This window comes from Misgurnus anguillicaudatus, chromosome 2, assembly GCF_027580225.2.
Source record: "Misgurnus anguillicaudatus chromosome 2, ASM2758022v2, whole genome shotgun sequence".
In the NCBI taxonomy this organism is placed as follows: domain Eukaryota; kingdom Metazoa; phylum Chordata; class Actinopteri; order Cypriniformes; family Cobitidae; genus Misgurnus; species Misgurnus anguillicaudatus.
In genome coordinates, this window is record NC_073338.2 from 23,009,101 (window position 1) to 23,232,743 (window position 223,643).

General features: G+C 37.7%; 7 protein-coding genes and 1 long non-coding RNA gene across 10 annotated transcripts; 2 read left to right on the top strand and 6 right to left on the bottom strand.

Moving 5' to 3' along the window:
* Nucleotides 1-91,207: 91,207 nt before the first annotated feature.
* Nucleotides 91,208-118,630, bottom strand: LOC129442117 (uncharacterized). 2 transcript variants are annotated; one of them, XR_008643782.2, is made up of 3 exons: nt 118,551-118,630; nt 96,649-96,734; nt 91,208-91,851 (listed from the first exon to the last, which is right to left on the bottom strand). It is a non-coding gene; the product is annotated as an uncharacterized lncRNA (long non-coding RNA). The 2 variants fall into 2 exon arrangements; XR_008643783.2 differs by lacking the exon at nt 91,208-91,851 and adding an exon at nt 92,216-92,495.
* emilin2a (elastin microfibril interfacer 2a) lies at nt 117,002-136,615 on the top strand. Its single transcript, XM_055201971.2, has 9 exons — nt 117,002-117,349; nt 117,727-117,852; nt 119,510-119,694; nt 119,827-121,731; nt 129,387-129,731; nt 129,806-129,859; nt 129,942-129,992; nt 131,758-131,895; nt 135,312-136,615. The coding sequence occupies exons 1-9, from the start codon at nt 117,213-117,215 to the stop codon at nt 135,635-135,637; spliced, it is 3,267 nt and encodes a 1,088-aa protein (XP_055057946.2). The 5' UTR covers nt 117,002-117,212; the 3' UTR covers nt 135,638-136,615.
* A 1,795-nt stretch (nt 136,616-138,410) lies between these two features.
* Nucleotides 138,411-164,730, bottom strand: lpin2 (lipin 2). 2 transcript variants are annotated; one of them, XM_055201976.2, is made up of 20 exons: nt 164,439-164,730; nt 155,409-155,609; nt 153,237-153,332; nt 152,841-153,139; nt 151,212-151,319; nt 150,950-151,076; nt 150,492-150,822; nt 149,816-149,915; nt 149,508-149,695; nt 149,298-149,391; nt 147,461-147,530; nt 147,259-147,351; nt 146,359-146,444; nt 145,305-145,455; nt 144,038-144,186; nt 143,024-143,110; nt 142,003-142,155; nt 141,794-141,908; nt 140,614-140,717; nt 138,411-140,431 (listed from the first exon to the last, which is right to left on the bottom strand). In XM_055201976.2, exons 2-20 carry the CDS (start codon nt 155,598-155,600, stop codon nt 140,284-140,286), a joined length of 2,691 nt encoding a protein of 896 aa, XP_055057951.1. In that variant the 5' UTR covers nt 155,601-155,609; nt 164,439-164,730; the 3' UTR covers nt 138,411-140,283. The 2 variants fall into 2 exon arrangements, with proteins under 2 accessions (XP_055057951.1, XP_055057950.1); XM_055201975.2 differs by lacking the exon at nt 164,439-164,730 and adding an exon at nt 160,736-160,957.
* Nucleotides 164,731-165,377: 647 nt separating this feature from the next.
* On the bottom strand, nt 165,378-197,268 carry myom1a (myomesin 1a (skelemin)). Its single transcript, XM_073874857.1, has 38 exons — nt 197,110-197,268; nt 195,429-195,624; nt 193,734-193,862; nt 193,058-193,235; nt 191,805-191,962; nt 191,620-191,718; nt 191,316-191,398; nt 189,310-189,345; nt 189,031-189,192; nt 188,256-188,417; nt 185,980-186,121; nt 185,692-185,894; nt 185,562-185,615; nt 185,251-185,382; nt 184,734-184,910; nt 182,986-183,160; nt 182,737-182,858; nt 178,837-179,033; nt 178,102-178,228; nt 177,223-177,398; nt 175,827-175,941; nt 175,569-175,725; nt 175,367-175,473; nt 175,174-175,218; nt 174,923-175,066; nt 174,697-174,834; nt 174,250-174,309; nt 174,102-174,169; nt 173,875-174,000; nt 173,138-173,218; nt 172,813-172,900; nt 170,783-170,821; nt 170,538-170,643; nt 167,806-167,969; nt 167,617-167,653; nt 167,268-167,290; nt 166,919-166,974; nt 165,378-166,628 (listed from the first exon to the last, which is right to left on the bottom strand). The coding sequence occupies exons 2-38, from the start codon at nt 195,566-195,568 to the stop codon at nt 166,368-166,370; spliced, it is 4,467 nt and encodes a 1,488-aa protein (XP_073730958.1). The 5' UTR covers nt 195,569-195,624; nt 197,110-197,268; the 3' UTR covers nt 165,378-166,367.
* A 531-nt stretch (nt 197,269-197,799) lies between these two features.
* On the top strand, nt 197,800-199,555 carry myl12.2 (myosin, light chain 12, genome duplicate 2). The gene is made up of 4 exons (XM_055201980.2): nt 197,800-197,955; nt 198,485-198,692; nt 198,770-198,931; nt 199,053-199,555. Exons 2-4 carry the CDS (start codon nt 198,509-198,511, stop codon nt 199,223-199,225), a joined length of 519 nt encoding a protein of 172 aa, XP_055057955.1. The 5' UTR covers nt 197,800-197,955; nt 198,485-198,508; the 3' UTR covers nt 199,226-199,555.
* A 712-nt stretch (nt 199,556-200,267) lies between these two features.
* On the bottom strand, nt 200,268-202,235 carry bag1 (BCL2 associated athanogene 1). Its single transcript, XM_055201979.2, has 7 exons — nt 202,086-202,235; nt 201,696-201,821; nt 201,503-201,585; nt 201,284-201,397; nt 201,089-201,196; nt 200,872-200,934; nt 200,268-200,756 (listed from the first exon to the last, which is right to left on the bottom strand). Exons 1-7 carry the CDS (start codon nt 202,120-202,122, stop codon nt 200,667-200,669), a joined length of 621 nt encoding a protein of 206 aa, XP_055057954.1. The 5' UTR covers nt 202,123-202,235; the 3' UTR covers nt 200,268-200,666.
* A 155-nt stretch (nt 202,236-202,390) lies between these two features.
* chmp5a (charged multivesicular body protein 5a) lies at nt 202,391-204,577 on the bottom strand. The gene is made up of 8 exons (XM_055201977.2): nt 204,420-204,577; nt 204,231-204,335; nt 204,065-204,111; nt 203,836-203,929; nt 203,680-203,751; nt 203,479-203,587; nt 203,291-203,406; nt 202,391-203,161 (listed from the first exon to the last, which is right to left on the bottom strand). The coding sequence occupies exons 1-8, from the start codon at nt 204,483-204,485 to the stop codon at nt 203,111-203,113; spliced, it is 660 nt and encodes a 219-aa protein (XP_055057952.1). The 5' UTR covers nt 204,486-204,577; the 3' UTR covers nt 202,391-203,110.
* A 1,760-nt stretch (nt 204,578-206,337) lies between these two features.
* On the bottom strand, nt 206,338-212,308 carry oprk1 (opioid receptor, kappa 1). The gene is made up of 4 exons (XM_055201981.2): nt 211,768-212,308; nt 211,281-211,528; nt 209,102-209,454; nt 206,338-208,795 (listed from the first exon to the last, which is right to left on the bottom strand). The coding sequence occupies exons 2-4, from the start codon at nt 211,523-211,525 to the stop codon at nt 208,260-208,262; spliced, it is 1,134 nt and encodes a 377-aa protein (XP_055057956.1). The 5' UTR covers nt 211,526-211,528; nt 211,768-212,308; the 3' UTR covers nt 206,338-208,259.
* Nucleotides 212,309-223,643: the final 11,335 nt, after the last annotated feature.

A 223,643-nucleotide genomic window follows, 5' to 3' on the forward strand; every position in this document is an offset into this window, starting at 1 on the left:
AAAGTAAATTTAAGCAATTTTTACATTTTCATGCTTGACATTTTTAAAACCAAGTTTTCTTGAGAATCACCCGTATATGATTTTATTTATTTAAATTATTATTTTATAGGAGAATACAAGCCCTTTTTAGGCACTTTGTTTCCACTTCTCAAAATGTTTTTGAAAATAAATGCCTTTTCGATGTAATATGGTAAAGAAAAAGGGAAAAGAGCGAGGTCGGCAAAAGGAGGATTTTTTGGGGACTTTTCAAAATTGTAGTGGTCCAACCAGACATTGGTGAGCAATGCTAATTTAAATGGCATTTGCCAACAAGGGACGCTACGTGCACTTAGTGTAAATAAACAAAAATAGAAAATTACCTTAAGTAAGTTGTTTACCTTAAACCTTAATGGTTCACCTTAAATGACTTTTACCTCAAAAGTATTTCACAGTGAATTGAGAAAGTACCAAACTATGACATGTTAAATGCCCACAGTCCCTTCGGTGTGCCTTTTTTTGAAAAGTTAAGTCAAATGTCAGAGCCCCTAATTAGGCCTCACAATTTTTCCATTGTACTAATTGGAGGAAAGACCGCACTGACACCTGATCTACTTCAGCAGGGCAGTGATCCTGGGGCTGTGTGGTTCACGACTGTCATAAACAGCTTGTGGTAGGGTAAAGAGACATTGCAGGGGTTTCATTTAGCCTAATAGCCAACATGGATCATTACACAATGAGCAAACATATATGAAGGCGCCGACTGTTTCAAAACAGTGAATACAAACAATTAAATAACAAGATCAGTAAACTATTAGAGTGATTATCAAAAGATTTACACATTTGAGATCAATTAAGATAATAGATCAATGCATTTAACCGGTTGAATATGAACGTAAGAAGCATGTTTGTGAGTCGAAAGCATGTCTGGAGTACTGCAAGGGCTTCAACATTTCATCCAACATGCCTCGGTTTCCTCTAGACAATCGGGCAACAAAATGGGATGTTTATTTTGTTTTGGTTAACAAGACTGCGCTGTGCCCGATCACAGCATGCATTACAGAGCAGTCATGAGTTTCAGCCTGACACCCCTGCCAATTATGTGTGTTAGATGACTTCAATATCATCGTTTTATTAGAGAGATGTAATTTGTGGTATGGATCTACAGTCAATGTAATAGAACGTCTGCCTCCTAGCTCTGTTCTGTGCTATGAAATAAGGCAGCTGTATAAATCTTTTTCACGACATTAAGATGATTTTAGTGAATGTAGGGATTTTTTTTCTATATTTTCCCTTGGTTTTGCTCTTTGTAATCGTTATCCTATCAAAAAATTTATGGTATACATAAAACAGAAGAATATAAGCCCGACGGGTGTTACAACACTAATCTATTTTCGCCTTCTTACCTCCCAAAGCTTCTTACGGATGCTTCAGTGTCTCAAATATAGAAAGTCTTACTTGAAATATTTTACCTCCGATTTCCACACACTTTCTATCGTAAAAGCAACCTCTGACAAGCCGTCCAGAGTGAAGCCAGAGTCCCTTTTATTAGTGAGTCACAGTTTCCGGGTGCACATGGCCCATGCTGACAATTATCTATCCAAATAACAGAAATGAATGACAGACACAATATTTACTTATACAGAGACACTGTTTGACTGCGAGCAGGATGTTTCTGCATGTACTAAAATAATTCATTTGCTTGTCTATTGAAAAATATGCTGATGAAACTGTGGAATTAAGCAACTGGTAACCTTCACTTATTGCAAAAGGTATTCAAGTAACTTGACTGAACAGAAGTCAATATTGATCTGGAGTCAGTGTGCAGTTTGCTGGTCAGATGCTAATTCATCGGTCTTCTCCGTTTAGGTCAGTACAAACGGCTTTGGTCTTAGAATAGTACAGACAAGATCGAGCTTGAAGTGCTCATCTGCTATTTCAGTGCTTGGCATAAAGCTGGCAGGGGGGTTGACTGAAGACATTGTGATCAATATTCCTGTTTTCCCAGAGTACTTTGGAAGTCTGCACTGGACTGGAAGAGTACATTACAGCTTTATATTAGATAATCTCGACAGCCTGGATTTGAGCAATGAGATGGATGTGTAAAGAATGCATATGGAGAGTGACGCTGCCATTAAAATATTGCATACATCTGTCACGCATGCTTAATGTATAGTATAAATATAGGTCTTAGACATCTTGTTTGTCAAGTAGATTTACATTTATGGATTTGGAAGAAATGGTTATTCATGGCACAAGCTGTACATTTAATGGGTAGGTGCATTTCTGAATCAAACCCATTAACTTGCTGCTGCTGATGGACATAAAATATGAAATATAAACACTTTACAATATGGTTCTGTGCATTAAAATTGGTTTATTCATTAGCTAACATGGGTGTCAAGTAACGAAGTACAAATACTTTGCTACCTTACTTAAAGGAATAGTGCATTTTCTTAAAAAAAATCCAGATAATTTATTCATCACCATGTCATCCAAAATGTTGATGTCTTTCTTTGTTCAGTCAAGAAGAAATTTTGTTTTTTGAGGAAAACATTGCAGGATTTTCTCATTTTAATGGACTTTAATAGAGCCCAACATTTAATACTAAACTCAACACTTAACAGTGTTCTTCAACGGAGTTTCAACGATCCCAAACGAGGCATAAGGGTCTTACCTAGCGAAACGATTGTCATTTTTGACAAGAAAAATAAAAAATATGCACTTTTAAAGCACAACTTCTCGTCTTCTCCGGTCATGATGCGCCAGCGCGACCCCACGTTATACGCCATCACATGAAGAGGTCACAGAGGACGAACCCAAAACTCCGCCCCAGTGTTTACAAGTGTGGAGAAAGAGGACCGTTCTGCATTGTTGTATGTCGAATGATACTAATTAATGTATTTGTGTTAGTTTATTGTTTAAAATGGTCTGCAAATGTGCGTTTCATATCTATGTAACACGTGACCTCTCTACGTCACTACGCATTTACGTGAGGTCACTCAGGACAGGACCTAGACAAGAAGTTGTGGTGTAAAAGTGCATATTTTTTATTTTTCTTGTCAAAAATGACAATCGTTTTGCTAGATAAGACCCTTATGCCTTGTTTGGGATCGTTTATAGTCCTTTGAAACTCCGTTGAAAAAAACTGTTAAGTGTTGAGTTAAGTATTAAATGTTGGGTTCTATTAAAGTCCATTAAAATGAGAAAAATCCTGCAATGTTTTCCTCAAAAAACATAATTTCTTCTGGACTGAACAAAGAAAGACATCAACATTTTGGATGACATGGTGGTGAGTAAATTATCTGGATTTTTCTTTTAAGAAAATGGACGATTCCTTTAAGTAGAAATTTTGGCTATCTATACTTTACTGGAGTAATTATTTTTCAGCCGACTTTTTACTTCTACTCCTTACATTTTCATGCAATTATCTTTACATTCTACTCCTTACATTTTAAGCTGATATTCCATTTCAGCTTGATTTCCTTCTGGCTTGTCTTTGTAAAAAAAAAACTTTTCAGATAAATCGCGCCATCCAATGAATTTGATTGTGGTTGGATGAGAAGTATAAACATATACCATTCCGACACCCCTTCGCTTTGTACGCGGTCCATCGCACATGACACAAATCACGTCACACTCCAGCAAGGAGGACATAGTCAGTGTTTGGGTCGCTAATCAAAAAAGATTATTTCTTAAATGTTATTATTTCTTCACTACTGGCTAATTTATCAAACGGGTGCTTTCTCTTTGCCCTCCGCAAATTAAGCTACAGTAGGTGGTTCGGTTGAAAGACGTTTTAATAAATTAGGATTTGCGATTGACAATGTTGTGACAAGTAGGCTATACTAAATTTGTAACTCCTTACAAACTTGTTACCCCCAAGACTGGACACAGCAGACGTATGTAGCCAAGTACAAAGATGTCCGTGCACAGATCACTTAATTGTGCAAAGCTATAGTTTTTGTTATTATCAGTTGATCAGTTATTATTGACAATATTGTAGTGACCTAGTAACATACTAATAATGGTAAATTTGCAATGTTTGCTATGGCTAGGTACTGTACATGCCAAGACATGCCATGGTTTGCTTGCTAGCAGTAGGCTATGAATCAACGTTGCAAACTCGTTTGGTGGGCTCTGTGTGAGATTTTAACTTTTATCTTAACTTACACTCACCTAAAGGATTATTAGGAACACCATACTAATACTGTGTTTGACCCCCTTTCGCCTTCTGCCTTAATTCTCATGGCATTGATTCAACAAGGTGCTGAAAGAATGTTGGCCCATATTGATAGGATAGCATCTTGCAGTTGATGGAGATTTGTGAGATGCGCATCCAGGGCACGAAGCTCCCGTTCCACCACATCCCAAAAGATGCTCTATTGGGTTGAGATCTGGTGACTGTGGGGGCCATTTTAGTACAGTGAACTCATTGTCATGTTCAAGAAACCAATTTGAAATGATTCAAGCTTTGTGACAAGGTGCATTATCCTGCTGGTAGTAGCCTTCAGAGGATGTGTACATGGTGGTCATAAAGGGATGGACATGGTCAGAAACAATGCTCAGGTAGGCTGTGGCATTTAAATAATGCTCAATTGGCACTAAGGGGCCTAAAGTGTGCCAATAAAGCATCCCCCACACCATTAAACCACGAACACCAGCCTGCACAGTGGTAACAAGGCATGAAGGATCCATGTTCTCATTCTGTTTACGCCAAATTCTGACTCTGCCATCTGAATGTCTCAACAGAAATCGAGACTCATCAGACCAGGCAACATTTTAAGCAACAGGTTGTTTCAACCCAAAATGCTGGGCTGTTTTAACCAATTTTTAGGTCAAATCTAAACATCTTCTGGGTTAATTTAACCCAATGTCTGGGTTTGTCCCATTCCGACCCAACGCTGGGATGAAAATAACCCAGCAGTTTTTAAAGTGATTGTGGAAAATAAAAATAACAAGATTAATAATAAGATTAAAAAATGCTGTAAAAGTATTAAAACGTATTAGTATCAAAAACAGATAGCTCTTCAAATATATTTTAAACAGTCCCATACACGGCTACTTGAATATGAACGGACATGAATATGAATTTGAAACATTTTATTGGCATATTTGTTTTAAATTAACATTTTTATCCTTCCGCGAAACTTTGCACAGATGCATAAAATGATCGTAATACCTTATTAAGATCCTCTGCTTCATACTTGTCTGTCTCCATTTTTTTTCTCTTTTAGCCAGTCTTTGAGAAGTTTTAATACCCATTCTGTATTTTTTGTGTGTTGGCTTCGTAGCTGTCATGCTCTATTTTGTCAAGTTCAGTCTCAGTAAGCGCTCTGTGTCTTGTCGTTGTTCGTTCTTCTATCCACTGTTTAAATGTTTTGTTTTTTCCGTACATGTTAAAATTAATGTTACAATTTTCCATTCTTAATTGTGGTTGTCCAGTGTTTGTCACAAGATGGTGCCAAACAGTAATCTTTATTGGTCTTTATTGGCGCGGAGCGATTTTAATCGTACAAGTAGTACCGGCTATGCGTTATTACTTTGGAGCGGTTATTATTTGAAAAGAACGAACCTGCAAATGTCTCAACTGACCAATCAGAATCAAGCATTCCAGAGAGCCGTGTAATAAATAGATGTAAATCTCATAATATCAGTTCCAAATAGCTATATCTGCAATAATTTATTGTCCAGAAATCAAACGTGGTTTGCAGCAAACAAAGTAAACATATATTAGAAAACATATTTCCTAATATGCCTTATCAAAATCAATACATGTAAGCCTACACTGTAATGAATCTTTGATTTTATGGGAAGAAACACATTCCCATATCCACAAATAAAAACAGACATATTTGTTGTATTTGTTTGTATGAAGGTTTGGCTATCCTCTTGAGAATATCCTCAAACATATTGTACGGTGAAACATGTCAAAACTCTCATGAGGATATTTTAGATGGTCCTCGATAGTGAAATAGACTCAAAAATCTAATAATATCAAAAGCCTTGTGTTTGGGAAAACATCACTAACGTGATAAACTATGAGATTTAAAACAAACCTGTGTGTGTTTTTTTTTAATCTGAATTTCTTATCTAACACTTCTGAGAAGATGACAGCTCTCTCTCTCTCTCTCGTTCACATCTCTCAGGGGTATCGAAGGCCTTGTTGAGCGATTAGGCCTGCTGTTACAGTGTATTGTGGTCTCTGTGCTGCACCATCAGAGGACAGAGTGATGGATGTAATACAAATATCTCGGTCCTATTGAGATTATTCCTACATCTTTGACAGAGAGGAAGGAAGTGAATAAGAAATGAGAAGACAAGAGAGAAGCACACAGTGGGCAATGATACAGTTCTGCAACAGAATGTACAAATCGTGATCCGTTTTATGATTTTGGCAGAGGAGGTGCATATGTATTCATGGGCAATGACAGAAGAGGGAGATTTGTATCAGGTTGGGAAATTCGACTAAGGGTAAAGGGCAGAGAGCAATTTAAGATACATTAGCCACGCCTCCCATCCGCTCACTTTTTTACTTGTTTCAAAGTGATTGATAGGCCACTTCAGAAACCTTTTCTAACCAAATGCTAAGTTCCTTATACCTGTTAAAGCACAACTCTCATTTAACACATTTTGCCAATTGCATGCAAGCAAAAACTTTTGAGTAAACTATCCTTTAAACCACTAGATTAGCAAGACTTATCTCAGAACAATTGCTTGCTTACTTTTTGCTAAATTTGTCTATTCAGACACTTTCAAACATGCATTTACTCTACACATTCACTTTGATCCGCACTATTGAGTAAAGGTCAAGGGTGCAGTCATTGCTTTGCTCTAAGCCTGTTGCATGCTGGGACGGCTTGTGGTGCAAGTCATCCTGTCAGTCTCGCACATCAAAGCATAAACAGCAGTTATTGCTCATTAGTAACTTCTAAGTAATACCTTTGATGACTAGGTACACAGATCTGTAGGGACGTTGAAGTGTTAAGCATGAATGTCCCGAATGTGTTTTGTGTGTCTGTGATCCATCAGTCCACACTATTCAGAAGTTGCTTTGACTCATTGGATGAGGTTGTAGTTGATTTAGCCTCTGATATCAATTCGTCATTGAATACATCACCACTGTATCTTTACAAAAACACCCCCACATCTCAATATCTGTGTAAACAGTAGTTTTGCTCTCATTTAGTTTTACTTCTAATGCCTATTTCCATGCCCTCGGAGGGCGAAGTATTTGAGTACCCATACAAGTGCATTTGGACACATCATCAGATGCATCACAATTGCACTTCTACGTATGTGCCTACCCGGTGAGCTCACTTACGAAGCTGGAAAGAATCGATTGAATCTTTTGTACCAAGCAGTCATCTGTTGACTCTGGATGGCTCTTATGTGGAGAGATGGGAGGACTGCATTAAATACCACTCTAGGGTAGTAAAAACCTTGGATTAAAATGAAGTACAACATTTGAATCCAAGGTTTTCCCAAAAGAATGACATTCAAATTGTCCATGTTTTGATGAATATATTCTTCCTAAAAATGAATACATTGGGAATGGACTTATGCAACTTGAGGAGCTGCCTTGATATAAAACTGCTTTCGATTTCCATAAAAACTTTCTTCACAACCACACTTGGATAGAATAAATGGATAGATTAAAAAAAGTTTTGATATCTTGATGGTTGAAGGACATTTTGTTGATTCAGATTTTTTTAAATTACTGCTATGTTTTCAGAAAGTACACTCTAAAAAATTGGGTCAAAAAGGATGAACCCAACCAGTTGGGTTGTTATTTAACCTATGCCAGGTTGTTTCAACCCAAAATGCTGGATTGTTTTAACCCATCTAAACATTTTCTGGGTTAATTTAACTCAACGGCTGGATTCGTCTCTTTTTAACCCAATGCTGGGTCGAAAATAACCCAGAGTGTAGGCCGTGATGTCACAGTGAGTCACTCATACAGCTTTACAGTGAGCAGATTACAAATGATTAGCTTCTGACACCTTGTAGTTTTTTCGAAATCTGAAAAGAAGCTGTTAATATGTTTTCACTGAGAAGACGTTCATATTGGATCACAAGTGGATGAGAGACACATTTCCGTTCACACCTGGTGTTTTAATCCATCGCTTTTGTCCACTTTCGACCGCTTCTGTTCTGCTTAAGCCTGGAGAATAGTCATTTTTGTGTGTACGTGAATGTACGCGCACAGTCAATTGCACAGACTTGCAAAGCAAAGTTTATTTGACTTACACATGTACACAGACGTTCGACACATGAACATAAAATACAATGCATCTCTTGGGCTACATACTACATTCTCCTGTACGTGCATGCACGACTTACGCGTACAATGTATGCGGGTTTTAAAAATCCAGTGATGCCAAATGACAAATATTGCGTCACACACACTGCAAGCGGACCCTTGCGTAAGCCTAAAGGTGGATCATATTTTACCCTTTAATTTTAGGGGATGATCGATGGGCGAGTCCATCTGTTTTCGTGTCAAACTTTACAGCTGTAAATGTTGGTCTTTTTGTGATCACTCAGCAATCTGTTTTAAATTGGAGGTTGTACAATCTATAAGTCCTGTTTCACGTATACTGTCTCTTTCCGTTAATGGCAATCAATTGATCCTGCTGTGTTTGCTTATTTGATTAACTCCTGCTCAGATGCCCTGCCTTTGGCCACTTTTGAGCATAAAATTGTCCTGTTTAACCACAAACTCATCAAGCCACTCAACAAGCCTTGAAAACTTGTCTGAGAAAGTTGCCAGTTAGCAGAGAAGCTATTGTCATGGAACAGGTCATTGTTCATATCTTTCTCATATCTTTTCTAACCCTAAGCAGCTCGTCTGTTTCATTAATAGCTTACTGATAGCAGACAGTGTCAATACTGTACTTTTAACAGTTTTGTAATGATTTCCCTTATTTTTCTGTTAAAAAATTGACAATGTTTGCAAAGATATCCTAAGTTATTGAGGGTCGTATGCACTAAGAATAAATGTACCAAGTTTTTCAGGGACACCCTTTTCTAATTTTTGACCACATGCTCCTACTTAAGAGATTGGAGACTGTCTTTGGTGTATCTGAGATTACTCTAGATTGGTTTAGGTCTTATTTAATGGGTCATAGTCAATTTGTCTATATGGGTGATTTTAGATCTGTGATGGGTCCGGTTAGTAATGGTGTCCCTCAAGGCTCAGTTCTTGGTCCGTTGCTTTTAAGCATTTTTATCTATGCCATCAGTGCTCTTGACCTCAGTTATTATTTCTATGCTGATGACACACAGATTTATATACATTCCACACCTGGGGAATCCGTTGATGTTTTGAAACCTGTCCAACTGTACAGTATTTCTGAGATTAAACTGTGAAAAAAATTCATGCTCCTTGGCTCTCCTCATCAACTGCATAATGCAACTTTAGAGTTGTCAGTTGATTGTGTTGCCTTACAGTTTCAAACTAAACTTAAAGAGTTATTTTTAATGCTCCCTTTTATTTAAAGAGGACATTTCACAAGACTTTTTTAAGATGTAAAACAAATCTTTGGTGTCTCCAGAGTACGTATGTAATGTTTTAGCTTAAAATATCATATAGAATTTATTATAGCATGTTAAAATTGCCACTTTGTAGGTGTGAGCAAAAATGTGCTGTTTTGGGTGTGTCCTTTTAAATGCAAATGAGCTAATCTCTGCACTAAGGGCGCACTCACATTATCCAAACCAAACCAAACCATGACCCGCGATTGTCACCCTTCCCTACTCCCCCAGGTGCACGCACTCACACTGTACTTTTTATCGATCCGATTCCAGGCACGCTTTTGTCATTAAGATGCGATTGTTTTGAAAAAAGCAGGAAGTAAAGCTCCCTCTTAACACTGGAACCCACCGTAATGATAAGTCTGTGTTTTTTATCCGGAGTCGTTTGATGCGCGATTACAGACAGCCCTCTCACATGTCATCATATTGCTTAGTTGATCTGTCACGTGCGCAGCTCGGACATTCACGTAACCCCGCTGCGCGCATCAAAAGGTTTTTACGGCAGCAGATGAAGGTGAGTGGTCGCGCAACTGACGTCTTTACCTTTTGAATCAGGCGCGATTGCACTCACACCACAGCCTTCCACGCCTGAGCCCAAGTGAACCTCTGCAACCCAGCCGCGGCGCGATTAACAGAGCGATCACACTAGTCAAACAAACCAGGCTTTAGGGGTCAAACGCGCCCGAGCGCAGTTTGGTTTGGATAGTGTGAGTGCGCCCTAAATGGAAGTGTTGTAGTTGGATAGTGCAGATTAAGGGGTGGTATTATCCCCTTCTGACATCACAGGCGGAGTCAAACTTCACTGAGCTATTTTTTCACATGCTTGTAGAGAATGGTTTACCAAACTAAGTTACTGGGTTGATCTTTTTCACATTTTCTAGGTTGATAGAAGCACTGGGGACCCAATTATAGCACTTAAACATAGAAAAAGTCTGATTTCTTTAAGGCTTTTATACACAACACAATCAAAGCCTCCTTTTTTCATCTCAGAAATATTGCACTGATTCAGCCTGTGTTATCCTATTGTTTTCTCAAAAAATGATTATTGCAATGCTCTTTTTGACAGTGTGTCTAAATTTTCTCTTTCCAATACCTGCAAAATTCATCTGCAAGAATTTAAACTGGAGCCAAGGTTGGCAATCACATAAACCTAATCTAGAGATGCTACACTGGCTTCCTGTCAGGTACCATACTGATTTTAAAATCTTAATGTTAGCATATAAGGCTTTACATGATCCGGCTCCGCAGCATCTGGACGATCTTTTAATACCTTACCAAATCGTAATCTGTGCTCCTCTTAGTGTGATTTATTACTGTAGGTGTCCCCAAAGCTCGGCTTCATTCCAAGGGTGACAGGGCCTTCTCATCTTACACCCCAAAATTATTGAATTGTTTCCAAGCTGATATTAGGTACTAATAGCTACTTTTAAAAAGTATCTTAATACATTTTATTTCAAGATTGGTTTTGTATGATTTATATTATGTTATATTAATAGTGTATTATTTTATATTATTTTGCTTATTATGTAACTTTTTCCTGTAAAGTGCTTTGAGAAAGTTACTTTTGTGGGCGCTACAAAAATTGATTACACAAAGACTGATATATTTCAAATGTTTATTTCTTTTCATTTTGATAACTATAACTGACAACTAAGGAAAATTCCAAATTCAGTATCTCAGAAAATTAGAATATTGTGACAAGGTTCAATGGTCTCTCAGTCTAGATCTGTAGGGTACACAATCATGGGGAAGACTGCTGACTTGACAGTTGTCTAAAAGACGACCATTGACACCTTGCACAAGGAGGGAAAGACACAAAAAAGGTCATTGCAAAAGAGGCTGGCTGTTCACAGAGCTCTGTGTCCAAGCACATTAATAGAGAGAAGAAGGGAAGCAAAAGATGTGGTAGAATAAAGTGTACAAGCAATAGGGATAACCACACCCTGGAGAGGATTGTGTAATAACACCCATTAAAAAATGTGGGGGAGATTTACAAAGAGTGGACTGCAGCTGGAGTCAGTGCTTCAAGAACCACTAGACACAGACGTATGCCAGACATGGGTTTCAGCTGTCGCATTCCATGTGTCAAGCAACTCTTGAACAACAGACAGCGTCTCGCCTGGGCTAAAGACAAAAAGGACTGGACTGCTGCTGGTTGGTCCAAAGTTATGTTCTCTGATGAAAGTACATTTTGCAATTCCTTTGGAAATCAGGGTCTCAGAGTCTGGAGGAAGAGAGGATAGGCACACAATCCATCAGTGATGGTTTGGGGTGCCATGTCATCTGCTGGTGTTGGTCCACTGTGTTTTCTGAGGTCCAAGGTCAACGCAGCCATATAACAGGAAGTTTTAGAGCACTTCATGTTTCCTGCTGCTGACCAACTTTATGGAGATGCAGATTTCATTCTCCAACAGGACTTGGCACCTGCAGACAGGGCCAAAGCTACCAGTACGTGGTTTAAGATCCATGGTATACCTGTTTTTAATTGGCCAGCAAACTCGCCTGACCTTAACCCCATTAAAAAATCTATGGGGTATTGTAAAGAGGAAGATGTGATATGCCAGACCCAACAATGCAGAAGAGCTGAAGGCCACTATCAGAGCAAACTGGGCCCTCATAACACCTGAGCAGTGCCACAGACTGATCGACTCCATGCCACGCCACATTGCTGCAGTAATTCAGGCAAAAGGAGCTCCAACTAAGTATTGAGTGCTGTACGTGCTCATACTTTTCATGGTCATACTGTACTTTTCGGTTGGCCAAATGCATCTTAATACCAGGTGTAAAATCTATCTACTGTAACTAAACAGATGTATAGTGCCATGCAAGTGGGCGAAAGGGGCTTGAGTATATTTGTATTTCAGTCTTTCAAATCTTCCCTTCTAATCAAAAATGATTTTGAAAATTACTAATAATAAAAATAACAGTCCCATAATAATTGTCCATAAATGCAAAATATGAATAATGTGTCAATATGTCTTAGAACGCTAAAGAAAGGGCTGTTTTTGCAGCCATGTGCTGGTTTGAACTTATAAGCCATAAGGCGACAATCACATTCAAAAACGTGTTATTAAAATGATCTTGACACACAACAGTAAACACCATATTAATATGGTAATGGCGTGAAAGAAGTTGTATCAACATGTAAATGTAAGAAGAGGGTGATGAGGACAGTTATGTACTGTATATATAAGTAGCTGACTAATCATTGCAAAACATTTCCTCAATGCCCTTGTTTATCATTCCACCCCTTCCCTCGCTTTCCTGTGTATACGCCACCGAACGCAGACAAATATGTGACGCACAAACAAAGTATTTGAATTTATGACCTTTGAAATGTATTGCAGTTACATAACACAGGCAATTCAACAGATGTGTTATACTCATCACTAGGACAACTAAGGCAAACAAATAATGAATGTTTCAATTTTTAATTTAACACCGAGTGCATTTTATTTGACAGATGTGTGGGGCATCATCACAGCCAGCTGCAGCCATTTTCAAGCAAAGTCATTTTTTACAACATGTCTCTATCAGACTGACCATGAAAATCCCTGACCAGCATCTGCTGCAGTCATTCAGCCAAGAACAGGTATTCAGATCCCATCTATTGAGCACACACTGTGAATGCCATCTGTAGAGAGTCAGACTTGCACAATCTGCGGCCTTGATGTGTGTTTTATCCTTAGAATAACTATCAGAAACATGTTGAGAACTAGAAGTATTTTCATATAGAAAGAAACTTTGAAATTGTTTTATTTTCTTTAGTCATCAAACTTTTGCCTTAAAAGTCAGGGGCGCCTGCAGGATTTAATCTCAGTGTACGTCATGCAGGATAATGCTGCCAAACCCCCACAAAACACGTAAACTCACATATCTGAAATGAGATATTTTAACGTGTTTGCCGTTGTTGTTATGAACATCAGAGACATTTGTGAATAAATGATTTACTGGTTGCACACTGGTCTGTTATTGTGGAGAAATTTCCTCACCCCTAAACATGACACGGCACAAAGTGAAATGTGATTGGTTGCTTTACGTGTCAATCATATGGCCTCTTGGCCGGTCCTTGGCCATTCAAAACGGCCATGGTTCCGAGACGTTCAGTTTAACTTAAACCTGGACACAAACCTTTCTTATTATCCGCAATGACGTCTTAAAGCCCTACAAAGTGCACTGAATGTATGACTGTGAGTGATAAACACATCAAGGCAGACTGATGCAGACTCTATTGTCATTAGGTTTTGTTGCTTTACATCGGACAGACAACTTATCGTGGAAGTTTTATTTTTGTTTTGAAGACTTCATGCCGAGCTGCGGAGACTGATCAATGTATGACATAAAAGTAACGTGACACCGTTTCGGGACAAGTACCTATTAATCGATCCTGTAGAACTCTTATGTCACATGACGTCCGGCCACTTTACTTTTTTTGGAAATATGCTCATTTTTCAGCTACCCTAGAGTTAAAGGCAGGATAGGCAGGAATTATCTAAAAAATTTTTTTTACAAATTTGTTTAAACTGTCTTTATATTTCAATACATAAGTAAAATGTAAGTACTCTGAAAAAGAGAGTATAAAAATCGAGTGTCTGTAGACCTCTCACGACCCTTCTGGGTTTCTTCTAAAGCCACGCCCCCAAAACACATGAACCGGCTCTGCTGGGAGAAGCATTTTGTAACATCATGTCACAATCACATGTAATAATACACCTAACTTTATCACTATGACTATAAACAAATAGGATGGCTTTTAGTACTCACTATTAAGCTAGCATATCGATACTGGTAAAGTTTAAAATATAGTTTGTTTGATTCGGTAACAAAAGAGCTAGTTATATTTATAAGACAAAGCTAAAAACAGGTTGCATTGATACAGGTTGCAAGTTTTTTTATTACCATCAGTTACACTGTGATGAAGGTGAATTTCGTGGAAGATTCATAACATATACAGTGTTTTGCATGTAAGAGTTTCCGTGATGAAAGCATTGTTGACTCTGATGAGGACAATACTGCTACCGCATCGTCGACTCGAGGAAAAGCCACGCAATATTTACTCTCGCTTGATTTCTTCGTTTATTCCTTTTTTTGCCTTGTTTGCCTTCGCTGACTGCATATGCAGGTTCTGTGAGTTCTGAATGCTCTTTCTCTGCCGTACTTTTGCTCTTCCTAGAGTCCCTCATGCACGTTCAAATCAATCGGGTATGCGCATGTGTGGGCAGATCCCATAGCAACAGGGGTGGTGTCATGATCGCGAGAGAGAGTGATAGTCACGCAAGCCAATCATTTGTTTCGTCCCGAATGGAAATAAAACAGTCGTGAAAGGTCTACAGACACTTGAGTTTTATACTCTCTTTTTCAGAGTACTTACATTTTAATTATGTATTGGTATATAAAGGCAGTTTAAACAAATTAGTAAAAAAGTTTTTTAGATAATTCCTGCCTATCCAAACATTTGATTTTTAACTGTTTTGGAATTCATTCAGCTGATCTCCGGGTCTGGCGCTACCACTTTAGCATAGCTTAGCATAATCCATTGAATCTGATTAGACCATTAGCATTTCGATATTTTTCCTATTTAAAACTTGACTCTTTTGTAGTTACATACTAAGAGACACGGAAAATTAAAAGTTGCGATTTTCTAGGCCGATATGGCTAGGAACTATACTCTCATTCTGGCGTAATAATCAAGGAATTTGCTGCTCCTTGATTTTTATGCCAGTTTGAGAGTATAGTTCCTAGCCATATTTGTCTAGAAAATCGCAACTTTTAATTTTCCATCAGTCTTTCCATCAACTACAGAACAGTCAAGTTTTAAATAGGAAAAATATGGAAACTCTTTGGTTATTTTTTAGTGCAATGCTAATGGTCTAATCAGATTCAATGGATTATGCTAAGCTATGCTAAAAGTGGTACCGCCAGACCCGGAGATCAGCTGAATGGATTCCAAAATGGTAAAAATCAAATGTAAACTTTAGGGGAGCTGGAAAATTAGAATATTTTTTTAAAAAGTGGAGTGTCCCTTTAATACAGTATATGTCATGAGCGTACACAGATTATGTCAAAAATAAACTGCATTAGCGCCCTTTAATTGTACGCACAGTGCGTACAGCCAGCCATACAGAGTTAGATGTCAAATAACTTCTTCCACACTACATATAAAAAAGATAAAAAGCTTATACAGAAACAGTTTTCTTGGCCCTTGAAATTACTGCAACTATTAATGCAACACATGCTCCAGATTTGTATCTCAGTTTTGGGCAGAATGAAAAATCAGCGTGTCAGTCCTTGAGTTTAGACCTTGTTTAGTCAGCCTTCAAGCTCTGGAACCATTTCATCAAAACTCATCCAACCCTCCCCACACAATCACACAAATAGATAACCCAAGCACCACTAGATCTGTCAAACCCATACGATTCCCCCAATGCCTAATGAATAATAGCACAGGTTCCTGTCAACACATACCTCATGTCATTTCCCTCAGTCTGTGTTGAGTTAAAGTTGAGAATATGTTTTAAAACAAAACCATTGGTTTTGTCGTGCAACCACTGAGAGCGGTTCATGACCAAGGAGGTCTATAAAACCTGAAGAAAGCTGTTGGCGTTCTCCATTTATCTAAATGGCAGTTTCTTGGCTGGCACATCCTCGCAGTTTAAAATGCAATTTAAAGTCTGCCACCGGCACTTAATTCCTTATTGAGTTTTCTTTACATTTAAACATTTGGGGGACTCTTACATCCAACGAGACTTACAAATGCATTTGGGCTTCATAGTTTATCAGTCTATGTGTTATCTGGGAATCAAACCCATGGCCAGAGGTATTATGCCCATTTAATATAGGCAAAATATGACCAGTTCTTCACATCACTCGTTTTATTCCCGTGCTTCATTCTGGACTCAATGAATTATTAATAAATGATATAAACCCATATAAACCCAGACGCAAAAAAAGCTATTTTTTTTAAGTTGCATATTTTCCCCATGGTGACGTATATCTCAGTAAAAATGAAATTAAAAAATACAGGGCTGAACTTGAATCGTCCATCGAGAACTGATTGGATCGTTTGAAGTTGGGTCTGTTGCTATTTGCTAATCGCAGCAATATTTTTCTGGACCCCGCCCACCTGCCATACAATACAGTATAACCAGAAGTAACATTAAAGAGAGATCGTTTTGAGGAGGGGAGGAGATTAAAGATTATGAGGGCACATGATTTTTTTTAAGTAGTGAAGCTTACAGATTTGAGGTAAAAATATTACAATATTCCAAAACACCTCTTACCTTTTTTGTCTGTGTAGTCCATGACAAATGGCTCATTAAAATGTATACATTTATTATATTAATGGATGCTAATTATAAGGATTACAGTATGAAGTTTGCACCCCCTTTGGTGCATGAGGTCCCTGGCTGTGATGTTGCTAGCGTCATGCTCTGCCAGCCAGGTGTGCTATACTGAACATACCGCACATTTTTGAGCATTCAATGCTACGTAACTAATCAACCCCATCACACAGAACCGGCACTGCCTTTATTTAATAGACTTCAGGAAAGAGCAGTGGGCTGCGATTTCTTTATATTGCTAGGCAACCACCGAGGCAGCTGTCCCGTCAATCAAATATTGAGGTGTGGGCGCGCTTAAAACTTTGGTTCGCTGTTAACCGTCATATTAGCAGAAACTTTAAAAAGAGGACACCTTGATCGAGGTGAGAAGTGCACAAACATGCAATAGACAGTGAGTGACTGCAGTCTCCGGTTGTTCCAAGCAGCTGTAAACTTCTGTCACCACAACGGTCCACCTCTTTCCTCATTCGATTGGACAAAAAAACACAAATGATGTTGAGTTGATTTTATTTTAAATTTAGTTTTCTGCAAAAACAGCACACATAATGCTCACTACCAACAGAAAACTATTTAAAAAGGCGCCTCCCACTGCCATAAAAGCATTTTGTAGATAGTTTCAAGCTCTTCACTAACAATTCAAAAGTGATCCAGAAGTCAATTTCAAGACCAAGATAACACATCTCTATTCTATAATAAAATAAATAATTTCACTTTAATGGCAATGAAAGGGTTATTAGTCTACTAATTGAACTACCTTACTGTTAAAAAAAAAATTCACTTTAGTCACTTCATTGGTAGTCCTTAAAGGCAGAGTAGGCAGGTTTAAGTAAAAAAAAGTCTAAAACCCTTTTTTCCAAATTTGTTTAAACTGTCTTTATATACCAATACATAAGTAAAATGTACTCTGAAAAAAGAGTATAAAAATTTTGTGTCTGTAAACCTCTCACCACTGTTTTAAACACAGCTCCCCTCCCTTCTGGGTTTTTTCTAAAGCCACGCCCCCAAAACACATGAACGCGCGGCGGCGACCTGCTCTGTTGGGAGAAGCATTTATATGAGACGAATGGAGAGGGAGGAGCGCAGTGCATGTAGTAACATCATGTCAGAATCACATGTAATAATACACCTTTACACCTATGAATATAAACAAATAGGATGACTTTTAGTACTCACTTTTAAGCTAGCATATCGATACTGGTAAAGTTTAAAATATATTTTGTTTGATTCGGTAACAAACGAGCTAGTTATATTTATAAATACAGGTTGCATTGATACACGTTTTTTCATTACCATCAGTTACACTGTGATGAAGGTGAATTTTGTGGAAGATTCATAACATATAAGGTGTTTTGCATGTAAGAGTTTCCGTAATGAAAGCATTGTTGACTCTGATGAGGACTACACTCCAGAGACAATACCGCTACCGCATCGTCGACTTGAGGAAGAGCCACGCGATATTTACTCTGGTTTGATTTCTTCGTTTATTCCCTTTTTTTGCCTTGTTTGCCTTCGCTGACTGGATATGCAGGTACTGTGAGTTCTGAATGCTCTTTCTCAGCCGTACTTTTGCTCTTCCTAGAGTGCCTCGTGCACGTTCAAATCAATCGGGTGTGCGCATGTCTGGGCAGATCCCATAGCAACAGGGGTGGTGCCATGGTCGCGAGAAAGAGTGATAGTCGCGCAAGCCAATCATTTGTTTCGTCCCGAATGGAAATAATTAGCTGTGTTTAAAACAGTCGTGAAAGGTCTACAGACAATCGAGTGTTATACTATCTTTTTAAACTTACATTTTAATTATGTATTGGTATATAAAGGCAGTTTAAACAAATTTGGAAAAAAGTTTTTTAGATAATTCCTGCTTATCCTGCCTTTAACTGCAAAACCCTCTAAGTGCATGCAAGTTTTTTTTCAACAAAAACTTTCACTTCTAAAAAAATTTACTTCTTTGGATGAAATATTGTATACGATTGCAAAAACAGTAAAGATGCAACTAAAAACAGCAAATAATAAAAGTCAGTAAAGAATGTAAAAATGAAGAAACTCAACTACACGTTAGGGGCACTGTGATCCACGTTGCTGCCACATTTGGGTTGTATTGAAGTTCTAAAACTCTCAAGAGACCCCAGAAACTCTGAATGTCGTTCAGTCTTTTCACATGCAGTCGTTTATGCAATTCATCTTCTGTGTACTTTGCTGGAAATCGATGTGGCGTTTAGTGGGTTCTACCAACAAAGTGGTATTTCTGAATGGCCTGAGGTCGGGAGTAAGCTTATTTGAAGTGAATATGTTTGATGAACATATAATACGTGCCAAGAGCATTAGATTTAAAGCATTTTTTGAAAAAGATGGTGTTTAATGGCTTTTGCATCAATACTCCTCAAATATTACCAGAACATTCTGCTTGGTGTAAACATATGACTATTTCTGAATGGACATTAAAGGAAAACGTTTGCTTTTTAAAAACAATAGAAAAATACAGTATGACATCTAGCAGTAAACTCTTGAAAATAAAGGTTCAAGAAATGTTTATTTCTTCCCAGCGATGCCATAGAAAAAACATTTTTGGTTCTCCAAAGAACCTTTTTAAGTCAAATGTTCCTGAAAGCACCAAGTATTTCTTATATTTTAAGTGTAGATACTACAAAGAACCTTGTGTTGCTTCAGAAAGCATGGAACCCTGACAAAGACCATTTTAAAAACCTTTTTTAAGGGTGTAACTGCATACAGTAGTACCAACCACCCAAACCTTGCTTTTCTCACATTCATTTACACAAAACAAAAAATGTTTAACAGCAGCTCCCCGAACTCGGACAAGAGCTGATCTGAAGTCTGAGCAGAGTCGTCCAGTTAAGATGCCAATAGTGTGGAATATAAATGAAAAAGGACCAGTAGGATGAGTCACACTGAACCCTCCTGAGCTCCTGAATTTGTGGTGTTATATTAGCCCAGCGCTTCCAGCCACCACATTGTCTCATCTCCAGCGCTCGCTTTGTCTGTCTTTTCCTTCTGAACCGCCTGCTGTTTCATTTGTGCCCCACCGATGCTTTGTCACAAAATAAGAGATAGTGGTATAAAAATAAAAATGCATGGGGCGATGAAGGAAGTTGTAAAGGGAGGTGAAGAGCAGAAACGGTGAAGGATGCCGCACTCGCTCACAGGCAGCTGTGCGGCTCTTCTCGAAAATGTTCCAGAAATTGTCTGATGTATTGTGCGCACAGGGAGCCCCAGCGGTCAAGAGCATATTTTTATCATCTCATATCTATTCTAAAACCATTGAGAGGCCATTTTATATTCAGCGTGATGACTAATTAATGAAAACTATTAGTGACTTTTATTCATATTACTGTCTCAAATGGGAAATGAATGGGGTTCTTACTCAAAAGCAAAGAAAATGGGGCTATTACATGAACTTTAAATAAAGATCTCAAGGGGTCGCAAGAGTATTGACCAAATTAACAGCGCTCCAGGGGTGTAACTATACATTTAACCTCAAAAGACAAGCACAAGCTTCTAAAATAAATTACTTTAAGATTAGACACAAGGGCAGACAACAGTATGCAAACTAATGGTCACTACAGCATTTTCGATTGCTTGGCCAGAGTTTTATTCCACCCTCTTCCCCTAAACCCTGCAGGTCTTTATACACATTGTATTATTTCGGTCTGAACTGCAGTATTTCTGCGTCAGAAATATAAGCACAACCATTGTAAATGTTTACCACCATAGCTAGGAAATGATATAGGAGGTGAATATGCCAGTCCCAATTGCAAGCTTCTGTCGCTTAAAATATACAACCATAACTTTACATGCACAGAACAGCACTTGTATTTGTCTGCTGCAAATGCGCTACATGAGATTTATGTTAAAACAAGAGGGTACTAGAAATGCATTATGTAAGGGATAATGTAGAGGCAGCCGGTAGTTATCGGGAAATAAGCCCCGACAGTGTGATCAGGACCCGACGCGAAGTGGAGGGTCTTGTATCACACTGAAGGGGCTTATTTCCCGATAACTACCGGCTGCCTCTACATTATCCCGCTTATTACACGGCTACTTGTCACATAAGAAAAAAACGGACATGAATATGAATTTGGAACATTTTATTGGCATATTTGTTTTAAATTAATGTTTTTATCCTTCCGCGAAACTTTGCACAGATGCATAAAATGATCGTAATACCTTATTAAGATCCTCTGCTTCATACTTGTCTGTCTCCATTTTTTTTCTCTTTTAGCCAGTTTTTGAGAAGTTTAAATGCCCATTCTGTTTTTTTTGTGTGTTGACTTCGTAGCTGTCATGCTCTATTTTGTCAATTTCAGTCTCATCTCTCTGTGTCTTGTCGTCGTTGTTCGTTCTTCTATCCATTGTTTAAATGTTTTGTTTTTTTCTGTACATGTTAAAATTAATGTCAAAATTATCCATTCTTAATTGTGGTTGTCCAGTGTTTGTCACAAGATGGCGCCAAACAGTAATCTTTATTGATCTTTATTGGCGCGGAGCGATTTTAATTGTACAAGTAGTACCGGCTATGCGTTAATACTTTGGAGCGGTTATTATTTGAAAAGAACGAACCTGCAAATGTGTCAACTAACCAATCAGAATCAAGCATTCCAGAGAGGCGTGTAATAAGCTGAAATAAGTTATATCGAAAATGTATGCAGTGATGCAAATTATTCATCACCAATAATCAGGGCTTTGAACCAGATTTTTCCCCAACTGGTTCATTCCGAACTGAAACAGTATTTTAACATTTCCGGTTTTCGATTCAACCCTAAAATTGACGTTCCTGAACCGGTTAGAACAAAAAAGAATGTTCCCTAACGTGTTAATAACGCTCCATGTCAGCTGTGGAACATACAAATAAGTAGGCTGATCATTAGGACATTAAACTTAAATTATTAGTCAACATAATTTTACCTAAATCTCCATCTTGTCATCAAACATTAAAAAGTCTACATTATGTAAGCGGCATAACTGTATTCTGACATGCCTACATTTGTTGAGTGCACTCACACAGACAGAAGACGAATTCCAAAAGGTCCTTCGGGAAGAAGATGCAGCATAAACAGTCGCTTCACATAAAGTGAAAATTACGTTGTTTTTCAGTGCTTTATTCACCAAATGTATTTTAATGGACTACAGTATGAGACACAGTAGCGCAACTCTCTCTCTCACGTTTACACATCAAGAGTTCTGATCTTTGAAGGGCAGAGTTGGACCGGACACATTCAACCGCATTTTGCGGTTAAATTGTTTAAAATCACTTAAGTGTTAACACTTTTTAAAGTAGCGTTTCTTTTCATGACAGTCGCTACGCGTTCCTGTCCGTAAGAATCATAGACAGTAAAAGATAAGAAATACGAAAATCGTAGGCAGCTAGCTAATGCTTGTCAGTAGCCTACTGGTACTCGGTAGGTACTCAAGATTTTGACAGTAAGCTGGAAAAAGAGCGGATGACGTAAAACGTCACATGACTGATATTCATGAATATACTATAGAAATGACACCGACTTTCATGGAGAGCGAAGTGTTTGTATATAAAAACTGTTTATTCTAACTGTGGGTTTACACCAAATGCGAGTTCAACGATTTGCAAATCGTTGAACTCGCCTCTGGTGTAAACAAAGTCAATGCAAAGACGCAATCAGACGAATGACGCGATATGGGCGGAGCGTTTGCCGTGAAAACACCACTATTCGCCTCAAACGCGTCTTTGCCCAAGTTGAAAATATTCAACTCGAGCGAAAAATTTGCATGACACAAAGTTAAATTCCCGCGAGTAATCTAGAGCAAGCAACGCGATGCAATTGCACGGTTCGCGTTTGGTGTAAACACACAGTAAGGTAATAAAAACAATACAGTTCATTATGTAAGGTCTTTATACACCACTGATAATATAGTTATGTAGATTATATTGCATTTCTGTCAAGAGTTCCTTTTAAAAGTCCCACATTAGAAAAGTACTAATGAAACCCAACCCCTAACCCCGCCCCTTACTGCAACATCATGGGCAAAAGCAAATCATACGACTTATTTAAAAGGAATATTTTAATAGCCACCCTGTGAAATTTGTACAAATTACAATGAGATTGTTTTGCACGTGCCCATGTGCTGACGTCATTCCTCTGTAGAAGCAAGAGTTTTTAATAATAGTAACATTTGCTCTCACACTCAATTATCCCCTAAAGGTATCATATCATAGTTTCACAGGGTCTATATTACCATGCAGTTATTTCACTCACAGGTAGTTCATACCTATAGGCCAAAAATAGGTTTTAGGTTTGACAAGTGATAGACAGGTGACACTAGCAAAGATGCTGTTAAAGACCACTGGACCTGACATCTTCCTGTTCATTTCCGGAACATATCCTTTTTTGGGGGGGGTCCATTTCAGGTGAGGAAATAGAGGTGTGAAAATCTGGTGGGAAGTGTAAACCCACCTGCCTCTCAGTTCTGGCTTTCCGAGTCTTTCCAGCCCTGCTGCGACACTGAAGTCACACCACTTATCCCCCTCTGCCACTTTGGCACTGGTGGGCCGGTCTTACGGTGTTAATGGTGGATCACAGGCTGCTGGTTTTAATTTAGCTACTGTACTATGTCACTCTCTGCACTGGTACTACAATAACAAGGAAGAAATTGCAAATTTGAGATGATTTTCTCGTCAAATGATCTTATTGGATGACACACCATAGGAAGAGAATACCAGAAGCACAGGAAGGAAGCAACATGCAAGTGGTGTCTATTGAATAATGAGTGTGAATCTGTCATAGCATCTTCTGACAATTGTGGCAGAGCTGTTGGTCTAAAAATACTGACCAGCATGCATGTGTGTCAGTGTTTTGTAGAGCAAGCTAATAAACTGTGGATTATTGATAGCCTTGGTCATTTAAAATAGGGTGATGATACTGTCTTGACTGGTGCTTCTGGAGCTCTAAGAAAGCTTGTGAATGGGATCTCATTTGGAAGACAATGTGGGTGACCGCAATAAGGCTGTCAATGGTGCTAAAAGAACAATAACCAAGAAAATATTGTGTATTGTTAACGTGTTGGCATTTTGCAAGTTTAAAATAAAGCACTTTTATGCATTTTAGTTTTTAGCCATTCAACTAATAATGCCATAACTTGCCCCCATAATTTCAAACCTCTATAGAAGAAAGGCTCATGTAGAGATGAACCATCATACTTTTGCAGCTGATGGTCGACTCATACGTCACGTAGCTTTCAAGCTTTGATGTCACAGAGTTTTCATTAAAGATTTAGGCTTTTTCCTTCTAGCACTTTTATGGGATCCTGAAGCTGATCCATCTCCTTGAGGTTCACTCTGAATAACAAATCTGCCAGCAGGGATTTATGCTTTATGTTCTACTTAAAAAATGCAAAAGTGGGAAAAGATGGGATATTTTAGTATACGTGAAAGGATTTACTTTTTAAACAGTCTTGTCTGCCTAGTTTGTGGTAAATATTAACTTTGTCCAGTGGCGGCCGGTGACTTCTTTTTCGAGTGCGCACGATGCGAAGTTTGTCACAACATGTATGTAGCCCGTCATGTGTGTGGTTCGTAATTTCAAAATATGTGTTCGGTACGTTGAGTGCACCTTGCTAGGTAATGATTTATTGCATATTTGTGTTTGGGTGGGATTAATTTTTGGAAGGGGGATTAATTGAGAAAATGATAGTCTTCATTGTAAATTAAGAGTGATTGTGATGTAAAATTTTAAATTTAAATGTTTTTGTATTTTACTTGTATGGAATTTTATATTATTGTGTTATTGACCTGCCAAGGGACTACAGGCGGAAAATAGCACTTGTCCTACAACCTGGCACAAGGCATCTCTCCTTGTTTTTATAAAAGGTTAATGTTAATTTTGTGCTTTGTCCCTGCTTAAATAAAACGAAACTTCAAACGTGTTTTTTTAAAATAAGTGCCTGCTGCAAACACGTCTAAAGGGTTTATAATTAAAGAGACGCTCGCGTTTGCCAGATACTCGCTTAATCTCATGCGTAATCAGAGTTAATTGTTAAGGGAGTGTCTTTTGTGAACATGAGCGTCTCTTTTATCATAAACGGTTTTGACGCGTGTGCAGCAGGCACTTACTTTGACAAAACATGTGATGCACATGGATCACATGAAGCAACAAACACATATTTTGAAAACATGAGCAACACACATGACACTCCGAACACTTATTTTGAATTTGCGTGCCTTTGGAAGAGCAGTAACGAGCAGCCACCGACTTTGTCATGATCGATTGTTTTGCATGTGATATATTATAGGAATCTTTTTATTGATGATTTTATAACCATGAGTAACTAGTGAAATGCTTCTTTCATGACATAGTGCCAGTTTAGGATTACTTTCTTGTTGGTGTGGCATTGCGTTCCTAGCACAAAGGTTGTAGGTTTGATTCTCAAGGTGATGCAACCTCGAATGCACTTTGGATTAAGCATCTGGCAGATAAAAAATTGCTGATAAAAATTAACAGCTACAACTTTTAAAATAGCAGCTACTTGACAGCCGTAATTAGTGCATAAACAATTAATGTACAAACCTACAAAATTTCTCCATATTAACTATAATTACAGTAAATATATTCTGTTGAAGATATCATTAGAATGATTAGGAAGCCCATGTGTGCGGTCTAGAAATAACTATTCATTATAATGTGAAGTTCTCGCAGTGTCTGTTCCTAACAAGGAAAATCTGAGAGTAGAAGTGAGAGGAGTTCAGATGTCATGGAAACAAATCCCTGCGAACCGATCAAATGCCAGATACACAAGACAGCATGAAGCTGTAGAACCATTGAGACGATTCCACATGAGCTACCTGATACCATGGAAACAAATCCACGCGAAGCTTGAAAATACAGTGCATGAAAATCTGAATAAAGTCGACAGAAAATAGAGACAGATACGGCCAAACAGTTCGAAATGCCAAAAGATCATAAGTCCCTGCTGTTTGGTACAGAGCATTTAACACAGACATTGACCAACATAAGGTTAAGTGTTAAAAAAATTTTGCTTTTCGCTTTGCGGATGTAATTATAGCAAACCAATTATATATATATATATATATATATATATATATATATATATATATATATATATATATATATATATATATATTACATTTACATTTCCTTTGGTGTGTAAGTGTGTATTAGTACATGTTAATGATATTTAGAAGATACAAACCCCAAAGTAAACGTTGACGCAAGTTATTGTTTCCGACACAAATCTCTTTTCTTGGACTACAACAAACACACGTATTGTAGGCAACAGTTGACGTGGACAAAACCGACATTATCATCATTTCTCGCGCTTCGGACTCACAGCCTGTAAGTTAACTCCTGTTAGCATGGCATTGTGAGCGAATCTTTCAAACATGAAGCGTCATATTTCCGGCTAATCACAATGTACAGATTAGCTGGCCAATCAGGGACACGGAGCTTTTCAGATCGATAGAGACAGAGCGCAGTTATGCTAATTTGAAAATTACGCCCCTCTGGGGGACAACAATTAATCCGTCTCCATTGACTTTGTATTGCAAGAGGCCGCCTCCTTGTCATTTCTGGCTTATAACAAAAACGGAATAATGCCTATTGCTGCGTTTACACCTACCGCGGTAGATGCATCAAGCACGAGGGATTTTAATGTTAAGTCAATGTTAAGATGCATTGATGCGCGTCTGGTCTCGTGGCGTGAATGAGCCGTTTAGCGCAGAACGGTAGACGCGATTCCGCCTCATTCGCGCGTCTAATTCGAAGTCGCATAAGCCCCTCCTATGACGCGAATTTCCGCGTGAATGTCTCGATGACTAGAATTTCACGTGTGGCTTTCACGTGCAAATGAAGCGAGTACACTCTAACTGTTCAAGTGGCAAATTAGGTGCGGTAGACGCGATTTTGACGCCTCAAACTTGACTGGTGTAAACCCACGGTAAAAGCTGCTGTGTGACAATCTGTACAGCTAACAAGCCAAAAAACGCAGAAATAAGTTTTTATAAGCTGTCGATAAAACCCAGCCTTTAAGAAGAAAAAAGTGGATTAAGACTAAGTTTCCCACTAGTGGGTGCTGTTCGGCTAATAGTAGTACTATGAAAAGTTGCCTGTTTCCACTTTTGTGTCTTTTTTTGGGGTCGACAGCTTATAAAAAACGTATTTCTGGGTTTTCTTTCTTGTTAGCTTTACATCCTGTCACACAGCAGCTTTTAGGCATTATTCTGTTTTTGTTATAAGCCAGAAATGACAAGGAGGCAGCCTCACGCAATACAAAGTCAACGAAGACGGATGGATTGTTTCCCCCCCAGTGGGCTTGGTTTTCAGGTTATGACGCGTTGCGCTCTGTCTCTATGAGCTTTGTACAAAATCAGTGCATTTTAGGAAGACAGGAATATCTGCCAAAATTTTGGAAAATAATGTGTTTTTTGAACCATAAACCACGTGAACACATTGTACACTGTAAAAAAATTCTGTAGAAATTGCAGCTGGGTTGCCGGTAATTTACCGTAGATTTAAATTTATGTTTTTAACTGGCAACATTTTGTTCAAAGTTAAATGAACATTAAACATTTACAAGTCTTTCTCTTTATAGAGTAAAACTAAAAAAAAACCAGCATCAAGCAAAACATTCTGGGAAGCAAAATCTGAAGCAAAAAACAGAAAAAGGTTGATGATGATTTCTGGTTCCCAGAATGCTTTGCATGAGGCTGTTATTGTATAGTTTAATTCTGTAAGGATCAAGACTTGTTAATGTTTAAAGTTTATTTGACTTTGAACAAACTCTTGCCATTAAATAACATAAATGTAAATCTACGGTAAATTACCGTAAACCAGCTGCAACAACGTTGTAATTTCTACGGAATTTTTTTACAGTGTAGGGATGGGCAATATAAACGATATGCAATATAAACGATATAAAATTGGCATACGATAGAGATTTTAAATCTATTGCACTATCGCGATAATGCGTGTTGATGACTCAATCTACCCGCGAACTTTAGAGCCACGAGCTGCAGCCGAATAAACATGGATGAAAGCGTCAGCGAAAAACAGGAGCTCGTGAAAAAGACTGATGCAACATCTATTATTTGGATATAAGGAGTCCAACAAGCAGCAGGAAAATATACTCTGTAGAGCAAGGGGTGTCCAATACGGCAATGCTGGTAGATCGCACATAAGTTAACTGCTTCTCCACGCACGAAATTGGCATTATGGTTTAGTAATTGTCAAACATGCAGTATAGTCCTCTCACAATCATTTAAAGTGTTTAGTGTTATAAAAATAATTTACTGTTTTTTTAGCAGATAGATCTTGTCGGCTTTATCATTTTAAAAGTAGATCACCATACAAAAAAGTCTGGACACCCCTGCTGTAGAGTGTGTCTGGCAAAAGTTCCAGCTAAGAGAGGTAACAAGACTAATCTGGCCATAACGATTTACTTTTACTTTTCTAAGGGTCTATATAACCTGTTCTGAAATGAGTCTATTAAAATCATTATATCGCAATACATATCGCTATCGCAAGAGGCTGCAATGTATAACGCAATATGGATTTTAGGCCATATCGCCCATCCCTAACACATTGTATTATACCAAATACACAAAATAAAATTTTTTAGCAATGAAATAGGCGCCCTTTAAGTCACAGTGTCTATTTGTAAAAAAGTTTCTACTTGTAAAACTTCGTTTCAAACCCTTTAAGCTGGTTTGCAAAATGCTAAACTAGTGGCTAGCATGAATAAAAGAGTTTGCCCTCCTCTAAATCCATGACAGGATAAACATATCGCTGTATCTGGTCAGCGCCGCATGGAGTTACAGTGCTTCCTATTAACAAGAGAACAGCAGGTGCCATTGACCCAACACCCACTGAGTCTTTCAATGATGCTTTTATTTTTAGTCTTACAATGGCCAAAGAGCACAAGGAGATGTTATTTGCATATGTCAAGTAAGAATATAATTGAATCTGTGGCCCCCTATATGACCCAGGCTATAATCGCATTCTCCTCCAGATTAAGTTCATTAATGAGGGCCCAGGTGTCATATTTTATGGAAAAACAATCCTGATTAACCCGGCGCTAACATTGGGAATGCTTTTTAGCACAGTTCTTTTATGCGAGCATGTTCTCAAATTGCATGACACCTACTCAGAGCGAGGGATAAAAAGTGTACTTAGCCTACCTTTGGATATTTTTGGATTGAGTATCTGCACTTTATTGATCTTCCCAGAACCCATTTAAGGACTTCTCCAGTTTACAGTATGTAATTGGACTTATTAAATAAGCCAGTAAGGCTCATGTTATCACCTGAAGTATTTGGTGTATAAAACAACACGCTTTGTCTCTAAACTTGTTCTGTTTGAACCCAACAGCACAAATACCTTGCTTGTTAATTGCGCAGGGTTAAACGAAATTGCATTAGGGATAGCTCACCCAAAAACAAAAACGTTGTTATTATTTACTCACTCTCGTGTCGTTTAACCACCAATGTCTTTCTTTGTTCTTCAGAACCCAAACGCAGATTTTTAAGTGTTGTTTGGTGTTTTCTGGTTATTATGTGAGTGGATGGTGACCACCTCTGTGAAAACCCTATAAGCTTCAAAAGAACCCACGTGTTTTAATAACTTCTGTTGACTCCTGAAGACATTTACTCCTCTACTTTCTTGTTATCGCTGCTGTTTCAGATGTTACACATTATTTAGGAGTAGACAGCCTTAACAACGGTTGAGACACAGAACATGTGCACTGAAGGAGAGGCACATGTCAAGAATTTCATCAAACAATGGATTATATTTTCATTTGTTTTCACCACCTTTTTGTATTCCTTCAAACACTTGAATTATACAGCATGAGTCAGCAGGGACAGTTGCAACATGGCTTATTTCTCCGACCGGGAATGAGGAAGATTGATGAAACTCAAACTGCACATGCTTAGTTGCCCCCCTCTTCTATTCTGGAAGCCATATGTGACCATTCCTTCTTGAAAAAGTTTCTAGATAAAAAAAATGTTATTTTTATCATGCTCAGGGTTTTGTCATAATGTCTAAAGTGTTTGTCTGAAGCATTATGAAATCATATTATTTAAGCTTCTAAAAGACATAGCTAGCCTGCGTTGTCACAGTTATGCGCCTGAACCAATCTTAACATTTGGTCTGTTTTTTTTCAATCTGGCTAGTGGCTCTAAACAAATACCTTGTTGAAAATTATATGTTTTGGTTTGCTAAAGACAAGGGAAGACAACAAGTATGGATCACTTTGGGGAGGTTTGGCAGCCAGGCCACAATTCAAGGATGTGTATATAACATTGTATACATTAATTTTACACAGTAACATTAGCTCAGTGAAATAGTTGATACACGTTTTTTATGGATTTTTAAAATTGGAAGTATGAACTAATTTTGAGATAAGAGCAATGCAATGTGTACATAATATCTGTTTTGTTATTGGTCTTTCATCTCCCTTTTCTTTCTAAAATGTTAGAAAGAGTAGTAGCTAGCCAATTATGCACATTCTTAGTAAAAAACAGTATGTATGAAAAGTTCCAATCAGTATTCAGGCCCCACTATACCACTGAGACAGCACTGCTTAGAGTAACAAATGACCTCCTTTTAACATCTCAAATCTTATATTACTAGATCTTAGTGCAGCCTTTGACACAATAGATCACAATCTTACCCAATAGACTCGAAAACTATGTTTGCATCAGTGGCTTAGTGTCATGATTCTGCCATCTTGTCCTTTGTTTAATCTAGTCTTGTGGCAGGATCATGACAGACCCATGTTTTGTGTGGGATCACGTGGTCTCAGTATTGGTTTTACTAGACCACGCGTTCCCTGTGTCTTGTCACTTTTACCCCGCTCCCTTGTCATCCTCATCCTTATTGTTTAACCCATGTCACCTGTTGTCCTCATTAGTTCTCCCCTATTTAAGGTCCTTGTGTTTGTTGCTCTGTGCTTGTTCATTGTTGTTCCATGCCTTTGTTTCATGCTTGTGAGTACTTCAGTCAAATCCAGTGCATTGTGTATTTAGTGTTCTGTCAGTTTATTGTTCAGTGTTATCCAGTTTAGTGTCATCTGTCATATTTAGTTATCCTGTTTATGTTGTTTTGCCCCCTTGTGGGTTGTTGATTTCTGTTTGTGTTACAATAAATTCCCATTTTCTACATCTGTGTTTGCACTTGGGTTCCATCTTACACTCGTGACACTTAGGTCATAGCCTTGTTTAGATTGTATTTAACTGACCGCTATTACTTTGTTTATGTAAATGAGGAAAAGTCATGTCACTCTCAGGTTAAATATGGTGTACCGCAGGGATCAGTTTTAGGACCTATCCTTTTCTCACTATAAATGTTACCTCTAGGAGACATTATCAGGTAACATAAGTTTTCACTGCTATGCAGATGATACCCAGCTTTACATCTCATCATATCCTAGTGAAACCCAACAGTTTTTTAAGCTAACAAACTGTATGAGCAATATTAGTGACTGTGGGGCAAATAACTTCCTTATGCTAGACTCCAATAAGACAGAGATACGTATTATTAAACCGAATCGCTTTAAACAAAATATGTCAGATTACAAGTTGCTCCTATACTGCTGCACTGTTGTGCCATCATCCACATTCAAGAACCTATGCGTGATGTTCGACAGCAATCTATATTTCAATCAGATCATAGTCATATCTCCAACGGCTGCTGCACAGCATCCTTTCATCTTAAAAATATCTCAAAAATATGCCAAATGATGTCTGCATCAGATGCAGAGAAGCTTATCCACGCTTTAAGACCTCAAGAATAGACTATTGTAACTCATACTTGAGTGTCATCCAAATTAAGTATCAAGCTTCAGCTGGTTTAAAACGCCACTGCAAGAGTGCTTACTCAATCTAAGAAGTATGATCACATAAGCCCAAGTTTGGCATCCTCACACTGGCTACCAGTTAAATATTGCATACATCTTAAAATATTGCTAATCAACAATAAAGCCTTAAATGGCCTAGCACCTTCGTATCTTAGAGAATTTTTTAGATGTTTTAATTCCCATAAAATTGTATAATGTATCTAATATATAGTATATCCTCTATAGAATCATGTCTGGCTCTCTCTCAAGGGTTTTTTCTTCATAGGACTTTTTTTCTCCTAGGAGTTTTCTTCAACCCTTAGGGAGTCATTTGACATTGGTTTAACTTAGAACTCTCTTCTATACGTTACATTATTACTCCACTTACTAGTACTTTTTTCTACTTTTGTTGTCCCCTGATTTTTCTGTTTTTCCCTGCTTTTATTAATGTAAAGCTGTTTTGACACAATTAAACAATGTGAAAAGCGCTATATAAATATATTTAAATTGAATTCAATTATCATTCTGTTGGCTTATCACTCATTTCAAATGTTGTAAACATTTATTTAAAACAGTAGTATAGTCCTATAACCAAGTACAAACCTCCAATTTATACCAAAAAAAATCACATTCAAGGCGTGAATACGTTTTTAAAGTTTTTTTTTTAAGTTTTTTTGATTCATTGACTGGAATCAACAGAAGCAGGCCTCATTTCTAACTAAATAATAACAAAACAGGTTTTACCTCTAACAATACTTACACAGACTATCATGTAAATAGCTTGTTATCAAGTCAATTACACCTTATTAAGTCAATATTCATGTCTAGAAAAAAAAAATATTTAGAACATATTCTTATACAAAATGAGATGTATGCTTACAACATTAGAAATTAGCTATTAGCCAAATGGGTATTATCCAAAACAGATTTTATATTCACAATGTGCTATTCTCATTTCAAATTAGGTCATATGTCCCTTCTAATTTTAATAATACATGTTTTCTGATGTTCTTTGTCTGGTGGAAATTTGTGAAATTATGTATTTTCTGTGTATGGATGGCTGAATGACAATCATCCCGATACAAACAATAGGTTTAAAGTTCAAGCCCTGGACTTCTGTCCCTCAATCCACATGGCGCAGGCTGAATAAGGTCTATTGTGTCAAGGTAACATAACAAGTTTTATAATGGCTGTCAGTGTAGGGACATGTTGTTGCAACTGTCCCAATCTATTCTGTTGCAACTGTCTCTTTATACAGCATTGATGTAAAAACTTGTCACAATAACAATAAAATAATGTAATTTTAAAGATTAAGAAAAAACATTTTAATAGACAGGTATTGTCTCCCATTTTTAAAAAAAGAAAATCTAAATTTTATGTAGTCTGTGTTCTTAGTAGAAGTCTTCATGGGTCAACTTAGATCTGAAAACCCGAGTTTTTTTACCCGAAAAGTTTTATGTGCGCCTCAGACACAAGTCGGGTATAATATTGGTGGCCTCGGGTAATTTAAAATCAATGTGTTTTTGCCGAACGGACCCGAGAAGACCCAGACTATCTTGCGTGTGTGCATCAAGCCCTTTTCCACCCCAAGAGTAAATCTATCTTGTACTGTTATGTAATTGTGTCCCAGCTGAAAGGGTTAAAAGTAACAATGTGCAACTTATATTTAAAGTGAAATTATACTGAAGTCGTTTTACATTTGTACAAAATAACACCTGGTATTGATAGACATATGCTTTCTCCTGCACTTAGGATCATAAAATAGCAGAAAGGAAAAAAATATTTTACTGCAACTCGTTTCTGGTGAGAAGTGACCTCTCATTATTTTCCAGACTAGGCCATCTCCTGTTTAGCTACAGTAATTGAGAGTACATTGATGTGTGTGGCAAACAAACACACACACAGTGAAAGTCAGCAGACTTTAAATGGAAGAGTCACTGGAAAACATCCATTATTTATGCACACATATATATGCACATAAGAGAATGATCATACTAACTGTGAAGTAATGGCCCACTAGTCCTCTTATTATTCATGGCAGTCTTCATATTGCTTATTGGATTGAAGAGCTGTGTGATAGAGAACAAATCCAATATTGAAATGTCAGCGGCTTGATTTAATCTATGTACTGCTACGTTTCCGTGCAGAATTGTGCATTTATGAGAAAAATGTTTTCCAACACGTTCAGACTTGATTGGGTTGAGATGTCTTTACACCTTATGTTCATCAAATCGTGCCAGTTTATTTATGTCACATTCACTGAGTGTGAACTCCCCCTCTGGAAGAAATGAAACCAAGCCAAACACACTCCCAAGTAAAAATGCAGTCATTGACTTCGGGTCCAGATCTCATATAAGCAATGCTCGCTCCCAAATTGCTTGGAAAAAGTCACTCAGTTGGCGAAGAACATGTCTATTTTTACTGCCAGCTTTAAAAATGCCAGACAATTAACACTGTTCTGGATCATTAATGCTTTATTTACTTAACAATTTAAAAGGGAGCAAAGTAAATATGGTATATTTAATGCGGATCTTAACATAACCAGTGCTATGGTGCTGATGATATATGACGTATAGCGGTCTGAGTCAGTGCTGACTATCATAGGTGGATTCTATTGTATGTCCTGATACAAGTGCGTATACAGTAGTCAAGAAAAATTGCATCTTTATCTTTAAGTTATATCAGTGTGTATACAGTATATTATAAAACATGTCATCCACCTCATTCACTCACAGCAAAACAGAAGGTTTGGAATAAATTGGATAACCTTGATAGTGGCAAGCGTCTTTTTCATCTTTTGTTTCCACCTAAGAATGCATCACTTTTTAATCATGTCTAAAGACCAATATATCTGAAAGAGATGAAATTCAATTAGCACAAGCTATTTCACCACCTCCTTTGAAAGGAACTTGGTTGTTAGGCAACACCAAGGACATTTCATTCTCTCAGTAAACGCAGTGACTTCCAACCGATTCAGCAAATAAAAAAGTGTCTGTGTCATGGTGGCAGAATGTCTCCTTTTAGACAAAAGAAGAGGCATTCATACGCCGCATGACATCTTTTACTTGTTCCACCTGAAGCATCCGCAGAGAACACTTTTCAAGTGGAGTCTTTTAGAAAAAAATCAATTATGTCAATAAAAAAACTAAAAGCAGAAGCTCTCAAATGAAAGAACAAAAAATCTGATATGTCAAGCAAGAACTATAAAGCCGTTTAAATCTTAAAAAGATTTGCAGATCGAAAAACACTGAATTATAAAATATAAGCCAAACTTTGGGCAACTTTAAATATAAAGTGATAAAGTCAAAGTTGAAGGGTAAGGAGAACAAAATCAAGCATAAAGCCCGTTTTAGACCGCCAGCGACTTTGACGTTATATATCACTAGCTTACGTTCTTCGCTCCGGTTGCCTTAGTAACGCTTATGAAAATAACTACGGCTACGATATTGTTCCATGTCATCATAAACCTGACATCCCATCAGTTTTATGCTTCTGTATATAGAAATTGCAAAAGTATATGATGCTTCCTGGATAAACACATACACAAATAATACACAAATAATACACAAATAATTGCAACACAAAATCTCAAACACGTCTGTCCACAAATTGTTTTTTTTTAATATATTGTCCATGTACCTGGTTGGAGAACTATCACGTAAAACAGGAAATTACAACACAAAATCTCAAACACGTCTGTCCACAAATTGTTTTTTTTTTATATATTGTCCATGTACCTGGTTGGAGAACTATCACGTAAAACAGGAAATTACACCAGGATGAATTTCTCATCCATCATGTGGAAACTCGACAGGAGTTGGAATATTGGACACACCCCATCTATGTACTTATCGTCACTAATGTCATAGAAAGTGTCGGGCCCTAAATGAAAACAAATGAGTTCTGGTCACTCTATTGTTGTGAATGGGGTGTAATAAAATATGACACAGGCGCTGGGCTTGACACACTGTAAAAAATGTGCTGTAATTTTGCAGCTGGTTGCCAGTAACTTACTGTAGAAGATAAAGTCTAGAAATGTTTCATGTTCATTTAACTTTGAACAAAATGTCGCCAGTAAATAACATAAATGTAAAATCTACGGTAAGTTACTGGCAGCTAGTTGCCAGTAATACCCATTAATACTGTAATTTCTACAGAAATTTTTTACAGTGCACCCTATAAATACAATATAGACAAATGTCAAGTAAGCTCTCTTTTCTCTTATGATTCTTAAGGGTGATTTATAGTCGTGCGTAAGTTCTGCGCCGTAGCCTGACGTGCATCTCGCAAAAATTTTAACAGCGCGTTAGATCTACACTGACCGCAAGCGCCGTGATTGGTCCACCAGAACTCCTCCCGTCAGGTAAAAAAAACTGCGTCAAAGGTATTTCCGTTTGTGATGGTGAAAACAAAGATGAGACAAGTTGAGGAGTGATTTAACTCAAACTGCAACCAAAGTCGCTGTTTATTTAATTACATCATTGCTGGTCTTCTCAAATTATACACAACAAGTTGCTGTTTCTTCTTCGTTTGTGTGTTAACTTGCCAAGCTTCTTCTTCTCTGACGGCCGCGCTGCTACTGTGGTTACTCGCGTGGATACTGCCTAGCAGCAGTTTGCGGGTGTGTTTGCACGTCGACGCGGAGGACGACGCAAAAGTATAAATGAAAACCGACGCGGAACCTACGCCGTCGCTGCTACACCATAGGACCTACGCACGACTATAATGAGCCCTTTAGACACTGTCAGATAAAAATATTTAAAATATGTGAGGTGGGGCAGCACCTTTTTAAAAAGTATAGCATTGCACCTATAAAGAGTTCATATGAGTAACTCTCAAAGGAAAATATTGGTAGCAATTGGTACATACACTCACCTAAAGGATTATTAGGAACACCTGTACAATTTCTCAATAATGCAATTTTCTAATGAACCAATCACATGGCAGTTGCCTCAATGCTTTTAAGGGTTTAGACAATCTCCTGAACTCCAAACTGAATGTCAGAATGGGAAAGAAATGTGATTTAAGCAATTTCGAGCATGGCATGGTTGTTGGTGCCAGACGGGCCGGTCTGAGTTTTTCACAATCTGCTCAGTACCTGGGATTTTCACGCACAACCATTTCTAGGGTTTACAAAGAATGGTGTGAAAAGAGAAAAACATCCAGTATGCGTCAGTCCTGTGGGCGAAAATGCCTTGTTGATGCTAGAGGTCAGAGGAGAATGGGCTGACTGATTCAAGCTGATAGATGAGCAACTTTGACTGAAATAACCACAGAGGTATGCAGCAAAGCATTTGTGAAGCCACAACACACACAACATTGAGGCGGATGGGCTACAACAGAAGAAGACCCCACCGGGTACCACTCATCTCCACTACAAATAGGAAGAAGAGGCTACAATTTGCACAAGCTCACCAAAATTGGACAGTTAAAGATTGGAAAAATTTTGCCTGGTCTGATAAGTCTCGATTTCGGTTGAGACATTCAGATGGTAGAGTCAGAATTTGGCGTAAACAGAATGAGAACATCATGTATTGTTACCACTGCAGGCTGGTGGTGGTGGTGTAATGGAATACAGGCAGTTCTGAAGGCGAAAGGGGGTCAAACACAGTATTAGTAAGGTGTTCCTAATAATCCTTTAGATGAGTGTATTTGTAGTACAGGTAATGCTACATATTAGGACCTTTATAAAGGTACTGCCCCAGTGAAAGACCGTTTATTCGGGCAGTGTACAAATTCTATGAATTCAAATGCTATGAAAGGTACATTGAAACGATGCAGTCGATGCAAAGCATGTGTCATGCCAATCATTTTTGCATTTAAAGGGCACAGGGATTTACCTTTAATTTCCTGCCAATTCAATAACAGCGTTCCACATGTTGATGAGGATCTGTCTGCTCAGATGTATCATACAGGGTTGTGAATGTCTGAAGCAGGGATACGTCCCTCTTATTTATTATGCTAATGTTTGACAAGTCTCCCTTTGTAATTACTTTAGAGTCTTAGGAGTGGGCCTATGTAGTGGGTTACTGCAGTACATTGTGAGTCAGGGGAAAAGGAGACAGTGGGTGGATAAAGAGATGATTTTGATCATGCCATTTATTTTTTGCTGTCTTCCCTTGTCCATGTGCACAAATTAGTTTTTACTAATTGCTGAAACATGTTGTGTACAACAGCATTAATTAAGTTTTATATATATATATATATATGAATAATATAATGTTAGGAAAGGACGACACGAAATGAAACAGGAAAATAAAAGTGATAGAGAGAGAGAGAGAGAGAGAGAGAGAGAGAGAGAGAGAGAGAGAGAGAGAGAGAGAGAGAGAGAGAGAAACTAGATCCTGCATCCTTGTAAAACAGTTTTCATGTGCACTATTGCACCAAAGTATAGCAAAACAAATTAAAGATGACACATACCAGAAGATACAATTAGGAATCAACAAAATTAGTTAAGTTGTGCTGTGAACAAATTCTCTAGCGTGTCAACTTTAATTTGCTTTGCAAATAGGATGACCGTAAGGTTCAATCACAATTTTAAACCTACAGGTAAAACCTGAAAACCACAAATGGGGGTAATAGGTCAAGTTAGCAAAGCCGGCAATATCATGATAATGCTTTTTAGACAAGCTGCCTGTCCCTAGAAGGTGTGTGACTTTATTAAGTGCAAAAAAAATGATCCATAGACAGTTTAACATGTTTATTGACAATCTGAGGTTTAGGTAAATGGTCTATTATTACTGTATTTGAAAGGATTTTTAGGGTCGATAATTATGTTGATCTCTGCTGTGATTGGCTGTTTTTTCAATATGGACCTGCAAAACATAACTGTAATGTCAATAGTAGAACTTCAGCTAAAACGCTAACATATAGCATTAACTAGCGTATAGCGCTAACTTAGCAGTCACAACTTTTTTGTGACAATGTTTTTTTACATTGTAACCTAATTTAATGTGCAATTTAACTCATTCTCTGCCAGACTTTTTTTTTAAGTTGCCAGCCAGCATTTTTTGTGATTTTCACAAAGGTTTCACAGAATGCCTTCCAGGAAAATGTTCTTCTATAAATTTTTAAACATATTAATATATCAAATGAAAGAACAGACCCTCTGCTTTCAAACAAACAAGCAAAATAGGGAAAAAATTCCATCCTTTCTTCATTTGTTCTCTTTTTATAACGTCTTAAATATGGGTAGGTTTCTTCAAAAATACTAAATTTTGTGCAAAAAGCTGAAATAATTGCATTTTTGTAAAGGAATTTTGTTACAGATCAGATTCAGAATGAAGATTTTAAAATTGATTCAATTCCTTTTTACATCAGTTTTTTATAAATTACAGGATTACAGATTACCGCAAAAAAAACTCATCAAGAAAGCGTCATTGGCAGGGAAATGATTTCTCTTAATTGACAAGATAACTCGTCAATAGCGAGGAAAGAGTTAATGTTGGGGGCTCAACTGGAATGTCACAATTGGTGTAATGTTGACATTGGTCTGTTTTCTAGCGGTCTTTTGCATGCACAAGGTTTACAAAAGAAGGAGAAAACAATCGTGTTTCATGCTCACTATATGTCATTACCATGAACAGAACTCTTATTATTCATCTATGCCTAGATAAATATAGTTTACATTCTACAGCACCTTTAAAGGGACAGTAAGTAGGGTTTTAAGTGTTTTATTAATCAAAATCAATGTCTTTATTCATACATATGTCATTGTTGGTGTCAAATGACCTCTGCCAGTGATCTGACTTTTCTTTGTAAGCTTAAAATTCTTCTCTTTACTTGAACGGGTAAGTCCAAGGAAGCATCCATGTCGTTCAGCCATATTGATGTCACAGGTCGGAGCGGACCACCCCTATCGTGTGTCACGCTCCTCCCTCAGTTTCCACCTCGAGGAGGTCCCAAAGTGCCCCAATGACCAAGCAGACAGTTTCCACCTCGAGGAGTCTTTCCAACTTCCTCTCTCTCTGTGTCTCACAGGTGAGTTACGAATGGATGTTTTCAGCCTCTCTTCCTGGGCTCCGAAGGATGGATACAGGTAAGTACACTGGTAAGTAAACAGGTAAGTACACTGGGCTTGCAGCTTTAGGCACACAGGCAGGTGTCCAGATGAGTGCACTGGTATGTAGCCTCGGGCGTACCGGGAGGTATCCAAGTGAGCGCACTGGTAAGTAGCTTTGAGCTTTGGGCGTGCAAGGAAGGTATAAAGGTGAGTACACTAGTAAATAGCTTTTAGCTTTGGGCGTACAGGGAGGTATACAGGTGGGTACACTGGTAAGTAGCTTTTAGCTTTGGGCGTACAGGGAGGTATACAGGTTAGTAGACTGGTAAGTAGCTTTTAGCTTTGGGCGTACAGGGAGGTGTACAGGGAGGTATACCGGTGAGTACACTGGTAAGTAGCTTTTTAGCTTTGGGCATACAAGGAGGTATATAGGTAAGTACACTGGTAAATAGCTCTTAGCTTTGGGGCGTACAGGAAGGTATACAGGTGAGTACACTGGGCTTTTAACTTTAGGCAAACAGGAGGGTATACCGTAGTGTTGTCACAATGACAAAAATTTTGTTTCGGTACCGATACCGTGTCAGAGATTTCGATTCCGATACTTTTTTTCTGTGCTTTTCCTGAAAAGGGAGAAATAATCCCAAATCTCATTACTGTGCTTTATTTTAAAAACAGGACAACATTCTAATCATATAACTCACTAATAAATGAAATATGAACAGTAGATATATTAAATATTTAAGCAAAATATTAAATATATCAAAATATATTAAATTAATTAGAGCAATGGCATTCAAGGTAAAAAAAGAATAATTTTAGCAGCATTATCTCAGTTTTTCTCTAGTGAGCATAAGCATAGTAAAAAAAAGATAAACAAGTACTTAAACAAATGTATTGCTTTTTGTTTGTTAATGTTAGTTAATACATTAACATTTATATGATAAACAGATTATAGTGCAAATGTCAAAATATACCTCACTGAACGACATGAGGGTTAATAAATGACATGTTTTTGTAAACTTGAAGCACAACAGTATCTGGGTTCATTTACTTTATCACAGTAAAATTATTTTCTTGTCAGCTAAAATGCTGTCTAATTTCCTAAGTCTGATAACTGTGAGGCGATTGTATTAACTTGGATCATTACAGGCAAAAAAAAGGTGACAACACGCATATCAACAAGAATTTGAGGCCCTGTTTACACGTACATGGTTATTTTTAAAAACTGAGAGATTTACCTTCGTTTGTGCCCCTCGTTTAAATGCAAACTGAGAACTCGCCTCTGAAACCGATTGTTTCTAAAAACTCCGGCCAGAGTAGAGATATTAAAAATCTTCGATTAGACCTCTACGTGTGATTCCTCAACTCGCTCTCGCAGTACTTTGATGTCATCAATCACCTACTGCAACAACTTCTCCCTCCAACATGAAGAACCAGTTTGCGTCACCACCAGCGCTGCCGGTGATTGGCTTACATGGGCTTGAGCTTCTCTTGACTGCACATATGAACGGGTAGGGTGCATCAAAAAACACAATTCTTGAATTTTGATATGGCTGGGTGCTAAAAGTGTTGCAATATATGAAGAGTTTGGTTCCAATACGCAATAAATCCATTTTGACAAATTTCGGTAAAAACGTGTTTTCTATACCAAGAAAGTGACAAGATGAAAACCACTATTTTCTGTTACAAACTTTCACATAGCATCTTTAGGTTATAAAAACATAAGAAATTCAAATCCATAACTTGATTTTCAAAGATTTATTATAAAAACTAATAATTTTTTCCACAAAATGCAATAAATCCATGACAGTTTTTTATTTCAAAATGCTATAAATCTATTAAATCAATGTATAAATGTGCATTCATCTTTACCATTTTATATTTATTTAGTTGACTAGTGGTATACAATGATTAAAAAATAAACATTAATGGCATTAATCAAAACACTTACTTTGTTATATTAAGAACACATTGCTGCGGTTATATTTGACGTCGTCTCTTTACATTTTCACAGCGATCAGCTGTAAAATGTTTTGGTCCCGCTCGATTTTCGTTGACTTTGAGTAAAATAATGTAAAGTTTTCATAAGATCCTCTGGGGTCAATGTGTTAGCATGAGAAGCTTGATGCTGTCTGGAGAACAAGCAACCGAGTGCCTCTTGCGGAAATTATTAGATGTTGATGGCTTACGTTTCTTTCCCGTCACAGAAAACCATCACAGGTTTAGCAATGCCATTAAAGTATTATTTTGTTTTGTTTGTTGATCACGAAGTACAAAGTAGATGAGGAAAACTAGGACTCCGTGTACTCAGCGCGCCGCCATTGTTTGTTTACATTGCGTGACTGGTCCGCTGTAATTTCAGGAATGGATTTATTGCGTTCTCTAAAAAAGGAGGAGTGGCATTTATCGCATTTTGGCAAAAAAGGGAGAAAAGATGGCAGAATATCACGGCGGGTACTGGATTTTGCGTAAAATTAATTATTTACTTTTAACTACTGACCTGATATAATACTGATTTTGGCAGTAACTCATTTTTTTCAAAAATGGCGTTTATTGCGTTTTGGAACCAAACTCTTCATATGTAGATACAACACATGCAAAATATTTTTCCAGCACATGATGATTTAGGGGTGCCACCGCAGATGGATAAAGTGGTTAACAGTGCTCCATGGTCGCCATGAAGATCTGAGGTAAACAATGCTACAGCTCAAGAAAACTGAGCTGATCTTTCTATTTGAGGTGATCTTTCTGTGTTGTTGGGTATGTATTCTATCATACCAGTTGGAGGATCGTCTTTCAGTGGTGGTTGAAGATGCAGAGTGGCTGAAACTGCTTGGTGTCCCGGCGTATAAGAAGCAGACCAATGAGGCATGTGGAGTGATCATTGCCTGGTTGACATGCAAGTTGCTGCGGGATTGGTCCTGTGCTGACCAGGTTTTCAATATTGCATTTGACAACACTGGGTCAAAAACCCGCCATCTCACAGCAGCCTTCATTGCCATACAGCTCTCACTGGGCTGACCACTGCTTTGTTCTGGGAGTTGGAACCACTTTGGTGAGGTCCTCCGGAACCTGGTTTTCACAGACCTGAAGGTGGAGTCATCACGCTCACCAGAGGTTACCTTGTTCACACGTCTGAGAGAGAAATGGAACCTGTTACCACAACAATCCATCAGCCAATGGTCCCACTACATTTCTGGCAACACCGAACAACCACTCCTGGGCAATTTACGTGCTGAATTTGTCAGATGCGCAAAAGAAGTCACTGAAAACAAGCGAGGTGACTACAATGGGTTTTTGTGCAGCTGTGTCTTGTGTTTCTGGATGCAGATAGTGAAGAGCAGACTGCAGTGACCTTCCAACGACTGGGAGCACTCCACAAGGCATGATGGATGGGTGACCAATGCTGCGTTTAAAAAAAGTTAGGTGGCAAGGAAGGAGCAGCACCTGCAAAATGTGCTGCAGGCAGTTGAACATGAACGCAACCAACAGCTAAACCTTTGCCGCTGCAAACGCAAGCTAATCCCTGAATAGGACGTTACTCTTGGGTGGCAGGTGTGTAGCACCTGTATAGAACCATATTGTGTTATATAGAACCATATCTGGTGCTATAGTGGTGCTACTGTATATAACCCCTGTATGGTTCTTCATAGGTGCTACATAGCACTAAAAGTGGTTCCCCTATGATTACGAGCCTAGAACCACTTTTAGTCCTATTTAGTACTCATTTATTTTAGAGTGGAGGGTTTTTTCTTTTAAGTGTGTCAGTATTGCCCCTTGAGTGGGGCTTATATTTAATTAAACTTTATGGGGTTGTTTTCCGGACAGGGATTAGCTTAAGCCAGGACTAGGCCTTAGTTTAATTATGAAATAGAACTAGATTTAACAAACATGCTTTACTAAAAACATTACTTGTGTGCATTTTGAGGCAAAACGAAGGATACTGATGTTTTTTTAAGATATGTCAGTACAAGTTGTTTTCAGTTTGGACAGCTCTTACATTTAATTTAGTCCAGGACTAGACTAATCATTGTCCGAGAAACCACCCCTATGCAATGCCAGCCAAATTGATATTTTATAATTAAAATTTTCCATTCAAATTTGATGCACCCTAACAGGTACGTGTAAATAAACACTTTTCTGAAAACTGACATGTGTGCACGATATTATTTTTGAAATCGGAGATGTTGAAATGTCCGTTTATGAAAATAGCCGCCCACGTGTAAACATAGCCTGAGTCTAGAATTAATACCTAGTGATGATTATCAATCTTTGGTCGGCGTGTCGGTCCTTCAGTGCTAGCGTCATTAGCACACGGCTCTGTAACAACGCATGTTTGGCTTACTTCACTTGTGTCCTTCGGCTTCCCATGTTTATTTGACTGGCATCCGAAAAAACCTCCATGCACCACTACTGCTTGGCTTTCTTGTAGTGTTAGACCAGAGCGAGACGAGGAGAGGCGGAGCACTGCATTCACGTGCACTGTGTATGTGTGCGCCGTTTAAAAGAAAAAGAGAGAGAGCGAGAACGCGCAGCTGGTGTTCGCACTTCGCAGAGTTACAAAAAAACAACGCGCAGCTCGTCTCGGAGTATCGATTCCGCGGGGCACGAGTATTGGAATCGTTTTAAATTTTCAGTATCGATATGTATCGTAATATCGATATTTTTGACAACACTAGTATACCGGTGAATACACTGGGCTTTTAGCTTTAGGCGTACAGGAGGGTATACAGGTGAGTACACTAGACTTTTAGCTTTAGGCGTACAGGAGGGTATACAGGTGAGTACACTGGGCTTTTTGCTTTGAATGGGTTTGACTTACAGGCAAGTGGACAGGCGTATGCACAGGGCTTTAGCTCTTCGAGACTCAGGTGGTTGGAGAATACGTATAGGCACACAGCAAAACTTCTAGTCTTCCTCACTAGGACAGACTTCTGATGCACACTTAGACGTTGACGTCCCAGCATGTAGTGGAACAGTTCCACGACGACACAGAGCCCTTGGCTCAGTTCTGCAGACTGGCAGCAGAGAACACACAAATTTCCTTCAACAATAATAATACTCCAGTGAACATACAGGGGGAGATACAACACCTCTTTGTTTCAGGCAGGAAAGGGGCAGATGGAGGCCCAGGCCGATGCTGCTGCAGTATTTGGACTAGCACGCCCACAGATGGTATCACAGAGGTAGGTAGGTTGAGGTAAAGGGTCGTGCCATATAGCGTACTGCCAGAGTGAGGCCAACCGCTTTGAATCTCCTTTCCTTCAGACAACAGGGCAAGAGATTTGGACATGGGCTGACATCTGAAAGCACTTAACAAGTGTATAGTTATACACAAAGACAGCGAGGACACTTCTCCCACACAGCAGGCAATTACAAGCTCTCCCTCTTTCGATATTAAACACAATATTCACAGCCCACCCTTACTTCATGCAGTCGAGGCGCCACCACCAGGCAGGGACGGAGGTTAACAGGTCTCAGTCATGCATGTATATAATGCAGCCGCCCAACGCCACCACTCCACTCTTCTAACACAGGGCTCTTTCTTCAACCTATGAACTGATCACTGACACCACTGACAACAGCACAGCACGACAATGGTCCAAGTGTACACACTTCAAAGAAAGCACCCACCGCACTCCACACACTTACAGTGATATAGGGTCAGGGTCATAATGTGAGCTGGGCTCGGAGTCCTGAATAGACGAATAACTTGGGCAGGGGACAACCACATACAGCGATAAGGCCACGACACTTGTACACAGTACGGCAACAGCAAGACGAATTCCACATAACACACTGTTCCTTTAACTATTTGATACTTCCCTCTTCATTGTCAATGTGTCCTACACCCGAATCCTAGTTTCCGCACATTACTCCACTTTCTTCCATCGCTAATCTCTCTCCTTAGATCCGCTTCCGGTGTCCTTCCACAGACAATATCCCTTCACAATACACAGTCAAATCAATGACAAGTACTTCAGACTGAATGAATAACCACTTATCTTCCTTGCTGTTCCAGCCCAATTATCCAACTCAATTTCGCCAAGCCTGCAAATCCACACAGGAACGTATCTCCACATGCACCGGAAACCTCCGCCCTACTTGCAGCGCCTGCCGGAATAAAAACTCTCCCCTTTTCGGTTATCTTGATGCCCTATTTATGGGCCTTCCTTTTCCCTTCAATGGCCAATCCCCGATCGCCACACTCGCTAGGCACACCTGATCACAATAGCGCTTGATTTGTTTGCCCGGAGTTGGCCGGAACTGGCTAGGTGTTACAGTGAAGTTGGTCCGGGCGGAACTATTTCCGCCATTTTGGTTCCGCCGGCTTAAAGTCACTCCGTGACATTGATAAACTATAATAGCAGAGAGGGACAAAAAGCACTAGCCTACCAATGCGTTTCCACAACGCATTTTCATTCAGAACACGTGAACCAGCTGAAACGGACAAGGAGATCAGTGATTACATAACGGCTACCGTAGTTGCAATACGCACTTGGAAAAGCGAGGCGTTAGAGAGCACTATTCGTTTGGATGCAAAAACAATTTCACCACTAGATGGGGGTAAATCTTACTTATTGTCCCTTTAATATTTGAGCAATTAAGATGACAGGCACATTTCAAATATTTAAACTTCAGGTTTTTTCCCCAGAGAGGAATATAAAAGAGGAGAAAGCAGATCGCACATAAACAAAACAAATTTGATCATACAAAGTCATTCCACCTCGTAAATACTTGCGAAAAATGCATGTACTTAGTAAATGTATGTTTATTCGTAATCCATAAAATGACCATATAAATCAACCAATTAGCATCTTCCTATGATAAGTAAATCTCATAATGTAAATGTGTACTTTCTTCTAAACCTTTACAACTTTGAATTTTAGTAATTAAAAAACATTTCCCCCTTTTAACATCTGATGAAATGAATTGAGACAACCCAGTCTCTAAATCCTGCTTGTATCATGTCATATGTCTGGTTGTCAATCTGGTTATGTTCATGTATAATGAGCAACTACATGGGATTCTCATTGTAAGACTCATCGTACCAAAACATGAATCAGCATGGCAGATGGACAAATAACCCACACAACACAGAGAATGGCAGATATAAGACAGCTTCCATAACATGATTGCCAGAATAGTTTTCTTTCCGCCCGACGCTTTCTCCAAATGTCTAAAACAATACACAAAACTGTCAATAATTAGCATAAAATTTGCATAGCCTTTGAAAATACAACACTATATTAAATATTAAAGATCTAAATGATACAATTAGCTTCTTTCTATTATTCATTATTTCTTTGTGGAGGGACTGGGATATCAAAAAGCCAAATGTTGAAAGTATGGCCATGACTACCAAAGCTTAAGAACAACACTTTGGAATTAACATTAATTTGTTTGCCATACACACAACAAATTTACTAGCAAACTGTGCTTATGTAAAACATACAATTTATCATTGGCTTCTGAACAACAACATTTTTGGTGAACACATCTAATGATGCACACAGTTTGCCCGGCATAATTCAAAGTAAAACCAGTCCAGCTGGGCTGGTCAGATAGCTGACTAATCTGGCAACACCGTACAACAGGGAGATCATTGGACTGTTTTATAAACTACTCCACAGTTAGAAAAAGAGACCTCCGTCAAAACACCTCTTAAACTGAGGAAAAATAACTACAACTATGCAAGAACATCATTAATCATAATTACAAACATAAGGCACTCCAATATTGTTATTTGAAACCTTGCACATATCCATTCAAATAACAAAACTCCCTAAGGGCTGAAGGAAATAACTATGCTGCTTCATAAATACTGAGCATCAGTATCACAACTGGTCTTCAATATGTATGAACTCAAAAGATAAATGAGGATAACATTACAGCTCATTACGCTGAAATGAGCTGCCATATCTTCTAAATATTCAGTGAGCTGTATTCAATCTGTCAGTTGTCCAGCTTGTATTAACCACATGAAAATGTCCCTTGCCAACATGCAGTTTGTTTATCCGAGGTGAACTAAACTTAATAAGTTCCTATTTAATCTAGAGCTTAATCAAAAATTACTCATTCAGTTTCAAATAGCTTTGTGTCTGTGTGTACACAACAGATTTAAATCACTATGGCATTTTTGGATGAAACTGATCAAATTTGCCTGCCATGTGAAGACTCATTTTTGGAAAAATCTAAAACAAGGTTGACGCACCGAAGCTCCAAAAGTAACATTTATTTTATAGTGGACTCTCACATAACGTGTGATGTTTCAAGCATGCAAGCTCTTCCTAAAACTCATTTTTAGCACCACTATTATATCATTTGCACTGCATTTATATTTGTGCATTTGGAAGATGAGCTTTGGATTAACTGGTATGTTAGGTAGAGTTTCAAAGAAAAAAAAAGAATATGAAATAAATATTGCGACAGAAAGTGATGCATCAATATTATACATATTGGATTTATAGTGGTGAATCTTTACTACAGAGGATTTCTTTCAGCAAATGTCTTTTACTGAAAGAGTGCACACATCAGAATTCTTGCTCTACCCAGATTAACTTTAGTGAGCCTACAGTAATAATTTATATTTTGAGTTAGATAAGGTTAAGTGATGGGGACGAGACCGCCTATGCCCAGTCCGAGTCAAGACCTAGTCTTTGAAGGGATGAGACCGAGTCAGTTGGTTTTCAAATAGAGTCGAGTCCGAGTCAAGACCGAGTCTTTGAGGAAGCAAGTCTGAGTCGAGACCGAGTCCTTTAGGAGTCGAGACTGAGTCGAGACAAAGACCATAAAAACTTGTCAGTTTTCATATTCATGATTTAATATCAACCCAGTTAATAATCAACCGTTAGGCCTACAGACTAAGCTAGATTGGGAATTGTTTAGAGAAGCAGTCTTAACGTCTTAATACGCCCAATGAAAATTGGCTAATGAAATGCAAATGGAATTTGCATACCGGGACTCCGCCCAAAAATCTGGGTATAAAAGGTGGCCAGTATGTCATTCATTCAAAATTAGTGCGGAGGAGCCGATCTAAGATCAACTGGTCAGCGTTGTGGCAGGAGGCACACAACTTCTCAATCCCTCCATAGAGACAGAGCGCAACGCGTCATAACATGAAAACCACGCCCAACGGGGGGAAAACAATCCATCCATCTCCACTGACTTTGTTAGAGAAGCAACAAACCTGCGTGCCAGGGAACTTTGCATAGGTTAATAACCATCCAGTGTATGGGGGAAGTAAACCGTACCAAAGGGATGGAGAAAAGGCTTCCACAGAACCATGGCATAATGCCCCAGCCTGACACTGGGAAGAATCCCATTCGGAGAACACAACCTAGCAACATACAGAAGCTACCTCGGCTTGGGGGCAGAGGTATAAACCAGGCCCAGGAAATTCATGGGAAAACAAGGTCTACCTAAGCCTCACCGAACCGTATCATATTAGGGGTGGATGTGCAAGGACTGCGCAAAGTTCTCAACTGTGCCACCAAAGAGGCCACCTTGAGAGACGGGGCATCGAAAAAGGTACTTTCTCAGTATCCTTCATCCCAGCAAGGTTAAGCCATAGGTGAGGTGTTCCTGGATCACCATCGTGGACATAACACGACCAGAGTGCGCGCAGTGACTTTAAGTCTGACACCGTATGCAGTTCCTGCATCTGCTCTGGATTGTAACCACCCTTGTCCAAATTTTTTAATACCTTGGCCTGATGTACCTGCAGGATGGCCATGGCATGCAGGGTGTAGGAAGCCTGCCCCGCAGCAGTGTAAGACTTCAATATCAAATATGACGAAAGCTTTCACGTCTTCAAGTGGAGATTCTGCTCATTTCCCCAGGAAGCTGAATGGAGCTGAACCTCGTCGACCCTCAAACTTTCTGTGGAGGGCAGAGGCTCCATTCCAGCCCAATAGTCTTGGCTGGCCGGGAAAGCGCAGTCACCATCTCTGTGTCCTCCTCAGACAGTACCGACCCACCAGCCGGGGAGAGGCTGTCGAAACATCAGCCTCCGACGGCAAAAGCCCACCCTCTGATGCTCATCCTCATCGTGAGTCTCAAAAGTAACAGAGATGCTGCTATAAGACAGCTCCTTCATTTCCTCTGGAAACTCAATGGGCTGCAATGAGCATGCTGAGCAGTGAGCATCCTGTGGGAAATCATCCAACAGTGAAGCACTCACTGTGGATCCCAATCCCCTTCAGCACTACAACATCCCGATGCGCCGAAGCAGCAGGGGGAGCCGTCGAGGAGGCAGTTCAGAAACCCTTGCTCTTCTTATGTAAGAACGAGACACATAATCGCAATGTTGCAGTAGACATATCCTCACTACAAGAACATGATCCTTCAGTGAATGCTGCCTCACCGCTAGAACAACCCAAGCTATGAATGCAGTTGGTTTTGCATTTTGCACATTCAGTGCCCTGGGCTGGTCACCTTGGCCGCCAGAAAACATATGCACGCATATCATCACGTTTTTACTGGCCAACACTGTTTACTGATGTACAGACATATTGCAACACATGTTCCATCTGCCAAAAGACCAGTGTTGTATCTCAGCGGGGTAGAGCTCCCCTGCAACCTCTCCCTGTTATCTCTGTTCCTTTCAGACGCATTGCAATGGACATTGTCGGACCATTGGAAAAGAGCAGTACAGGGTATCAGTACATCTTGGTGGTCAGCGATTATGCAACGCGATACCCAGAAGCTTTCCCACTATGATTGATCACAACAGCCAAGGTAATGCTCTCATCCAGTTATTCTCTAGGGTGGGAATACCCGACCAAGGCACAAATTTCACCTCGAAGCTGATGGGACAGCTGAATCGACAATTGGGCATCACCGCCATAAGAACAACTCCTTATCATCCCCAGACATATGGCCTGGTGGAGAGATTCAACCAGACTTTGAAATGCATACTGAGGAAGTTTGTGGCAGACATTGGCAGAGATTGGGACAAGTGGCTACCGTTTGTGCTATTTGCCTACAGAGAAGTACCCCAAGCGTCACCTGGCTTCTCACCATTTGAACTCTTGTACGGCTGTCAAGTGCAAGTACCCCTAAACTTATTGAGGACGAGTTGGGGGGGTTCTGCAGAGAGAGAGGTATCATCCAGTACGTGCTAGAGATGCGAGATCAGCTGGAGCGGTATAGAGAAGAGGCAAGGGAGAACCTGCAAGAAGCACAAAGGGCGCAAAAGAGTTGGTACAACCGGAATGCAAGGAACCGAGAGTTCAATCCAGGACAAAAGGTACTACTCTTGTTACCTACATTATCAAATAAATTGCTGGCCAAGTGGCAGGGTCCATACAATGTGATCCGGAAGATGGGGCCAGTAACCTACGAAGTCTATCACCCTGATAAAGGCAAGACCAAGCAAACTTACCACGTGAACCTACTGAAAGAGTGGAAGGAGCCAACTGGAAAGACGTCTGAAAAGTCACTGCTGGTGCGGAAGGTGGAGAGTGTGGAGGATGATGCTGCAGAGTCCAGAGTGGAGCAGAGAGCGTCTGTGGTGGATCTGAGTCACCTAGAGGACCTCAAGCAATGAGACCTGCAACAGCTACTGAACCAGTTCCCTGAGATGTTCCATCAGAGGCCTGGGCGGACGGAGCTGGCACATCACACCATCCACTTGCAGGTACTGGCAGGTACCCTTAGATCCAGCTTCAAGGCCCTACACCGTGTTCAGCGCACCTCTAGGACTATTCCAGTTCACGGTCCTGCCATTTGGCCTGCATGGGGCGCCGGCGACCTTCCAGAGATTAATGGACAAGGTGCTTGAAGGATGTGAAGAGTGGTCTGCAGCATACCTAGACGATGTGGTCATCTATAGCCATTGATGGGGTGAGCATCTAAAACATATGGAAAGAACTTTAAAGAAGATCCAAGAAGCAGGTTTGATGTTAAACGTTGACAAGTGTAACTGGGTGAAGGAAGAAACTTGTTACCTGGGTTACCAACTGGTAAGTGGACAGCTGCGTCCTCAAGTGGATAAAGTGGAAGCGATTCGACGGAGCCCCAGACCAACCACAAAGAAAGAGGTGAGGTCTTTTTTGGCTCTTGCTGGCTGGTACCGAAGATTCATCCCTGAATTTGCTGCCATCGCTGTGCCACTAACAAACCTGCTAGGGAAAAACATAAAGAAACCAATACCCTGGACCGAAGATACGGAAGTGGCATTCAGGACCCTGAAAGACAAGATTTGTGCCAACCCAGTACTCCAGAGTCCCGATTTCACCAAGCAGTTCCTGGTCCAGGTTGATGCCTCAGCAACAGGAGTAGGAGCAGTCCTGGCCCAGGGCGAAGCGGGGCAAGAGTTACCAGTGCTCTACCTAAGCCGGAAGTTGTTGCCTCGAGAGACCAGATACTCAGCGGTGGAAAAGGAGTGCCTAGCCATCAAGTGGAGTCTGGATAGCCTCCGCTATTACCTCCTAGGGCGGGAGTTTCACCTGGAAACAGACCATCGAGCCCTGACCTGGCTGCATACAATAAAGGACAGAAATTCCAGGGTGATAAGGTGGTATCTCAATCTCCAACCCTACAACTTCAACGTACGACATCAACCAGGAAAGCAGAATGTGGTCGCAGACTACCTGTCTCGTTTCCCGGCCAGTACGCGGCTTGGAGAGGGGGAAGGTAATGTGATGGATCGCCAACGCTGAGCAGGCAACACTGGTGCACACACACATACATACACGCACATACACCACATACACTTACCTTAATTATACTCCGATTCGGCGGCGGGTGCACACGAAGCCAATTCACATGGACATTTCAGTCATCAACATTTCCCCAGTTAATCCTGTTATTTCATACACATGCACACACTTTGTTTTGTTTGTTTGGTTTGTTTGTTTAGCCAGCCTTCCGGGATGGGATGCTGCGCCGGCAAACCTGAGCGATTGAGCGGCGCACGCTTATGACGTCACAGAGTGTGCCGCGCCGGAGCAGTATTCGCGAAGGTTGGCAGAGTCCATTATGTTTGTATATAGGAGGGTGTTGTTTTTGTATGTTATTGTTAAAGCGGGTATGTGTTAAATTATGTTTTAAATATGTGTCAAACAGATGTTTTGTTGTGTGTATATAATGTCATGTGTATGTGTTTAAACTCGTTGTATTTTAGTTTAATGGCCATTTAAAATACTTACCTGGATACTTACCTGGTTATGGGAACTCCCATTGAAGGGGAGGAGTCTGGCTCTATAAAAAGGGAGGCCAGACTCACAATCAGGACTTGTTTACCAAGTCGACCGGAGTGAGTGGTTGTGGAGAAGGAAGTTGCTATTTGATATATTGTGAATTTTTACTTGTGTATATTTTTCGTCATTGTTTTTGTTTTATTTACTTTGGTATTTTTGCACTTGTAAATATAAATATATCACCTTGGTTTTTCTCCTAATTCACTGTTAATAAACTTCACTTTGTACAAGAGTACAGTTGCAGTCTGCACCCAGTAGAGCATATAGTATCGTATATGCAGGAAATTTGCCCTTTTAAATGCTGCTGAAATGCCAAGAGGAATCTACAAGCACTTATCCGTGCACTGGAACCCGGAAGAATAGATCGCTGATCGCATTGTCAACACCAACAGCCACAATGTAAGGTAAGAGGAATCTTCAAGCGATATACGAGATGCACTCATCGACTCATTACTTCTTTGACACAATGTCGAGTGAGTGACAGAAGGGGAACTGATATACATCATCAAAATCTTTTATAAGTGACTGCTGATATCCAGCTACCATGCAGAACCATAGTATACCTCATAGTATATTCATGAGATATTGTGTTTGCCATTTGGCCCAATTTTAAATTTTCATTACTGTAGATTAAATTACCCATCAAATTATATTAAGGTCTTGCAAACTCTTACTTTCTCCCATTAAACACAATGTCAAAGTCATTTATTTTTATACACAAGGAAAATCCAAGATACCATAAAGCCCCTTTTGAGTTAAACAAAAACTTTACCACTCGACTATCCCATCTTATAAAGACTTAACAAATGCAACCTTATTGTAAAGTTTTACCTACTTTTTTCATTTTTTCTTTTGTTATGGCTTATCCTGCATCGAGTGCATCCTAGCAGCTGGATTTTCCTGTTACTTACTACCCTTCGGCTTCTATCAAGTGGGCTCCAATTATTCTTTGAATCCAAAATACAGGCATATTTTGATCCAAGTATCAAATTATGAAGATTTGAAAGCCATGTTGAGACAACATTCATTTTCAATATTATTATGGGCTCTATCTTACACCCGGCGCAATGCAGCGCAATGCGCGACGCAAGTGTCTTTCGCTAGTTTCCACCTTAATTTTCACGTTTAGCGCCGCGTTGTTTAAATAGCAAATGCATTTGCGCCCCCTTTTGCGCCCATGGGCGTTCTGGTCTGAAAACGAGGCGTTTTCAGGCGCATTGTTGGCGCGTTGCTATTTTGAGGCAACTAAAATAGACTACGCCATTGACCAACAAAAACCTGGTCTAAAGTCTAAAGTCAATGGCGCAATATGTTTTATGTTATTTAAAGAGCGCATTAATATGCGCCTATAAACGGGAGGACAACGCGGGTTTGCTTATGACAAAGTACATGAATGCCCAGCAGCACAAAAATGCTTTTAAATATGAAAGATTAAAGGATTGAATGTAAAAGATTATTATTGAGTCTCTTGGACATAATTGAGGACCGATTATGAGACGTTAGAAGGCGCAAAGAGCAGCTTCAACTGCAGCCTGGTAAGTAAATAAAAGCTTTGCTTTAAACAAATGCATCTGTTTTTAAATGTTTTTTTAATGCTACCTCACGGATTTATAGTATATGATGACTCTGTACCTGTGGATATGGTGAGATGAAAAACATTTTAAGTAATGCTTAAAAAAACTCTTTGCTAAAAAACGCTGTCCAAAGTGCTGAAACGTGCGAAGAGCCGTTTGTAAATTCTTTATCTCCTGTTTGTTACAAATAAAGTATTTTAACAGTACAAACCTTTTCTTACATACTTGTAAATTATTTTTTTATGATATTGGATAGCCATACATTTAAAGCAATTACAAGCCTGCTTTTTACTTCCATGACTAAAAGAAAACGGGTTTTAAAGGTTTTAATAAAAAAATAACAATTTCAATACAAGTGGAAAAACAACACAATTATTTAAAATTAATCTTAAACTGGGGATCTTCTTACTCCGCTTAGTTTTTCAGTTTACAAAGTTCGTCATCTAAATAGGGATTAGACATAGCGCCAGCGCAACTTGCTTTTAAAGGGGATGAGAGCTGAGACTCTCATTGGTTTACTGCACGTTATGCCCAAAATACTCCCATTACAATAGGACCAACCCTTTTCGACCATGCGCTCGCGCACAAACCATTTTTCCCGTCGTTAAAATAGCAAAAGTGGATTCGGACACGCCCATTTAGACGTTGCGCTGTGCGCTTTAGACAATGCGCTTAGATCGTTAAAATAGGGCCCTAAGTGTCCAAAAATTACAAACCTTTCAGCCATAAAATATTTTCACACATTTTAATTTAATTTGGTAATATCAGTCTGTTTAAAAAGGGTTTATCATATGCAATATTTACCCTGTTGAAATGCTGGGTTATTTTAAACCAGGGCTGTGTCAAAAAGAAACAAACCCAGCCTGCTGGATTTAATTTAACAGGTTGTTTCAACCCAAAAATGCTGGATTGTTTACACCCATTGTTGGGTCAATATAAACATTTCCGATTAAATTGTAAGTGAATTTGCTGATAGTTTGGCCCCAAATGCTCAATTCAGATTTTTTATTTTAAACAAATTAATCAAAACATATAAAGAAGCATTTTTCCATGAGGAGCTATAAAATAAATAAATGGACAGGAAATATCCATTTCATTTCAGTTCAAATAATTCATTAATCTTCTAGATTAAAGACCAGATGAGCGGTTCTTTAATCATGTTGCTATGGACAACGGTCATTATTCATGAGTATTTGACCAACGAATGCCGCAGCCAATTTATTGTAGAAGCAAAAATAGCTCTTTTCAGACTTTAAACACATAACACTTGTCTACTAGATGAATATTCGAAGTGGTAATTTTGCACGTTGTACACTAAACACATGAGTATAAAGCTTTCCTTTAAAGGTGACAAGGAGAATGATGATTAAAGATGCTTACAAACTATATTTTGTGTGTAAAAAAACATTTAAGTGACTAGTCCAGTCACTTTGAGGCAAACACAAGTACCAATTCATTAAAATGAGTAAGTTTAATACGTTATAGCTATGTACACTGCAAAACACTTAATGTCTTAGTATTTTTGTTTTGTTTTCCAGTATAAATATCTAAGAATTCTTAACATTTAATTCAGATTTTGAGTCTTGTTTACTGAAATTAACCAATGAGGTAACAGGTGCCAATGGGGAAAGAAAAATACATTTAATTCCAGTTTCAACTTAATTCATTAAACTCAATTTAAGTTTTATTTTTCTTACCCAATTGGTAAATATTTTTACTTGTTTTAAGTATAATTTATTTTCGTAAACAAGACATAATATTTTAAGCCACTTTGCTTACCAAGTAAATGTATCTTAACTTGAGAATTCATGCATATTTATGCTGGAAAACAAGACAAAAATACTAAGGCATTCATTTTTTATGTATTTGGTATATATTTTAGTGTACATTACATTTACGCATTTGGCAGACGTCTTGATTCAAAGCTTGATAAGAAAGACAAGAAAGTGTTGGGTGGAGATCCATTTCCTTTTACGCTGTTAACACAATGCTCTACCACTGAATCATATAAGAGACCAACCATGAATGTAGGGGAGCCTATTAAAACCCATTGTTGTAGGAATAACGTTATGAGGCCTTGTTAAAAAAACATGTCAGCACTTGGTCAGAAAGACCAGGCTCCGCTGAAAAGCTCCAGCACAACAAGTCACACATCCAATGAGGTGGTAAACCTACATCCCAGAGATTAAGAGTCTCATGCTCTACTGACTGAGCTGGATGGGTATTTTATTGCTTTAAATGTATTATAGATCACACAGTGACTTTCAGAATACATTTGTTCTTATGCTCAGAGTAATAAAAAAGCTTTTTGTCAATCAACCTTATGGGAATATTTATGCACATCTTGGACTATCAAAGATCTTAAGCTTTATTTTTGTTCCTCACAACAAAAACTGTTCATTCTAAATAATCAAATGGATAACTTCAAGAGTTGATTTTGACCTGTAAAGGCTAGCCTTAGGTTCTCATTAAATTTAACATCCAAGCTAAAACAAACTTTTCAACACTACACCCAAACATTACAATCCATGATAGCATACCTAGAGCCACCCTGTAACCACGCTAAGATACAGCGAGGAAAATAAGTATTTGACAAATCAGCATTTTTTCAGTAAGGGGATTTCTAATTGGGCTATTGACACAAAATTTCCACCAGATGTAGCCATCAAGCCAAATATTGAATTCGTACAAAGAAATCAGAACATTTAAGTATACAAATTGAGTCATAATAAATAAATAAAGTGAAATGACAGGGAATAAGTATTGAACACACCTTATTTAATACTTTGTAGAAAAGCCTTTATTGGTGATTACAGCTTCTAGACGCCTCTTTTATGGAGAGACCAGTCGTCTGCATTGCTCAGTAGTGATTCTGGCCCATTCTTCCACACAAATGGTCTTTAAATCTTGAAGGTTCCTTGGCCTTGTGCTTGGAATCCTTGTTTTGCTGAAATGTCCACCTTCTTTTCATTTTCAGCTTTCTGGTAGATGGCAGCAGATTTTTATCCAGAATGTCCTGGTACATTTCTCCATTCATCCTGCCTACAATAATATGAAGTCTGCCAGTACCCCTTGCTAAAAAGCAGCCCCAAACCATGATGCGTCCATCCCCAAACTTAACTGTTGGTATGGTGTCCTTGGGGTGGTGGGCAGTGCCATTTCTTCTCCAAACATGGTGTGTAGAGTGACTGCCAAAAAGTTCAATTTTGCTTTCATCTGAACATACTATAGTCTCCCAATAATCCACAGGCTTTTCCAAATGCTCTTTCGCAAACTTTAACCGAGCCTCAACATGCTTTTTGTTCAGTATGCACCCCCACAGTGCTCACAGCAAAATTCAGCATTCTGGAAATGCGCCTATAACCATTCCCATCAAAATGCTTTTCAACAATAAGATTACGAGGATCTTGAGAGAGTTCTTTGAAGTCTTTCCTTAAGAGGCCATCAATTAGGACTAAAGCAGTTGATATCAATTAATACTGATAGGGGGCAGGGTTTCTCCCTCAATACTAACAGATTTTAGGTGATCTATTGGATTTCTATGCCATTTTGCACCTTGTTCTCTTTATGCGTTCAATACTTATTCCCTTTTCCATTTCACTCTATTTATTATGACTCAACTTGTATACTTAAATGTTCTGATTTCTTTGTATGAATTCAATATTTGGGTTCATGGCTACATCTGGTGGAAAGTTGTAGACATCCCCTTAGAAATCCCCTTACTGATAAAAATGCTAATGTGTCAAATACTTATTTTTCCCGCTGTACCTTAGCCTTAAACATAGTTCGACTAAATTATGCATTGTTGATTCCATTTCCTTTCTTTTAATTTTCAAAGTAAACCAGTGTATTGTGAAAAACCATGAGTAATATGGAAAAGATTAGATGAGGGATGCCAGTAGGCATGAGAGCTGATCTGTGTTGATCTGATATTACAAAGGTCAACTAATAGCCTTTGAGGAAAACCTTGAGCGGGTCATCATCAGATACCTCCATCACCACCGTGATATATTAAAATAAAAATAGTTTTAGCTTTGATAAATGCCGAATGTCATTTCTCCTCCACTGAACACAACACCTCAAAGGGTTATTTACTTGTAGATGAGTCATGTGGTTTATGATTTTGAGAAGGAGTTGCGTGAGGGCTTTGTCAACAAGGGAAATTATTCTGCTTCTCTTCTTCTTATGATTAACATGAATAACCAAGAAGGAAATAATGCATTTTTGGCTTTGTGCTGCTTTCGTGGATTAATATATTTCAATGATTTATGAGGATCACTGCATATCATACGACAGTTAATGCATTCTTAAATAAAAAGCAAAGACAGTGAAGCAAACATAATATTGTGTGAATGGCATTTTATTAAGAACAATTTTAAATAAAACACTTATGTGTTTTCTTTTATAGAAAAATGAAAGAGTGAAAAGGAATGTGTGAAATACAATTTCCCTCAATTTAAAGTTAAAACATTTTTTTTAACATATTCACCATCTTATTAAATTGACAAAAGTCAGTAAACTCTTTCATAAAATTGGTCTGGTGTCTTATCTCTGTGGAGTAACAACAGAGGAATCCATTCATCTCCAGGCTCACCTTTCTATCAAAATGATGTCTATTTCGTGCCTTGAGTTATTGGATTTTGTGTGCTGGGCAGTTTATTACAGCTAGCAGTGTTGGTCAGGGCACAGACTTAATTGACTCGGTCATAAGTTGACTCATAAGCCTCTCAGATTTCTCTCTCAGCACCTCTAGTCCTGTCAGTTTGTCTTAACAGGCTGGAGTTTTAGGGGGCTTTTTTTCCTTTTATTGAACTTACATTCTACACCGAAACTCTGAATGAGCGTCATATTGGGGCACAGAGGTGACACTTATCCTGCTGTCAAAACACCAAAGACTTCGGTTGAAATGAAATAAAATGGGCAGAACATAAACAGGCATTTTAAGAACTATGCAAAGCTGTTGTACAAACTGGGCATGCACCAAAACAAAATGTCTTTGCCAATACCAATATTCCAATTATATTAAATTGCTTTGGCTCTATCATTAAATAAATATTTAAAGCATAACTAAACCCCTGGTCAGAGCCTGACTCCACCCACTGGCAATATTTGAAAAATGCAAGAAAAGTGGGCAGATCCCAACGGAGATAGAGGGGAGGAACTAAGCTCGTACCAAGTGTGTGGTGAGATCGTAACTAGGGCGTGGTGAGCTTGAACCTCCTTACGTCACGAGGCATTTTTTGGACCCAACATCCAATAGGAAAATTCAACTGCAGTAGCCACCGTTCAACCTGAAGAGGGCAGCACTCAGACGTTTTTACACCATATATTGCAATATTGGAACACTTTATATCCAAATGTCAAAAGAGTTACTAAAATCAATGAACAGCACTAATAAAGCATCATTCTTACAGATTATTAACTAAAAAAGTTGGTTTAGGGTTTAGTTACTCTTTAAGTTAAAAAATAATCATTTTAACACAATCAACACACCCATTTCTGCTAAAAATTAACACTTAAAGTTTGTTTGTGCGACCTACCGTTATCGTACAATACACCGAAAGTGACAGGAGTGCAAACATTACAACTTAACCCATAGGTGGGGTTAATTGTAATAAAAAGTTTTTTTATAAACAGGGGGTTTGTAAGACCTGATAGAAATTTTTTAATCACAAATAATTCAATAAAATTCTGTCTATATACTAAAGTTGGATATTGTTTATATATCTGCCTATAATAGATGGATATCCATGATCCTTTATCTAACCATCCTTGTATTAAGCATCAATGCATATAAATATAATTTTTTTGAAAGGGCTGCACAATTAAAACAAAAAAAATCATAATTGTCAGTTACTTTCCTTGATATTGTATTAACAGTTATCATTTGGATTAATAGTATTTATTTATTTTTATTTCATTATCATTGTGTACCTGAGGCTTAATTGTAACACTGTGTGTAACCCTGCTGCGTAAAATGTTTTCAATCCCAGCAATCAGTTACTAGGAGCTGCTGAGATGTTTCAAAATGGTGTTATGTTTTAGGTAGTCTCAGCCTCAGACGTCACGCCCACAGACTGTTGGCTAAACATCTGATGTTTATCGTACACTTTTCTGGAAACCCTGTGAGAATGTCAAAGTCGTCTTTGATTGGTTGAAATTTACTGGATTTCCAGTGTCGCGATTAGCTTCAGTAATTGGAAAACAAAGCTCTGACATTCCATTGAGAAAAAGAATCAATGTGTCGTGTTCACGTGAATAATAATGACCAGTTATCATGATCAGCTAAACACTGGATTCTCAAAAATATGCAAAGTTCACAGCATAGACTCTCTAAAAGACATCCGAGAGTTTTGCTTGAGGCAGTTAGTGGAGTCAAAAAGTTTGGTTCTCCTGAATTGCTTGTAGGTGTTAAAAAGTGGAGAGATATGCTTCAAACAGATGTTTACCGGGAGCGTCTCATTGGTGTGGCTGTTGATGAAGTGCACAACGTTGTTCTATGGTGAGTAATGTTGTTTATTTAGATGCTATTCGGTTGCGGCTGGTTATTTCAATAACTGACTCGTTGCCAGCCGGCTCATTATTGTGGGGAGTCCAAAACGTGGCGCTAGACGAAACAAACTGTGATTGGTTGTTTGACATGTCGGTCAAACAGCCTCATGGGTGGGCTTTGTCCAGAAAAAGCAGCGAAAAATACCAGATCTTCAGTATTGAAGATCTGGCTATGCGAGACTAAGTTTTAGGTAACAAGACAGTGCTTAAAAATATACAAGGTTGGATTTGATGACGTACACACCCAACTCAGAAATCGTAAAAAAACAACATAAGATGAAGAAATTTACTTCCATGCCTTAAAAACACTCTTTAGTCCTTCCAGAAAAACGCTGAGTTTTTTTATTGTTGTGGGCAAAAATCCTCGATTTTGCGGCACGTTTCCTTAAAAAATGCGATGGAATATGCGGGATATTTATGCAATTTATGCGATGGAATTGCGGGAATTTGCGAAAATTGCGGAACTTGCAAAAACTGTGGAAACTTGCAAAAGCTGCAATGATGTTCATGTCACATAATCACGTCACTTCATAACGTTCCCATGGCAATAGAGGACACGGCTTCGCTTTTGGGAAGTAAATGCAAAATTTTTCAACTTTCTGCTAATATATATGTGACTTTTTGCTACGAAAATGCGGAGATTATGAAATCATGCAAGCCCCGCATATTTTGTGCGCGGAAATAAGTAATTAATGCGCCGAAAGTGCGTCGTATTTGGAAAAATGCAGCCCCGCATAAATATCCGGACTTTGGCTGATTATGCAATATATGCGCGATCGCACAATCGCGTTTTTCTGGAGGGACTGACTCTTTGTTCAATACCTTAAAGAAAACATATCAAAACTTTTCACAAATTCACAGAAGATCATCTTCTGACAGTAAGAGAAAAAGACGAAAAGCAACTGGAGGAAACATCATGATTTGGGCCTGCTTTGCAACATCAGGGCCTGGCCAGCTTGCAATCATTGAGGGAAAGATGAATTCCCAAGTATCAGACAATTCTTCAGGATAATGTGAGAATGTCTGTACGTCAGCTGAAACTGTGTAAAAGGTGAGTGATGCAACAGGACAACGACCCAAAACATCGGAGCAAGTCCACAACAGAATGGCTTCAGAAAAAGAAAATCTGCCTTTTGAAGTGGCCAAGTCAGAGCCCAGAACTTAACCCAATAGAGATGCTATGGATTGACATGAAGAGGGCCATACACATGAGACGTCCAAAAAATATGGCAGGTTTTTAATTCTAAGGGTTCACATACTTTTTCCACTGCCATTCTGAATGTTGAATGAGTGTGTTCAATAAAGATGTTTGTCAATACCCTTGACTTAGGTGAAGATCAGATCATATTTTACAACAAATTTATTGAGAAAATCTAAAATTATGTAAAGTTGCCATGTTACAATTAACCCCGCGTGCCCCACTCACCTCTACCTCTTAAAAAGTTGTAAGTGTGTACCTTAGAGGTATCAATAGGTAAAAAAGCTTACTTTTTGAAAAGGTACCGCCCCAGTGACAACTTTTGTACCTTTTTTTTCTAAGAGTGTACTTTGACCTTTATCCCAGATGTAAAGCTGTGAATAAAGACAAAATGTGGTGAGTGGTTTCTTTTTCTGTCCCGTTAAGTTGCTTAAGTTTAATTAGAAGACATGAAGACGACTCAAACGTGCCATCCAAGGTGATAATTGGAGTTGCAGTCTATTAGATCAAATCTTTTTAAGTTAATAATTCTCTTAATTTAAGACGCTGGTGGCATGGCAGTGTGCATGTGGAGTGGGTTTCTGTGGGTGTGAGTATTCAGAGCACCATCAATTATTAATGCTTTATAATGAGTATTTGTCATTTTTAAAATGGACCCCATGGGCAACATGTGAACTCTTGCGCATCGCCTCACTTATTCAATGCGATGCATTTTGAGATAATTATTCACAAAATGAACAAGGGCGCTGGATTTGGAGATTTCGATAAGAACTGAAAGCGATTTTACTGTATAGGATTTTTAGGAAACTAAGGTTTGCAGACGTCTACAAATGAGACCATGGGAATATTTAAAAAAAAAAAAAAAAAAAAAAAACACTGGTACCTAATCTGTCATTTCGAAAAATAATGAAAACCAGCGACAGCCTGCCAGAGAGGAATAATCCTGTTGTCAATAAAGTTGTGATGGGTTACAAAATAGCGAGACTAATTGGCAGTAGAGCTACAGCGTTGTGAGCAAGCTCCAATTACTGTAAAGAAACAGGCATTTCTTTCGAAACAAAACATTTTTTTTCTTCCAGAGAGCATTAGTAAAGTGTGAGAAAAGACAGATTTATGTATTACTATCTTAGTATGCATCTGTAGTACTGCATCGTTTTACTTTTGATTTAGAGTGAACTCTAGTGGCATTGCCCTGAAACATCACCGTCTTCATTTTTCATCAGACTGATGTGTTGCACATGAGAATGTGAGACGAATCACAAGAGAGATTTTATTCTCGTATTGTTTTATCACCGTTAGTGGACTCATGCGAATAAGAAGCAAGTGTGTTTCTTGTTTGGAAGAAAGCTTGTGATTTACGCTATAGCTAATTATAAACAGCTATATACACTGGTGCTATACTATTACTGTTACCATGGTAACACAAATTGCTATTAACTTGTTTCTAAAACAGGTGAGCTATGAAGGTTTTAATTGCATGATGGAATACATACTCGACTGATAAAGAAATATAGACTATCAGGAATCATTTCTTCACAAAGTCATTTCACTGAAGGGCTTGTTAATGAGCAAAATTCATTTATGAAGCCAGAAATAATAGTTTGAGTCGGGTATCACGCTTTATGAGATGCAACTAAAGCTCACTGGTTATTATTTTATATGGAGACAACATGAAGCAACACTGCTGAGACTCTATACGGGTAAAGTCGTGAAGATCTGTAAAGTGATCCAAATGCATGGATCAGTTACGAATTATAAACACATGCTCTGCCACTGAAGACATTTCGTTTATTCATATTTTGGTTCGACTCCCGCACTGAATTGCTGATTAAATATTGTGCTTGTTGAGCTGAAAGGATGAAAAATCTGAAAACTGGATTAATATTTGCACATACTGTATTTGGCTATATAAATGTTACATTGCAATGAATTAATTCAATGTTTGTTTGTTTTTTGTTAAAAATAACATAACATTAACACTGTAAAGAAACAGGGCATAATTTTAGTATCTGAAAGTCAATGACCATACTAGCAAATAATGAATAACTGACTGGCACAAGATGATATCTGTCTGCACCCTTAAAGGGGTATGATCCCCTCTAGACCTTCCTCACATACAATATGCCGATGTAATCAAATCATAAACACACAGACACATGGCTATACAGACCCATTCACAGACACCCACGGACCTTCCATGATTTTCTTTCTTGTAGAAGTTATCATTATACTGCTATCCGTGTGTGCTTCATCCAAATCCCCCAGCATTTATTCTCAATAGACAGGCACATGACAGAAACACATAGAAGGCTGGCAGGGGACTGACTGTGATCCTCCTGATGAGGGGGGAAAAGCCCATTAAATGCTTGTTGAATCGTCTGTCAACCATTCTTAATGCCACCAGGGACTATGAATAAAATACAATTTCAAAAATATCAGTTTTTAATTGAGCACAAAGGGTTTTCTTAAATCCCTTTGCCTAGGTGTAGTCACAAAATAATTCATCTAAAAGCTATTTATTAAAAGCTATAGTCAAGCAACAAATAGAGTGGATGAAAGCTAGTGTGCAACATTTCTGTATATTTTTATTACAGGTCTTGAGTTTACTGTGGAAGAAATTTACATTATACTGAGTTAATCGAATTCAAGCACTAAAGAGTAAAGACATGAGGGCACCTAAGAAGACTTCTTCCAAACATTTTCCCAAACTCATAAATTCTCCTTACAACAGCATTGTTTGTGAAACCGCAAGTAAGTTTCTTTAAATCATTTACTTTGTGTTTCACATGCAGCTTGAGTATCACGTTTGTCCTGTGTGTGAGAATCATAGGAGGTGAAAGCCAAAATGTAATTAAAAGTGGATAGAAATCGTTGATGAGATTCGGATGAATAAATTATGAATGAATAACAGCATGTACCAGTCTGCTAAGAAGACGTTACTCTTCTTGGAGTAGTGTGATATCATAGCCAATTTTGGCGTGACTAATGTTTCCATCATCCAAATGTAGTTTTGGTTTTGGGAACATTTTGGTCAGCTTATTGTTCACCAGAAATGGCTAGATTTAAATGCATTACAACATTGCTGATATCGGTTTTGATCTACAGTATGCACAGTGGGGGATGCAGACATCTGAGGCCACAATTAAATCTGTATTTAAAATATAATTTTATATAAACCTGAAAGTTGTAAAATGTCGCTCGGAATGTGCTTTTCAAGATGAGAGCCTCCAAAGATTTTACCAAAGCCCCAAATTTGTATTATTGACTTTGAGTCATTCTCCTGTATAGCTCAGTGGTAAAGAATTACATTAACAGTGAAAAATATCATGGGTTGAAACCGAGGGGCAACCTTCCGATCTCTCTGATGAAGCCAATATGGAAGTGATTTAAACTGCAATTCATCGACGGGCCGCCAGAGGCTGGCTCCAAAAGAGAGTCAATTCCCATAGACCTCCATGCTAAAATGCCAAACTTTACAGCAGAAAATAATGTTTATAGCCTGGTACAAAAAGTGTTTTTGTCTATATAGCTAATTTTACTTTTAACTCATCCGATTAAATTATATAAAACCTTAAAGTTTTGCATAATTAAGGGCGTGGCCACCTGAGTGATGTGTGAACTGCCACTGCTGTCACCATCGTCGTGGTTTCAGCAACCAGCCACCTCAGCTTCACCCACATCCTGCCTCTTTACCCATTTTCTTTTATCCGCGATTGATGCGTTGTGACGCGCGGCCAAGATGGCAACGCCAGGCACAACCTACTATTGGCTTGAAAAAAGTGGTGATGTCACGAACACTACGTCCATATTTTTTACAGTCTATAGTTGGAACCCAGGGAACCCACATACAGTACTTTACTTAAAATTGTATACCTTGAAATAAAATGTATCAAATAAAAAGTGTCTGCCAAATGTTTAAATATAAATGTATATAATTATTGTGAATCCACAACTTATTTTAAATATGAAGCCATTATGAAAACCCATCTGCTAACTTACAAATAAAGTTAAACCAACACAGTGAATCTACACCAGAAAATGGAAAACTTAAACTTAAATAAAAAAAAAACTGCAGGCACTGAAAAAAAGTATTCATTCAATTTACTCATTTTTTTTAAAGGTAAGTGGTTGCACTCAATTTAATTAAAGGTGCAGTGTGTAATTTTTAGAAGGATCTTTTGACAGAAATGCAAAATAATATACAAAACTATATTATCAGGGGTGTATAAAGACCTTTTATAATGAACCGTTATGTGTTTATTACCTTTGTAAAAATTAAGTCGCCATTTTGTGCTGACATTTTTCTACAGAAGCCCTTAACGGACAAATTTTTTTACTAAGTTGTCTCTGACAATGACATGTTTGTCCGGTGGCGGCTACAGTAGCTTCTCTATGTGTTTCAAACGCGAGGGTTGAGCAGTGGACTAAGCCGTTGGATGCAATTCGCAACATTACCACTAGATGTCTCTAAAATTCACACACTGCACCTTTAAGCTACATTTTAACAAAAGTTTTTTGTTTTGTTTATCTATTTTTTTTGTTTATATGATAAATTGATTGCGACCACTTACCTTAAAAATTTAGTCAATTGAATGAATGATTTTTTCAGTGTGGTTTAAAACTTAAACTGAGTGACTTATAGACCGTTTCATCGGCACACGTGCGGTGACGCGATTACGTGTCTGGTCCGAACTTTACTTCTGGTTTCTGTTTGTTTAATGGTCTGACTAGTTGTTGAAATTGAACTCTTAAACAAATACCTCATCGAAAATAACAAATGTTTTGTTTCCTAGGTTATCCATGTGTTATTTATTTTGCTTGTTATATAAATAAACTACTTTAAAAGGACTTTGTTGTTATTTATTCTTACCGGAAGTTACTTGTTGACCACGAAAGCCGCTTGTTTATGTTGTCTATAAAGCTGATGTCAGTGAATGTTGTCTACAAAGCAAAAGAGGGACATGCATTGAAATTCCAAATAACTTTTCATTCAAACTGATGTGCCGATGATATTATTTGTTATATTAATATACTATTCAGTTTCATTAGACGTTTAATCTTGTGCTACGTAGCTGTAAGCGGTCAGAAGAGCTTTGACCGGTCGCTACTGTCCCATCCGGCATTACCTCACAGGAAGCGATTATTAGTAAGAGGATCTGTTTTGAGAGATGCCGAGGTTCTGACATGCTGTCTGCCTCTTGTCCCAGCACTGGCTCCGTCGTGATGTCAGACCCGTCAGCCCTGAAATTTACTTGCCTCCGGCATGCCGAGAAGCACATCCCCAGAAGACAGAGGTGAGAAGTGTCGTAATCCCAAAGCGCTTCTGACAGCATCGCAGGAGTCATATGTCATCCAGTTCTTTTACATCAGTCATTCATGAAGTTATTCTTTAGTCAGACAAGCCATGTAGGGACACATTTTTGACCTTTAACCCCTCAAATCCCATGTGCTATAGTAATTGGCCTCATCTGACTTACTCACTAGCAAGTCACTATCTGTGTGAAATGGGTGAGATGGGGTTATCACTTCCTCTCCATTAGCACTGACCTCCTGATAAAAAAAATGTGATGTAACTGGCTATCGTCCGGCTGTGAGTGTAAAGTGCTTTCAAACAGGGTCCTTTAAAAAGTCGAAAAATAAGCTATTTTGAGGTGTTTAAAAACAATTTACTGCTTCACTGGCACGCAAATATACATAAGACATTGAGACATTTTGACATTCGATCAAGTAATTATCTGATAATGCAATAATGAGAGCGAATCAGATGACCTAACATACATTTAGAGAGCTTATCTCATCATTTCTGCTAGCTAGAATAGCAGTTGCTAATAATGTCAATTTAGAAAAGCATCAAGCCCATTACGGAAATGTTTCAAAACACTTTCAAGCATCTCTCTGTGGTTCACAGTCATAACTACGTTTCTCATAAACATTTATAACCGGCAGAACAAGCAGATGACTCATCGCTGGGAGTGTGCATGGACCATGACAGGTGCGTTCGATCATGGAAGAATTTCTCTCTTTCTTTCCCACTTTCAAATCCAAAAAAGGCTCATAGCTGTGTTTTGTTACATGATAGCTGGTCTACAGTATGTTGATCATTCGCTGGCCTTGGACAGCTTTAAAGAATAAAAATGATAACTGATGTCTTCATATACTCAGTGCTATCGCTTTCCAGATCTGTGCCAAGAGTGACTACAACTAAAAATAAAGGTGCTTAAAAGGTTTCTCACAGGGATGCCTTATAAGAACTATTTTTGGTTCATCAAAAAGGCATTTAGTCAAAGATTCTTAAAGGGGACATTTCACAAGACTTTTTAAAGATGGCAAATAAATCTTGCTGTGTCCCCACAGTACGTATGTGAAGTTCTAGCTCAAAATACCATATTGATCATTTATTTTAACATGTTAAAATTGCCACTTTGTAGGTGTGAGCAAAAATGTGCTGTTTTGGGTGTGTCCTTTAAAATGCAAATGAGCTGATATCTGCACTAAGTGGCAGTGCCGTGGCTGGATAGTGCAGATTAAGGGGAGCCAAATTTCAATCAACTATATTTTTAAATGCTTGCAGAGAATGGTTTACCAAAACTAAGTTACTGGGTTGATATTTTTCACATTTTCTAGGTTGATAGAAGCACTGGGGACCCAATTATAGCACTTAAACATGGAAAAAATCTGATTTTCATGATATGTCCCCTTTAAAATAACAATAAAAAATCTTTAGTCACCACAAAGCAACTTTTGTAAAAACAAAAGATGTTTAATACTTATAAGATTGGTATTGATTAAAATAGGGGACATGGCAACAATCTATACTGCCGCTCTAGTATAGAGAGCCACTTGTCAAATGTTATAGAATGACATCCTCTGGTGGAGGGACTTTGCCCATGCACAGTATATGACAGGTGTTGCTCTAACAAGACCTGGAGGGGTTGCAAACATGGCGGCGCAGTAATACGACATCCTTATAAAGACTTTGGTGAAACAGAAAGGTTCTTTGGATATTAAAAGTTCTTTGTAGGACCATTACAACACAAATGGTTCTTCTAGCATCGTTTAAGTCTATAAAGTTATTTCAAAGATTTGTTTCCAAACACATCATAAATGTCAGAAATGTATTGCTGAAACATGCTACAACAACCCAGTCTCAAGGCAAGTCATGTTATAGTCACAAAATATTTGAATAATTTCTTTGTGTTTATGGACACAATTTTCAGGGTTTTTTTCGTGCCATTGAGCACGAATGTCTTTTTCGAGATTCTATAAATAGTTTTTTGTGTTCGTGGCACGACTTTCTTTTTGTGTCATTTTATGTATTGTTTTCTCGTTGTTTTTTCCCATTTTTTACCATTGAGCATGGCCCCGCCCCTTAAAACAATCCTGAGCATCCATTCAGGCTGCTCCATTTAGGTTGTATTTAAAAGTTTAAAGAGACAGGCGCTGTTTCAGCGCCCCCAATGTTTGAGAGCAGAGATTTCCTTCCTGTTTTTTCAAGGTTTTGATAACTTATTTTATTTACTTGGCCGTTTTTTAAATCATTCAAATTTGTCTGGGTTGTTAAAAACACATTTTACTGTGGTGTGAAAAAACTAAGAACATTTAATTTCGAACTTTACATGTACTTTAAAGGCGGGGTGCGGGCCGGCTCCCAAAACACACTTGTTCCCAATCAACAGTAAGCGTGTCTGCTGACGGAAATCGTTGCCTGGGTTGTGTATGTGTGGGTCTATCAAAAGAAGGTCCAGATTCTATTGCGGTAGGGGCGTGTTTGTTTAGGTGATTTCAAATGGAAACATTGGCTTTCAGAGATCATGCATCCCACCTTTAAGAGTGTATATTGTTGGTCACTTTGCTAAGGATCTACACTGAGATCCACTATATATTTTTGTTTATTCACATTGTAAAAAAAAATATGTGATAAATTAAGCTATTTCAACATAATGTTTTATGTTACTTATCACATTTTGTTAAGCAATTTCAATATTTGCTTTTTTAAGTTCACACATATTATAGGAGTTAATTCATATAAATTTGTGCAAAAACATACGATTATCATTAAAAAGCAATACTGAAACCCCACCCCTGACTCCACACCTAACCCAAAAAAACTTAGTAAAAAGCTGTCGTGACACGGATGGAGAGTCAGGACGCAAACGCAGAGTTCAAAATAAATAACATTTAATAATAAAATGGGAACCCAAACACGAGGAGTATAAACAGGTAAGCAACACAGGAACATCCAAAATATGACATGGGGAACAGACTGGGTAGCAATAACAATCATCCGGCGACTCGAGTGACACAGACAGCAGTATAAATACACAAACACTTAACAAGGAACAGGTGTTATGAGGAATCAGTCCGTGAATTGTCCAGGTGACGTAATCGGAGACACAAACAAAACATGACACAGACTAGCCGTGACAAAAGCATAGTAAGTAGAAATGATTTGCCAATTTCATTCAGCTTCAAAATTTAAGCCAGCAAGAAATGTTTACAGTGTAAGATAATTCAATTATAGTTAAGTGTGTATCTTGTATAGCACCTTGGTTCTGTTTTGTTTCACCGTATACGCACTATATGGCTGAAATGATAATTTTCTGCTATTCTGACTGTTTGAATAAAAGATAGTCATTTTTGGAATTATGTGTTTGGAATTATATGAAGATGAGTAAATGATGACCGTGTTATTTATGGATACGATGACCAGCAGGAATCTGGTTTGTTATTAATCCAAGATGGTTTACCAGATTGAACAAGCGAATGACCAGCCTGGACCGGCTTGTAACCAGCTGCCATGATTCAAAACGCAGCTCATCTACCAGCAGGGATGACCAATATTCCAGTATTTTTTTTTTAAGGGTTTTATCCGCCAATCACCTGTAGACACACCCACAGACTTACAGGTTCAAATTTCATGTGAGTTCTGTGAAAGGATTAGCAATGAAATCTGCCACCCTCTTTATTCTCACAAGGAAAATCAGCTGCAATGAGAAATTGAATCAAAGGGATGTTTCTGCCAGAGAGATCTAGTCTAGAGGATGCTGACGGGCTGAGAAACAATATTAAATATGTCTCTGTCATATATTGATCTTGTGTACTGACACTGCCCATAGGCTTTGTGAGCTGTAAAGCCGGAGGAAAGATTTTCCCAGCAGACTTCAATTCTTGCTTGCAGTAATAATATTTACATTTATACATTTTTTACATTTTTGCCTCTCAATGTTTTCATCCATTACAATGCACTGAACATGACATTACAATGTATTTGTGTGGTTCTATCACTGTGAAAACATTTGGGTATCACTATTTTATGATGTGTTGAATCAACTCAGATTTACAAGTCATTTCAACTTACTTTTATTTATCTTGACTAGAGAAGAGTTGTTATAACTACCAAGGAGTTGTTATAACTTACAAAATAAAGTTGACTTTTTTCAACTTTATATTTTATAAGTTGTAGCAATTCATCTCTTGTCAAGAAAAATAATAGTAAGTTGACATGACTTGTAAATCTGAGTTGATTCAACAAAACAATTCTGTGAATTTTGTATACTTTATAAAAATGGGAATATATGAGAATTGTGGCACATGGATGAAGATGAGTCAGATGTGGAGTTTGTATTTGTAGGTATAGTTTGTACACTGTAAAAAAATGGTCAAATCAATATATATTTTTATGTTACTTTACCTTACCAAATTAAGTTAAACAATTTCAACTTGTTATGTTAACTTATCACAAGTCAAAACTTAAAATAGTAGGTTAAATTGACTTGCAAAACCAAGTTGTTGCTGCATACAGTGTATAAAAAATTACAAATAATTTACATTACCCAAAATGTACCAATAATTTCTTTTAATTCCTAAGTATCCATCTTAAAAATGCTCAAGATTTCCAAACCTATATGCATGCAGCCTTTTTTGCTGATCTTAAAATAATTTGATCCAAATAACTTGATTGTTAAATTGTGCTGCCTATCTTGACCAGGACTCTCAAAGAGAGTAGAAGAGATAATGTATCTCAATGGGGCCTTCCTGGTAAAATAAAATGAAATTGAATTAAAGGAAATAAAAAATGGCCCCTTTCATACACATTTTGCACCCATGGGTTTTCAGGTCTGAAAATGAGGTGTGTTCAGGCAAATTGGTGGCGCTTCGTAGAAAAATAGACTACACCATTGACCAACTAAAAACTTGTCTAAAGTTTAAGTCAAAAGCGCAAAGTTGTTTTTGTTATTTAATGAGCGCATTAGGAATGTGCACCTATAAACGGGACGACAATGCGCGTTTGCTTATCACAAACATGGATGTGCAGCAGCACACAAACGGTTTTAAATATGAAAAAAGAAAGGATTTAAATGTAAAATATTATTTTTAAATCTCTCGGATATAAATGAGGACCGATTATGAGATGTTAGAAGATATAAAAAGCTTCACTTGTAGCCTGGGAAGTAATTCAATGTTTTGCTTTTAACAAATGCAAATATTGCATTGATTTTTTTTTTTAAATGCTTTGAATTTATTGTATATGATGACTTTGGACCTCTGGATATGGTGAGATGACAACTTTTTTAATTAATGCTTTAAAAAAAACTTACGGCGCTGTCCAAGTGCTGAAATCTCCTGTTTGTAACAAAAAAAAGTATTTTTAGAGTACAAACCTTTTCTAGCATATTTGTAAATTATTTTTTGAGATTACACTGATCATGTAGGCTATCCATCCATTTACAGCAATTAAAAGCCTGCTATTTTTACTTCCATGACTGAAAGAAAACAATTTTTAAAGGTTTTAATACAAAAAAATAATAATTTCAATACAAATGAAAACAATGCAATTTTTAACATCAATCTTAAACTGGTGGTCTTCTTCCTCCGTTTCGTTTTTTAGTTTACAAATTTCACCATCTAAATACGGAACCGGCATGGCGTGAGTGCAACTGGCTTTTAAAGTTGATGGGAGCTGAGAGTCTCATTGGTTTATTGCACGTTACGACCAAAACACACCCAATACTCATTACGAGAATAGGAACAACCCTTTTAGCCTGTGCGCTTGGCACACCAACCATTTTTCTCATCGATAAATTAGCAAAAGTAAATTCAGACACGCCTGTTTAGACTGTGTGCATTAGACAATGCGCTTAGATCATTAAAATAGCGTCCTTTGACTCAAAAAAAAAATGTTGTAATGTGTTTAACCACTACTATATTGTAAAATTATGTCATTTGAGAGTAGGCATTTGAGGTCCACCCTATTTCACAGAGGTCCACTCAGTTTAAAATTTCTAGCCTCGCCACTGCACTGTAACAAGGATACTGTAAAATAAATTGTAACCAAAATTTGTTCCTGCCTTAAATTTTTAAGCTGAATGTAAACTGACTGTACAAGTTATTTCAACTTGTGATGAATTTTGTAACCTAAAAACATTAATACTGCTTAACTTGATCAGTTAAAGCAATATAGAAACATTTGTTGCCATGACTTATTGATCACATCATTTGACACTGTGATTTTGCGCTGTTGAACCCATGTTTTACAAACTGTGCTAATAAAAAAGGTCTAGCTTCGGACCCGATAATTTATTGTAAACAGGTAGGAAAAAGAATCCATTAGTTTTGGAATATTCATGGAGCAGCCACCACTTTATTCCTATGGGAATACATAATGATGTCTTTTCTGGCAAGGAAAAGCAATGGCTGGCAAAAATACTAAGTACCTTCCAAGGAAGTGATGATGCTTACAAAACCTTCAATAATGCCCGGATTAAGTAAATGTAAAATGCAAATGAAGTTGTGCCATGTCTGTGTGTTTAGGTGTGTGTCAGTAAGAGACAGAAATAGGTCTCCCAAAACCCTCACACTATCCCTGTTGTTTTTAAAACTACTGTACATCTATACTTTCCATAAAGTGTCAGAACATGAACAAACCCAACTTCAATGTTCCAAAACATCTCAAGTTTGTTCAAACACACCCTAAACAGACACCTTTGCCAAGCTATTGCATGTTCTGAGGAAATAGCTTCACACTACAAGTCATTATTTTGCTTGAGTTTTTCAAACATTGGGTGTATGCTCCTTCCCATGAGGTTTCTCAGCAGACTCATACCAGCTGTTGGTGACGCAACAGTGACCTAAGCCGCCATCTTACATCTTTTCTCCATTTTCTATGTTACGCACCGCCACTGACCATTTTATTTTTCTAATGGAAACCAAAATCAACTGCCGAATTAACTGTAATTAAACCAATTTAAATTCAAAATGCTGGGTTGTTTTAACCCATTGTTGGGTCAAATATACAAATATTCTGGTTAATTTAACCCAACGACTGGGTTTGTCCCTTTTTGACCCATTGCTGGGTTGAAAATAACCCATCATTTTTTAGAGTGTGTGATGTTTTTTCATTGAGTGACAGTGTTTCAAAGCTCTTGATCTAAACTCTGATGTATTTTAAGGAGTGTCCAAATGTGGGATGCCAAAATCGCCTTAGGCACATCTGGAAGGAAGATAAAACAGACTGTGAGTTTTCAGCTTTGGTAATTCTCTGCTGTATCTCTTTTATGTGTGATGCACCACTTGCAATAAAATGATGCTATCTTATACGGAAAACCATTTTCCGAGTTCATTAGATTACGCTGCCTTGTTTCCTGTATCTATTTTTGAAATGTCGCTCGCTGTTGTGTCATACCATGAAAACACATGTGACATTTTTTCCAAATATCAGAATTCAGCTGTGTGAGGTTATACAGCCGAGAGCCAAATAAAGATCCAGCTTTGTCAATCGAGCAGATCGCATCATCACCTCTCCTAATGTCAGTCTCTGCCCTTCCTAGAAATTAATTAAACTCGCAGTCCCTTTAATTCCTCCTGACGTCTTTAGCAATAAGAAAATGGAGACGAGAGAGGCTGAGGGATACTTGGGTTCCAGAAATTAAGGGCACTGGAAATGAATTGTCTTAAACGCCCAGACAAGAGTCACTGGTGGCGACCTTAAGCTAAGCCAAAGGGGACTCGTGTCTTCTTTTGTATTCTGCTGCCGACCGATCCATCCATCAGATTTTAAGGTCAATGTCGATTCTTAGTCATTCTAGTAAAAGACCAAGACACGCGTGTATACAACCGCACACACTTTCTCTCTCTATTACAACGGCACACACTTTCTCTCTCTCTCTATTACAACCACACACAATTTCTCTCTCTGTTGCATCCACACTTAGACACAGGCACATTTCACATTAATATACACAACACAAATATCTTTACATTTTAAATAAAACAAAACAATTACTGTGCAGAATTTTTGTCTTTAGTTTAGGGTTTAAAGATGGCATTTATTGGAGCTGGCATGGAATAATGTTTATTCCGGAATAATGTTGGAATGACCGTCTTGTCAACGTCAATGAGATATTATGGTCTGTCAGTAATTTGCCAAAACTTTCTGTTACTTAACCCTAATAAGACCCTTGGGGTCAAACCAACCCCCAAGCCACTTTTCTTTACACTGTAAAGCCTAACAGTTAACTTAACTTAACTCAAACCATTTAAGTAAACCGGTTGCATTAGACCATTTAAGTTTCAAAACACATAAATCTAAGTACCGTGAACCTGAGTCATGTGCATTATGCCCCTATATTTAAGTAGTTTGAACTTAAATAAGTGCACAACTGCATCCGACTCAAATTGTTTAAGTTCACGGTACTCGGATGTATTTGTTTTAAAACTAATGCAACCGGTTTACTTAAATGGTTTGAGTTGAGTTGGCTTTTGGGTTTTACAGTGTAAAAACATGGTTCCCTTCATCTCAGTGAAATAAGATTTTGTGACTTTTCCAGATTATCTGTCAAGATTCATATAAAAAAACTGGACTTGATTTGGTCGTTCTAAAGAGGTGTAAAAAAGTTACCAAAAGATGCCCTTTGGGAAAAAATGACCCCAATTGAAATTAATGGGAAATGCAAAAAAATATATTTTTTTCTTTTTATTCGTCAAAAAAACCAATGCATCCAGAATAAATGTGTAAAGTTTAAAACAGAAAGGTAGGCCTGGTACTAGAGCACAAATGCAATATAGAAAAGACATGCTCAATCATACACACACACAAACAGACACACATAAAGGTATGACACAGAGAGCATTTTTTTTTACAGAATTTGGAAAAACACAGCCACAGATGCAAAACAAGGATGTAAAATGCTCTCTCTCACACACACGAATTCACATGGTCGAATTCAACAACATCTAGATCAATATCTAAAAACAAATTTAGATCCTAATTTATATGAATTTTTCATAAAAATTTTATATTTTACAGGCAAGCTAATGGTGTGGTTGAGGAATTGAGTGGTAAACAGGTATAAAAATACTTAATATCTCCCAAAACACAGCATTTATGTATAGATGGGAAGTTAACATAAAAAAATTATATATTATTTGTATTAATAAAATGTATATATTTTTTGTAATCACTCTTTTAATTTCTGGGGTCATTTTTACCCCCAAGGAACTCTAATGTATACATGAAAATAGGGGCTTATGAGGGTTAAAAATTTCACTGCTATGGTTTGGACCCCACTGTGTGACAAATGCATTGGTGAAAAAACTATGCAAAACACTGACAAAAAACAAGCAAGTCAATGTGTTACCAAGTCACTGATCAAAGTTTTGGTATTTTAAAAGGCTGAATGCAGAAACTATTTCTGGCGATACTTGCTCAGGGAAATCTCTACCTGTTTAGTGGCAGACTGAGACATTGAGAGCTTTCTTTGGTGCGCACAGAAGGAGAGAGGAGGAGGATTAAGAGGAAGAAGCCAGCTCAGGCTTTTGATGAAACCAGAATAAGGCTTCCCTCTGTGGAGAGCCCATAAAATCTCTCAGTATAGTCTGAAGTCTCAATCTTCCCTAACCTCAGCAGCTCCCCAGGTAAGAAGAAAAGAAAGTGGTTCCCACGTTCACACTAACAACAACTGACAAGAGGCATGCGGGCCCAAACAAAATACACTGCCAACACCCCCAATCGGGAGTGAGTTAGTTACAAAGCGTGAGATGTACACGTATATCAGTCTGATTTGGAAATCTGGTCATGCAGTATTAAATAAAATCAAAACTGTTTGCGCCTTAATCTGTTACAGGGTTAGGCAGTTTGAAATCTGGAATCAGTAAAAGCTGCCTTGGTTGATATAGACAAGCTGTTTTGCATATTGGCTAGACCAAAACAAAAGCAATAACATCCTCCCATTCAAAGAGAGGAATGGAGCAATGTTGAAAAATAAACTATATCTATGCTATGAATTAGTTTAAATATGTAGCAGCCCAAAGAAAACAGTTTCATGTTCACCCACATCTTGAGGAGTTTTTCCTCGCCATTGTCGTGTTTGCGTGGTTTGCTCACAGGGGTGGTTCGCGAGGCATTGTTCTTTGTAAAGCTTCTTCTGAACAAAATGTACTGTGAAAAGAGCTCACACATGATTTTTACTAAACTTCTGATCAGGCTGGCGGGGTGAGAAAATGGAGGGATTTCTCTGTAGTGCGCAATGCTGTGTGAGGAACCATTAAATACAGCCTACGTCTGCTTCCCCAAGCAGGGAACAGACAGCACAGCATGTATGTGTGTGTGTGTTGTGTGTGTGTGTGAAATAGAGAGAGATGCTAGCTAAAAGTCTGAGTCCCACTGCCTTCTGTGAATGATGGATACTGTTATAGACACAGCCTGTTATCCTCCTCACCACCTCTGTTAGACACAGCCATTTATACACACAAACACACACATGCACGCACATATCTGGTCGAATGGTATTTTTCGTCCCTTAACTTAAAACCCTCACATAATTTATTTAGCATTTTCATTAAAACTATTTTGCATATTACTACATAAAAAAAAATGCTGGGATATTTTCATCCAAACGTTAGGTCAAAAAAGGGTTGAATTGGGTTAATTTAACCCAGAAATCTTTATATAAAAAATAATTGGTTAAAAGAACCCAGCATTTTGGGTAGCATAGGTTCGGTTACAACCACTGATCTATATAAAGGACTAGATTGCGCCAAGAATGCTTAAAGGAACAGTATGTAAGAAATGTATATCAATTAATCATAAAATGGCCCTGATATGTCACTAGACATTAACAAAACATTTTCATTTCAAATACTTATATCACTGACAACAGTGGTATGGCCAGAATATTGTCATTTAAAAAGTGGAGTTGCAGCCCTCAACTGATGTTTATGTTGACATGTTGTGTATTGGCCACCAGTTGTGTGATTGCAATACCAGTTTTAGCCACAAGTTTTGTGATTGCAATATCAGTTTTGGCCACAATCCTACATACTGTTCCTTAAATGTACAGCGTAAGGTGAAGCCAGCGCAAAGTTCGAGCGGCCATCTTGGTATGCCCAACCGGCAGAGGGCGTCATTGACTTACATTGAAAATCATGATCTAAATTCACCCGGTTTAAAGCATATCAGTCACACAAAAGTAATTTTTAGGATATGTGTACGTAAATTAATTGTTTCTTTTGGTGTTATTTGCAATGTTTCTGTTTTAATCGGGCAGGATAAGGGATTTATAAAAAAAACCTTAAAGGAACAGTATAAGAAATTTATATCAATTAATCATAAAATGGCCTTGATATGTCACTAGACATCATTTTCATTTCAAATACTTATATCACTGACAACAGTGGTTTGGACAGGATATTGTCTTTTAAAAAGTGGAGCTGCAGCCCTCAACTGATGTCTATGTTGTCATTTTGTGTATTGGCCACCAGTTGTGTGATTGCAGTACCAGTTTTAGCCACAAGTTTTGTGATTGCAATACCAGTTTTGGCCACAATACTACATACTGTTTCTTTAAAGGTTAGTGTGTCTGCTGCATTCTGGTCATAGATATATACACTAGATGTCGCCTTGGCTACGGCAGTTCATTGGACCGAATCGTCAAAAAGAGCCGCCATCTTGAAACAGGGGAACCCCGCATCAGTGTCATTGTAGGCAATGGTGTACTGAAATAAAATTACCATAAATCGTCATGAATGCGTTTTTATTGGTTTTCTTTTGTTCGTTCCAACAGTCAGACATGTATTTAGCATTTAGTCCAGAGAAAAAAGTTTTGATATTATGAAAATCAACTTTTTTTAACTATAATAGTAGTGCTAGTAGGCCTAACATCAAAACGCAGCACAAAAGTCCGGCATCATCCATGAATTCGAAGTACAGGCAGAGATAGCAGCTTTACCTAGATACGTCCTATGACAAGACCCCTGTTCCAAGATGGCGGCGGTTTTGACGCATGCTTAAAACCCCAAGGCGACATCTAGTGTATATATCTATGCATTCTGTTAATGACATAGGTAAAAATAAAGTTTTTGGCAGTACGCAACACAGTCAGCGTTATTTCTTTGAATAAGTTTAGGTAACATACTAAACCAGCAAATTATTGCATGCACATACAGTACAAAGCATGATTATTTATTTAGATTTCAGAATGAGCACATTTGTCATTAATAATAAATGTGCTGCTGTCTGTCCGCTGATCTGATACTGTAATGAAGATGAATGTGTTACTGTTTAAAAAGCAAAATGTACAACTTTCAGTAAATAGCCTGACGTTTGTGTTGTAATAATCTACAGGGAGAATTCAGATATAAAAACAAAGACTAGTAAAGTAATGTTTTATCATTAAAATCTGATAACGTCCAATGATTTAATAGAATGTTTGGGGATACCAATATGGCGGGGGGGGGGGGCGTGGCTTCACAATTTTGACGTCATGCGCAATCCAGTCATTTATATAGATCAGTGGTTACAACCCAGTTGGTTGGGTTTGTCCCTTTTTGATCCAACGATGGGTTAAAAATAACCCAGCTTTTTTTAGAGTGTAACGTTTGAATGGTGCAAATGTCAGGTTTTACTACATTGTAAAGCTATTTTTGACCCTAAAATCTAGATCAAACTGGTGCACACTAATATACATTTAAATGTTAGAGGAAAATGTTAATGATACCATATACTCTATACCACAGAGAGAGAGAGAGAGAGAGAGAGAGAGAGAGAGAGAGAGAGAGAGAGAGAGAGAGAGAGAGAGAGAGACATTATTATTCAGAGGATAAGTTTATCTTTATCTCAATCTTCTTAAGCTTTATTCTCTCAATGTGAAAGTATTTTAGAGGAGGTTTGTTACTTAGACCCACATATCCTGTTTCCATTTCTTGTCACTGACAGATTCAATGACAAGATGCTGTGCAGTTAAATATGATTTAAATGCAAATGCCGTCTCCCTTTTCTACTGACAGAGCCTGGGAGGAAATGATTTGTCTGATTCTCACTGCAAGTAAATTCGGTTAATGATTATGCTATCAAGTCATTCAGGACACTTACACATAGCAGACTTGGAAAGTCTAATTGTAGCGATTAACTTTGTAATTTTCAAAAAGCGTTGTAGATAAGACATTTAAAGTTTCATTATAAAACACCATGGGGCGGACAGGGATAAGCATAAACCAGGACTAGACCTTAGTTTAATTATGAAACATATAAGTTTTAACAAACATGCATTACTTGTGTGCATTTTGAGGCAAAACAAAGAGCACTGATGTATTTTAAGACATGTCAGTGCGAGTTGTTTTCAGTTTGGACAGCTCGTATATTTATTTTAGTCTAGGACTGGGCTAATCCCTGTCCGGAAAACCGCCCCAATAGTGTTTGTATTTGTAAAGAAATTTTATGGGAAAGAAACTACATTCGAAAGTATGCAAGTACTGGTACATTCTAATGCATAATGGAGGTTACTGTTAAGGATTTCAGCCTATCTTCATTTGTAATATAATAAAATGTATTCATTCACTAAAGCATCACATATTTTGTGTCAAAAAAAAAACGTATGTCAGAGTATTTCTGTGCCTAATGCACTTTGCCAGGGTTCATACACGTTTCGGAAAGTTGAACATCAAATAATCATACATGACAATCTTGTTTTGTTTCTTTTATGGGAAACTTCAGAGCATCAAGTACAGTGGAAGTCCTTATATGGGCACTTTAACTGGAATACCGCACGCACACACCAATCACCACCAACACACATTACCGAAGAAGTGTGTTGTTGTTTGTGAGGAAATTCAAGCTTGTTCAGTTTCCCAAAGAACCCAGTCTTATGAAAACAATAATGGATATAGTTTGTGTATACGGTGTAGCAGCCAAATTGTGCGTGTGTGTTTAACGCTGGATGCATTTGTTGAAAAAGGGCGAACCCAACTGGGTCATGAGTCGCAGGCGGTAAGTAAAACCGCATCAAATGTCTGTATTTTGTTGGCAATTGGTGTTTAAGTGCATATAATGTAAACAACATGAAAATGTAGTGAATCATAAGTTATCCAGGGATAATGTTTTGTGTGTTGCTTGCTTGTGACTCGCACCGGCTGCGGTACCCTTCCAGGGATTTGGTTTTAATCAGGAAGAATCAGTATAGCTGATTTGTCTATTATAAATCTGATAAAACGTAAGGCTCTTTTGGATATATGAAGGATGTAATACCACTTTATACGTACTGAAGCTTAACATGAGATAAGCAGAAACAGCGTGTGTACTGTATGTGAGCTTTAAGCATCCCAAACAGCCCCAACATGGAAACATTGGCTCAACCATCTCTTTATCTTCTGAACAGAAGAGGGAAAATACGCAATTCCTTGGTGGGATAGATTACATGTTATCAATAATTAACATTAACCACTTTGTAGACTTAAAGGAATAGTCTACTCATTTTCAATATTAAAATATGTTATTACCTTAACTAAGAATTGTTGATACATCCCTCTATCATCTGTGTGCGTGCACGTAAGCGCTGGAGCGCGCTGCGACGCTTCAATAGCATTTAGCTTAGCCCCATTCATTCAATGCTGCCATTTAGAGATAAAGTTAGAAGTGACCAAACACATCAACGTCTTTCCTATTTAAGACGAGTAGTTATACGAGCAAGTTTGGTGGTACAAAATAAAAAGTAGCGCTTTTCTAAGCGGATTTAAAAGAGGAACTATATTTTATGGCGTAATAGCACTTTTGGGAGTACTTCGACTCGCCTGAAAAGTCCGCTCCCCTTCTCACTCTCATAATGGGAGAGGGAGGGTGTTACTGCGCCGAGTCGAAGTACTGCCAAAAGTGCCACTACGCCATACAATATAGCTCCTCTTTTAAATCCGCTTAGAAAAGCGTTACATTTTATTTTGTACTACCAAACTTGCTCGTATAACTACTCGTCTTAAATAGGAAAAACGTTGATGTGTTTGGTCACTTCTAACTTTATCTCTAAATGGTAGCATTGAATGAATGGGGCTAAGCTAAATGCTACCGAAGCGTCGCAGCGCGCTCCAGCGCTTACGTGCACACACACAGATGATAGAGGGATGTATCAACAATTATTAGTTAAGGTAATAACATATTTTAATATTGAAAATGAGTAGACTATTCCTTTAAATATACATATGGTAATTTAACAACTTTATTTCTAAAATCTGTCACATGACATATAACTTGCATAGGTCGATTATTTGTACGGATTCCAGAGAAGAATATTTGTATATTGCAGGAGCTGGTATTGCTAAGTATGAGACAAATATATTTTACTAACAATGAGAGAACATTGAATATTGTTAATATACAGACTGTGCACTTGAGCTCTCCTGTCACAAAGCTGTAGTTAATTTGGTTGCACTAAGTGTCTGATAGTATCACAGACTGTCAACCTAATGATAGCTCTAATTAGACTTAATGTTTTTGTGCGTAGAGTTTTCAAAGGAGGGAGTCAGACAAGCATGATGATGTCAACAATATCTTCCCTGTCTCCTCCAGCGACCAATGGTGCATTTAAACAAATTTAATGATATTGTAGGTACTGCTGCCTTGCAAATGTGCAAGCCCACTTGCCGAACAACAAAGGAATGAGATACATCCAGCATTTGCTATAAACTTTCTGTGTATAAGAATAAGCCCGGAGTATAGTCTGTTTTTACGTGTACGTGAAAGTATGCCCAGTCGGATGCACAGCCTTGCAAAGCATAGTTTATTTGACTTGTACGTGTACACAGACTTTCGACACATGTGCAATGTACACTCTTCCGATGGTGAATGGACTGCATTTATATAGCACTTTCAACAGAACCATGGCCATCCAAAGCACTTTTACAAGTTGCCTCACATTCACCTATTCATTCATACCTACCCATTCTCACCAAGATGCGTACAAATGACACGCAGTGTGATTATCATGCAATAGATACGCCAAAAAATGTTTATATAACAAAAAGTTGAGAAAACAATAAATAAAACGACACGAAACGATTCGCCATATAAGTGAATGGAAGGACTGGTCAGGTGGAGCCCGGGATTGAACCACCAACCTTCCGTGTTGTGGACAACCTACATGAACCACTGAGCCACTGCCGCCTCTTTTCTGATGATGAAAATTACACCATTGTACTTATGCATTATGAATGCGGACCCTTGCGTATGGGTGAAAAATGGATCATAATTAGGCCTTCAGAAGGCATTCCTAATTTGGTTTGGTTATAAACAAATGAGTAACCATCCTGAACTCCATAGTAGTTGCTCCCGAAAATCGCTCATTATTTGCATCAGGTTGAACTATTCTCAACTTTGTCATATAGCTGGACACGCCCACAGTCACTGTCGCTTGTGTTGCCAGAAGTTCGAAATTAAGCGATTGCGTCACTCCACCGTTGTTATTCGCTGGAAGTGTACATGTAAGCATATGAATTATGGACCACTAGTCTCTGATAATTACAATAAAACATTATACATTACCATTTAAAAATAGACAATTGTAAGTCACCTGCTGGGTCTGAGTAACATCTTGTTCTTTACACAGTGTACGCATCTCAGAAATAGTTTTGTTCCTTGCCTTACAGTAGTATAAAGACTGTAGTTCTGCTCATTTTAGACAAGATTTAGCCTATTTGCCAAATCACAACTCAAAGGTCAAAATTTACACATTTTACCCTTTAACTCAATTCATTTTACTTTTAAGCATTTGGCAGACACTTTTATCCAAAATGACTAAAAGTTCATTATAAATTTACATTTTTTATCAGTATGTGTGTTTCCTTGAAATTGAACCCACACTCTAAAAATGGCTGGGTTAATTTTAAGCCATGTTGTGTAAATACTGGACAGAACAATCCGCTGGGTTAAAATTGACCCAATGATGGGTTGCTTTAACCCAGCTGCTGGGTTATTACTGTATAATCAATGGTTGCATAACAACAACCCAACATTGGGTAATTTTTAACCCATCACAGGGTAATTTTTAACCCAGTACATGTTCTGTCCAATATTTATCCATTATGGGTTGAAAAATAACCCAGCCATGTTTAGAGTGCACAAACTTTTGCACTGCTAACAAAATGCTCTACCAATTGACTTGACATAAATAAATACCTAAATATTACTTAATGTTATAAATTACTACACTTTAAAAATTTATTATTATTATTATGAAAATTATGAAAAAAAAAATATATAAGAGCCCAGCCAATTGGGTTGTCATTTAACCTATGCTGGGTTGTTACCAATTGACTTTACATAAATAAATACCTAAATATTACTTAATGTTACTACACTCTAAAAATGTGCTATTATTATGAATAATAATATATTTTTTTATTATTTTTTTTAAGAGCCCAGCCAATTGGGTTGTCATTTAACCTATGCTGGGTTGTTACCAATTGACTTGACATAAATAAATACCTAAATATTACTTAATGTTATAAATTACTACACTCTAAAAATGTATTATTATTATTACTATTATGAATAATAATATATTTTTTTATTATTTTTTTTAAGAGCCCAGCCAATTGGGTTGTCATTTAACCTATGCTGGGTTGTTACCAATTGACTTGACATAAATAAATACCTAAATATTACTTAATGTTATAAATTACTACACTCTAAAAATGTATTATTATTATTATTATTATTATGAATAATAATATATATTTTTATTAATTTTTTTAAGAGCCCATCCAATTGGGTTGTCATTTAACCTATGCTGGGTTGTTACCAATTGACTTGACATAAATAAATACCTAAATATTACTTAATGTTATAAATTACTACACTCTAAAAATTTATTATTATTATTATTATTATTATGAATAATAATATTTTTTTATTACTTTTTTTAAGAACCCAGCCAATTGGGTTGTCATTTAACCTATGCTGGGTTGTTTCTACCAATATAAACATTTTCTGGGTTAATTTAACGCAACAGCTGGGCTCGTCCCTTTTTTAGTGCTAGAGTGTATGCATCCCAACATTTATAAATGTTTGTATTTAGTACACTCTTAAAATGAATGTGTTAAAACAACACATGTTGTTAAGGACAACACATTTGTGGACACATCTCTGTGTTATTTTTGGAACAACACACTTTGTGTTGTTTTAACAAATCTTGTGTTGTCTCTTTTATTTATTTGAACATAAAATCAACACAAAATGACACATAATGGGGCAGTTTTCCGGAAAGGGATTAGCTTAAGTCAGGACTAGGCCTTAGTATAATTAGGAAATATAAATAGTTTTAACAAACATGCATTACTAAAAACATTACTGCCGTGCATTATGAGACAAAACAAAGGGCTCTGATGTATTTTAAGATGTCAATGTTTTGAGTTTGGACAGCTCTTACATTTATTTTAGTCTAAAACTAATCTAATCCGGGAAACCACCCCAATGTGTTAAATAGGATAACACAAAACAATTTGTTAAAAATTAATTGTATGTGTTTAAGATCAAGTTTTTATTTCAACCTTTTGTTGCAAAAATGATTCCCTAACAGCTTAAAAGGGTTAAAGAAAAATACTAGATCAGTTGGATTACAATGAGATAATGTGTGTCGTTTTCAAATGAGAGCACTTCATTAAAATGCTTCTTTGTGATAATGCAGGTGACATTAAATGTCATGTGATCATCCGTCTTAAGTGTTTGAAAAGCCATTTGATATTTGGTGGGGGAAGGGGATTCGTTTCGGCAGTGATTATAATAATCTGTGTTACTGTAATAAACGAAAGCATGCTAAACTGAAATGATCTCCCAGGGAAGAAATACATCATGATCTTTACAAAGAAGGACCTTTGTGAGCCATTATTATAGTGTACCATAAATAAACATCTAGCACTTGACAGAGCAAATATTAAAGTCTGAGTAAAAGCACAATGGAATTAAGTTACCTAGAGTAGAAAATCCTGTTTAATAACCCACCGCTTTTCTTGCTTCTGAAAACATCTAATCCAAAAAAGACCCCAAAGCTGTCATAAACGTACAAATTATTCGGTTATTAGGGATGTGACATCATTTGTGCTCAGATAAACAGCTGGAAAGAAACTGAGCGAGGTAAATCAACACAATCCTATTTGACTTACACCGTAAGTACCACATAAATCGTTTGCGAAGGTTCGCTAAACCCATTGTGTCACACAATGGAAATTTTACCGCTGAAATGCAGGTATTTACTGACAAGCCAAGAATCAGGCTAGCGCTTACGTCGCTTTTATTTTTTCATTTCGATGGAAAGACTTTGCCCGTCTCTGCAGATGTGTTTTCATAAATTAGGCTTTGAAGTGCATCGTGGTGTATCAAGAACAAAGATCAGAGACTCGGGATCATTGTAACAGACGGGGGGATAAGCTAGCGTCTCTGTCTCTTGGGCCCGGATTGTGCTGTAAGTGGGTTGGATGAGGGGCAGAAAGAGAAACAATACAATTATGATTGATGTAGGGATTCCCCATCACTCCAACAGAACTGAGCCTTTGATGACCTGATAAAACCTGAGGCCTTCCTTCTAGCTACACCTCAATGTAAATATCTTGTTGCCTTCCGCTGCGAGCAACAGCAAATATGAAACGCTCCCAATGGGAGAGATCGGATCTAATGAAAGTCATTCCTCTTTGTGATGACTGCTAAAATGTCAGCAGCATCTTTTTAGGAATACCCTTTATGACATTAAAGTGAGGGAGAGAAATGAAGAGAGAGAGAGAGAGAGAACCACAGACGGAGACAGATGAAGATGAGACCAGTATCACCTGTATGGAAATAAAAATGAATAAAACGCAGGTTTGTCTATTCCTTTCGTTTTTTTTTTTGTGGATTCTCAAGTTCACGTTGGGTCAGCAAAGGGCAGCAAAGACACAGCTATGAGAGATCTTCACACATCCATCAGAAATGTGCAAATACGTCTCGACGACATTCGCACATCTCTGGAAATGTGATTATCTTTCAATGTGACAGCTCGGGATCCTATCAGACCAGTGACTATCAAAACCTGCTATTCTCCGGGGTGAGCTCTGCTACCGTTTGCTTATTAGACTGGCGTGAGCGAGAAATGCCTTGTCATTTATTTCATGACTCCTGGTTAAAGTAATTTAAAATAGGTTTCTGACCCCCTTAAGATTCTTTTTGGGAATTGAGGCAGGAAAAGGACAGTTTGGTCCTGGCTAATGTATTACTGGAGATCACTTTAAAACCACATATGGATGCCACTGTTTCATAATTCAGACAGAGTAATCACAGCGTGACTCTTATTGGCTGGATAAGTGATTATTTTTTTACTCGGCCACCTAATAGAGTTTTGGCATAATGGATTTCAACAGCTTGTGTAATGACTAAGCTTTTGGAAAAGAACATGTGAGCATCCATGATTGTTTTCCTGTTTTCTGAAGTCTGAAAACAGCACAATGAGATATGGGTACATCATGCGTATATAAAAGCTGTTACATTTTCATTTAAAGTGAAACTTGAGAGAAGTCAGACAGGGAGTTATTTACTCCATGCATTATAAAGGGTCTTCCATCACCCTGACTACAACATATTTTTTATGTTTCTCTGGAGAAACCAGTCTGAGTGGTTAAATGTCACGGCACATATTTACGTAATCTCATTGAGTTTTTCCTATTACGAATCTGAATGTCACAATCGTCCGAGTCCGTTGCTGTAAAGTTTTCTTTATTAAAGGGACAGTTCACCCAAAAATGAAATTTATGTCATTATTTACACACCCTCAAGTTGTTCCAAACCCTCAGTATACTTTTTTTGTTCTGCTGAACACAAATGAAAATATTTTGAGCAATGTTTGTAACCAAACTGCTACCATTGACATCCATAATATTATTTTGTTTCTACTATGGAAGTCAGTGGTGCCCCAGATATGCTTGCTCATAAACATTTTTCAAAAATCTTCATCTGTGTTCAACAAAACAAAGACATTTCTACAAGTTTGAGGGTGAGTAAATGATGGTATAATTTTCATTTTTGGGTGAACTATCCCTTTAAAACCTGTTATATTAATAGGGACATCAAGACAGTATTACGGTATGTTATTGTGTTGTCTGCTTTAATAACATGTGGTGCTAATACATGTAGGCACTTATGTGTTAAAGCATGCTAAAACAGATTTTGTTTAATAATGTTGTTTAAAGGGGACATATTATGAAAATCTGACTTTTTTCATGTTTAAGTGCTATAATTGGGTCCTCAGTGCTTCTATCAACCTAGAAAATGTGAAAAAGATCAACCCAGTAACTTAGTTTTGGTAAACCATTCCCTGCAAGCATGTGAAAAATAGCTAATTAAAATTTGGCTCCCCTTGTGATGTCAGAAAGGGTTAATATCGGTGCTTAATCTGCACTATCCAACCACGGGACTGCCATTTAGTGCAGAAATCAGCTCATTTGCATTTAAAGGACACACCCAAAACATCACATTTTTGCTCACACCTACAAAATACTTGCTTTAATAAATTATCTATATGGTATTTTGACCTAAAACGTCACATACATACCCTGGAGAAACCAAAGATTTATTTGACATCTTAAAAAAGTCTTGTGAAATATCCCCTTTGAAGCAAGGTGCTGTTATGACAACATCTAACGGTGATCTTGAATCATTCTTCATTTGTACATTTACTTTCCTTTTACATTCTCACAAACAGACATTAGCGGGAATATGTTTAATGAGTACAACATATTGATCCGATTTATTTGATCGATAGTGATGTCAAGACTGACATTTCATTGTCCACCGGGATGACGGCATTAAGTGAGATTACCCTCAAGAAATCAGATTTTGAAATGTTCATGTTTTTCCTACTCTGAAAATCAATAGCATTCCTTTGAGGTGAGTATTAAATGTAATTTAATGACTGTTGTTTTCTAGAGTGAAAAAAATCGCTCGTAACCCATTCAACAAACACATTTGGAAAGATTAATGCCATGCACCTATAAAGCAAACAGCCACTAACTTTGATTTGTACTAACCAGAAAGATTTTCCATAAACAAACAAAGAAGAATCTATTTGTCATCTCATGTGGACTGTCATAGCAGGCCAATCTGTGTTTAAGTAATGAGCTATAATAATATAATGACTTTCTTAATCATTTAAAGACCTACGGTTTAGTTCTTCGTGATTTTACTTTACTTTTAGAACTGTTTAAAAGATTTAAAAAGTACAGTATATCCACTTTTCAGCAGAATACACTCTCTTCTCATATAAGCTTCTTTCAAAACCTTCGGATCCGGTTAAGAACGGGTGGATTTTCAGTGAAATAAGAATAGAAAATCCTTAAGTTACTGGTTTGCTGTACTTGAGCAATTCCATGCAAACTTCAACCTTACTGTATTATGAAAAGTAAAATCATCTCAGAGGACAATAGTTGGTGTTTGAAATACCTACGCAAAGTCTCTGTTTAGGGTTTTAAAGCATTTTTGCATTACTTTCCATATTAAATAAGTGCAAATTTTATAATTGTCATGTCCATAGCGGAAAAATGTCATGTCTACAACGCTGTTTGTTTAATAAAGGTACTAAAGTTGTCACTGGGACAGTACCCTTTCTAAAAGGTACACCACCTTTGTACCCAAAGAATGCATATTAGTACTTCAAAGGTACATATTGACAGTTCAAAGATACATATTTGTACCTAAATGGTACATATTAGGAGCTTTTTAAAAGGGTACTGCCCCAGTGAACTTTGTACCTTTATTTTTTACAATAGGCGAGGTTTCGTAAATCTACCCATTAAAATAATAATATTAGACAACTAAAATATGAATTCTGAGTTGAGTGTACTTATTTTTTATAAGTAATTTCAGATTAATTATATTCATAATTGTAGCTAAACTATTTTGGGTAGAATTTACTTAATTATTTTAGTGTAATGAACATCAAAAAAATATGTGCAAGATCAATTTATTGGTTTAATCCAATTGTTTTTAATCTCTTATTCTATCTTAACTTTCCACATTTAACTACCACATTATGTTGAGCAAGTAACATAACAAGTCTTTCTTTTTTGTTAAAAACACAAAAAATTGCGTTTAATTTCAAATTTTACGCTCCAAATGCAGTCCCATGCAAAGCATGCTGGGAAGTAGAAGTCCACTGCCTTGTTAGTTATATTTACTTAAATAATTCAAGTTTCAACACAAAATTTCCTTCTTACAAATTTGGGTGGATTTTACATGATAAAGTTAAGTGAAATTTACTCAATAATCTGTTAATTTTGAATTACTTAATTTTTTTGTTATTTTTACTTTTTAATTTTTTTTAACAGAATTGAATCATTTCTTTTAAGTTAAATTTACTAAGGTACAGAATCATTTTTCTTCCTCATAAATGCACATACAAAAAAATGTAATGAAATAAATATTAAATGTCCTTTGAAGAGCCGTCCCTTTTCCATTTGTTTGGTATTATTGCTTCTGGTTTGTGCAGTTTAATTTACAGAATTCCTACAAAGTACGCTTCTCCCAAAAACTTGTATTTTTGTCAAATCAGTAACTCATGCATGTTTCCCTCATCTAAAATAGAAAGCTATAAACAAATGGTTCGATATATGGGTAATAAATGCATTCTCTGAAAATTTGTATTTCAAGTTTTGACTGCAAATGTCACATCCATAACTCTGGAATTTTATTATGTCAAACAGTGCCATGACATTAGGGTAAGTTTGACATACAATGCGGATATTTATACATTAATAAGCAGTCATAACTTCTATGTTGTGATATAATGCAGACATCTGAGTGACTCAGTTCATGCATATTATGTTCATTTATTTTACAAACCTCGCATATGTCAGCTTTTAGTGCTTTGATGAGCAATGATGAAAACATCATCATCCCAGACTTCTGACCTGCGAGTTCACAGAAGCCCCGTGGCAGTCAATACTTAGTTTACTGGCATATATCAACATATATAAAGCATTTGATGCAAATGATTTCATCAGATTCATGATATGCTCATCACGAATGCCTTAGCCCGGGGTGTTTTGATGGTTAATCAGCTCCTTGACCTGCTGGATAGCAATCTGGTCCCTAGCCCTTAACTGGCTCCATGAGGGTTTGGGATTGTCAGGTCTTTCGGTTTTATCTGTGCTGCCACTGACCCACAGTTCAGCTATGCTTGATTATAGCACAGGTCAGAGTTTTAATTCAACCTGAGCCATAGCTGCTCTTCTGCCCTTTGCACGGAGATCAGGGCTTGGAACAATGAGATTTTCTCTAGCAGGTGATTATTGGGAGCAGCCAGCCAGAAAAGCCTTCATCCTCGATGTTCATCCGGATGCTAAATTTAGGATTTACCTTTTTTAGGGAGGATAGAAGGACAGGACACAATCACTTCCTTTACTTCAAATAAATTAGTGCTTCTCATACAGATTTTGGACTTTTTAAACCACAAAGCTTTGAAGCAGATTTACATTTACTTTATTTATGCATTTGATATACGCGTTTATCCAAAGCGACTTCCAGTGCATTACAAGGTATACATTTGAACATTTTGTGTGTTCTTTGGATCAAACCCACAATCTTTTGCGCAAATCTAATGCAATACCGCAGAGCTAAAGCTAAACACATTTTTCTTTTAGTCATCATCAGTTGAACACCTAGCACAGCGAGTTATTCATGACGTCACTGAAAAAGTATTCGCAGACGTACTATTTTGGACAGCAAGCAAGAGCTGCTTAAAGTCTAGCTCAATAAAGATGACAAATATGACAGCGCCTCTTACAGCAGTGTCAGCCAATTCGTCATCTTGTCGGAGGACATGATTAACAACCCCATGTTCTCATACCCAATGACTCTCCACACAACACCGCTGTGGCTCCGAGCCTTACCAAAACCCCGCCTGCCATTCACAGCCTTTCCTCTGTCGCACATCTGCACCTCAGCGGCACATGTGACTGCGCAGGTCGCATCTACAGTCAGGCTTCTTCAATGACAAAACCCTGAGGATGAACATGATTTACACTAATGCCCAGTTTCTATTTTGTGCATCACACAACCAGCTGACGTTTCCGAAATGACCCTTGTCAGATATAAGCAACAGCTATACATAAATCAAAACATATTATATTGCTTATTATATTTGAATTCTGTCTGTAAACACAGTTGACGTATCCAAACACACTAGAAGAACAGAGTTGACAACACATTTGATGAATGGCTTCATTACAGACAGAGATACGGCCATATTGTGTATTGTTTTGTTTGCGTGTTTCGGTGTTGGGGGGGTGTCAGGGAATAAACTCTAAAATACTGAATTCTTCAAAATAATGAAACATGGAATGGAGATCTAAAGTGCTACCTGAGGGATCTGATATTAATAAATAAGAAAAATGAATTGTGGCAAACAATTAGATTGGAATTATTGCTTGCATTAGATCCAAGAAGTGATGTTAGTTCAAACGCTGAAAATTAGTTGCCTGTCATGCCTGAAAAGCATATTGCCATGATTAATAATCAAGCTTTCCAATTATTGTGCAATGCACATTAGGAACGCTTTGAACCAAGCCAAATTACCTCAAAGTGTATATCTCATACGGCTCCATTTTAATAATTTCCTGTTGCCATAAATCATGCAACCAATTAATAAAATACAACCGCACACTTGCAGTCAGGGCAGCCAGTACAATGTGGTATAATACAGGCAGACAGATTACAGTGTCATCATTGGTATCCATACTCTAAGAATGTGTTATTTTTTTACACATTGTTTTGTGTTATGCTATTTTACACATCATGTGTCATTTTTGTTGATTTTGTGTTCAAATACAACCCCAAAACAGAAAAAGTTGGGACACAGTAGAAATTTTGAGTAAAAAAGGAATGGAATAATTTACAAATCTCATAAACTTATATTTTATTCACAGTAGTATATAGATAACATATCAAATGTTGAAAGTGAGATATTTTGAAACGTCATGCCTAATATTGGCTCATTTTTGATTTCATGAGAGCTACACATTCCAAAAAAAGTTGGGACAGGTAGCAATAAGAAGCCATAAAAGTTAAATGTACATACAAGGAACAGCTGGAGGAGGACCAATGTTTAGGAATAGGAATGTTGTCCCATTCTTGTCTAAAACAGGCTTCTAGCTGCTCATCTGTCTTAGGTCTTCTTTGTCGCATCTTCCTCTTTATGATGCACCAAATGTTTTCTGTGGGTGAAAGATCTGGACTGCAGGCTGGCCCTTTCAGTACTCAGATCCTTCTTCTACGCAGTCTTGATGTTGTAATTGATGCAGTATGTGGTCTGGCATTTGTCATGTTGGAAAATGCAAGGTCTTCCCTGAAAGAGACGACGTCTGAATGGGAGCATATGTATCTAGAACTTGGATAAACCTTTCAGCATTGATGGTGCCTTTCCAGATGTGTAAGCTGCCCATGCCACACGCACTCATGCAACCTCATACCATCAGAGATGCAGACTTCTGAAAAGAGCGCTAATAACAACTTGGGTTGTCCTTGTCCTCTTTAGTCCGGATGAAATGACATCCCAGTTTTTCAAAAAGAACTTCAAATTTTGATTCGTTGGACCACAGAACAGTTTTCCACTTTGCCAAAGTCCATTTTAAATAAGCCTTGCCCAGGGAAACGCCTGTGCTTCTGGATCATGTTTAGATATGGCTTCTTTTTTGACCTATAGAGTTTTAGCTGGCAACAGCGAATGACACGGTGGATTGTGTTCACTGACAATGTTTTCTGGAAGTATTCCTGAGTCCATGTTATGATTTCCATTACAGTAGCATTCCTGTATGTGATGCAGTGCTGTCTAAGAGCCCGAAGATCACGGGCATCCAGTATGGTTTTCCGGTCTTGACCCTTACGCACAGAGATTGTTCCAGATTCTCTGAATCTTTGAATGGTTTTATACACTGTAGATGATGATAACTTCAATCTCATTGCAATTTTTCTCTGAGAAACTCAGAAAACTATTTTTCGCTGCAGCATTTGGGGAATTGGTGATTCTCTGCCCATCTTGACCTCTGACAGACACTGCCACTCTGAGGCTCTTTTTATACCCAATTATGTTGCCAATTGACCTAATAAGTTGCAAATTGGTCTTTCAACTGTTCCTTATATGTACATTTAAATTTTCTGGCCTCTTATTGCTACCTGTCCCAACTTTTTTTGGAATGTGTAGCTCTCATGAAATCCAAAATGAGCCAATATTTGGCATGACATTTCAAAATATCTTACTTTCAACATTTGATATGTTATCTATATTCTACTGTGAATAAAATGTAAGTTTATGAGATTTGTAAATTAGTCCATTCCTTTTTTACTCACAATTTCTACGGTGTCCCAGCTTTTTCTGTTTTGGGGTTGTAAATAAGAGAGACAACACAAAATGTGTTGTTCCAATAATAACTTTTTATTATCTTTAAAGGATTAGTCAATAAAAAAAATCCAGATAATTTACTCACCACCATGTCATCCAAAATGTTGATGTCTTTCTTTGTTCAGTCGAGAAGAACATTTTAGGATTTTTCTCATTTTAATGGACTTTAATGGACCCCAACACGTAACAAATTGCAGTTTCAACAGAGTTTCAAAGAGCTCTTAATGATCCCAAACAAGGCATAAGGGTCTTAACTAGCGAAACGATTGTAATTTTTAACAAGAAAAAAAATATGCATTTTAAAACTACAACTTCTCGTATATCTCCAGGCATGTGACGCGCCAGCGCAACCTCACGCAATACGTCATCACGTCAAGAGGTCACAGAGGACGTATGCGAAACTACCCCCCAGTGTCTACAAGTGTGGAGAAAGAGGACCGTTCCAACGTTGTTGTATGTGGAATGATACTAATTAATGTCTTTGTGTCAGTTTATTGTTTAAAATGGTCCGCAAATGTGCGTTTCATATATGTAACACGTGACGTCATTACGCAATTACGTGAGGTTGCGCTGACGCGTCACAGGACTGGAGATAGACGAGAAGTTGTGGTTTAAAAGTGCATATTTTTTATTTTTCTTGTCAAAAAAAGACAATCGTTTCGCTAGATAAGACCCTTATGCCTCGTTTGGGATCGTTTAGAGTCCTTTGAAACTGCAGTTTTAAACTGCATTAAAACTGTTAAGTGTTGGGGTCCATTAAAGTCCATTAAAAAAAAGAAAAATCCTGGAATGTTTTCCTCAAAAAATATAATTTCTTCTTGACTGAACAAAGACAGACATCAACATTTTGGATAACACGGTGGTGAGTAAATTATCTGGATTTCTTTTTAAGAAAATTAACTAATCCTTTAACTAGACACAAAATGTGTTGTTTTAACACAAACGTGCAGTTTTGGGGAATTGGGTATCCTGCTGCTGATGTTTTCAGCTATCTTTTATGATAGCACAATGTGTCTTTTGTCCATTACGATTGGAACCTTACAACCTGATCCACAAGACTGAAAATATTATGCCTCAGAAAATTGATGATTTTGCTACAGCGTCTGCTTCCCTTTATGTGAATGCAATACAAATGTTCATCTTTGAAGACTTGTTTACTCTGAAAACCCAAAATTCAAGTTTTTTTAGATTGGGTTTGAATCTGATGTAGGTTGAAATGGTTTCTATGGTAACACTTGAAAGGAATAGATGGATATGAGGAGTAAAGTTATGAGCAGGTGTGGTATGGGGAAGTAGATCAATTACGATTGTCTTCTGTAGTGGATCTTCATCTTCAAACAGCGAGAACTAAAAATGCCATGGGATATTGGCAATATTCACTAAGAATTGGCTAATACTGAGCACAGTTAGGTGTTGTGAATTAGAAGTAAACCACTCGGTGTGCCAAAGTGATAGACAAGGGCAATTCCAATAAAGCGTCTCTGCAGACATTCTTGAGCTCTCCGTTTATTCAAAACAGTCAATTTGGCTCATTGGATATTAATGCTGTTATTTATTTAGATTATATTTAATGGCAAAGCAGAATAGCAGAAACTGAATTACATTTTGAAAACCTTAAATGTCCCTACGACAAAGAATATTGACTTAGTATTTCTCCGCCTCATGGGATTAAATGATCTTTCACATCGTAGACTTTAGCAAATCATTTGCTTTTACCCTTTAAATAAATGAGTAAATGAATCATCATGTAAACGTACCTGCAAGAGCCAGGATCTCTTAAAGAGAAATCTTGAGCTGCTTAAAAGCTGCTTATGGCTGGCATTCATTTCTTCTCATTTTGAATCTGAAAAGAGACACACACAGAACACAGTAGTAAACCCCTTCACATGCAATAATCTGAAAACATTTAGCTCATATAAATCATTCTGGGATACCTCATTAACCTCCTTCAAAACTTGATCTTTAGTTTGAACGTTATTGCAAAGCTTTTTATTAAAATTTCCTAAAAACACTGCTATAAGAATCATTATCTATGATAAATATTTCTCTAATTTGCCAAGATTACAATCATTGGGTTTTATTTTGATGCCCACAATTGTTTCTTGTATATCTTGCAATATGAGGCAATAAAAGGCAGCATTTTTATTTCTTTAATGAAGTTTTCAAATGTTAAACCTAGCTTTGTGTTTCCACCCTTAGGAAATGATCTTTGATTATGGGTTTCAGAGGGAGAAGAAAAACAGCAATAAAAGTAATTTTATCTGAGGCATAAAGGAAAATGAAAAACTCTTAGTGATATCCCTCTCTGTAATTGCTCTTGCTAAGACGGCTGCTGTGGTCTCATCCTTGGAGAAACATCAGGGAAAATAGCAGTGAGGGGAACAAGTGCAGGCTTTTAAAGTATAATGGTATGATTGATTGCTCTCATGAACTAATTGGCTCACTTTTTATTTTGCTTTCCTATCCATTTCCTTTCTAAATCTGCTGGGTTTAAACATACTGGGTGGGACATTTCTACTCTAATTAAATTACTAACATCATATGAGAGGTTTCAGAGTGCTACCGTAATGATGTGCCTGTTGGCACACATTAAACCAAATCGTCAAACATGATCCTTTTCTAACCATTTGAATTACAAGTGCTTTTATTTTTGATCTTATGCTGATGCATATAAACAAGTATTTGGTACTTTTGTATTTGTGGTTCATGAATGATATTTTGGAACGCCAAAAAAGTACTGCAAGCCCTGACAAAAGAAGCGTTTTAGGCGCACGCCACCAGATAAAGGGCAACCTTTTCAGCCAGGAATGCACTAAAATCCATCATTCAAAACACTATACAGATATTTGTCTGATCCTTGCGTGACCCAAAAGTAAGACTATTCTGTAGAAATGGCAACATCCATCTAGCAGAGATTTGTAGCCAGTTGATGAATTTACGGATTTTGCATATCAATGCAGGCATCTGAGATTGAAATCCATTCCATTTTACGGATCGCTTTTTGATGCCTTTCCATTATAAGGATGTCACCCTAAGGTCGAATGAAAATGCCATCCCAGTCTAAAGCAGTTTGCTGATGGCACAGAGCCCACTGCTAGATGCTAAAATATCCCTCATAGGTTAACCTCGGTATCTGAAGTGATGGCTTAAAAAATAGATCCACTCCCAGTGCAGTTTACAATCGTCTGTATATTAACTGCATGCTTAGAATTTCAATTCAATTTCTATTTATATAGCACTTTTCACAATTGTTTAATTGTTTCAAAGCAGCTTAACGTTAAATGCAGGAGAAAACACAGAAATCGATTGACAACATAAGCAGCAGAGTACAGCGGTTGAGATTAAACCGTACTTGCGAGCGTAGTAATAATGTAGCGTATAGAGGAGGATGCTTAGTTAAGCCAATGTCAACTGATTCCCTAGGGGTTGAAAAAAAACCTAGGAGGAAAAACCTCAAGGATTTTTTAGTCAGGAGGAAAAAAACCTTGAGAGAGAGCCAGAGATAGAGGGTATACTATAAAAAAGTGCTGATTTGGATGATTTTATTAATTTTGAGAGCTTTAGCCTTAAATGACTTAACTTGTTCATGTGGTAGTCTCTTGTTCAATGTACTATTGAGTAAAATGGTGGCTGCTTGCATAGCTTCGACGTAAAAATACACACGTATTCTCGTTGCATGTATAGATTTGGTGCCAATATGTACCTTTGAGGCACTAATATTCACTCTTTATGTACAAAGGTGAACTTTTTGAAAGGATACCACTCATTTATATGAATAAAAAACGCCAATGCCCACTATTCATTTTAATATTCATGAAAATAAATACGTACACATCAGTACGTATTAGGGGTGGAACGGTACATGTATTCGTTTCGAACCGAATCGGTACGGGGGTCACGGTTCGGTGCATGAATTTAAACGGAGAATACACGGTATGAAAATAAAAAACCTTGCGTGCAAAATAATTAATGTAATGCGGAACTACTGTTAGATACGCGGGTTCTTTATGGACAGCTAATCTGTTGCCCCGCTTTAGCTCTGAAGCTCTGATTGGCGCCGATGCAGCCGAGCTCTGCCTATGTATGCGCTCTATCAGAGCCCGTCTACATTCTGGTACTCTGCAGTTTTTTGTCAGGTCGACGCCGGTCCAGTCAGTTAGTGAGCAGCGATAGCGAGGATGGCAAGTGGTGTTCCACAAGAGTTAGACGCTCCGCCAGCCTCTTTAAGATCGCAAGTTTGGCAAAACTTCAGTTTTCCAGTCAGTTACAATAGTACAGGCGAGAGAGTGGTGGAAAAGACGAGGACAGTGTGTCGGCGTTGTTCAGCAGTTGTTAGGTATGTGAGTGGAAATACATCTAATCAGGGCTCTCAAGTCTCACGCATTCACCTTGACACACACGCATTTCAGTCAGTTCACACGCTCACACGCCACACTTTGTATTTCTCACGCTGAGAAGCAGGAGATAAATTGTCCTGCTAATATACAATTAATGGACGAGGCGCAGTTCTGTCGAGTTCAGCTGCTTTTTTAAAGTGTGCTCAACGTTACGCAGCGCCATCAGCGTCAGAGTACCGCGAGAAATCTTGCGGAGGAGGCTGATTTCAAATCGCTCTCGCGTTACTCTGACGTCATCCACTTGTCATTTCTTGCAGCGCCTCGTTTAGTCGTACACACCTATTGATTCATCCTATAAGCCTATTTTTTTGTTCTTTAGTACATTAAGATGAAATAAGGCCAAAATGTAATTTTAAAATGTATTTAGGTAACACTTGTAATACATTTGAACCCATATTTGTATGAAAGATGAGTACAAGATTACTTAAAGTGGTATACATTTTTGAACACGAGATAGTATGTTAAATGCATTTCAGTTCATATTCATGACATCTCAAAATAACACTGATAAGGACACCTATGTTTTTAAAATTATCTTAAGTACTAAAAAAAATTCCTTCTTCATTTTTGTCTTGCTTTTCCCTCCATTGTACCGAAAGTGAATCGAACCGTGGAGCCTGAACCGAGGTACGAACCGAACCGGGACTTCTGTGTACCGTTCCACCCCTAGTACGTATGTAAAGCTGTTAATATTTAAATAATTAACATATTAGTCCCTTCAATACATCGATATTATACTAGTCCTTCCAGAAAAACACGATTATGCGATCGCATGATTCAATGCATAATCAGCCAAAGTCCGCATATTTATGTGGGGGCCGCATTTTTAAATACGCCACACTTTCGCCAAATAAATTGCAGATTTCTGCTCGCAAAATATGCAGGGCTTGCATGATTTCATAATCCCCGCATTTTCGTAGCAAAAAGTCATATATATCTTAGCACTTCACACACGCGCAGCCATGTCCCCTGTTGTTATGGGACATAATTACGCGACGTGAACATCAATAAAAAGCTGCAACAGCTGCAAACAGTTTTTGCAAGTTCCAGCAATTTTGGTAAGTTCCTGCAATTTCATTGCATACATTGCATAAATATCCTGCATATTCCATCAGATTTTTTAAGAAAACGTGCTACAAGATCAAGGATTTTTGCACGCAACAATCACAAAAAAACTCAACTACACTTTTTATAAAAATACACATGTATTCTCATTGCATGTATAGTTTGGTACCAATATGTACCTTTGAGGTACTAATGGCGCTTTCCATTGCATAGTACCCCACGGTTTAGTTTAGTTCGGGTCGGGTCAGCTCACCTCACTTGGTTAGATTTTCCATCGAGTTTACTGTAGTAACACTTCGCAGTGGGAGGGATTATAGGATAATGTGTGTCATTATATTTGCGCTGCCTGCTGCTGTATCATACAGGTGAGAGCGTTGTTGGAATGCTGAACATCCTCATACATTCATTTATTTCTCAGTCCGCCACAAAATCAAAATTGACCACCACAAATAGATGTTTAAACCCTGCGGTGTGTTCCGTCCAATATTTGTGCATATGCAAATGTTTAGATAATATACATTACACAAAGACCTAAAAGTTAACTCAACTCAAACCATTTAAGGAAACCGGTTGCATTAAACCATTTAAGTTTTAAAACACATACATTTGAGTAGTGTGAACTTAAACAAATTGAGTCATATGCAGTTATTCACTTATATTTAAGTTCACACTACTTAAATATAAGTGCATAATTGCACATGATTTAAGTTCACAGTACTCTGTATGTGTTTTAAAACTTAAATGGTTTAAGGCAACCGGTTTCCTTAAATGGTTTGATTTAAATTAATTGTTAACTGTAGTTTTTACACACACACAAAAAAAAATGGAAGCTGTGGTTGACGGTAAACCTTCATAAATAATATGGGAAATATGTAAACAACTTTGTAGTTAAAAATGTCAAAAATATGGTGGCCTTTTCTTAATTATTAGTTATGTATATTTTACAATTCTTAACTGTATTTTTTATGGCAAAGTTTTGTAAACTTGACCATTCTTATTTGTGTATTTAATCAATGTTAATATAAATCTGCTTTGTACTTAATAACATTGTCATGAGTCCAATCTGTGTTTCTTCTGTTTTTGGTGTGCCTGTTTTCCCTCTTGTTCCTATAGCTGTGTCCCAATTAAAGGCTGTGACCTCCGAAGGCTCCATTCTAAGGCTACGTTTACATGGAAAAGATCTGAAAAGAAACCGCAAAAGAACTGTTGCGTTATCACTTTTTATTCCGCGTTTATGCAAGCATTTTTAGGGGGAAATCTGCGTGTATATGGTGACGCAAAAGCATGTGATATTCAATGTAGTATGCACTCCAGGCGGCTAGGTGGCAATGTAAAGCACTGACACACAACAACACCAAGTCCGTGAGCCTGCGTACAACCTTCTTCCTGGTTCTCCCAGGTCTCATCCAAAGCCGTCTGGTTTGCCTCCGACGAATTGGCGCATCAACAGTTTCTCTGATCAGTAATACTAGCTGTGAATATTTCGTATAACGGCTGGAAAGACTTGTATATTTATCAGAACTGCTATGGCAACTTGAAGGTCCAACGTATGGAAATAATCTGACATGTTTGTTGTTATTTTCCTGAACTGGCGCATGCCTGTGACGTAAACGCGTACGCGATGAGAGCCACCGTGAGCAGACTTTAGCGTTTTTACTATTTAGACGAGAACGCGATGGTAGATCGTTTTTAAGATTTCCACTCTGAAGGGTGGTTTCACTTTTTTGCGTTTTTAAGCCCCCAAAACGTTGTCGCCGTGTAAACGAAAGGCACATCCAATAAAATATTTTTACATTTACTGAAAGTCAGTAATCCCATCTCAGTTCAAAGGCTGCTTAAAATGTGACCTCAGAATGCACTCAGATTCATTGCATGCCTGTAACGGCTGAATATAATGGCTAGATATTTTAAAATAAACATTTAAAAACTTTATTAAATAAAAGTGTGTATTTTGCAGAAAAAGTTTCTTGTTGCTGTTTTAGTATTACAAATTATGTTTTGTATTAATATCATTCTGTGTATGTTGCGTATATTTCTAAAGTTGATTAATTTAATATACTGTTGGTTAGTTTAATCTACATCAACATGTCATATTTTCTAAAATATTTTTTTTCTTTTTCTTTTTTTCTAAGTTGCATCTATAAGCAACTTATGGATGCTTCAAAGGCTTGAACTCATTTCAGTTCTCTTTGCGGACTTCGGAGGCTGTGACCCTTAAAAAAAAAAAATTCCAAACTTTCAACAACGCATCCTTCAAAGGACCCAGCCTTCGAATTGGGACACAGCTTATGTTGCTCCACCCCCTTGTTTGATGCCATGGACATTAATTCATACTCCACTCACTACCTGTTTGTTCCCTTGGTGATTACAGAATTGTTTATGTTCTGTGATTGATTCTTGTTCTATATATATATATACCCAGAGCCATTTAGAAAGAAAGCTGCTTCCGAAACTGCCTACTACCATATAGTAGGCGAAAAAGCAGTGGGCAAGGCAAGTAGTATGTACAAATTCATAGTATTCAAAAAACATTCGGTGAAAAGTACCCGGATTACCTACTTTCGGCAAGATCCCGAAGTGTTCATTCGATGGACATATTGCTATCTCTTGACCCCAACAAAGGAGGTTATCCAACGAAAAAGATGGAGGGATGTGTTGTTATATTCAAAAATGCCAGAAAGTGGTAATGCGGCTCTATTCAAATACAAATACATATATTAAACAGCTGTCCCTAAATTGTGCACGTTTAACGTAATTCCAGTTAATAACTAATTATGATGACGACTATCACATGATGTATCAATATGTGGGATGTAGGACTTCCGAATTAATTCATACAATCCATATCCATACTGTTTTAACAGTCGGTGAGTAATACTTCATCTAATTCAGTGCCTACTGTCACAGTATGCAATTTCGGACGCAGCCAGAGTTAAAGTTAAAAACAGTTTGGCCGTTATGTGATTCATTGAGACTTGATAGTTCCTAGAAATTCATTAACCATTGAAGTACATTAAATTAGAGGCAAAGAGCTGTGATTTTTACTAATTAGTAGTCAAGAAATGCAATGATTTACAATATGTATATATCACATCAATATGTGTAGGTACTATTTTTGTGTGTTTACATCAATTATATTTTTAACAAATAAATCCACGAACATGGAAACATTTGTATGGTCAGTTGCTGGTATCTGCCTTGTTAAAGGTGCAATTTGTAAGAAACCACTAGGCCAGTGTTATATATTTTGTCCAGCTGATTACTATCAATATCTGTAATGTTTTCAACTACTTGTAAATCGTGAGAAAATTTCCATTCAAAACTTTGACACAGGGCAGTGCAGTCTCCTGTCAATGACGTTAATATCCATGTGACCCTTTGTCACCGCCTTTACTTACGTAAAAACCACATGACAACAGTGGTCGAGTTCGAAAAATTAAAATGGCGGCCAGGGAAGCAACTGGAGCACAAATTTAGTGTAAATAAAGGTATATTTTCACTTTTTACACATTTTAATTGCATTTCTAGCGAGAAATTAGTATTGTAGTTTTCAAATATGTGATTAGTTATCACAAAGGCGCTCTCTGTTTATATTTCAAACACACTGCCTTTGAAGTGCGTCCGAAAGCCTTTCTCTCAGCTGCCTTCATGCCTCCGAAGTAATTTCCTCATGAGGCAGCGAGGCAACAAGTCACTGCCTTGAGTTTTCGGACGCAGCCAGTGTCGTGGACAAATGCGGAACTATGCGTTAGCGCCTGTCGAGCTACGCACTTGCTTATGGGCTTATGGACTTATGGATTAAGTTACTCTTTACCGTCTGCCGCTGGTTGTGTCAGCAAAGACAGCTCCCGTAAGTGTACGGGCCAACCAAACGACCCAAGAAGAGTTTGGAACAAAACGAGAGTAAGATTGAAGATCAATTTGGTGTTGCATTATCTGGATAGAGAGCTTTGCGACAACATTTAACTATAGATCCTGCTTGTGTTTTACGCGATGGGTGAGTTGTTTTGATTCGTAACCCTTCAAAAAAACGAATGCTATTATATTGATCACAACATTAGTGTGTAGATTGTAATCAGCGCGTCTTCCCGCGGACGATATGCACATCAAGAGGTATTGTACAGCAATATAAATGGTCATTTTAAGACACTTCACAATAAGATTTGTACTGTCAATACATTATGTAAAAAATCATTGTAGATTGTAAGTTGAAAACTTAATTCTGTGCTGTGTTAACCATCAAATTTGGACTAATACTGACTAACAATTTTGCTTTGAACATCACATATAAGCTTACATAATGAATTAAAAACGATGTCATCAAACGCAAGATTTATAAGACTTGATTACCTTATCCATCAACGTGATTTCTCGTTCGCGTCTGATTGATGGCCATCAGCGGTTGAGTTAAAGACTACAAATCCCATAAATCCACGCTGCTTCATAGCGTCATTAAACAACGTCATTGTTATTGATTTGATCTGGCGCCATCTAGCGGCTCAGATAATACAAATTGCATCTTTAAAGGCAGGGTATCTGATTTTGAAAAATCCTATCTACTAGCACTAAACTCACAATCCCATCCTCCATTCAAATCCCACCCAACATCACATCTCCTCCAAAACATGAACACGCACAGACCAGAAGCCCATTCACGTTTCATTCAACAGTAAGAAACTTTGCAGGAAAAAGTGAATAACATTACCAAAATAAACTAACATAAACAACTGTTTTAAATCAGAATTAACTAGATGTTTTTGGTTGCGTAGATGTAGTAGTTTGCTTTCAATTTTTAACTTATAGACCCTTTGCTTTCTGCAGCCGTTTCCATCTCGTGGAAAAGCAGTAAAGTTACCGATGTTAACTCAAGATTTTGCTCTTTGCTGTTCCAGATGGTTTTTGCTGTTGTTGTTTCAAAAGATGTCTTTTGTGACTCCTATGCAGATTGTCAATTCAGCAGGAAAGTTTGTTTGCCTCTGTTTACATACGTCATCAGCGCGTTCACGTGCTCTCACCTCCCGTATTATGTCTGCGTGAACAGGGCATCACAGAAGAGGAGCAAAAATTGCATATGTCAAATTATTGCGTTCGGTCCGAGTTCAATGATTTGTTAAACATTTTTTGCTCCAACGCCTTTCACAGATGACATACAGCGAGGGAAATAAATATTTGACACAACAGCATTTTTATCAGTAAGGGGATTTCTAAGTGGGCTTTTGACACAAAATTTCCACCAGATGTAGCCATCAAGCCAAATATTAAATTCATACAAGTTGAGTCATAATAAATAAAGTGAAATGACACAGGGAATAAGTATTGAACACATGAAGAGAACAAGGTGCAAAATGGCATAGAAAGCCAGATCAACAACTGAAATCTGTCAGTTTTGAGAAAGAAACAATGCCCCATATCAGTACTAATTGATATCAGCTGCTTTAGTCCTAATTGGTGGCCTATAAAAGCTTCTCATTACCCAGAAGGCACACAGGAAAGACTTCATGATGGGTAAAAGCAAAGAACTCTCTCAAGATCTTCATAATCTTATCAATGAAAAGCATTTTGATGGGAGTGGTTATAGGCGCATTTCCAGAATGCTGAATGTTCCAGGGAGCACTGTGGGGGCCATTATCCAGAAATGGAAAGAGCATCACTTCACCATAAACCGGCCATGTTCAGGTGCTCCACATAAGATCCTTGTCCGATGAGTCCAAATAATAATCAGGAGAGTTCTCTAAGAGCCAAGAATCACTCAGCAGAACTTCAAGACGACGTTGCATCAGGAGGTACTGTTGTTTCAAAGAAAACTATAAGCAATGCACTGAACCGCCATGGCATCCATGCACGCTCACCACGCAAGACTCCATTGCTGAACAAAAAGCATGTTGAGGCTCAGTTAAAGTTTGCGAAAGGGCATTCTACACATCATGTTTGGAGAAGAATTGGCACTGCCCACCACCCCAAGAACACCATACCAACAGTTAAGATTGGGGGTGGAAGCATCATGGTTTGGGGCTGCTTTCCAGCAAGAGGTACTGGCAGACTTCATATTATTGAAGGCAGGACGAATGGAGAAATGTACCAGGACAAACATCTGCTGCCATCTACCAGAAAGCTGAAAATGAAAAGAGGGTGGACATTTCAACAAGACAATAATACCAAACACAAGGCAAAGAAAACAATGAAGTGGTCAGTTAATCACCTGACCTAAATCCCATAGAAAATCTATGGAGAGAACTGAAGATCAAAGTTCATGAAAGAGGCCCAAGGAACTTTCAAGATTTAAAGACCATTTGTGTGGAAGAATGGGCCGGAATCATTCCTGAGCAATGCAGACGACTGGTTTCTCCATACAAGAGGCGTCTAGAAGCTGTAATCACCAACAAAGGCTTTTCTACAAAGTATTAAATAAAGTGTGTTTAATACTTATTCCCTGTGTCATTTCACTTTATTTATTATGACTCAACTTGTATACTTAAATGTTCTGATTTCTGTATGAATTCAATATTTGGTTTGATGGCTACATCTGGTGGAATTTTTTTGTCAATAGCCCACTTAGAAATCCCCTCAGTGATAAAAATGCTGATGTGCCGAATACTTATTTTCCCTGATATATTTATAAAAATAAATTTAGACAACTTGACATAGTGATTGCTATCAGGATGTGAGGAGACTTGTAACCAGCACAATTGGATCAAATCAAATACCCTGCTTTTAAGATGTTAACACATTTAAAGCTTTTTGTTTATGCCTGTTATAATGTACACTTGACTGTAAACTGTGTATTTATCTCATGCCTGCTTGGTTTATAAATATACAAAGAACCAGATTAAAAAAAGATTCATAAGGTACATTTTATTTATTTTTATTTATAATAATACCCCTGGCTCTGTGTTGTTTTCTTTTTGTTGTTAATATAAACATCTGATGGGAGACACCATCTTCATTACTTCTAATTATTAATAATCCCTGCACGTATTAATTTATGCATTTTAATAATACAACAAGTTTCCAATAAAATAATTCATTGCATTTAATTTAATTAACCAACAGAATCACAGCGCCAAAACACCCATACGTTTTTTGCATAAATATGCTGCCATCGTATTTATTAGTATCTGTAATTACACAATAATAGATTAATCTGCATTGAGAAAGCTAAATTTACAATTTAAAGGCTGATTTTGGTTTATTATGTGTTGCTTATGTTATCATCAGCTTGTCCTAGCCTGACCGGTTTTCTACTAACATCCCCTTAATGTACTAATTTAATGAGAAATAATCCAGTACAAACGCATTGATGCACAAAGTGATTTGATTCATATGTACTGTTTTAAACATCTTAAGTCTTAAAACTTTCAACAAGTTTTGTTTATCACATTCAGTCTTTTCTCTACGGAGCTGACAGTAACTTCCGGGAACTCTTCAGAGGCTCCATGATCCGGAGGCGTCATGATTCGCTACTGTGATTTCTTCCTCCGAATCACCACCTGACTTGACAGATGAGAAAAAACGCAAGGTCGCTTTCAATAGTTTTACCTGCGTTTCCCTGGGAACACAGTTTTTTTTACTTAACCTGTACAATGCCTCTCTCTCTTTGCCTGAGCACCATGTCTCTGATTGCTTTTGTTGCATGGCAGAACAATCTTCTTCCTGAACAAGAACACATCCGCTGTCTAGTTAAAACACTGCAAACAGGTCGGGTACATGCAGAACCCCATTACAATTATACAAATCACGTACCCACGCAAATCTCTTTTAATAAATACTTAACGTCATCTGACGTGAAATTAGAAAGGAACATATTTGATTTTAATTTTGGGTTGTGAAAACTCTAATTATTTCCTCCGAAGCATTTAAACATGGTCTGTATGCTGGAAGGAAACAACTGGTTTCCATTTTCTATATATATATTTATATATATTCTCTTCCTATTCATAAATATCAGCTGACATCACTCACATCTCAAACATGTCTTCCGCCATTTTGAGTACCTGAAGTGGTCGGCAAAGAACTAAAAGCTATGCCTTCAATATGTTGTGAGCATCAAAATCGCTATTTTTACAACACTAAGAAGACTCGACACAACATGAAACTTTGCTCAAAGTATCACCTGTGTCTCTACACGTGAACTCAGCATTGAGAACATTGTTTGTGTACAGAGAGTTTACTAAAAAGAAGGTTTTGAACATCTGACTTTGGTTCTTTTGGTGTCCACTCACCGCCATCTTGCCAGTCAAGATGTATCCATCTCCGAATGCGACGTAAGGAGGGAGGAGAGTAAAGATGGATAGCTCCAAAAGCATAGTTCTATATAAATGCACAGATAATTGGTTGTTTTGTCGCAAGTGAAAAACAATATTGACCTTTTAGTTGAAAAAGGAGCCTCATATAAAATTCTTTCATTAGCATTTGGAAATCGATTCTTTATGTCTGGCAAAGATGGCGAGCGCACACCATAACAGCCAAAGTCAGGTGTTTAAAACCTTTCTTTTTAGTAAACTCTTTCTACACAAACAATGTTCTCAATGGTCGCGTTCATGTGTAGAGATCCAGATGATACTTCAAGCAAAGTTTCATGTTGTGTCGTGCCTTCTTAGAGTTGTAAAAATAGTGGTAGTTCGGTAACAGTGGACAGCAGCTGGAAGAACACATCAGGGATCAAGTCGGCATCACACCCTAAACAAGATTTATTTTTTTAAAGTAGCATTTCTTTTTATGACAGTCGAGGTGCGAAATTATGTCTTTTGTAGCCATTTCCCATATCCGTAAGAACCATAGACAGTAAAAGATAAGAAATCTGTAAATCGTAGCAAGCTAGCCAATACTTGTCAGTAGCCTACTGGTACTCGGAAGGTACTCAAGATGGCGGCAGGCAACTGAAATGACATAAAAGGTCACATGACTGATATTCATCACTAACTTCTTTCTTCATACCTTCTCTCCAACCACAATTTGGGATGGTCATTCTGAGGTCATCTCCACCCCTGGTCGCTATCGACCAGACACCTGCATCCCATCTGCCAACACCATCACCAACCATCTCCAACAGGAGTTTGTCATTGCCTAAATCTCTACTCTTTGCACATTGCACATAAATCTACTTTATTTGTACAATAATAAAATATATTTTAGTTTATGCATTTGTATGTATAATGTTATGTGGCATTGCGGTATGTTTTGTATAATTTTATAGGCTACAAATATGCATGCATGCATATATGCATGAGTTGCATAAATTTGAAAACTAAGAAAGATTTTCCCAGCTGAGTCTTGCCTTCTCCCAAGGTTTCTTCCTTATCTTATATAACAAGTTATTGAGTTTTTCTCACTCACCACTGTCGCCTACAGCTTCTTGCATATGTTGGGGAGAAGTTGAACAGTACTGTTTGAAACAATATTGTACATTGCTTTCAAATCTTCTACTTGTGATTAATTTTTGGTCTGATATCATCATGCACAGGATGTGCAGTACCAAGTTATTTTGTTGTAAAAGAACGGCAAGAACAGTCCTAGTAAATAAAATAATACGACCATCTGCAGCGTGTCTGAATGTAACTCAGTGAGCATGAGACTTGACGACTTCTGACCTGTTGACATACGGCACAGTCAGCTGTAAACACACAGCTGTACAGTCACTTCCTGCAGAACACTGCTGTGATATTTCTGTTCGTAATTGTGAGATGTCCAGTCCAGGAAATGACACAGGAAAAGGCCCAAGAAGAGGAAACAGACACTTGGGCCGATCATAACGACCTAATCAAACTATTGTTTTTTTGCGTTATCTGGCATTTCGGATGCCGTGGCCTGACGCAGCTCCGTGTTGAACTGGGATCAGTGATGTGGGAAATGCATTAACCCTGCGCTCTCTGGCGAGGAAGAGGAGCAGTCTCACGGGACAGTGGCGATGCGTTCTGCCAATGTTATTTCCCGGACAGATTGCACACTTATTGCATTTTGACCTGTTTGGCAGCCTGGTATTGATTTTTGAAGCATTACGGCAATATCGGGATGAAAGGGTTTCTCAGAGCGAAGGCTGCAATAAGCTTGTTTGGTAGCTCTTCTCACTTCTTCTGGCTCTGTTGTTTTTGCGTCCTCTAGTCAATAAGATAAATTCCACAAAAGCTTTGGATATATTGCTTGGCACACGGCTTCCTCTTCGGACCGGTGGGAATAGAATGTTAATTAAATAAAGGAAGATCGCATTTCCATCAAACGTTACATCTTCTCCTGCGTGTGCGTGGCCAATTGCATACGCGCAGCTTTAACCTGTTGCTTGTAGGAAGATCAAGTCAAGTGTGCCTCCTTCACTCTCTTTCCCATCATGTCGCTTAATTCCGGTGTGTGCCTTAGATTGGATGGTAGCCACAGGATGAACAAATGGTGTCTGTCTCCATGGAGCATTAGTAGGTCTTTAGCATGTATTATTGATTTGATTCTGCTAATCACCGTCTCCACTGTTAGAAACCACACAGTAATGTGGGCAGACAAAGTGCTCAGAAAACATTTCGGACATTACCTTGGCTGTGAACGTTGTTTGTGTGCATGCCTCATAATAGTCTCATTTACAGTAAAAAGAAAGACAATTCAACATGCCTTCATGTCTTAAATACGAAATGAAACAAATACTTAGTGCCTTATAAAACAAGCTTCGGAAAAGGTTTATACTCATAACTGCATTCACAAAGCGCACTTTTGCGGCTGTGGACCTTGTAATTACATATACAATGTCTCCTAATATTTCTCAATATGATTGTGCAAATAGATCCAATGATGCTTATATCATGCTAAAAAAATTCAATAACTTTAGACCTCATTACATCATCTTCATGCATGTCCTACAGTGGTGAGATGATATACTTTGCAAAGGCCAAGGTCTAAACAGACTTTTTCATAAAGCATCGAAACCAATTCAGCACATGGACACATTATCACCTGAAGCACTAGAGACCTCTTTTCTACTGACCAGAATGCATCTCACTTCTTCCAAGGCCTTACACGCACCTCTCGTATAAAGCTTGATCCGTCTGCACACATTTGCTTAGAAATTTGATCAAACAGACAGATGTTTAGGTATGAGAAGTTGGAGCTTCTTTCAAAGACGTCCGCTTAATTGTAGCAAAGAAAGAGAGCAAAGTCCCGTCATACCAATGCTCAAGGTTATCCATTTATTCAGAAACTGAACGCACCACATTCAAAAGATAAAGACAGAATTCCAAGTCACGCAATCGAGTATTAAAATGTTTAGTTGGCATAGTTGATGAAAGCAGAGGGTCAAAAAAATAAAGCCATTTAATTCGACAGGGTGCACTTTAAGGTAACAAATTCCTTCAGAAATGAAAGTGCTAAAGACACGGAGGAGTGACAACTGTGGGTGCTGTGAAAATGTGTGGGAGGTTTAAAACAATGAAGAGGAACTGTTGATTGATTTGTCGAGTTCACTGAACCGATGTATCACGAATATTATTTTACATTTGAGTAATCCACAAAATGTTCCCTGGACATTATTCATCAACGATGTTGACATTTTATTTATTTAACATTTATTATATAATTCATGTATTATTTGTAACACCATTCCAGCATCCAGATATATTTATGGCCGGTTAATCTCTACACAAGTTAATCCAAACAAGTTGCTTGAAAAAAGGACAATTTGATATATCTAGTTTACATAACTTGCATCTTTTTCGGACTATGGGAGAAAACCGGAGTATGCCGACACAAAGGGTGTTTCTCAAACGCAACGATGTGTCCTAGAAAGGCTGCATATCTCGGCTGCCACATCATTATGCAATTCAAAGGATGTATGAAGTGTATTCTTCATGGCCTCAAATTACCCACAATTCTTTGCACACATTTAAAAAACATTGTGAGAATTAAGTCGGCACTTCCTTTGCCCAATTTGATTTTGAAATACAGGCCCAAAAAAATAATGGTAGCATTTTTCCTCTGTTTTGTCGTAAATTATTCACATGTTAAACTGTACACTGCAAAAAAATTATTTTGAAGAAAAAATTCTTAGTATTTTTGTCTTGTTTTCAGTAACAATATCTAAAAATTCTTAAATTAAGATGCTTTTTCTTGATGAGCAAAACAACCCAAGAAAATAATATCAAATTTAAGTGATTTTGTGTATAAAACAAGCAAAAGAATCAGCCAATGGGGTAAGCAAATTTTTCTTGATTTTTTTCTTGAATTTAGTGTTTTTGAAAAAAGGTCAAGATTTTTTGCTTATCTATTGGCAGATTTTTTTTGCTTGTTTTATTCACAAAATCACTTAAATTTGATATTAATTTGGCTTATTTTCTTGGATCATTTTGCTCATCAAGAAAAATAATTAATTTAAGAATTTTTAGATATTTTTACTGAAAACAAGACAAAAATACTAGGAAGTTTTTTTCTTAAAAAACATTTTTTGCAATGTAAAGAACTGGGAGACCACAAATGGTTACATCATTCTCATTCACTGTAGTGCATTAAAGAGCAACTATGATCCGATTCCCGATTTTACTTTTCTTTGGTCTGTAAGTATGTATAAGTAAATGTTAACAATACAAAAGGTACATACCCCAAAATAAACGATGATGCGAGTTATCGTCTCCAACATAAATCTCCTTTTTTGGACTACAACAAACACACAGATTGTAGGCAACAGTTTACTTCCTGGGCCTGTCGACGTAGACAAGACTGATATTATCATAATTCCTCCCGCTTGGACTCACAGCCTGTAAGTTAACTCCTGTCAGCATTGCACTGTGACCAAATCTTTCAAACATGGTAAGGAGCATCACACTTCCAGCTGACGTCAGAGATATTCAGGCCAATCACAATTTACAGATTAGCTGGCCAATCAGGGACACAGCGCTTTCAGATCAATGAGTTTTGTACAAAATCAATGCGTTTGAGGAAAGCAGTATATCTGGAGCTACAAAAATGTACGGTATGTGGAAAATAATGTGATTTTAACGATAAACCACATGAACACATTGTATTATAACAAATACACAAAATAACCTTATTTTATAGTAATGAAATAGGTGCACTTTAATGGAAAGTTGTAATACCTTTCTGTGGTGATACATTGCATTATTTTTATTTGCATTATTTACTTTTAAAAATGGTCATAATATGTGACCTTTAATGTTGAGGAGGACTCTAACTGGCCTAGGATGGATGCGGCCTCCATACATAGGATGCAACCTTGCATTTGAGAAACACCTAAGGAGAACATGCAAACTTCAAACAGAAAGCCCTCCTGATACAGCTTAGGCTTAAACCAGTTACCTCTTGATGTGAGGCAACAGTGCTAGCCACACTGTCACCGATGCTGACATTTTAAAAGGTACGGATAACAATTTACATAAGAACGGATGAATGTATTCTACATTAGACTGAGATTCATGATGTGTTCAGATCAAAAACAGAATAGTTACAAAATACATTACAAAATACAAATGATCCCCCATCCTTCTGCAAATGCACTTGGCACAACACATTATCTCTTTTCTTCACCATTTTGGCTAAACCTGAACAGAAATCCGTGCCCTTTGCTTGTCTTGTTATAGTCAGAAAGTCCCATAAATCCAGCTCATCTGCGCTATTTGTTCAGTTGCTGATGGGAACCTTCCCGCCCCAATGTAATCTCACCTCATTAACATTTTAGGTGACGAAACTGTCATGGTCCTTATCAAGAATTCATGAGTAGGGCTTATGGCCATATTAACATTTTAGAGCTTATAAATTACAGTTCACTGTATGTCTATTTGTGTGTGTGAGCCAGAGAGTGAGAAAGCAAGGGATTGAGAAAGTCTTCCTGTGTTAGATCTCAAACATAAAGACACCTAACAGTAGGTATTGATGGATGATACTGTAGCTCAACTGGTAGAAAGTTGCGTTGACTCAACAGTGAGATAATTTGGTTTGGATCACACAGACCAACAAAATGTATAGGCTGTAATGTTGTTGAGTCTAAATGCATTTAAGTAGGTATAGTATAGATACTGTATGTCTACTTGCTAGTAAGTTACTACTACTGTATATGAGTGGGTGCACACACATCTTCTCAAACAACACAATTCCTCCCTAGAAAGGTTATGCAGAGAGTGCACTGCTAATTAGATTCAACTTAACACATCTGGGCATGCATTTGCAGAAAACACTGCGTTTTACTCCAATTAAAGTAGCCGGATGAATCACGCGTGACGGCGCGAGACCCACCAATCAGTTTTCTGCCCTTTGTTCGCGCGGAATAAGACGCTATCCCTTACACGGCCATAAACAGCGCGCATGGATCTCACCCGCCTGCCTGAGAGGAGGATTTTCACACAAACAACAGCGATTCAAGACAAAGAACAAAAAACACGTGGAGGTGACGGTGTGGGCACAGGCTGGTGCCGCAGAAGCGCGCGAGCTCGCTCGGTCTGTGGGCCAATCTGTGGCGCAGGCGCGAGCGCAGTGACTCACCTCTGTGTCAGGACAGCGGCAATAGCGATCTCACCCGCCAATTACACGCAAAATCAAGTCGCTTCATTCACTGTGCCGCCGTAAACAGACAGCAGAGGTGCTTCACACCCTGTCGACCTATGTACGGTCCGATCAGACAAATTGGACGGTCGCAGGTTTAGTATGGATACAAAATGTGCTTTGTTTTCAAAGTGCAAACAGAGGTCACTCGCGAAAGCTTTTTACAATCCATCATAAGTGTAACTTTGCCACTTACTTTGCCAATAACAGAACAATCTAAAAAGTGATTTAAGGTTTTGTGCCGTTTATCTAGAATAAAGTAAAAAAAAACAATTATGTCCAAGCGTAGCCTATTACACATTTGTTGCCACCCTAAAATATCTCTACAGGTAAAAGTACTAGCACGTGTCTAGTTTGGAGGTATTGCAATATCTTTATTTACAAGTAAGCGCAAAAAAAACTAGAATGAGAAGAACAGTCATATATATTTATCTCTTACGAACATTTTAATACAGTAACCATTGTTTTATGACATTTGCAGCAAAACCACAAATTAACTATATGGCTATTATCTTAGTTTTACTATTTAGTATTTACAATAAAACTATTTGTTATACAAATAGTGCCAAAACATGGTTAGAGTTATGCTTTAATAAAACCATTTAATTTTCCTTAAGAATGTTTTAGGGGAGATGGTGAATCATTTTTAAGATGTACTTTTGTCTGAATTAATGTATGTTTGTGTCACAAGAGGTCTCGTTTCATAAGACATCTGGTGGTGATAAACCACAAATCATCAGAGTTATTTTCAGCCACGCAATATACGAGAGTCGATAACAGCACTATTTAAGCAGAGGCGACTCGCGCTGACAGTCAAAGCTTTAAATGACGTTATGTGTTTGTTGTTTCACGGGTCTACACTGCCCTCTTTTGGTGCCTGCACACATGACTTGGGGTACGCCTGCCACATCTCGTTAAATATCTGTGATTAGTTGCTTTTCCTTAATCCCATTTTGTGATAATTAGCCTACCAGTTAACACCCACTCAGAATAAACTTCTTAACTGCATCAGCGGTGATTTAATCACATATATGTCGTTTAAAGTCTGTCCTCGGCATTCTCGGTCCTAACATTTTACAGTGTCTCTCGACAGTGAATCCATAGAATAAAGTCTATGCCTTTTCCAGAAAAGTGTAAGGTTTTATGCAATGCAATGCAATCAATCATAGACAATCAAAAACCTACTACTGTATGTAAGGTACTGTATGTAGCCTAAATACAGGTTCAGGTGAGAAACCCGGTATAGGGTGCATTTTTAATCCTAGGATATATTATACTATTTTCCCTATAAAATAAAATAAACATTTATAAATGAAGATAAAATGTTCCAAACAACTAAACTAACAAAAATGTAATGGAGGACATTACTGACATCATGCAACACCACGCGTAATTGTTCACACCCTCTGCATGAGGTAATGAAGACTTCGTATTATTTAATGTAGTTCAATGATAATAAATAAGAAAATAAGACATAAAACGAGGCACAAATCTTTGTGTGCATGTTTTCTCCACTGCAGCTTCCACACATATCTTAAGACCGTGACAAGTGTGTCCGTCACTGTCAGATAAGGACTGTACACTTTTAAAAATAACAGTTAGATAAAGGGTCCGATGCTACAGAAGAACCATTGGTTACCAAAATAAATGTTCAGTCAACAGTACTTAAAAGGAACATTTCTTCTTAGTACTTTATAGTATAGTTAAACCCTTTCCACTGTAAAGAACCAGAAGGTTATGCGGATCAGCCTTACTTTTCAGATTCAAATGAGACCAACCAAACAATTAATGTAACTGATTACAAAAGTTACAACCATTCTTGGATAAAGAGTAAAAGTAAGATGACTAATTTGGCTAGTCTAAGCAGTTTATGCAACTGGCAAGGTGACAGAGTTTGTCTCAGGACACATTTCTGATTCTAATTAATGTATTTATTAATTTACAAAGAACAAACAGTCTTTCTTGTTGCATTCGCTCTAGATTTGCTGAGTTTGAGTTTACATGATAGTAATAGTTTCCTGTAACTGAGATAAAAGGCAGATGTTTCCAATTGAGCAAGGAAACTGTGTTCACTTAAAACAAGCAACAGGCATGGTGGGGTAAGCAGGGGCGCTATTGTTTTTTAAGCACTTCCCCTACCCCCATCTTTCAGATAGGCGGCGGACTGAACCCATGGTAGACTAGAGTCCACCTTCAATTTTTTTTCGGACTTCGCGAACTTTGTCAAACTCAGACGTAACTTGCATGCACTCTTTATTATTTGGCCTTTGGAGGCTGAAACAGTGCTCTGCTCTTCTCACGCGAATACGTTTCAGGTTTAGACTTTTTTAAAAACAATGAATAGCAAGCAAACTTTATCTGGTTTACATTTAACATGTCTCTTTATCATAAGCTTTTCACTCACTTATGGATATCCGTCAAGCTTGTTCGAGGGTAGCGCATATTCAGGAGCAGTTCACAGGCACAGAAATAAGTAAGTAACAGTTAACTTAAAAATGCTATGAATGTTACAGAAGTCTAATGCATATTTACTATTTAAATTCACGAGTTTGTCGATTAAACTGTGTTTTTGTTAATTTCTCTTCATCCGACTATAAAGCAACTCATTTAATTCCCCAATAAGAGACATACACTTCGTCATTTGTTAAATCGCTTAAGCAACAAACGAGGCCAATCGATTTATTGAAGACCCATTTTCTTTTCGAGAATTAACATTTCAATGGTTTCAGGGTGGTAAATTGCTTCTTTTCAAACCCGTTTTACACATTTTTGTTTATAAAACCGTGACGTCTATTTTGTTGTCAACCTTAAATGATTAAAATGTTTTGTTTATTTGTACACTATTTACAGAAACTGGTGCGCTTTTATTGTCCAAAAGAACGTCAGCTGCACCGTGCAAGGCAGTGTGGAAAGTTACGTTGAGCCTGAAGCCGCGCGCTGTCCAGAGCATCAGCCTGACTGTGAGCAGCCAGTGATGTAAGTACCTCCAGAGACCGGGAGGGGTGTGTGGAAATTTTGGCGTTAGCTACTTACAGGATGAACTACGTTCTACTTCATGCAGCGCTGCCCAGACCGATAGGCGTATGACGGCAAAATGCCGCGATAGCAAATCGAAACCTGCGTGCTGTCGCGGTACTCTGAGGTCATACCATCATCGCGTCTGCGCTGCACTGCATTAGATCGAACACACCGTGCTCTTCATGGACTACGCCAATAAATAATCTGCCAATAAAAGCCGCCATGTTAGCCAGATACCACAATGTAGTTTGTGTTTACTTTGGAGCCGAACATGAAAACCTTAATTCGCGCCCTGTTCACATTTAAAGACTTGGGTATATGGATAACTTTTATATAATGTGGACATGTTTGTGGCATTGGCTAAAGTTTCATGTAAACGAACTAAAAATAGTAACCTTACTTAACTTGCAATGCAAAGTGGTTTAGTTTTCACAGATAAACTGATTCTGTAATAGTACCAGGAGTGAAAAAAAATCTTATATTTAGATTTATTTCGGACCTGAAAATGTACACACGACTGTTTTACCCATTTTATGCGCGGAAATGAAAGCCCTGCAGTTGACTTGGATTGCTTACAAATTTCTCAGGAAAATATTTTTTTGATTATTATATTATAAACATTAAGTATAAATGGAAAGTTAATGACATTTACTTACTCCATTAAAGTCCTGGTCTGGAACTGGAAACCAACTTGTTTTTATAGAAAATGCTACTCACTAATCTGACCACTTAATTGCATTATGACTGACACCGGAAATTATGTCACCTGTTTTTTTTTTTTTGCTTTGAAAACACATCGGGTTACGGTTTGACTGGTAAAATATGTTTAGGGTAAAATGTATTATAAACATAATAGCCTACATAATATAAATATAATTATTTTACAAATAAACAAAAATAACATTAATATGGTACGATTTGCTGATCAACCACATTTGCATCTTTAATGTAACCTACATTGATATTTACATTTATTTATTTAGCAGACACTTTTATCCAAAGTAACTGTCATGTAACTGATTTTTTTTTTTTTTTTTGGGGGGGGGTAATTAGTTAAATAGTTTTATAATTTAAGTTGTACAAGAACTGAACGTCTTGGGGCGATTTCCCGGGCAGGGATTAGACTAGTCTTAGACTAAAATAAATGTAAAGAGCTGTCCAAACTGAAAATAACTTGCACTGACATATCTTAAAATACACCAGTACCCTTTGTTTTGTCTCAAAATGCACACAATGTTTATTAAAACTAGTTATATTTCCTATTTAAACTAAGGCCTAGTCCTGGTTTAAGCTAATCCCTGTCCGGGAAACCACCCCTTAATTGTTTAGAGGTAACAAGATCAACACCATTAAGAGAGTCTTAAACAGACTAAGCCAAAAATATTTGTATTAATCTCTGCACAAGTTAATGCTCATCTTTACCTTTCCTTTCATCCTGTAATCGCGCCAATACTCTCAGTTCATGGACTATTACTCAAGGTTCAGAGTAATACCAATAAGTTGCTTAAGACATGGTTTGATCAAATCATTTTTAATGAGAGTCTACAGTCCAAATGTATTTGGTTTTTACCTTTCAGCTCATGCAAAAGGTCACCTCAATCACTTTTCTCCCCAGATATCGGACTCGCTTTCGACCTACTTACAAGATAGCCTACAAGACTGTGACCGAGCTGGAATGGAGATGCTGTCCAGGATACCAGGGTCCAGACTGCAGAGAACTAAAAGGCTCTCCAAACAGAGACACAGTACATCCACGGTCGCACCAAGCGCCCCATCCTGGACAACCACGACATGCGCAAAGTAGGACATGCATTTGAGTGTTTGATTTGAAATAATTGCAATTATGGCATCATCAGACTAACTGAAGCTGATCCCAATCATATAGTTGATATGTTTACGATTCATGCTTTCACATTTATTTTGTTACCGCAGGGTCAGAGAGACGTGAAAATGGACAATATGATGTCAGACGAGCTGACAAAACACGTATGTTGGAGGACGAAGTGCAGCGACTCTCTCAGACCGTACTGGATCTCCAGTCAGCCATGACGGGTATGGCTGAGAACCTGCGCACGGACCTACAGGAGGACACCAGCAAGATGCTCATTACTCTCCTCAATGACAGGAGTGTACCTGACAGCGCAAGAGCAGGTGGCACGGAGGAGAGCGCCGTGCATCTGGACGGCCACCAGGCCATGAGAGGACACACCCACGAAGAAAGGGAAATCGAGAAACTGCTGGCCAGGTTGAGTGATATGACAGAGGCTCTTAAAAGCAAAGACGAAGCTCTCGAGGAGCTGCGAGGAACGGTGACGGGACACGACGGACAGATCCGAATGCTTATGGATGCCTCACAAGGCCTGCCACTTACAGGCGCCACCCCGCTGGATGCAGATATGCTTCAGACGTATATTGATGGAAAATTTGAGAAACTCAAGAAGGAGCTCGTCGCAAACATGGAGGACCAGATGACCAATCTCAAAAACGCATGCGACGATAAGATTCATTCTCTTCAAAAGGCTTGTGAAGACGGAAAGGACAGTGGCTACGTTAGCCTCACTGATTTAGTGCAAAACAAAGAGGCCGAGCTTAGAAAGGAGATACGCGACCTTCGCCTTGATATGTCCATGTCGGATGGTCTGGTGCGCACAAACCGTCAAACGACCGATGTAATGGGGAATGGTGACTACAGTGACTTGAGGCGGGAAATTAATCGAGTGGCAGAAGCCCATCGCATCCTCAATGCCCGCGTAGACAACGAATTACAGTATCTGTCCACGCTGAAGATAGAAGACATTTTCGGCGAACGTATAGAGGACCTGGAGGACAGGATGAACGTCACTGAGAAAAACACAGAAACGTATTGCTTCTACGTGGATGAGAAACTTACAGCGAAAATTACGGATGAGGTGGCTGCGCTCCGTCAGCTCCTGAATGAGAAACTGAAGGATGTGCAGGATCAGTTCACTGACATGCTAATTGAGATAAACAACAATTCCCTTTCAGGGCCATTTACTGATTCTGCTGATACACTTCAATCTCAGGTGAACTCTAATAAGTACCTTATACAGGGATTGGATGACAAATTTAACGCCATTGTTCAGATATGCTCAGCCGGCTGCACAACCAACACACCCACCGATTCTCAAAAAGTAGAGGATCTGGAAAGTCTTTTGAAGGACGTGAGGCTCTACAGAAATGACTTGGATGTCTTGCGTTCTGATATGGTAAACAACGTAGCAAAGCTTCACGCATTAGAAGATACAATTACAAGAACGTCGCCCGAAAAACGGTTTATCAATGCTCATATACAGGACACCCACAAAAGACTCAATAGTTTGACTGACAATGTTAATGGGTTGACTGGAAATGTAACAGGATTAGGAGATACGGTAAGCAAAATTAGCCAAGACCTACACACTTTGAACTCCACATGCTGCCATTCGGGGCAGGTAAGCATCCCTGGTCTTCATGTAGGAAGCAGACCAAGTGATAACCAGATTGAAGAACTAAGAGACAAACTGGACGCACTGAATTCTCGAGTAACGACAGAGCTGAGCGTGTGTAAGCTCAGCACAGACGGAGTAGCTAAGGGTGTGTCCACAGTGGACGACAGGGTAACTGCTCTGGAGAAGATCTGTGGACGCCTTGATGGTGGGGCAAATCATTTCCAGGCCCTTTCAGGAGACTTGGAGAAGCAAGTGGCAAAGATGAACAGCACTTTGGGTAGCCATTCAGGAGAGATCACAGCTCTTCAGAACTCCCTTCAGAATTATCAAAGCCAGCTAACAGACATTGCTAAGCAGGTCCTTAAGGACCATACAACTAGAGAACAAGGTAAGCTTTCATTCAAATAAAAATAGAAATATGAGGGAGCCACACATCCATTTATTCATGATATAAGCCAAGGTGGTGTTGGAAACTGAATGATTGCTATCAAAGTACAAGTCAGTCATTGTATTTGACTGTAATAGTTCAAATTTTTTTCTTAATACTAGCTATTTTTATTTTCTCATCTTTTTATTACAATGCTTTCCGTTATCTAAGAGCTTGGATATTCCATCTTTTTTCATACTGAATCAATGAGGCAATACATACTGTATACAATAACCTTCTATGCCCCAGAAACAGGGGGCCAAAAAAGGTTTCCTGTGCCTTACATGCCCATAATATGTCAAAACAAAAGTTAGTCATTTTGGAATGGATCCCTTTGGTTTTATTCGCAGGAATGCTAAGCAAATAATATATAAGTAATTTGATCTAGGAAGGTTCTTATAGCAGTCCTATGTTGTTAGAGTCCCCTGTGGTGAAAATCAAGTTTTTATTGTTGTTTATATGTCTGTGTGGTGTTTTAAATATGCTTTAAAACAAAACCATGTTCAAATTCATCATTCAACACTATTGCTGAGTATTTTCCTCATAAAACTGCAGTTTTCCAAAGTTTTTCAGTTTTTCTACATCACTAACATAGAGAATGAGGGCAACGCGTCATAACCTGAAAACCACGCCCACCGGCGGGGGAAACAATCCAACCGTTCACTTTGAATTGCGTGAGGCTGCCTCCTTGTCATTTCGGGCAGAATAATGCCTAAAAGCTGCTGTGTGACAGGGTGTAAAGCTAACAAGCCAAAAAACCCAGAAATATGTTTTTATAAGCTGTCGACAACAAAAAAAACGAGCGTTTAAAGACACAAAAGTGGATACAGGCAACTTTTCATAGTACTACTATTATACGAACTATGCCCACTGGAGAGAAACGTATTCGGCAATCCACTTTTGTGTCTTTAAACGCTCGTTTTTTTGGGGGTCGACAGCTTACAAAAACGTATTTCTGTTTTTTTTTTAGCTTGTTTGCTGTACACCCTGTTACACAGCAGCTTTTAGGCATTATTCTTTTGTTATAAGCCAGAAATGACAAGGAGGCAGCCTGAGGCAATACAAAGTGAATGGAGACGTTGGATTGTTTTTTCCCCGGTGGGCGTGGTTTTTAAATTAGAATAAATGCGCTCTGTCTCTCTATAACCAATCACAACAACACAGCAAAAGGGGTGGATCAGGCAGTCCAAGCCATAGATATGTATTGCGCATAAACTCAGCGCTGAAACGATTGCAGCTCTATTTCTGTGATGCGCAACTCGAACACGAATACAGCCTCTGTGTACATATATATCTATGGTCTGTGCTGGTGCGATTAAGTAGAGGCGGGGACTAATTCGCAAATTCAGGCATGAAGAAATTATCATCACAGGACAAACTGTTACATATGCTGTTTTCATGTTAAAAGATGATTTTTAAAGGGACACTCCACTTTTTTTGAAAATATGCTCATTCTCCAGCTCCCCTAGAGTTAAACATTTACCATTTTGGAATCCATTCAGCTGATCTCCGGGTCTGGCGATACCACTTTTAGCATAGCTTAGCATAATCCATTGAATCTGATTAGACCATTAGCATCACGCTCACAAATGACCAAAGAGTTTCAATATTTGTCCTATTTTTAAAACTTGACTTTTAAAACTTGAAAAGTGACTGTAGTTACATCGTGTACTAAGACCGACGGAAAATTAAAAGTTGTGATTTTCTAGGCCGATATGGCTAGGAACTATGGTTGCAGCAGGCGCAATGATATTACGCAGCACCTGAAAATAGTCCCCCTGGTTACTTTCAATAGCAGGGGACTATTTTTGGGCACTGCATAACTACAGAAGAGTCAAGTTTTAAATAGGAAAAATATCCAAACTCTTTGGTTATTTTTGGTCTATTCGGATTCAATGGATTATGCTAAGCTATGCTAAAAGTGGTACCGCCAGACCCAGAGATCAGCTGAATGGATTCCAAAACAGTAAAAATCAGATGTTCAACTCTAGGGGCGTTGAAAAATGAGCCTATTTGCAAAAAAGGGGAGTGTCCCTTTAAGGGATACAGGGGGACTTTAACCTTACGTGCCTTTTGAAAGTACCTTTCTTTAATGTAAAGAGAACTGAATTAACTGATCACTTTGGTCCTGATCGTAAGCTTTTATCGTTGAATATTCTCAATACTCTTTTCCATTAAAACAAGTTTTACTTATAATTTTTTATTATTTACCGTAAGGGGTGTTCAAAAGCATCCAGTAAATCCTTAACTCTTGGTTAGATCAATGTTCTGCAGACTCGAGTGGCATCTTGCTTTTATTAAACAGCTTTAGCGTTGTGCTAAAAATACCAAAGTTCAATAAATATTTCTATGTAAGAATAATAGTCAGAATGAAAGCCGAGCAAATACTTCATTAACCTAACTATGGGCTGTATACAGTTACTAAGCAACGTAGCAACTTAATCGGTCTATTAATATACACTTGTGCACTTAATTTACAAACTGTTGTTTAGATTTAAGAGACACGATTTTAACTTTCACTTCAGCTTTCTGCCTTACAAGGCTAGGGTTGGTTTCTTGTATGGATTGCGAGCCAAAATCCCTTTTCTTTACGAGCTTAAGATATGTGTGGTCTTTAATGATCTTTTGTCCTGCTTTCACTGCCTATATACAACCGGGGAGTTGAGTTCAGTCGTGGGTCTGGTATTCATTAAGTCTGATCCTAAAGTCAATGGAAGGGCCTCTGGAGGTAATGAATTCCCACACCCAAATGCAGATGTTCAGTTTTCGTATGACGGTGATGTCACGAGAGAACACGCCATCCTCCTGTTGAAGGTTGATGTCATCATTCCTGATAAGGGTGGAGGTGGATATTTCAGCTCCCTTCTATTGCCCCTCTTCCAAGAACATTGGCTAATGGATGACCTTGTGTTAATGCGCTAAAAGTTTTCCATTATATATCTTTATATAAATCTAAAGGACTTTAAAGGGAAAATTAGCTTTAATAGACTGTAATTTTGTGTTGCAGCCCATGATAAAACTAAATGTTCCACGACAACACATGTGGCAGGCTGTTGTGTATGTTTCTCCTAACATATGTTTCGGGTTTTGTTGTTTTAATGCTATTGTGAGACACGATACAGTTAAAAAGTTGAAGCACATTAGACCTTATCCCTGAATAGCTTCGGCATTACTCAAACTCTTTGGCTTCAGATCATGGCAGAGGCACATTGCACAATACTGGAATACTGTGACTAAGCCTTGAGCCGTTGTGCCGTGAAGCCTCACAGCTCAGATTCTCGTAATTTGCTCTAATGGGTCTTCATTGATTTAACATTAGTCTCATAATGTTTTGGGATGAATAGAAAACGCCCACAACTAATGTCGATTCATTTTTCTGGCTTCGAATCAGATGCACTCAGACAAAACCCTCAATTTTGTTTGTTTTGGAGACGATGAATGACCATGACTGACCGGTGGGAACATTTCTCACCAACAGTTTCTCCTGATAGTCCCTAAAGTGAATCAGAACTTCACGTGGTTCCCCTCTCCACACTCTTATCACTTTAGTTCCACGCTTCTGTGCTTTCTCTCACATCCTGTTGATTGATATCTCTCAGTCAGAGGATGTTGGAGAAACTCTTTCCTGCTTTCACTCAACGTGTCCCGACTTGAGGCCAGAGTTTTTTTATTCTTTACACTGTCCAAAAAATGGTCCCTATAGCTGTCACTGGGGCAGTGCCCTTAAAAAGGTCCTAATATGTACCATTTACATAGAAATATGTATACATATAATACCAATATGTACCAATATGCACTCTTTGGTACCTGTGGCGCTTTTTAATTGCATTGTACCCCACGGTTTGGTTTGGGTCGTGTCAGCTTACTTTTGGGGGCTTTTCCACTGGGTGCAGTACGTAGAACCCAATACTTTTTTGGTACCACCTCGGCTGGGATTCTCAGCGACCCTAGCTGATACCAAAACGTGACATGAAAACATTGTAGATCACTGATTGGTGTGAGAGAATCGTCACTACCAGCGTCATCACTTTAAAGGATGAGTCCATGATGTTTGAAAGCCAATGTTGATATTTGAAATCACCTAAACAAACACGCCCCTACCCCAATAGAATCTGGACCTTCTGTTGATAGACCCGCCCCACACTTACGCAACCCGGCAAGTATGTCGGTTAGTAGACACGCTCCTTACTGCTGATTGGCTATAAGTGTGTTTGGTAGTCGGCCCGACTCCCTTTCCAAAGCGTTTTTCAAACATCGTGGACTCCGCTTTTAATGTAAATGATTAGCTTAACTTTCATGCTAGCTTGCGTCTCAAGCAAACATGTTGGCATCTGTGCTTTGCTGTAAATTCCGAAACCCCCTTTTAGCCAGTGGCGGCTCGTGACTGCTTATCCGAGGGGCGCTAATTCAAAATAAGTGTTCGGAGTGTCATCATGTGTTTTGTCAAAATAAGTGCCTACTGCACATGCGTCAAAACCGTTTATGATTAAAAAAACGCTCACGTTCACAAAATACACGCAAGACACTCCTTTAACAGTAAACTATGGAACGATATTCCGGACATTATTAAAAAGGAATTGCAAATGGTATTTGCAATTGCGTTTCTTGCTTGTGGGTGTAAAAACTGTGACTTAATTCAAATGCAAACTGTTTGCATGTCCGTTTACGCGAACGTACAATATATGCCAAATTTCAAATGTAAAATCAAAGTCCGTTTGCAATTGAATTTCCTATGTCTTTCGAGTTATGACCCTGCCATATTTCAATCTCAATTGCAATTCATCATTTGCTATTTCACTTCCTCTAGCGTCGCATACAGATCTTGATAAAACTCCAATGAAATCGCAATTCTCTTTGCATTTGCGTTTCCAATGCCTGTACTTAAACTTGTCAATCATAGTGTTGGGAGTGGGGTTATATTATAGGGCATGTTTGTATTTGGAAGCGACGTAACTGAGGTAATATATAATTAAATGTATAAAAAATGTCTGCGTTATCATTCTAGCTTTTGGCAAGATCCGTACGCGACGCTAGAGGAAGTGAAATAGCAAATGATGAATTGCAATTGAGATTGAAATATGTCAGGGTCATAAATCGAAAGCTGAAAGCCACACTTTGTGACCTAAAGAGTTGTCTTCTTTTCCTTTGCGACAGTGCTGCGGCGCTTGTGGCCTCTAGGGGCGCTAGACGTGAAAAATACATGTCTAGCATCCCCTAGTGGCCAAAAAGTTCCATGGTGTGCCTTTAAATGAGGCTCAGCGGAGCGCGTCGACTGACGCCACCAGTGTTTATACAGAAACTGTCATGTTAGACAGAGGTAGTGATAAACGCGATGTGTAAACATCTATTTGTGGTGGCCAATTTTAATTTTGTGGCGGACTGGTAATAAATTAATGTATGGGGATGTACAACAACACTCTCACTTTTATGATGTCACAGAAGTAGGCAACGCAAATATAACGACACACCTATAATCCCTCCCACTCCGAAGTGTTACTAAACGTGATGGAAAAGCCAAAGTGAGATGAGCTGACCCAACCCAAACAGTGGGGTACTATGCAATGGAAAAGCACCATTATAAACTCTTTAGGTTACCACACCAGTGATAGACATTTTTTGACCATTTTTCCAACAGTGTGCACGTCGTGTGATGATGATACTTAATTTTTATTGATGAACTTAAAGGTGTTTCCCATTTAAATCTGGGGTTCAAGTTGCACAGGACCCTTCTGGAAATTCTCACATTGGATTGAGTCACGAGTAAGTTTACCTGCTGGTAACTCAATTTGTGTGTGTGTTGCTTTCCAGACCAGAAACTGTCAACCGAAAGACCATTTTGACATAGTACAGTCATAAATTCATTTTCGGTGAAGTCATTTTAACACATTAAAACCTCCCAGCTATAAGAGCTGTGTCACCTGAGTCCCCGCATCCAGTATCCTTGTGATTTGTGTTCCTGTTGTAATGCACTGTGTGTAATGATGAGTCTGTTTCTGATCTGAGTGCCAAATAGACTTGTGGGAAACGCACAGATAAATGCCTGCTATCCCTCGGGGGAGGTAATGTATGTGGGAATATGTTTGCGTGAAATCTGATATTTAGGCAGCAGCTAAATGCAGACAAACAGCACTGACGCATGATTTTAGCCGAGTGCATTTTGCCAATATCAGCTGATTAGCTTTGAAGTGAACTCGTGGGACTCAAACTCCGCCCCTTTTTGGATCAATTTCTACTACAGCCAATAAAATCAGAACTTAAAATAGACCCTACTGTGAAATGACGCACTTCACGTCTCGATTTAGACAACAACATCTGGTAGGACGAGATTTTTTTGCTAAGCCGTAGATAAAGCATATAACAGATTGAAATAAGACGGTTTTGGAAAAATAGGTGCATGTGAGATACATGAGAGAAGTGTAAAAAAGTGTGATGTTTAAAAATAGATTTTCTGTCTCTCACAGACTGAAAGCACAGCATCAGGACCAAAGGCATTGTAAATATTAGATTTACCTCCTTCAAAACAATCTTGAATGGAGCTATAAAGCTTTCTCTGGTGGCTTTTTAAAAACATCTCTATGGTGTAAATACTTTATGAAGTCAGACACACTAAAACAATATTAGAAGTAAATAGTTTTAATGGGAGATTTTACATTATGGGTTGCATACCATTAGGATACTTTATGGATGATATTGTGAAATGAATGCGGCCAATCTGACTTTACCAGGTTTTCCATTAACTTTATATTTCTGTGTTTAATTAAATAAATCGACCTTCATGGTGTACCAAACTTTTATGCAGTAGCATTTATAGCAGCGGCCGGTGACTTATTTTTTTGAGGGCGCTCGATGCCTATGTAGCATATGTAGCCCGTCATGTGTGTGGTACATAATTTCAAAATATGTGTTCTGCGCGTCGAGAGATCCTGTGTCCATCACGTGTCCCGTCAAAACAAGTGCCTGCTGCAGACACGCCCAAAGGTTTATGACAAAAGAGACGCTTGCTTTTGCCAGATACTCACATAATCTCATGCGTAATCGAAGTTTACTGTTAAGGGAGCGTCTTGCGTGTATTTTGTGAACGTGAGCGTCTCTTTTATCATAAACTGGTTTGACGCGTGTGTAGCAGACCCTTATTTTGACAAAACACGTAATGCACATGGTTCACATGACGCAACAAACACATATTTTGAAAACACGAGCAACACACACGACACTCCGAACCCTTATTTTGAATTTGCGTCCCTCGGATGAGCAGTCACGAGGCACCACTGCTTTTATGGTTTTGTTCATTTCATGGAAATAAAGATGAAAGCTTGGAAAATATTCAAGGCCACTGTTTTCCAATACTGCAAAAAGCCCACTGGAGGGGGAAGAAAAAGCTATCATGCGGTCTCAAAAGACTTTGAATATGTCTCGTGAATTCATTATAAGTCTATGATACTGTTGTATGTGGAGTGACAACTCATTAACTTTCATTTTATTGAAAATAGTGTATATCGGATATTCTTCATCTTTTGTTCATTTAGTGACATCTGATTTGTCCATTTGGTTTTATATTCTGTATTAGCACTGCCAACAAAAACTAAATCTCCATTCCCAATTTTTCCCTCACACAGGCCTGCCAGTGAGGCAAGAGAAACCTTCATCTGTCCCTGACACCAGATCTCCATTACAACCCCATAGACCCTATATTCCTCATATCCACATACCTTTGGTAATACCCCACAGAACAGTGCCAGTGACCGGGCGTCCCCCCGTTCGCCAGCCCACCATCTCACGCCAGCCCTACTTCCCACAGCCGCCCAGGCAGCCCATACAACCCAAACAACCCGCCGTACACAAGCCGGTGGTGGTCACAGGGCAAGCCGGTCCACCCGGGTATATGCGCAGAGTAACGGTCAGACGGGATCAGACATCAAAAGACACAGACACGCATCTGACAGGATTTGCAGGTGCACCAGGTATGATGTGAAATAGGTGACAGTGGTTTGCAAGGCGTCAACAGTATTTAAAAATAGTTTTTTCTTTTTCATAGGCTATCGTCCTGTGAATCCCGTCTTGTATAATTCAAACCAACATCAACCTCAAGGTAAATAAAAGTCAATTTATCTGTTATTTAAAATTCTTTGAAACATATTTTGCTGAATTTTAACATTTTATTCTTATAATAGTTGCACATATTCCATGGAATCCTGCACACCAGAGGCCCATTGCAACTCCAGGTCGGTTACAATAAAATACAATAGCCAAAAATATAAAATACCCCAAAAATGTGTTGAATCAGCTTGAATTTAGCTAGGACCCAGTGTATTTCAATTATGTTAGTCTATTATTCAGAGAAAGATGGATATAGTTACTAAGTTTCACCACAGTTTTTTGAATAAATGAAAACATGTCTTCTATTTGTCACAGTGTTGCAATAATCAGCCCCCGCCCCCTTCACATACAATATGTATTTGATTTGTAGTAATGACTGAGATCCATTCGATGCAAAATCAAACATTTTAAAAACGATAAGTACACTGCAAAAATGATTTTCAAGAAAAAATTCTTAGTATGTTTGTCTTGTTTCCAATAAAAATGTCTAAAAATTCTTAAATTAAAGGAATATTCCATTTTCTTAAACGAAAAATCCAGATAATTTACTCACCACCATGTCATCCAAAATGTTGATGTCTTTCTTTGTTCAGTCGAGGAGAAATTATGTTTTTTGAGGAAAACATTGCAGGATTTTTCAAATTTTAATGGACTTTAATAGACACCAACAATTAATACTTAACTCAACACTTAACAGTTTTTTTCAACGGAGTTTCAAAGGACTATAAACGATCCCAAACGAGGCATAAGGGTCTTATCTAGCAAAACGATTGTCATTTTTGACAAGAAAAATAACAAATATACACTTTTAAAGCGCAACTTCTCGCCCAGATCCGGTCGTCATGCGCTAGCGTGACCCCACGCAATACGTCATGACGTCAAGAGGTCACAGAGGACGAACGCGAAACTCCGCCCCAGTGTTTACAAGCGTCTTGAAAGAGGACTGTTCCTACGTTGTTGTATGTCAACTGATACTAATTAATGTCTTTGTGTCAGTTTATTGCTTAAAATGGTCCGCAAATGTGCATTTTATATATGTAACACGTGACCTCCCTACATCACTACGCATTTACGTTAGGTCGCGCTGGACCGGACCTAGATGAAACGTTGTAGTTTAAAAGTGCATATTTTTTATTTTTCTTGTCAAAAATGACAATCGTTTTGCTAGATAAGACCCTTATGCTTCGTTTGGGATCGTTTATAGTCCTTTGAAACTCAGTTGAAAAAAACTGTTAAGTGTTGAGTTAAGTATTAATTGTTGGTGTCTATTAAAGTCCATTAAAATGAGAAAAATCCTGCAATGTTTTCTTTGAAAAAACATAATTTCTTCTCGACTGAACAAAGAAAGACATCAACATTTTGGATGACATGGTGGTGAGTAAATTTTCTGGATTTTTCTTTTAAGAAAATGGAATATTCCTTTAAGATGCTTTTTCTTGATGAGCAAAATGATCCAAGAAAATAAGTCTAGTTTTTCGACCAAAAATATAAAATTTAAGTTATTTTGTGCATAAAACAAGCAAAAAAATCTGCCAATGGGGTAAGCACTAAATTCAAGAAAAATTTGCATACCCCATTGGCAGGTTTTTTTGCTTGTCTTATGCACAAAATCACTTAAATTTGATATTTTTTGTTTAAAAACTAGACTTGTTTTCTTGTTTGTTTTTTGCTCATTTAGAAAAAGCATCATGTTTAGATTTTTTTATGAAAACAAAACAAAAATAATAAGAATTATTTTTCTTGAAAATCATTTTTTGCTGTGTAGGACTATATTGTAACATCTATACAAAAAAGCTTTTTTTCAGCTACATATTTGCATTTTAGACAATTATTAAAATCATAATCGTGTCACGATCAGCTCTTAAACTCTTGAACTTCCTTTCACAACAGTGTCTCAGCAGCACTTCTCGATGGACCCGTTTTCATTCTCAGCTGGACTTACAAGACAAACTTTCTCAGGAGACTTTGGTATCATTCGATTTGATAGGGTGCTGGTCAATGATGGAAGACACTACAACCCTCAGACAGGTAAACTGATATGCTTAAACGCAATACTTTTACTACAGTTTTTACTTCTTAAAGCTGCATCCCATTCCGGCCAATAATACTATGCCCTAATAACATGTACTGTTTTTGTGTTGGGAAAGTAAGTACATATTGTTGTGTGACGACTGTGTTCACTGTGATCCTTAAGAAATTCAAACATCTGAACACAACTCATCTTTGCATTCAAGCATTTCTTCATTCGTTATTTGTCATGTGATGTTTACTCTGTAATCTAATTTATTGATTCAGTGCCGCATCATTAAGTTAATTTGTTAATTCTGTGCAGCGCAACTAAACTTCGCCCTCTTGCGGTGTGTTGTGCATGAGTAATATCAGGCGTTTGAGTGTTCATGGATCTACATGGAAACTTTATGGATACTAATTTTAACATGATCATAACTATGATTTGTGACATACTAATTCGAATTTCAAATACTCTTTGGGATGGAATACAATGCCTACTCTTAAATTACATCATTTTACAATATAGTGGTTAAAGAAATTACCTTTTTTGAGTCACGGATTGAATAATTTTTATATCAGCAAAAAAATGGAAATAGGGAAAATAAAATGACAACAAATCAAGAAATTATAAGCATATGGAAAGTTACAAATAAAGTATAACGGTAGTATTTAGAAAGAGAAATAGGATCAAATGAATAACAAAATTGTCTTCTTCATTTTATAAATTAAATATAATTAATCTTTTAAAGGTAAAGAAGTGATTTTCCTTTTGTCTTCTGTTGTTTAATTAACATAATGGCACAAACATAAGAATATTTCTTAAGTGTACTGCCACTTAAAGAACAAATAAACATGGATCCATATGAATTCTTTCTAAACTGTTTCCATTCACTTTAATGACAATTTATTTATATAGCAGAATTAATTACAATGTCTGTTGACCAATGTGCTTTAAAGTAAATCGTCAAACAGTATGAAGCTATGGAGCCCCGAAGGGGACATGGAGCAAAAATTAAATGAAGTTTAGTTTCGCGTGCACACGCGAAACTATCGCTTGCTCACGTGAAACTATCGCGTGCTCACGTGAAACTTTCACGTGCTCACTTGAAACTTTCGCGTGTGCACACAAAACTTTTGATTTCACGTGCGCGTGCGATAGTTTCACTCAGTGAGTACGCGTAACTAAACTTTAAAAAAGATTCTGCACATGGTTTTGCGTGAGCACATGAGTGTTTTACGTGAGCACATAAACTAAACTTAGGGGCTCGGTACGAAGCAAACTAAAATCAAAAGAAATATGACCTTAAATTCATGCAAATCTTAACAGTCGCATGCTTTTGAAAATTAAAATGTTTTTAGTCATAACTTTAAGACATAACTCACTGTTTTTTATGAGAATACTTGCCAAGAATTTGGTATTTCGAGAACAGTTTAGGTATCCTGTCAGGCACAAATAGATTCTGTATTTGCCTGCTTTTTGAAACACACATCTTCGTGCATGCACTTATGAGTGTGTGTCCATTTGAGTATGTGTGTGCGTCTTTGCGCACAGAACACAGCTCACTTTGACATCTTTTGCGCTCAGATTGTTTCAAATGGCTTAAATGTTAACATTTTGCAAGCTTTATAAATCCATGTAAATGATTTTCTTTTTATATAAATAGTTATGTATTTCTGAATAATGCATATTTGAGCAATTATTTTTAAAGAGGTTATTATAATTTATGCGTAATTTATTTTGCTTTAGTGTCTCTTCTGACTGGGTGGGCCAGCCGTCAATCTGAGTGAGCCAGTGTCACCTTGTACTGCAAAAAAATGACTTTCTTAGTATTTTTGTTTTTAGTAGAAATATCTAAAAGTTTTTAAATCAAGATGTATTTTCTTTGCCAATAGGGTGAGAATAAGTTTACGTTTTTTAAACATTTATTTTCTCACTGTGTTGGCAGATAATTTTGATTGTTTTAAGCGCATATTGACTTAAATTGTATATTTTTGTCTAAAACTAGATTTCTTTTCTTGCATCATTTTGCACATCAAGAAAATACATCTTGATTCAAGATTTTTTAGATATTTCTACTGAAAACAAGACAAAAAAACTAAGAAAGTATTTTTTTCCAGTGTGGCCCTTATGTAGCCTCGCCACTGGGATGTATATTATGCTGATTGGGGCTGATGTAATTTCCAGTGAAACAGAAAGTTAGGGCGTGGCATATTAAGTGGCTCCTCCCTCTTTTAATTTAGCCAATAGCGTTTAGTTTACCTCACAGCCTGGAATCTGATGAGAATAATAATATCATAAAAAAATTTATTTGTATAGGTGGAAGTGAAAGGTTTTAATCCTTATAAAAGTCCCTAAAGAAAAGCGTTTTTTATTCACATTATACATTTTAGAAATGTATTGTTGAAACATGCCACAAAGGCTGTAAACTAGTACTAAATTTCACAGTTTTTCCCCATTTTTGAGTTCAGGATTTTTTTGGCAGTCGCATGGCCCCGTCCCTAACATAATGACGAGCATCCATTCAGGTTGCAGCGCTATTTGAAAGTTTAGAGAGACGGCAGCTTTCCCATGAGTGGGCGTTGGTTGAGAGCAGAGAATGCTGCCTATTTTTCCATGTTTTTTATAACTTATTTTATTTACTTGCCGTTTTTTCCATCATTCAAATTTGGTTGGAGGTTGGGTGGCTAGCATCACATTTTTCTTTGGTGTGACAAACTTAGAAGACATTTAATATTTTACTTTACAGGGACTTAAAAGGGCATATTTCTTGGAGCACACTATCCTTAAGGCTAACATATTCATACTAAAAGCCAAAAAACTTTTAAATTCATGAAGACTTTAAGACCCACAGTCTCTCTTATTTAACATCTGATTTATCTCATCATTTTATTTCAACAGATAAATCGGATTAAAAACCACATGTCTTGCTGATGACGTGCATCAGCAGTGCAATGGACATTGCTTTAAAGGGATAGTTCACCCAAAAATGAAAATCCTGTCATCATTTTTTCACACTCATGTTGAGAGTGAGTAAATGATGACAGAATTTTCATTTTTGGGTGAACTATCCCTTTAATCCCAGGGAGGGTACAGATCTTGAATGCACTGTATGATACTTTGGATAAAAGCCTCTGCCAAATGCATTAATGTAAAATTTCGTCAAATTCTGAATAATGTATGAATCATGGCCACAGTATCCCATAGGCAATATAAAGCTTATTTTCAGTGCTGTATGTCTTTTGTGAATTGTTTGCTGTACTTGCGTTTTTTTTTAATGATAAATGAATAAGGGTTATTTTTATGATCTCTTAAATGGCCAACCCAGGTCCAAAACACTATCCTGCACAAATATGTTTTTGTAAACAGGCTTGCAGCATACAGCCTATGTTTTACTTGGCAACTGACTCTGTCCTTATCCTCTCATATACTGTAGGGATCTTCACAGTGCCCACTGATGGCCGCTATCTGGTCACCGCTGTACTTACAGCTCCTCGGGGCGAGCATGCAGAAGCTGCGCTCTCCGTCTCCAATCGCAGCGTGCAGAAGCTGGACACAGCAGGTTACTGGAGTGGCCACCCGCGACTGACCCCAGATCAGTGCACATGCGGTGGGTCTGCGTCCTTCAGCCTTATCCTTCCACTCCGGCAAGGGGACACTGTGGCTTTGGTCCGCACTGCTGGAAATCTGGCGGTTTCGGAATCTAGAGAGATCCTCTCCACTTTCAGCGCTATATTCTTATATTCCCCCCAGGCCAGATGATAACCCATAAGTCAGCGAGGAGCGCTAATAATGTGACTGTTTTTATACAAGTCTAGCCATTTACAATGCTGCCTGCATTATGGAAGATTTGTGACTATGCAATAGATTTTGGCTTATTGGGTTATTTATCGAAAATACAGCACGGAGTTATTTGTTTGCCAATCAGTATTTAAACAAAGCTTGTGTTGGAAGTGTTAAAGGGATACTGCAGCCAAATATCAAAATCACCCTATGATTTGCTCACCATCGGGCAATCCGAGATACACATGTCCATCATCTTTCATACGAGCACATTTGGAGTTATTTTGGTAATGTCTTTGCTCTTCCAAGATTTAACAGGGAACAACTTTGGACTTTGGACACCCCAAAAAGTGCATTCATCCTTCAGAGTTAATTCACACAGCTAATGGGTTAATAAAAGGTCTTCTGTGGGTAATGATGCGACTGTGTAAGAATAATATCCATATTTCAAACTTTATAAACTATAATAACTCTAAAAAAAAAAACATTGGGTTGTTTTTAACCCCGGGCTGGGTTGCTGTGGGACAGAACACATTTCTGGGTTGGGGTGACCAAATGGTGGGTTGTTTTAACCCAACTGCTGGGTTGTTTCAACATGGTTGATTAACAATAACCCAGCATTTGGGTTAAAACAGCCCATTGTTTGGGTCATTTTTGACCCAGAGATGTGTTCTGTCCTATAGTTACCCAGCCCTGGGTTAAATATTTTTTAAGAGTGTAGCTTTCGGTATGGCGCCATCTTGGATTCACGAGAGTTTTAGTATAGTGAGTGTTGGTTGCCATACACTGCCGAAAAATGACTTTCTTATTTTTTACTGAAAACAAGACAAAAATACTATCTAAAAATTCTTAAATTAAGATGCATTCTTGATGAGCAAAATGACCTAGGAAAATAAGCTAGTTTTTAGACAAACATATACACTTTAAGTAAATTAGTGCTTAAAACAAGCAAAAAAATCTGCCAATGCAATAAGAAAAATTCTCTCTAAACATTTTTCATAAACACTTAATTCAAGAATTTTTTTCTTATTCCTGCAGATTTTTTTAAGCACAAAATCACTTAAATTTGATATATTTTGTATAAAAACTAGCTTATTTTCCTAGGTCAAGAAAATGCATCTTAATTTAAGGATATTTAGATATTTTCACTGAAAACAAGACAAAAATACTATAAGTCATTTTTTGCAGTTTAGGCACATTGCGCAGTGACTAGCGTAAATTGTGCGAGTCCAAGATGGCATCGTTACTGGAAGCTAGTTATTATAGGTTATAAAGTTTGAAATATGGATATTTTTCTTACAAAATCGCATTAATTAACTCATTCGCCGCCAGCCTGTTTGAGAAAAGTTGCCCACCCGCATTTTTGTGATTTTAACAAGTTTCACAAAATTCCTTGCAGGAAAAATGTATCTTCTATAAATATATAAACATACAAATATATTAAATGAAAGAACACACCCTCTGCTTTCAAACAATAAACAAACAAACAAACAAAATGGGGAAAAAACGTTTCATTATATATTTACTTTTTCCACTTAATTTAACCACTGAAATATGGACATTTCTCTTCAAAAATACAACATTTTGAGCAAAAAGCTTAAAAATTGCGTTTTTGTAAAGGAATTTATGTTAGAGATCAGACTCAGAATGACTATCAAACATAAAGGCAGTTAAAATAAATCATTAAATCTTTTTAACTCCCGTTTTTGATAAATTCAGTTCGGCAAAGCAGTATTACACTTTCACTTTGAAATTCGTCCAGAAAAGCATATTTATCAGTTAAATATTAACTCATAATTGGCGAGATAACTCGGCAATGGCAGCGAAAGAGTTAACTGCAAGGACCTTTATTAACCCATCGTAGCCTGTGAAGGATGAATGCACTTTTTTTGGAATTTGAAGTCAATAGTTGTTCCCTGATCCCTGTTTTCTACCATTATAAAGCGTGGAAGAGCGGGAACATTTGCTAAAATAACGCCAAATGTGCTCATCAGAAAGATGATGGACATGTGTATCTCGAATGGCTCAAGGGTGAGTAAATCATGGGGTAAATTTGATATTTGGCTTGAGTATCGCTTTAAAATTCAAACCCGACAAGCCACCGTAAATGTGTGCCGAAGAAATAAAGCATTCCATTAGAGGTTATAATCTATATATTTGCAATAATCTGTCTCTTTATGTTTTTAAATTGTGGACTTACAAAACATCTATAAATGTAAAAGCAGGTTTATATATTTTTAAACAATAAATTAACAAATGTAAGCTTCATCTTTTTGTTGAAAAACCACATTGCACTCACAAGGTCACATGGTTTTAGTGTGAATAACACATTTTTTACAGACAATCATTTTATCTTTAAAAAACTAAGCATGCAAAGGTTCATCCAGCACTTATTTGCAGTTAATCTCAGGGTGTTGAAACAGCTTTTTTACTCGCATAGCTGCAAAATTTCTTTAGAGAGAAAACTTACTTTGACAGTCGCACTTTGGGTAATGCTTTAGTAAAGATGTTAAAGCCTTTGAATAATTCAGTATTGAATTTGTGGATTGAAAAAATTACAAACTAACTTTGTGATATTCAGCAGCAATAACTTTGCCATATGCACATAATCTGTAACTGACAGACAAACAAAACACATTTTCTCCACACACTGCACTGTTAAAGTTTACACTTAAAGGTCACTTAAATGTGTGATGATAGCAAAGCAGGTTTTTCAATGCAATCTTATTTATATGAGAAAGCAAAAGACCACTGTAGTAAATACATCTTTAATAGATTCATAAACATTGTCCAACCCATAAAATTTCTTTTGTAAGTATATCCTACAATTATCCATTTGAAGGTGTTTATGCTGGTCAAATGCAATGTGAAGCCATACATCAAAATCAAGAAAAGTAGACATAACTAGAAATAAAAGCAAGTAAAACAAACGGCAAAGGTCGAGAAGAACGACCAGAACATTCAGCACCCACACAGCAGTTTCAACAAAAAAATGATTTTTTTTTAAACATTTTCTTTGTCTTTTTACCATTAAAGATAAGTTCATACAACATGAGTGTGTTCATCCCACACAAGAGGTATTACTTTCATAGAAAGAACGGGATTTTCTTGTTAACAGTTAACAGATTTCACTTCCAAACATTTGTAGACAACAGCAACACGCATAATAAATCACAACAGTCAGTTTCACCATGAAATGCCCTAAATAATTATTTTACTTAAATACATAAGAAAATCATTTCATTGTGCTCGAGTTTTATACATCTAATATTAAGCATTCATTAAAGAGCACAGGGTGCTCCGAAACATTTACCCTTATGAGATCTTAAAGGAACTTGACGATAGTTTAGGCGAGAGCTACTAAAAAAAGGCTCATTACTTCTTCAGTCAACTCCTGCCAATAGGGTTAAACACATTCCTTCACCTCATATCACAACATACTGTGTAATATTAAAAAAGCAACTCTCAATTCATTTCTGCTGCTTCATTAATATGTACAACGGGATGACCCCTTAAACTGTTTAAATTCAATACATACTGTCCAAACAAAGCATGCAAAGGCCTTTTGAAAATTAAATCAAGAACTGTTTGATATCACCACAACCTACATTAAGATACATACATCGACAATACCTTCATAATGAAAGCAACCTATATACTACACTCTTCATAACTTAATACGCAGATATCTAGCTGAGGTTTAGTTTAAGGATCCAAAGTGCTTAAATCCTGTGCACAAAAGACTGCCGAAAAGCTTCAAATGATACTGCGTTTCCATCAGGAGTTAAGTGCAAGATTTGTATTTTTCCTCTCATGGCTGCAGCTGAAAGTGCGATCGGTAAGGCGTTTTGCAGCAGCCAGACGACGTAAATGTCAGCGGCAGAGAAACAAATACAAGAAATCCCAATTATGACGGATCGCTCGGTGTACTCTTCTAGTCGATAGTACAAAGTACGTTAAATCTGCCGAACTGTAAATGATGAGTCTGTCACGCCTCATTCTGTGCATATTTCCCAGTGTCCGAGATATTGAGCTCATCTGTCAATGCATATTTTACTTGCATACCTTCACCACATCTTAGAGGCAGTGTGTGTTCATTTGATATTTCTAACTAATCCATTTATATTTATGAATATTATTTATGAATATTAATTATTTATATATATATATAGCTTTATGCCACACACCCAAACGACAGCACGCTCATCTGAGACATTCTGCTAGTTAGAAGTCCATTTGTCATCTAGTTTAGACTAACTAATAGCCCAATCCCATCAGCAATAAATTCCTTCAGAGAAGCAGCCTAACACTTAGCAGCTAAATTAAAACGATACAGATTCGATTTTCGACCTCACAGACAGAGCAGCACAAAATGGTGTTGTTTGTGGAAGTTCGATCTAGATCTCACATATGTGTGATGGGTGTATTAAAACTACTTTGGTGTCTCACACTAGTTCAAAACTTCAGAGGTGCTTTGGTGCAGCTCACTGTTCCCGTGTAGGGGAGAGTGCCACCTTTATTCTTCCAAAACTATGTGAGATGGGTACCACCAGCTAAGTGGCACTGATGACAGACAGCGACTGTGTTATATATTTAGCAACTGATAATGGACCTACGTGGATGGTCTATAAAAGCAGGTCCTCAGGACTGATTTCAGGGATGGGTTGTCGCCAGAAACAAAAGGTACTGAATTCTGGGAAACTGAAAGCTGAGCTTTGTTCTTTACTCAGCAAGGGAAAGACGTGATCCACCAGCTCACTCAGTCTACTGTACCTGCAAACAAAAAAACAAATACAAAGAAAAAAAAAGGTTTAAACAGCTAATCCAAAACTCAAAGATGTCCACAAAATGACTGAGCTCTTCATTATTCCTCATAAAATTCTTCTGGATCAGCTTAGTCTTTAACAACATTTATGCTCTTTTATGTTGTGCTGAAAATAGATTTGCACACTTACGAGGATTTATTGCCTTTGGTTTGCTCCTGTATCAGCTCTCCTTTGGGGTTAACGGTAAAGATTCGACAAATTGGCACTCCAACCTCTTTATAGGCAAAGACATCCTGTAAAACAGGGTCAGAAGATCAGACTCCAACCAATAAGAACACAGACCAGGATTCCCACACCTAAGTTAACTTCAAATTCAAGGACCTTTCAAGGACTTTCCAAGTCTAATACCCTCAAATTCAAGGACTAAATGTGGGGACACATTTCAAGTAAGAGCACCGTGTTACCTTTTAGGAGAAACATTGTTACAGTTCCCTTTCGAGGGAACTCGCGCTGTGTCACTGCGGTGACACTTTGGGGACACTTCCAGGGGTAAATGCGTCTGAATGTGTATATCAAATTTAACCAATGGTGAGGCTTAACGAAAAAAACAGGGTGACGTGGGAGCCAGGAAGTATATTGCTATCTGAAATATTGCCAAAGACAGTGTTACAGGGATGCATGAAGTATGGCAAGGGAAACGAAGCGCCTCGTTCCCTTCTTAGGAAACAACAGTTACATAGGTAACCAGAGATGTTTTCATTTTCAAACACAAATATGCAAAAAAGCATTTTGTATGAATCAACATTCCCATACAGAAGATATAAGCATTTAAAGCGAACAGTTTAGCACGTGTGCTTTAAAGGCTAGAATTTTTGTATTATCCTACATTACACAGGGATTATAATTTAGGTGCATAAAATAGATTCAAGCACTTTTAATTACCTGTGTCTATGTATGTATATTTTCAAAAACTTCCCAGGGCCTTGAATTATTTCCCCCAGATTCACAAACTTTTAAGGATTTCAAAGACCAGTGGGAACGAACCCTGACTGACATTAAACAGAAATTTCCTTTATGCGCTGTACCAGCCTTTCTGAGAGATTCTGACGTTCACAAGCGATTTATTATGCAACAGGCCTGTATAAACATTCAATGCCTTGTTCCACCCAAACATCATCATTTATTCAGCTGCAAAAAAATCAGCAAGGCCGTCCACTGCAGCTGGTCTTACAACCCAAAGATGTAGCTTGAGGGGACAGCTCTTCTAAAGAGACCTCAAAATGCTAAACCTCAAACCTATGCCTGCCCACTGACGTCAGCGTAAACTGGCACTCGCTACGAGACGAACGTTTACTCCAGATCGACTTACGTTTGTTCGATTCCCAAACGCGGCGTAAAAGGGATGTTTGTTGGGAAGGAAGAGGTTCTTGATGTCGGTGAGACATTCGATTTTGAAGATTTCTGGCTTCTTCTCAATCACCTCCCTTGGAAACAAAACATTGAGTAAATAAAAGCACGCTCTCGTGAAAACTCAACCCAATGATTCTATGAACAATGTTACGTAAACCATAAGGGTACCTGTGAAACGCAGAGAAGAGGCTACTAGGAGACAGCATGAGGGGTCCACGGGGCAGGATGATGCCTCCATCATTTACCCACTGCAGATACCCTCGGGTCATGTCTGCCATGCCAATTGCCCTGGCCGAGCAGTACAGGAACTTATATCCATTTCTGGAAAACACAAGAATGTTTCATTTTTTATAAAGACAGATCGTGACAAGAAAATAAAGCATTTCAAGCTATCTTGTTTATGGCCTCTTAAAGGTGCAATGTGGATTTTTTTTGCAATATAATATACATGACTATACTATCAGTAGTGTATAAAGACCTTACAAAATGAAGTGTATTGTTTTTAAAAGCTTAAAATATAAATTTTTATCTACATACACTGTGCGGATCTTCTTACATGAAAGTCGCCGTCATGTTTCTACAGTAGCCCTAAACAGACAAACCGCTCTACCGACCGTTTCATCCCTATGTTGTCTCAGATTACATGTTTGTCCTGTGGCGGCTACCGTAGCTTCTCTATGCATTATGAAATTGAGAGGTGAGTTGTGAACTGAGCTGTTGGTTGCAATTTACAATCTCACCTCTAGATGACGCTAAAAAACCCACACTGGACCTTTAAAAAAAAATTATAGTTAAAAGGAACACGCCAACTTTTTAGCCATTTACTTCCAGTCTTTGTGCTAAGCTAGGCTAGCGATGAGCGTGTCAGAGTTACGGCATGCACATAAGATAAAAAATGTATGTATGGACTTTTCTAACTCTGGGGGATATGGTGAACAAGCTAAAGTCGGCGTGTTCCTTTAAAGGCAGGGTGCATGATTTTTGAAAAACACTTCGGGCCAATTAGCTGTAAGGGGTGTGTCTACTAACCAACATCATTGTTTGTTTTGCGTATGTGTGGGGCGGGTCTATCAAAAGAAGTTCGAGATTCTATTGGGGTAGGGGTGTGTTTGTTTGGGTGATTTCAAATGTCACTATGGCTTTCAGAGATCATGCACCCCGCCTTTAAGGATCAAGCATGGAAACTCACTCAGCCACAAGGTGGTATAGTTTTGCAAGGCCCTTATGTGTCCAGTCCTTCCCAAACTGCGGCAAAATCTGCCCGAACACATCTGATCTGAAAGCACAGAGACATACTGTTTATTATCATGACATACCAACACACACAGAGAGACAAACAGCAAAATCCTGCATTCATTCAACTGGATTCCTAAATATAGTTTCTGACATTCGTTTCTTTCTGAGATTTAATAGACTTGTAAAGAAGAGAGATTTTTTCTCAGCTTGGGCAAAACTCGGTGTCGTCTACTAATGAGGATCTTCTTGGCCGCTTTAGCGTTTTATCTCAGACTCGGTCTGAGTGGCATTATGAGAATGCACAATTTAAATTGGCTCATTATGGTGACATCCTCCTCCTAGTCCAACCCTGGTCTGGGCGCACCCCACAGTCAGCCGCCCCGCATCGCAGCCTCGGCGAGATGTGTCAGGCAAGCGGGTCAGAGAAATAATAAGCGGCAGTCAATCTGCCTGTTTGATGTTGCCACCCACGAGCCACTGAGGGCACGAGTCTGGAGGCGGAGTGCGTTCGTTTGCATAGGCACGTTGATATTACAGCCAGCTTTGCAGTAATTAAAAACCAAAGACAACGGACCGGTATCGAGCTGTGAACTTCCATCAAACGCCTGGTGAAACTCAGACAGACGTTGTCCATTAAATCAAAGATTGTCTTTGTCATTCTAAGCATCAGTGGAGAGGGCTGCAAAGCGAGATCATTATTAGTGGTTCATTATTTGCCCACATACTTAAAGAGCTTGTTTGGATAAAGCCAGCTATGCCTTGATCTATAAAATCCTTTTGGTTTCAGCAGTAAAAACCAGGCGGCGAGCACATCGGCAGTAATGGGGAGCTTTTCTGCACACCTCAGCCTTTATATCTTCATGACTGCTACTAAAACAAACTAATTACGAAGAACAAAGTCGTATTTAGCTGACTCCTTAAAGCACTAACTACGCAGTCAAGTTAATAGTACAGATTAAATACATACTTGGTGATGGTTCCATCAATGTCCGAGATGATGACTTTATCATCCCAGTTCCAAAGATAAATGGTGCCTTCACAGCGGCACGTGCCCTGGTACTGTGTAGTGATGCTGAAAGTCACATCGTTGGGTCCTTCCTTTAATTTCAGACTAGCCTGCGGGTAAATTAACTTCATTATCCACCGATCAATGCATTTCTTGCTTGGCAAATACTGTTAATCTTTGCTATACAAGTTGCAGCACACAAAATTACAAGACTAATTGTTTTATAATCCTCTGTGCCACAGACTTGACTGTTGGATGCAAAAGAGACTAAAATACAACACCATGCAAGAGTTACTCACAACATGTACCCCACCCCAAACCCGCTGAGTGACCTCAGCCCTGATGCAATGCAGTTAAGTAATCTATACTACAAAGTCTTCATTTATTTATCACAACATTAATTAAATGTATAGGCTTGCAGACTTTCAAGTAGATTTTCTGTCCCTGAAGCTGCCAGCAGGGGGAGCTCGTGTGCAAACCAATGATACAGACCACTTGTGAATAAGTCATTGAGTTGACTTACATAATATCTCGGAGAAAGATTTAGGGACAGCTTTAAGCAGTAACCCCCAAGCTTAAGGCTAGTCCTAGACTAAAACACAAGTTTGAGCTGTCTCAACTGAAAATAACAGATCTTCAAATATGACAGTGCCAGTAATGTGTTTATCTAAAGCATGTTTATAAAAGATGCTCAAACATCTTAATTTAAAGGGGACATATCATGAAAATCTGACTTTTTTCATGTTTAAGTGCTATTATTGGGTTCCCAGTGCTTCTATCAAGCTAGACAATTTAAAAAAGATCAACCCAGTAACTTAGTTTTGGTAAACCATTCTCTACAAGCACGTGAACAAATAATTCACAGCACAATTGAGTTTAAATTGCATCAAACCACTATCATTGTGATCAGTGTTTGCACTTCATGCACTCATTTTCATTTTAAAGGACACACCCAAAACACCACATATGCCCACACACTTACAAAGTGTCAATTTGAACATGTTATAATAAATTATCTATATGGTATTTTGAGCTAAAACTAAACCTATGTGCTCTGGGGACACCAAAGATTTGATATCTTAAAAATTATCGTGACATGTCCCCTTTAACTAAGGCCTAGTGCTTGCTTTAGCCAAGCCTTGTCTCTGAAACCAGGCCTAGATTTTTACAGTGCAATCTCCGCTACAGGCAACAGACAGAGATCTGCGTCTCAAAAGCGAGTACTCACTATCTGATCCGAGGAGAGGCGCAGGGACTTGCGGTAAGAGTGAGTGGAGTTGTGGCCGTGGGGCTCGATCTGGACTTTACGTTCCATTGATGAAGCGGCGGCACTCAACTCTTTCCCATCCTCATCGCTGGATGAATCCCTGGCGTCCGCTCTGTGCAAACAGGGAACCAGTGAACTAAATATGCAACCATTCCTAATTTAGAGAACTGGAACACCACAGAGATTAAGACATGACAGAAAGTAGGTTGGATTGTCCTGATTCACTTCCTCTACTACACTGAGGTGGAAAACCTAAAGTTAGCTAACTTTTTACAGGCAAGCCAGTTGATACAGCTAGTTTTATGTAAGCATCTATAACCTTTGGTTACATTTTATGAGTTATATAATTAAGGATAACATTCAGTTTCTTATTACAGGGCTCCCACACCTCAAAGGAACATTATGCTGCGTCACTGCAGTGACATTTTGGGGACGCCTCCAAGAGTAAGTGCGTCTGAATGTGTATATCAAATTCAACCAATGGTGAGGCTTAACGACAAAGACAGGGTGACCCGGGAGCCAGTAAGTATATTGCTATCTGAAATATTGCCAAAGATGGCGTTACAGGGATGCAGGAAGTATGGCAAAAGGGAGACGCAGCATCTCGTTCCCTTCTCAGGGAACAACAGTTACATACGTAACCCGAGACATTTTCATCATCAAAAACAAAGATCCAAAAAAAGCATTTTGGTATGAATCAACATTCACATATAGAAGATATAAGCATTTAAAGTGAACAGTTTAGCACGTGTGCTTAAAAAGTCTAGAATTTTTATGATATGATCCTACACATGGAGTAATATAATTTTTTTCCAGAAAACTTCTGGCATAAAATAAATTCAAGCACTTTCAATGACCTGTATCTATGTATGTATATTTTCAAAAACTTCCCAGGGCCAGATTCACAAACTTTCAAGGTTTCAAGGACCCATGGGAACCCTGTTATTATCTGCACATTTTTCAAGAAAACAAAACTGTGGTTGACAGACAAGAAATGCAGGCACTTCTGACTCACTTGCGCGCATGACTTTCCAATGACAAAGAGGAGCTGCTTTTCTCCATTTGGGACTGCTTCAATTCCAACTTCCCAGTGCTTTCCGACTGCAAACACAAAAAACAGGATTACAGTGTCACATATCTAAAAACATGAAAAACAAATTAATCTGATCAAATTAAGCATTGATAATAATTCCTGGCCAGGGCTTATACTAGTCCCAGACCAAAATGCATGTTTGAGCTGCCATAATTTAAAAACATCTTGCACTAACATATATCAGTGATGTTGTTTTGTAACAAAATGCACACAAGTATAACTTTTTAATGAAGTATGTACAAGCTACTTAAATGTCCTAATATAACTAAGGCCTAGCCCTGTACTAATCTTAATATGATCCCAATATGATTATTTGTATACATTGTAACAAGCATTTGTTCAGAGCTTCTATAAAACCCAACTATGTACCATGCTGTGATAAAATGACCTCTAGCATTGTTTTCTTCCCTTGTTACTAAAAAGAGATTATGAGCAGCCTGTCCTATTTCTAAACTGAGGCTGTAAAATTTCACACTGCAATGTCATGCTAATTACAGAAATGCCGAATGAAAGCGGCCAATGAATCTGATCTGTCATGTCTGAATGACTGAAAACGCTCTAGAGGAAAGAATGGAGCTAGTACAGATGTAAGTACTTTTTATCTGCTTTACAAAGATATGCCCTCATCCTTTTGTTCTGGCAATTACACAAATGTTGATTCTTGTGTAATGAGAACGTCCCACAAGGGAAATGTGGTAAGGTCTTTAATCAGCGAGTAGGACAAAACCTTCATTCTCAAACAAAGTTGGTTTTCATTTATCTTATTTATAGAACGCTCTTCAAATACTTGCAAAGCTAAACTGACCTATCGATTTGCCTTACCTGTTTGATAGTGCTGTCTGCTCTTTTCCTCCAGAACCACCAGCGGCCTGATTTCTTTGGCATCCTCTCTTTTACCCAAGCTTCCTCTGTAGCCTGAATAGATCATTGACAATAGCCACTTGACTTACACACTTAGCATCCACAATAACTACAAGAGAGAACCATTCAAGTAATAAATTATCCTATTACAAAGAAAAAATACCTTGGGTAAATTCTTCTGAAATGCCTGCAAGCTTAAGATCAAAGGAGCAGCCAGTGTCCAATTGTAATACCTAAAATAACAAGGATAAAATAGGCAACTTCTTGTTGAATCCAAGCATTTTGTCTCTGTTTCAAAGCCTAGTGATCTGCCATGCATGCTGCTTATAAAGGCAATATGTGACCCTGGACCACAAAACCAGTCATGTATACATAAGCTTTCCATTGATGTATGGTTTGTTATGATAGGACAATATTTGGCCGACACACAACTATTTGAAAATTTGAAATCTAAGGGTGCAAAAAATCGAAATATTCAGAAAATCACCTTTAAAGATGTCCAAATGAAGTCCTTAGCAACACATATTAATGGTAAATAGATTTTATACATAGGCTACAGTACTGTGCAAAAGTCATAGGCTACCATGCCACAATTAGATTTGTTGTTTTTGCAATGTTGTAGTGATCATATATAATTGTTTCTTTAATAGAATACATCCAGGAAATACAGGAAATGTGTATATAGTCTTAAAAAAACTGTATAAAAATGTAAACTGATGTGTGGAGTTTTTATGGTAAACTCCCCTTCCACTTGAGCAAGAGCAGGAAACTGCAGGATCTCTTGGACCTAAATAAAATTAAATCCTAATTTCTCATTTTAAAGAAATTAATATTTTTACTTCATTCTGCTCAAAAATTCGCAGGATGTGTTTAGTGCCAAGAGAGGTCACACTAAACACAGACGATGCCTAAAGACGACATTTAGTCAAGAAAATGTTATTTTTTTTAACATATTTCTTGCATTTTCTGTTTGTATCTTAATAAAATAGATTGGAAAATAAATATGGATGGACATTAAAACTTCTAAAACAAAAAGTCTGGTGGTGGTGGCCTAATGCTACGTACACACCAAACGCATGGCATCGCGTTACTCGCTCTAGATTACTCGTGGGATTTAACTTCATGTCACGCAAATTTTTTGCTCGTGAAGACGCGTTTGAGGCGAATAGCGTGCGTTTTCGCGGCAAACGCGCTGCCCATATTGCGTCATTCGCATCGCCCAATGCGAGGACGAGTGTGATTGCGTCTTTGCATTGACTTTATATTTAATCTACTCGCGCAAATCGTTGAACTCGCGTCTGGTGTGAACCCACAGTAAAGGGGGTCGCACACCAGCCGCGCGTCTAGGACAACTCGGAGGTATTGTAAACCGGAAGTGCACATTAAATAGCGCAAGCTTCGTCAGATAGCGTCTACTTCAAAATGCAAAATATATGTAAGCAGCCAATGTTAATCATTAATGATGTGGGACAAATATGTTATTTAATGTTAAACTATGTGAGTGGCGCGACAGGGATTTGAGCACAGTCACAGCTGGGCAGGGCGGACAGGCGCCACCTGTCGGCTCCGGTGTGCTTATACTCATAGAAAACAATGCGTTCGATTTTTTTAGAACGGCGCGCGCTGAGCTGCGCGGCCGGTGTGCAATCCCCTTAAGACTTTTGCATAGTACTGTATATTTACGGTAGAAAATTTAAAAAATATCTTTATGGAACATAATCTCTACTTAACATCTTAATGATTTTTGACCTTTACAAAGAAATCTGTAATTTTGACCAATGCAATGCATTGTTGGTTATTGCTACAAATATACCTGTGCAACTTATGACTGGTTTTGTGTTTCAGGGTCACATGCCGTATATCATTGTGCAAAGTGACTGATTTGAAACACATAAATCCACCTGCCACCTGAACCAGCCTTTGTGTTGGAAATGTGCCTGCGTAGGATAGGTTTTAGAAAAAAAGTATTTTACATAAGACAGTTTAAAATTCAAACCCACCTGTTTCCTATTTTCACAACCAGATTTGGATTGTCTATGATAGCTGGATTCTCAGCAAACTCGTGATATGTGATGATATGCTCCATAAATTTTTCTAGAAACAAGCAGAAAGGTGTAAATGGAGTGGGCAGAAGAAACAAGTGATTATTCTCCCAACACTATAACAAACAATCTAGCACATCAAAAGACAGATATAGCAGATACAGATACCTTTGGAAATCTCTCCGTTCTCACTGAGTCCTCCGCACAGAGACAGAGTGACATCAGGGAGATCACTGGCCGAATCCGACAGGCACTCGGTGCCGCTGTCAGCCGCAGCACTGCCAACTGACTGCGGTGACTGAGAGCCTGAATGCATTCCAGAGTCCATCCAGTGCTTGGAGTTGGGGTCAGAATCACTGTAGATAATCAAAATAACATTCATTATAACAGCAAGTCACCATGTAAAGAGACACATGATTTGTTATGAACTGCTCTGCTGAAATCTAATCTCAAAAGTATGTAGATTGCCTTTATACCTCTTAGGAAAATAGCGAGCAGCAACATCAGGCTCCAACACATTCAGGTCATCCAGGTAGATGTCCTCAGGGCCCTGGTGCTGACTCCTTTTTGGGACGCCTTGATAATAAAATGACAGTCAGCATTTTAATCTTAGAGGAACAGCAAGCTCTAACTTGCTTAACAAAGTTTCTGATTGGACAAGCCAAATTCAAAGTCATGGTAAAATGCAGATAAATGCATATCTGCCTCCATGCACTCAGTACTGATTCGCCAAGTTGTTACGCTGATAGGCAAACCCAAACCTACAAAGCCTACAGTTAAATATTACTGTTTATTACCCAAATATTAATAATAAATGTTGGGGAAATGACTGTGTTTTATCATTAAGCACTATTGCCACAGTTTTACAAGAGCAATAAGCCTCTCTGCTATTTACCGATTTTAGCAGTTTACTTATTGCTTTAATATCTAGCTCTCAGCATGCTTCAATCGAACAAGCATTATTAGGACAGCAATGAATTAGACTGATTTTATGCACACGTTTTATATCTAGAATACATCAATATCAGGCTCGTTAAGCATGAATTTTATCTCTGCTCTCACACGTTTGCTGTCACATCAAGATAATCATCATTGATAAGCCAATAAAACCAACTGCTAGATATATCATGGGAAGACTTTAAAAAGGCCCACCTTTCTTCTTGGAGGGTGAGTCAGTCTTGGAAGCAGCATCACTCATGTCTCCACCTATAGAAGCAGCAGGTGGATCAGCAGGAGGGCTGTCTGAAGGAGTTGAGGTCATCACTCCACTAGGCATCATCTCCAGCTCTGACTCAGTGGGAGTTTTGGGGGTTTCAGGGGTGCGGGGTACAGGCTTAAGTATGGTACAGCCAGAATGCCCTGAGCTTGATTCTCTTTCCTCGGATTCCATGGCCTCTGAGCTCAGGATGACTCTGAAGTGAGTGGTCTCTGAAGGCGTTATGGTCACGGTCTTCGGCCACTCAGTCTTCTCTTTTTTAGAAACCTGGGAATTTTGAGAGTTTTGACACTGTGGTGAGCTGTAATCATGACTTTGCAACTCAAAATATGCCATACTAACACCAAATGGACTTTGCGTTATTCAATTTTTTTTTTCATCAGTCCCAATTTACCCTGGTAGATTCTGGCAACTCTCCCCACGTCCATTGCATGTGTGACTCCATTTTAAGCAAGCTCTCTGATGGCCGGACCACCAGTTCAGAATCACTCTTGGGAGAAAAGGCCTCTGACATGGCATGACTGCACAAAACAAACACTTAAGTCGAATACACAGATAAACAAAGTGTCTCACAGCAGACGTTTTAGAAGTCCTATAAACATATGCGCTATATTTAAGTATTTATAGATGTGTGAGTGGTAAGATTAAGTGCAAACCTATTTGATGGAGACCAGTCACCATCAGAATAAGGGTAGTTGTCCAAAGAATGACGAACATTTGGTATCTGGGCTTCAATGTCTTTCACTGTACTGATTGAAGACGATCTGAAACAAAGACTTTGTTTCAAGCAGTGGAAAACCCAAAATCACCTTTCACATGATGATGTAACCTTCAGGTTACACAAAAATGATTTAAAATCAGGGCTTTATTGTTGTTTATATGCGTTTTCAACATGTTTTAAGACAAACCATGTGCACATTCATAATTTAACACCATTGTAGAGTACTTTCTCCATAAATAGCAGTTGAGCATGGACCACTAGTTATAGATATTATGTATGGATGCCGCATAGACTCGGCGCTGAAACGAATGCAGGACAGCTGCTTGTGTCAGCGCCTAAAGATTAATGCTACAAACGTGCAGATCACATATGCATTGTGTGAAACAGAACTTAGCAGTTGCTTTGCGACTGAAACTGCCAAATTTAGCATCTCTATCTCTCCGTCTCTCTATCTATCTATGTGTGAAGAGTTTGGTTCCAAAACGCGATAAACACAAAAAAAAAAGAGTTACCACCAAAATCAGTATTGTATCAGGTCAGTATTAAAAAGTAAATTCTTAATTTTACGCAAAATCCAATATCCACCGTGTTATTTTGTCATCTTTTCTCCCTTTTTTCCCCAAAACTGAAGAACGCCACTCCTCCTTTTCTGCAGAATGCAATAAATCCGCTCAACCAATCACAGCGCACCATTACACAGACTGTAAACAACAATGGTGGCGTGATATAAACACACAAAATCCTAGTTTTCCTCATCTACTTTGGAATGCGTGATCAACAAACAAACAAAAACAAAACAATACTTTGATGGCATTGCTAAACCTGTGGTGGTTTTCTGTGATGGATAAGAAACGTAAGCCATCAAAATCGAAAAAATTTAAATGAGAGGCACTCGGGATATGAAAAAATGTTGACTGTTGCTTGTTTTCACACGACAGCATCAAGCTTCTGTCATGCTAACACATTGAGCCCAGAAAAACTTTACATTATTTTACTCTAAGTCAACGAAAATCGAGCAGGACCAAAACATTTTACAGCTGATAGTTGTGAAAAAAGCGATGACGTCCCAAGTATAACCGAAGCAATGACAGTGTTCTTAATATGATAAAGTAAGTGACAAATGCAGTTTTTTTTATCAGTATATACCACTAGTCAACTAAATGAATATAACATGACAAAAATAAATTGCACATTTATATATTGATTCAATAGATTTATAGCATTTTGGAAAAAATCAGTTTTTATTGAAAATCAAATGATGGATTTGAATAATTATGTTTTATAACCTAAAGATGCTATGTGAAAGTTTGTAGCAGAAAACAGTGGTTTTCATCTTGTCAATTTCTTGGTATAGAAAACATGTTTTTACCAAAATTAGTCAAAATGGATGTATTGCGTTTTGGAACCAAACTCTTATAAACTTATAAAACTTTTATATATGCTATTATGATGCTTAAAGATGCATTTTAAATGATAAATGCTTCCCTACAGGGAGACTTTAAAGAGGTAAAAACTTGTAAATATCCAGAGCCTCTCTTAAACTGTATATTTAGATTTTGCTTACCTGGTGTTGGTTTCCTCATCAGAACTCAAGTCCATCTCAAAGATGTCATCCGTTGATGCAGTGGAGCTGATGGTGACAGGAGGTGTTAGCTCTTCACGCCGTGGGTCCCCTTTGTGCTTCTTTCTCCTCTTCTTTTTCTTTTTGCCAGACCCTGTGCTGGACACCGAGGGCTCTGGAGGATCCTCAGGGTCCAGTGGGTCTTCATCCAGGTTCTGACTTTGCCTGTGATCACCTCCAATCCAAAACATGTGAGTATCAGTGGGGATGGGTGAGGTTGCCAGGTGAGCTGGGACAATTTCCTATGAAATATATAGAGATACACTATTAAACACTTAACTTAAATAAAGATTTTCACTAATTTTCAGTAATTTTTGGAGTTAATTTGAAGATGCTTACATTCTGCTCCTCGGTTTCCTGCACAAAGAAAGCTTCACCATTATCTCCTAGCTTCATGTGAAGATCCACAGGCTCCCCATTGATCTCTATGTCAATCTGAAGAAATAGCACAGGATTATTTTAAAAGCCACCAACGGATTTATCCTCAAATTCATACTTTCAATAAGTTACGCGTCCTAACTTCCGAGCCCCTTGCTTTTATAAATAGCTGAAACATTGATTCGAAATCAGATGTCTGACCTTTGGAATGTGCCTTTGTATATGTTTCACATGACCTTAAAAAGCCAATATCAGTTGACATTTACCCTGCGATTCCTTTCTGAACTCAAGACTTTTCACCCCGCTCATCCAAACTCAGACAAACAGTGGGTTATCCACACATGCAGTTTTAATTATTCGCTCACAGTGACACAAGACCCGTGAAGAGTAATCCAGCCAATAAACACAATTAAGTCAATTTGTGGTGCTGTGAAAGCACTGCAGCCGACCTGCAAACAGGATCACGGCACACACCTGATACCAGAACGGCTGACTACCATCAAGCAATTTGAGTTTCAGGTGACTTCAACAAAAGCATTACCATTGTAATGTCCACGGATGTACTTTTACATCATTCTGCTCTAAGCTTTTAAGCGTTCTCACAGTTTTCTGTGGACTTCTCTCCAGACTTGTTTTTATGTATCGTGATCTCCGAGCTTCAGTTTCAGAGTTGCTAGGTGATTTATGTTTGCAGAGTAATGGGGCAGAATTTTTATGTCCATATAAATCATTACCCCCAAGTAAATCTCGAACAGAGGGGTCCCCTACGTACATGCTTGTGAAAAACAAAGTCTGGATCTCATTCCACAACATGCTGATATTGTCCAGATTTCTTTATCTAAAACCTAATTCACTTAGTTTAAGAAACCTTGATCTATTTCATCATGGTATGATTGCAAAGTCTTTTAACTACGCTGCAGGCGAATGGGGTTATGCCACAGTCTCTGTAGTCTGATTGAAAGTGCAGCGAAAACTGTGAATAAAATACTTTTTGGAAACATCAAACAAGTGATTTAATGACCATCTACCAATCATACAAGTAACCTTGACTAAATCTCTCACTCCTCTGCCTCCATTTCCTATCTCTTCTTATTCAGAAAAACCTGTTGCCATAGCAACCACTGCTTTCCTTTTCTAAACCTCTTCACACATCCTGTAGATGGTGAGAACTGTTCTACCCCCCGATATCTGCTGTTTTTCGTGCACAGCAGTAAATGTTTTATGCAAAACACAACAACACATGCTGTCACTGTACTATAGGTGATTAAAAACATGCTTTCAATATGACCAGAATGGTGTTATTTATTGCTTTCTATATTTTTGTTATACAGTAGTATGCACGGTACACAAAAATAATAATCCCACAGACCATGTCTACAGCAGAACATAATTTCACGTTATTTAAATAACCACAAAAAACAGCACTGTACCCCCCCACCATCGTTGGGCAATAAATAAATTATGCTTTTCCGGTCCTTGCAGACAGATGTAAGCATTTATTTCACATGCTCTGTCAAACAAAGCTTACAGAGCATTTAACCCAGCACATGGAAAACTAGGTCTGTTTACATGCTGTATACTTTCTACCCTCTGCTGGAATGTTCTGACACAAACAGTGTGGCAAACAATGCCAGCACAAAGATGTGTTTACCAGAGCTGGCTCGCATGCATTGTGTTAAGTCTCTTAAAACGCATTCGCATTTATGTAGATGCATGCAATCAGACATTTTGCTATAGTTTAATTTAACACAGTTAACTACAGAAACATGTACATATGAAGAGATATTTAAAGAATGGAGAACCATCAGGATATGTGTGATTAAAGCAGAGCTTCTTTGATCAAAATTTCTGTTTGCTCTTTCATGGGTTCGAATGAAGATTAAGGCCGTCATGGATTCCAGGCCAAAAAATAGAAAAACAAATATTGTCCAAAGCTCGGATCAATTATATTGATGATAACTCATCCCTTGATCTTTCTTTATTCTGACTTTTAAAAAGTTTTCAGAACCTCAACTAGATAACTGCATTTGCACAAACAATTTTATTATCTATATGGTTGTGGACGTCTTTGACATCTTTCACATTTAAATTGCTTGAACAGAGTTCTCATTTTATTTTATTTTAAGCACTCACCACTTTCTCTTTGGAGCGTAGCACACCTAGTTTGCCAAAACGGACGTGGAAAGGAGAACACTGATAAGAACCGTCCTTCTGGCGGACCACCACCACATCGATGCAACCAGATAATGTGGCCTGGTTAATGCCCTTATACAGCTCCTTCATAGTCACCAGGACCTGGCCTGCCAGCTGCCCCACGTAGTTCATGGTGTCCGTCTGAATAGAGAAAGAGAAAGTGAAACGTACACAAAGGTATTTCACAACTAAAGCCTTTTAGTGATGTCAACAAACAACCCAAGTAATAATATAGTAAATATTCTTCCTAGAGATTCTTGTAACTTGTTAAATCATTATATTTATTATTTGGGTCAGCACCAGATAGCCCAAAACAGTTTACAACAACCACGGCAAACGTTTTAGCTTTCCTCATTGAGTCTAACTTTGAGCAAGACTCAATAGCGAGTCATTTTGAAAAATTCGTTTTTTATTTACACAGTAGAGGAACTCTGTACATGTTGTAAAATCTCCCTCTCTACTCATAGTAAAAGTGAAACTGAATTTTCTTTGGCTATTTGCCTTTTGTTATCTGCAGACATGCAGAAGGACTTAATGCCGTTTTCTAAGTGGTGGTCTGGGATATCTTCCAATGCCACAGTCGAAAAGGTGAGCAAAATTAAACACAAACACCTGTGTCCTGAAGGCAAAGGAGGGGCTAGGGAAACATTCAGTTTTCTGACAGACATTGATTGTAAATGATCAATGCTCGTTTCTCTTGCATTGTTGCATTCTTCTAGACCTGTTTTATGAGTACAAAGACCACAGAAATTGCTGAATGTTTGTGAAAATACAAGGATCTGGTGGCTCTCAGAGTCTGTAAAGGCATATACAGGGGTCCCTAGCTTTTTTTGTCAAATTAACCCCTGTAACCTAAATTATTTAAAGGTGTAGCGGAGGATTTTCTCGAATTTTAGAAAAGAACCGCCTTCTCCACTTTTTTAAAAAATGCAATTGCGCAACACTCCTGATTGACAACTAGGAGGACCAATAGTCTTGATGATCCACCTGGAAAAAGAAAATCCTCCGCACTACCTTTAACTGGCGCAGACTTTTTAGCAATGTTAACTCATATGAAAATGTTCCATGAATTTTTCCCCAGAATCATTAACAGAATCATGGCTGGGAAAACCTATCAACAGTAAATTATTAAAAACACCCTGTATCCACCTGTTTCTCGAATGCGGAAGTAAGTGATGTGACGTATTTCCTTTCCAGTGCGAGACTTCCATTTCAATAGCCAGCCGGTAGAAAATAGTGTAGTGGGAGCACGCATAAAACATGATTTAAACAGTAAATATTTACTACACCTGCCATGTATGAACCAGTTTGAGGATGAAATTAAGAAGTGGCTGGCTTGATACAGTGCCCTCCATAAGTATTGGAACAGAGGCACATTTTGTGTTATTTTAGCTGTTTACCAAAATGTATTCCAGTTACAGTCATATAATGAATATTGGTTAAAGTGCACACTCTCAGCTTTATTTTGAGGATATTCACATGCAAATTGGCTGAAGGATATAGGAATTACAGCTGTTTTATATGTAGCTCCCCCTTTTTAAAGGGGTCAAAAGTAATGGGACAGTTGACCTAAAAGCTGTCTTATGGACAGGTATTGTCTGTTTTTAAATAATTTCCTCATGAATGACAGATGTTAAAGGTCTGGAGTTGATTTTAAGTGTGGTAATTGCATTTGGAAGCTGTGGCTGTGAAGCCAAATCATTCAGTTCAGGGACATCTCCATGCAAGTGATACAGATCATATTAAGGTTTCAAAAACACAACAAATCCATCAGAGAGATAGCAGGAACATTAAGAGTGACCAGATCAACAACTTGGTACATCCTGACTAAAAAAACAACACACTGGTGAGCTCAGCAAGATAAAAATCCTGTATGTCTATATAGCATGGGTCTTCAACCGGGGGTCCGCGGCCCCCAGGGGGTCCGTGGCGGAACTGCAGGGGGTCCGCCAAATGATGTTTGACCACAAGCTATTTTTTGCTAAAACGTAAAATATATGTACAAAAAAATGTTACATGTCCCCTTTAAGTTGTGCACGTGCGTGGCCACGAAGGCGCGCGTTCAGTTTAGCAAGCGGACCAAAATAAAATATCTGAAGATTATTAATGTACACTCAGGAAGCAGCAGTAGCGACATAAAAGGCATCATAAAACAGGTAAATCTTATAGGCATGTGTGTCTTTCTTTCAGAAAGTTATTTTAGAATCAGTGCGACATTGTCTCATCTAAGTTATATTTCTGAACTTGGGCGGCTGTTTCACGCGGTTCAGATTTAAAGCGCTAACTCAACAGGCAAATGACACCACACCTCGTCTGCATTATAAATATTTTGTGACAAAACCATCGCTCGCATTTAAAAATGTATGAATCGCGCACCGTGATGGTGCTTTGTGCGAGATTCATAGTCAGGTTGAAATCCGCCTCTCAAAAAGTTGCCCCAAAGAGATGCGCGTGGACTCAATGCATGTTTTCTCCTAAGTCTGATATGAAGCTATGCAGAAAATAAACCTGCGTTACTCAAACTCGTGACAATATGACGATATACGAGAAAGGCAACAAACCTCTGAATTATAAAGTAGCACAACCCCTATCCCCACCAGAATAGGGAGTCTTTGTGCCATTCACCATGATCAGTCATCTTTATAAACTGAAAGCCCAGGTTCAGGTAAATTCACAATAAAATGAAAATCTATTACACTGCAAATACATTAAAATAATATTATATTATTATTATTATATTCATATTATTCATATTATTTTTATTATTATTATATTCATATAAAAACTAAATCTACTTTAACAAAAAAATTATGCATGTACAACAACAGCATAATAGTGCCAATGTACTGTCTTAATATAGTATGGCTGTGTGACAATATGGTTTGTTGCTATTTATAAAACAGTTCTAGTCCTTAATTCTGATTGGTCAATAGTTGCACTTTACTCCACTTTGCGTTGTGCCTAATACGAAAAGGCAGCCTCTCGTACCTTACTGATTACTTAAATATCAGTTTTACACATTTAGTATCAGGGGGTCCCTGCTCCATGCCTCTCTCATCTAAGGGGTCCCCGACCCAAAAAACGTTGAAGACCCCTGCTATATAGGATAACAGTAGTGGATGATCAAACTATCTTTTCCATACTAAAGTAAACGCAAACACATTACAAACTATTCTAAACATTAACTAAGCAGATTATGTTGTATATTTTTGTAATAATATATAGTAGCAGAATAAATAAATCAGCATATATTTATCAGCATAATATTAGTTGTTTTTAAACAATTATTGCATTTATTGTTTACTGGTAGTTTCTATAAAAGGTTTTACTGGATGAATTTGTAAATACAGATCATGAGTGCATGTGCGCCACATACACATAGTTCTTGTGCATGAGGTTAAAACAAATGTTTTGTAGAGATTTACTGCGTTTGTATTAGCTATTATGGCAACCCCTTACTGCACAAATTATGTCGGTCTTCCTGGATTTCATAATAAACATTAAACAGCCAGTCAAAACGGCACACTTTAGTGACTCACCGGAAGTCATAAACTGGAAAGCTCAAAGATGGCGGCACCCACATTTACGTCAAGAAACAGGTGGATAAATGTAGAGACAATGCAACAGTAAGATGTGACAGACTAAATTAATTCCCAATGTATTTTTAAAGCTCAAATAATGTTATTTTTAGAATGTATTACAATGTAAGTAACAACATCAGATACAAAGGAACTTATTTTAGTCGTTATGAGATCTTACCAACATTAAAATAGAGCTGATGTCAAGTTATTTTCAAGGATCAAGAAAACCACAAGATTAAACTACCATCACATGTTGTACAAAAGTCTGGAATAAAGTAAATAAGCTGAGCATTTTCTCTATGGGGCCCAACAAAGTCTTTTACAGACTTCAAACCTATGGATAACCTACTTTTTCCTAAGCCTTCAGGATTATATTTGAGAGGTTTATGCACGCATAAAACTGCAACATGACAAAGCAAGCAAGAAAGAAAGAAATGTCAAGCAGCTAAGTATGGTATAAGAATAAATAACACTTGCCCTGAGAGGATGAACATTTAAGAGTAGCCTATAAATAACACTGACATGTTTCACATTATTGCAAAAATAGCAGTAACTGAGTATGCTCGCCAACAAAAACCATATAAAGGGTGTTTCACACAGTACGCAGCGGAAACGTAGCGCGGCTACAGCTTTTCTCGTGTAGTGGAAGCGTTTTGTGCAGCATTTAGTTCAAATATGTTTATCTTTAATGGCGCCTGCCATGAAGAGCCGTGTCCGAAAGGGACAGGATTTTGGGTGCTTGAGCAAGGCGTGTGGACCAAGTCCGCTTCACCTCTGTAACCGGCCCCGGTTTGCCGCTTTCCGCATGTCTCCTATTGAAAAACAACTAAACACTTGTGGTTGCCGCATACCGCGTGAAACGCCCTTCATATATTTCAGTAGATTTGTGACATAACAGTAACTTTTTGAGCAGGTTTTGGTTAGCAATGGCCATACAAAGCAGAAAAAAAAATGATATCATGCATAATATTTAAGTACATTTTATACATCACAATACATGTGCATCAAGTAATGTAATATAAATTAATACAAATGCACTCTCATTTAAAGGAATTAGGCAATTCTGCAAAAACTGTAGAGTTGGCCTCAATCTCGCATTACATTTTTGTACCACAGTTTATTGAGGACACTGTGAGCATGGGTCATAACTGAAATATCTATATCAGCACAACTACACCCGTTTAAATATTTGGTTCTGAGAAAACAGGGTAGCAAAGAATCATTATGCCACAGTTTCACTCTCTTACCTAGTTTATCTAAATAACTTTATGTCCCAAACATAACAAGCTCAAAGTTTTCAAAAACCAGAAGCCTTTGAAGGTGGTTTCTGTTCCTGCAATCAAGCAAATACAGATCTAGCTAATCTTATCCCCATACTGATAATTTTAAGTTCAATCTACATAAGTGGTTGAAGTCCTACCAGTCACTTTCTTCTACAGATTTATTGTCTAAGCTGCATTTGTAAAATTCCCATAAAAAACAATCTCCAAGGTCAGTGGCAATGAAGCAGAAGGTTTGTAATAAACTAAAATACCAGGCTAATGTTAATCTGGTAACAGTTAACTTATTTAGTTAACTGTTAGCAATAACAAAGCAGCTAATTTTCCCTTAACTACCTGTAGTGTGTTTTCCCAACTCCCAAATATCAATGATCAGATGCTTGTCTTATTTGGATTTCTCACTCACCCAGGACCACGATTCCCTACGGGATGAGGACTCATCTTGCTCACTATTGTCCTCCTCACTGGAGCTGAAAGAGGCTTCTGGTTCTGCCCTAGGATGAAGTCTTTTCATCACTGATCTCAATGAGTTTTTCTTTGCAAACCCTTTCTCTGTCATCCTAAACCTGTGGCGGTCCCACCCACCCGGTCTGACTTGCTGACCTTCTGACATAAACAGAAATGTCCGCAACCTGTCCTACGGCATAAAATACTGTTGCATAACATGTGTCGTATTTTGGTTTCGTCAAATCACGTTATTTAGCAGAAAGCCTACCAAATCAGCCAATCAGGTAAAAGAACCTATTCTCTACCAATGAGGTGAGAGTATCGTGTCAGGGGTTCTGCAACAGATAAAAATGTTTCCGGCAAGCAGACCAAAGGGGTTGACTGCTGATAAGGGCCTTGAAAAGCGGACTGCAAGAATATTGTTGTTTTTAACCCTCATGTGCAATCACATGAGGAGAACAACCTCCATGCTAATTCTAACAAACATTCATTACACTTTAGTTAATGATTTAACCTATACAAGGTTGGCTCTAAAGCTTTACAGGGGTACATAAGTGAATCCATATAATTTATACTTCACCAATTATAAGTTTTGGTAAAAGGTTTAAATGATAAACAAGACCAAGAATGGAAGCAAATTGGTCTGTGTACCAAAAATGACTCTAATTATAGAGGACATGTGTATTTGTCAGGTACAGCATTGCTGATTATAATGAAAATATCAGGTGTAACATAAATTGTTATTTGCCAAGACAGCAAAACAAATAGCAAAGAAAGCTGACCTTTAGACTGCACTACTACTGCACAGTCATAAACAGCAAAAAACAAAAATGAAACCAATTTATTTTTTAGCTAGACAATAATTATGACATATAGGGGTGGTTTCCCAGACAGGGATTAGCTTTAGCCAGGACTAGGCCTTAGTTTAATAAGGAAAATAATTGGTTTTAACAAACATGCCTAATGTAAAAACATTGCTGGTGTGCATTTTACGGCAAAACAAACACTGATGTATTTTAAGAGATATGTCATTGCAAGTTGTTTTTAGTTTGGACAGCTCTTATATTATTTTAGTCTAGGACTAGTCTAATCTCTGTCCAGGAAACCGCCCCATAGGGTTTAGATGAATCAAGGACTAGGCTTAGTTATATTAGGACATTTAAGTACTTTTTACAAACATATCTTAAAAAAAAAACTGGTTTGCATCTTGACAACAATGGCACTGATATGTGTCAAGATATATTTTTAAATTAAGGCAGCTCAAACATGCATTTTAGTCTGGGACTAAAATAAGCCCTGTCCTGTCCGCCCCTATGTATTCATAATAAACAGTCAGAGAATACAAAGAACTTTAGACTATGAGGCAGATACCAAAATTGTCAAAAACATTAAAAAGGGAAGGTGACGTAATAGTTGTGGTTGGTTGGTTGGTTGTGGCTAGACGTGATATAGCTATGGCCAAAATCTTGTGAAGTCTCGCCAGATGAGCACAGTTTTCATCACACCCCTACCCCCAAACCTAACCCTAAGCCCAACATTTCACAGGATCGAAGGGTCGAACACAGCCTTTGGGTTAAATTTACCCAGAAAATGTTTATATTTGCCCCAACAATGGGTTAAAACAACCCAGCATCTTGGGTTGAAACAACCCAGCATTGGTTAAATTACAACCCAACTGGTTGGGTTCATTCCTTTTTGACACAACAATGGGTTGAAATTTAATAACCCAGCATTTTTTAGAGCGTAGGCTGTAGCTGTATCCCATCTAGATGCTATTTTCATCCTAATCCTCCCCCTAAACAGAACATCTCGCGAGATTTGGGCCGTAGCTGTATCCCATTTAGCCAGAGCTTTCAGGGCTACCTAAAAATTAGAGACAGGTGTGTTGTAGTAAGGGTGGAACTAAAATTTGCAGGACTGGTGCTCTCCAGGAACAGTGTTGGAGACCCATGTACTTACCATTAAGCCACGACTGTCTTTTAAGAGCACATATTGTCCGATTCACGTTTTTACATTTCCTTTGGTGTGTAAGTGTGTATTAGTACATGTTAACGATATGCGAAGGTACACCCCAAAGTAAACAATGACGCTAGTTATCATCTCCAACATGAAAATCTTTTCTTGGACTACAACAAACACACAGATTGTAGGCAACAGTTTACTTCCTGGGATTGGTGATGTAGACAAGAGCGACATTATCATAATTCCTCTCGCTTCAGATTTACAGCCTTGTAAGTTAACTCCTGTTACCAACCGAATCTTTCAAACATGGTAAGGAGCGTAACATTTCTGGCTGATGTCAGAGGTATTCAGGCCAATCACAATGTACAGATTAGCTGGCCAATCAGGGACACAGAGCTTTTCAAATCCATGCATTTCAGGAAGTGTTTTTTTTTTACCAAAAACCACACAAACACATTGTATTATACCAAATACACAAAATAACGTTGTTTTTTTAGCTAAGAAATAGGTGCTCTTTAAATCCCAAGTTGTGACCAGGGAAACATTGTGGATCATTAAAACCACAAACCTGTTTTTGCACAAATGTGACTAAGCAAATCACTCAGATTTACTCCAGGGGAACAATCAAATTACGTTACTTTGTAAAAAGTACTTCGTGAACTCAAGTTGCTTTATAATGATTGAGCAATGTGTTGTACTTTGCTGGGTCATGAGAGGTGGGGTAACAAAACGGGCATAGACTTCCACTTACATAATATGAAAAAAAGGGAGATTAGGTTCAAGTTCAGTTACAAACAACAAACAAGCCAGAAAAAATTCGACTGACAGGATTATGCATTCCCTCAGCTGCCATTGAGTTATAAACTAACAATAAAGATTTCATTTTTGAAAGTAAGGCATTTAATCTGACATGTTAAAACATGTACTATATTGGTATATAAAGCAGCATATATTGCATTCTAGAATCTCACTAATAGTTAATAAGCCTGTAATTGCTTATGGTTTAATGTGTGTTGATGCAGATTATGGATGATCACATCATCACAGCAAAACAGGTTATTTGAGAAAGAGCTCATGTCATACTGTTTGGTGGCAGTACAAGTTTTGTGGAAGATTTCTCTCTCTCTCTTATTAAGTTTTATTAAAAAGCATACATTTATACAACCTACACATATTCACGTTCATTCATGTTCTTTAAATTGTACTACAATCAGGAAACAAGATAACTCTTTCTTGTCTTTCTTTTTAAGATTTTATAGCTATAGAAACTACGCAAAATATCACTCTAGTTGGTCAGTGTTAATGGCATGATGTTGTTTGCCTAACTTAAATTCATTTGCATAACGTTAACCACATAAGCAATGTCATATTATGTCCATTATATGACTGTAGCGTTAGCAAACTCTGAATGACTAAGCGTTTCAAAATAAACATTTTACGAGTTTATTATATCGTTTAAGGTGATATTGGTCATTTTGCTGAGACAATGGCATGTTGTGTTTATACAGAGATTTCATGAAGTTTGCTGTCATAACGCCAGCACCGTGGTTAGCTCGATTAGCCCAAAGGCTAAAATGACATATACATCTCATCTCTACACTGTCAAATAACGACATGTTTCTGTCATTAAAAAACACATGTGTGACTATATAAGTATTGCCGAAATTGTAAAGTCAGAAATTATATTTAAAAATGTTTACCTTTCAGCTGCTGCTGCTGCTGCTGTTGTTGTTCAGAAATTGGACGTTAAATCGCCGTCAGTTTTCACCCGCTGCTCTTGCGTGCCGACGTTATTCATTCATTTCTGAGCGCCACCGACACGAGCCCAATATTGACGATTCTCGGAGCCGACCGGAGCTCTTCTGGTTCTTTTCAGTATCATAACATTGTGTTTTTTTTAAGGGGAACTCATAGAGCACGAGCACAGCAACCGGTCAGTACGGCGGCTGCTCGCAAGGCAGCAGCGGTTTGGGTGACGTGACGTGACGCAACGCAGGAACTTCAAAAAAGAGGCCTCGCGCTCACGTGATTGCCCAACATAATTCCCCAGGCGCAGCAGAAACACTTTATTACAAAGTTTATGTCCACTTCCTATTTGTGTCACCAATTTATTTTAAGTATTATAATAATATTTAATCGTAATGAGACAGTGACATAGGCCATTCAGTGGCACCGTCCTTTTCTTTGAAGGATATCGTTTACCTGCTTTTGTGAAATTATTTTCAAGTTCAGTGCCTCATTCCAGGCTTGACAGGTTTACAAGTCAAACACATTATCTGCATACCAGATTTTGGTTTTAAGACTAAATTTGTCAGCTGCACAAAATAAAAGCTTTAAAACAACAACTAACGTTATACACCTGAGGCATCAGTCTCACGTATACTACTGTGATTTTTATCTCATGGCTTTTTATCATGTTGGAATTTTAGTGTTTACAACATATAAAGACACGCATCAAGCAAGATTATGCAGACGTATAACATAAAACTAGAAATAAGATAATGCAGATATTTCTCTTTTTATCACATTATTGCTTCAGCAACCTTTAGCCAATCCTGAAAGTCTGTTATCTTCCTTTAATTTTAATCTTAAGTCATTTGATATTATGATACATTGTATCACAGAACAGTAGATTCACACACCAGAAACAACACATTTTAATTCAAATGAGACACAGCACAAGTACATGTTCATTTTGCACTGCTATGTTTCAGTTTATGCTTAGAAATAAAACAACACTCAAAGCTTTTCAATTCAAATCATGCCAATCTTATTGGTTTATTTTGCTATTTCGCTGGGTACACTGTGATGACATTAAACTGTATTTTAACTTGCTAAACGGGTATTTCAGACTTAAAGAAATAGTTCACATTAAAATGAAAATTAGCCACTAATTTAGACAAGGTGTACTAAGTGTATATATGACTTCTTTTTTCAACCAAACAAAGTTGGAGTTATATAAAATAATATCCTGGCAGCTTTATAATGGCATTGGATGATGCCCTATTTTTAGTCCATATAATTTCTTCTTAAGTGATTGGTTTTTGTAACGTTGGGTCAGAGGTCAGCCTTCCTCCTTACCTTAGCTCTTTTGTGAACACACATCCGGCTGTAGTTTATAAATTTTAAAGTATAAATGTTACAATACAAAAACCCATCGCTTTGCCTCTGAAGACATTTAATAACCGTACAGATTTGTTTTTGATATATTGATGTGCTTTATCGCCCTTTAAAAATGGGGCACTATCCAATGCCATTATAAATCTGAAAAGGAGAACTATTCATTTTACCATAATCATGGGTTGTCTGTGTTTCAAAGTGGTCATACCTTACCCTGGTTTTGAAATTCACTTTGGTTAAAACCTCGACATCACAGGTTCCTGACCTAAATGTTTATAGTGCAATAGTAAGCCACAGTTAAAAAGATTTGAACCCATGGGGAGGCTAATGTAATAAATCATTATAGTAAGATCAGGCCTAAGTGACCCTCTTCACGCAAGCTCTAATTTTGCAATGGTGTGTTTGATTACAAAGATAAATAGATATCCCATATATAAATAATATTATACTGGGCATGCTTTGAATGAAAAAGCTTTGGAAGATATACTGATCATTAGTTAAACCCCTCTTTACTCCTTCTTCTCCGCTTCGTCCTCTGGGATGTAGACACTGACAGTAAACTCTCCTGCCTCCGTGCCGTACTTGTTCTTTACCAGCAGGGCGTATTTCCCAGAGTCAGCTGTCGAGACAGCAGCGATGGTGATGCTGGCAAACTTGCCGTTCTCGAACTTCAGCTTGATATGGTCATCACACACCAGCGGTTTGTCATTCTTGTTCCAGCTGACCTCAGGAACAGGATCACCCCATACGTTGCCAGTGAGGTTCAGGGACTGAAAAAAGTGCAGAGAAATGTGAGGTCTTGTAAAGCAAGTGGCAGACCACATGTGAGGACCAGAGACTGAGACTCCTACTATATGATATGCATGACAATATTTGCAAAAAGTCATATTTGGAAAATGAATGAATTTCAGAATTATGTGGTTTCTTTTCCTGAATATCCTAAGTGTTCTTTTTATCCCAGAACGATTTGAGAATATTCCAATAGGAATCCTGAATCTTGTTTTGACCAAGTATGATTTTGAATCCTGTATGAAATTAAAAGATATTGCTTGTATATTACCTTGCCCTCCTGAATGGTGACTACATCTGGCAGGCCACCCACCACACGAGCGCGGTCTATAGATGAACAAAATTAGACACATTTAAAACAAAAGAATGTAATATGCTTTAGACTTAAGAACTTTAATAAGTTTTGTTTTTCTATGACAAAGTATATCCGTATCTGTTCTCAGAGGAAATTACTTGCTTTCTGGAATATTTGTTTAGACATATGAATTACGTCTATTGAGCGGAATAATAATTCCACAAAAATAACTTTTGGGCTAGAGAGCATGTTGTTTATGGGATGACTTTAAATTTGTACACAAGGTCAGAGCGCAATAAGAATAACAGCAAAGACAATCACTCACTTCTCTCTGCTATGGCTGCCGCTCTGAGGAAGGAAGAGAGATAAACACATGTTATTTACGTCTTTGAATAGTTTTCGCAACTGAAAAGGTGAAAGGTTACATGCTTCGCAGACTTTTTAATATCAGGAAATGCTTGAGCACAAACTTACTATAACGCACAAATTGTTTATTTGAGTGATAATGTGACAGCTTATGCAATAACATCTTGACTACAGAGAATATGAAATATGTGACCTAGTCTGTGAAAACCCAGCTAAAGTCATTTTTGTGATTTACTGTTTTACATAAAATCCTCCTACATAATGTAAAGATCACATGGATGAATACTATAATATATTTAAAGACTTACTTCAGCCTCTTGAATTCCTCAAATGCCTCCTCCCATACTATGCAATAAAATGACAGGAGCAAATGTTATAAAATGATAAAGGTACTGGAGCACAAAATATAATACGCAATGAAAAGTTATATATTGTACTGAACAGAAACAAAAGTGAGGTTGTGTATGAATGTGGATTAGGAACACCTGAGCCCTCACCTTGTCCTGTCAGGTCAAGAACCCTCTTGACGCTGCCTGTGCCATCAAAGATATCAAGGGCATATTTGCCCTTATCCTTCTCTGTGGGCTCATTAATTTTAAGCCACAGCTGTTCCCCAGTGACTCCACTTTTCACTCTTTCTGATTGGGAGATCTTTGACTCTCTGGTATCAGGTAGAAACACACAAAATGCATCGGGGTGTCATTGGTCATGGCGTCGTAAAGTTGAGTAGTACATGCAAACTGGGAAAACAAGTTTGATTTTGCAAGAAATTGTGCTTTTAAAAACATTAAACCAAAGATCAATATATCATCAGATATTTTTTACAATACCCATTTTTACACTCTTAAAAATAAAGGTGCTTAAACTGTTCTTCACAGCGATGCTATAGAAAAACAATTTTGGTACCTTAAAGAACCATTCAATCAAAATTTCTTAAAACCATTTCTGAAGTAGGGAGTCGACTCTGAATCACTGAAACGAATCGTCATATAGTTTCAATCTTCTGCCTGTCTCTATCTACGTAGATATGAACACTTTGCATAATAATCTCCTTCTACAGTCTTGCCCAGGAGAAACGAAAACTCTGACCTGCACAAAGACACTTCAGCTAGTTAGTGTGTAAACATCATGTCGAGAAGACACTGTGTTTTCAGCTATAAAGGCAAGTTTGTGTTGTTTTCACTACAAAAGGATGAAGATATGAAGAATCAGTGTTTAAAATGACTTTTTCAAGGAGGGATTTACTAAACGTTTGGCAATGAAAGATGGTTCAGTACCCAGTTTATTTGGAACAACATGCATCTCCTAATCACAACCTGTAAGTATGATTATTACATTATGTGTCCCCCGAGTGTTCTAAAATGACTAGTTTACTGTAATGTCTTATCAGTAAGCCGCACTAACAATGCATGTTGCAGTTAAACTACTGTTTACAGATTTGCTGTGGCTCGGTTACCTTACATACTTGCTTAAATGAGTGTAAAAATGTTAGTGTCTGTCGTTGTTTTTATTGCTTGGGTTAATGATGAATGATGTGTATTGATGTCGCTATTAATGTCTTCTCAGTAAATCATGTGAGCACTAGGTCAATACATGTTGCACTATTGTTGGACTGTGCAGAGACTGTGTCAGTTGACCAATCAGAGGAGAGTAGGCTACCGAAAGGTGGTGTTTAAGCAGACTGAGTCGTTGAACGGCCTCACACGAATCGTTTGGTGATCTCTGAGAAATGGGGTAATATTTATTTATTTATTTATTTATTTTGAGAAAATTACAGTGTTTTTTGACCTTTCATGCATTTAAACCTGTTGTTGGGGACTCCTCAACAATATTAGGATGCTTAGAAATTGCATCTGACTGGCACTTTAACAATCTAAAAAAACATGTTTTAAACTATTTTTATAACAACAGATGTTAAAGGTTCATCTTGAAACTAGGGGTGCAGCGAAATTTCGGTCGCTGAAAAATAAAGCAACGTTTTTATGTGGAGTCTCTGTGTGTGTGCGCGTTTAAGTGCCCTCAATAGTGCATGTACGAGAGAAACGCGTTTAAAAAAAACAAGCAAACATAAAATCTCTCTGTTATTGACAGGACACATATAAACAAAATTATCTCCACAGTATTCTTTTTCTAATAAAAACATTTGTTTATGTCTTAAGTATGTATAGATTACAGTCAGATTAACCTACTTAAGTCTGTGTCATTAATGTTAATCAAACAACCCCTGACAAAGAGACAAATAGCTCTAAAAATAATAATATATTTAATTTATTGTGTTATGATTCATTTAATTTGATTTCTGTACCTAATGCTTATTTCAGACATTATTAATGTACAACTTTGTTCTTTTTTATAAATGTTTGCAATTTCTTTTTGGTTATTAGATTCTTCCCACCTGCTTTTTGCTGATCCGAAAAATAATCTGATCTGTGCCTCAAAAACTGTAATGTGATCCGAACTGTGAGTTTTTTTATCTGTCACACACCCCTAGTAAATTTAGTACACAGTGATAGCCATAAATGCAATTGTACTAATAATTGCCATAATAATTTCTTTCGGTGTTTCGGTTTCGGTTTTTCGGCCTTGGTTTCCTATTTTCGGTTTTGGCCAAGAATTTTCATTTCGGTGCATCCCTACTTGAAACCATTTAGACAAAAAAGGTTTGTCTAGGTCAGGGTCCAGGAGTTTCTAGAGGGTGTGATTTCAGCTGTAGTTTGCATGCACAAGGTTTACATAAGAAGGAGGAAACAATGTGTCATGATATGTCATTACCATGTAGATAACTCCTATTATATGTAACCTCCTTAGACCTGGATTTCCACATATGTGGACATCAAATTTTTGTTGTTGTTTGCACTATAATACTTAATTCTGTGTAACTGGAACCTGTTGTACACAAACATGGACAATTACACTGCTTCATCTTCAAAGAAAAATATTTGGATATTATATTTATTGGTTCTTTCTAATCCTAACCCCAAAATAGCTGGTAGAAATCTGAAAAAAAGACAAACCAAAGCTTGGGTCTTAGGAGGATATATATAAGGGGGTCCCAAACAAAATGTATTTTGGGGGTCTTCGGCATCATAATGTTTGGAAGCCCCTGGTCTATGGCATCGTGAAGCACCTTTAGTTATAAGACTGTATGCCACCTGACGTCACATAAAACCAATAAAAAACAGTGCATAGACAGTAGCAGACTGAAAAGGGATACAATAAGAAAGCCTACTTGTGAAGCCAGCCAACACGGAGATCTTCAAGATAATGCACAACATCGGAGTACACAATGATTCCATGTTCTGTGCTCATAACCTTGAGCTCAGTAGAGGAGTTGGCTACGAGAATGGAGAAAAAACAACATGAAAATTACATGACAAGCTCTGCATGGATAGTGCTTGAAAGCTCATTTCTAATGGAGTATCATGTTGCGTTCAATAACGTTGAGTGGCGAGGGATTGACTGCAGAACACTCACCAATAACTTTAAACACTGCGTTCAGCACTGCTTGATAACCTGTTGAGAAAGACTCGACTGTGAGTGTAGCTTTTGATCATACATGTCATTTTAGCATACATGTCCCTTAAAAATGGTTTGATACACATAACACATTGAGATATTAATAATCAGCATCTAAAACGTCATCAATGTAATTATTACATACTTGGGTGGTTTCCTGGACAGGGATTAGCTTAAGCCAGGACTAGGCCTTATTTTAATAAGGAAATATAACTAGTTTTAACAAACACGCCTTACTAAAAACATTACTTGTGTGCATTTTAAGGCAAAGCAAAGGGCACTGATGTATTTTAAGATATTTCCTTGCAAGTTGTTTTTAGTTTGGACAGCTCTTACATTTATTTTAGTCTATGAATAGTCTAGTCCCTGTCCGGGAAACCACCCCTATATCACGAACTTCAGTTTTACAGACAGCATTAGAATTTTACAGCATTTTATCATTTTTTTATTATTATTTTTATCTGTTACGAGACTGTGTTGAATTTCTTAGAATTGCAAATTAAAATATTTCATATTATGTCACTACAATTCGAATACCAATTCAACATCCTTCTAAAAAGTAATGTGGTATTAATATGGCATTCACACCAGATGTGGAAGAGGCGGCAAGCGCAAGTGATTTACATGCTAAGGCAAAGACGCGAATAGGCATCCTTTGGCGTTGTACGCGCGAATGGTGCGGTGCGAATGGTGCGTAATGCGTGGTGCGGGTTAAAAAATCGGAACTTTGGTGGATATTCTTGCCGCGTTAACCAATCATGAACTTGCTATAGTAGTGACGTGATTACAGGGAGTGAGCGGAATCGCAGAAGCCCCTCCCATGACGCGAATTTCTGCATGAATGTCTCTAATGACTAGAATTTCACGCGCAAATGAAGGGAGTACACTTAAAATGTTGAAGCGTCCAACTACGCACGAATAGCGCGCTTTTGCCGCCTCTACCGCGGCTGGTGTGAACGCAGGGTCATACCAGACGCAGAAGATGAGACAAGCGCAAGTGATTTACATGTTAAGGCAAAGACGCGAACAGGCATCCTGTGGCGTGGTACGCCCGCATGGCAGGTGCGAATGGTGCTGAACGTGCGGTGCGAAGCGTTGCCACAGGAAACGCGCTGTGCGGTGCGTTGTCATGGTAAACGCGCACCTTGAAAAATCTGAACTTTGGTGGATATTCGCAACGCGTTAACCAATCAGGATCTTACTCTAGTAGTGACGTGATTACAGGGAGCAAGCGGAATCGCATAAGCCCCTCCCATGATGCGAATTTACGTGAATGTCTCGAATTACTGAATTTTACGCACGGTTTTCACGCATGAATGAAACGAGTACACTCAAAATGTTCAAGCGTCCAACTACGCGCGAATAGCGCACTTTTGCCGCCTCTACCGCGGCTGGTGTGAACGCAGGGGCATACCAGCCGCAGAAGAGGAGGCAAGCGCGAGTCATTTACATCTTAAGTCAATGCAAAGCTGCGAATAGGCATCTTGCAGCGCGGAACATGCGTCCAACAAAATGTTCAACCGTCCAACTATACGCGAATAGCGCGTTTTTGCTGCCTCTACCACGGCTGGTGCAAACTTCTTAAAGGTACTATGTGTAACTTTCAGAAGGATCTCTTGACAGAAATGCAATAATATATACATAACTACATTATAAGTGATGTATAAAGACCTTACATAATGAACTGTATTGTTTTCATTACCTTAGAATGAGTTGTTTTTGTTTACATACACCGCGGGTCTCCTTACACGGAAGTCGCTGTCATGTTTCTACAGTAGCCCTAAATATACAAACTGCTTTACAGAGGGCGTTTCGTCCATACGTCCATATGTTTGTACTTCTGCAGCTACCATAGCTTCTCATTGTGTTTCGAAATTGAGGTTGGTTGCAATTCGCAATCTAACCTCTAGATGCTGCTAAAAAACCCACACTGTCTGGACCTTCAAAATAGGATTTTTTCACAACCCTTATGACAAAGTAGCTCCTACCTGCTTCTGTCAGATTGAGCAAAGTTTGGTCTCTTCCTCTTTCATCCTGCAAATAGACTTCATATACTCCCGCATCTTTCTTGGAAATCTGTTGAGGAATTGTGGGAACAGTGAGGCATAGATACTGAACACTGGTTTCTTCTATTAGAAACAGCACCACACAGATTAACATTGAAATAACAACGAACAGAAAAAAGACCGAAAAGCAAAGCTTTTCTCCTGCAGAGGATGTTGCAGGCCAACAGATTATGAGAGGAAAAGACAGCACCATCACAAAAGACAACACAGTGACAGTGTTATCAACTTTTAAATAAAAACTTCAGACTTTTGGCTTGCTTGGGATTTCCTCGGTGGTGGGTTTCTTTTTCCGTTCTTTCTCTTTTTCTTTTTCGCTCTTAATAACAAGCTGTGAATTAAACAAACATTGCAGTTAATGCCGGCGCCTCCTACAGGAGTGGCATGGGAGTTTGCCTCTCCGTTGCAACATGCACTAACTCCACTTCTCTCTCAGTCCATTCGGACTGGCACCTTATTGGTAGATGAATTCAGCCAAACTAAGATGGCATTCACTAGTTATTTTCCATCACTAATGCAAAAATAGTGGTAAGACTTGCACATGATATAAAAATTTTGAAAAAATGCCATCGGAGTCTGATTGAATTCATTCAAGAATTTGCTTCCTTTCAAACCAAGGTTCACACACGGAAATACCATATATGTATGATATATGGACATAAATGTTGATAAATGAAATAAAGAGAATGAAAATACTAGACCAGAAGTGGTTTCATGTTAAATTTAAACAAGGCTCTTTAAATATAAAAACACAACTTAATAGTGTACCTATATATAGTAGAAATATTCCCCTGTACCATGCAAAATCTCAGCATTTATGGGTCCGTGTGTCAGAGAGTAAAGTGGCCTTTAGCTTAGCAAAGCTTATAGCATAAAGTATGCTTGCAGCATACTGCAATCTTATAACAACTTGTAATAACTGAATGCTACAATCCCATCTCAAAAAACAAAAAAAACAAAAATAGTCCGCCCAAACCACTGCCTGACCTTGCCAATGTCAAAGATCAATTCGTCAGCAGATTTTCCAATCTTCTTCGCATCCTCATCTTCCTCTGCAATCTCAATTTTATCCTTATACCAGCTTATTTCAGTAGCAGGTTTGATGTTTCCAACCTTGCAGAAAATGAGGAGACAAAATGAACAAGGGAATTGTAACAAGTAATATTTTCAACCAAAGGATGTCATGTCCCCATCACTAATGCCCAAATCCTGACCTTGCACTTCAGATGCACGTCACACTGTGGGGTGACCTCGAAACTGAGATACTCTACGAAGTGAGGACCTGTGTGTGGGAGAGATGTTTTAGACATCTTTGAATAACTAAAATGTGATTTAATACTGAAAAGATTTGGTTCGGCGTACCTTGCCTTCTGACCCACTCCGCTCTCTCAAACTCAGACTTCTTCTGAAGTTCTGCAAACTCTATAAAACATCATTAGGAGAAATTATGAAAGCGTAAAGTATTCAACTTATTTTGAGTGCTGTTTGGAGACAAGGCTACAGCTAGTACACATAATACAGTTTTGGCCACCCCACCTTTATGTTGAATCCAGATCTGGAGTTATAAATGGTATTCTACTGCCCTCTAAAGGACATACTCATACAAAGCTCTACTGTTAAAATGAATTGTTTATGTAATGAATATATGGTGGATTGTTTTGCAACATTATACTATTGCAGCAAGAAAGACATTTGAAGGTGTGACTACATCACAAATATATGTATCTACTGTATATGGGATGTATTGTGAAGCTATAAACATACAGTATGTAAGAGTAAAGTGAGTAAAAGCCACCTCAGCCAACTTGCCATTTTCAATAAGCACTAAGCTGGTGCGACCGGTTGCTTTGCCATCAACAAGATTAAATGTGTAGGTTCCTTCATCAGTGATTTCTAACGAGTCCATGAACAATTCAATCATCCCAGTGTTCTTGTCAAAGTTCATTGTGTACTTCTAAAGAGTATGACAAACAAAAAAATTACATGCATGTTTCCAAAATTCTCATAAATAATATGATCTAATGATTTGATATCCTGTACTTCTTTCCGTGAGTGATGATATTATCGTTGAAAACATACTCCACTTGGCAGTTAGATGTGAACTTGGCGACTTGGGCCCAGAAGCGCACACGTCCCTTCTCCTGAAGCTCAACGGCCATTTCGGTTTTGAAGGGAATTACTAGAAAATATTGCTTGCAATTAGCTTATGACAAATGAATAAGTAAATAAATGGTCAAAACATGTACTCTAGATGTTATATGAGTAACAATATGCATTTCTACTTACTTGGGAACTTGTGGTCATGGCTGATGTCCAACAAGCGCCTAAGTTCTACAAGGAGTAAACAACAAGGAGTTTATGTTGTGTGGGACATATGCAGGGTCTCAGTGAATGACTTTAAGACACCTGTCCATATTTCTTAAGCATGAATGTCAAATATGATAGGATGGAATATCAGCCAGAAATAAAAGTGACTCACCTTCCTCGGTTAGCTCGTAGCTGGCCGAGACTCCTTCAGTGTTGGTTACCACACAAGAGTAAATGCCCAGGTCGTCCAGTGAGGGATTATTAAAGATGGCTCTGGACCTGTGAGAAAATAAATAGTTATGCCAAAGTAGCAAATGACCTGTACATTGTTCAATGAAAGAGTGTCTTAGATAGACCAGTTAAAATCGACCTACCTCCCACCACTCGTCTCAATAGTAAGACGTGAAGAGTCAGTGAAGGCTTCATAGTTTTTAGACCACATAAACTTAGAACCCTCTTTAAGGTCAGAGCACTCAAAGATCAGAGAGATCACTCCGTCGTCATCCACGTCCACCACAATTTCTTTGGTTCCTACGCAAACCAACAAGTGAAAAGAAATTAAAAGTCAGTAAAGGACACAGTTGTTTTCAAACATAAAGTCAATGTCTCCATGTCCTTGTGTTAAATCTCACCAGGGCGAGTCTGAGCTAAAATAGCATCAGTCGACTTTGAGGGTCCGCCAACGCCTGCAATATTCTTTGCATGAACACGCAGCTTGTAGGCAACACCCTCTTGAAGACCTGTCACCTTTATTAAAGAGAAATGAATATAATAAACAATTAAAATGAGAAAACTAGTGCTCCTGTATAGCTCAGTGCTATAGACAATTGCATTAGCAGCAAAAAAGTTCCTGGGTTTGAACCCAGCGAACACACATACTGATTAATAAATGTGTACCTTGTTATACACTGTAAGTTGCTTTGGATAAAAGCCTCTGCCAAATGCATAAATGAAAGTTAATAAATGAAACTCATAAAAAATGACTAAGTGATAGCCTGTGTTTTGTTTTTCTGTTCTTCTGTGGCCAGTTGCATAAACATAGCCACAAAGTTAAAGGGATAGGTCACCCAAAAATTATAATTCTGTCCTCCTCACGTTGTTACAAACCTTTATGATTTTATTTTTTGATAAATGATGATAAGCACACAGCTAATTTGTAACTATTGACTTCCATAGTAGAAAAAAAACTAAGTTTTGTGATAAATAATGAAGATATTTTAATAAATTTTGGTCTCATCTGACCACATGAATTTCTCCCATGACTCCTCTGGATCATCCAAATGGTCATTGTCAAACTTAAGACGGGCCTGGACATGTGCTGGTTTAAGCAGGGGAAACTTCCGTGCCATGCATGATTTCAAACCATGACGTCTTAGTGTATTACCAACAGTAACCTTGAAAACGGTGGTCCCAGCTCTTTTCAGGTCAGTGACCAGCTCCTCCTGTGTAGTTCTGGAGTGATTTTTCACCTTTCTTAGGATCATTGAGACCCCACGAGGTGAGATCTTGCATGGAGCCCCAGTCCGAGGGAGATTGAAAGTGACGTTTAGCTTCTTTCATTTTCTAATGATTTCCCCGTAGCCCTTTCCAGCCTTGTGGAGGTGTACAATTTTGTCTCTAGTGTCTTTGTACAGCTCTTTGGTCTTGGCTATGTTAGTAGTTGGATTCTTACTGATTGTATGGGGTGGACAGTTGTCTTTATGGAGCTAACAACCCTAAACAGGTGCATCTAATTTAGGATAATAAATGGAGTGAGGTGGACATATTAAAGGCAGTCTTACAGGTCTTTGAGGGTCAGAATTCTAGCTGATAGACAGGTGTTCAAATTCTTTGCAGCTGTATCATACAAATAAATAGTTAAAAAATCATATATTGTGATCTCTGATTTTTTTTATATTATGTCTCTCACAGTGGACATGTCCCTACGATGGCAATTTCAGACCGCTCCATGATTTCTAAGTGGGAGAACTTGCAAAATAGCAGGGTGCTCAAATACTTATTTTCCTCACTGTATACACTAATCATTACCTTTAGGAAAGTCTGTTTTGTGGATCTTTCTTGGACACATCTCCATCTGCCATCCTCCTCTTTGAAGTCTACGTAATATCCAGTCACAGGACTGCGACCGTTGAACGTTGGTGGTTCCCACAGAAGCACCAAGGAGTCCTTGCGAACTTCCAGAACATGTAGGCCGTGAGGAGGGCCTGCGTTTCATAAACAGTGAATTATGAGCACTGGTAACATTCCACGGTTTATTATACCTAGATAACAATACCCTGAAATTAATACCACAACCTCATCCGGGTACTGCAAGTTTTCCTTCGCAGAAGGTTTGCATTTATTACAAATAAGCTGTTAACTTATCCAATCATGTTTTGTGTACATTTACTCATGTGGCAAGTAGCCGCGGTAAAGAGCCAAAATATTTTTACAAGATGTAATCGCAGGTGTGTATCTAAAATGTGTCTGTTAAGTTTCAGCTGAAAATATCACACAGATCATTTGTAATAGCATGACCAAAAAAAGTGCTGTTTTCATGTGTGTACCTTTAAAATACAATCTGGGACAATAGTATCTTTAGCTGCATTAGTACTACAATGTGCTAATAAACACATTTAGAAAGGCTTTTGGGTAAAATTACCCAATAAGTTAGTGGCCGTGGGTGGGGCTTTTTAGTATGATATCACATTACCAACAGAAACTAAACAGCATGTCGAGCATGTCAGGTGTTCATACACCGCCAACACACATTTATGTCCAAACCTTGTAAAAGTGAATTTTGCATAATATGTGCCCTTTAAGGTCCTGATCCCTCGGTCTTGATTTATTCTGCTATTACAAATGGCTGGCTGTAGATTATCCCTTACTTAATAATGCTTTTTATGAACAGCGGGGTGACTGATGTACCTGGAAGGGCAACAGTCCATTCCTTGCATTCCAAGGGGACACCAGGTTTGGAGGCTTCACCTAGACCAGCCTGGTTAAATGCACGCACCTGGAACTGATAGAAACTGTTTTCCTTCAGGTCTGTCACCTAAGCAAAGCGATAAGTAGGTGAGAAAGAGGCTCCCTTTTGGGCAATGTAATCATGTATGTTAACTTAAAATTCTAAATAAATAAATAAATAGCCAGTATTGTGCAAAAGTCTTAGGCCACCAGCTTTGTTGTTTAACTATAGTTTTAATGACCATCCATATACATGTTTCTGTTGCTTTGATAAGATATAAACAGAAAATTCAGGTACACAAAATGTACAAAACCCCACAATATTCAGAACAAAATGTCTTCTTCAGTATTTAGTGGGACCTCTCTTGGTACTAACCTGATCTTGAACTCTTTTGAGGAGTCATTTAGGTTTAGGAGGAACTAAAAGTTCCTGCTATTGCTTAAGTGTAACTGAAGGTCACACTTAATACTTGACTCTTTAGCTTACTGCATACAAATTTCCAGTATTTTCTGGTTGTATTTAATAAAGAGACTGAGAAATAACAATGTATGGTCATTATACCATTGCAAAAACAACAAATCTAATGGTGTCATGTTGGCCTAAGACGATTCTGAAGTACTGTTTTTTCTTTTTTACTTAATTAAAACAAAATCCACAGATGACCATAAATCCAACAGAGGGACACAATGACCTGCCTTATAAGATGTGGTGGTGACTGGCTTAAGGTTAAGCTCATGCCACTTGCTTGTGACTCCGTCTTTAACTGTTCTATAGTCCAGATAGTAACCTCTGACCTCAGCTCCACCATTATTAGCAGGAGCTGTCCATCCCAGCACCATGTAGTCTCGGGCACTCTCCAGCAGTGTCAAACCAGTAGAAGCGCTCGGGGTGGCTGCAGCATAAAACGGGCTTAGTTAAGGCTTCCAACATTTCCTACCATCTTTTCTTCTGGAAAGAGCACCATGTATGTGATGTATCTTTCTAAAAGAGCATCAGCATATCAACGTTTGATAAACACAAAGATGATAAATGAGACAAATATTTAACTGGTTTTATTTTCACTAAACAACACAATGTTAACACAAGAGAGAGAATAATCATGCCGTTCAAGCATTTTGTCGTTTATGATTATATAAATCCCAAAAAATCAGTTAATGAGTCAGTAAGCATGCAGGTTTTGTTTGATAGGTTCTACTGTATATATGATGAATTGTTATATATTATTAAAAAAGACGATTGTTAGTACTGAATTTATTTCAGTTTAGATATAAAATGAAAAAAAATACATTATAGTATTAGGCATTTTTTTGCATTTGCATTTTGCTGATAAGTGTTTTAAAAAATGAAAAAATTTTCCTAATAACTATGAAACATATGGTAAGTTCCTTGAAATAGTCTTGAAATGATATTTAAAATATATATAATTTTTTTGCGTTTTCTCTTAATTGACGAGACAACTCGTTAATGGCAGGGAAAAAGTTAAAGGAGCAGTATGTATTATTGACATAGAGGTTGAACTTGGTCCAGCAGTCTAAATTCAAAATATTGGAGACGTTTTTCCCTGGCCCTCTCCCTGACATCTACCTGAGCGGAACTGACAATTGAAAAGCATTGAGCCTTACGGTACATTCATACAACGGCGTCAGCATTAACGCTTCTCATTTACTTTAAATTGGTGAATTGTGGATTCATCTGCATCGCATCACTGACATTGGTCGTGGCAGAAGTAAAAAAAAGTCTAAAATTTTCAAGCGCCAATGCAGGCGTCAGACCATCAGATCACCTTACACAATTTAGCGCAGACGCTAGCCAATTGGGTGATTCTCACGAAATCCAGATTTAGAAGGTGTCCAGCATTAGAATTTTTTTTAAAAGCCATTGAAGCCAATTTTTTTGTGCACCTATAAGATTAAGGTCTGCATTTACTATAACCATTATTTTTAGAGGATTTAAAAAATATTATCTATAGAATTATTTACATTTTTTAGATTATCATTATCAAAAATTATCATTACCGCAACATGATATTACATGAAATATATGTATTTACAAACTCATGTTTCGGTAATGAGAACTAAAAAGTTGTCTAGGTACTATGACAAACGAAATTTCAACTTTTATCTGGAGAGAAAAAATAAGAACTGCTCACCTGGTAGCCATCTTGAGTGTCACAGTCAATTATGTCCCTTCCAACTAACTTTTTTGAAAATGTTAGTTCCTTGAGGGCTTAAACAATGATTGAAAATTGTTGCGGAGGATGAGAAAGTTGTTCTTGGACACATTTATATTTCTTATTATTGTCTCTACTTTTACCAATGATCACCAAATATCACATGTTTCTTTACTGTAAATGTTTATAGTATAACATGCACTGAAGCTTTTTATTTTTTAATTATAAATTTTCCATGTCAAAGAACCCAAATCCAGTCATGGACACGTTGCGGTAATGAAAATTTTCCCCTTAAATGTGAAAAAAACAAACAAAATTGGTTTTTATGATGTCATTTGTGCAAAATAGTACTTGAAGAGATGTTTGTAACTGTTTGCTTCTTATTTTGATTCCTTTTACTTTGCATTTACTTTTTTCAAAATGTTTCATGACACCTCATAAGTCTAATTTTGCAAGAATCACCCAATCACGTTTATGCAAGACCGGAGAACAGAGGAGCAATAAAAAGGAAAACATTGATTAATAATTGCTGTGGGTAACACTAGAGCTACACCAGCAACCAAACGTCCATTAGCTGCGGCTTTTTGTGTTGTGCTCCACTGTGATTGGCTGTTGTCACTATGACCATCGCGTCAGGGCCATGCTTCAGACACGCTCTCCGTCAAGCATAACGCGGATTATTCCGACATGGAAGGTGCATTTTTAAAAGACAATAATTGGTTTTTCAGAGAAACTTGAAGTATTTTTGGGATGTAATACAGTTAAAAATCTACATACTGCTCTTTTAACATAATGATACACATAGATCATTCTGAACAAGTCTACTTACAGTGCTCTTCAAACTCTGACAAGACGCTCGATGACCTTCTCTCACCCACCCTGCTCATGCACAGGCTTGCATCACACACCCTGCCGTCATTCACAAAAACAAACATACAGCACAGGCACACAGAGTCCGATTTGCATTTAGGGAAGAATGATGAGACATCGCTGTTGTCTCGTTCACCTTCCTGATTTGCAAATCTCAGTATCTACAGTAGGTGTTTGTGTCATGCATGATTTCCTCAGGTAATGATTTATTTTCTCTTTGGGAAAGAAATGAGTGAAGACAGCGTGACATGCAACAGCAGGAATTGTTTTAATAAGTTGTCCATGCAGCGTGCAAGCTCAGTTTTGTCTTTTCATCTCGGTGATATGCAAACATGAGTGGTTTCGCATACACAATAGCGATGTTAGGTCAGAGATGCTATTGCACATCTACAGAGAATCTGAAAGAGGTGTTTGTGCTTGCAGGGGAGATCAGGTGCTAAGAATGACGGCAAAAATCAGGGGAAAGTAAATCACAGATAGAATAGTAAATAGTTCTTTAGTTGTAAGATTGAAATGAATATGCAACAATCATTTTTGTGCGCTTAATTATTAGCACATGACTTTCTTACTTAGTATTTTTGTGTTGTTTTCAGTACAAATATCTAAAAATTCTCAAATCATGATGCATTTTCTTTATGAGCAAAATGACCTAAGAAAATAAAAACAAAAATGATAAAATTTAAGCAAATGTGTGCTTAAAACAAGCAGACCTACAATCCAATCAGAGCCAGCTATGCTGCAGTATTTATGACAGTGGTAGTGAACAATTAAGTTTCTAACCTGTAGGGGGAGCAAAGAGCAAAAACTCTTTAGTGTTGCTATAACTTTCGCGTTTAGTTTCGCGTGCGCTCAGGAAATTATCGCAGACACATGTGAAGCTATCGCGCGCGTGAAGCTATCGTGAAGCTATCATGCAAAACTAAACTTTAAAAAAAAATCTGCACCTGAAGGTTTCACGTGAGCACGCGAAAGTTTCACTTGAGCACGCGAAAGTTTCACGTGAGCACGCGAAAGTTTCGCGTGAGCACGCGAAAGTTTCACGTGAGCACGCGAAAGTTTCACGTGTGCACGCGAAAGTTTCTCGTGAGCGCATGAAACTAAACTTTACATTTTTTTACTCCAATGTCACCTTAGGGGGCATGGTACAAATTCACTGAAATGTTTTATATTTTTGTCTAAAATCAGGACTTATTTTCTTTGGTCATTCTGCTTTTAAGAAAATCACCTTGATTTAAGAATTTTTTGATATTAGTACTGAGAAAAAGAGACAAAAATACTAACTAAGAAAGTCATATTTTGCAGTGTATAACAACAAAACATTCCTGTAGCTCAACTTATAAAATCATTATGTTGCTTTAGATAAGTGTTTGCCAGATGCATAAACATAAATGTCTTTTCACTTGCTGAGAAACTTTAGCTTTTTAAAGCTACACTGTCTGAATTTGTTGTCACACCCTTGAAAAATTGTAGAGAGTAGTGTCACATACAAAGTTGTGAAGTGTTGTAAAGCTCAGTTTCATTTCACAGTTGCTCTGACAGCTGCGACAATACTCACCAATTGCTGCCTGCACAATGCAGGCCTCAGACTCAGCAGTGCTTTGACTGTATCCAGCCGCGTTCACAGCCTTCACCCTAAACACACATTTGTCTCCAGTGTTCAGCCCGTGGCATTCAAACCTGCATAACACAAGACATTCACATGTTACAAGAAAAGCTCAGCCAGTCTTATGAGCTCATGGTGCAAATACATCAAGTTCTAAAGTAACAATACATGCTGACTGCAGTTTAAAAGTCAGCAGCATACCTAGTGCCTTTGACTGGCTTGTTGTTGCAGGGAACCCAAATGCCGCTGCCATTGACGCTGACCTCAATATAATAGCCCACCAGATTCTTAACCTCTTTGGATGCCCCCCAGATCACTACCACAGATGTCTCAGTGCTTCTGATGGGAACTATAGGCCCTGGAACAGAGGGCAGGTCTGAAAGCAAAGACAAAAAGACAATTAGCAAGTATAAATAAGCAGAGATGACTTTCTTTAAATATAAATAAACAAACAATGATATGAACTATGAGGGTATTATGATGGTACACAGCGTGTAATGTTTATGCTCGTCTTTGAAGAAACCATGTAATGAAAAACCATTTTTAAAGCTTCCCTGTAGTGAAAATAATGTTTGTATTGTTTTAATATGTTTGAAGTCAAATCACATTCAGCAAATTCATCAGTCAACACCACTACTGAATATTTTCTCTTTAAAGAGCACCTATTTCGTTGCTAAAAAACAATGTTATTTTGTGTATTTGGTATAATACAATGTGTTCGGTTGATTTATGGTTCAAAAAACACATTATTTTCCACATCCATACATTTTTTTAGCTCCAGAAATACTGTTTTCCCAAAACTCATCGATCTGAAAAGCACTGTGTCCCTGATTGGCCAGCTAATCTGTACGTTGTGATTGGCATGAATACCTCTGACGTCAGCCGGAAACGTGACGCTCTTTACCATGTTTAAAAGATTTGGTTGCTAACAGGAGTTAATTTACAGGCTGAGTCCGAAGCGGGAGGAATTATGATAATTTCGGTCCAATCCCAGGAAGTAAACTGTTGCCTACAATCATTGTGTTTGTTGTAGTCCAAGAAAAGAGATTGAAGTTGGAGACGATAACTCGCGTCATTGTTTATTATGGGGTATGTAAAGTGGGGACCGGCTACTTTTTTTTTTGAGGGCGCATGATGCGAAGTTCGTCACAACATGTATGTAGCCCGTCATGTGTGTGGTTCGTAATTTCAAAATATGTCGAGTGAACCTATGTGCATCACGTGTCTTGTCAAAATAAGTGCCTGCTGCAGACGCGTCTAAAGGGTTTATGATAAAAGAGACACTCGCGTTTGCCAGAGTTTAGTGCATATCGTTAAAATGTACTAATATACACTTACACACTAAAAGAAATGTAAATTCGTGAATTGGACCATAGGAGCTGTTTAAAACTGTATCTTACAAAAAACGTGGTTTAAAACGGCCTGTTTTCTACAACACAAGTATATTTGTATATAGGGAGCTGGTGTGACTGACTGGAGGCGGGGCTTAGTTTGCATATTCATGATCTGCATACTGAATGAAGCAAGAGTGTATAGTTACATTCAAGCTATTCATAACAAAAAATGCAGTAAGGATTTTTCACAGGAATGTGAAAATGTTTAAATATGCCACTTTCTTTGATAATCAAAGATGATTGATACTCTTTTTTCATCCAAAATAACTCAATCATGACAAGACTGTTTATTTACATGAACATTTACATGTTGGTGTTCAGGTCAGTGAGAGGGTGAAAAAAGCTCATGCAAAACTAAATCAGGACGGTTCTTGTGCAAGAAACCATAACATTATGAGTAGACTTTGGAAAAACAATCTTACCTAAAGTTATGGCCTTTTTAAGACACCACCTTCAGTGGCAAACTAAATATAATGACTGAAACACACTCTCTATCATGTGATTCAGAACATGTTTCAGTAACCTATTTTTTCTTTTTGTGTCATGTGCCATTACCCAGTCTGTCTCCCACAGTAGTTGCTCCAGTTTCTTCCGATGGCTCCCCAACACCAGCAGAGTTGCAGCTGCGGACACGGAAGTTGTAGGATTTTCCCTCCGCGAGGTCAAAGAGGGCAAAGCGGGGAGACTTCACTGGCATACCGGTGTTTACCCTCTGCCAGGTGTCAGCACCCTCCATACACTGACAAAGGTTTGTTTCATATAGAGTTAAACACATACAAGATGAAATCTAACAGAATTTGTCATACGCTAATAGAATAGGCTTTATGCCCAGCTGCACTACTTCCTGAACTTCAGCCAGCTCCTTGTTTCCTGTCTGCCATTATTGGACAAACTGATTAATCCAGGTGTGCCTTACCTCAGTAGTCACAACAACAATAATCAGACACACCTGGATTATTCAGTTTGTCCAATAATGGCAGACAGGAAACAAGGAGCTGGCTGAAGTTCAGGAAGTAGTGTAGCTGGGCATAAAGCCTATTTGTCATATGAAGACTAATTCTTCATTAGTCTCCCATACACTTCTCCACATAATACATGACACCCTCATGTCCTCTCTGCACAGGTGGTTTCCAGCTCAGTACCACGTAACTCTTGGTAGATTCAGTGACAGCCAGGTCAGTGGGTGGACCAGGGACCACCCCCACTGAAACAGACAGGGTAAACAATGCAGAGATCTCCAAATATTCACAGTGCTGGCTAAATAATTAATCAAATGTGGATAAAAATAAAGTCTTGCCCAGTTTCGCTTTAAAATGTCAGGTTTCAAATCACATTATGTTTTATATTGTCTTTAAAACTCCTAAAATTAAAGTCAGGTCTTACCTGTGGGGTCCTCCTCTGTGAATTTGATCATTCCAGTCCATGGAGCAGAGGGACCAGCTGTGACAGAAAAAAGAAAAGCAGTTGATATACAACCGAATCCACAAGATTTTATAACCCAAGTCTTATGTCTCAGCTCTGAGACGAGCACGATCTGAAGGGTCCATGGCAACTACGGGGTCAGAGGGACGAGACGGGTGGCTCACGCCAGCGCTATTGAAGGCACGCACCCTAAATACGTAGGAGCGTCCCTCAATAAGCCCAGTGACGGGGAAACGGGCATATTTTACTGGAGTGTCATTACACTGAGCCCAGTGATGAGTGCCAACCTCGCACCTGTAAAGACGTATTTCAGTGAGGAGCACTGAGATGGCATTTATGATCAAACTGGTGATGGGCTCTTAAATGCCATATGACTCACCTGTCAATGTAGTAGCCCATGATGGAACTGCTGCCCTCCACCGCTGGCTGCTTCCAGGTGACAACCACATAATCTTTATTAGCGTCATGGCAACGTACATCAAGAGGAGCAACTGGAACCCCCTCCTCCTCCACATCAGCATCTGATGAACACACACAAATTAGTTGGAAGATTTTCTCTTGGCTGCTGTCATATGATACGAGACAATGCTTCTGCTTGTCTCAAATGTGTTTCTGTAGCTAAAGTGGTAAAAGCATGGGAACACACACACTCACCTAAAGGATTATTAGGAACACCATACTCATACTGTGTTTGACCCCCTTTCGCCTTCAGAACTGCCTTAATTCTACGTGGCATTGATTCAACAAGGTGCTGAAAGCATTCTTTAGAAATGTTGTCCCGTATTGATAGAATAGCATCTTGCAGTTAATGGGAATTTGTGGGATGCACATCCAGGGTACGAAGCTCCCATTCCACCACATCCCAAAGATGCTCTATTGGGTTGAGATCTGGTGACTGTGGGGGCCATTTTAGTAAAGTGAACTCATTGTCATGTTCAAGAAACCAATTTTAAATGATTCGAGCTTTGTGACATGGTGCATTATCCTGCTGGAAGTAGACATCAGAGGATGGGTACATGGTGGTCATAAAGGGATGGACATGGTCAGAAACAATGCTCAGGTAGGCCGTGGCATTTAAACGATGCCCAATTGGCACTAAGGGGCCTAAAGTGTGCCAAGAAAACATCCCCACACCATTACACCACCAACCTGCACCGTGGTAAGGCGGCATGATGGATCCATATTCTCATTCTGTTAATGCCAAATTCTGACTCTAACATCTGAATGTCTCAACAGAAATTGAGACTCATCAGACCTGGCAACATTTTTCCAGTCTTCAACTGTCCAATTTTGGTGAGCTTGTGCAAATTGTAGCCTCTTTTTCCTATTTGTAGTGGAGATGAGTGGTACCCGGTGGGGTCTTCTGCTGTTGTAGCCCATCCGCCTTCAAGGTTGTGCGTGTTGTGGCTTCATAAATGCTTTGCTGCATATCTCGGTTGTAACGAGTGGTTATTTCAGTCAAAGTTGCTCTTCTATCAGCTTGAATCAGTCGGCCCATTCTCCTCTGACCTCTAGCATCAACAAGGCATTTTCACCTACAAGACTGCCGCATCCTGGATGTTTTTTTCCCCTTTTCACACCATTCTTCATAAACCATAGAAATGGTTGTGCGTGAAAATCCCAGTAACTGAGCAGATTGTGAAATACTCAGATGGCCCCGTCTGGCACCAACAACCATGCCACGCTCAAAATTGCTTAAATCACCTTTCTTTCCCATTCTGACATTCAGTTTGGAGTTCAGGAGATTGTTTTGACCAAGACCACACCCCTAAATGCATTGAAGCAACTGCCATGTGATTAGTTGATTAGATAATTGCATTAATGAGAAATTGAACATGTGTTCCTAATAATCCTTTAGGTGAGTGTATATTGATTAAATGTATACCTTCGATTCACTACTGTACATCGCTTTGGAAAAATATTTTGCATAAATGTAAATATCTTAACTTAGGGAGCATTTTTTAATGTAGGGGCGGTTTCCCGGAAAGGGCTTATCCTAGTCCCAGACTTAAATGCATGTTTGAGCTGCCTTAATTCAAAAATATATTGCACTTATGTATTTTAACATATATCAGTGCCATTGTTTTTTCTCAAGATGCACACCAGTATTGTTTTTGTAGAAAACGTACATGTTTGTAAAAATGTACATGACCAATGACTAGTCCTGGATTAATTTAAACCCTGTCCGGGAAACGGCCCCATAGAATTGTAGGCCTCTAATAAACACCTCATTTGTGAGTTAACAACACATCTAAAATTCATTAAAATGGTACCAGAATGTTTTATTAATATGTACACTAAAAGATATTTTAAGGATTAAGGTTAACTTGTCCTCCCCGCTGGCTCTCTTTGGTGCCATTAACCAAATATAGAAGCAGCACTCCCAAAGTGCAACCTAATACGTGTGACAGCTTTCTTCTTAAAGATGCAGTAGACATTGCCCATGCAACGAAAACATATATATACAAATATACAATAGGAAGTTAATTGTGCAAGCGTTAATGCGCTTTTTATAGTGAGATACAGATGGATACAGACATTATGCGTGTTTATTCAGCGTTAATGAGCTTTTTTGTGAGATACAGATAGACATTATGCATGTTTATTCATACTTTCTATACAGCAGATGATGTGCAATGTACAAGCAGGACTGACCTCTCACAAAAACATAGGCAGAATAAGTGTCGAAGCCTGACTTAGTGTTGACACGCAGGGTGTAAAGACCCTCGTCTTCTTTGTTGAGGTGCACAAGGGTCAAAGTGGCTCGCTCTCCACTCCAATGCATGGTCACCCATTTAGAAGGTGACAGGGCAACACCTGGTGAATAAGTGAACAATAAAGACTGTATGTACATAATTCATTAAAGTCTTTTGACTTCTGATTAAAGGGGACATTTCACAAGACTTTTTTAAGATGTACAATAAATCTTTGGTGTCTCCAAAGTATGTATGTGACGTTTTAGCTCAAAATATCATATAGATAATTTATTATAAGATGTTACAATTGCCACTTTGTAGGTATGACCAAAAATGTGCCGTTTTGGGTGTGTCCTTTAAAATGCAAATGAGCTGATCTCTGCACTAAATGAAAGTGCCGTGGTTGGATAGTGCAGATTAAGGGGCGGTATTATCCCTTTATGACATCACAAGGGGAGCCAAATTTCAATGGCCTATTTTTCCACATGCTTGCATAGAATGTATTACCAAAACTAAGTTACTGGGTTGATCTTTTTCACCTTTTCTAAGTTGATGGAAGCACTTGGGACCCAATTATAGCACTTAAACATGAAAAAAGTCAGATTTTCATTATATGTCCCCTTTAAGTATGAAACTTATTATTTATCAGGTTCTTTAGATTAATACAGTTCTACAAATCAATGGCAAACTATGCGAGTTTTCACAATTATGGTGCAGTAAAAAAATGAGCTCACCATTTCTGTACCAAACAATATCTGGCTGATAGCGCTTGACATTGGGGTAGACAATGACCGTACATCCCAAACTCATGGTCTCTCCCTCACGGCCAAATGAAACGCCAAACTTGTCAATGATGGTGGTGTTGAAAGTGACGCCATATTCGGGACTGTAACCATCTGAACATGAACATAAGCAGATCAAAGGGAGTTGTAATGTATAAAAAAATCATAAGTTCATGTGCCCAGAGAATTATGAGCCTTTATTAAGAGAATTATATGGTATGTGACACTTACGAGGCCTTTCAATCACCTTTTCTTCTTCCTTGAACCCTTAAACACAAACAGAAAAGGTTTCATGTAACAAAATAACATACAGGTATTGCATTACAAACAAAGCCATCTGCAACAAATCCATTACAAATATTGCAATCTACATCTGAAAAATATACCTCACCTAACAGTTTTACATTTGCGCATTTGGCAGGCACTTTTATCCAAAGCATATAGGACACATATAGGACACGTTTTCACACCTAATTTGTTTGAGCCCTCCAAATGCTCTCAGAGCAGTTCAGGGTGTATATGTGAACAAACCAAGTGATCTCAGATCCCCCTAAAAGGACCCAAAAGCGAACTGAACTCAGACCACATCTGTAGGTGGTCAGAGTACGGTTCGCTTTTGGATTCTTTTGTTGTTCAATTTCTTTTTGATATGTGAAATCAATGAGGTCCCGGTTCGTTTTGCGTGTGGTTTTGACATTGTATCAAAATAAACTGCTGCACAGAAAGCTGGGGTCTGAGTTCTTATGAAGTTGTGTGAACAAGAAAGGGTCTGAGATCACTTCAGTTCTGAAGAGGACTAAAAAAAGAACTGGGTCCTCTTTTGAGTCCACTTTATTGTGAACACCAAAAGGACTGAGGTCACATCCGGCTAGTTCCTTTTCTGGTTCACTTTAAGTGAACTGGGTTTGGTTCTTTTAAAATGAACTATATGTGAAAACACCCTTAAAAGAATATTCCATTTTCTTAAAAGAAAATTCCAGATAATTTACTCACCACCGTGTCATCCACATTGTTGATGTCTTTTTTTGTTCAGTCGAGAAGAGATTATGGTTTTTGGGGAGGACATTTCGGGATTTTTCTCATTTTGATGGACTTTAATAGACACCAACAATTAACACTTAACTCAACACGTAAGAGTTTTTTTCAACGGAGTTTCAAAGGACTATAAACAATCCCAAACGAGGCATAAGTGTCTTATCTAGCAAAACAATTGTCATTTTTGACAAGAAAAATAACAAATATACACTTTTAAAGCACAACTTCTCATCTAGATCTGGTCGTGATGCGACAGGTGACCCCACCCAATACGTCATGACGTCAAGAGGTCACAGAAGATGAACGCGAAACTCCACCCCAGTGTTTACAAGTGTGTTGAAAGAGGACCGTTCCGACGTTGTTGTATGTCAACTGATACTAATTAATGTCTTTGTGTCAGTTTATTGTTTAAAATGGTCCACAAATGTGCGTTTTATATATGTAACACGTGACCTCCCTACGTCACTACGCATTATTGTTAGATCGCACTGGACCGGACCTAGACGAAAAGTTGTGGTTTAAAAGAGCATATTTTTTATTTTTCTTGTCAAAAATGACAATCGTTTCACTAGATAAGTCCCTTATGCCTCGTTTGGGATTGTTTATAGTCCTTAGAAACTCAGTTGAAAAAAATTGTTACGTGTTGAGTCAAGTGTCAATTGTTGGCGTCCACTAAAGTCCACCAAAATGAGAAAAATCCTGCAATGCTCTCCCCAAAAAACACAACTCCTCTCGACCAAACAAAGAAAGACATCAACATTTTGGATGACATGGTGGTGAGTAAACTATATCTGCATTCTCTGAGAAGCACTTTATAAACTGGGCTACAGAAATGTTTAAATATACAATATTAAATATTGTGGGTACACTACAGTTAATAAGACTGTACAGAGATAGTGGAAAGACACTTTAAAATAGCACAGGTCAAACTGAGATGCTGCAGTGGCCTTAAAATAGACTGTCAGGAGAACGGCAGCTGTAAACCAGAGTAAGTTACACGCTACTGTAATGACCTCAACCACAGTTCCTACATTCAGTAGATAGATTAGACATTAGAGAAGAACTAACAGGCCTACAGCAGTCAAATATAAGCTTCATTAACTTATACGAAATGATTCTTACCAATAAAAGACATTCATGCCAAAGTGTACATGTGAATATTATTATGATAATACTAAAGGAAATATGTGTTCAATACTCACTTTTAATGATGACAGAGGCAAAAGCAGAACTTTCTCCTTTTATATTGAGAGCAGAGATCCGATACTCAGCAGTGTCAGTAAAATTACAGCTGTAATCCACAAGAACATACACAAAATTAACTTTATGTTTTATAAATTTCGGCAACACTGATGTTTGCCAATTATGCTAATCTTTGTCAAATTGTTGACAATAGTTGAGAAAGAAAACCATCCCACACATTTAGCTTTAATAAGGAATTATTTTAACTTGAACACATAAAAAATTCAACTTTTGTACACATTATTAAATTAATAAAAACTTTCTTTACAGTTCTTGATTTCCAGAGAGTGCATGTTGTATTGGCTCTCTGTGATGTATTTCTCAGGGTGAGCCTTTGCATCGATCACAACATTGTTTTTGTACCTGAAAGCAGAATTAGATGAATGGAAATTAAAAAAAACACTGGAATTTAGTTATGCTAAGCTTTTATAACGTTCTTGTTTTCTGACCAGGCCACGCGGGGTTTGGGCCATCCGGCTACGGTGCAGTGCAGCGTCACATTCGTTCCCTCCCAAACGGTCTGGCCACGTGGTTTCACGATAAACTCTGGCGGGTGAGTCAAACTGTCTGTATTCATCCTCCTCTGGAATTCATCTTTCTCATGTATCTTGAGTACAAAAATGATAATGTTCTAATAATGATCACATAAATACCACACATGGGAATTCGTACATATTTTACAAGGTGACTAATTTAAAGATATTTGAAATGAATCGTACAAATACATACAATTATAAGAAAAAGCATTAATGAAACCCACCCCAAACCTAACATCACTGGGGTGAAAGTAAATGAATGAGACTGTACAAATTCAGATTAATTAAAGGGCACCTATGTCATGGTTAAAAAATTATTTTGTGCATATGGTATAATACAATGTGTTTGTGTGGTTTATGGTTCAAAAAACGTATTATTTTCCACATACCATATATTTTTGTATAGTTCTAGATTTTACTCTCTTCCTGAAGCGCACGGATTTGAAAAGCTCTGTGTCCCTGATTGGCGAGCTAATCTGTACGTTGTGATTGGCCTGAATACCTCTGATGTCACCAGAAAATGCGACGCTCCTTACCATGTTTGAAAGATTCGGTTGCTAACAGGAGTTAAGTTACAAGCTATGAGTCCAAGCGGGAGGAATTATGATAAATGTTGTCTTGTATACATCACCAATCCCAATTGCCTACAATCTGTGTGTATGTTGTAGTCCAAGAAACTACTTGCGTCATCGTTTACTTTGGGGTTTGTACCTTTTGCATATCGTTAACATGTACTAATACACACTTGCACACCAAAGGAAAGTAAAATCATGATCGGACCATAGGTGCCCTTTAACGACTTCATAAAATACGTATAAAGTTCCATGAGATTGTGTAGATAAATACTGACACGGTTGAACAGTTTTACCATAAAATTAACTGAGTTGACGAAAGCCAGCTTTTACTCAATATAGTTTTACAACTAAAGATTACAATTCTGTGACCATTAATTCACCGTCATGTTGTTCCAAACCTGTATGACAAGGATGTTAGTAGTCCTGGTTCATTTTTGCTGTATGGTTAAAAGTAGCATTTTTTTTTACATTACAGTGTTTCATCAAGTTCCATGCAGTTGGAAATAGGTGAATATTTCTGTGTGAACTATTCCTTTGAAGGAACAATATGAGGTTATACAAAAATATCTTATAGCATGTATTAGGTCAAACCTTTCTGCTCAGAGATAGACGTTCGGCAGACTCTCTTATACTGGTCTCGCGGGTCTTCTTGTAAGTTCTCGTCTTAAATTCGGTATCCTTGGAGAACAGGTTTCTCATGACGACATACCCCACGCCCTCTTCCTTCACCTCCTCCTGGCTCTCCATCAGCTCCTTTGTGGCTAAATGACTGATCAAGATCAAATGAATTAGCACATACTTATAATAAAATTATTGTTATTAAATATTAATAAAATTTTCGCACCTGTAATTTAAAATTACTAATAAGTAGATTGCATTCCTTATTCATTTTCCCTAAATTAGGCATACCCACAGATTAATCATACTGTATGTGACCCTATCAGCTAAAGTGATGTGATTGTCATGTATTTCCATACTTAAAATGTGACCTCTGCTTTTAACCCATCCAGTGAGTAGTGAACACACACATCCATCCGGAGCAGAGAGCAGCTATTACTGCATCACCCTGGGAGCAATTGGGGAAATGTGCCTTGCTAAAGCATAACTCAGTCACAACCTGCCGGCTGTGAGACTTGAACCATCTGATCTCATCTCATCTCATCTGTTCATTTCAGTTGCAATTACGTTGTTAATATTCTAGCTTTAAACTACAATGTGCACCAAAACATTTTCACAAACAAAATCAACTATGCCCTAATGTGACCACCTGCTTCTAAAGACTGGTACAACGTATCCAATGACCTCTTCTTCTGTGTCCACTGCCAGGCGAGCCCGCTTGTCTTTTTTGGAGACTGAGCTTATCTTCTTCTCCTTCTTCTTGGTCGATGTCTTGACCCTAAACAACACGAGTCAAGTTAAAGAAACACTGTGAAACTGAAAGGATCAAATGAAGAATTGAATTAAAATGTTCAATATTACAGCAGGGTTAATAGAATGGGATGGATGAGAGTCTTAGTGTGTTAGTGGAATGTAAATATTTGCAGTGACGCCCACTATATTAAGCATTAATTAAAAATGTAATAATGAGAAAGAAAAGCAACAGCATTTTAGAACAGCAATTTAACAAACCACTGATACCACTGCTGTAAACGTTTTGGTCTTGGTTATACAGCACCTCCCCATTACCACATTGTTGCCGTGTAATGTGTAATGCATTATTACACATTTTATCTAGTTTTATGACTTTTTATTGTTATCTTAAAAGAAAGATGATGTTCAGATGGGAAACAAAAAACCCCACCAAATCAGAAGATAAACCTGATCGTATCCAAATGATTGACAGTCATTTACTGCCAACAGTATTATGGGCATTAGACAGGTGGATAAAGCACAGGGCTCTATTTGAATACCATTCTGATCTTTTGATCGCTCTCTCTTTCTCTCTTACACTTAACAAAATATCTCTATTACAACACTCGCTTTGAGGCTTTGTATTATGATTAATACATACAGGGGTGCTGACAAAACAAGGAAAGGAACAGATTACAATAGTTAATATCATAATTAATCACAACAATTCAATAATTTTTGCCAGTAACATATTCTACAATTATTAAAAATAAAAACGACTACAAGTACCAAATCCAAGTAAAAAGAGTTTCAGTTGGCCTTTGCTACTGCATTTTTAAAATGCAAACACAATTAATTCTGAGTGATTTTCTCAAACATTTCTACAGTTTTTGTGCTGCTGTATAGTAACTCATTCTGTTAGCAGCGCAAAACGTCATTTGAACTCGGGAAACAAACATACTGATTAAAAAATGTCCCTTTGGATGAAAGGAAACTGCATAAATATAAATGTACAGTTACAGTCCACCCCAACTAATGTGTTTTCAAGCTTCAATGACTATAAATAATTTTTGAGACCAATTATAACTTAAACCATTTATAACATTTATAGCACAGAGGCTCAGATTCTTCCTGGGCTAAGCAGTCCTCAACAGCACAAATCTTTATCTATAACAAAGGTTGATCAGAATAAATATAAACATTGTCCCAAAGCTCATAAATATAATGGAAGCATCAAAGCCACAAAAATGCACAGGTCTGGGAGAAAGGTAGCCTACTTCAACACAAAGTACATCACTAACCACCATTTCTTATTACTTTTTATATTTGTTTTCTCAAACAGAATTTAAAATATCTTCTTCTTTAAAGATTTCTAAGCCTTCGAAATAAATCACTACCACACTTTTATAGCAGTTGGCAAAAAAAATCAATAGGTTATAATGAAAGAGTTATGGGGTAACTTAATGATGCACATCAAACCAAAAAAGTCTTTAGAAAAGCAGCATGGTATGTGTTATTAAGGGGTAAAGCAGCTCTTTTAGGGGTTGGTCTACAGGAGCCATTCTTGAGAGCAGTATGAGCACAGGGTCAATTGTCCCCTCTGTCCTCTTACCCATGGCTGCTCACATGGGCAGCATAAGACTGGTGGCTAACAGATGATAGAGAGCTTTGGTGATAGCTGCTCTCATAGCGAGTCTCAAGGTTCCGTTGCTGTTGCTGCTGCTCCTTTCGTACTTCCAAGGATCCTGACATCCTGAGCGTGCTTTATGATTGTCCCTCGGACCCCTTTCTCTCTCTCTTTTTGCAGCCTCAATTACAAACCCCATTGAATATTCATTTAAATGTACAAAAATTAAACATATATAACTCCAAACATGTACATTCTATGAATCTAAGTTTAAGTATTAAGATGTCTTCAATTTTAAAAATACCGTGTGTAGCTCAACTTGAGGGTCAATGACATGACATGCATATTTTTGTGTCCAGGAGCATTATCTACTATAAAAATAACTTAATACATTTATCACGTGTCACTTTATTCTATAAAATCTATTTAGTTTGAGCGCTTTTGCAGTATTTTTAATAATAAATACAAAATTCAGTAGTTGTTGGGATGTTAGGATAATTTAAAAAACTTTTGTCCAACAATTTAAATGTTCTCAATCTAAAATATTAAAAAGTTAACAAGAATAAAAAGTAAACATAATATCACATTAACCAGTGAGCCCCAGGTGGTCTTTATGGGTGAATGAAGGTTGGAGATTTCTCTCAAATACTCAAAATATAGCCACTTTAATGTAATAGGTAGGCTGGTACACTATGTCAGGTGGTACAACCAATGTAAAAGCTATATTATCAAACACATTTTATTTGTATTTAAAGGGATACTTATGAATTTGATATCACAGGCAAAAGCTTACACCAGCATCAAAGTAGAAGTCTGTTAAATGTAAATAATTAATTGCAGAGGTCAGGTGGTGCAACCAGAAAGTCAAACGGTGCAACGGCTATTAATGACCCTAAGAAATAAAAACCATTAAGCTAAATAATTTTATTAAGCTAATAATTTGGCAAGAAAAAATGCAAGCTAATGTTTTCTATAAATATTATTATTTATTTATAAACTATTGTTCTTAAATGTATAGTTCTCAAATGTTAGTTTTATGGTAAAGTTGTTTTACACTTTCAAACTATTTTCAGGATTATAATTTTGAATGGCACTATCAAATAAACAAACAATCATCATGACGCATGGAGCGCATTATCCACTTATCTGAGAAACAAACAATGATTGGTTGAACCACCTGTCTTTTTTTTAATGGGGATATAAAAATATTCTGGAAAAAAAATCATTAAGATGTACTGAAATGTTGTTCAATAATCAAAACTTTTTAAAGACATTGTTCCTGACTCAAAAATATGCATTTCATCAATTTTTAAAAAATATATTTTTTTAAAAAAACGTTTTTAGGATCTAGATTGGTCATTAACCCATAACTACTCATCTTCATATGACTATATGTCTTTGTTTACTTTTCAAAAATAGTTTAACAAACAAATTAGTTACACAATAGTTCAAAAAAACAACACAACATTAATAAAATAATAATAATATCATAACATCAATTCATAAAACAGTTTAAAAACTACCAACATTATTTAAAATTTGTTAAATAACTTCTGTTGTAATAGCAAGCCACAACATGTAAGTTATTAAAGGTATTACATAATTGCAAATTGAAAAAAAAAACTGGGCCAAGGCTGGCTTTTATAGTAAATGCACTGACACTTACCAAAAGTCAGAGTTTGCAGGAAAAGTTGTAAGACGGGCAAAATCCCAAAAAATGAGAAGCGAGTGAGAATCCAGGCACAGCAGACAAGACAGGACCCCACTGAACAAAAATAATGCTGCCACTCGGCAGATTGCAGTGCACAGCCACGACCTTGTATGGCCACGGGGTCTGTTAAATATAGACACTGAGCTAGGGGCAGACACTTTCAACCTGTGAGCCCGCGAAATTCAACATATAAATTAATTTATACAAACAAACAACAAAGACCAGCTTGTCAATATGTTTAATGCTAATTATCATCTCTGTTACCGTTTAGGTTGGCTTCATGTTCTTAACTTGGACTGGCTCTGTAATAATGATAGAAAATATAACGTTATGTGTTTATAGACTATATAGAGCAATTGTATTTTCGTTTTTATATAGAAATGTAAAACTGTAGAAACTGAACAGGCATGTTGAATGCTCCCTCATTTGAAAGAGTCGAATAATTGTGAAATGTATGCAATCGTGTAAAAACACTGTAAAGTTTAATATTAAACTTTGTATCATTATCCTTCGTGTAATTTCATCGTTTATTATAGTGTCTGACACACAAGAACCTACCTTAAGTTAAATTATAACTGTTACTTTACTGTTCAATTTAGCAATTACTTTGGCATTCTTCCCCCTGGAACATTTGCACCCACCCGGCAGCATAACTCATGGACTATTCCGGTCTGTGATGTAATACTTTGTCGATTGGACTCTCCTATTGTACTGAGTTCCAGAGGGGTGCTGTGGGTCAGTGGCTGGCTAGCGTGGCAGTCGTTGTTTGAGGTGTCCTATTTTGTTTTGTTAGCGGTTAAGGTATGTATAATTTCACTTCATCGTGACGCCATTATTTTTCTCATTATTTTTAAGTGACGTATCGTATAGTTTTAAATTAGTTCAGAAACGACCGATTACGCAAGACAAAGAAGCCAGCTCCCTTGCTAGCTAGTCTGCTAACTTACTTCCTGTAAACAATTCAAGTTTTCTTGTTGACTTTTAGCGACATTATATCTGAAATTGATTGGACACCAATAATACTTTTAACTAATGATAACACTTTGAACAGTGCAGTAAGCTAACTATCAAGTCTAGCCTACACAGCGTCAACACAGTCATCAAAACAAAATCATTATCATTGCCATAAAAAACGCATTGCTTTTTTTAAGCGTATGTATTAAATGGCGACTGCTGAATAAACACATGATAAAGAAATCAACTTATTTATTCTGGTCAGCATGTTTTTATTGTGTGTGTTTTGTAAAAGCTCGTGTCCTTCTGTAAACCTTAACAGAATATACTTGCGCTCGTGCTACGTCTAACCAGCAAATTGTCACTTGTATTTCAGTTGTAACATCGCAGAAGTGTCAAAATGTCAAGCAAAAAGGCTAAGGGGAAGACCACCAAAAAGCGCCCCCAGCGGGCCACCTCAAATGTGTTTGCCATGTTCGACCAGTCACAAATCCAGGAATTTAAGGAAGCTTTCAACATGATCGATCAGAACCGCGATGGCTTCATAGATAAAGAGGATCTGCATGATATGTTGGCCTCATTAGGTAAGAAAAAAACTAGAGTTGGTAAAAATGCTTACCCATGATGATCATCAACTGACAGGCTGGTATTTTGTTGCCAGGTAAGAACCCTACAGATGAATACCTCGAAGCAATGATGAATGAAGCACCTGGTCCCATCAATTTCACAATGTTCCTCACAATGTTTGGAGAGAAACTTAATGGAACAGATCCTGAAGATGTTATCAAAAATGCCTTCGCTTGTTTTGATGAAGAAGGCACAGGTAAGCATTATCAAATGTGAAACATCAAATAAAATGGCAACAGACACTGGTGATTTGAGTCTTGTGGCATACACATTTATGTATACTTTTGGTGACCCATTTGTTAAATATTTGGATTTAGGTTTCATTCAGGAGGACTACCTTAGAGAGCTTTTAACCACAATGGGAGACAGGTTCACAGATGAAGAAGTGGACGAGCTGTTCAGAGAGGCCCCTATTGACAAGAAAGGAAACTTCAACTATGTGGAATTCACACGCATCCTGAAACACGGTGCTAAAGAAAAAGATGACTAGGGCAGGGCTGGGCACTACTGAAACTAATGAAAACTACACTGTAATACTTTGTTTTTATCCTTTTCCCACCTTTATGGGCTAGTGCAAGGCAATACATAAATCAGCAGGGCAAGCTCATTTGATCTTACTTATGGACTTCTCTTATACAGTCTGAGTAGACTTGTACATAATTACAGTACACACAAAGATTGGTTATCTGTGATAAACCTCAAATTGAATGAATGCTGTTGTGGTATTTAAATGTTGATGAATAAATTCTGGATCTATGACTGAAATGCGTGGGGTTTTAGCTGGATTTACATTTTGTAATTAATAAACAATTTGAATTTAGCTACGTTAGTCATCTAATTTTAATTACTGAATGTGTAAAGTCATACCCCTTCACATTATATTAGATTTATAAGAAATGTTTGGTTTGTTAAAGAGGACTTTTTTAAGATGTCAAATAAATCTTTGGTGTCCCCAGAGTACGTATGTGAAGTTTTAGCTCAAAATACCATATAATTTATTATAGCATGTTAAAATTGCTACTTTGTAAGTATGAGTGAAAATGTGCTGTGTGTCCTTTAAAATGCAAATGAGCTGATATCTGCACTAAATGGCAGCGCCATGGTTGGTATTATCCCCTTCTGACATCACAAGGGAGCCACATTTTAATGACCTATTTTTGACATACTTGCAGAGAATGGTTTTCCAAAACTATGTTACTGGGTTGATCTTTTTCACATTTTCTGCGTTTATAGAAACACCGTGGACCCATTCATTGCACTTAAACATGGAAAATGTCTGATTTTCATATGTCCCCTTTAAATTATTTCATAATATGTGGATGAGGCAAACGTCGTGATAGAAAGTTGCCTTCCAAAATGATATTTTCTTTCAAACAGATCATCATTTGAGATTTCTAAAATTGTTAAATTCAAGGATTATTAAACTAGTCTTTTTCCAAAAATAGAGTAGTTTTCATTTAATTATCTACAACCACATCTTGTTATGATTTACGAAATTTAAAAAGCCAATTAAATGCTAACACCTAAAAACATAAATTAGATCATTTATTATTATACATCCTGTATACATAATATCCTGTTTTATCCTAAATAAGGACATTTTACAGCACCATTATTCTTTTCCAATTGAAAAACAGATTATAGATCAAACATAAGAAAAACTTAATTTACATCCCAAAGCTGTATAAGGGAGATGGTTCAGCCAGACAAGATGGTGAAAACAGTAGATCGAGTAACCTGGCACGGATATAAGCATCTAAATTTGGAAGAAAAACAGACTTTTGGTTTTGAATTGCCTAGTTTTTCCTCGTATAACAGGTATGTGTGTATAGGTGTATCTTCAGTGCCAGCGTCCAAGCTCTGGGTGAGTTTTCTCTCCAGTTGCTCATAGAGCAGCTCCAGTAACCGCTGATGTCAGTCTTAATTCATGTTCACTCTGCTAAGGCAAAATTTTTTGTCTGAATCTTGGCCAAGTGATCTGATATTCCAGCTTCGATTTTGTCACACTGCGCTAAGAAACCCTGTGGAAATGAGAAAAACAAAAGACATAAATCGTTAATTAAAATCACTTTAAATTTCTACATAAAAATTGGAAGTAAAAAAATTATTAACACCCCGTAGTATTAAGTTTTCTACTTGAATCATTTTCACAAGTCCTTTCTTCTTATTTCTGCAATCGCTAAAGCCTTCAGGTAAGCTCTGTAAATAATATTGAATTTCATTATTTCAGTTAAAAAGTAAATACATTAAACTCCTAAATAAATAAAACTAAAATAAACATTTTAATGCACACTTTGCAATACGGTTAAACAAGTCCCAGCTTAGAACCAGAAAATAAAAATGCACAAATTACCATTGTATCTAATTCTTCTAGGATCTTCATCAACTGCTCAGAGGCAATTTTTACCCTGTGGTCCAGTTTATTGAGAGCCTCAGCTTGCAACTCCTTTGCAAGAAAACCCTAAAATAGAAAAAAAAGGTATAATGTCTAACCCCATTCAAGAAGCACCGTGTTCAAGGATTAAGAGTAAAAACATGTCAAACTTACATTCTTAAGTCCAGTCAGTTCTCCATCCACTTTCTCAAGCTTTTTAGCTGTTTGTTCCACTGACTTTTCAATGTCTTTGAGCTTTCTAAGCTCTGCTTCCTCTTCAGGGCTGTTCTATAAAAAAAATAAATTAACTTGTTTATCTATTTGAACTCAGAGATAATACGATCTTTAATAATAAATGAACAACACATAGATCATGTACAACACACATCTTACCCTCTTTCCGATCATCATAAGTTTACAACCCTGCTTTATTCCAAAGCTGGACAGAGATTCCTCCATCTCCTTTAGTGATTTTCCTTCATTCAGAAAAGGCATGAAGCAAGAAATAAAACACCTTTACAATTTCTTCTATTCAGATGTAAGTCATGCAGTAAAAAAGCCTCTAGTTTAAAGCAGAACACATTACCTTTGAAAATAATTTTTTGGGATGGTGTTGGTACTCCTGTGGCTTCTGTCAGCGCCTCACTCAAATCCTTTAATAATGGCTCGTGTCCATCTCGTGCAGGTAAAGCGATGCTGTGTTTGGTCGTGCCTGAGACAAAACAATAATTAAACTTTTGGCCGGTCAACACAGAGCCAAATGCATCTGGGATTGCAACCTTTATTTACATCTTAGCTAACTTTAATAAGACGATGCGTGAATCTACTGGTACAATTAAACATCGCTGGTTAAGGTTGATGTTCAGCTAGCATCATTTTAAATAGACCCTTTCGTATAAGGCTAGTCTCAAAAAACAGTAACGTTTTCTAATGAAAATCTTTTTTGTGAATATGAAAAGTGGTCGGTTTTCTTTACCATAAGCAACTGTCACTGTCAAGGTGTTTTCAGACATATCGGATCACTGTTAGCTAGCGCTTCACACAACTTCACCCGTGTGTACATATGCAACAGGAAGTGACGTCTTTGTGCGCGTCACGCCTTTCTCGTCGCTTTGTTTAACGCATCCTACGTCTCAAAATGTTAAAAGATTTTTTTTTCATATTAAAGTTATACAACAAATTAAGTAAAAAAATATAAACAAATCAAAACACCCCAAGTTTTTTGTATGCTTTGAATTCATCTTTATCTGATCCATTGCATTCCACAAAAACAAAAAAACATTGTTTTCAGAGTTATCCAATACCATTTATTGAATCTCTTTAAAGTGTGTTGTAGGCTTTAGTGATGCAATTTACATTATTATTTAACACATTTCAAATGTTTACATTTCATATAACAGGTTTTTAAGTCATTAATAAAATATTTCAGCAAAATCATACCAAGGCCATGTTAAAGTTTTGCTAAAATGTACACTTGCCCCAATTAGACTGGATTTACAGTTCAAAAATATTGACCAGTTGATCGATTTGCTGTTCAGATGGGCGACAGGCACATGTAAAATCAATATTAAAATAAATATAAGCATTTAGACAAATGCATTTAATTTATTATAATAGTATGCCTTATTGTTGTTATTATTATTTAGTCATTTAATTAGAAAATTATACTTTAACCCTTCAGCCTATCAAACTAGCTTTTGACATTTCTGACTTATGGGTTAACTGTTTTCTGCTACCAATCCCATTAATGTCACTTATTGTTATCAGTAGTCAGTAGAATCTGAAGACAGCAGCTGCATGCCATATCTAATGGAGTGAGAAAACAATGACTAACAGAACTAACATAAAGAGTTAATTACAATGTCACGTGTTAGACTGGCCAGTAAATTCAAAACACCTTCGGTATACCCGCAAAGACAGTTTAGTTTTTAAAGAAAAAACTTTCTCCATCATTTGTAAACAAAACACTGATCACAGAACAGGCTCTGTGTTAATCCATCTTTATGTTGCAGGGATCTGTGGTAGGCCAAACTCATCAACCAGAACTCCATCCTATTTCATACAAGCAAAGAAAATAAGAATGAATAATTAAATGCACTGAACAAATCACACAATTTAAACAAAATTCAGTAAGTGTTCTTATATCTTATCATTGTTAAGTTTCAAAAATGCAATCTGTACCTTATTAGTTTTAGTGTCACTTGGCACTCCTTCAGGAATGGAGGGTGCTGATGAGGCTTCATCCAGATAAGAGCTGTCATCATCCAGCAGTAGCTCATCTCCAAGAGCATCTAATTCTAAAATGGAAAAAAGTGAGGCCCTCGCTCCTAGACACAAACACACACATGAACACACACGCACACAATTACCTGCTTCAAGTTCATCCTCATCAATCTCTGGTGTGCCATAGCTGCGACTCATAGCTTCCTGTACCTCATTGGCCTCTTCCATCATGTCCTCCAGTTGATCCTGTAGATCCTATGAGTCAGAAACATTTATAATGAGAAGTTTTTAGTAACATAACATTTACAGTACAAAAACAGCCAGCGTTAAAATCATCCTTTACACACTTCAATCTGATCCATCTTCACTTGTTTATATGCTTTCTTCATTTCCTTCGCTCCGATCTTCATTGCTTCAACCTATACAATTCAAATAAACAGGTAGACAAATTATAAATGAAAAGCTGGTGTTAGAAATGACATGGATAATGATGCAAGTCTTACTGTTGTTTTTGTGTCTCTTAAAGACTGTATTGTGTAGTTGGCTTGTTCCATATTAAATGACTGCTGGGCGAGCTGATCTCTTTGACCCTCATACCTACATAATGTAGTAAAAACAAAAAATAGAAATTTTATTTAACATTATTGTAAAAAAAATTATATATTATCATTATTATTATTATTATTAATGTGTAATACATAGGATATGTGTAAATTAGAGGCAAAAACTCACAATCTCTTTTGTTTCAGCACTCTCATCGCCTTCTGTTTTACTGTATTCTGTAAAGAGATTGCATCTCGCGCTTACATTATTGTTTATGACAATATACAGTTATATAGGCTGACAGTTTGCATTATTTTGCAATGCTGAAATGATATCATCCGTCTCTGATGCTCACTTTTGCAGGTCCATCCCTCATCTTTTTCATCTGGTCCTTATACTTCATTAGCTCCGCATCGATTCGTGCGATTTTCTTATCGACTGACTCGATCCTCGTGTCCACCTATATAACGGGTTCATCATACAGGATCATCGTTTGCCGTACATGCATGTCATCAAGCTAAAGCGATATTTATAAAGTACTTACATTGCCTATGCAGTCTGACAGGTTAGGAGGAGGCGTCTGCTTGCTACGACCGAAAATACGGTTCATTTTAAACGGGAATTATATTTCTGTGTGATTTGTAAGGATATTTAAATATTGACTATCATTCACAACGGGCTGTTTCCGGTTTGTCAAAAACATAATAAAAGTCACTATTGAGAATCTCTCTTGCTTTAAATATCCGAGAAATTCCCACTGATTGTAGTCGTAGTAATTCCATACATTTTTGTACTATTTATTTACATTTCAGACTATTTCTATATTTACTTATTTATTTATTTTCCTAATGAAGGATTACATATTTCCTAAAATGATTCATCAAGATAAATATTTATCAATGTGATATATTCTTACCATTATAAAATGACAAATTATTTGTGTAAGCATTTCTAATATGTTGCACAGTAGTTTCAATGTTTATACTGTCATATTATATCGTGATGATTAAATAGCACAATATGTTTATTCAAATATATTATTCAATTATAAATACATGTACAAGTATTTTACACTAACCGTTCAAAAGTTTAGAAACACTGACTTATACTTTATTTATATTTTCCACACTTTAGAATAATGGTAAAATAAAAAAACTGTGCAATGTAGGAATTATAATGTGACTAAAAGCATACAAAAAAAACCCACAACAATTATGTTGTGTTTTATGGTTTGTGCTTTAGGGTAGCAAAATGTTATCAAGCAGCTTCTTGAGGACTCACCATGAGTCCTCAATATTTTCAATATTTTTTAAATGATTGTGAGGAACATTTCTGTCAAATGTTTTAAAACTACACAGGATATTTATATAAAAATGTTGCATCCATTAATGAATGGATGGATGGATTGATGGATCGATGGATCGATGGATTGATGGATGGATGGATTGATTGATTGATTGATTGATTGATTGATTGACTCACTCACTCACTCACTCACTCACTCACTCACTCACTCACTCACTCACTCACTCACTCACTCACTTATTCATTCATTCATTCATTCATTCATTCATTCATTCATTCATTCATTCATTCATTCATCGTTTAACATAAACCAGCATGCAGAACCTAGGTAAACATTTATATTTGCATGTTATTTGTTTATTACATGTTAATTACAAATCCAATTTTATTCCAGGCATGAAAGAATTGTAGATGTCATGTAAATTTTAATGAATAGTGTAAGTAAACACACTATGCTGTTGCCATGACACTATACTAATTGAATAGGAGTGTGCAAAAATGCACACATTTCTCTTATAAAGCCAATTGACAGATGATTCACAAATACACAGAGTAGCCTTGAAGCACTATGTTTATCCATGAAGAGTCTACCATGGCAACACCAACATCATCAGACCTACCAATAACTACTGTAGATATACCATAATGTTGTGAGAGCTGTCTCTGAAAAGTGTTAATGTACACCAGCCAAGCTTCTCTAGTGGGATATCTCATTCAATTTTTAAAATAATATTGCATGAAAAAGAATAATTAACAGTCAAATATTTAGTGGATTACTTATATTAATTTTATACCATTTATTTAAGCAGTATCAGAATTCTGCAGTTTACACATTTGGAATTATGTTTTTTTTAAAAAGAAAAATCAACGTTCATTGATTTCAAAATCCAATTGTAGTGCTATCCTCTTTTTGTGTTTTCTTTGTCAACGTTCTCATTACACATCATGACACACGTCGAAGGTGAGAAAAAAATAATGTATCTTGCCATTTGATTATAGCAATAAGATGTGCAATGAGTTGTCATGACGATACTGCCTTTGTTACATGCAGGCTTTGTTGTCTGATTTTTGTCACATCATTCAATCGTGCTTGATATTTGTCCCATATAATTAGTGCCATATCCTTAAACAAAACATGACCAGTCTCAGTCTTCTTTTATTCATTTAATTTATTGACAATATCATTTTAAAATACAAGTAATATTATACAAGCAAGGTACGTGTGCCATAGCAAAGCTCATTTCAATCGATTACAAAAAGTGCACATATTAAATCATAAGCTGAGTGCCAAAAGTATTTTCTAGATCTTTTGTTAAATTATAGTACAAGCACAACAATGAACGTATCAGAAGCCTTTGTCTTTCTACATTTTAATATGCTGTATAAAGCATTTAAGATAAACAAATCTAAGCAATAATGTCATTGATTAACCATGAAAACCAAAGGCACAAAGGTCATTACATTTTTCACACTTTTGCAATTCATTGCTAATACTGCTATGACAAAAGAGTACAGATGATGTCATAATCTATATCCGTATATAAGTGGATAATAACAGATCCCATCCAGTCTTAACACAGTCATCCACACTTAACACAGTTAACCTAAAAGAAATGTTGAAGCCATCTTTGTCAAGATGTCATCAGGAGTTCATTATAGTTTTTTTTTTGCTTTGTGAATACACATCACCAAAAGGCAACATTAGAAATGCGTCAACATTATCAACCTAAACTAAACTTTCAACAAAAAAATCAACATTCACATTAAAAGTATTATTACAAGAGGTATGCATACCACACCTGCCACGTATATTTCGTGTTTTGCTTTTTACATTATGATAAATAATTTAGTTTTATCACAACAATTACTTCTAACCGTATCATACTGTGTCATATACATAAACATTATTCTACTCAAAGATTAAACATGCATTAGAAATGTACATCTTTTTTAGATTGGAAAAGAAATGATGTATTATTTTGAAAAACCTGACTACTGTAAGTAACTTCAGTCCTTTAGTCAGTTGTTTAAAAGCCCTATGCCCAAAAGCACAAACATTTCATTTGCTGTTTTTTCACAGACACTAATATATACATCTTATGTAATATGATTATACTTACACTCTAAAAAAATGTTGGGTTGTTTTAACCCAATATGGACAAACCGAACCGTTTTCATGTTAATATAAACATTTATGACTCCATAATGCTACTAGTTCACACACTGGCCAACAATACCAACATTTTAAACACACCTGGTGGATAAATAGGCTATTGACAGGTCTAAACCCAACCAAAACCTAAAGGGTGTGTCCCTGTTGATGTTTCTCAGGACAGTATAAACTAGACTTAAGCTTGACTTAAGGCAACTCATACAGTTTACGTGATCTTTTAACATAAATCAAATATAAAGAATATATGAGTAGGTTTGAATCAACTATACGTGATGTAATTCATCCTAACTTTATGCCATTTTCTTTTGGAGTGGACTTGTTTAGCTTTATCCCTCTCAAAAACAGATTTGCACATTAAAGATATGTATTTTCCTGAGTGATAACACATTGCACAATCCAAAATAAAAGCTTTGTGACCATTTACAATGCATACAAACATTGTTTTTGTCTGGTGCTCATTGACAAAATATTAAATGCTCTCTAAGCAAGTCACTTTGGATAAAAGCATCTACTAAATATAGATGTAAATGCTGTTTTTAGGCTACAGTGTCAACACATATTTTAAACTAATGGCATTACTCGTACTAAGGCCCAGAGCAGATACCATCCTGCACTGAGATGATGTTTTAATGTAAGGGGACTTTTATTATACACCATTTTTGGTCCATCACTCCTCCTCCTGGTCATCAAATATGACATAATTCAAGAAAACAACAACAAATACTTGTATAAGTTGATAAGAACCTAAAACTCCATTCATACAAGAAAAGCCTTAATTTTGCTTTAATTATATTGGGCTCTTTATCTACTCTAAAGAAACCCTCCTTAGATGGCAGTGGTTATCTGTGTCAGTCCCAGGTCATTTGAGTCTTCCCGACCATGAAAGGAAGACATCTCCACGGCTAGTCATACAGGTCTTCCGTGGCCTCCTTCACCTTTGCCCTCCGCGGGGCACGTGTGCTCACGGAGCGTGCTCCTCACGCGGCTGACCCCGTGCCCGTCCCCTGCAGTCCGGCCCGGGCAGCAGAAGTCCCGGAAGCAGCGCTTGAAGTTCTCATCCAGGAAAGCATACAGGATGGGGTTAAGGCTGCTGTTGGTGTAGCCCAACGCCACACAGAAGAAGTAGGCGGCCATGACGGCGGTGGTCTCGGGCACTCCGGTCGCCAGAGCTTTGACCAGGATGAAGATGTGTATGGGTGTCCAGCAGACCACAAACACGGCGACCACAACCAGCACCAGCCGGGTGATGCGTCTCAGGTTGCGGTCTTTCTCGCGCGAACCTGAGAGCAGCCGTACGCTCTTCAGACGCAGGACCATGAGAGTGTAGCATACGGTGATGATGAGGAGAGGAGCCACGAAGCCAAAGATGAAGACGCAGATTTTCATCAGTGTATCCCAGTAGATATATGGGTCTGGAAACTGCAAAGCACACTCTGTAGTGCCTGTAGAAGAGATGTATAAACAACAGTTAATTATTAATCAGAATTGACTGCAGGTTAAACACGTGAAGTCACTCTGGATGGGAAAAACAAATACATTAGGGTGTAGTTGGAAACTCGCCGTCCCATGATTTAATTAGAATTTCAATTATGTCGGAGTCAAGGCACATGCATTAAATTGGTTGTTTTTGACCATATGCTATAGTAGTCATATGTTGCAGAAGAAGCCACTTTGGTGGCAATCCAATACTATTTTTGCTCCACATCACCTAATATTATAGCGTTGACCCTGTGAAACATATATATTACCATTGTTTGTCTTAGTGCTCCCAAGAACCATTGCCGGGATCCCAGCAGCGGAGGACAGGACCCATATCAGGACGTTGATGAGCTTGGCTTTCACCGGAGTGCGAAAGTCCAAAGCCTTCACGGGGTGACAGACCGCCACATAGCGGTCGACACTCATCATGGTCAAGGTGAAGATGCTTGTGAACATGTTATAATAATCGATGGAGATGAAAACCTTGCACACCACCTTTCCAAATGGCCACGAGTTGAGCAGGTAATCGGTGCTCTGAAAGGGCATGGTGGTGGTTACCAGAGCGTCAGCCACTGCCAGGTTGAAGATGTAAATGTTGGTGGCGGTTTTCATTTTAGTGTACCTGTCGAAAACCAGAGCCAGCGTCAGAGGAATGATACAAATTAATGTGATAAATTCATGCAATAGGCTTTATGCCCAGCTGCACTACTTCCTAGGCTTTAGCCAGCTTATTGTTTCCTGTCTGCCATTATTGGACAAACTGATTAATCCTGGTGTGCCTGACCTCAGTAGTCACACCACAATAATCAGTCACACCTGAATTAATCAGTTTGTCCAATAAAGGCACATAAGAAACAAGGAGCTGGCTGAAGTTCAGGAAGTAGTGCAGCTGGGCATAAAGCCTATTGCGTCTCTAGAAGTGATCTGCTGTATTAAAACTGAGAGGGAATTCTCAAATGGCATTAAACCTAAAACTGAAACAATCTACAAGGAGGCATTAAAAGATTAAATCCATTGTTTTCTGTTCACACATTTTGTAGTGTGGGCCCTTGCAAGCTATGTAAGCCTTATAAGAAATGTTCATATCATAACTACAAAACATTCATTCATTTTCAGAATTTTAATCCTTTAAATGCTAGTTTGTCTTTTTTTATTTATGTCAAATTATTATAAAATATATTATAATTATTATAAATTATATATGTTTAAAAAAATACACAAAAACACGGACATAAAATATTTTATATTAATATTTTTTCACATTTTTACTGATTTCAGTTTTTAAGCCAGAATCAGACCTGATCATAACTATGAAACATAAACTAATTTTAAGCATTTTAACCCTTTAAATCCTAGTTTGTTTACATAATGATAGATTATGAATTTTCTCTCTGCGAAAATGAAAACAAAGTACTACTAAGGCTTTTAAACTCATTTTTTATCCCTGTACGAAAAAATAACAAATGAAAAATTATGCAAACAAGAAATGAATAAACATTTGAATAAAATATAGCTCAGTGACCTATAGTGGGTCTTATACACAGAGATGGATTTGTAATTTGCAGTACAGTATAATGTCTTTTCTTCAAACTATACACACACTCACAAACATACATTTTTCAGTACACACATGCAAACCACACTCTGACATCCATACTAACACACACACATAAAAAGCTGCATCTTTTATTCAGTTTGCCTGCAGGGCTCTACAATACCGAAGACGAAATAAAGGAAAAACTGCATTTTCTCCAGAGGCCAAACATGGGGGAATTACACAATCAGAAGAAAGATAGTACACTTTTCAACACATACTGTATTTGATGAAATATAGATAGATAGATAGATAGATAGATAGATAGATAGATAGATAGATAGATAGATAGATAGATAGATAGATAGATAGATAGATAGATAGATAGATAGATAGATAGATAGATAGATAGATAGATAGATATGCTGAATTCTTGCCAACAAATGCATGATTTGTGTTTAAATAGTTGCGTTTGGGTTTAAATGGAAACATTTCTGTCCTTCTGCACCCAAGTGTAACAACTTTTGCATAACTAGTTTTAAAGTAAATTAAAGTAAAATTCAACTAAAAATACACATCTTTAGCTGTTGTCATTAACACTGCCAAAGTGACAAAGAAAAAGAAAAGGGGTAAAATAGTCCATGCGAGTGCACAAAGGTTAAATCTCATTTGTTAAGGATTGACCGCATTATTATACGCAGTCCACAGGGGGGCGCCAACGCGCCAACTGCTGATTTACGCTTGAACTCTTGACCATCTATTCCTAAAAAAATCACTCAAACAAATAAAACCATCCATTCAGGAGCACAGTGTTCATAGGTAAGGCATATCAACACTTATTAAAATAAATAAATAAATGGTGACATTAATGATAAGCGCTAAAATACATCTCGAGTCAATGACAGGTATCTTACCTGATGATGACATACATAACAAGGCAGTTTCCCACGAGTCCTACAACAAACACCACAGAGTAGACAGCAGCGATAATGGGAATGATGGGAGACATGGTTTCCTGTTCACTCGTCCAGGTTTCATTCACGGAATAGTTATACATGTCCGAGACGACAGACTGCCACGTGAAGTTGGGTAAACACTTTTCGGGGTGAGCAGAGGGACATTTGTCCTCTTTAAAGATTTGCACCACGTTGCTGTCCATCTCCTGTTTATCAGCACAATGAAAGCGCACAGTATGATTTACTGGAAAAGTTCAATTGGCATCGTACAGAGCATAAATGTATCTTTTTACACAAATAAACGGCGCAATAACAACACTATGAGGTTTTTTACTATCAAATTAGTATTTTTTTAATCACATACGCTGACATAATTGACCGTATATGCTAGTATATACTTACTCATACGATCTTTTTCTTTAAACGTAAAATATAAACGTCTTACCTTATTTCCAGCTGCAACCTGCCAGATTGATATGAAAATCCACAGGTTTTATCCCACCATCAAAAGCTGTGTGTGCGCAATGCGCTGATTTCTTTGGCCCGCTGCTGTTCAATTGATGAGTGCCAGCTTACCGGAGCCGCTGCCTGCGCGCGCGTCCCGTATGACATCAGACCTCATGTGACAGTTTAACGCAAACCTCACTAACATCTTCTCAAAAATCCTCTCCAAACTCTTAAATGACTCACCGATGTAAATTATTCGTCTCAGTGAAACGGTATTTATGAGATGAAATACTTCATATCAAACTTAATTTCTCTCGTTTCAAATTCATAACATGCATGCGCGTCCACCACGCCGACGCGAACGAGCTCAACAGGCAACAGAGAGTTTCATCACAGATGAAGAAGAACATCACAGGCTGGGGAAAAGAAAGATTTATGAGTTTGAATGAATAAAGGAGGATTGTGGTCGTTTGAACGCTATAGGTGTGTATTTGTGCACCTCACGTAGGCCTAGTAGAAAAATACACGGGGCAAGTTGTCACAATTGATTTGGGGGCAGCTGCAAGCTTTTATACAGTTTATTAAATACATTTATATATATATATATATATATATATATATATATAATGTTACCAATTTTGCAACTCATGAAATATGCTTCATAATTATTTAACTGCTTCAAATTGAGCTATAAAGCAATTATTCTGTCAGTTAATTAATGGTGATGCCCTTTCTGATAGCATGCTCCAATATAATCTACTAAGTTAAGCTCTTAAATAAGAGATGTGCAATGCTCAAATGTCCAATTAGGAAAGCATGGCACGTACAGAAACTGACTTTTAAAAATAAATCTGCCCCTAGAAATATTTTCTGGATCAAATACTGGCAACTAAGCATGAACACCTATATGAAAAAGTCTATGCTAATTAGCATCATATTTTTCCTGGCCCATATGAACTTATAAAACTGTGAAAGTATTACAAAGATAATTTCTCCTGTCTAGATGGTGAACAAATTAAATGGAATAAATAACAACTGGCTTAGCAAGATTTTAATGCTGTCTTTCAAGTGCGTAATGCTGTCTTTAGGGGGCTTGTAAACTTGGAGAAAAAAATGACTGAGGGTTGACATCAGCTTGGGATCTCACGTTGCCCTTTAAAGTTTTTTAAGTAAAACTTTCAAATAATCTACCAAATTATCATGTAAATGTAACCAGCAATCAGCCCATAAAGAAACACAGTCTCACCCAGTGTTGGGAAAAGTTACTTTTGAAAGTAATGCATTACAATATTAAGTTACTCCCCAAAAAAGAAACTAATTGCATTACTTAGTTACTTCTCATGGAAAGTAATGCTTGCGTTACTTTTAAGTTACTTTTGCGTTACTTTTTCTACTTGGCTGAGGCTTGATCTCTTTCAGGCTTTGCGCGTGTTTTTTTATGACTGAGAAGTTTCATGCATACACTGTTAGACTTTTTATTGTATATATGTGGTAACTCACTGGCAACGTGTTGCCGGTGAGTTACTGTAACTGCCCCATTACAGTACCATAACTGTACATGTTTTTTACAGTATGATGCCTTTACCGCAGTTCCATTTTACAGTCTAATACCCTTACTGTAATCTAGTTTTAAAAGATATATTGCCTTGAAGGGGAATCAAACCCATTTCGCCCATGTCTAGGTCTGTAACACTACCACAGTGTCATTCCAAATCTAACTGTGAAGCATTTATCCATAATCCCTTTCTGGTTTCTATCTACAATTCTCAATAAATTATTTATACTAATGAAAAACAATTCACATTTTGAAAATTGCTTCACTGCTTAAAGCATAACAAATAAAATGTATTTCATTTCCTACCCATTCTCACCAAGATGCGTACAAATGACACGCAGTGTGATTATCGTGCAATAGATACGCCAAAATCCGATTTTGCGTGCATATGATACGCCAGTCTTTCCCATTCACTTATATGGCGAATCGTTTCATGTCAATTTTATTTATTGTTTTCTCATTTGTTTTCTGTTTTTTAAATCATTTTCGCTTGGGTTTAGGGTTAGATTTCACATTTGTTTAAGCAGGTTATTTAATATACAGGTTTCTCCATGTTTCTGTCTATATTTAAGCCATGGCCGCTTGGAGTTGGGGTTAGAGTTGGGGTTTGGGTTAGGATGTAAATTTTATATAACAAAAAGGTGTTCTAACCCTAAACCCAAGCGACAAAATAGAAAACAAATGAGAAAACAATAAATAAAATGTCATGAAACGATTCGCCATATAAGTGAATGGGAAGGACTGGCGTATCATATGCACGCAAAAGCGGAATTTGGCGTATCTTTTGCACGATAATCACACTGCGTGTCATTTGTAAACTTTTTGGTAAGAATGGGTTCTTCATTTCATAGATATATTTTGTTTTTCCATTTTATATGGTTTTATAACACAGTTTTATTCAACTACAGTAACACTACTGCTGTTGTTTTACAGCAGTCTATACCGCAAATTCAAAACATACAGTAAATCACTGTAAATTAAATGTTAATACCCATAATGCAATGCATATTACAGTAATGAACTGGAAAAAAAAATAATGGTATTTTACTGGCCATTTTGTGGTAAGTAACTGTAGAAATTACAGTTAAGTCTAACAGTTCTGTCACAAAAATGTCAAGCTCTGGCCTGCCATCTCCGTTTCCGACTATAACTGTTCCCACTCAGTCGCGACACCGCTGGTGTGCATTATTTTCTTATAATTCAAAGGACCAGAGTCAATTATTCCTCTTATACTTTTAATTCTTTACTTCCATTGTTTTATTATTATGTGTTTTTTTTATCACCATGTCTAATTTATATATCTAACTTTTTTACTTATGTTAAGCGCTTTGAGAAATGAGTTTTAAAGGCGCTATACAAAATAAAGATATTATTATTATTATTATTATTATACCACAAACATTGCTCTGGTGCCTATTTTTAAGACATTTGAGAGGTTAAGTGTGCGGCTTACAAAAAATAATCAACACCCGTGGAACATTTCTCAACCAGAATAAAGCATTTTAAGGGGCCAGTCACACCAAAAGCGTTTATGGCAGTTGCAGGCGCCTTTTTTGAATGATATTCTATGGGCAGGGCGCGTTTGCGCGCTGTTTATGCGCGCCGAGCGCCTTGCGGTTTTTTGCCGCCTGCCGCGCACGCGTTTTTGAAGGAGCGCTGAGAGCGGAGAAGCGCCCGACGTCATTCGCGTCTTTCCATTGTCCAATCGACTGAGGGGAGAGGCAGGTCTTACGTTGCGGTGAGGGAAGTTTACAGTTGCTTTGAAGAACCGGACTCCACTCGCTCACTCTCTCCTGCGTGTTTGTGCACCTCTCACCCCAAACAAGGTCAGAGCAAACGCCCTCTTTTTAAAGTTTCTGCTAATATGACAGTTAACAGCAAAAGAGCGCTCACGCGTCAATATTTGATTGACAAGACAGCTGACTCGGTGGTTGCTTAGCAATAAGAAAAGCGGCGTCGGCCTGCTCTTTTTTTAAAAAAGGCAATGCGTCGCGCCTTGCGTTTGCAAGCGTTTAAAGGGCTTTTGGTATGACTGGCCCCTTATTCAGTACATTATTTTTTTTATCAAATTAATTAAACTGAAAAGTAACTTGCATTACTTTTTATAAAAGGTAACTCAAATATAAATGTGTACATTTATAAAGTAATGCGTTACTTTACTCGTTACTTCAGAAAAGTAATAATATTACGTAATGCAAGTTACTTGTAATGCGTTACCCCCAACACTGGTTCTTTCCCACCTTTACGTTACCTTCCTAACCAGAAATGAAAGAGTTATCGGTATCGGCCAAAATTTCCATATCGGTGCATCCCTAATAGCAGCTAAATTATTTGTAAGCGCGAACTCGTGAAAAACAGTTATGTCACATTGCTGGAGACCCTAGGCATCTACAGTAGTTCATAAGCATGGCATACTAACCCCCATTGTTCTTTCTTTCCTTCACATGTTGCTAAGAGACATAGGTAGGTGTTGTTTGTGTGGTACGCTTTCCTCCCAAATGCTTGTGCTACGTAAACTCACGTAAGGGTTTATGAGGGGAGATCATTACAGTTGCGTCGGAAATGGGGATCCTGGGGATCACATCTGTGTGGAGCAACAAAACATCAGTCAAGATGTTAAAGGAGTGATAATGTATCTTTTTTCTGGATTGTGAATAAAATATACACAATGCACAAATCATATGTACTACTTACAGTGCTTATTGTCCTGTTTGGAGCTTGAGGTTTTTCCTTTTCTTTACCATGTCAAAAATAGCAGCATGTGCCTTGATTGACATGATGATAAGTAAAGAATGACTTAAGAATTAGCATATCTCATTGAATAGTTCATTGATCCATCAAAAACCTTCACCAAAGTCATTTAGTGACTACACACATTGTTGATAAAATGAAAGCTTTTAGCTAATACAGGAAGAACATTAATATTCTAATAGCACAGATGTTTACACACAATTTATTCGCACCATATGTGTATGTTTGATAAGAGAGAGAGATACACGGTGGGATCGTTCTTCTATTCTGCCGTAACCTTGAGGAACAAAGTTTGTTTAGGAACAGTTTCCACGGCAACAGAAGTTTCTCATTTATATATTCATCAGGGCACAACGGTTGAGGGTGTGTGTTATTTCATGCTAAACTACAGCCATTTCAGACCTCTGATCCATCAAATAGATTGTTTGTGCTACAGATAATGCAAATGTAATCTTACAGCTGTAAAGACAGAGCCTTGGTCCTCAGTAACAGAAGAACAAAAAGCATAAAACTACCTCAAGACTCCAACATAGCCGCATGATAGTACCGAGAATACAGTGCAGGTTATCAACACTTTTTCTGACGCAGATTCCGATATAGATTTACTGGAGGTGTCAGGTCATAAAACAAGTGGCAGATGCCAGACATTCAGTCTCTACATTGAAACAATAATTTAAGGTTTATGTAACTAATTTAAACACAAGGATTATGAAAGATATTTAGTCCTCCACAAAACGTACAAAACTGTACATTATGTTGGATGATTCTATGTAGAAAACCGTAAATCACAAATAAAAATGACTTATGGGTTTCCATACGGTCACTAATATGGGTATCGATTCAGATGTTCCAGATCGATTCGATTTCGATTCACAAGCTATCAAATCGGGTTTTCGATTATGATTCTTGGGACGGTTTTTATACTCGATTCTCGATTCAACTCAATGAATATAGATTTAATACAAATATTATATTTATAAAAAGAACAGTGAATATATGTTTACAAGTGGGTAATTAATGAAAAGAAATTAAGAGCCACAAACCTGTATATTACACTTTTTTATTTGGGTACATTAAAACAGAACCCATCTCTAAATTTCAAATTATGTTAAATACAATACAATTTTGAAGCAAGATGAAAATGTATGCTGAAAAAGTCAGAACAGTCACATTCCTTGATCAAACAGGATCAGGTTATTTCATTAAAAAAATTATAATAAACTATTCGTAGCCTTTGAGAATCGATTTAAAAAATGATTCATTGGATTAACTCAATAAAATTGTGGGCAGGATTTCCATCCAATATGAATGTGTACCCCTAACTCATAAAAAACTGCTTTACACAATAAAAATATATTGAGTTAGTCCAACTCAATTTAAAGTAAATGGCAATGCTCAATTAGTTGCCTCAACTCAATTAAGTGTAGTCTGAATAACTCGATTTAGCGTAGTTTGAATAACACAATGTAGTGTGGTCTGAATAACTCTATTCTGTTATTTTATATAAAACGTTTTTATATCATACTAAGTAGCATAAACAAGCACATGTTAGCATGCTAATAATAATAACATATACTTTGGATGAGCATGTCAGAAGAGACTGATCTCCAAACAGGCATTGACACAGTACTCATGTGTCATCCACAACCTAACCACAAGCGCCACTCTTCTGCACGATGGTAACCAAACAATTTGAAAAACACAAACGCTTCTAAATCAATAAGATAAATGGACATTAAACACTATTAAGTCTTTCTCTTTACCTAAAAATGCATAAAATATCACTTAATTAAAAAAATGACTCTCCAAAAGCAGTTGCATGCAAAGCATGCTGGGAAATTATTTTTCCAGAACCCAGACTCAAACTAATTGTGTTAACGCAATTAAAAAGAAATCAATAAATTATAGTACATATTTATTTTGTGTTAGACTAATTAAATATATATACTTATTGCTCTTAATGAGGTATTTTTAATTCAATCAACACAATTTTAATGTGTCATCTCTAAGAAGGGCTTGAATCTTTTTTTTGAGTGCACGTAAAAAAACGATGAATTGAAAAATATTTTTTTTTGCCCAGCCCTACTAATATGTAGGTGATACTTTGTTTCCTTTCTTTATCTTTCCAGTGGAAGATTCCTTGTTTAGCATAAACATTCGCTGACATTAAAGGAAACATTTCATGAAAATCTGTTTTTGTAAGTGCTATAATTGGGTCCCTTTCATTGGCTATCAATTTGAAAAAGATCAGTAACTTAGTTTGGTAAACCATTCTCTGCAAGCATGTGAAAAATAGCTCATTGAAATTCGGCTCCTCTTGGTGGTATGAAAAAACGTATCGGGTACTACGTACTGCACTCAATGGAAAAGCTCCCAAAAGTAAGCTGACCCGACCGAAACTAAACCAAACCAAACCGTGGGGTACTATGCAATGGAAAAGCGCCATTAGCACAGAGATCAGCTCATTTACATTTAAAAGGACACCCAAAACAGCACATTTTTGCTCACACCTACAAAGTGACAATTTGAACGTGTTATAATAAATTATATCTATGGCATTTTGAGCTAGAACTTCACATACGTACCCTGGAGAAACCAAAGATTTATTTGACATCTTAAAAAAGTAATTCACTTCTGCATATTGACCACGCACACCATGAAGTGAACTCTCGAATTACTTCTGCCTTATTGTTCACAGTCTTACTCATATTTGTAAAGAACAAATGCAATGAGCAACTTCCTTTGCTAAAAATGGCACCGAGCATTCATCATGCACACAAGACAAAAAGGAACATAAACTTCAGACTTTCCATTCCAGTCCACCTGTACACAGCAAAGAGCCTCTCCAAATGATGAACAGGGACAGATGGCTTCAGCTGATGGTGCCTGAGGTTGATCAAAGTCCTCGCATGTCAGGCTAGCGCAGAGGAGAAGATTGAGCGCTCTTAAACAGCCATTAGTGCTGATGGTACAGTATTAGAGAATAAAATTATAGCTCTGGAGAGAGTTTTATGCTTTACGCTCCCGTCTCGGGCAGTGCACTTTATGATATCATAAAATACTCGAACGGACCAAGTTAAGACTTGACTGATTCTTTTAGGCACTTTTGTTTAACCACTTATGTAATATATCGATTCGTATTTCATTAGTTCCCAAAATAAATAAATAAATAAACAAACCGTGCTAATGGCATCAATTATCCAAACCTCATGACTACCAGCTTGACATAAAAGGATTTCTCATATTGTTTTTCAGTACAAATATCAAAACATTGAGAAGCAAAATAGTCTTAATATTAAGATCAAAATCAAATGTGCTTCAAGTTTGCTTTTCAAGTAAATGTATCTTGATTTAAAATAAAAAATGTAAGGTGTCCCAGTCTAAAGAAGTTATTTTTTGTGATTTAGTGTTTTCTACATAAAATCATCCTACAGTAATGTTAACAACATTCTTTAAAAATATAAACTTGATACCTTTAATATCTGACCATGGACTACAAAACCATAAATACATCAACAGAAAGCTGAATAAATAAGCTTTCCATTGATTTATGGTATAGGACAATATTTGGCTGATACAACTACAGTATTTGTAAATCTGGGATCAGAGGGTGCAAAAAAAATCTAAATATCGAGAAAATCACCTTTAAAGTTGCCCAAATTAAGTCCTTAGCAACACAAATTCTAATAAAAATGTTTTGATATATTTACAAAATATCTTCATGAAACATGATCTTCACTTAATATCCTAATGATTTTAGGTATTAAAAAGTAATAATTTTGACCAATACAATGTAATCTTGGCTATTACTACAAATATACCTGTGCGATGTATGTCCAGGGTCATATATTGACTGCGTAAGATTAAAACCAATTATTAAAATTAAACTTTGATGCTCATAATCTCAGAATTAGATCATGATACTTAAATAGAGTCACATATTTGTTTTTGTCAGAAAGACAAAGTCAAAATAATTCAAAGTAAGCGATTCAATTTTAAGAAAATCAATGGTTATTACACTGTAAAAAATACTTTGCTGCCTTAAAATTTTTTGTTGAATCAACTAGTCATTTCAACTTATTATTTATCTTGACTAGAGATGAGTTGTTTTAACTACAGGTGAGTTGTTATAACTTAAAAAATTAAGTTGACTTTTCTCAACTATATTTTATAAGTTGTGACAACTCATCTTTGTTGACATGACTTGAAAATCTAAGTTGATTTAACAAAAATTTTTAAGGCAGCAAAGTATTTTTTACAGTGGAAACATGTTCTGCCAGTCTGATTTCTATAATAAATGAAGTTACTGGCTGATTCTGCAGAGTTAAAGTCAGTTTCAGTACCTTAATGCCACGAACCGGCCCTGATCTCTGCAATCAGGGTCTGAATAGGAACTCCTGTTGTTAGTAAAAGGTTCACTAAAGAAGGAGAACCTGTGGCTAGCAAATGTCAAACGGATTCAATCGTAGACTGATTGTAACCAAGCAGGAGAAATTCAATATGCAGAGACAGCGCAAGGCATCACGACAAAATTTGCACATCTAGAGACACATATCTTATATTACAAATCAGCACTTTTGTAGACTTAAGAACAACACAGTATGATCTAAAAGAAGAAATGCATATCATAAACTTTTATTTTTTTGTCCTAGCTTCTGAAAAGTTGTTTTTTTCTGGATTCCTGTGCACCCTTGGTAACCTTCTACTGCTGGCACTCTCGGATAACCAGAAAGTCAAACTCGCTTCAGTAGTACCCAACGTAATCTTTCTACATTCGTGTACAAACTCCCATGCAGTTTCAAAGACACTAAAAGGAATTCGTGTGCAAACAACACAACAGCAATAAATCTTGTTGACAGCTGCAGTGTCTTTTGTCTGAGAGCATCTTCTGTTGACAATGACAGGAGACTCGCTCTGAAATGCAGTGGGAGTTGCTCTTGTTTAATTGTAACCATGGGAACAAGCAATCTGTGACCTGTGTCAACAAGAAAGGAGGGACCTGGTCAATACGTCTAGTCAATAATATTCCACCTGTATTACAAAGCCATGGCTCAGACAGGCGGCTTTAGCGAATGGCTCAGTTAGACACAGGTGCTTCTTCATCTCCAAAAAACACTTCGATTTTAATAAAAGTACTTATGGTATTTCCTATTTTTAACTGTAACGCACACATGCTGCAACACACACGTTTCCATTTTTGGTGAGGACGTTCGAAAGACATAATGGTTTTCATTCTGTAAAACTGTATATTATATCCCCTTTCCCAACCCAACCTCGTAGCCTAACCATTACAGAAACCTTTCTGCATTTATAGATAAAAACAAATCAGTCGTAGCCTAGTGGTTAGAGAGTCAGGCTTGTAACCCTTGTGTAAGTGTGGTCACTACTGGGATGGGTTAAATGCAGAGGTCACATTTTGAGTACGTGTTTCATAATTGACAAGCATGTCACTTTCACTTCATCACGTTCAATTTTCACTAATTCAGTTTGATTTATAAGCTTTGTTTTTTTGTGGAGACCACCACAAGGTCAAAACAATTACTGGGTAAATATGTGCCCACACTGTAGGGATTGTATATATAAAAACCAGTTAGCCCCAGACAGTCTTTGATTTTGGTTAACATTTGTTTTATTTACGATAAATAACGTTTATTTACAATATCACTGCGCAGCACCCTTAGCAATGTAAACATACACTCACCTAAAGGATTATTAGGAACACCATACTAATACTGTGTTTGACCCCCTTTCGCCTTCAGAACTGCCTTAATTCTTAAAGCAATATGTTGGCCCATATTGATAGGATAGCATCTTGCAGTTGATGGAGATTTGTGGGATGCACATCCAGGGCACGAAGCTCCCGTTCCACCACATCCCAAAGATGCTTTATTGGGTTGAGATTTGGTGACTGTTTTAGTACAGTGAACTCATTGTTATGTTCAAGAAACCAATTTGAAATGATTCGAGCTTTGTGACATGATGCATTATCCTGCTGGAAGTAGCCATCAGAGGATGGGTACATGGTGGTCATAAAGGGATGGACATGGTCAGAAACAATGCTCAGGTAGGCCGTGGCATTTAAACAATGCTCAATTGGCACTATGGGCCCTAAATTGTGCCAAGAAAACATCCCCCACACCATTACACCACCAGCCTGCACAGTGTTAACAAGGCATGATGGATCCATATTCTCATTCTGTTTATGCCAAATTCTGACTCTACCATCTGAATGTCTCAACAGAATCCGAGACTCATCAGATCGGGCAACATTTTTCCAGTCTTCAACTGTCACATTTTGGTGAGCTTGTGCAAATTGTAGCCTCCTTTTCCTATTTGTAGTGGAGATGAGTGGTACCCGGTGGGGTCTTCTGCTGTTGTAGCCCACCGGCTCAAGGTTGTGCGTGTTGTGGCTTCACAAATGCTTTGCTGCATACCTCGGTTGTAACGTGTGGTTATTTCAGTCAAAGTTGCTCTTCTATCAGCTTGAATCAGTTGGCCGATTCTCCTCTGACCTCAAGCATCAACAAGCCATTTTCGCCCACAGGACTGCCGCATACTGGATGTTTTTCCCTTTTCACACCATTCTTTGTAAACCCTACAAATGGTTGTGCGTGAAAATCACAGTAACTGAGCAGATTGTGAAATACTCAGACTGTGAAATACACCAACAACCTGACATTCAGTTTGGAGTTCAGGAGATTGTGTCACCGGGTGACTATGATGGGGCGGAACCAAAAGTGGCAGAGAAAGGTTCCGCCTGAAGATGATTTCCGCCCAGGCCCGATTTTTAAAGCACCTCTCACTTTTTAGTCTCCCTAGCAACACAGATTATGAGGAAACGAGCAACAGGTGTGGCGAATGAAGCTGGCAATCCATGATTGGAAGAGAGGGAAAAGGCAAGACATATAAAGAGGCCAAAAGATGCACGAAGAGGAGAGTTGTTTCGGGCACGAGCTCCCTTTACTGCCTAGGGCAGATCTGTTCACACGCTCCGTCCTTAGAGGAGCTGGAGGGCGCCGTTGATCCACGGAAGCGCTTATAGCGCGAGGAAAGAGTGCGGCAGCCCGGAAAAGCGAGAAGGACGGAGCGGTGGAAAATAAAGGAGCACTACACCGGAGCGTGTTGTCGAGGGCACTTTGTGCATACGTTGCTTGTGCTCGTTGTTACGGTGGAGATCGGCTGGGTTGACTCACATTTATCCCTCAGGGAAGACGAGAGGTTGAAGACGTTGGAGCAAGGAAGTTATCGAGTGATTTGGACGTGGAGAAGCAAACACGATGCTGTTGGATGTATATTGGGAAATCGGTTGGACAACCAAGCGTTACCGGCCCTGCGGAGATGGAACGCGTAGGTGAGCCGAAGAGGTAACTAGGAGATATAGAGGGGCGTTGTGGAACATATTTACCTGTGAACTCTTTTCTCTTTCTCTGGCGTGTACAACGCCCAACCCGCCTCTCAAGCAGCCAAGACCTAGGCGGCCAAGCCTTAACTTCACGTGGAGTGCGTGTGCAGAGTGCTGTGGTGAGTGTGACTTTTACCGTGTGTTTCACTAAGCTTGCTGTGTGTGT

Coding starts and splice junctions, on each gene's coding strand:
- emilin2a (XM_055201971.2), top strand. CDS start 117,213: ATGAATAGCAAGCAAACTTTATCTGGTTTACATTTAACATGTCTCTTT. Junction 117,350..117,726: donor GTTCACAGGCACAGAAATAA/GTAAGTAACAGT, acceptor CACTATTTACAG/AAACTGGTGCGCTTTTATTG. Junction 129,732..129,805: donor AGGATTTGCAGGTGCACCAG/GTATGATGTGAA, acceptor TCTTTTTCATAG/GCTATCGTCCTGTGAATCCC.
- lpin2 (XM_055201975.2), bottom strand. CDS start 160,942: ATGTCAGAAGGTCAGCAAGTCAGACCGGGTGGGTGGGACCGCCACAGG. Junction 151,320..152,840: donor GATGAGGAAACCAACACCAG/GTAAGCAAAATC, acceptor TCTTTGTTTCAG/ATCGTCTTCAATCAGTACAG. Junction 142,156..143,023: donor CTATACCACCTTGTGGCTGA/GTGAGTTTCCAT, acceptor TGTGTTTTCCAG/AAATGGATATAAGTTCCTGT.
- myom1a (XM_073874857.1), bottom strand. CDS start 195,568: ATGTCAGGATCCTTGGAAGTACGAAAGGAGCAGCAGCAACAGCAACGG. Junction 175,219..175,366: donor CTACGAGCTAACCGAGGAAG/GTGAGTCACTTT, acceptor TACTCCTTGTAG/AACTTAGGCGCTTGTTGGAC. Junction 167,291..167,616: donor GAGGAATTCAAGAGGCTGAA/GTAAGTCTTTAA, acceptor TTCCTTCCTCAG/AGCGGCAGCCATAGCAGAGA.
- myl12.2 (XM_055201980.2), top strand. CDS start 198,509: ATGTCAAGCAAAAAGGCTAAGGGGAAGACCACCAAAAAGCGCCCCCAG. Junction 198,693..198,769: donor TGATATGTTGGCCTCATTAG/GTAAGAAAAAAA, acceptor TTTTGTTGCCAG/GTAAGAACCCTACAGATGAA. Junction 198,932..199,052: donor TTTTGATGAAGAAGGCACAG/GTAAGCATTATC, acceptor ATTTGGATTTAG/GTTTCATTCAGGAGGACTAC.
- bag1 (XM_055201979.2), bottom strand. CDS start 202,122: ATGTCTGAAAACACCTTGACAGTGACAGTTGCTTATG. Junction 201,822..202,085: donor GACAGTGACAGTTGCTTATG/GTAAAGAAAACC, acceptor GTTTTGTCTCAG/GCACGACCAAACACAGCATC. Junction 201,398..201,502: donor TTATGATGATCGGAAAGAGG/GTAAGATGTGTG, acceptor TTTTTTTTATAG/AACAGCCCTGAAGAGGAAGC.
- chmp5a (XM_055201977.2), bottom strand. CDS start 204,485: ATGAACCGTATTTTCGGTCGTAGCAAGCAGACGCCTCCTCCTAACCTG. Junction 203,930..204,064: donor GTGCTGAAACAAAAGAGATT/GTGAGTTTTTGC, acceptor TACATTATGTAG/GTATGAGGGTCAAAGAGATC. Junction 203,752..203,835: donor TAAGAGACACAAAAACAACA/GTAAGACTTGCA, acceptor TGAATTGTATAG/GTTGAAGCAATGAAGATCGG.
- oprk1 (XM_055201981.2), bottom strand. CDS start 211,525: ATGGACAGCAACGTGGTGCAAATCTTTAAAGAGGACAAATGTCCCTCT. Junction 209,455..211,280: donor GTTATGTATGTCATCATCAG/GTAAGATACCTG, acceptor GGTTTTCGACAG/GTACACTAAAATGAAAACCG. Junction 208,796..209,101: donor GAGCACTAAGACAAACAATG/GTAATATATATG, acceptor TCTCTTCTACAG/GCACTACAGAGTGTGCTTTG.